At 49.7% G+C, this 288,358-nt stretch overlaps 1 protein-coding gene across 1 annotated transcript; it reads left to right on the top strand.

The window, feature by feature from the left end:
• Window positions 1–87,019: 87,019 nt before the first annotated feature.
• Window positions 87,020–242,863, top strand: EFNA2 (ephrin A2). The gene is made up of 4 exons (XM_078669582.1): window positions 87,020–87,147; window positions 226,460–226,752; window positions 236,425–236,490; window positions 242,638–242,863. Exons 1-4 carry the CDS (start codon window positions 87,020–87,022, stop codon window positions 242,754–242,756), a joined length of 606 nt encoding a protein of 201 aa, XP_078525708.1. The 3' UTR covers window positions 242,757–242,863.
• The last annotated feature ends 45,495 nt before the right edge of the window (window positions 242,864–288,358 follow it).

The raw sequence follows: 288,358 nt of genomic DNA, 5'->3' as shown, positions 1-288,358 counted from the left end.
TTGAGGGGCTATGCATGTAGCTGTGGTTTCAACTGTAACAAAGGTATCTGTTGCTTTTGCTACCAGAAACTTCTGGAAATACCTGCGTACTATGATGACTTCTGCTGCGCTGTTGAGGAGAGTCGCTGCCCAACTCCTGCTCAGGAGGAGGGTTCTCACTGTCTGTGGCATATGTAGCGGTCAAAGCCGCTGCTTTCTTTTTTGAAATGGAGCTTTATATTGAGGAGGGTGTAAGATACGTGCGCCGTACACTCTTACGGTTGTGGTATAACGCAGTACACTTGTTCAAGTTGCAGGTTTATTTTATCAAATTGTTGCCCATATCTCCCTTATCATCACTTATTGATAAGGCTGAATGCACATATCTTTAAACAGTAAATTAAATTCAGCAGATTCTTACCTATTAATAATGTTCAATAGGCTCCATAGGCTATCGCATGGCCGCCCACACTGTAACGGGCTGTGATAATCAATGGGGAAAATGGGAACAGAAACTGACAGTTTTAGGAGACTATGCGGTGTACCGGTACCCAATATTGGTACGAGCTGCATAGCCCATTGACTATTCCTGAGGCAGAGCTGAAAGCATCTTACTTACGGTTTTTGCCGGGTACGCGAGTCTGCTACACCTACCCTTGCGTGCGTGCTTGGACGTTAGCTGGAAGGTTTGCCGGTTCCCATAAAGTAGTGGCTCTCCTGTTGCCTGACGTCCGTCTGCCTGGCTTCCGGTGGGCGTTCCCCCGCTCCATAGTGCATGCGTGGGCACCATCTTGGAGTGTGGTAATCAGCAGAGTGTCTTATGAAGCATGCATTAAAGCTTGCAGCTTACTAGGAGACATCTTGGAGTGTGCTATAGAGGAGGCTGCCTTATTAAGCCTGCATTTAAGCATGTTGTGTTTGTGGGAAGGCTGATGTTGCTGTACATATGTGGGCATCTGAAAGAAGTGTACTACACACTGGGAGGAGTCATGAAGTGCACAGTTTTACCACTAATTGTGTATCAACATACAGAGCAGTGAGAAACAATGGACTGGTGGAGCATATTTAGACATATCACGTTTGTTGCCTGGTCAAGTGATATTGTTAGGAGTGGAGAGTAATGAGTATCGCATTAGGTGCCCCTGTCAAACAGACAAGTGTGGTGAGAGCTCACATGACTCTGTGCTAGTTACATGCGTGCTCACCCCTTAGTGGTGAATAGAGACAGATGCATATCTTGTATTTTGTGCCCGACATGGTCTGATAGGAAAGGGCCCTGGGCCCAGGGTCCGAATGGGTGGGTCATAGTTCGATCCATGGAATGTCCTCATTTAGTCCCTTTTTGTGGGTTTGACGGCGATGGACCCGTTGTTGTTCACGTCTTAATAGAGCTGCGGTACTCGAGGTAGGATTACCTTCTATGATTGTCCATCTGGTCCTAAAAGAGGTAAATGGATTAGAACACAAGAAACCATATAAAAAATTGAGAGCAGCCGTATCTACGCTCGGAGAAGATGAAAATATTGTCATAAAACCCGCTGACAAAGGGGGTGCCAAAGTAATAATGAACGCCTGTGACTACGAGCAAGAATGTCTGCCCCAGTTACCTAACACCAAGGACTATAAGAAACTTGAACTGACCCCACCGAGTAACCCATTCTTTGGATTTACATGGGGAAGGGCACCATTAAACTAAGTCACGTGTTCCCAGACTGTAAGAGGAATTTCAACAAGTCCATAATGTGTGTATGCAGCCGGTGCCCGTGGACAGTGTATTCATGAAAAGCTTAAGTGTCAGCATTAACATCTGGAGATGTGACCCAAGAATAAAAAACTTCGAAGCAAAATGCCTCGTCCGCTTCTACTACAAAAATGACAGTGCTCGCGCATTAAGGACCCCATGTTGTGTTAAACGTGCATAGACCGCCAGTCGGCAGTTGGCCGCAATAGCAATTGGTGACCCCATAAGTAGTCAGAAACGGATTCCAAGTGTAACACAAAGTGGGTGTAAACCTTTTAATATTCAAGCTTGAAACACCAACAGAACGCCGTTATGCCTTAAAACTGTGGCGGAACAACCCCTAACACCACAGACTTCTCCTGTAAAAGGTGCAAGGGTGTTGTGGACAAGTACAAGCCCTACTCTGGGTTCCCGCTAATTAGTTATAAACACCACAAGACCTGACCGCTGTAGAGCGGATATTCTTATATTTTTAAGACCCACGGGGAGTTTTTCAGCAACTTTTGACTTCCCCCACAGGTCCAGCTAACTGCCAGTGACCTGTTGGTCCGCCTATTCCATTTGAAAAGAACGTCAATAACAACATAACATACACAGAAAAAGAGGGTGTGTGCTGAAATTCCTCAAAGGTGAGAAATCAGGAAAAAATAAATGAATCAAAGGACGTATCAAACACCACTGAGAATGCTCGTGTCGCTCAGTACCCCTGGTCCCCAACTGTGAAAAGAAAATTATTATTCTCACAATTGAAATGGGTTACCACTCACATGCAAGACATACTTTATTTAATGCCGTGAGTGTCCTCAGGTTAAAAGAAAGGCATGTATATGGCCCACTTTCAAACACGACTGGGACGAAGCACAAAAGCCGAGGCTGCCCGTGACACATTGGGGCATATTACCAAGGCTGGCGATAGGCAAATATCCCTGGTTTAGCGGCCGTTTTCGGCCGCTAAGCGGCGATAATTCTATCGCTCTATTAGCAAGCTGTCGCTAACTGATGTTAGCGACAGCTTTTAGGCGATAGCGAGCGGTTTGGGGCCCGCTTTGCATGTACGCGATATTTATCGCTAATGACATGCAAAGTGGGTGTACCCAACCTGTTAGCGACTGAAAGCAGTCGCTAACGTCGCTATTGCCTATTAGCAAGGCAGGCGTAGCGATGGAAATATTCCCGCTATCGCCAAAAACGAACGCCTGCTCAGACCAGTTCTTATCATCAAAAGTTGAGTGGAAGGTTCCCCTGGTTATGTATAACACAGGTTGGGGGAATTTACTGCAATGAAACGGAAAAACCTGTGGTTTCTGTGAAGGGCTCTATTCGATTTAAGAGTGCTATTCGGAAAATACCACTCTCTGCACGGGACCCAGTAGTGTGTGGGACCTCAAGTAAATAGCTGCTCCAAGCAATATGTGGGGAGACTATATCTCTAACACCATCCCAAGTGAAAATAGTTATACAATTTTTAAACATATACAGGTAAACACACCAGAAAAATTAGGAAATGTTAACAAAATTTATTAAAATACCTCCCACTAGGGGTTACATTCTAGATAAAAAGATAAAAATACGGAAAGTCAAAGTACAAAAGGTCGACGCAGCGTTTCGGTGTGGACTTCAAATGTTTACACCTTCTTCAGGACACTTTGACAGTTTCTTAAGTCATCTAAAAATATTTTAAAAAAACATCATTTTAGAATATATTACTTGTGACACATTATCAACTTAAAACATTTATGTATTCTAACTGGTGTGTCTAAAGACTATTCATTTATTGCTACAGCTTAGACTAGGGATGTGTTTTTAGACCTACTATATTCATTTTACTTTGAATACATGGCCAACATTTATTAATTAAAATATATTGGGATCATTACGTATCCTCTTTTACAAAGGGTATGTCCTTATTCATCAAACTTTGTACCTGTTAGTATACTCTTTTCAATATTGAGATATACTTCACACTCAATAGAAGACGTCTGTGCCTTGACTTTTGTTCAATGGCCTTGATGGAGGAATAAGTTTTAAGAAACATTTTTAGTTGACAATCTTATTCTCCTATGCCCTAGTTCAGCTATTCATTTTGATGTCATATATATTACCTGTATTTGGTTCAAGTACACTTTGGAAAACTCTGGAGGGGCCACCGTATCTTTGCGGATAGTTATAGAAGATAACTTTACATTGTAATCATCATTCGGATCAAGCAGCTCTTTTCATTAGCGCTTTGTTCTTCGGTTTTTATAAATAAAACCTGTTGATGTAAATTTAGTGTATTTAAATAGACCGCTTTATACTTATGGGTCACTTATAACATATTTAACCTATGTACTCAATTCCTATTAGATGGAGGCCATATCATAATTTCCCCCCTTGATCACATGTGCAGCCAGTCTACAGTTTAAAAAATAAACATATGGGAAAAATTCCCTTTCGATGGACTTGACTGGACTGGATCTGGCATTTTTTACTTAGTTAGTGACACGAAGACATTTAAGTAGTTTACTTCCGTCGGACTTAGTTAAAAACGTCTATTAGATTATGCTATTCCTAAATCTTGGTCAACAACTCTTAAATCTTAAATCATTCGTATAGCGGGCCGACATTAGACCACTACCCCCCTGGGTTAATCACTCGAGTCTATTCGCTTTCTTACCGGTGTCTTAAGAATCGGCCTCCCTGCTCCTCCGAGTTCCGCGTCATCCGGATAGATAATTCACCGGATGACGGGCTGGATTAAGTACTCGCTCTTCCGGGGTTAACCTGGAAGTGGTTTTAGTACTTTGTATTTTTATCTTTATTGTTGAGCGTTAACCTTGTACGTTTCTATAAATATGCTCAAACTACAAATACAAGCCTTCGCTCCAATTTGTAAATAGTTTGTCACCGTGTTGCCACTTATTTTTCCAGAGTTTTCCAAAGTGTACTTGAACCAAATACAGGTAATATATATGACATCAAAATGAATAGCTGAACTAGGGCATAGGAGAATAAGATTGTCAACTAAAAATGTTTCTTAAAACTTATTCCTCCATCAAGGCCATTGAACAAAAGTCAAGGCACAGACGTCTTCTATTGAGTGTGAAGTATATCTCAATATTGAAAAGAGTATACTAACAGGTACAAAGTTTGATGAATAAGGACATACCCTTTGTAAAAGAGGATACGTAATGATCCCAATATATTTTAATTAATAAATGTTGGCCATGTATTCAAAGTAAAATGAATATAGTAGGTCTAAAAACACATCCCTAGTCTAAGCTGTAGCAATAAATGAATAGTCTTTAGACACACCAGTTAGAATACATAAATGTTTTAAGTTGATAATGTGTCACAAGTAATATATTCTAAAATGATGTTTTTTTAAAATATTTTTAGATGACTTAAGAAACTGTCAAAGTGTCCTGAAGAAGGTGTAAACATTTGAAGTCCACACCGAAACGCTGCGTCGACCTTTTGTACTTTGACTTTCCGTATTTTTATCTTTTTATCTAGAATGTAACCCCTAGTGGGAGGTATTTTAATAAATTTTGTTAACATTTCCTAATTTTTCTGGTGTGTTTACCTGTATATGTTTAAAAATTGTATAACTATTTTCACTTGGGATGGTGTTAGAGATATAGTCTCCCCACATATTGCTTGGAGCAGCTATTTACTTGAGGTCCCACACACTACTGGGTCCCGTGCAGAGAGTGGTATTTTCCGAATAGGACTCTTAAATCGAATAGAGCCCTTCACAGAAACCACAGGTTTTTCCGTTTCATTGCAGACCAGTTCTTAGCCATGTTATCCAATGGGAGGTGGATAACATGGCTAAGAGCATTTCGTCGCTAATGCGTGAATATCGCTGTATTCTCAGCGATATTCATGCATTTCGCCGCTATTGCTGGATATTTTAGCACAATGGAGAAAAACGTTGCTAATAGCATGTTTTCTCCGGTAACATATCCAGCGATAGGCAGCGATAAAAAAATCATCGCTAAGCCTATTTAGCGATAATTATCGCTACTTGTTAGTAATATGCCCCATTGTTTTCCTTTTTAGACACAGTGAACTTAAGTGATTTGCCCAGAATCACATGGTGCTGAGATAAAGACGGGACTTGGACCTATGAATATTATATTGTCCCTGAAATTGTTCACACGTAGGACTGACATCCCCACCTGTGCTGAAAGAATTAAAATGACAAAAGTCGCGTGAGCTGTCTGCTCGGAAATTCACATTGTGAAGTTTTTTTCCTTCCAAAACTGGCCACGTTCCTGCGCTGGCATTACCGAATGGAGCCGGTAGATGGCGCCAGAGGAATGCATTTGTTTTTTAAATCACAGCCGGATGTTGGAACTTTATTTTATTTTTAATGCACTGAAAGTAGCGCCGGGGTTTTCCCAGAGGCTGTGAGGAGCAGAGGAGAGGAGGCCCGGGGCAAAGGAAGTGCAGAGGGCAGCGCTGTGACCCGAGGGCACTGCCCAGAACTTCAAAACTGACCTCAAAGCTCTCCTCCTTCAAAGACACTTCCAAATGTAATTCTCGCCCTCTCTATTATCTGAAGGAAGACCCTCCATTATAGTAAAGTCTACCCCCCATGACTATGGAAGTGCCTTCCCATTGTGTTCTTGTGGTTTGAGTGTCTGCCATTGTTAGACGGACCGGGAGGGTCGGCCGAGGATAAGGGGAGAGGTCTCCGGGGAGAGCCGTCTCCAGCGAATCGTACAGACAAGTAACTCCCCCCCCACAGACGGACACCACACAAGGATAACGTTCAACGATACTTTATAGGGAATTCTTCAAGTACGGTAGAATGGTACAAGGAGGTCTGGACTCAGGGGTCCCCTCTATTCTGGTCTCTGTTTGGGAAGAGGGTAGCGGGACAGTCTTGTTACCAAAAAGATGGCAATAGCTCTCAATCCTCGAGCTCGGGGGTGTAGATGAACGGGCCGCGGCGGAGCCAGCAGGTCCCGAGATGGATGAAGGAAGACGACGGTCCGCGGCAGAGCCAGCAGGTCCCGATGAAGGTGGTGGGTACAAACGGTCCGCGGCCACGCCAGCAGGTCCCGACGACGATGAAGGATAGGGTGGTTCCCAAAGCCGCGGCAGCGCCAGCAGGCAAGACGAGGGTGCACAAGACAGAGCTACGGCAGCGCCAGTAGTCCGTCAAGGATGAGTTCTTCTTTGCGTCTCTCGACTCCAAGATACAACTCCCGTCCTGCTCTGGAGCTGCCCCAGTTATAGGGCTGGTGTGCTTTGATGTCCGGACCCTCGCACTTGGAGGTCGGGAGGTCCGGGATGAGGGAGTTCAGACACCCAGCAGGGGGGTGGAGCCAGCGCCCGGGGAGGCGATGGGCGAGCGGTACTTGGCGGGGGAGAGCCATCGACACCTCTTGCTCCCATTGACTGACCAAGTAGCCCGCTCACCTCCTGGGTGGATGTTGGTGCCGGAATGTCTGAGGCCTGGCCAGGCCCAGGGTTGAGGTCGATCGGGGGCCAGGCGGCCTCGTGGTGGAGTGTCCAAGATGGCGCCCAGGATGGGCGCGCAGGCCGGTAGTGGGTCGGCCTACGCGGTCAACAGGTTCGAGTGTAGGGGTCCCTGCGGGGACGGTGGACGTGCAATGGTGGTGTGTGGTACTTGCGTGGCTGGCTCGGGCCTGGTTGGGCCGGGGGAGAGCGGCCCTTCCTGTGGCCTGTCCAACATGCGTCCCCCCCAGCTGAAGGCGGGGAGAGTTACCCATTCTCTTGGGGACTCTTCTCGTCGAGGCGGAAGAACCGGGACAGGCCATCTGCGTTGGCGTGATCTGGCCCAGGCCGATGTTCAACTGTGAAGTCCATCCCTTGTAGGGAGATGGACCAGCGTAGTAACTTCGGGTTTTCCCCCCGCATCTGCATCAGCCACTGCAGGGGTCGGTGGTCGGTCTGTACCCGAAAGGGTGTGCCAAAAAGGTAGGGCCGGAGCTTCTTGAGGGCCCATACCACCGCGAAGGCCTCCCTCTCTATGGTGCTCCAGCGTTGTTCCCGTGGTAGGAGTCGCCGGCTGATGAAGGCCACCGGTTGATCACGGCCTTCGGTGTTCACTTGAGACAGGACTGCCCCAATGCCATGGTCGGAGGCATCCGTCTGGACGATGAACTCCCGGCTGTAGTCGGGGGCCTGGAGCACAGGGGCGGAGCACATGGCGGCTTTCAATTGTTCAAATGCAGCTTGACACTCTGGGGTCCAGTTGACTTTCTGGGGCTGATTTTTTGACGTGAGTTCTGTGAGGGGCCTCACGATAGTACCATAGTCTTTCACGAACCTTCGGTAATAGCCCGTGAGGCCCAGGAAGGCTCGTACCTCGGTCTGGGTAATGGGGGGCTGCCAGGACTGGATGGCGGCAATTTTTAGCTGCAGAGGGGCCACCAGGCCGCTTCCCACCTGGTGCCCGAGGTAGGTTACAGACCCTTGCCCAATTTGACATTTGCTGGCCTTGATCGTGAGGCCAGCTTGCTGAAGGGCGTGCAGCACTGCTCGGAGGTGGTGGAGGTGCTCGGACCACTGGTTGCTGTATACAGCGATGTCGTCTAGGTAGGCGGCGCTGAATCCTTCGAGCCCCGCCAGGACCTGATTGACGAGCCGTTGGAATGTTGCTGGGGCATTCTTCATGCCGAAGGGCATGACTGTGAAATGGTAATGGCCATCGGGAGTGGAAAAGGCAGAACGTTCTTGTGCCCGGGGTGTGAGGCCGATTTGCCAGTAGCCCGCCGTCAGGTCGAAGATACTGAGGTAGCGGGCAGCTCCCATGCGGTCGATTAGTTCATCTGCCCGGGGGATGGGATGTGCGTCTGTCCTGGTAACCGCATTCAAGCCCCGGTAGTCGACGCAGAACCGGAGTTCTGGTGTGGTGCCGGGGGCAGCTGCTTTGGGGACCAGTACTACAGGGCTGGCCCAGGGGCTGTCTGAGGGCTCGATGACCCCGAGCGTGAGCATTTTGGCTACTTCCTCCTGGATGCAGGCCCGTACCCGATCTGGCACGCGGTAGGCCCGGTGGCGGATAGGGGGGCTGTCCCCCGTGTCCACATCGTGCGTACACCAGGAAGTGACACCTGGGGTGAGGGAGAACAGGCTGGCGAATTGTGACAGGAGAACTTGGCACTCCTGGTGTTGCTCTCGGGTGAGGGCCTCTGAAAGTCGGACCCCATCTACGGAACCGTCTTTCTCCCGCGTTCGTAGGAGGTCCGGGAGGGGCTCGGAGTCCTCTTCAGCCCCATTGTCTGTGGCCATCAGGAGGCTGAGTTCTGTCCGTACAAAGTGCGGTTTCAGTCTGTTAGCGTGGAGGACCCGGAGGGGGTTCCGGGAAGATTCCAAGTCGATGAGATAGGTAGCCGGACCCTTGCGCTCGACCACTTTGAAGGGCCCTGTCCACTTGTCTTGTAGGGCGCAGGGTTCGGTGGGGGACATCACCCATACCTGTTGCCCAGGTTCAAATTCGATGGAGGAGGCATTCCGGTCATACCACCTTTTCATGTCCTCTTGACTGGCCTCTAGGTTGGCTTTTGCTAGTTCTCGGAATCGCCGGGTCTGGTTGCGGAGTGTTAGGAGGTAGCGGAAAACATCTGGTGGGTTCTTTAGAGGGGGCATCTCCCAGCCTTCCTTAACTAGGCTGAGCGGCCCTCGCACGGGGTGTCCATATAGCAGTTCAAATGGGCTGAAGCCCAGGGACTTCTGGGGAACCTCTCGATATGCGAAGAGGAGGCACGGCAGCAGCACATCCCACTGGCGACGGAGGGGCTCTTCCAACCCCCCGATCATCCCTTTGAGCGTGCGGTTGAACCGCTCAACGAGTCCGTTTCCTTGAGGGTGATAGGGGGTCGTGAACCGGTAGGTAACCCCGCACTGTTGCCAGAGAGATTTCATATATTTCGAAATAAAGTTCGTGCCTCTGTCACTGACGACCTCCCGGGGGAAGCCCACCCGGGAGAAGATCCCCATCAGAGCCCGGCCGACTACCGGGGCTGTCACAGTCCGCAGGGGAACAGCCTCCGGGTAGCGGGTGGCGTGGTCCACTAGCACCAGGATGAATCGATGGCCTTGTTTTGTGCGCGGGTCCAGGGGCCCTACGATATCGATTCCGACCCTCTCGAACGGGGTGGTGACCACGGGAAAAGGTTGCAGGGGGGCTTTCAGTTTGCGGCCGCTCTTCCCACTGGCTTGGCACGTGGGGCAAGATCGGCAATGCTGGTGTACATTGTCCCTCATTTTGGGCCAGAAGAAGTGGGTCACCAGGCGGCTATAGGTTTTGTCTTGACCCAAGTGTCCTGCCAGGGGGACATCGTGGGCCAGGTTTAGCAGGAAGTCTCTAAAACGGAGGGGTACCACTAGGACTTGGCTGGCCCCCAGCTCCGCGATTCTTTGCTCACTGTACAGCAGATCATTGTCCCAGTAGACCCAGTGAGTTCCGGAGGTATCCCCTGCGCTTTGGGCTAGCGCTTGCTGGCGGAGTCCCTCGAGGGAGGGACAGGTCTTTTGTTCTTGGCGAAATTGTTCTTGCGTGGGCCCCCCCTCTTGAGGCCACTGGTCGAGGTTAGCGAGGTCTGGAGGTTGAGCTGGTTCGGGGGGGACGTCACGGTCGGTGGTTTCGGCGGGGGCGACCGGAGGCGGTGGCGCCGGCCATTCGAGGTCCTCTGGGCGGGTGTTGGCACGGGCGGTCATGGACCGGGTGGTGACGCACGCCCAGTCCGGGACGCCCAACATCCCCAGGTGCTCTTTTCGTTCGACTGCTGCCCATGGAGAGCTTTCCAGGTCATTACCCAGGAGGCAGTCTACGGGGGCATCATCTCGGACCGTCACCTTCAACATGCCGGAGACCCCTCCCCATTCGAAGGGGACGCAGGCCATCCGACACAGACTTTCTGAGTTATCGGCTGAACGTACAGGGCAGAGAATGTTTGGTAAGTATTGTTCGGGGGTCACCAGGTGACAGCGGACGGCTGTTACACTGGCCCCAGTGTCACGAAGGGCTTCAGCCCGGCGTCCATTGATGCCCACCCATTGGCTGTACTTCTGGGTATTAGCGGGTAGGGGGACCCGCGGGACCAGGTCTCTCCCCCCTAGGCAGGCGAGAGCCATGGCGGCTGGCTCCCATTCTTGGTGTTCCTGTTCATATTCTTCTTGTTCCTCTGAGATCTGTTCCTCCCCCAGAGCAGCAGCGGCTACTTGGCGGGGTCTTGGGCTCTGGTACTGGGGGCAGTTTGGGTCGTTTGCATAGTGTCCGACTCGTTGGCATCGATGGCAGGTAACATTGGCTCGATGTCCCGGTCGCGCTGGGGTGCTGCCCCGGTTGGCCGGGGGGGTGGGGCTGGTAGTGGGGGTGACCGGAGCGTTGCTTCTTCCGCGTCCTTGGCCTCCACCTCCTCGGGGACGGTGCTGACCATTGTTGTTCCGGTTCTGTTCGGAGGACCCATTTCGACTCACTCTGGTGATCTCCCACCGGTCTGCTTCGGCTGCGAGCTGCCGGGGATCCGTTAACTTGCTGTCGAGGAGGTGCTGGCGAAGTTCAATGAAGCAATTGTTCGACAGATGCTCCCATACCATAAGATTGAACAGTTGTTCGTAGGTTGTGACCTTGCTTCCTTTGATCCAGCCCTCGAAGGCTCGGCTAAAGTAATTGACATAGTCCACCCAAGTTGTACCTGGGATGCGGGTGCAGTCTCGGAACCTCTGACGGTACATCTCGGGTGTGAGGCCATAGCGGGTGAGGAGTGCAGCTTTCATATGGTCATAGGAGGTCATCTGGTGGTCCGGGAGTTGCAGCAGGGCGTCGCGGCCCTCATTGAGGAATCTCCCCCACAGACCGGCCCCCCAATCGCTTCTATCGATCCGGTGTGCAGTCATAGCGATTTCATAGGCCTTAAACCATTGCTGGATGTCGTCCTCTCGGAAGTATTCTCGAACGACATCCTTGGGGATGTGTACCTTCTTCTCTGTTGCCCCTGGAGTGTGGGGTTGCTCGGGCACCCCTGCTTCTTTATTCTGTTTGCGTAGGTCGATTTCAGCTAATTTCCGCTCATGTTCATATGCCAGTTTCTTTTCCTCGAGCTCCCTTTGTCTCTGTTTCTCCTCTCTTTCTTCTCGGAGACGCAGGTGCTCTAAGTTGATTTTCTGTTCGGCCAACTTCAGTTCAACGTCCATTTTGAGCCGGGCCATTTCCAGCTCGTGTAGTCGGGTTCTTTCTCGTTCCTGGATCTCGTCTGGCGAGAGACCCGTTCTTCGTTCTTCAGGGGCCATGGGGGTTTGTGCTGCGATGTCTTGATCGGGGGTTCCGGCAGCCCCGGTTTCTGCCCAAGATTCTAGGGCCTGCTTAAAGTCATCTTTGGTATTTAGTCCGGTGGTAGCGATACCTAATTCGATACAGAACTGTTTAAGTTCACGATGGCTGTACTCGTCCAATTTCTCCATCTGGAATTTCTCCGTTGATCCGCTGTCTTTAGTTGACATCGTGATTCGCCGTGGGGTGAGCTACTCTCTGTACGGTTTATGCGGTGATTCGGATCCCGTCGCTGGCCACCAATGTTAGACGGACCGGGAGGGTCGGCCGAGGATAAGGGGAGAGGTCTCCGGGGAGAGCCGTCTCCAGCGAATCGTACAGACAAGTAACTCCCCCCCCACAGACGGACACCACACAAGGATAACGTTCAACGATACTTTATAGGGAATTCTTCAAGTACGGTAGAATGGTACAAGGAGGTCTGGACTCAGGGGTCCCCTCTATTCTGGTCTCTGTTTGGGAAGAGGGTAGCGGGACAGTCTTGTTACCAAAAAGATGGCAATAGCTCTCAATCCTCGAGCTCGGGGGTGTAGATGAACGGGCCGCGGCGGAGCCAGCAGGTCCCGAGATGGATGAAGGAAGACGACGGTCCGCGGCAGAGCCAGCAGGTCCCGATGAAGGTGGTGGGTACAAACGGTCCGCGGCCACGCCAGCAGGTCCCGACGACGATGAAGGATAGGGTGGTTCCCAAAGCCGCGGCAGCGCCAGCAGGCAAGACGAGGGTGCACAAGACAGAGCTACGGCAGCGCCAGTAGTCCGTCAAGGATGAGTTCTTCTTTGCGTCTCTCGACTCCAAGATACAACTCCCGTCCTGCTCTGGAGCTGCCCCAGTTATAGGGCTGGTGTGCTTTGATGTCCGGACCCTCGCACTTGGAGGTCGGGAGGTCCGGGATGAGGGAGTTCAGACACCCAGCAGGGGGGTGGAGCCAGCGCCCGGGGAGGCGATGGGCGAGCGGTACTTGGCGGGGGAGAGCCATCGACACCTCTTGCTCCCATTGACTGACCAAGTAGCCCGCTCACCTCCTGGGTGGATGTTGGTGCCGGAATGTCTGAGGCCTGGCCAGGCCCAGGGTTGAGGTCGATCGGGGGCCAGGCGGCCTCGTGGTGGAGTGTCCAAGATGGCGCCCAGGATGGGCGCGCAGGCCGGTAGTGGGTCGGCCTACGCGGTCAACAGGTTCGAGTGTAGGGGTCCCTGCGGGGACGGTGGACGTGCAATGGTGGTGTGTGGTACTTGCGTGGCTGGCTCGGGCCTGGTTGGGCCGGGGGAGAGCGGCCCTTCCTGTGGCCTGTCCAACAGCCATTTATTGCAGGATTATACTTCTACCTGTGTTTGGTACTCGTTTATAACATGCACTCGCCACTTTTCAAATGGAACACTCTGTTTGCTCCTCTTACATTCTGTTTGCTTTCGATTCTTGCACTAGTGCCACCATTGCCTACGTAACGTTTGTTCTTGTGCTTCAGTGTCTGCCATTTATTGCAGTATTATACCTCTACTTGTACTTTCTACTCTTTTGTAACTTACACACATATCGCTTTTTAGGTCGAGCTGGTAAACTGCATCCGAAGGATGCAGGTGTCCAGCTGGAGACCTAATGTTGCCTTTCGCGGGGGAAGGAGGACAAGAGGGTGTTACGAGCTTGAAAGCGGCCGGATTTGGGTGCGCGAACGCGCACGTTCCATCCCGCGCCGCGCCGTGCACATGCGCGCGCAAATACACAGACAGACACTCGCTCACACACACCCCCTCCCCCCCTACAGTCACACACACACGCACTCCAAGACACATACACACGCGCACGCACGCTCACACACATACACAGCCCCCCTCCGCCGCACGCGCGCGCACACACATGCCCCCCGCCCTCGCAGCTCAGCAAGCACTGAGGCGAAGCCCCACTCACCGGCTTCCTTGGTGCGGCGGCTCTCCTCATCGGCAGCTGCAGGGTCCGGCAGCAGGACTCTTCCTCCCTCCTTCGGCACCGGGGCGCAGGGTAGGCTCCTGCCTGCTCCGGTGCTCCAAACAATCGCGGCTCTTCCGTGGGAGGCGGGGTAGGCTCCCGCCCTCCTACTTCCTGTTTCCGGTTGTCGCGCCGGCCTGCCTGACTTCCTGGGCCTGCCTGACTTCCTGGTCGCAGGCCGGCGGTGCGAGCTCTGGACGGACAGCAGCACGCGCTCTCGCGAAGATTTCCCTGCCCTCGCAGTTGTTGTAAGGTAAGAGAAAACTGCAATCCGAGTGCTCGGCCTTTCTCTTTAAGGCCTGCTAAACGAACTAATTCACAATGCTTTCAGTTCATGGGAGGAAAACCCCATATCTAGGGCCTTGTACTGTGCCTTTGTTTAACTTGACATTTCTTTCAGACAGTGGTTTCAGAAAGGATGCCATGATGCTCGTTTTTCAAAATGAAAAGTGATATGACATTGAAAGGAAATGTAACTATGGGGGATAAGAAATCTGCAACAACGGGGCCTCCAATTGTATTCTGCTTTGGTCTTGATGGCCTTGACACCCATCCCTCCTTAGGCCTCACTCTCCTCTGCCCCAACTGCCCACTTATAGTCCACTTCAGAGAGAGAGCGTCTAATAACAGGACTGACCTCACCAGCTGCACAAGGGGAGGAAAGGTAAGGACAGTGAGTAATAACAAGCTGTAAGGTCGCTTGCCTACTCAGCAAGTCCTTAAATAAAAACACACTTCTTACTGTTCTTTCGAGATCCGGTGTTCAAACAATGGAAACGACGAGGACGGCCTAATTATAGATTTAGAGGAAATAAAGCTGGCCTCTTCTTGGATGCCTGCAATTCTGGCTGTACGGCCCCTGTAACTCACTGCGCACCTTTCAATCAAAGCTCACATTCCACCACAATAGGCTGGTGCAGACATGCCAGGGAGGCTGACTGTTATCATTCTAGCTTATGTATAAATGACTTGTTGTACTAAAATGGAGGCTAAATTCTCCAGCCGATTCAGGTCGAAGAGAGAAAGAGTAAAAGAGGGGAGCATGGCTTGAAGGGGAGGGCTAGTCCATTTTCTTTTTTCAAAGCTCAATGTATGCTAACATTTTCAATAAAGAGAAAGTAAAAACATTTATAAAACCACTTCTACGGTGCCGCCTGCATCTCATTATGATTCTCACTTAGCGTTCGAAAGCAAGGTGTGGTTGGAAATGTAAATGTAAATGTAAATGTAGTATACTTGTAAAGCGCACAGCTGCCCCAGCAACGGGGCGTCCCGGCGCTGTATAACTCTGGGGAACCCGTCCTAGCTTTCCCTGTGGGATGGTCCCTTGCTGGGAGTCCCCAAGGTGGAGCCAGGCATCCCCGGAATTGGTGGGGCCGTTGTGGAGATTAGGCAAGCTAATGCCCAGAGTTGCCGAGTGGAACCCCTGATTAGAGTAAGCACCGAAGCGAGAATTATCAAGTCCGCTGACCAAGGTCCACGACCCTGCCGCGTCGGGAATTGAACCCTGGTCCCAGGCTGACTTCCGCTCTCAGGCCTGCCGCCTCTAACCAGTGAGCCACACTACTCCACGCTGATTGCTGATTGACTTTTTGTTAATGGACAGGATGAAGTTAGTAATCCCATTTTAGCATGGCGCACATAGTTCCCCTTTCTGGGGAATCAGTCTTGGAAACGGGTGCAAATTGCGCACCTGCTAATTAGCGCCCGCCCCCCCCCCCCCGGCGCTAATTTTTTGTGTGTGCTCTTTCCATTCGTATTTTCCCACCCCATTTTTCCTTGTGTGCGATTTGCACCTGTATTTTGCCATTCCATCATGAGCGCTAGTTTTCTTGTGTGCGATAAGCATCTGTATTTTTACAGCAGGCATTGCAGGTGACAAGCGATCCGGGGCACAATCACCGTATCTTTTGAAGCAGACAGTCACCTGGACATGGTTAACCTTGCACAGCAGTTGGCTTCGCCTGGGACAGGCCTGCGACCTAGCCGGGGTGGATGTTTGCTTTGCTCTGAACAGCCTGAGGCTGGGGACAGTGTGGATGTACAGTTGGGGGCTGTTTCAGTGACATGGGGCTGGTGGAGGAAAGTGCCTGTGCTTTCTCTTCTGCACTCGGTCCTGTGAACCACGAGGGGCGTGTGATCAAGAGTGGCATGATAACAGGACAGGCACCGCGGGCCCTGTGGGTGGGTGCAGGGCCTTCGGGGCACTTGTACCCGAGACACAGATTCCTGAAAGTGATTATGGCTGGCACTGGGAGACAGCCAGGGTAGGCCTTGCAAGTAGGTGGTTATGGTTTGTAGGCTGAATAAGACCCAACCGGCTGCATTCTGAGCTATTTGAAGTCTTTGTGGACAGTAAGGCTTGCTTAGAACCAAAACAAATATATGACCTTAAGACATACAGTGCCTTCTCTACTGAACAGGCCTACCAGGCACTGATAATGACCACATCCATGGTTAACAACAAGAAGAGAACCACATGGATTAATGAAAACATAAAAAGAATGGACATACAACTCAGCATTCTACAATGCAAGTGGAGGGCATCAAGGGACGAAAAAGACAACTTTATATTACGCCAGTATAACAGAGCCTTCACACAGCCATCTGCACCACATCAATACAAATTACTCCGTACAAATAATTGAAGAGGACTACCCATATAATGTACCTCACCAGATGCTACCAGAATTCCACAATCCAGAATTCCAAAATGCAGAAACCCCACTATTGGAAACCTTTTGTGACAAAATCTCCATGGAATTGATCGAAAGATTGAAAAGAAAGAAAATGATCTAATAATAACATATCTTACACTCTACCATACATGACTCATATGCCCGATGACCTGAGCAAAGAGGGTGGAGTGCTACCACCCTCACCCGCATGATGAGCAAGGCCAGATCTCTTGACTGGGTGTGAGTGTTTGATTGGTTCAGATGCTCCGTCCATCACCACCCCCTTTTGTACCGCTTTTGGCCACCATAAGTGTGGCAGGGTATGCTCAGACGTGAGTCCCTTGCTCACTTTGCCACTGGATTCAAAACATATTGCATTACAAATGCTATAGGTATCACATTTGCGAAAGTTATAACTATTGGCATTGTAAATGACAAAGCTATTAATTTCGCTATTTTCAAAAACAACACATAAATAAAAACTTTGCCATTTACAATACCAATAGCTCAAACTTTCCTAATGCGAGACCTATTGCATTGCAAATGCTTGTTACTCCTGTAATGCACCGTTTTCTACCTCTTGTATTTTGTTTGCTCACAATTCTCACTATTGCCTCATGTAACTTAACGTTTGCTTTTGTAATTTGTTCACTTGTAATTTTCTCCTCATGTATCAGTTCTGTTCCTATTGTGAAGCGCTCTGAAGCCTTCGGGTAAAGTCCGCGCTATATAAAAACGCATAAAATAAATAAATAAATAAAAAACTGGAGAGCTGTGGGTCAGTCTGCCCTAGGGCTCTCCAGTGCTGGACCTGTCAGGCGACATGCTGCTGGGCTTCCTCGAGCAGCAGAGGGAGTATGAAGCAACTTTGTGTTCTGTGCTGCCATCTTGTGGACATTAGAGGCCTCTACCTGAGGCTGGTGCCTACAAGGCTTGATGCAGGAGCTGAAGACAGGAGAAAGGTGTGGCGCAGCGGCCAGGGCGGCTGACTCCGGGGTGCAGGCATCGGCTCAGCTCAGCTCTGCACCATGTGACTCTGGGCAATAGCTCACCTAATCTGCCCGACGGCCCCCAGTGCCTTGAAACCTTCAGGGGTGAAATGTTTGCGCTTTACAAGTATAGATTTATTTATTTAAGACTTGTATGCCACTGGGTGGCAAAGGTGCAAGCCGGCACCCCAAGGCCCCTGGGCAGGAAGGTCAAGTGAGCTCAGACAGCTAAGACTTGGGCAGATGGCAGGCCATGCGCATCCTCTCCTGGCCTACGGTGGTCCCAGCTGGGCCTCCAGAGCTCAAGGCCGCATCCTAGGCTGCCTGGGGGTCTTCTCTGGTGCAACCCCCATGAACCTGGCCCGAGGAGAGCTGGACACGGAGGAGACACCTGCTCCTTTCACTGCAGTGATGATTCAGGACTGCGCGCTTCTAGCGCAGAGTGAGTGCAGCGTGGGCTTCGGGGAGTGAAGACCCAGGGCACAGACCGTGGACATTTTGGCTCTCAGACCGCGGGGCCTGGACGGCTGGGTGAAAGCGCGTGTTTTTTTTCACTTGAACTGGAGATAAATAATACTTTTTATTAGAAAATATTTTTAATTCCATAAAATAATTTCAGCTAAAAGGGTTACAATTGAACGAAACAACCCCAGTGCACGTCTCATGACCTCAAATGTGACAGCGTTGATGAACCTCATCGCATGAAAGGCTTCTGCGCGTATGTACATGTGAATGTATGTAATATTTGTATACCACACACCAGCCTAAAGGCAGCGCAGGGCTGTACAGGGTCAAAGGTCAGCAAACAGACAGTTTGTGCTAGGAGCGGCAGCAGAAGTGGACTCTGTAGTGTTCTTTGAAGAGCCGCGTCTTCGACTCTTTCCTAAATAGGAACAGCGTTGGGGCGGTCCTAAAGAACATAGGGACGCTGTTCCAGACCCCGGGGACGCTGTTCCAGACCCCGGGGACGCTGTTCCAGATCCAGGGGACGCTGTTCCAGATCCATGGGACGCTGTTCCAGATCCATGGGACGCTGTTCCAGATCCTGGGGACGCTGTTCCAGATCCATGGGACGCTGTTCCAGATCCATGGGACGCTGTTCCAGATCCTGGGGACGCTGTTCCAGATCCATGGAACGCTGTTCCAGATCCTGGACGCTGTTTCAGATCCTGGGGACGCTGTTCCAGATCCATGGGACGCTGTTCCAGATCTATGGGACGCTGTTCCAGATACTGGGGACGCTGTTCCAGATCCATGGGATGCTGTTCCAGATCCATGGGACGCTGTTCCAGATCCTGGACGCTGTTCCAGATCCTGGACGCTGTTCCAGATCCATGGGACACTGTTCCAGATCATGGGGACGCTGTTCCAGATCCATGGGACGCTGTTCCAGATACTGGGGACGCTGTTCCAGATCCATGTGATGCTGTTCCAGATCCATGGGACGCTGTTCCAGATCCTGGACGCTGTTCCAGATCCATGGGACACTGTTCCAGATCATGGGGACGCTGTTCCAGATCCATGGGACGCTGTTCCAGATCCTTTGGACGCTGTTCCACATCCTTTGGACGCTGTTCCAGATCTTGGGGATGCTGTTCTATATCCTGGGGATGCTATTCCAGATCCTTGGGACGCTGTTCCAGATCCATGGGACGCTGTTCCAGATCCATGGGATGCTGTTCCAGATCCTTGGGACGCTGTTCTATATCCTGGGGATGCTGTTCCAGATCCTTGGGACGCTGTTCCAGATCCTGGGGACGCTGTTCCAGATCCTGGGGACGCTGTTCTAGCTCCATGGGACGCTGTTCTAGATCCATGGGATGCTGTTCTAGCTCCATGGGACGCTGTTCCAGATCCTGGGGACGCTGTTCTAGCTCCATGGGACGCTGTTCTAGATCCATGGGATGCTGTTCTAGCTCCATGGGACGCTGTTCCAGATCCTGGGGACGCTGTTCCAGATCCCGGGGACGCTGTTCCAGATCCCTGGGATGCTGTTCCAGATCCTGGGTTAATAGATGAATGCCTTGTTTTTCTTTTTTACACTTGGAAGTGATGCATATCCTGGTCAGTGTTAAAGGCGGTCGTAAGGCTGGTGTCTAGATGTCCCTCCACTAAATATGTAGATTTACTCATTTGTTTCCATTTCTGTGCTTTGCTGCGATTGGTGGTCGTATCTGGGCCGTCAGTGCTGCCGTCCATAAACACCGTTTGTTCATTAAATTTTTAGAATGATCTTCAAGCAGCTCTTTCCATTTCAACCCTCAAAGGGGGTCTCGGCTTGTGCTGCAGCAAAAACTGCTGAATGGAGAACACCAAATTTAACACAAAGACAGAACTTTATTCACAACCGCGTCTTGTGGTTTGGTGTAAGTCCTGTCAAGATGTTGATATTATGGGCTGGCTTTTGAGGGTCACCTTGGGTATGTCTGTATCAATAGCTCATGTGTCATTGGCTTATCAAGATCCAAAGTGAAATCTTTGACAAATATTCAAATCTGATTGGATGAGAAAGCATTTCTCCTGTCAGCTGTTTCGATGTCCGAGGGTCCAGAATGGATCAACAGATGTGAGCAGGGTCGGATTGGTAACGTGGGCACTCGGGCAATGGCCGAAGGGCCGGTAGCCGAGTTCTAGCTGTGGGCTGCTTTTTTGGGCAGCATGCGGCTGTCTATGCTGTTAGGATGCCGCCAGCGGCCCAGTGGGTGCCCGAGTGGCCTTTCTAGAGGCAGATGGGCAGAGGTGTCACTCCCTTTCTCTCGCTGGGCCGGCCCATTAATGTATGCTGATTGAGCAGGGGCGGGGCCTGAGCAGAAGTGGCCCCGCCCATTGACGTATGCTGATTGAGCGGGGGCGGGGCCTGAGCAGAAGTGGCCCCGCCCATTGATGTATGCTGATTGAGCAGGGGCGGGGCCTGAGCAGAAGTGGCCCCGCCCATTGATGTATGCTGATTGAGCGGGGGCGGGGCCTGAGCAGAGGTGGTCTCACTTGCATTCATGTGCGGCTCCGCAGTGTGAACTCATCTGCGAAGTTTTTTTAAATCTAAGTGAAGTTGATAAAACATGCCCCCCACCCCTTTTCTTTTCATACAACTTCGTTGAAACAGTGTTTGGCAGAAAGGCAATACGCAAATGTGGGCCACTTTTTTTGGGGTGTGCCCGGGCCGATTTTTGATCCCAGTCCAACCCTGGGTGTGAGCGATGTCATTTGCTGCCCACGCTGAGCGAGATCTGTGGATGTTCGCTGATTCCGCGTCACGGGGGATCAGTTCGGATATAAAGCGACCGTGGGAGCCTTGACAGGCCTCAGGGAGTATGTGGGGGCTTTTCAGATGAGATAGACCCTGAACACGGTATATCTTTATCAAAGAAAAGATTGTTAAAAGGACCTTGCTGTTGCCTGTGAACATCACACAACTTCCTAAAGTTCCCCTGTGTGGTTAGCTCTGCAAACACAACTCTCCGCCGCGCCCCTTCCAAATTGCTGATGGCCTCTTGTATAGCATCCCGAAGGCTTTGCTAGCTGGCAATCTCATCCGACCTGCGTCTCAGCAGGGAGATTTCTTCCTACTCTATTTCAGCAATTCTATGGCAGTGTTTACCTCCCCTCCATATGCTGCATATGATTGAGCCTCATACGTCCTCACTGGGGCACACGCTCTTTTTGCTTATCATGGTCCTAAGCCTTGAAATGAAATGAAGTGAATTTGTACTTGTAAAGCGCACTGCTGCCCCAGCAACGGGGCGTCCTGGCGCTGTACTCATACCGCTGTGGAACCCTTCCTGGCTTTCCCTGTGAGATGCCCCCTCCTGGGCACCCCCAAGGTGGAGGCCAGGCATCCAAGCTCTGCTGGGGCCGTTGTGGAGATTAAGCAAGCTATTGCCCAGAGTTGCAGAGTGGGATCCAAGATTGGAATAGGCACCGAGGCGAGAATTATCAGGTCCGGGGAAATTTAGCCCAAGACCTGCCGAGGCGGGAATTGAACCCTGGTCCCGGGCCAGACCTCTGCATCAGGGTCTGCCGCTCTAACCATTGAGCCACACTTCTTGGAGCCGGCATCTACAATTGTTACCTTTTCAATGGTTTGATGTATTTTGTATTCTTCTCAGTTTTTGGTTTTCTTCCACGCATTGGGAGTTTCTTCACCCATTGGGAGTTTCTTCCACCCATTGGGAGTTTCTTCACCCATTGGGAGTTTCTTCCACTCATTGGGAGTTTCTTCCACCCATTGGGAGTTTCTTCCACCCATTGGGAGTTTCTTCCACCCATTGGGATTTATGTGGAGCTTGTAAGAGCCAAAGCTTTATTAATATTAATATTATTGTTATTGTATTAGGGTTGAAGGCACCTTTGCTACCCAGGGCCAGGGACCCGTATCACATACGGTCACTATGGGGAGTAACTTGTACTAACTGAAAACTATTGGATCTTGTAGGGGTGTACTACGTTTTTCTTCATTTGAGAAAATTCCAATTTCGAATTCCGTCAACACCGTCGACGTCCATGGATACCGGGGACGACCAGACTGCCTTGGAGGCTCCAGCAACAACGGAGCCCGTGAGGAAGAACAGGCAGAGTCCAACAAACTCGAAGAAGGAAGAGGGCTTGACGAAGAGTTATGGCATGATCTCGAAGCTGAATCCCCAGAGGAAGGAGTTGACAACTACCCTTTGAGGCCTTTGCCACCAGACACCCTCTCGATGCACAACAGCCTTATCAAGAGGGCTGCAGATACCTATGGTATCGAACTAGAGGAAGTGAAGGGAGACTTGCCTTTTCCTCGAAACTTTAATGCCGGCCAACAGAGGAAACGCATACCTGCCAATCCTGTCCAGCATTTTGGATCAGGGCAAGGACGCTTTTTGAGAACCTACCACTGCCAAAGCAGTGACTCCCAGAGTGGAAAAAACATACAAGCCTTCGACACAAGATTCTTAGGGGCTTATTTATGAGGCCTTGCATCACTTTTGCGCCACCAGTGTGTCACTTTTTGTGACGCATCAGTGGCGTGAAAAGTGAGCCTTCTTGCACCATATTTGCAAAGTGACACATCTACCTAGATGCGTCACTTTGTCAACCCCTGCGTCACAATATACATGTGCCAGGTATAATGTTTCCAAGGTGGGCGTTCTGATGCAAGTAAGCCTCGTAGAAGTGATGCATCTATGAGATTTCACTGCGTCCCTTCTAGGACGCAAATGCGTCAATAACTTACTGCTGCCTCACAGCAGGCGTAAGACTGACGCAGGCCCTTTCACATGGGACTTTCCCCATGTGAAAGGACGCATTACTAGAGTTGTGCCACTTTTGTTACACACTCCAGAAATGCGTCATTTTTGCGCCTACAGATACATCAGAAATACTGACGTAGAGAGGTTGGCCTAACGGCTAAGGCGCTCGACCTCGGACCTGGGGATCTGGGTTCGAGTCTCGGTAACGACGTCAAAAACCCCCTGTGATTCTGGGCAAATCACTTAATCTCCCCGTGCCTAAAAAATGAAAGTGTGTCCTCATGTAACGTAACTGGTGCTATGTAAAGCGCTCTGATAACTGATTCGGTTCGGTTTTAGTTTGCGCTATATAAAACTCCGAAAAAAAATAAATAACTACTTGCGACATGATGCGTCATACTGTAAATATGACGCATCATGGGTGTCGTAAGGAGGGCGCAATGAAAAGGGACCCATCGCTGTTTTCTCACAGCGATGCGTCACTTTTCATAAATGAGGCCCTCAATACATAGAGGGAAGTGCCCCAGCTGACTTCATCACGGTCACAACCGCTACAAACTGGAACAATGCTCACACCTCCACAGGGCCACCAACCGAAAAGAAGAGCAGAAGGCTTGACATGGTGGGAAGGAAAATGGAGAGGGAGACTGCAACCCAGGGGCGGATTGAAAACCCAAACGCTCTCCTACACAGACACGGCCACCAAACGTGGGACAAGATGGAGTCCCTCATGCAACGGCCTTGGACGCTGCTGACACTACCAGCAGGCATATGTGCACAGGGTTTAAACATGAGGTGCAAGCCTCCATTATCAATATGCCTTTCACTTGAGACGCTCTGTTCATCCAGGCGGTCGATGAGTCCTTACAACAGCTGAAAATGGACAGTGAAACAGCCAAGGCAATGGAGGCTCTACAGCAGCAATCACAAGGCAGCTCACACCAGGCCACCCAGCAGACCTTGTATCAGCTGTAACACCCAGACAGGCAGCCCTTTCATGCACGATGAAGGGCAAAGGACAGTCTCCCCGCGGTGAAGGAACCACAAGGAAGTGACTTGCTCAACGACACAGGTCTCCACAGAAGACTAGTAGAAGGCAGAATAGGCGATTAGCCGTGGAGTGTGAAAAAAATCACCACCGACGATTGTATTTTGAACATGGTATGTCACCGATACTGCATAGAACTACTCAAAGTACCACCACCAATCACCCAAAACACAAAATGGTTTCAAGGGATGGATCATATATCTCAAGAAACAGGTCAAGTAACTTTTACAAAAGAGAGCCATAGAAATGCTAGCCATAACGGAAACGAACAAAGGAAACTACTCACCTTACTTCCTGGTCCCGAAACTAGACCTCACCCTAAGACCAATCTTGTATCTCAGGTTCATAAACAAATTCATCCGCACAAAGCATTTCAGGATTGCAACACTTCAATATTGCCACCGTAGATCTGAATGAAGCCTATCAAACACATCCCGATGAGCAAAAGACATCAAAAATATCTAATGTTTGTACTAGAAATGCTACACGACCAATTCAGAGTCCTAACATTCGGGATAAAATCCGCACCAAGAGTCTTTACAAAGTGTCTCGCAGCAGTTGCAGCTCACAAAAGAAGAACGGGAATGCATGCATACCCATGCCTCGACGGCTGGCTAGCAAAGGCGAAATCAAAACAAAAGTGCAAAAAGGACATTCACACAGTAATCACAACCTTAATATCTAGGGGGCATATTATCAAGGGGGACGATAGGGAATTATCGCCGATCTAGCGGCCGTTTTCGGCCGCTAAGCGGCGATAATTCTATCGCCCTATTAGCAAGCTGTTGCTTACAGCAGTTAGCGACAGCTTGTAGGCGATAGCGAGCGGTTTGGGGCCCGCTTTGCATGTCAGCGATATTTATCGCTAATGACATGCAAAGTGGGCGTACCCAACCTGTTAGCGACTGAAAGCAGTCGCTAACATCGCTATCGCCTATTACCAACACCGGCATAGCGATGGAAATATTCGCGCTAAGCGTGAATATCTCCAAAAACTAACGCCTGCTCAGATCAGTTCTTAGCCGTTATATCCAATGTGAGGTGGATAACATGGCTAAGAGCCTGTTAGCGATAATGCGTGAATATTGCTGTATTCTCAGCGATATTCACGCATTTTGCCGCTATCGCCGGGAATTTTATCGCTTTTGAGATAAACATTGCTAAGGCGATAGCAGAACAAGCTCACCTTTACCAGAGGGATCAGTCTCTGACAGTGAGGGCAGGCATGAAGCTGACGGGTATGATGGCATCATGCATCCCTCTTATAGCACACTCGAGGCTGCACATGCGACCCTTCCAAGAATGGATCTGCAACAAACGGCCACGAGCGACCATCAGTTGGAGGATCTAGTGGTTGTCACGGCAAAGGTACAAAAGGAGATACAATGGTGGCAATCAAAACACGTGGCCTTAGGGAGACCATTCAAGACACCAACTCCAACACTGACCATCACAACCGATGCACTGCATAAGGATTGGGGCGAACACACAGTCAAACTGAAAGTGTGGGGACTCGGGAACAATACAGCTGCGCCGAAACACATCAACTTCCTGGAGATAAAGAAAGCGTTCCCAGCCCTGAAAGCATTGAAAGCACACATGACCGGGCGAACAGTGCCACTACAAACTGACAACACAACAACCATATTTTACCTGGACAAGCAGGGAGGAACGAAATTGTTCACTCCGAGCAAACTAGCCCAAGAAATGTGGCAATGGGCAACACCAAGGAAGCTCACACTACAATCAGTCCACCTACCTGGAAAATCAAACACGGCGGTGGACAGACTAAGCAAGCAAGGAAGCAGCTTCCACGAATGGGAACTATAAACAAACACTGGAAAAAGTATTCAGAATATTTCACTGTTCGCTACACCAAAAAGCGCAAAATGTCAACACTTTGACTCCAGGTTTCAACAGTCCTAATCAGGGGGCAATGCCCTGTCAATAAAGGGGTTAGGGAGATTTTCCTATGCCTTTCCACCAATTCCCCTAACGCCGAAGGTGCTGGAGAAAGATAGACATCCGGGGACAAAACTCATCCTCAGAGCCCCACAGGGGGCCAGACAAACCTGGTGCTCAGACACACAATCGACGTTTGTGCTAAGAGCCCTGTGGAGTGAGGATCTACAATGTATTTACATACTCAGAACCCCTAATGTCTCCCCTAGGTGTTCCAGGGCTGGGGGTCCTGTAGATATAGGCAGGGTCCTTTTAAAATATGTTTTATAAGCCCTGCTTTCGGAGAAATTGCCCAGTTCATTTTCCCTCAGCCACATAGATTAACATGGCAAGCAGTTATTATTTAATTATTCCCGCCAGGAAAAACTGAAAAATATGACTCACGGATTAAGTAGAATGGTATTGATAAATCCAACAAAATGCTATTGTCGGATTTACCTTGAAATGTACAGACAAGAAGTTATAAGACTCTGGGCCGCGTTTATGAGAAGTGACGCATCGCTGCGTGAAAGCAGAGATGCGTCACTTTTCACTGCGCCCTCTTTGCGACATGGTTGATGCGTCATATTTACTGTATGAAACATCATGTCGCAAGGAGTTACAGATCCGTCAGTATTTCTGACGTATCTGTATGCGCAAACGTGACACATTGCTGGAGTGTGTCACAAAAGTGACGCAACTCCAGCAATGTGTCCTTTCACATGGGGCAAGCCCCATGTGAAAGGGCCTGCGTCAGTCCTACGCCTGCTGTGAAGCAGGCGTAAGAAATTGACGCATTTGCACCCTAGAAGTGGCGCGGTGAAATCTCGTAGAGTTCACTGCGTCACTTCTACGAGGGTAACTTACGTGGGAACGCCCACCCTGCATACATTATACCTGACACAGATATAATTTAGCGCAGGGGTTTACAAAGTGACGCATCTTTGTAAATAGAACGCAACAGGGGGCATGTTTTACGCTGCCGTTGCGTCACAAAAAGTGATGCAAGAGAAGTGCAAAAACTGACGCATGGCCTCGTAAATAAGGCCCTCTGTTTTCTGTAAGCCAAAATTCAGCCTTCCAGTGATCTGTCCTGATTGGTGAAAGTTAAGTGGATTAGCCAGGCTGCTTTGATGAGGTGATAAGTGGCACCTGGGGTGAAGAGCCATTCTGGGAAGAGATGGTTCTGTTGCATAGGGATGCCAGAGCAAGGGGGAGGGGTATTAAACCATGATTTTCAAAAGAAAGAGAGAACAGGCAGAAGAAACCAGTTTCATTTACACCCCTGAATAAGAATCTAAGAGGGCAGTGCCTCTCAGCTCTGCTGCTTGAACAGAGAAGAAGAAGGAATTCAAAGCTTGAAACTTGATTTGCACCACCAGGCCCTGCATTCTGACTGGCTGCCCCGGCTGCATTATCTGGAACTACAGCCCTTTGGATGTACCTTGTTTCAAGAGGAATATAGAGTGGGCTCCCTGCAAGCTACAGGTTAACAGAGCTCACCAGCGTCACCTCCACCAAGATTCCCCTGCCTGGAGTGCATCCAGTGGACGTTTAAGTGTTTTGGACAGGTGCATTGTGGGAATTGTGGTCCCAAACTTTCAAGGACTATCTTGAAGCTTCCAGACACTTGGGGGCAGATTTATGAGGCCCTTGCGCCACGTTTATGCCGCTGTTGCGTCACGCAAGGCGGCGTAAACGTGGCGCATCCCTACGAACGATTTACAACGTGACGCATCTAGGCAGATGCGTCACGTTGTAAAGCCCTGCGCCGCTTGTGGGCGTTCCGGCGCAGAGTGGGCGTTCCGGTGCAGGTGCGCCTCGCAAAAGTGGCTGAGTGAAATCTATAAAATTTCACTCAGTCACTTTCAGGCCAATGCTGCGTCAAAAGCCTGCGCCTGCTTGAAGCAGGCGTAGGTCTTGATGCAGCATTGTTCAGATAGGGCACCCCCTGAGCCTTGCTGGAGCTGCGTCGCAACTCCAGCAATGCACCGCCTTTACGGCACAGATGCGTCACGCATCTGTGCCGTTTTTGCCCCATGGTGCGCCGCATTGTAAATGCGGCGCACCATGGGTGGCGGAGCTGTGGCGCACTGTGGCACACATTAACTGGCGCATCCCTGGGGATGCGCCAGTTAACATAAATCTGCCCCTTGGATTGTCTTTTGGACCCTTTGAACCCTCAAGAGGAACTTCAGGAAGAAGTTCCAGAAGTTTGGAGCAACTTTGGAAAAAAATCACCATACAGTGACTACGTGCTAGAAAGTGTTTATTCTTTAAAAATTCTTCTCTCAGGTTCCTTACATTGGATTTTTTTTTGTTTTGGCATCATTTTAAAGAAAAAAATATTTCCTAATTTTAGAAATTGGTGTTGGGTTTTTATTGTATGTTGTGTCTTAATTTCTTACTGAGTTGTTGTTTTTAAATGCTTTACATAGCAGTCTCAGAGGTTAAGCCTGCCTGCTTGCAGCCAGGCTACCCAGGGTTGAGCATGGGAATTATTTTCTGAGACCTGTTCTGAGCCCTAGACTGGGTTAGTGGCCATGTGGCCAGTGGTGGAAGCATACGTGCCAAAATTAATAATCCCCTTTCCAACACCGACATAATCTAATGCACAGCATGTGAATCCTATCGCTGCTTCAGCCGCAAAACGAAATTACTACTTACCAGTAGGAGTAGTTTTGCAGCTTGAAGAGTTTTCTGGATTCAGATGCGACCCACCCGCCTCCCCGGTAATGAGAGATGAGGCAACGAGATGGGGAGCAAACGAGCAACAAAAAGTACTCTACCAGAAAGAGAAAGAAAAAAGAATCTGATATTGGCGAATACGCACAGAACATCCGGGACGCCCTCTGATGTCACAGCGGGATGGGAGATCACCGTATGGTGGTTGACGAGTGGAGTAGTGTGGCTCACTGGTTAGAGGCGGCAGGCCTGAGAGCAGAAGTCGGCCCGGGACCAGGTTCAATTCCCGACGCGGCAGGGTCGTGGACCTTGGTCAGCGGACTCGATAATTCTCGCTTCGGTGCTTACTCTAATCAGGGGTTCCACTCGGCAACTCTGGGCATTAGCTTGCCTAATCTCCACAACGACCCCATCAATTCCGGGGATGCCTGGCTCCACCTTGGGGACTGCCAGCAAGGGACCATCCCACAGGGAAAGCCAGGACGGGTTCCCCAGAGTTATACAGCGCCGGGACGCCCCGTTGCTGGGGCAGCTGTGCGCTTTACAAGTATACTACATTTACATTTACGACGCCCAAAAAGAGGGGAATTAAAAGACATTTACCGACGCGACCACTAGATGGTGAATTAATACACAGCATGTGAATCCAGAAAACTTTTTTAGCTGCAAAACGACTCCTACTGGCAAGTAACCCTTTGATTTTCATGTAATACATCAGAGCATTGTAACCATTAGTAGCTCTGGGCCACAGGGCCTTGCGGTGAGTGAAAGTGCCACATTGGTAAGTGCCGGAGTGCCCCTGTTGTGTCCAGCGAGGGCTCGCAGCCCATGGTGGCACTGACTCCCTGTAGGAGAGTAGGGTCTGCAATCCTATGATCACCCAGATTTTTGCTTTTTGCTGCACTGGTTTACGACTTTCCCTGGCTGTGGGCCTGCTAATCAGACCCACAGCCTAGCTGTTCTCTCTATCCAAATTGTACTCAGGTACTGAATTGGCACTGGGCCCTCTCCAAGTCCCTGTACCCAGGGCTGAGGTGTACCCAGAAGTCTCCCAGGGGCTGAAGCATGTATTATGCCACCCCTGGGCTGACTAACTAAACTGACACAACTGGCTGCACGACAGCTGGGGCAAGGTGGTGTACTCACCCTTTGCTTTAGATATAGTATACCTATATCTAACCCTAAAATGGACACACAGATCTCCTATCAGTCACTCCTATGGCAGGCCTTAACAATCCTGAAGGCAGAGTGCTTGGAATCGTGTGAGATGGTGCTCTGGCATGAGCTGAGCCTGTCTGCGGCTTTCGGGATCCATCCCGTGGCCGTTTCCATGATATCGCATACCATATACTCTTAAGTGCATTATAATCCTCGCGGTTATATGCCAACTCTGGTATCGCTTTATCAAAACATGTCGAGTAAGGTGTCATACGAATTGGAATACTAACCCCTCGCCAATTCTGGCGACGGGGTTAGCATTCCACCCTTCTAGAGGGACACGACATGTATGTAACCCCTAACCCCGGTTAAAGTCAGACAGAGCCTTAGCATCCACAAAATGGATGCTGCCACCGAGACACAAGTCTGCCCTCCTGCTGCTGGGAGTCCTCCCAGAGCAGGAGATAAGGACAAAGGGTTTCCTGCCAGGGGCGGTGCCAGCACCGTCCCAGACAGGATTTTGTGTATTGTAGGTAGGCAGGGCTTCAGAGGAAGGTGACTGCACGTGGCACCCCGGTGCTCACTGTGCATAGGCTGGCTTGAACCAGTTCCAGGGACACTCCAGACCCTGTGCTGGGGAAAAGCCCGCCAAGGAAGTGGGTGTAACCACCCCCCTCCTGGTCCCACCCCTAGGGCAGGACTTAGTCGCGTGCCAGCCCCCTTTTCCCAGATAAAGGTAGGAGCAGGCCCCCTTCCAAATTAGATCATCTTTGGAATCAAGACACGACTTTCTACGAAAGGACTTCGAGATTTCCTTCTTCAAGATTCTCCCTTGTGACTAAGGAGTAGTCACCCTGCATCCGCAGGCACCATCGCAAGAACACTGCGGTCTGCTGTAAGTCCTTCCTCCGGAATCCGACTGCCCAGCTCGACAAGACCCGGCTTCCCTGGCACCTCCGACCTCTACTCACCTCTACAGCCAAGCTGAGAACCGTGAGTGCGACGAGACCTCAAGGGACCGACTATTGCCAAGACTGCACGACTTCTGCACAGCAAGCCCGCCGAGTAATTTCCTGGTGAGTGCTTTGGGGTCCGAGAAGCCCCGACCCTGAGCAGCTCCAGCACCGAAGATCAGCCCCCCAGCATCTCCACGATCGGCGTGGGGCCCTTCTGCTTTTTGCTGCTCACCGCGTTGTTTGGCTACTAGCCCGCTGGCTTGTGGCCTTCTGAACGACGCCCGACGACATCACTGCTGCTGGTCTGGTTGCTCCAGACTGGCCCTTGATCCCTTCCCGAAGAGGAGCACCCCGGACCCTCCTGGTCCACTCAAGACGCCATTTTGAGTCCACCGCGTGGGCTTGAATTAGCCAAGGCTTGTTGCCCAATCCTGGGTAACTTCGACGCCGACAGCTTCATCCATCGTCGGACAGCTCGCCTCTCCATCCTGGTCGCCGACAACGCCTCCTGGTCCGTGAGATCTGCCGAGCCAGCGTCGCCCACTCACCTAGTCGAGGTGACTACCATCCGGTGCCCTCCTGGTGCCCACTGACTACTGGCTAGTAGTCACGAACTTGGTCCCCTCTGCTTTCAGGTGTCATCCATCTTCCAGATCCAGGCTTGGATCAACTCGAACTATCTTCACTGATCGCCTGCCAGCATCTTTCTTCCAGGCTCCTGGTCCGGCAACGAGGATTCCCGACGTCTTTTGAGACCTATGCAGCTGCAGCCGCTGGGCTATGTAACAATTCGGCATTTCGGTGCCCCAGCATAGCCTCACTATCCAAGGGTCAGGACCCACTGTCGTTTTCTCCCTACCAGGTCGGGTTCGCCCATGAACACTAACTTTAGCGTTACTAGCTTCCATAGACTTTGTCCCGCATCCCGCGTGAGAGTGCACACTCTGCACCCGAGTCCCCTAGGTCTCCTAGAAGTAATCTAACGATTCCCTAGTCAAGTCCTAGCGATTCCAAAGCCTATTAGTACTGTACTTACCTGCTAGTAATTTCGCATTCCACTTTTAAAGTATATGGTTTTTCGTGCCCCTCGGGCATTTGTGTATACCGTGCTAACTTAAGTATTTTCGTAAGAGTTTTGTTGTGTGCCTAGCACCCTGTCCTCATAAAGAGTACAGGGTTGTTGTGATTCTAATAAATACACTGTTTATTTTCATAACACTTGTGTGGTGTCCTTTCACTGGGTGTTCAAGGGGTAATGTGATGGTAAAACAGCTGGCTTAACACGCCCTCTAGAGTCTTAGCCTTAGACTGCTCGTATCCATGCTACTAGGATAGCTGGTCTATAAGGTTGACTTACAACCAATCATCAATAAGGGTTGTTTGGACTGATATATAGTAATCACTAGAATAGTGAACACTGCACATCAGGCCAACTTCTCACATTGGTGAGCAGCGGTTGGGATTTGAGCTTGCTGTTGTTTTACCACACATGCCCTAAGAATATCTTGTGAAAGATCACATAAGTACTAAAGGTACATATAACTTAGCTTAGAATACTCTGAGTTCTACTGAACCAGCTGTTGTAGCTCCTAGGGCCTAGCACACCCTAAACTACAACTCTAGCAAGGGATCAGTAGGCAAACACATAGTGTAGGTAAGTGCACCACTTACACCTCACTAGAAAAGCATGTCTACCCAGGGAGAATCTACTGAGACTCCCCTGGTCAGTGTTGACCCTCCACAGGTCACTTCAAGATATGCAGCTCTCAGTTTTCAGGAGATGAGACAAGTCTGTACCTCCAGGAAACTGAAGCAGGGGTCTAACCCCACCATTCCCTTTCTGATAGGTCTCTTAGAGACATATGATGCCAGAAAGATTTCTCAGTTACATGAGAATATGCCAGCCTTAGAGGGAACCTCTGGGGATCCAGACCTCCCCAACACTGCTACTGCAGTTGAGGAGGAGGATCAAGAGGAACTCTCTGTGGATGAGGTAGACAAAGGTCTTGAGGTAGTCAGAAGGCTAACCAGGGCCAACTTAGACTTACTTGGGCTAGGATCTGGGGGCCCCCCAGTACTAACCCGAAGTGGGCCTAACCTTGGAGTTAGGAGAGATAGATCTCTTTCTAGGGACTCCAATAGATCTCTGCACTCTAATGCCTCTTCCCAGAGGAGGAGAAACTCTCCACAGAGGAGAGTGACTTCCCCTCAGAGAATAGAGCATGAAGCTAGAATGAGACAGGCTGCTCTGAGGATTGAAAGGGAAGAACTTGCCCTGGCCAAAGAAAAGCTTGCTTTTGCTAGAGAGCAGCAGATGAGTGGGCTAGCTCCCACTGGTGGCAGCAATCTCCCAAGAGATAGAGAGAAGGGTTTAGATACTAAACACCTGACTAAAATAGTGCCCCCCTTTAAGCAAGGGGATGATATCCAGAAATGGATGGCTGCTTTGGAGAGGGCCTGCACTGTGCAGTGCATTCCCCGAAGTCAGTGGGCAGCTATACTGTGGCTCTCCTTTGATGGTAAAGGTAGAGATAAGCTCCTCACTACAAGAGTGGAGGATGCTAATGATTACCAGGTCCTGAAAAATGCACTGATTGATGGGTTTGGTTTAACCACTGAGCAGTACAGGTTGCTGTTCAGAGACACCCAGAAAACTCAGTCTCAGGACTGGTCTGACTTTGTGGATAGTGCCACTAAGGCTTTGGAGGGCTGGTTGCTGGGTAGCAAGGTTACAGATTACACAGGATTGTATAATCTTATGATGAGAGAACAAATTTTAAACAATTGTCAGAACCAGTTGTTGCACCAGCACCTTGTTGATTCAGATCTGACCTCTCCCCAAGAATTGGGAAAGAAGGCAGACAAATGGGTCAGGACAAGGATCAAGCAGAACCAGAACCAGGGTGGTCAGAAGAAAGCAGACCAGAAGGGTAATGCAAACAGTGAACAAAATGACCAGAAGTCTTCACCAGGTCCCCAACAAACCAAAGAGGGTGGGGGTCAGGCTTCCCAGAAGAAGAAGACTCAAGAAGGCCAGTCAATAAGGTGGTGCCAGTACTGCAAAAGTAAATCTCACTGGTTTAGTGAGTGCACCAAAAGAGGAGGACAAACTCCTGCCACTACAGCCCCTAAGGCAACTGCACCCCCTAGTACAGTCAGTAGTGGTAGTGTACCTCCCAAGGCATTAGTTGGGTTAACCTTGGGAACTGAGGGGTCTGACAACTCAGGCTGTCCTTGTCTGTACAGGGGATATGGATATATCCCCTGAGATAAGTCCCAATACTTTGGGCAAATACAAGCAGACGCCTTTGATAAATGGCAAAATGGCTCAGGCCTATAGGGACACTTGTGCCAGTGTCACCATGGTGACACCTAACTTTGTGGACCCTGGACAGATCATGCCAGGTACTGATTTCCTGGTGACCAATGCCAGCAATGTCACTACTAGTCATAGTGTGGCAATTGTGGCTTTCTCCTGGGGTGGAGTGAAGGGACAAAAGAAAGTTGTAGTCAGTTCAGACCTCCCAGTTGATTGTTTGTTGGGCAATGATTTGGAGTCATCACAATGGTCAGAAGTGGAGCAGAGGACTCACATGGAAATGTTAGGCTTGCCAGCACATGTGCTTGCTGTGACTAGGTCACAGGCCAGAAGATGCCCCACTGAACAGGTGCTGGATCCTGAAATCATGGACCAGACACCTTCCAAGAAGAAGAGCAGTAGGGTTAAGGCTTTGCCTTCCCCCTTGCCCCAGGTTGAGGATCAAGTCTCTGAGGAGGCTGATCTGAGAGAACTGAGGGAAACTGAGCCTAAAGAGCTTGAACTTGATCAAGTTGAGTTTCTGGGCTCAGGGGGACCCTCCAGAGCAGACCTGGGGAAGGCACAGTTAGACTGCCATTCCCTTGAACCCCTCAGACAGCAGGCTGCTGCTGAGGCTGCAGGGAATGCCACAGGTGCCCACAGGGTATACTGGGAAGATGGACTCCTGTACTCTGAGTCAAGAGACCCCAAGCCTGGTGCAACCAGGAGGCTGGTCATCCCCTTGTCTCTGAGAGGTTTCCTTCTCACCTTGGCCCATGAGATTCCCCTTGCAGGTCATTTAGGTCAGACAAAGACTTGGGACAGGCTTGTCTCACACTTTCACTGGCCCCATATGAATGAGAATACCAAGGAGTTTTGTCGCTCCTGTGTCACTTGCCAAGCCAGTGGTAAGTCAGGTGGCACAACAAAGGCCCCCCTCCTACCACTACCTGTGGTGGGGGTTCCCTTTGAAAGAGTGGGGATTGACATTGTTGGTCCAATGGAACCCCAGACAGCATCAGGGCACAAGTTTATACTGGTGGTAGTGGATCATGCCCCCAGGTATCCTGAAGCTATTCCACTTAGGACCACTACAGCACCTGTACTGGCAAGGGCCCTAGTTGGAGTGTTCTCCAGAGTGGGCTTCCCTAAGGAGGTTGTTTCTGACAGAGGTACAAACTTCATGTCAGGATATCTGACTGCAATGTGGAAGGAGTGTGGTGTGAACTACAAGTTCACCACACCCTACCACCCACAATGCAATGGGCTTGTTGAGAGATTCAACAGGACCCTCAAAGGGATGATTCATGGGCTACCTGAAACTCTTAGGAGAAGATGGGATGTCCTGATCCCCTGCCTCTTGTTTGCTTACAGAGAGGTCCCACAGAAGGGGGTTGGCTACAGCCCTTTTGAGCTTCTGTATGGGCATCCTGTGAGAGGACCCCTGTGTTTGGTGAAGGAAGGATGGGAGAGACCTCTCAAAAAGCCTGCAACCAACATAGTGGACTATGTACATGGTCTCCGCTCCAGGATGGCTGAGTATATGGAAAAGGTATCCAAAAACCTTGAGGCCAGCCAAGAACTTCAAAAAGCTTGGCATGACCAAAAGGCTGTTCTGACTGTGTACCAGCCAGGACAGAAGGTGTGGGTACTGGAGCCAGTGGCCCCAGCAGCTCTGAAAGACAAATGGTCTGGGCCCCACACCATCATTGAGCAAAAGGGAGAGGTTACCTACTTGGTGGACCTTGGAACTCCCAGGAGCCCTCTCAGAGTGCTCCATGTTAACAGGCTCAAGGCATATGTTGACAGGAAGGACATGAGCTTGCTCATGGCCACAGATGAGGGACAGGAGGAAGAGAGTGACCCTCTCCCAGACCTGCTCACTCAGAATCCTGATGATGGATCAGTTGATGGTGTTGTCTTTTGTGGCAGCCTCACTGAACATCAGCAACAGGATTGCAGGCAAGTCCTGCAGTCCTTCAGACATATGTTCTCTCTGACACCCAGCCAAACTGATTGGTGTACCCATGATGTTGACACTGGAGACAGTCTGCCTGTCAAGAGTAAAATCTACAGACAGCCTGATCATGTTAGAGACTGCATAAAAACTGAAGTGTAGAAAATGTTGGAGCTGGGAGTCATTGAGCCCTCAGATAGCCCTTGGGCTAGCCCAGTAGTTCTAGTGCCAAAGCCTCACACCCAGGGTGGTAAGAAAGAGATGAGGTTTTGCGTAGACTACAGAGGCCTCAATGCAGTCACTAAGACTGATGCCCACCCAATACCAAGAGCAGATGAACTTATAGATAAATTGGCTTCTGCCAACTTCTTAAGTACATTTGATTTGACAGCTGGGTATTGGCAAATCAGGTTAGCTGAGGAGGCCAAACCCAAGACAGCATTTTCTACCCCTGGAGGGCATTATCAGTTTGTGGTAATGCCCTTTGGACTGAAAAATGCACCTGCCACCTTCCAAAGGTTGGTGAATCAAGTCCTCACTGGGCTGGATGACTTCTGTGCAGCATATCTAGACGATATTGCTGTCTTTAGCTCCACCTGGGAGGATCACCTGGTCCACCTGAGGAAAGTGTTAGAGGCTCGGCAAAAGGCAGGCCTCACTATCAAGGCCACAAAGTGCCAGATAGGGCAGACACAGGTTGTATACCTGGGCCACCTTGTAGGTGGAGGCCAGGTTCAGCCACTGGAGAGTAAGATACAGGCCATCAAGGACTGGACTCCTCCAATCACCCAGACTCAGGTTCGAGCTTTCTTGGGCCTGACTGGGTACTATAGGAAGTTTGTCAGAAATTATGGGTCCATAGTGACCCCTCTTAATGACCTGACAAGCAAAAAGATGCCAATGAAAGTTCAGTGGACAGCAAGCTGTCAGAAAGCATTCAATGACCTAAAGCAGGCCATGTGCACAGCACCTATCCTAAAGAGTCCAGATTACTCCAAGCCATTCATTGTCCAAACAGATGCTTCTGAGTTGGGTGTGGGGGCTGTTCTGTCTCAACTGAATTTTGATGGTAATGATCAGCCTATTGCTTTCATTAGTAGGAGGTTGACACCCAGAGAGAAAAATTGGTCAGCTATTGAGAGGGAGGCCTTTGCTGTGGTCTGGGCCCTGAAGAAGCTGAGGGCCTACTTGTTTGGCACTCACTTCACCATTCAGACAGACCATAAGCCCCTCTTGTGGTTAAATCAGATGAAGGGTGAAAACCCCAAACTGCTTAGGTGGTCCATTTCCCTACAGGGGATGGATTTTACAGTGGAGCATAGACCTGGTACTGTTAAAACTAAGGTCAATGGACAATCAATATTTGCCTGGCGGTATCGCCTCTTTAACCCACAAAATATTAACCAATGAAGAGGCAGGCGCTGGAGACTGGAAGGCAGGAAACAAGGTTTATTCTCTCCGGAGGAGAACACATCAGTTCAGACAGCCAGTATCGTCACGAGGTGCTCTAACCGCATCTCTGAGGCCTGGCCTCTTATACACAGTTAAATGAATTTTATTGCAGGTAACACAGTCTTGTAATGCTTTGAAGTATGAAAGGACATCCTCTGAATCTCCCCTTCAGGCCCGTTCCCACACACATTTACAGTTGAAGTCCCCACCCCGGTCACAACAGGTGATGATTATCGCGCAGCTGGACATTCCGCCGATTCACGGAATGTGGGGGTTTGATCGGATCTCATAGGGTGGGGGCTTTGATCAACTCGGGGGTCCTTTGATGAGGGAAGCTTTCTACTGTACGGGGAGGGGCAATAAACAGTATCGGCAGAGCTAGGTGTCGGCCTGGGAAAGAGGAAGACAAACGGGCACACAGGAAAAAGGGGGGGGGGGGGGGGGTTGGTATCAAAGGGCCTGGGACCATGAAAAGGAATGAAGGGAGGTGTCGCTCTGGGAACAGGATGGGGTTCTGAGGCAGAGCTGCGTTAAAGGGGGGTTTATGACCCAAGGCATGCGAGTGTGGGGGTTGTCAGCGTGCGGGCTTTGCGAGGGCGAAGGGCTATGCTGGGGGCCAGTGGCGTGCAGAGGGTGGTTCTGATCGAGGCACCTAAAATGGCGGGTGCACACGACAAAAAGTGTGGCATCCGGGGAAAAAGGCAAGATGGCGCAGATAATGTTTACCAAACCGTACTAATTTTCCACAGTCCTCCCTTTAACATATCCAAGACATCTTGCTGGCCTATTTCCTATCCATGTCTACTGTGGCGGTCATAAGTAAAGAAATGGGAACCCAGGTGAAGAAGCTATAAACATTACATTTAAAATATTTCGTCGTAGGAGGCGGGTCTATCGATAAACTCGTTTGCAGGAAGGTCATAGTAATGCAATATCGGACAAAACGATTCTGTAGTGTGATCATTGAGTACATTTCATAGATACTTGTGGTCATTCGGAATGTGAACTGATAGGTTATTACATATGTAAGTTCTGTTCATTTTTAGTTGGAGCATGATCAATACAATGGTGGTTGGGAGAGAAATGAGACGTAGTAAAAACGATAATCAGAGGCGCCATTGTTCGAAGGGGAGGTCCTATTGTCATGGACCGTTATTAGTGAGTTCTCAGCATTCTTTGTCGTCTTCTGTTGGCACGGTGGAGCACCGGCGGTGGAGCGATGAGTCCAGCTCTCTTCTGAGCTCCGCGTTGCAGGGCATGATCTTTTCCTCGCTTTCCTGGTCAAGAAGGTCCTTTTCGCCCTGTGTCCTTTGGAGTCGACAGTCAAAGAGTTCAGGTGGAAGAAGAGTGTGTAAGTAGTCCATAGGGTAGGTCGGAGAAAAAAAGGGGGGATGGAGCAGGGCCAAATCGGGAACAGACCAGGGGGACGGAAAATTTCAGGTAGGCGGGCTCATGACCGAATTCAGAGAGCGGGGACTTTTCGGCACACGTTGAACATTGAGCAGGGGCATCAGGTCAGCCCTTTCCTCTCATTTTGTCGGAAACAGTGCCTCGTCCTGCAACTCCTTTCTGTCGCGGTCTCGCCTTGGCCAATGTCGCAGATGTTCCACGATCTGTAGTCAGGCCACGGGCTCCCACATCCGGTCTCTCTTTCCTCCGACAGCGGTACCCTTAAATGAGTTTGAAAAGACAGTCTTTAGAGAATTGGCAGAGGAAGGTAATCACATAAGTCTATTTCTCTCCCAGCTCCACGCAAATGAGAAACATCCGTTACATTGGGGTTCACAACCATCATATAAATAATTGATGATGGGCTCGTTGGATTTCCTATAACTTTCCTTCGTAACTATTTCTTTGGTGCTTGTTGGCGTTACATTCATTGTCGTGGTACGAAATCTGGTGCCTATTCATCGTATTTTGTGTATTACAGTTACGTCAGATCTTCTGACAGAGACCCACCTTCCTAGTACGTGCCTTACAAAGCTATACCGTTCTCCAGGACTTTATATTTTTCAAAAAAAGTGCAACGTGCTATCACCATGGTCTGATGGGTATCTTTCTGAGGGACGAACATAGGCTAAACATTTTTCCATCCTATAAATGCATCCTACCTTTCAGCTAAACATTTTACTTTCAACAGGGTTAATTGCAACGATTTCTTCATTTCGGCCTAATCTTTAACTTCGCAAACATCAGTCTAGTTCCTACATAGCCTCTTACGCCCTTATTACTTTATTAAAAAAAACCGGGGTCTTATGGAAACAACTAGGGACATAGCAAACTGTGGTTAGGGACTATCATCTTGCTTTGTGTCATAAGGGCGTTATTTAGCAGAAGGCCACAGTTCAGTTGGTAAGCGTTCAGTGACATTTCTCGAATTCTAAAACTCCGTAGCTTGCTCACCAACAGATCATTTCTAGGAACAACGGCTGGCCCGTGTTAGTTGTAAGTCGACTTGTTTCCTACAACAGGGGGTGAGGGACATTTTTAAAACTCTCGTCCGGGGCAGCTGATACAAAACTGAGGGGGTTCTGGGAAGACGGGGATGTTTCGATCACTTTTTACTGTTCGGGGATTGCGACAATTCGGGATGGGGAAGGTCGCATTATCCTGAGGCAATTTTTTTATAGAAGCCACTGACATGTAGTTCCCTTATTACGGGCCAGATTAGGGAACCTTAGTCGTCTTACCTGTCCTTTCCCGTTTGGCCAATTCTAGGTTTCATCAATATTTAGCAGAAAGGAGAGGTAGTGACACGGCATCAGGGTGATTATATTTAAGACAAATTTTGTGCAAATACTTGCGGTATTTGGAGCCAATTGGGGGGTGCACTAGGGGTGGCGGTTTGCCAATTTTGGTGCTAGTCGTTCGGAAGAGTGAGAGTGTGGAGGGGAGAGAGAGAGAGAGAGAGAGAGAGAGAGAGATGTGCAACAATAGGCTAAATAGTACACGTGTGACATGGGGGGTGGCCGTGTATTAAGATAGGCTATTCAGCGCATTACACAACATAAGACATTACGGGTCCGTGTTAGAATTTCGAAAACATGCAGTTTGGGACGGACGAGCATTAGGCAGGGTAGAGGGGGCATGCATTGAGTAAAAGACACCATTGTATCGCACTTCTCGCACTCTTGGTCCGCCGACCAGTCAAGTCAGCGCCTCAGTCGCACAAAAACATGTTCTCATAGTTTCAGACATACGTGACACGTGTCCATTCGCACAGCACGGATTAGGGGTGACCGTGTTTTCAGACATACGTGACACGTGGCCATTCACGCAACACGGATTAGGGGTGACCGTGTTTTATCATATTATACAACTTATTAGCTCTTTCGTTACAAGAGCAGTTTGTGGGTGTGCTTAGGTGCCATCTGGCAACGTTAGTCCGCTTCGTGTATCAGACATGGCGGGGCTTCAGATCTTCACCGTACCTCGGTCGTGATTCCAATGTAACCTGTAGGGGGAGGAAAAGAGGGGAAGGGAGGGGGACAACATTCGCGCATTTCAAATGCATGGGCACGAAAGTTCTTTACTTACCTCATACTCGTCTTGTCTCCTCGGGATAGAATCCCTGGCGTCTTGGTTTCTGAAGCCAGGGGGGGGGGAAAAGGGGCAGTGTGTCCTTATAGGTCGCGTGTAGGGAAACGTTAAAAATCAGGGGCTCTTAGTGCGGGGTATCTAGTTGGTAGATGTATCTAGCTATCGGGGCCCTTAAATCTTTTCCAATGCTGTGATGGTCTAAGGCATACCAGCTCTTCGGCCAACTCTGTTCCCTAGTACCTTTGAGTGTCGTACCTTCATAACGTTCTATCATTTACACCGCTTCACGCTACCCGTCCTCAGAAGTCGAGGTCCTTCTCCATGCGTTAGTTCCAGAGCCAGTCGCATACTTGGAGGCAGAGTATCGTGTCTTAGATTCGATCCTCCCTCTGGAGCTGAGCAACCATCTTCTAATAACCTTAAAAAGAGAACAGAGCAGGGTGCACAAAAAAACTCTCCCGCTGACCCCACATTTTTCAAAAAAAAAAAGCATGCACTACCCATTTCATAGTTCGGAAAACCTTTATTTGCATAATCGTTCAGCATGTAGATATGACAGTGCAATCGTATTTGGCCGGGCACGGCAATGGCTAAAGTGCGTACAGTAGGGGGGTTATTTTGCAGTATTGGGAATATTAAAAATATTAAAAAGGCTTATTCATTCATTTGCAGGGGACTAAAATGTCTATCGATAGTTGAGGGATCAAGGGGCATTCATTTCATAGTTGGCAGTACAGTTGGACTAGTTGCAATCAAATTTCCTATATGTATACCGTGGGTGTGTGTCGTAAGCGAGGTTATGTATCGGCTACAATAAACATCATAATAAATTGTACATTTGAAAAAAACACTTTTCACGGGACCCTTTTACATGTTCGTCGAGTGAACCCTCCCTCTTTTTCGTCAAGTGTACAAAGGATCATATACATATTTCAGAACATCGAGTCTTTTTAGCTAAAAAAAACACCACGAGGCGTTCGCAAGTTCTCATTGATTCCGGCGCCATTTTGGGCGGGGCCGGGTTAGTCCGGAAGTAGCATCAGAGACAAAATGTTTCCCATAACCGGCGGTTGGACCAGAGTCCTCTTCGGCAGTTCAAACACTCGTGCTAACAGAAGGGGTGGCTATGTCGTGGTTATTTTCGTTAGCGACCAAGGCAGTCGTTCCTCACCGGGAGCCGGCAGGGGCCGAGGGCTCCTGGGACTTTTGTAGAATCTTCAAGGCTGTGGGGATGCTGTCGGAGGTGGGGGCTCGTGCCCCGGTGGACAAGCGTCCGAGTTATATTGCTGGTCAAAGTTACTCTAGCGGCCTAGACCCGCCTTCCAGGGGGCCCAGACGCCATTTTGAGGCCTGCAGCAGCCGCCCTTCGTCGAGTCTGCAAGAGTGGAGGAGACCTTTTGGAGTGAAAGAAAAGGAACTCTGTGTCGTAGGAGCAGGACATTCGGCTAGGGTGCAGCTGTGGCGCCCCCACCTGGGGGGGCGAGGGAGACTCGTTCGCGCCGTCTCCCTCTCCCGGTGTACCCCACGCTGCTCTCTTTCATGGGCATGCATGATGGCCACTCCACATCCCGTGTTCCTCAAGTCCCATGTCCAGTGCTGCGGAAGTATGACCACCTGCGGTGCATGTTCGGTGCTGTGCGAGTATTGGCGCAGCCGTTGCATGTTCGGTGCTGCACAAGTATCGGCACCGTTGCATGTTCGGTGCTGGGCAAGTATCGGCACCGTTGCATGTTCGGTGCTGCGCAAGTATCGGCGCCGCCCGGCTGGAGGATTTCGGTGCCGGGCCGGGGGCTGGGAAGCCTCCTACCCTTGGAGGTGGGAGAGGCTCGTCCGCGTCGCCTCTCCCTCCCAGCCCAACCTGGACAAATTTCTGCAGAGGTATTTGTGATGGCCGGACTGGGGCTGGGAAGCCTCCTATCCGTGGAGGTGGGAGAGGCTCGTCCGCGTCGCCTCTCCCTCCCAGCCCGACCTGGACTAATTTTCGCGGAGGTATGTACAAGACATCCCCCCCCCAGAGTTGTCGCAGCCATTATTCAAGAAAGAAGTGGCGCCTGGCGTGTTGTCGCTGCCATTACGAAGGAGAAAAGGAAAAAATGTCCCGTCCGTCTCTGGGCCGGGCTTCCGGTGGATGTCGGCCGGACGCCCCTTGCTCTGGCCCCATGAACGGGTTCCTTGGTTCATCGGCTGCAGCCGGATCCAGTTGGCCCCAGTCCCCGGCCATTGGTGGCCGGACCGGGGGAGCATGTGGCGGGACTATCTGCAACTATCACGTGCCACCGCGGCCGGACTGGGAGAGAGAGGGAGGAGGGTCGAGGACATAGACATTCCCCCCCTTACAACTCTCCAGTGTGGTCAAGGCGATCCCCTGGCTGGGTCCCGCTGGCCCCTGTCTCTCCTCCGGCTCCACCCTATGTTACGATTTCCTGGCCGACTGTTGGCAGCAGGACCCGCCTTATATGGGTTGCTGCCGGCTGGGCGTAGCCGCAACCCTGCCCCACCTTGGAAGTTTCCAGAGTGGGGGGGGGGGATGTTCTGCTGACTTTCATTTTCTACAGTTTACCGTTCTTGTTTCTAACGTTTCCTGTTGTTAGGGCATTAATAGGTGTTATTATTACGTATTGTTATTGTTTCTTGCTCGTTATGTTAAATAAAAGTTCATGTTCATCAGTGGCCTACTGATTTCGTTTTCCCATTCCTTTCTTTCCAGGTTGTTTCATGCTAAAGCTTCTGATAACAGAACTTAAGTAACACGGAAACACAGGCAGAGGGATGACGTAGATTCATGCATCACGTACACACAAACTCAGACGGGGAGACAGTACAAGTATTATATACAAAGACCCAAGACAAACATAAAACAGTTATTGGCCATAATTATCTTTTTCTGTATGCTGCGCATACTTATTGTTCTGAGTTCTTTTTACCTGTTTCTTGTCTTTTTATTCGTTGGCTGCCTTTTTCTGGTGGCTTTGATTGTACGCACTTACGCCTTTGGCAACTGGTCATAAACTAACCTAGTCGGGCTAATGTTCACAGAGGTTTTTTTTTTTTTTTTTTTTTTTCGAGTCACTTTAGCAAGTACGTTTCCAGGCTGAGACAAACCGTTGGTGTCAATTGGAGAGCAATGGGGCACCTTTTAGTTATATGCCTATAAGGATGCGGAAAAGGAGGTAGGAGGTTTTCAAATATTGGCAATATCCCTAGTCCTCTCGGCGGAGGATACTCGTGTAACCCTTACCTCGAAATACCCTAAACTTTTCCCTACTTGGCTAAACGTAAGAATGCTTGATCACGTGTGTACATTATTCTTTTTGCTTTATTCGGGGTTTGTCGTGGTTAATTTAGAGCTAGACTGGGTTTCCCGTCTTAGCGTTGTTTGATCTATGAGGACTCGAACATGTCGCTGAAATCGGCCTGGCGAAATCTGTGCCATCGGGCATAATCGAACGTGGTGGTTCTATCTGGCCTGTCCATGTCGGTCTGATTCATCTTTGTCTCGCGCCTTTTCCCTTTCTGCCGGCCTGTTATTCCTGTCGGCCCTCTGCTCCTACTCTCGTTCAGTAGAGTCGGACATTGGGCTTTCCAGTGCCCGGCATATTTACAAAAAGCACATTGGTTTTGCCCTAAGTCTGGTCGCCCTGTGCGCAGTGTCGGGGGATTACTTTCGGGTCGTTGTGTCCTGGGGTTGTCCTGTCGATATATTCCTTTACCTACTCTGTCCTCGTCTCTTTTCTTTCGTTGCATTGCTTCTTTGCGCCACATACCGAGACTGTCGAGCATAATAGGCGTTGTCTTATTATTACGAAGGGCTATTTCTAACGTTTCTATTTTATCAAGATCGAAGGATCCTATCAGTGGCCACTGTTTCTCTTGATTTTCTTTGGTATACCTGTGCCACAGTTTACTATAGGCTATGGTAACTAATCCATAGTTTATGAACATGTCTTTATTAGGGGTGCCTTCCAGCGGAGCTAGATGATCCACCTCTAATAAACGGTCCGGGCTGAACCAACTATCGACCAGTGGGGAGAAGACAGACATGACGGCTCGCGAAGAGGACAAAAAGTCAGCACTGCCTATCTTATCACTGCCTGCAAAGACTAGACAGAATATTTCTATTCTACGTTGTTTGCAGGCAGTGAATACCTCATGAACCAATATCAAAACAATAAATAAACGACCAGTGGGAAGAATAAGTAGATCCGCAAAGGTCTGCGTCCTCTACCCTTTCACTATCTGCAAAGGGGAACCTGTTCTTTCCTGTTTGTAGACAGAGAATCTCCAGAAAACAATCCGCGAACAGTAGCTCGGGGTCAAAAAAACAGTTAATCAGTGTGGGAGAGGGAATCTCCCGAAAACAATTCGTGAATAAATAATCAATCAGTGGGGGAGAAAGATAGGCACGCTGGCTGCGTTACTTATCCTTCACTGTTTGCAAAGAGAAAGAGCCTACTGTTTCTCCGTTTGCAGACAGTGAATCTCCAAATAGGTCAACAAAGAGTAATACTAGTATTTTCTGAACAATTAAACAACTATTTCGCAATTCATCGTGTCTACACGACCTTACCCGGACCGTATGGACAGTTTCTTATCTTCCGAATCCAGCGCCCGATCGTCCTCCTTTCCTCGTATTCCTCGCGGCACTCCTGATGGTTCCCAGTCAGGACCGTAGATCACTCGAGAGAGGTCTGTTCGGAGCCAGTGAAGTTCGGATGATCGGCTGCCAGACGAGGGTCTATTGGGCAAGAGCTCTCCCGATCGTTGCAGTCGTTCACTCTGTCGTCAGGACCTCTCCCACTGGATCCACGAGTCACTGATGGGCCCCACGCTTGGGACACCAATTGTTAAAACTAAGGTCAATGGACAATCAATATTTGCCCGGCGGTATCGCCTCTTTAACCCACAAAATATTAACCAATGAAGAGGCAGGCGCTGGAGACTGAAAGGCAGGAAACAAGGTTTATTCTCTCCGGAGGAGAACACATCAGTTCAGACAGCCAGTATCGTCACGAGGTGCTCTACCCGCATCTCTGAGGCCTGGCCTCTTATACATAGTTAAATGAATTTTATTGCAGGTAACACAGTCTTGTAATGCTTTGAAGTATGAAAGGACATCCTCTGAATCTCCCCTACAGGCCCGTTCCCACACACATTTACAGTTGAAGTCCCCACCCCGGTCACAACAGGTGATGATTATCGCGCAGCTGGACATTCCGCCGATTCACGGAATGTGGGGGTTTGATCAGATCTTATAGGGTGGGGGCTTTGATCAACTCGGGGGTCCTTTGATGAGGGAAGCTTTCTACTGTACGGGGAGGGGCAATAAACAGTATCGGCAGAGCTAGGTGTCGGCCTGGGAAAGAGGAAGACAAATGGGCACACAGGAAAAGGGGGGGGGGTTGGTATCAAAGGGCCTGGGACCATGAAAAGGAATGAAGGGAGGTGTCGCGCTGGGAACAGGATGGGGTTCTGAGGCAGAGCTGCGTTGAAGGGGGGTTTATGACCCAAGGCATGCGAGTGTGGGGGTTGTCAGCGTGCGGGCTTTGCGAGGGCGAAGGGCTATGCTGGGGGCCAGTGGCGTGCAGAGGGTGGTTCTGATCGAGGCACCTAAAATGGCGGGTGCACACGACAAAAAGTGTGGCATCCGGGGAAAAAGGCAAGATGGCGCAGATAATGTTTACCAAACCGTACTAATTTTCCACAGTACTGATCACAGCAATGCTGATGGGCTCTCCAGGTATTTCCACTTAGAGCAAGAAGACTCACCTGGTCAAGGTTAGTTTATTATCCCAAAGTTTGGGGGGGGGTCATGTAGGAGAGTAGGGTCTGCAATCCTATGATCACCCAGATTTTTGCTTTTTGCTGCACTGGTTTACGACTTTCCCTGGCTGTGGGCCTGCTAATCAGACCCACAGCCTAGCTGTTCTCTCTATCCAAATTGTACTCAGGTACTGAATTGGCACTGGGCCCTCTCCAAGTCCCTGTACCCAGGGCTGAGGTGTACCCAGAAGTCTCCCAGGGGCTGAAGCATGTATTATGCCACCCCTGGGCTGACTAACTAAACTGACTCAACTGGCTGCACGACAGCTGGGGCAAGGTGGTGTACTCACCCTTTGCTTTAGATATAGTATACCTATATCTAACCCTAAAATGGACACACAGATCTCCTATCAGTCACTCCTATGGCAGGCCTTAACAATCCTGAAGGCAGAGTGCTTGGAATCGTGTGAGATGGTGCTCTGGCATGAGCTGAGCCTGTCTGCGGCTTTCGGGATCCATCCCTTGGCCGTTTCCATGATATCGCATACCATATACTCTTAAGTGCATTATAATCCTCGCGGTTATATGCCAACTCTGGTATCGCTTTATCAAAACATGTCGAGTAAGGTGTCATACGAATTGGAATACTAACCCCTCGCCAATTCTGGCGACGGGGTTAGCATTCCACCCTTCTAGAGGGACACGACATGTATGTAACCCCTAACCCCGGTTAAAGTCAGACTGAGCCTTAGCATCCACAAAATGGATGCTGCCACCGAGACACAAGTCTGCCCTCCTGCTGCTGGGAGTCCTCCCAGAGCAGGAGATAAGGACAAAGGGTTTCCTGCCAGTGGCGGTGCCAGCACCGTCCCAGACAGGATTTTGTGTATTGTAGGTAGGCAGGGCTTCAGAGGAAGGTGACTGCACGTGGCACCCCGGTGCTCACTGTGCATAGGCTGGCTTGAACCAGTTCCAGGGACACTCCAGACCCTGTGCTGGGGAAAAGCCCGCCAAGGAAGTGGGTGTAACCACCCCCCTCCTGGTCCCACCCCTAGGGCAGGACTTAGTCGCGTGCCAGCCCCCTTTTCCCAGATAAAGGTAGGAGCAGGCCCCCTTCCAAATTAGATCATCTTTGGAATCAAGACACGACTTTCTACGAAAGGACTTCAAGATTTCCTTCTTCAAGATTCTCCCTTGTGACTAAGGAGTAGTCACCCTGCATCCGCAGGCACCATCGCAAGAACACTGCGGTCTGCTGTAAGTCCTTCCTCCGGAATCCGACTGCCCAGCTCGACAAGACCCGGCTTCCCTGGCACCTCCGACCTCTACTCACCTCTACAGCCAAGCTGAGAACCGTGAGTGCGACGAGACCTCAAGGGACCGACTATTGCCAAGACTGCACGACTTCTGCACAGCAAGCCCGCCGAGTAATTTCCTGGTGAGTGCTTTGGGGTCCGAGAAGCCCCGACCCTGAGCAGCTCCAGCACCGAAGATCAGCCCCCCAGCATCTCCACGATCGGCGTGGGGCCCTTCTGCTTTTTGCTGCTCACCGCGTTGTTTGGCTACTAGCCCGCTGGCTTGTGGCCTTCTGAACGACGCCCGACGACATCACTGCTGCTGGTCTGGTTGCTCCAGACTGGCCCTTGCTCCCTTCCCGAAGAGGAGCACCCCGGACCCTCCTGGTCCACTCAAGACGCCATTTTGAGTCCACCGCGTGGGCTTGAATTAGCCAAGGCTTGTTGCCCAATCCTGGGTAACTTCGACGCCGACAGCTTCATCCATCGTGGGACAGCTCGCCTCTCCATCCTGGTCGCCGACAACGCCTCCTGGTCCGTGAAATCTGCCGAGCCAGCGTCGCCCACTCACCTAGTCGAGGTGACTACCATCCGGTGCCCTCCTGGTGCCCACTGACTACTGGCTAGTAGTCACGAACTTGGTCCCCTCTGCTTTCAGGTGTCATCCTGTGGAAAAGTAAATTTTGCCATGTTCTGTGTCCCTACGTGTTCCCCATCTTATGTTATGTGTGCATGATTAATATGCATATGTATTCCCCATGTTTGATTAAAGACGCAATTACAGTTGTGTCCATCCCTAGTATGCCAGTTTCCAGTTCTCGTGAAAGCTACGAGTATCAGGCCTATGTAAAGTTACGTTGCCACGTTTCTCAGTGTGCACGTTATTTCATTGTAAAGTCCCCGTTTCTAGGCCTCAAAAGGGCCCGGACACCAGATTCAGCTCCTGTCTCCTGAACCCTCGCTGAGGAGCGATACAGCCCCCACCTGTATCCTCGACCCTTCACTTACTTCCTGCCTCACAGTGCCCGGCTCAGCCTGGCTCTGCCTACGAGTCTGCCAAGAGTATGTTATGATTCTAGTTATCAGTCCAGCCCTCTTCTCTGCATTCCTAAGCTACTGAATCGCATCAATAGTTTCCGTCATTGTCTAGCCTTTACGTCTCCATGTAGGAGAAATACTGCATTTAATGGTCATTTAATATTCTTCAACACGCACTACATGTAGAATAATGCATGGTCCAGTCTTAGAGTCTGTTAGCCTCTCCCCTCCTGACTCTTAGTTTATATCAACATGTCCTCTAAACATTAGATACTAGATAGGGTTTAGGTACATGTCGCCCTGACTCTCCAGACTTCAGTCTCTACTCCTAGCACAGAGTTCATAGCCCCCAGCTTCTCCTAGTAACACGTCATTGTCAGTTTGCGCGCACCATTAGGTTAGAGGTCCCGGCTCCTTAGGTAGCCCCCTCCATGTTTCCGCCCCATTTATGACATATTCTGTTACGTTTACATCACATGTCTATGTATACGCCTCCTGTTACACCTACTTTCACCCTTATCTTTCGCGACTGCTATTGACCACACCCACTGCTCCGCCTACTGTATTCACTGTAATGCAACTGTTTTAGTATATATGCTTGTGTACTGTTATTAAATGTTACGCCGACGCCGATTCCTTTTCCTTTCCCTTGATCCTGCCCCCGGCAGCGCTGCCATCCTGTTCCCGTGCAGGTTGTCCTGTTCCTGTCCTTATGCTGTATTAAACCTGCAAACTCCTACTACCTCGAATCTTGACTCTTATTTATTGAGCTATCTGTTATTGCTATGTCCAGTCAAACCTAGATCCGGTATTATTTATTTATATACCACAATCCATCTTCCAGATCCAGGCTTGGATCAACTCGAACTATCTTCACTGATCGCCTGCCAGCATCTTTCTTCCAGGCTCCTGGTCCGGCAACGAGGATTCCCGACGTCTTTTCAGACCTATGCAGCTGCAGCCCCTGGGCTAGGTAACTTCGGCATTTCGGTGCCCCAGCATAGCCTCACTATCCAAGGGTCAGGACCCACTGTCGTTTTCTCCCTACCAGGTCGGGTTCGCCCGTGAACACTAACTTTAGCGTTACTAGCTTCCATAGACTTTGTCCCGCATCCCGCGTGAGAGTGCACACTCTGCACCCGAGTCCCCTAGGCCTCCTAGAAGTAATCTAACGATTCCCTAGTCAAGTCCTAGCGATTCCAAAGCCTATTAGTACTGTACTTACCTGCTAGTAATTTCGCATTCCACTTTTAAAGTATATGGTTTTTCGTGCCCCTCGGGCATTTGTGTATACCGTGCTAACTTAAGTATTTTCGTAAGAGTTTTGTTGTGTGCCTAGCACCCTGTCCTCATAAAGAGTACAGGGTTGTTGTGATTCTAATAAATACACTGTTTATTTTCATAACACTTGTGTGGTGTCCTTTCACTGGGTGTTCAAGGGGTAATGTGATGGTAAAACAGCTGGCTTAACACGCCCTCTAGAGTCTTAGCCTTAGACTGCTCGTATCCATGCTACTAGGATAGCTGGTCTATAAGGTTGACTTACAACCAATCATCAATAAGGGTTGTTTGGACTGATATATAGTGATCACTAGAATAGTGAACACTGCACATCAGGCCAACTTCTCACACTCCCCCTGTCCTCTGCCAGGGGCAGTGTGAGGGTCTCTGCCTCTGGGCTGGCTATGGTTAGCTTGTTGGCCTGGGGGAGAGGCAGTTGTTTTCTTTTCATCTGCTCCCCGTGCACCGAGGACGTTATATTTTTTATTTCTGCTGCTCATCCAGGGCAGGGGGTGAAGGCCGGGTTCCTGTGAGGGGCAGGGGGTGATGGCAGGGTTCCTGTGACAGGGGCAGGGGGTGAAGGCAGGGTTCCTGTGACAGGGGTGAAGGCTGGGGTCCTTTGAGGGGCAGAGGGTGAAGGCTGGGTTCCTGTGAGGGTCAGAGGGTGAAGGCTGGGTTCCTGTGATGGGGCAGAGGGGGAAGGCTGGGTTCCTGTGATGGGGCAGAGGGTGAAGGCTGGGTTCCTGTGAGGGTCAGAGGGTGAAGGCTGGGTTCCTGTGATGGGGCAGAGGGTGAAGGCTGAGTTCCTGTGAGGGGCAGGGGGTGAAGGCTGGGTTCCTGTGAGGGTCAGAGGGTAAAGGCTAGGTTCCCGTGAGGGTCAGAGGGTGAAGGCTGGGTTCCTGTGAAGGGCAGAGGGTGAAGGCCGGGTTCCTGTGACAGGGGCTGGGGCTGAAGGCCGGGTTCCTGTGAGGGTCAGAGGGTGAAGGCTGGGTCCCTGTGATGGGGCAGAGGGTGAAGGCTGGGTTCCTGTGAAGGGCAGGAGGTGAAGGCTGGGTTCCTGTGACAGGGTCAGGGGGTGCATGCTGGGTTCCTGTGACAGGGGCAGAGGGTGAAGGCTGGGTTCCTGTGACAGGGTCAGGGGGTGCTGGCTGGGTTCCTGTGACAGGGGCAGGGGGTGAAGGCTGGGTTCCCGTGAGGGGCAGAGGGTGAAGGCAGGGTTCCTGTGACAGGGGCAGGGGTGAAGGCCGGGTTCCTATGAGGGTCAGAGGGTGAAGGCCGGGTTCCTGTGACAGGGTCAGGGGGTGCAGGCTGGGTTCCTGTGACAGGGGCAGAGGGTGAAGGCTGGGTTCCTGTGACAGGGTCAGGGGGTGCAGGCTGGGTTCCTGTGACAGGGGCAGAGGGTGAAAGCCGGGTTCCTGTGACAGGCGCAGAGGGTGAAGGCCGGGTTCCTGTGACAGGGTCAGGGGGTGCAGGCTGGGTTCCTGTGACAGGGGCAGGGGGTGAAGGCTGGGGTCCTGTGAGGGGCAGGGGGTGAAGGCTGGGTTCGTGTGAGGGGCAGAGGGTGAAGGCTGAGGTCCTGTGAGGGGCAGGGGGTGAAGGCTGAGGTCCTGTGAGGGGCAGGGGTGAAGGCTGAGGTCCTGTGTGGGGCAGGGGGTGAAGGCTGGGTTCCTGTGAGGGGCAGAGGGTGAAGGCTGGGTTCCTGTGACAGGGGCAGAGGGTGAAGGCTGGGTTCCTGTGAGGCGCAGAGGGTGAAGGCTGGGTTCCTGTGAGGGGCGGGGAGTGAAGGCTGGGTTTCTGTGAGGGGCAGGGAGTGAAGGCTGGGTTCCTGTGAGGGGCAGAGCGTGAAGGCTGAGTTCCTGTGAGGGGCAGGGGGTGCAGGCTGGGTTCCTGTGAGGGTCAGAGGGTGATGGCAGGGTTCCTGTGAGGGGCAGAGGGTGATGGCAGGGTTCCTGTGAGGGGCAGAGGGTGATGGCAGGGTTCCTGTGAGGGGCAGAGGGTGATGGCAGGGTTCCTGTGAGGGGCAGAGGGTGATGGCAGGGTTCCTGTTAGGGGCAGAGGGTGATGGCAGGGTTCCTGTGAGGGGCAGAGGGTGAAGGCTGGGTTCCTGTGACAGGGGCAGAGGGTGAAGGCTGGGTTCCTGTGAGGCGCAGAGGGTGAAGGCCGGGTTCCTGTGAGGGGCAGAGGGTGAAGGCTGGGTTCCTGTGAGGCGCAGAGGGTGAAGGCCGGGTTCCTGTGAGGGGCAGAGGGTGAAGGCTGGGTTCCTGTGACAGGGGCAGAGGGTGAAGGCTGAGTTCCTGTGAGGGGCAGAGGGTGAAGGCTGGGTTCCTGTGACAGGGGCAGAGGGTGAAGGCTGAGTTCCTGTGAGGGGCAGAGGGTGAAGGCTGGGTTCCTGTGACAGGGGCAGAGGGTGAAGGCTGGGTTCCTGTGACAGAGTCAGAGGGTGAAGGCTGGGTTCCTGTGACAGGGGCAGAGGGTGAAGGCTGGGTTCCTGTGACAGGGGCAGAGGGCGAAGGCTGAGTTCCTGTGAGGGGCAGAGGGTGAAGGCTGGGTTCCTGTGACAGAGTCAGAGGGTGAAGGCTGAGTTCCTGTGAGGGGCAGAGGGTGAAGGCTGGGTTCCTGTGACAGGGGCAGAGGGTGAAGGCTGGGTTCCTGTGACAGAGTCAGAGGGTGAAGGCTGAGTTCCTGTGAGGGGCAGAGGGTGAAGGCTGGGTTCCTGTGACAGGGGCAGAGGGTGAAGGCTGAGTTCCTGTGAGGGGCAGAGGGTGAAGGCTGGGTTCCTGTGACAGGGGCAGAGGGTGAAGGCTGGGTTCCTGTGACAGGGGCAGAGGGTGAAGGCCGGGTTCCTGTGACAGGGGCTGGGAGTCCTCGAGCCTCACACAGATTATTGGCATTTGACGAAATTGCCTAAACTCATCTGCGGGTCCCTGGACGGCCGCTGGAGGGCGGTGTTGTCTTGAATAACACATGTATCTGAGCCCGGGGCCTGGCAGCGCCCCCTCTTTAGAAGAGTCTGGTGGGGGTCACTCCTGGACTCAGAGGGCGGGGGGGGGGGGGGGCATGCACGCCCGACGGGTGCATCACACACAGGCCTAGAGAGAGCCCCCCCCCCCCACAAGGGGGGCTCCTGATGGAGTCGCCCAGAGGGCCCCACATCTCAGCCGCCTCCCTAGGGGGCCCCGTGGCCCTCGCGCCAGCTCCTGCACCTGGAGCCCCACGCGCATTAACAGCTCCGACCCATGTAGCGCTTGCATAGGGACAAAGGGTTTATAAAGCGCCGCTGAGATGCAGTGGCCAGTTACCACATGGGCGTCAGCTGGACAGGCTCAGAGAGCAGAAGACACGAGGACATCGATGTGCAAGCTTCACTACCCACAGGACAAGTACTGCATAGACCCCAGCTGTGCAAGCTTCACTACCCACAGGACAAGTACTGCATAGACCCCAGCTGTGCAAGCTTCACTACCACAGGACAAGTACTGCACAGACCCCAGCTGTGCAAGCTTCACCACCCACAGGACAAGTACTGCATAGACCCCAGCTGTGCAAGCTTCACTACCCCCCAGGACAAATACTGCATAGACTCCAGCTGCGTAAGCTTCACTACCCCCCAGGACAAATACTGCATAGACTCCAGCTGTGCAAGCTTCACAACCCACGGGACAAGTGCCGCATAGACTCCAGCTGTGCAAGCTTCACTATCCACAAGACAAGTACTGCACAGACCCCAGCTGTGCAAGCTTCACCACCCACAGGACAAGTACTGCATAGACCCCAGCTGTGCAAGCTTCACTACCACACGGACAAGTACTGCATAGACCCCAGCTGTGCAAGCTTCACTACCACAGGACAAGTACTGCACAGACCCCAGCTGTGCAAGCTTCACCACCCACAGGACAAGTACTGCATAGACCCCAGCTGTGAAAGCTTCACTACCTCACAGGACAAGTACTGCATAGACCCCAGCTGTGCAAGCTTCACTACCCCCCAGGACAAGTACTGCATAGACCCCAGCTGTGCAAGCTTCACTACCACAGGACAAGAACTGCATAGACCCCAGCTGTGCAAGCTTCACTACCCCCACATGACAAATACTGCATAGACCCCAGCTGTGCAAGCTTCACTACCACAGGACAAGAACTGCATAGACCCCAGCTGTGCAAGCTTCACTACCCCCACAGGACAAATACTGCATAGACCCCAGCTGTGCAAGCTTCACTACCCCACCGGACAAGTACTGCATAGACCCCAGCTGTGCAAGCTTCACTACCCCACAGGACAAGAACTGCATAGACTCCAGCTGTGAAAGCTTCACTACCCACAGGACAAGTACTGCATAGACCCCAGCTGTGCAAGCTTCACTACCCCCCAGGACAAGTACTGCATAGACCCCAGCTGTGCAAGCTTCACTACCCACAGGACAAGAACTGCATAGACCCCAGCTGTGCAAGCTTCACTACCTCACAGGACAAGTACTGCATAGACCCCAGCTGTGCAAGCTTCACTACCCCCCCCAGGACAAGTACTGCATAGACCCCAGCTGTGCAAGCTTCACTACCCCCAGGACAAGTACTGCATAGACCCCAGCTGTGCAAGCTTCACTACCCCCCAGGACAAGTACTGCATAGACCCCAGCTGTGCAAGCTTCACAACCTCACAGGACAAGTACTGCATAGACCCCAGCTGTGCAAGCTTCACTACCCCCCAGGACAAGTACTGCATAGACCCCAGCTGTGCAAGCTTCACTACCACAGGACAAGTACTGCATAGACCCCAGCTGTGCAAGCTTCACAACCTCACAGGACAAGTACTGCATAGACCCCAGCTGTGCAAGCTTCACTAACCCCCAGGACAAGTACTGCATAGACTCCAGCTGTGCAAGCTTCACTACCCAAAGGCAAGAACTGCATAGACTCCAGCTGTGCAAGCTTCACTACCACAGGCAAGAACTGCATAGACTCCAGCTGCGCAAGCTTCACTACCCACAGGACAAGAACTGCATAGACTCCAGCTGTGCAAGCTTCACTACCACAGGACAAGTACTGCATAGACCCCAGCTGCGCAAGCTTCACCACCCACAGGACAAATACTGCATAGACCCCAGCTGTGCAAGCTTCACAACCTCACAGGACAAGTACTGCATAGACCCCAGCTGTGCAAGCTTCACTGCCCCCCAGGACAAGTACTGCATAGACTCCAGCTGTGCAAGCTTCACTACCCAAAGGCAAGAACTGCATAGACTCCAGCTGTGCAAGCTTCACTACCACAGGACAAGAACTGCATAGACTCCAGCTGCGCAAGCTTCACTACCCACAGGACAAGAACTGCATAGACTCCAGCTGTGCAAGCTTCACTACCACAGGACAAGAACTGCATAGACTCCAGCTGTGCAAGTTCACTACCCCACGGGACAAGTACTGCATAGACTCCAGCTGTGCAAGCTTCACTACCCACAGGACAAGAACTGCATAGACTCCAGCTGTGCAAGCTTCACTACCACAGGACAAGAACTGCATAGACTCCAGCTGCGCAAGCTTCACTACCCACAGGACAAGAACTGCATAGACTCCAGCTGTGCAAGCTTCACTACCACAGGACAAGAACTGCATAGACTCCAGCTGTGCAAGCTTCACTACCCACAGGACAAGAACTGCATAGACTCCAGCTGTGCACACTTCACTACCCACAGGACAAGAACTGCATAGACTCCAACTGTGCAAGCTTCACTACCCACAGGACAAGAACTGCATAGACTCCAGCTGTGCAAGCTTCACTACCCACAGGACAAGAACTGCATAGACTCCAGCTGTGTAAGCTTCACTACCACAGGACAAGAACTGCATAGACTCCAGCTGTGCAAGCTTCACTACCCACAGGACAAGAACTGCATAGACCCCAGCTGTGCAAGCTTCACTACCCACAGGACAAGAACTGCATAGACCCCAGCTGTGCAAGCTTCACTACCCCACGGACAAGTACTGCATAGACCCCAGCTGTGCAAGCTTCACTACCCACAGGACAAGTACTGCATAGACCCCAGCTGTGCAAGCTTCACTACCCCAGGACAAGTACTGCATAGACCCCAGCTGTGCAAGCTTCACTACCCCACGGACAAGTACTGCATAGACCCCAGCTGTGCAAGCTTCACTACCCACAGGACAAGTACTGCATAGACCCCAGCTGTGCAAGCTTCACTACCCCAGGACAAGTACTTCATAGACTCCAGCTGTGCAAGCTTCACTACCCCACGGACAAGTACTGCATAGACCCAAGCTGTGCAAGCTTCACTACCTCACAGGACAAGTACTGCATAGACCCCAGCTGTGCTAGCTTCACTACCCCCCAGGACAAGTACTGCATAGACCCCAGCTGTGCTAGCTTCACTACCCCCCAGGACAAGTACTGCATAGACCCCAGCTGTGCTAGCTTCACTACCCCCAGGACAAGTACTTCATAGACTCCAGCTGTGGAAGCTTCACTACCCCACGGCCAAGTACTGCATAGACCCCAGCTGTGCAAGCTTCACTACCCACAGGACAAGTACTGCATAGACCCCAGCTGCGCAAGCTTCACTACCCCCAGGACAAGTACTTCATAGACTCCAGCTGTGCAAGCTTCACTACCCCACGGACAGGTACTGCATAGACCCCAGCTGCGCAAGCTTCACCACCCACAGGACAAGTACTGCATAGACTCCAGCTGTGAAAGCTTCACTACCCACAGGACAAGTACTGCATAGACCCCAGCTGTGCAAGCTTCACTACCCCCCAGGACAAGTACTGCATAGACCCCAGCTGCGCAAGCTTCACCACCCACAGGACAAGTACTGCATAGACTCCAGCTGTGAAAGCTTCACTACCCACAGGACAAGTACTGCATAGACCCCAGCTGTGCAAGCTTCACTACCCCCCAGGACAAGTACTGCATAGACCCCAGATGCACAAGCTTCACCACCCACAGGACAAGTACTGCATAGACTCCAGCTGTGCAAGCTTCACTACCCACCAGGACAAGTACTGCATAGACCCCAGCTGCGCAAGCTTCACCACCCACAGGACAAGTACTGCATAGACCCCAGCTGTGCAAGCTTCACTACCCCCAGGACAAGTACTGCATAGACCCCAGCTTTGCAAGCTTCACTGCCCCCCAGGACAAGTACTGCATAGACCCCAGCTGTGCAAGCTTCACAACCTCACAGGACAAGTACTGCATAGACCCCAGCTGTGCAAGCTTCACTACCCCCCAGGACAAGTACTGCATAGACCCCAGCTGCGCAAGCTTCACCACCCACAGGACAAGTACTGCATAGACTCCAGCTGTGAAAGCTTCACTACCCACAGGACAAGTACTGCATAGACCCCAGCTGTGCAAGCTTCACTACCCCCCAGGACAAGTACTGCATAGACCCCAGATGCACAAGCTTCACCACCCACAGGACAAGTACTGCATAGACTCCAGCTGTGCAAGCTTCACTACCCACAGGACAAGTACTGCATATACCCCAGCTGTGCAAGCTTCACAACCTCACAGGACAAGTACTGCATAGACCCCAGCTGTGCAAGCTTCACTACCCCCAGGACAAGTACTGCATAGACCCCAGCTGTGCAAGCTTCACAACCCACAGGACAAGTACTGCATAGACCCCAGCTGTGCAAGCTTCACAACCTCACAGGACAAGTACTGCATAGACCCCAGCTGCGCAAGCTTCACCACACACAGGACAAGTACTGCATAGACCCCAGCTGTGCAAGCTTCACAACCTCACAGGACAAGTACTGCATAGACCCCAGCTGTGCAAGCTTCACTGCCCCCCAGGACAAGTACTGCATAGACTCCAGCTGTGCAAGCTTCACTACCCAAAGGCAAGAACTGCATAGACTCCAGCTGTGCAAGCTTCACTACCCACAGGACAAGTACTGCATAGACCCCAGCTGTGCAAGCTTCACTACCCCACGGACAAGTACTGCATAGACCCCAGCTGTGCAAGCTTCACTACCCACAGGACAAGTACTGCATAGACCCCAGCTGTGCAAGCTTCACTACCCGCAGGACAAGTACTTCATAGACTCCAGCTGTGCAAGCTTCACTACCACAGGACAAGAACTGCATAGACTCCAGCTGCGCAAGCTTCACTACCCACAGGACAAGAACTGCATAGACTCCAGCTGTGCAAGCTTCACTACCACAGGACAAGAACTGCATAGACTCCAGCTGTGCAAGTTCACTACCCCACGGGACAAGTACTGCATAGACTCCAGCTGTGCAAGCTTCACTACCCAAAGGCAAGAACTGCATAGATTCCAGCTGCGCAAGCTTCACTACCCACAGGACAAGAACTGCATAGACTCCAGCTGTGAAAGCTTCACTACCACAGGACAAGAACTGCATAGACTCCAGCTGTGCAAGCTTCACTACCCACAGGACAAGAACTGCATAGACTCCAGCTGTGCAAGCTTCACTACCCACAGGACAAGAACTGCATAGACTCCAGCTGTGCAAGCTTCACTACCCACAGGACAAGAACTGCATAGACTCCAGCTGTGCATGCTTCACTACCCACAGGACAAGAACTGCATAGACTCCAGCTGTGTAAGCTTCACTACCCACAGGACAAGAACTGCATAGACTCCAGCTGTGCAAGCTTCACTACCCACAGGACAAGAACTGCATAGACCCCAGCTGTGCAAGCTTCACTACCCACAGGACAAGAACTGCATAGACCCCAGCTGTGCAAGCTTCACTACCCCACGGACAAGTACTGCATAGACCCCAGCTGTGCAAGCTTCACTACCCACAGGACAAGTACTGCATAGACCCCAGCTGTGCAAGCTTCACTACCCCCAGGACAAGTACTTCATAGACTGCAGCTGTGCAAGCTTCACTACCCCACGGACAAGTACTGCATAGACCCCAGCTGTGCAAGCTTCACTACCCACCAGGACAAGTACTGCATAGACCCCAGCTGTGCAAGCTTCACTACCCCCAGGACAAGTACTTCATAGACTCCAGCTGTGCACGCTTCACTACCCCACGGACAAGTACTGCATAGACCCCAGCTGTGAAAGCTTCACTACCCCCCAGGACAAGTACTGCATAGACCCCAGCTGTGCGAGCTTCACTACCCCCAGGACAAGTACTTCATAGACTCCAGCTGTGCAAGCTTCACTACCCCACGGCCAAGTACTGCATAGACCCCAGCTTTGCAAGCTTCACTACCCCACGGACAAGTACTGCATAGACCCCAGCTGTGCAAGCTTCACTACCCACAGGACAAGTACTGCATAGACCCCAGCTGTGCAAGCTTCACTACCCCCAGGACAAGTACTTCATAGACTCCAGTTGTGCAAGCTTCACTACCCCACGGACAGGTACTGCATAGACCCCAGCTGCGCAAGCTTCACCACCCACAGGACAAGTACTGCATAGACTCCAGCTGTGAAAGCTTCACTACCCACAGGACAAGTACTGCATAGACTCCAGCTGTGCAAGCTTCACTACCCACAGGACAAGTACTGCATAGACCCCAGCTGTGCAAGCTTCACTACCCCCCAGGACAAGTACTGCATAGACCCCAGCTGTGCAAGCTTCACTACCCCCCAGGACAAGTACTGCATAGACCCCAGCTGCGCAAGCTTCACCACCCACAGGACAAGTACTGCATAGACTCCAGCTGTGCAAGCTTCACTACCCACAGGACAAGTACTGCATAGACCCCAGCTGTGCAAGCTTCACTACCCACAGGACAAGAACTGCATAGACTCCAGCTGTGCAAGCTTCACCACCCACAGGACAAGTACTGCATAGACTCCAGCTGTGAAAGCTTCACTACCCACAGGACAAGTACTGCATAGACTCCAGCTGTGCAAGCTTCACTACCCACAGGACAAGTACTGCATAGACCCCAGCTGTGCAAGCTTCACTACCCCCAGGACAAGTACTGCATAGACCCCAGCTGCGCAAGCTTCACCACCCACAGGACAAGTACTGCATAGACTCTAGCTGTGAAAGCTTCACTACCCACAGGACAAGTACTGCATAGACCCCAGCTGTGCAAGCTTCACTACCCCCCAGGACAAGTACTGCATAGACCCCAGATGCACAAGCTTCACCACCCACAGGACAAGTACTGCATAGACTCCAGCTGCGCAAGCTTCACTACCACAGGACAAGAACTGCATAGACTCCAGCTGCGCAAGCTTCACTACCCACAGGACAAGAACTGCATAGACTCCAGCTGTGCAAGCTTCACTACCACAGGACAAGAACTGCATAGACTCCAGCTGTGCAAGTTCACTACCCCACGGGACAAGTACTGCATAGACTCCAGCTGTGCAAGCTTCACTACCCACAGGACAAGAACTGCATAGACTCCAGCTGTGCAAGCTTCACTACCACAGGACAAGAACTGCATAGACTCCAGCTGCGCAAGCTTCACTACCCACAGGACAAGAACTGCATAGACTCCAGCTGTGCAAGCTTCACTACCACAGGACAAGAACTGCATAGACTCCAGCTGTGCAAGCTTCACTACCCACAGGACAAGAACTGCATAGACTCCAGCTGTGCACACTTCACTACCCACAGGACAAGAACTGCATAGACTCCAACTGTGCAAGCTTCACTACCCACAGGACAAGAACTGCATAGACTCCAGCTGTGCAAGCTTCACTTCCCACAGGACAAGAACTGCATAGACTCCAGCTGTGTAAGCTTCACTACCACAGGACAAGAACTGCATAGACTCCAGCTGTGCAAGCTTCACTACCCACAGGACAAGAACTGCATAGACCCCAGCTGTGCAAGCTTCACTACCCACAGGACAAGAACTGCATAGACCCCAGCTGTGCAAGCTTCACTACCCCACGGACAAGTACTGCATAGACCCCAGCTGTGCAAGCTTCACTACCCACAGGACAAGTACTGCATAGACCCCAGCTGTGCAAGCTTCACTACCCCAGGACAAGTACTGCATAGACCCCAGCTGTGCAAGCTTCACTACCCCACGGACAAGTACTGCATAGACCCCAGCTGTGCAAGCTTCACTACCCACAGGACAAGTACTGCATAGACCCCAGCTGTGCAAGCTTCACTACCCCAGGACAAGTACTTCATAGACTCCAGCTGTGCAAGCTTCACTACCCCACGGACAAGTACTGCATAGACCCCAGCTGTGCAAGCTTCACTACCCCCCAGGACAAGTACTGCATAGACCCCAGCTGTGCTAGCTTCACTACCCCCAGGACAAGTACTTCATAGACTCCAGCTGTGGAAGCTTCACTACCCCACGGCCAAGTACTGCATAGACCCCAGCTGTGCAAGCTTCACTACCCACAGGACAAGTACTGCATAGACCCCAGCTGCGCAAGCTTCACTACCCCCAGGACAAGTACTTCATAGACTCCAGCTGTGCAAGCTTCACTACCCCACGGACAGGTACTGCATAGACCCCAGCTGCGCAAGCTTCACCACCCACAGGACAAGTACTGCATAGACTCCAGCTGTGAAAGCTTCACTACCCACAGGACAAGTACTGCATAGACCCCAGCTGTGCAAGCTTCACTACCCCCCAGGACAAGTACTGCATAGACCCCAGCTGCGCAAGCTTCACCACCCACAGGACAAGTACTGCATAGACTCCAGCTGTGAAAGCTTCACTACCCACAGGACAAGTACTGCATAGACCCCAGCTGTGCAAGCTTCACTACCCCCCAGGACAAGTACTGCATAGACCCCAGATGCACAAGCTTCACCACCCACAGGACAAGTACTGCATAGACTCCAGCTGTGCAAGCTTCACTACCCACCAGGACAAGTACTGCATAGACCCCAGCTGCGCAAGCTTCACCACCCACAGGACAAGTACTGCATAGACCCCAGCTGTGCAAGCTTCACTACCCCCAGGACAAGTACTGCATAGACCCCAGCTTTGCAAGCTTCACTACCCCCCAGGACAAGTACTGCATAGACCCCAGCTGTGCAAGCTTCACAACCTCACAGGACAAGTACTGCATAGACCCCAGCTGTGCAAGCTTCACTACCCCCCAGGACAAGTACTGCATAGACCCCAGCTGCGCAAGCTTCACCACCCACAGGACAAGTACTGCATAGACTCCAGCTGTGAAAGCTTCACTACCCACAGGACAAGTACTGCATAGACCCCAGCTGTGCAAGCTTCACTACCCCCCAGGACAAGTACTGCATAGACCCCAGATGCACAAGCTTCACCACCCACAGGACAAGTACTGCATAGACTCCAGCTGTGCAAGCTTCACTACCCACAGGACAAGTACTGCATATACCCCAGCTGTGCAAGCTTCACAACCTCACAGGACAAGTACTGCATAGACCCCAGCTGTGCAAGCTTCACTACCCCCAGGACAAGTACTGCATAGACCCCAGCTGTGCAAGCTTCACAACCCACAGGACAAGTACTGCATAGACCCCAGCTGTGCAAGCTTCACAACCTCACAGGACAAGTACTGCATAGACCCCAGCTGCGCAAGCTTCACCACCCACAGGACAAGTACTGCATAGACCCCAGCTGTGCAAGCTTCACAAACTCACAGGACAAGTACTGCATAGACCCCAGCTCTGCAAGCTTCACTGCCCCCCAGGACAAGTACTGCATAGACTCCAGCTGTGCAAGCTTCACTACCCAAAGGCAAGAACTGCATAGACTCCAGCTGTGCAAGCTTCACTACCCACAGGACAAGTACTGCATAGACCCCAGCTGTGCAAGCTTCACTACCCCACGGACAAGTACTGCATAGACCCCAGCTGTGCAAGCTTCACTACCCACAGGACAAGTACTGCATAGACCCCAGCTGTGCAAGCTTCACTACCCGCAGGACAAGTACTTCATAGACTCCAGCTGTGCACACTTCACTACCCACAGGACAAGAACTGCATAGACTCCAGCTGTGCAAGCTTCACTACCCACAGGACAAGAACTGCATAGACTCCAGCTGCGCAAGCTTCACTACCCACAGGACAAGAACTGCATAGACTCCAGCTGTGCAAGCTTCACTACCACAGGACAAGAACTGCATAGACTCCAGCTGTGCAAGTTCACTACCCCACGGGACAAGTACTGCATAGACTCCAGCTGTGCAAGGTTCACTACCCAAAGGCAAGAACTGCATAGATTCCAGCTGCGCAAGCTTCACTACCCACAGGACAAGAACTGCATAGACTCCAGCTGTGAAAGCTTCACTACCACAGGACAAGAACTGCATAGACTCCAGCTGTGCAAGCTTCACTACCCACAGGACAAGAACTGCATAGACTCCAGCTGTGCAAGCTTCACTACCCACAGGACAAGAACTGCATAGACTCCAGCTGTGCAAGCTTCACTACCCACAGGACAAGAACTGCATAGACTCCAGCTGTGCATGCTTCACTACCCACAGGACAAGAACTGCATAGACTCCAGCTGTGTAAGCTTCACTACCCACAGGACAAGAACTGCATAGACTCCAGCTGTGCAAGCTTCACTACCCACAGGACAAGAACTGCATAGACCCCAGCTGTGCAAGCTTCACTACCCACAGGACAAGAACTGCATAGACCCCAGCTGTGCAAGCTTCACTACCCCACGGACAAGTACTGCATAGACCCCAGCTGTGCAAGCTTCACTACCCACAGGACAAGTACTGCATAGACCCCAGCTGTGCAAGCTTCACTACCCCCAGGACAAGTACTTCATAGACTGCAGCTGTGCAAGCTTCACTACCCCACGGACAAGTACTGCATAGACCCCAGCTGTGCAAGCTTCACTACCCACCAGGACAAGTACTGCATAGACCCCAGCTGTGCAAGCTTCACTACCCCCAGGACAAGTACTTCATAGACTCCAGCTGTGCACGCTTCACTACCCCACGGACAAGTACTGCATAGACCCCAGCTGTGCAAGCTTCACTACCCCCCAGGACAAGTACTGCATAGACCCCAGCTGTGCGAGCTTCACTACCCCCAGGACAAGTACTTCATAGACTCCAGCTGTGCAAGCTTCACTACCCCACGGACAAGTACTGCATAGACCCCAGCTGTGCAAGCTTCACTACCCACAGGACAAGTACTGCATAGACCCCAGCTGTGCAAGCTTCACTACCCCCAGGACAAGTACTTCATAGACTCCAGTTGTGCAAGCTTCACTACCCCACGGACAGGTACTGCATAGACCCCAGCTGCGCAAGCTTCACCACCCACAGGACAAGTACTGCATAGACTCCAGCTGTGAAAGCTTCACTACCCACAGGACAAGTACTGCATAGACTCCAGCTGTGCAAGCTTCACTACCCACAGGACAAGTACTGCATAGACCCCAGCTGTGCAAGCTTCACTACCCCCCAGGACAAGTACTGCATAGACCCCAGCTGTGCAAGCTTCACTACCCCCCAGGACAAGTACTGCATAGACCCCAGCTGCGCAAGCTTCACCACCCACAGGACAAGTACTGCATAGACTCCAGCTGTGCAAGCTTCACTACCCACAGGACAAGTACTGCATAGACCCCAGCTGTGCAAGCTTCACTACCCACAGGACAAGAACTGCATAGACTCCAGCTGTGCAAGCTTCACCACCCACAGGACAAGTACTGCATAGACTCCAGCTGTGAAAGCTTCACTACCCACAGGACAAGTACTGCATAGACTCCAGCTGTGCAAGCTTCACTACCCACAGGACAAGTACTGCATAGACCCCAGCTGTGCAAGCTTCACTACCCCCAGGACAAGTACTGCATAGACCCCAGCTGCGCAAGCTTCACCACCCACAGGACAAGTACTGCATAGACTCTAGCTGTGAAAGCTTCACTACCCACAGGACAAGTACTGCATAGACCCCAGCTGTGCAAGCTTCACTACCCCCCAGGACAAGTACTGCATAGACCCCAGATGCACAAGCTTCACCACCCACAGGACAAGTACTGCATAGACTCCAGCTGCGCAAGCTTCACCACCCACAGGACAAGTACTGCATAGACTCCAGCTGTGCAAGCTTCACTACCCACAGGACAAGTACTGCATAGACCCCAGCTGTGCAAGCTTCACTACCCCCCAGGACAAGTACTGCATAGACCCCAGCTGCGCAAGCTTCACCACCCACAGGACAAGTACTGCATAGACCCCAGCTGTGCAAGCTTCGCTACCCACCAGGACAAGTACTGCATAGACCCCAGCTGTGCAAGCTTCACCACCCAAAGGCAAGAACTGCATAGACTCCAGCTGTGCAAGCTTCACTACCACAGGACAAGAACTGCATAGACTCCAGCTGCGCAAGCTTCACTACCCACAGGACAAGAACTGCATAGACTCCAGCTGTGCAAGCTTCACTACCACAGGACAAGTACTGCATAGACCCCAGCTGCGCAAGCTTCACCACCCACAGGACAAGTACTGCATAGACCCCAGCTGTGCAAGCTTCACAACCTCACAGGACAAGTACTGCATAGACCCAAGCTGTGCAAGCTTCACTGCCCCCCAGGACAAGTACTGCATAGACTCCAGTTGTGCAAGCTTCACTACCCAAAGGCAAGAACTGCATAGACTCCAGCTGTGCAAGCTTCACTACCACAGGACAAGAACTGCATAGACTCCAGCTGTGCAAGCTTCACTACCCACAGGACAAGAACTGCATAGACTCCAGCTGTGCAAGCTTCACTACCACAGGACAAGAACTGCATAGACTCCAGCTGTGCAAGTTCACTACCCCACGGGACAAGTACTGCATAGACTCCAGCTGTGCAAGCTTCACTACCCAAAGGCAAGAACTGCATAGACTCCAGCTGTGCAAGCTTCACTACCACAGGACAAGAACTGCATAGACTCCAGCTGCGCAAGCTTCACTACCCACAGGACAAGAACTGCATAGACTCCAGCTCTGCAAGCTTCACTACCCACAGGACAAGAACTGCATAGACTCCAGCTGTGCAAGCTTCACTACCCACAGGACAAGAACTGCATAGACCCCAGCTGTGCAAGCTTCACTACCCACAGGACAAGAACTGCATAGACCCCAGCTGTGCAAGCTTCACTACCCCACGGACAAGTACTGCATAGACCCCAGCTGTGCAAGCTTCACCACCCACAGGACAAGTACTGCATAGACCCCAGCTGTGCAAGCTTCACTACCCACAGGACAAGAACTGCATAGACCCCAGCTGTGCAAGCTTCACTACCCACAGGACAAGTACTGCATAGACCCCAGCTGTGCAAGCTTCACTACCCCCAGGACAAGTACTACATAGACTCCTGCTGTGCAAGCTTCACTACCCCACGGACAAGTACTGCATAGACCCCAGCTGCGCAAGCCTCACCACCCACAGGACAAGTACTGCATAGACTCCAGCTGTGAAAGCTTCAATACCCACAGGACAAGTACTGCATAGACTCCAGCTGTGCAAGCTTCACTACCCTCAGGACAAGTACTGCATAGACCTCAGCTGTGCAAGCTTCACTACCCCCCAGGACAAGTACTGCATAGACCCCAGCTGTGCAAGCTTCACTACCCCCCAGGACAAGTACTGCATAGACCCCAGCTGCGCAAGCTTCACCACCCACAGGACAAGTACTGCATAGACCCCAGCTGTGAAAGCTTCACTACCCACATGACAAGTACTGCATAGACTCCAGCTGTGCAAGCTTCACTACCCACAGGACAAGTACTGCATGTACTGCATAGACCCCAGCTGTGCAAGCTTCACTACCCCGCAGGACAAGTACTGCATAGACCCCAGCTGCGCAAGCTTCACCACCCACAGGACAAGTACTGCATAGACTCCAGCTGTGAAAGCTTCACTACCCACAGGACAAGTACTGCATAGACCCCAGCTGTGCAAGCTTCACTACCCACCAGGACAAGTACTGCATAGACCCCAGCTGCGCAAGCTTCACCACCCACAGGACAAGTACTGCATAGACTCCAGCTGTGCAAGCTTCACTACCCACAGGACAAGTACTGCATAGACCCCAGCTGTGCAAGCTTCACTACCCCCCAGGACAAGTACTGCATAGACCCCAGCTGCGCAAGCTTCACCACCCACAGGACAAGTACTGCATAGACCCCAGCTGTGCAAGCGTCGCTACCCCCCAGGACAAGTACTGCATAGACCCCAGCTGTGCAAGCTTCACCACCCACAGGACAAGTACTGCTTAGACTCCAGCTGTGCAACCTTCACTACCCACAGGACAAGTACTGCATAGACTCCAGCTGCGTAAGCTTCACTACCCACAGGACAAGTACTGCATAGACTCCAGCTGTGCAAGCTTCACTACCCCAGGACAAGTACTGCATAGACTCCAGCTGTGCAAGCTTCACTACCCCCCAGGACCAGTACCCCATAGACCCCAGCTGTGCGAGCTTCACTACCCCACGGGACAAGTACTGCATAGACTCCAGCTGTGCAAGCTTCACTACCCCCAGGACAAATACGGCATAGACCCCAGCTGTGCAAGCTTCACTACCCCCCAGGACCAGTACCCCATAGACCCCAGCTGTGCGAGCTTCACTACCCCACGGGACAAGTACCCCATAGACCCCAGCTGTGCGAGCTTCACTACCCCACGGGACAAGTACTGCATAGACTCCAGCTGTGCAAGCTTCAATACCCACAGGACAAGTACTGCATAGACCCCAGCTGTGCAAGCTTCACTACCCCCCTGGACAAGTACTGCATAGACCCCAGATGCACAAGCTTCACCACCCACAGGACAAGTACTGCATAGACTCCAGCTGTGCAAGCTTCACTACCCCACAGGACAAGCACTGCATAGACTCCGGCTGTGCAAGCTTCACTACCCCCAGGACAAATACGGCATAGACCCCAGCTGTGCAAGCTTCACTACCCCCCAGGACCAGTACCCCATAGACCCCAGCTGTGCGAGCTTCACTACCCCACGGGACAAGTACCCCATAGACCCCAGCTGTGTGAGCTTCACTACCCCACGGGACAAGTACAGCATAGACCCCAGCTGCGCAAGCTTCACCACCCACAGGACAAGTACTGCATAGACTCCAGCTGTGCAAGCTTCACCACCCACAAGACAAGTACTGCATAGACTCCGGCTCTGCAAGCTTCACTACCCCCCAGGACAAGTACTGCATAGACTCCGGCTGCACAAGCTTCACTACCCCCCAGGACAAGTACTGCATAGACTCTGGCTGCTCTTGCTTCACCACCCACGGGACAAGTACTGCATAGACCCCAGCTGTGCAAGCTTCACTACCCCCCAGGACAAGTACAAGTACTGCATAAACTCCAGCTGCGCAAGCATCACTACCTCACAGGACAAGTACAGCATAGACTCCGGCTGTGCAAGCTTCACTACCTCACAGGATAAGTTCTGCATAGACTTTGGCTGTGCAAGCTTCCCTGCCTCACAAGACAAGTACTGCATAGACCCCAGCTGCGCAAGCTTCACTACTTCACAGGACAAGTACTGCATAAACTCCGGCTGTGCAAGCTACCCTACCTCAGGACAAGTACTGCATAGACCCCGGCAGTGCAAGCTTCCCTGCCTCACAGGACAAGTACAAAATACACTCCGGCTGTGCAATGTTCCCTACCTCACTGGACAAGTACTGCATAGACTCTATCTGTGCATGCCTGCTTACCTCACAACAGGTACCACCTGAACCCCAGCTGTGCAAGCTTCCCTCACAGCAGGTACAGCCTGAACCCCAGCTGTGCAAGCTTCCCTCACATCTGTTACAGCCTGAACCCCAGCGGAGCAAGCTTCCCTCACATAGCATGTACCACCTGAACCCCAGCTGTGCAAGCTTGCCTCACAGAGCATATTCCACCTGAACCCCAGCTGTGCAAGCTTCACTCACAGCAGGTACAGCCTGAATCCCAGATGTGCAAGCTTCATTCACAGCAGGTACAGCCTGAACCCCAGCTGTGCAAGCTTCCCTCACAACTGTTACAGCCTGAACCCCAGCTGTGCAAGCTTCCTTCGCAGAGCATGTACCACTTGAACCCCAGCTGTGCAAGCTTCCTTCGCAGAGCATGTACCACCTGAACCCCAGCTGTGCAAGCTTCCTTCGCAGAGCATGTACCACCTGAACCCCAGCTGTGCAAGCTTCCTTCACAGAGCATGTACCACCTGAACCCCAGCTGTGCAACCTTCCCTCACAGAGAATATTCCACCTGAACCCCAGCTGTGCAAGCTTCCTTCACAGAGCATGTACCACCTGAACCCCAGCTGTGCAAGCTTCCCTCGCAGAGCATGTACCACCTGAATCCCAGCTTTGCAAGCTTTCTTCACATAGCATATTCCACCTGAACCCCAGCTTTGCAAGCTTCCCTCGCAGAGCATGTACCACCTGAACCCCAGCTGTGCAAGCTTCCCTCGCAGAGCATGTACCACCTGAACCCCAGCTGTGCAAGCTTCCTTCGCAGAGCATGTACCACCTGAACCCCAGCTTTGCAAGCTTCCTTCGCAGAGCATGTACCACCTGAACCCCAGCTTTGCAAGCTTCCTTCGCAGAGCATGTACCACCTGATTCCCAGCTTTGCAAGCTTCCTTCGCAGAGCATGTACCACCTGAACCCCAGCTTTGCAAGCTTCCTTCGCAGAGCATGTACCGCCTGATTCCCAGCTTTGCAAGCTTCCTTCACAGAGCATGTACCGCCTGATTCCCAGCTTTGCAAGCTTCCTTCGCAGAGCATGTACCGCCTGATTCCCAGCTTTGCAAGCTTCCCTCGCAGAGCATATTCCACCTGAACCTCAGCTGTACAAGCCTCACTCACAGAGCATGTACCACCTGATTCCCAGCTGTGCAAGCTTCCCTCGCAGAGCATGTACCACCTGAACCCCAGCTGTGCAAGCTTCACTCACAGAGCATGTACCACCTGAACCCCAGCTGGTGCAAGCTTCCCTCACAACTGTTACAGCCTGAACCCCTGCTGTGCAAGCTTCGCTCGCAGAGAATGTACCACCTGAACCCCAGCTGTGCAAACTTCGCTCACAGAACATGTACTATCTGGAATCCAGCTGAGAAAGATTCCCTACCTCACAGACTAGGTACCACACAAGTATTAGCAGTGCAAGAAATAGCATAAGGTAAGCAGTGCAAGCTTCCCTCCCTCACAGAAGGAGAGCAGCATGGGCAGAAGCAGTGCATGCTTCCCTCGCTCACAGAAGATGTAAAGCTTGGGCAGAAGCAGTGCAAGCTTCCCTCGCTCACAGAAGATGAGCAGCATGGGCAGAAGCAGTGCAAGCTTCCCTCGCTCACAGAAGATTAGCAGCATGGGTGAAAGCAGTACAAGCTTCCCTCGCTCACAGAAGATGTGAAGCTTGGGCAGAAGCAGTGCAAGCTTCCCTTGCTCACAGAAGATGAGCAGCATGGGCAGAAGCAGTGCAAGCTTCCCTCCCTCACAGAAGATGAGCAGCTTGAGCAGGAGCAGTACAAGCTTCTCTTGCTCACAGAAGACGTGCAGTATCACCAGCGGCAGAGCAAGCTTCCCTCGCTCACAGAAGATGAGCAGCATGGGCAGAAGCAGTGCAAGCTTCCCTCGCTCACAGAAGATGAGCAGCATGGGCAGGAGGAGTGCAAGCTTCCCTCACTTACAGAAGACGTGCAGTATCACCAGCGGCAGAGCAAGCTTCCCTCGCTCACAGAAGATGAGCAGCATGGGCAGGAGCAGTGCAAGCTTCCCTCGCTCACAGAAGATGTGCAGCATGGGCAGAAGCAGTGCAAGCTTACCTCACTCACAGAAGACGTGCAGCATCACCAGCGGCAGAGCAAGCTTCCCTTGCTCACAGAAGATGTGCAGTATGGGCAGAAGCAGTGCAAGCTTCCCTCGCTCACAGAAGATGAGCAGCTTGGGCAGAAGCAGTGCAAGCTTCCCTTGCTCACAGAAGACGTGCAGTATCACCAGCGGCAGAGCAAGCATCCCTCGCTCACAGAAGATGTGCAACATGGGCAGAAGCAGTGCAAGCTTCCCTCGCTCACAGAAGACGTGCAGTATCACCAGCGGCAGAGCAAGCTTCCCTTGCTCACAGAAGATGTGCAGTATGGGCAGAAGCAGTGCAAGCTTCCCTCACTCACAGAAGATGAGCAGCTTGGGCAGAAGCAGTGCAAGCTTCCCTCGCTCACAGAAGACGTGCAGTATCACCAGCGGCAGAGCAAGCATCCCACGCTCACAGAAGATGTGCAACATGGGCAGAAGCAGTGCAAGCTTCCCTCGCTCACAGAAGACGTGCAGTATCACCAGCGGCAGAGCAAGCTTCCCTCACTCACAGAAGATGTGCAGCTTGGACAGGAGCAGTGCAAGCTTCCCTCGCTCACAGAAGATGTGCAGCATGGGCAGAAGCAGTGCAAGCTTACCTCACTCACAGAAGACGTGCAGTATCACCAGCGGCAGAGCAAGCTTCCCTTGCTCACAGAAGATGTGCAGTATGGGCAGAAGCAGTGCAAGCTTCCCTCGCTCACAGAAGATGAGCAGCTTGGGCAGAAGCAGTGCAAGCTTCCCTTGCTCACAGAAGACGTGCAGTATCACCAGCGGCAGAGCAAGCATCCCTCGCTCACATAAGATGTGCAACATGGGCAGAAGCAGTGCAAGCTTCTCTCGCTCACAGAAGATGAGCAGCATGGGCAGAAGCAGTGCAAGCTTCCCTTGCTCACAGAAGACGTGCAGTATCACCAGCGGCAGAGCAAGCTTCCCTCGCTCACAGAAGATGAGTAGCATGGGCAGGAGCATTGCAAGCTTCCCTCGCTCACAGAAGATGAGCAGCATGGGCAGAAGCAGTGCAAGCTTCCCTTGCTCACAGAAGATGAGCAGCACGGGCAGAAGCAGTGCAAGCTTCCCTCGCTCACAGAAGATGAGCAGCATGGGCAGAAGCAGTGCAAGCTTCCCTCGCTCACAGAAGATGAGCAGCATGGGCAGGAGCAGTGCAAGCTTCCCTCGCTCACAGAAGATGAGCAGCATGGGCAGAAGCAGTGCAAGCTTCCCTCGCTCACAGAAGATGAGCAGCATTGGCAGAAGCAGTGCAAGCTTCCCTCGCTCACAGAAGATGAGCAGCATGGGCAGAATCAGTGCAAGCTTCCCTCGCTCACAGAAGACGTACAGTATCACCAGCGGCAGAACAAGCTTCCCTCGCTCACAGAAGACGAGCAGCATGGGCAGAAGCAGAAGCTTCCCTCGCTCACAGAAGATGAGCAGCATGGCCAGAAGCAGTGCAAGCTTCCCTCTCTCACAGTAGATGAGCAGCATGGTCAGAAGCAGTGCAAGCTTCCCTCGCTCACAGAAGATGAGCAACATGGGCAGAAGCAGTGCAAGCTTCCCTCGCTCACAGAAGATGTGAAGCTTGGGCAGGAGCAGTGCAAGCTTTCCTCGCTCACAGAAGATGAGCAGCATGGGCAGAAGCAGTGCAAGCTTCCCTCGCTCACAGAAGATGTGAAGCTTTGGCAGGAGCAGTGCAAGCTTCCCTCGCTCACAGAAGATGAGCAGCATGGGCAGGAGCAGTGCAAGTTTCCCTCGCTCACAGAAGATGAGCAGCATGGGCAGAAGCAGTGCAAGCTTCCCTCGCTCACAGAAGAGGAGCAGCATGGGCAGAAGCAGTGCACGCTTCCCTCGCTCACTGAAGTGTTACATCGAGGTCATCGTGTGTGACACATACCACGAACCCCTGACAGCCTGTGCTGGAGGATAAGACTTTGAAAGTCTGAAGAATCGGACGCATACAGTTCATTTAATTTGGACATCACAACACCACGGGAATAACGCAAAGTGGTCGTTTTCATTCTAGCAGAGAATTGATATCTATGACCATCATAGGAAATCATCCATTTTGGAGCCTTCAAGGTCTTTTGTGAACAACGCAGTAAAGGGTCAAAACTGTTTGCATACTGTACTGTCCTGAAGAAGGTCTTAAGGATCTGTTCCATTAAAGACCGAAACGTCGACCATTCAATCCTTTTCTTTGCTTATGATTAACCTTCATAGATGATTTTTTATTATATTTGAATAGATGTCATCTTTCAATTGATACAGGATTGGACTTTGTTGCAAATGAATTATAGGTTGTTGTTTTCACTTTTCCTTTTTTCATTTGTATAGTACTGTATTTTAGCCTTCAATGTTGATTTGTACCCTCATGGCTGATTAAGTAATCTTTATATAAAACATTTTTTATCAAAAGAATAACTACTCCGTGTTTCTCTCTTGTCTACTATGTAGAGTATTTTCTCAAATTATTTGATTGAATGTTTCAAATACCAGCATTCCTTAATTCAATGATCTCAGTACTTGATTTATTCTTTGCATTTTCTGTGATTAGTTTTAACACAGAATCACTATTTTGATAAATATTTTGACTCAAACGAAGCCCCTTGCTGGCACTCCTTTCTTGATTATTTAACCTTAGGATGGCCACCAGTGTACCAGTGTAGATTACAGTCCCCTGCCTGACCCCAAGATGGCTTCCATAGTGGTCCCCTACACGTTGTTTTACTTCCCTGAGACAACAATTGGACATTGACCGGACCTGGAACCTATCTCCTAACCTGCCTACACACCCGGACTTTGAACCCTCGGAAACTTACCCCTGACTGTGGAGACCTGAGCGATTTGACTGATGCCCGGTGGAGCTACCATATAGCCAAAGAGGAGATGGGTTGTGGACTCCCCCTCCCTGCCGTCACCTACCCAGCCGGACTTTGGGCAGATTTTCCCCTCGTCTCTACATCCTGTCTTCCTCCTACTCCTTTACCCTATCTCCTTAGCCTTCCTCGCTCCATTCACCTTGTCCCCTATGCTCTTTAAATGCTTTTCTTGAAACTTATGTAACTTTTAACTGATGTAATTTGCGACATTATAGTACCTCATGTAAAGCGCTCTGATTCCATCGGGTCTAGCCAGCGCTATGTAATAACTCATTAATTACATTTGTTCCCATTTAGTACTCTTTCTCCCTTTGTCTACCTCCCTAACTCCTATCCACTCTCCCCTGAATCTCTCCCCTTGCCTGCTACTCGGCCTACCCCCTGTCCTATGTGCCCTTTGACTAAGCACTCCTTCTCCCCTTGTTGGGGAAAGATCCAATATTTATACTCTGGAGTCTCAGCGAACCCGCTGAGAGAGTCCACTGCGCCAAGGGAGCCACTCACAGCTGAGATATGGTATGGCCCCCCTTGCCAAAGCACTCCCTCTCCCCTTTCTGGGGAAGGATCCAGTATGTAGGCCTTGGAGTCTCAGAGACCCCGATGAGAGAGTCCACTGCGTAAAGGGAGCCTCCCGCAACAGAGATAGGGAAGCGATACCCCTCCCTCTGGGATCACAGCTTACTGGACTTTGGACTTTGCATTGACTCGTCTACCGGTTTGTGTCCCCGTCGCCCTTCCCCTCCTCTTTCCATGCGATGTCCTTCACCCTCCCCTTTCCTGCCTTCATTATCTGTCTACTTCCCCAGCTCCTTCCCCCCTCCCCTAAATCTTTCCCCTTGCCTGCTTTCCCCCTTACGTATTTGTTCTTATTGTTTATCTTGACCTTACACGTTACTATGTTGCCTTGCTCTAATAACTGTGTAACCTTTGTAACTATGTACCCTGTAAATATAATCGAAGGCTCATGTAAAGCGCTCTGATACCTCCGGGTCTAGCCAGCGCTATATAAATCCTTTAAATAAAATAATAATAAATAAAAAGTCCTTCAGCGATGGATGAGTGCACTGAAGTGGCCCTTGGGTGCATCTAAGGGGCAAGACAAAACCCTGCATCCATGCATAGACATAACTCGGAGGATAATGTCATCATTCCCTGCTCACCAGTACCTCATTCAGGACACGGAGCTTCAGTGCCTTTAAGAGGATCTCCTAATGGCCGGAACCCACCGCGGCTGCACTTATCACAGGGAAACTGACCATCTTGCCTCAACCATCTGCGGAGGAATATAGGGAGGGGCACCCGTGGGCACACAGCTGGGCGGCCGTAAGCCAAGACTATCAGAAGGGGTCCGAGACTGCAAGCTGTGTGCACGAGTGAGCAGACGAGCCGACAGACATCCTCTGCGCGCTTGAAAGAGTTTTCCCGCCCACTAAGATGCAGCCAGAGATAATGACAAACCAGGGGTTAAAGGTACTGACCATTGGAAGACGAGGGCAGGACTTCGTAACATTGGCTTTGGATGCCTGACTTCTCATAGAAAGCCCAAGGGAGCAAGTGGGCGCGCGGCTGCAAAAGTGAAAGCAGCTGCAGCGTCCACACGCTTAATGACCCGTGAAAGACAGATGGCAGCATGTGAATGCAAGTGCTAGGCCAGCCATGGCAGCATGTTTTGAAGCCCTTACTAAAAGTCTGGCCAGATCAGCGCATGCGTTGGGTCAGGCGAGACCTAAAAATAACGCCTTCAAAACAAAATGTATATGTCTGCCCTCAAAACTTACCTTCTCTGCACCCCAAACACTCGTCAGCACCCCGCACTCTTTTCCTTCTGAGTGAGCGCCTCTGACAGTCACACACGGAGTTGTGACTTTTCCACCTAAGTGATGTAACCCTCTCAGACGGCGCACGTCTACCCATGGACACAGGTGGCACACTCCCTAGTCCGTGTGCGACGGGTACGTGCCCTAGTGAACAGTATCCCTGTCTCTCTTCCGGAAATATGGACACAAACCTCTTTATCTTGTAACTTCCCAAGAAGAAACCCCATGCATGTGCCAGTAGGGGGCGCACCTCAGAAAGGACAACTCTATTCTCTAGTGTCCATTTCTCAGCCGGATAAAATGTAAGAAAGGCAACCACAGCTCACCGGACACCTGGCCACTACATTCAAAGGGACACTGGTTTGTTCACTCTTTCAGCCCTGATGGCTACGCGGCACTAGCTGGGCACAGGGGACTAGCCCCTCTCTGCTGCCAGCGTACAACACCTATTCTAGGCGCTAGCTCAAGTTGTGAGATGGGGCAGTTACCCCATGCCCCTCTCAGTAGGCCCCCAGTTATCGGGCTGTGGCTATGCTCCCAAACCACGACACGTAAGACATAGGACAAAGGCTTTGGGCCAATATTTATGGTATGAAGCCCCCTTAAGAAATCAAAGAACTGATGCTCGCGACCCTTCGCACCACACGCCCAGAACTGACTCCTGCACTGTTAATAGTCACTCACCCCACGTCACCGTCCTACTGTCCCACAATGAACTTAAGACCTGGAACTGACAGCTCTATGCATCCATGCGCTTTGCCAAGATGGACTAGAGGTAGAGCGCCTCTGGGAATAGGCCGGCAAGGAGCTCAACAAGGGCTAATGCCTGGGCATCCCTTCGGGCTCGGTTTTCCGAAAAACTGTGTATTATTTTAATAAAATTAAGGGGCATATTAGCAACAAATAGCGATATTTATCGCTAAATGCACTTAGCGCATTTTTTTTTATCGCTGCGTATCGCCGGATATTATCGCAGAGATAACGTGCTATTAGCAACCAGTCCAAACAACCCTTATTGATGGTGGTTGTAAAGTCAACCTTATAGAAAGCTATCCTAGTGGTAGCATGGACAAAGCACTCTTAGGCTAAAACTTCAGAGAGCATGTGAAGCCAGCTGTTTTACCAATAATAATCCCTTGAATATCAAATGAAAGGACACCACACAAGGTATATATAAAATATATATGTATTTATTACTAACACAACCCCTTTGTACTCTTTATGAGACCAGAGTTTGAGATACAGCATAAGTTACTCAATAAGCATACTATAAGTTGCACAAATACAATTCTGCCCTAGGGGCCTCATGAACCATATACTAAATAAGTGGTATAAGAACCACTTTAAGAAAGGTGAGTAGGCCTAGGGCCTAGGAAATCGCTGGGACTATACTGAACAACCAAGGGATTGGAAGTAGGAGGCCCACGTGAAGCGTGTGCAGTGTCTAAACACACACGCGAGTTACCATAGAGTTTCAATGGGAACGTAAAAGTTACAAAGTAGTAGATTTCGGACACTTCCGGATGGACTACGGGGAAACCCTGTTAAACTAGGACACTTGGATAGTTAATACCCACGGGAGCACCGGAGTACTCAAGTTACCTCACCCAGGGAAGCCGGGTGCATAGGTGTTCTTTCGTGTCGGGTTTCGTCGCTGTTTCCTAGGGAGAGCTGCAAGAAAGTGCTGCAGGCGACCAGGAGAAAAGTGTCCGGGTGGATCCAAGGGTGGATCGAAGTCGAGAAGAATCTGAAAGCAGAAGGGACAGAGTCTGGGTCACTAGCCAGTGACCAGGAAGGCACCAGGAAGGAACCAGGCGATGTTGAGATGCAATCAGGTGAAGAGGTGAAGCTTGTCTCTGCAGCCACGAGGACCAGGAGGCGTCGACGACAACCAGGAGCTGGATACGAGCTGTTACACAAAGGATCTAGGTGACTGCGGTGTCGGTATCCGGATTGGACCCAAAAAACCTTGGCAAATGCAATCCACGCAGGATGGGAAGATTGGCTTCAGTTCAGACCAGCAAGGTCTGGGGAGCTTCTCCTTCGTAGGGAAGCTGGAGGAAGCCCGGAGCAACCAGGCAAGTGGTGTAGTTTCACAAGAATGTTTACAGAAGGGCCACTAGCCAACGGGCTAGCAACCGCAAAGACATGTCAAGCTGAAATGCAGGCGCAGGCCCCACGCGCACTCGTGGAGTGTGGAGGGCTGAGTTACGGTGCAAATACTGCTCGGGTATGGGGCTTCTCAAACCCCAATGCACAACTTCGAGGGGACCTCAGGAGCTGCACAGGTAACAAAAAGCAGGTAGACCAGGATGTCCAGTCCCACGTCGCTCGTGTCTGCCACGGGTCTCAGCTTTGCTGTGGATGTGGGTCGGAGTCAGAGAAGTCTGGTAGTCCAGTTCCTGTGTTGCTAAGACTTCGGGATCCAGCGGGAGTGTCGAACAAGCAAACCGGCAAGTTACTGTTGGTGCCTGTTTGCACAGGGTGGTCACTCCTTGACCACAAGGGAGATGTCTTCAGTCTTCCAGTCGATATGGAACGTCGAAGGTCCAAGAGTTTCATTTCAGAGTTTCTTTCCAGGATAAATCTAAAGTCTCTAGACTCAGCTCCTATCTTTATACTAAACTAAGGGGCTGGATTACCTGCTAGGTGCCTCCTATGGGTGGAACCTGGGAAGGGGGTGGTTACACCCCTTTTCCTTTGTCCAGTTTCGTGCCAGAGCTGGGGCTGGAGTGCCCCAGCAACTGGTTTGAACCGGGCTATGCTTGGAGCACCTTGTGTGCCCCAGCAGTTTCTCATTTTGCAGCCCTCCCTGCCCCAATACACTAAAAGTCTGTCTGGGGTGGTGCTAGCACCTCCCAAGACAGGAAACCTATTGTCCAAGCCTCTCTCGCTGGAAAGACTCCCAGCAACAGGAGGTCAGACTCGTGTCTGTGGCAGCAGAATCCATTTTGTGATGCTGAGGCTCTGTTTAACTTTAACCGGGTAAAGCAGTAACTACATGTCTTCTCCCTCTAGAAGGGTGGAATGCTACCCCCGTCACCAGAACTGGCGAGGGGATAGTATTCCAAAGTGTTTGACACTTTACACCACATGTTTTGATAAAGCCAAACCAAAGTTAGCATTTAACCGCGAAGTTCATAATGCACTTAAGTGTATATGGTATGGCTATATCATAGAACAGCTATAAAGACATGGTTCTGAAAGCTGCAGACAGGCTCAGCTCATGCTAGAGCACCATCTCACATAAAACCAAGCACTCTGCCTTCAGGATTGTCAAGGCCTGCCATAGGAGTGACTTATAGGTATATATGTGTCTATATATAAGGGTAGATATAGGAATACTATATCTAAGCAAGGGGTGATTACACGACCTTGCCCAACCTGAGTGATCAGCCTGTGGTGTCAGTTTGGATGGCCAGCCAGGGGTGGCATAATTCACGCTGCACCCCCTGGTAGGCCTTGGATGCACCTATGCCCTGGGTACCTATGACACACTATACAGGGGCTCACAAAGGTGACCCAATACCCAATTAGGTATGTACCTAAAGTACATGGTATGAATTTAGAGAGAGAACAGCTGGGCTGTGGGTCTGATTAGCAGGATCACAGCCACACTAAAGTCGAAAAACCAGTGAATCACAGCAAAAAGTGGGGGTGACCATAGGGAGCAGACCCTACTTTCCAACAGAAGTCCAGTCACAGCTTGGCGCAGCCATCATCGGTGATAGGCTAAACGAGCAAGATCAACGGGCCAGTTTAAATTTTAGACCCCGTTCCGTATTTACAATGCTATAGGTGTCTCATTGTAAAAAAACAAGATGGCGTCGGACAGTCCACTGTCCGTATGTACGCGTGCACGTACGCATGCATGTTTACCTTTGGCTGAATGGCGACGGCAGCCAACTTTGTCCATCCGTACGAGCTTTGGCTGAATCGATTGCAAAAGGCACTCGCAATGGCGAGAGCAGCGCATGCGCGCTGCTACCGCTAGGCGAGACCTAAAAATCACTTACCTCCCAGCTGGCCGCTGCCTCTCCAACGTCCTCTTCCTGGCTTCTTGGGGAGACAGGAAGCACCAGGGCTCCCTGCAACCAATCACCACATTGCAATGCAGCATTGTGGATGGTGTGAGTGGCGTGCAGGGCACTCAGCCAAAGACTGGAGGGAAGGGCATGTTCTCCACGCTGGCTGTAATGCAGCCTGCATGGAGAACACGGTATGAGCACATGACTGTTTTGGGCGGCTCGAGAGGGCCGGTCAAGCACTCATGCTCACATAGGGAGCGCAAACCACTCCTACCCATGCTCTGAGAGCAGCATCCCCACAGACTCCCCAACGGGGAACACTAAAATAATAATAACTTCAAGTTATTATCATTTTATTTTTCCTTTTTTTACACTGCAAAGAGCAGTGGGGCGACACCCCTCCGACTTAGCAGAGAAGCCACCACTGGTTATAGAGCATGGTAGCGGCCTGAATGGTGGTGCAGTTAGAGGTCTGTGTTGTGGTGCAGGAGGGGTCTGTACCGTGATGTAGTAAGGGTTCGTACCGTGGTGAGGTAAGGGTTTGTACCATGGTGCTGTAAGGGTTTGTACCGTGGTTCTGTAAGGGTTTGTACCGTGGTTCTGTAAGGGTTTGTACCGTGGTTCTGTAAGGGTTCGTACCGTGGTGCTGTAAGGGTCTGTACCGTGGTGCTGTAAGGGTTTGTACCGTGGTGCTGTAAGGGTTTGTACTGTGGTGCAGTAAGGGTTCGTAGCGTGGTGCAGTAAGGGTTCGTACCGTGGTGCAGTAAGGGTTCGTACTGTGGTGCAGTAAGGGTTCGTATCATGGTGCTGTAAGGGTTCGTACCATGTTGCTCTAAGGGTTCGTACCATGTTGCTGTAAGGGTTCGTCCCGTGGTGTTGTAAGGGTTCGTACCGTGGTGCGGTAAGGGTTCGTACCGTGGTGCAGTAAGGGTTCGTACCGTGGTGCCGTAAGGGTTCGTATCGTGGTGCAGTAAGGTTTCGTATCGTGGTGTGGTAAGGGTTCGTACCGTGGTGCAGTAAGGGTTCGTACCGTGGTGCCGTAAGGGTTCGTACCGTGGTGCAGGAAGGGTTCGTACCGTGGTGCTGTAAGGGTTCTTACTGTGGTGCAGGAAGGGTTCGTACCGTGGTGCAGTAAGGGTTCGTACCGTGGTGTAGTAAGAGTTCGTACCGTGGTGCAGTAAGGATTTGTACTGTGGTGCGGTAAGGGCTCTGTAGAAGTCTGTACGGGTGCAGTAAGGGTTCGTACCGTGGTGCAGTAAGGGTTCGTACCGTGGTGTGGTAAGGGTTCGTACGGTGGTGCAGTAAGGGTTCGTATCGTGGTGTGGTAAGGGTTCGTATCGTGGTGCAGTAAGGGTTTGTACCGTGGTGCGGTAAGAGCTCTGTAGAAGTCTGTACGGGTGCAGTAAGGTGCTGTGTACAGTGGTGCAGTAAGGGGTGGCTGTAAACGGATGGGTGTTAGGTAGTACATGTAGGTAGATATATGGTACCCAGGGCGTGTTGTGTGGGGTCTGTAGAGGGTGTTTCAGGGGGCTGCTGTAAGGGCCTGCATACACGTGCTGTATGAGGTTGTGGTTCGGACTCGCTGTTTGGGAGTTGTGCTAAGGGCTTACACAGATGATGATTGGAAGTAAGTAATTAATTGTAATCTTGTTACTTCATTCTGTCCCATAGTGCAGGGGGTAATGTTCCCCCAACATCTTTTGTGCTCAAAAGCATCATGGAAGGGGCAGGTGGTTGTCCGCAAACTGGGGTGATCAGAGAGGGTCATGTGTATTATATCCGAGACACCCCTAAACAGGAGCTGCTAAAAAGCAGGGGGTCCCTGGGATAGGACAAAGTTTGTGGGGTAAGAAGATGAACATGGGGTGCAGAGCAGTAGTCCCGGGGTAGGGTAGAACAAGGGGTGCAGAGCCAGGGGAGGGAGCAGCGTAGGGGACAAGGTGGAGGGTAGGTTGTAGGGTCTAGAGGGCGAGGTGCAGAGTAGAGTTTGGTAACATGGTGCAATGTAGGGGATAGGTCTGTACTGAGGTGGTGAAGTGAGCTAAAGAACAATTATGGATTAAACCCAGATCAGTGGACTGGGGGTGAGTGCTTGCAATTTTCAACACTCCGTCCATCATCCCCTTTGGTTTTTCTTTGTTCGCCCTAAGTGTGGCAGGGTATGCCCAGACGTGAGTCCCTTGCTCACTTTGCCACTGGATTCAAGCTAGCCTCGCTGATGACAGCTGATTAGCCAGAAACGGGTCCTCGGAAGCTTGTTTCCGGTCCAGGGAAGGCATGGCTTGGCAGTTCGGGCTGGACTGTTCTCATGAGGCACAGGGTCAGACTGATTTGCATATGGCCCTGTCTCAACTGGTTTGGCGGAGTGGGCTAAAGAACGGTGATGGATTAAACCCAGATCCGTGACTGGGGGTGAGCGTCTGAAAAGTTTCAGTGCTCAATCCATCATCTTATTGTTTTGGTTTTAGGGTGCAGAGGAGATTCAGAATAGGCAGCGGGTGGAGGGCAGGGTGTAGGATGCAGGGTGCAGGGGAGGTGCATGGCAGGATGTGGGATGCAGGGGAGGTGCAGGGCAGGATACAGGGTGTAGGATGAAGGGTGAAGGGGAGGTGCATGGCAGGCTATGGGATGCGGGGTGTAGGATGCAGAGGAGGTGCATGGCAGGATGTGGGATGCAGGGTGTAGGATGCAGGGGAGGTGCAGGGAAGGATGCAGGGTGTAGGATGCAGGGCAGGATGCAGGGTGCAGGATGCAGGGGAGGTGCAGGACAGGATGCAGGGTGTAGGATGCAGGGGAGGTGCAGGGCAGGATGTGGGATGCAGGGTGTAGGATGCAGGGGAGGTGCAGGGAAGGATGTAGGGTGTAGGATGCAGGGCAGGATGCAGGGTGTAGGATGCAGGGCAGAGTGCAGGGCAGGATGCAGGGTGTAGGATGCAGGGTTCTGGGCAGGATGCAGGGTGCAGGGCAGGATGCAGGGTTCTGGGCAGGATGCAGGGTGCAGGGCAGGATGCAGGGCAGGATGCAGGGGAGGTGCAGGGAAGGATGCAGGGTGCAGGGGAGGTGCAGGGAAGGATGCAGGGGAGGTGCAGGATGCAGGGTGCAGCTGTAGCTCCGGCTGCCTCTTCATCCGGGCTCCTCGCTCCAGACGCTCTTCCTTTCTCCACCTTAAGCATTTCCACCTTAAAAAGGACCAATCGCAGCCGTTTTAGCAGCAGGAAGCGTCCAATGAGGGTCTTGCCTGGGAATATATTCAAGCGCGGAGACTGCTGGGGCCCCTCCTGAGGGGGGGGGGGGGGGGCACATGTGCTGCCGGAGCGGAGCCCGGGGGAGTGGAGATCAGACCCGAGAACTGAGAGCAGCTGAAGCACCCCCGACCCGGAGCAGGGGCACCCCCCAAAGGCACCGCAGCAACACCCCAAGAGCACCGCAGCAACACCCCAACAACACCCCAGGAGCACCGGAGCATCACCCCAAGAGCACCGCAGCAACACCCCAAGAGCACCGCAGCATCACCCCAAGAGCACCGGAGCAACACCCCAAGAGCACCGGAGCAACACCCCAAGAGCACCGGAGCATCACCCCAAGAGCACCGCAGCAACACCCCAAGAGCACCGCAGCATCACCCCAAGAGCACCGGAGCAACACCCCAAGAGCACCGGAGCAACACCCCAAGAGCACCGGAGCAACACCCCAAGAGCACCGGAGAAACACCCCAAGAGCACCGGAGCAACACCCCAAGAGCACCGGAGCATCACCCCAAGAGCACCGCAGCATCACCCCAAGAGCACCGGAGCAACACCCCAAGAGCACCGGAGCAACACCCCAAGAGCACCGCAGCAACACCCCAAGAGCACCGGAGCAACACCCCAAGAGCACCGGAGCAACACCCCAAGAGCACCGGAGCAACACCCCAAGAGCACCGGAGCATCACCCCAAGAGCACCGGAGCAACACCCCAACTTCCCAGCATCCAGCTCGACCCAGCAACCGGGGCCATCAGGACCCGCACCGTGCACTCACATCCTCTGGACCCGTGCATAGTTCCGTGCACTCACATCCTCTGGACCCGTGCATAGTTCCGTGCACTCACATCCTCTGGACCCGTGCATAGTTCCGTGCACTCACATCCTCTGGACCCGTGCATAGTTCCGCGCACTCACATCCTCTGGACCCGTGCATAGTTCCGCGCACTCACATCCTCTGGACCCGTGCATAGTTCCGTGCACTCACATCCTCTGGACCCGTGCATAGTTCCGTGCACTCACATCCTCTGGACCGGTGCATAGTTCCGTGCACTGACAGCTCTGGACCTGTGCATAGTTCCGTGCACTCACATCCTCTGGACCCGTGCATAGTTCCGTGCACTCACATCCTCTGGATCCGTGCATAGTTCCGTGCACTCACATCCTCTGGACCGGTGCATAGTTCCGTGCACTGACACCTCTGGACCTGTGCATAGTTCCGTGCACTCACATCCTCTGGACCGGTGCATAGTTCCGTGCACTGACACTTCTGGACCTGTGCATAGCGCCGTGCACTGACACTTCTGGACCTGTGCATAGTTCCATGCACTGACACCTCTGGACCTGTGCATAGTTCCGTGCACTGACACCTCTGGACCCGTGCATAGTGCTGTGCACTGACACCTCTGGACCTGGGCATAGTTCCGTGCACTGACACCTCTGGACCTGTGCATAGTTCCGTGCACTGACACCTCTGGACCTGTGCATAGTTCTGTGCACTGACACCTTCGGACCTGTGCATAGTTCTGTGCACTGACACCTCTGGACCTGTGCATGGTGCCGTGCACTGACACCTCTGGACCTGTGCATGATGCCGTGCACTGACACCTCTGGACCCGTGCATAGTTCCGTGCACTGACACCTCTGGACCCGTGCATAGTTCCGTGCACTGACACCTCTGGACCTGTGCATAGTTCCGTGCACTGACACCTCTGGACCTGTGCATGGTGCCGTGCACTGACACCTCTGGACCGGTGCATAGTTCCGTGCACTTACACATCTGGACCTGTGCATAGCTCCATCCACTGGCATAGGTGGGGGGTGCAGACAGGGGGAGTCAGAGGTAGGTGGGGGGTGCAGACAGGGGGGGTCAGAGGTAGGTGGGGGGTGCAGATAGGGTCTCAGAGGTAGGTGGGGAGGGCAGACAGGGGGTCAGAGGTAGGTGGGGGGTGCAGATAGGGACTCAGAGGTAGGTGGGGGTGCAGATAGGGACTCAGAGGTAGGTGTGGAGGGCAGACAGGGGCTCAGAGGTAGGTGGGGAGTGCAGACAGGGGGTCAGAGGTAGGTGGGGGGTGCAGACAGGGGGTCAGAGGTAGGTGGGGGGTGCAGATAGGGACTCAGAGGTAGGTGGGGAGTGCAGACAGGGGTCAGAGGTAGGTGGGGGTGCAGACAGGGGGCAGAGGTAGGTGGGGAGGGCAGAGAGGGGATCAGAGGTAGGTGGGGGGTGCAGACAGGGGGTCAGAGGTAGGTGGGGGTGCAGATAGGGACTCAGCGGTAGGTGGGGGTGCAGATAGGGACTCAGCGGTAGGTGGGGAGGGCAGACATAGGGTTAGAGGTAGGTGGGGGGTGCAGACAGGGGGTCAGCGGTAGGTGGGGTGCAGACAGGGGGTCAGAGGTAGGTGGGGGGTGCAGATAGGGCCTCAGAGGTAGGTGGGGAGGGCAGACAGGGGGTCAGAGGTAGGTGGGGAGTGATGACAGGGGGTCAGAGGTAGGTGGGGGTGCAGATAGGGACTCAGAGGTAGGTGGGGATGCAGATAGGGACTCAGAGGTAGGTGGGGGTGCAGACAGGGGCTCAGAGGTAGGTGGGGAGGGCAGAGAGGGGATCAGAGGTAGGTGGGGGTGCAGACAGGGGCTCAGAGGTAGGTGGGGAGGGCAGAGAGGGGATCAGAGGTAGGTGGGGAGGGCAGAGAGGGGATCAGAGGTAGGTGGGGGTGCAGACAGGGGCTCAGAGGTAGGTGGGGAGGGCAGAGAGGGGATCAGAGGTAGGTGGGGGTGCAGACAGGGGCTCAGAGGTAGGTGGGGAGGGCAGAGAGGGGATCAGAGGTAGGTGGGGAGGGCAGAGAGGGGATCAGAGGTAGGTGGGGGTGCAGACAGGGGCTCAGAGGTAGGTGGAGGTGCAGACGGGGGGTCAGCGGTAGGTGGGGTGCAGACAGGGGCTCAGAGGTAGGTGGAGGTGCAGACGGGGGGTCAGCGGTAGGTGGGGTGCAGACAGGGGGTCAGAGGTAGGTGGGGGGTGCAGATAGGGCATCAGAGGTAGGTGGGGAGGGCAGACAGGGGGTCAGAGGTAGGTGGGGAGTGATGACAGGGGGTCAGAGGTAGGTGAGGGTGCAGATAGGGACTCAGAGGTAGGAGGGGTGCAGACAGGGGCTCAGAGGTAGGTGGGGAGGGCAGAGAGGGGATCAGAGGTAGGTGGGGTGCAGACAGGGGGTCAGAGGTAGGTGGGGAGTGATGACAGGGGGTCAGAGGTAGGTGAGGGTGCAGATAGGGACTCAGAGGTAGGAGGGGTGCAGACAGGGGCTCAGAGGTAGGTGGGGAGGGCAGAGAGGGGATCAGAGGTAGGTGGGGTGCAGACAGGGGCTCAGAGGTAGGTGGGGTGCAGATAGGGACTCAGGGGTAGGTGGAGGTGCAGACAGGGGGTCAGAGGTAGGTTGGGGGCAGATGGGGACTCAGAGGTAGGAGGGGTGTAGACAGGGGCTCAGAGGTAGGTGGGAGGGCAGATGGGGCAGAGCGCCGATGTTGGGGGCTGAGGATTCAGGGGGGGCGGGGAGGGGAGCCCCCCTCGGTGCAGAGTGCTGACAGACGGGAGTGGGCAGAGGACAGGGCGCCTGAGGGCTGGGGAGCAGGGGGGGGGGTCTTGATGGAGGGTGCAGAGGAAAGGGGCACGGAGTTACAGTAGGGGGGTGCAGAGCAGGTGAGGGGGTGTCTCGGCTGGTGAGGGGGGGGCTTTTGCAGAGGGTGCACTGAATAGGAAAGTTCAGAGGGGGGCAGGGTGCAGAAAGGAGGGGCAGTGAGGGGCAGAAGTAAGAGGGGGGTCAGGCCATGGTGCACCGAGGGCGGGGGGTCACTGTGGAGGGGGGGCGCAGGTAGAGAGTGCCCGATAGAGTGAGGTGCCACCCATGCCCAGCTGCAGGGAGTCAGTGGCAGTGCCCCCTCCCGGACTGAGCCCCCACCCGGACCCCCGTCAGCTCTGATGGGCGCGGACGGCAGCGGAGCCCCCCGCCGGAGGGTGCCCGTGGAGCCCAGCCCGCCTTGAAGCCCCCCCCGGCCTGGCATGGAGCGGCCCCGGCCCCTCGGGCTGCTGCTGCTGGGGGTCCTGCTCTGGGCCTCCGTCTGGACCGACGACCCCAGCAAGCTCGTCTCGGACCGCTACGCGGTGTACTGGAACCGCAGCAACCCCAGGTATGTGCGGGGCCCGGGGGGGTGCGGGGCCAGGGGGGAGGGACAGGCTCCCAGGGGTGGAGGGACAGGCTCCCAGGGGTCAGGGGCACGGCGGGAGGGCCCCTGTGTTGCAGGGGGGCTTAGAGAAGTTTCCACAGGTGAGTTCTGGGGGTCACGCAGTCCACCAGAGCTGTAGCCCCCCAGGGTGGTCTGTGCTCGCCATCCCGCCAGCCCTGCTCTGCTCACTGCCAAGACACTCTCAGAGCGGATGGTCACGGGGAATCCTCTCCTCATGGTTGGTGTGCGGCGCTCACGGCCAAGACCGCTGGTTTGCACCATGCTTGTGATCACCGCAGGTTGAGCCCATTGGTTTGCACCCTGCTTGTGATCACTGCAGGTTGAGCCCATTGGTTTGCACCATGCTTGTGATCACCGCAGGTTGAGCCCATTGGTTTGCACCATGCTTGTGATCACCGCAGGTTGAGCCCATTGGTTTGCACCATGCTTGTCATCAACGCATGTTGAGCCCATTGGTTTGCACCATGCTTGTGATCGACGCAGGTTGAGCCCAATTGGTTTGCACCCTGCTTGTGATCACCGCAGGTTGAGCCCAATTGGTTTGCACCATGCTTGTGATCGACGCAGGTTGAGCCCAATTGGTTTGCACCATGCTTGTGATCACCGCAGGTTGAGCCCAATTGGTTTGCACCATGCTTGTGATCGACGCAGGTTGAGCCCAATTGGTTTGCACCATGCTTGTGATCACCGCAGGTTGAGCCCAATTGGTTTGCACCATGCTTGTGATCGACGCAGGTTGAGTCCATTGGTTTGCACCATGCTTGTGATCGACGCAGGTTGAGCCCAATTGGTTTGCACCATGCTTGTGATCACCGCAGGTTGAGTCCATTGGTTTGCACCATGCTTGTGATCACCGCAGGTTGAGCCCAATTGGTTTGCACCATGCTTGTGATCGACGCAGGTTGAGTCCATTGGTTTGCACCATGCTTGTGATCACCGCAGGTTGAGTCCATTGGTTTGCACCATGCTTGTGATCACCGCAGGTTGAGCCCAATTGGTTTGCACCATGCTTGTGATCGACGCAGGTTGAGCCCAATTGGTTTGCACCATGCTTGTGATCGACGCAGGTTGAGTCCATTGGTTTGCACCATGCTTGTGATCAGCGCAGGTTGAGCCCATTGGTTTGCACGATGCTTGTGATCAGCGCAGGTTGAGCCCATTGGTTTGCACCATGCTTGTGATCACCGCAGGTTGAGCCCAATTGGTTTGCACCATGCTTGTGATCGACGCAGGTTGAGCCCAATTGGTTTGCACCATGCTTGTGATCACCGCAGGTTGAGTCCATTGGTTTGCACCATGCTTGCGATCACTGCAGGTGAAGATCGGTGGTTTGCACCATGCTTGTGATCACCGCAGGTTGAGCCCATTGGTTTGCACCATGCTTGTGATCACCGCAGGTTGAGCCCATTGTTTTGCACCATGCTTGTGATCACCGCAAGTTGAGCCCATTGGTTTGCACCATGCTTGTGATCACCGCAGGTTGAGTCCATTGGTTTGCACCATGCTTGTGATCACCGCAGGTTGAGCCCAATTGGTTTGCACCATGCTTGTGATCGACGCAGGTTGAGCCCAATTGGTTTGCACCATGCTTGTGATCACCGCAGGTTGAGTCCATTGGTTTGCACCATGCTTGCGATCACTGCAGGTGAAGATCGGTGGTTTGCACCATGCTTGTGATCACCGCATGTTGAGCCCATTGGTTTGCACCATGCTTGTGATCGACGCAGGTTGAGCCCAATTGGTTTGCACCATGCTTGTGATCGACGCAGGTTGAGCCCAATTGGTTTGCACGATGCTTGTGATCACCGCAGGTTGAGTCCATTGGTTTGCACCATGCTTGCGATCACTGCAGGTGAAGATCGGTGGTTTGCACCATGCTTGTGATCACCGCAGGTTGAGCCCATTGGTTTGCACCATGCTTGTGATCACCGCAGGTTGAGCCCATTGGTTTGCACCATGCTTGTGATCACCGCAGGTTGAGCCCATTGGTTTGCACCATGCTTGTGATCACCGCAGGTTGAGCCCATTGGTTTGCACCATGCTTGTGATCACCGCAAGTTGAGCCCATTGTTTTGCACCATGCTTGTGATCACCGCAAGTTGAGCCCATTGGTTTGCACCATGCTTGTGATCAACGCAAGTTGAGCCCATTGGTTTGCACCATGCTTGTGATCGACGCAGGTTGAGCCCATTGGTTTGCACCATGCTTGTGATCAACGCAAGTTGAGCCCATTGGTTTGCACCATGCTTGTGATCAACGCAAGTTGAGCCCATTGGTTTGCACCATGCTTGTGATCACCGCAGGTTGAGCCCATTGGTTTGCACCCTGCTTGTGATCACCGCAGGTTGAGCCCATTGGTTTGCACCATGCTTGTGATCAGCGCAGGTTGAGCCCATTGGTTTGCACGATGCTTGTGATCAGCGCAGGTTGAGCCCATTGGTTTGCACCATGCTTGTGATCACCGCAGGTTGAGCCCATTGGTTTGCACCATGCTTGTGATCAGCGCAGGTTGAGCCCATTGGTTTGCACCATGCTTGTGATCACCGCAGGTTGAGCCCATTGGTTTGCACCATGCTTGTGATCATCGCAGGTTGAGCCCATTGGTTTGCACCATGCTTGTGATCAGCGCAGGTGAAGATCATGGTGATGATCATCATCTTTGCCATCACAGCCAACCTTGGTGTTTCTCTTGGATGATGATTGTTCTTTCATCATCAAAGTCAGCTCGAGTGTCTGGGGTCGGTTCTGGTAGGTGCCAGCGTAGTCGTCAGTGTGCCAGTGTCCACAGGCCGTGCCACTGCGCCACGTCTTTACCACAGCCTTCTGGTGAGCTGTGTACAGCCCGTGTGGATGGGGAAGGTGTGATCGGACAAGCCGATGGACACCAGCAGTGCCGGCCATGGGCTGGATGTCATCACAATCTTCACCACTGTGGCCGACTTTCTGTTGTGCAGTCTGTGCGGACGAAGCTAGACACTACCCTACCATGCTCTTTTTCTCAGTCAACTTTTTTGTGTTTCGCAATGTTTATTTATTTTGCACTTTTATATAGTGCTACCAATGTGCAATAATGGCCAAACCCATCATCATCAATAAAGTGTGTACATTGATGTCTCTCAATAAAGTCTAGTAATATTGGGAATGACCTACATCATCGATTACTCTTTCGATGAAGAATGGGAGTATTGGCCCTTGGTTATCGATCGCTTCAGTGTGTATGATCTCTCGATGAAGAGTAGGAGTTTTGGCCATCCCCTTCGTCATCGATTGCTTGTGTGTATGATCTCTCGATGAAGACTAGGAGTATTGACCGTGCCCTTCGTCATCGATCGCGTCAGCGTGTATGATCTCTTGATGAAGACTAGGAGTATTGACCGTGCCCTTCGTCATCGATCGCGTCAGTGTGTATGATCTCTTGATGAAGACTAGTAGCTGTAGTGTGTTGGCTGTGTAGTATGAGCGCTTGTATATCAGCTGTAGTGTGTCAGCACTTGTATATCAGTTACAGTGTGTTGGCTGTGGTGTGTCAGCACTTGTATATCAGCTGCAGTGTGTTGGGTGTGTTGTATCAGCGCTTGTATATCAGCTGCAGTGTGTTGGCTGTGGTGTGTCAGCACTTGTATAACAGCTGCAGTGTGTTGGCTGGGGTGTGTCAGCACTTGTATATCAGCTGCAGTGTGTTGGCTGTAGTGTGTTAGCACTTGTATATCAGCTGCAGTGTGTTGGCTGTAGTGTGTTAGCACTTGTATATCAGCTGCAGTGTGTTGGCTGTAGTGTGTTAGCACTTGTATATCAGCTGCAGTGTGTTGGCTGTAGTGTGTTAGCACTTGTATATCAGCTGCAGTGTGTTGGCTGTAGTGTGTTAGCACTTGTATATCAGCTGCAGTGTGTTGGCTGTGGTGTGTCAGCACTTGTATATCAGCTGCAGTGTGTTGGCTGTGGTGTGTCAGCACTTGTATATCAGCTGCAGTGTGTTGGCTGTAGTGTGTTAGCACTTGTATATGTATCAGAGCTTGTATATCAGCTGCAGTGTGTTGGCTGTAGTGTGTCAGCACTTGTATATCAGCTGCAGTGTGTTGGCTGTAGTGTGTTAGCACTTGTATATCAGCTGCAGTGTGTTGGCTGTAGTGTGTTAGCACTTGTATATTTATCAGCGCTTGTATATCAGCTGCAGTGTGTTGGCTGTAGTGTGTCAGCACTTGTATATCAGCTGCAGTGTGTTGGCTGTAGTGTGTCAGCACTTGTATATCAGCTGCAGTGTGTTGGCTGTAGTGTGTTAGCACTTGTATATTTATCAGCGCTTGTATATCAGCTGCAGTGTGTTGGCTGTAGTGTGTCAGCACTTGTATATCAGCTGCAGTGTGTTGGCTGTAGTGTGTTAGCACTTGTATATCAGCTGCAGTGTGTTGGCTGTAGTGTGTTAGCACTTGTATATTTATCAGCGCTTGTATATCAGCTGTAGTGTGTTGGCTGTAGTGTGTTAGCACTAGTATATGTATCAGCGCTTGTATATCGGCTGCAGTGTGTTGGCTGTGTTGTAGCAGCACTTGTATATCAGCTGTATTGTGTTGGCTGTAGTGTGTTAGCACTTGTATATTTATCAGCGCTTGTATATCAGCTGCAGTGTGTTGGCTGTGGTGTGTCAGCACTTGTATATCAGCTGCAGTGTGTTGGCTGTGGTGTATCAGCGCTTGTATATCAGCTGCAGTGTGTTGGCTGTGGTGTGTCAGCACTTGTATATCAGCTGCAGTGTGTTGGCTGTAGTGTGTCAGCACTTGTATATCAGCTGCAGTGTGTTGGCTGTGGTGTGTCAGCACTTGTATATCAGCTGTAGTGTGTCAGCACTTGTATATCAGTTACAGTGTGTTGGCTGTGGTGTGTCAGCGCTTGTATATCAGCTGCAGTGTGTTGGCTGTGTTGTATCAGCGCTTGTATATCAGCTGCAGTGTGTTGGCTGTGTTGTATCAGCGCTTGTATATCAGCTGCAGTGTGTTGGCTGTGTTGTATCAGCGCTTGTATATCAGCTGCAGTGTGTTGGCTGTGTTGTATCAGCGCTTGTATATCAGCTGCAGTGTGTTGGCTGTGTTGTATCAGCGCTTGTATATCAGCTTTAGGGGCAGATTTAGGAAGGCCTTGCGCCGCCGGTGCGTCACTTTTTCCCATGTTAAAAATGACGCACCGGCGGCGCAAGGCCTTCATAAATCTGCCCCTTAGTGTGTTGCCTGTAGTGTGTTAGCACTAGTATATTTATCAGCGCTTGTATATCAGCTGTAGTATGTTGGCTGTAGTGTGTCAGCACTTGTATATCAGCTGCAGTGTGTTGGCTGTAGTGTGTTAGCACTTGTATATCAGCTGCAGTGTGTTGGCTGTAGTGTGTTAGCATTTGTATATTTATCAGCGCTTGTATATCAGCTGCAGTGTGTTGGCTGTAGTGTGTTAGCACTTGTATATTTATCAGCGCTTGTATATCAGCTGCAGTGTGTTGGCTGTAGTGTGTCAGCACTTGTATATCAGCTGCAGTGTGTTGGCTGTAGTGTGTTAGCACTTGTATATCAGCTGCAGTGTGTTGGCTGTAGTGTGTTAGCACTTGTATATTTATCAGCGCTTGTATATCAGCTGCAGTGTGTTGGCTGTAGTGTGTCAGCACTTGCATATCAGCTGCAGTGTGTTGGCTGTAGTGTGTTAGCACTTGTATATCAGCTGCAGTGTGTTGGCTGTAGTGTGTTAGCACTAGTATATGTATCAGCGCTTGTATATCGGCTGCAGTGTGTTGGCTGTGTTGTAGCAGCACTTGTATATCAGCTGTATTGTGTTGGCTGTAGTGTGTTAGCACTTGTATATTTATCAGCGCTTGTATATCAGCTGCAGTGTGTTGGCTGTAGTGTGTTAGCACTTGTATATTTATCAGCGCTTGTATATCAGCTGCAGTGTGTTGGCTGTTGTGTGTCAGCACTTGTATATCAGCTGTAGTGTGTTGGCTGTAGTGTGTCAGCACTTGTATATCAGCTGTAGTGTGTTGGCTGTAGTGTCACTCAGGACACAGATGTGGCAGTAGATAAGACCCGCGCAGCGGTTGATCCGTTACTTGGAGCATCTTTTCTGGTCTCTCCTACTAGACAGCGCTGCAGACTTCCTATTGTGAACTTGGTGGGCTCACAGCCCTCCCATTGGTTGCCTCTGTTGTCAATCTCATTTGCTTCTTGTTCAATGGCTTGCCTTCTCTTCTTGTGTTTGTCCCTCCCTGGAGCCTGCCCTCTTTACCATCCTTTTTGATTGGTTGACTAGTATTCCTCCACTGCTCGCTTTTAAGGAATAACTTTTTTCTTTTTAATTTAGCACTCCATGAAAGCGCATGTGTTTCCCAGCTCTCTTCCTTGTGTGCTTTTCTTCCACCCAATACTTACCCCCCCCCCCAATGTTGTTCTATCCCTGGCCAGCTGCATGCTCGCTCTCCAGCGCCTTTTCTCCCACTCTGCTCTCCAGTTTGCTCTCTCCCTCATGGGTTTCTACTCTATCTATATGTTGCTCTCATGTGTGCTGTTCCCTCTGTTGTGTACTTCTTCTGTCATTGTGCTCTGTGTTGTTCTCTTCATTGTGTCTTCTCTGCTGCCCCCGTGCGCACAAAGCGCTGCCATTTCAAACTTCTCACGCACACATACAAAGCCCTACACAGCACAGGACCAGAATACCGGAACAGCCGAATAATATTCACCAACCCACCAGACACCTACGCTCTGCCACACTCCTACACATTCCACAAAAGCAAAACTGGAGGTCACTCACTCTCGTACATCACCCCCAAGGCCAGGGACGGCCCCCCTCAACACATCAAGGCGGCCTGCTCACTTCTTGAGACTTCCCTCAACACACTTCTTGAGACCTCCCTCAACACATCAGGGCGGCCTGCTCACTTCTTGAGACCTCCCTCACCACATCAGGGCCTCTCCTCACTTCTTGAGACCTCCCTCAACACATCAGGGCGGCCTGCTCACTTCTTGAGACTTCCCTCAACACACTTCTTGAGACCTCCCTCAACACATCAGGGCGGCCTGCTCACTTCTTGAGACCTCCCTCAACACATCAGGGCCTCTCCTCACTTCTTGAGACCTCCCTCAACACGTCAGGGCGGCCTGCTCACTTCTTGAGACCTCCCTCAACACGTCAGGGCGGCCTGCTCACTTCTTGAGACCTCCCTCAACACATCAGGGCGGCCTCCTCTTCTTGAGACCTCCCTCAACGCATCAGGGCGGCCTGCTCACTTCTTGAGACCTCCCTCAACACATCAGGGCGGCCTGCTCACTTCTTGAGACCTCCCTCAACACATCAGGGCGGCCTGCTCACTTCTTGAGACCTCCCTCAACACATCAGGGCGGCCTGCTCACTTCTTGAGACCCCCCTCAACACATCAGGGCGGCCTCCTCACTTCTTGAGACTCCCCTCAACACGTCAGGGCGGCATGCTCACTTCTTGAGACCTCCCTCAACACATCAGGGCGGCCTGCTCACTTCTTGAGACCCCCCCTCAACACATCAGGGCGGCCTCCTCTTCTTGAGACCTCCCTCAACACATCAGGGCGGCCTGCTCACTTCTTGAGACCTCCCTCAACACGTCAGGGCGGCCTGCTCACTTCTTGAGACCTCCCTCAACACATCAGGGCGGCCTGCTCACTTCTTGAGACCTCCCTCAACTCATCAGGGCGGCCTGCTCACTTCTTGAGACCTCCCTCCACACATCAGGGCGGCCTGCTCACTTCTTGAGACCTCCCTACACACATCAGGGCGGCCTGCTCACTTCTTGAGACCTCCCTCAACACATCAGGGCGGCCTGCTCACTTCTTGAGACCTCCCTCAACACATCAGGGCGGCCTGCTCACTTCTTGAGACCTCCCTACACACATCAGGGCGGCCTCCTCACATCTTGAGACCTCCCTCAACACATCAGGGCGGCCTGCTCACTTCTTGAGACCTCCCTACACACATCAGGGCGGCCTCCTCACATCTTGAGACCTCCCTCAACACATCAGGGCGGCCAGCTTGTTTCTTGAGACCTACCTCAACACATCAGGGCGGCCTCCTCACTTCTTGAGACCTCCCTCAACACATCAGGGCGGCCTGCTCACTTCTTGAGACCTCCCTCAACACATCAGGGCGGCCTCCTCACTTCTTGAGACCTCCCTCAACACATCAGGGCGGCCTGCTCACTTCTTGAGACCTCCCTCAACACATCAGGGCGGCCTCCTCACTTCTTGAGACCTCCCTCATCACATCAGGGCGGCCTGCTCACTTCTTGAGACCTCCCTCAACACATCAGGGCGGCCTGCTCACTTCTTGAGACCTCCCTCAACACATCAGGGCGGCCTGCTCACTTCTTGAGACCTCCCTCAACACATCAGGGCGGCCTGCTCACTTCTTGAGACCTCCCTCAACACATCAGGGCGGCCTGTTCACTTCTTGAGACCTCCCTCAACACATCAGGGCGGCCTGCTCACTTCTTGAGACCTCCCTCAACACGTCAGGGCGGCCTGCTCACTTCTTGAGACCTCCCTCAACACATCAGGGCGGCCTCCTCTTCTTCAGACCTCCCTCAACACATCAGGGCGGCCTCCTCTTCTTGAGACCTCCCTCAACACATCAGGGCGGCCTGCTCACTTCTTGAGACCTCCCTCAACACATCAGGGCGGCCTCCTCACTTCTTGAGACCTCCCTCAACACATCAGGGCGGCCTGCTCACTTCTTGAGACCTCCCTCAACACATCAGGGCGGCCTGCTCACTTCTTGAGACCTCCCTCAACACGTCAGGGTGGCCTGCTCACTTCTTGAGACCTCCCTCAACACATCAGGGCGGCCTCCTCTTGTTGAGACCTCCCTCAACACATCAGGGCGGCCTCCTCTTCTTGAGACCTCCCTCAACACATCAGGGCGGCCTGCTCACTTCTTGAGTTCCGCAGGAATCTAAAGACTTGGCTCTTCGTATCAGCACCTCGGAGACCACATACCTACACACCCGTGCGCTATACAAATCAACATAACATAACATTGCTCTTGCCCTCGTGTTCTGCTTTTCCTCTCCTTCCCACACCCTCTTCCCCGCTAACTCCTCCATCACCCCCTGCCCACAGTTCTGGTGGACCTGTCCAGCGGACCTCGTCTCCTCCCTGCATCCTCTATCTGTAAACATGAAGGGGCTTATTTACAAGACGCTTGCGTCACTTGTGCGTTAGTTTTAACATGGGAATGGCTCAAGGGGCTTGTAAATAAGCTCCAAACGTCTTTCGCTGTCTGGACCCAGCTGTAATCCACGCCCTTCCCACCTCCAGGCAGTTTGTCTGAGCTTGCAAAGGCAGGATGCCCATAGAGATGCTCTCCCATTGGATTGCTGGTCCATGGTGTTTGAATGGGTCGCCGCTGCTGATTGGGTGAGAAGGGTGTAGAGCTTGGCTTCTGCAGATCTGGCGCCTGCACTCTGGACATGAACCTGTGCGCTGACTATCACCCAACTTCTCGGACTTTTGTAGCGGTACGACGGAATCGCACACCGACTGCTTGTTGGAAGTATCTTAGTGATTTGCTCACCGTCCTAACGAATCTATCCCCTGATGTAATGGATAGATGGAATTAACTCCAAACACTATATTGAGACGAGTTGAAGTAACACTCGCCGCTATTTTAATCTTTACATTTCTCCTGGACCAACTCAATTGAAAGGCGGTTGGATTGTTTTTAAACAGAACTGCTTGTGACGCTCAAGGGAAGTCAGAGTCCTGATGATGACCGTGTTTTTGTACAGTGGTCGAAACGCCGTCGACGCTTATGTGGCTAAAAATTAGAGGAGGGCACATTATCTTCGTATATGTTGTTCCTTTATTGTAACATGTATTTCTTCCTTTGCCACCTGTCTGGTTTGTGATATGTATTGTTTGTATACCAGCACTTTGTCTTGAGCGTAATTGTCTTAACTGTAATTGTCTTAACTGATTTTACTATATGTAATATATAACCCATCATTTTTGATATATAAAACTTTTTTCATTTTTGCACAATTGTTTGATTTGGGATTGGGATTTATGTCATGAATATTCCCAGTCGGCATGTCCTAAATATCTCCAGTCAGCATATTGCGAATATCTCCAGTCAGCATATCGTGAATATCTCCAGTTGGCATATCGTGAATATCTCCAGTCGGCATATCGTGAATATCTCCAGTCGGCATATCGTGAATATCTCCAGTCGGCATATATTAAATATCTCTAGTTGGCATATCGTGAATATCTCCAGTCGGCATATCATGAATATCTCCAGTCGGCATATCATGAATATCTCCAGTCGGCATATTGTGAATATCTCCAGTCGGCAAATCGTGAATATCTCCAGCCGGCATATTCTGAATATCTCTGGTCGGCATATATTAAATATCTCCAGTCAGCATATCGTAAATATCTCTAGTTGGCATATCGTGAATATCTCCAGTCAGCATATCATGAATATCTCCAGTCGGCATATTGTGAATATTCCCAGTCGGCATGTCCTAAATATCTCCAGTCGGCATATTGTGAATATCTCCAGTCAGCATATCTTGAATATCTCCAGTCGGCATATCTTGAATATCTCCAGTTGGCATATTGTAAATATCTCCAGTCGGCATATCGTGAATATCTCCAGTCGGCATATCATGAATATCTCCAGTCGGCATATCGTGAATATCTCCAGTCAGCATATTGTGAATATCTCCAGCCGGCATATTCTGAATATCTCTGGTCGGCATATTGTGAATATCTCCAGTCAGCATATCTTGAATATCTCCAGTCGGCATATTGTGAATATCTCCAGTCGGCATATCGTGAATATCTCCAGTCGGCATATTGTGAATATCTCCAGTCAGCATATCGTGAATATCTCCAGTCGGCATATCGTAAATATCTCCAGTTGGCATATTGTGAATATCTCCACTTGGCATATCGTGAATATCTCCAGTCGGCATATCGTGAATATCTCCAGTCGGCATATCATGAATATCTCCAGTCGGCATATCGTGAATATCTCCAGTCAGCATATCGTGAATATTCCCAGTCGGCATGTCCTAAATATCTCCAGTCAGTATATTGTGAATATCTCCAGTCGGCATATCGTGAATATCTCCAGTCAGCATATTGTGAATATCTCCAGCCGGCATATTCTGAATATCTCTAGTCGGCATATTGTGAATATCTCCAGTTGGCATATCGTGAATATCTCCAGTCGGCATATCATGAATATCTCCAGTCGGCATATCGTGAATATCTCCAGTCAGCATATTGTGAATATCTCCAGCCGGCATATTCTGAATATCTCTAGTCGGCATATTGTGAATATCTCCAGTCAGCATATCGTGAATATTCCCAGTCGGCATGTCCTAAATATCTCCAGTTGTCATATTGTGAATATCTCCAGTCGGCATATCGTGAATATCTCCAGTCGGCATATCGTGAATATCTCCAGTTGGCATATTGTGAATATCTCCAGTCGGCATATCGTGAATATCTCCAGTCGGCATATTCTGAATATCTCCAGCGGCATATTCTGAATAACTCCAGTTGGCATATCGTGAATATCTCCAGTCGGCATATTCTGAATATCTCCAGTCGGCATATCGTGAATATCTCCAGCCTGCATATTCTGAATATCTCCAGCCTGCATATTCTGAATATCTCCAGCCTGCATATTCTGAATATCTCCAGCCTGCATATTCTGAATATCTCCAGCCTGCATATTATAAATATCTCCGGCCGGCATATTCTGAATATCTCCAGTCGGCATATCGTGAATATCTCCAGCCTGCATATTCTGAATATCTCCAGCCTGCATATTCTGAATATCTCCAGCCTGCATATTCTGAATATCTCCAGCCTGCATATTATAAATATCTCCGGCCGGCATACCGTGAATATCTCCAGTCGGCATATCGTGAATATCTCCTGTCAGCATATCGTGAATATCTCCAGTCGGCATATCATGAATATCTCCAGTCGGCATATCGTGAATATCTCCAGTCAGCATATTGTGAATATCTCCAGCCGGCATATTCTGAATATCTCTGGTCGGCATATTGTGAATATCTCCAGTCAGCATATCTTGAATATCTCCAGTCGGCATATTGTGAATATCTCCAGTCGGCATATCGTGAATATCTCCAGTCGGCATATTGTGAATATCTCCAGTCAGCATATCGTGAATATCTCCAGTCGGCATATCGTAAATATCTCCAGTTGGCATATTGTGAATATCTCCAGTCGGCATATCATGAATATCTGAGTCGGCATATCTTGAATATCTCCAGTCAGCATATCGTGAATATTCCCAGTCGGCATGTCCTAAATATCTCCAGTCAGCATATTGTGAATATCTCCAGTCAGCATATCTTGAATATCTCCAGTCGGCATATTGTGAATATCTCCAGTTGGCATATCGTGAATATCTCCAGTCGGCATATCATGAATATCTCCAGTCGGCATATCGTGAATATCTCCAGTCAGCATATTGTGAATATCTCCAGCCGGCATATTCTGAATATCTCTAGTCGGCATATTGTGAATATCTCCAGTCAGCATATTGTGAATATCTCCAGCCGGCATATTCTGAATATCTCCAGTTGGCATATCGTGAATATCTCCAGTCGGCATATCGTGAATATCTCCAGTCGGCATATTCTGAATATCTCCAGCGGCATATTCTGAATAACTCCAGTTGGCATATCGTGAATATCTCCAGTCGGCATATTCTGAATATCTCCAGTCGGCATATCGTGAATATCTCCAGCCTGCATATTCTGAATATCTCCAGCCTGCATATTCTGAATATCCCCAGCCTGCATATTCTGAATATCTCCAGCCTGCATATTCTGAATATCTCCAGCCTGCATATTATAAATATCTCCGGCCGGCATATTCTGAATATCTCCAGTCGGCATATCGTGAATATCTCCAGCCTGCATATTCTGAATATCTCCAGCCTGCATATTCTGAATATCTCCAGCCTGCATATTCTGAATATCTCCAGCCTGCATATTATAAATATCTCCGGCCAGCATATCGTGAATATCTCCAGTCGGCATATCGTGAATATCTCCAGTCGGCATATCGTGAATATCTCCAGTCGGCATATCATGAATATCTCCAGTCGGCATATCGTGAATATCTCCAGTCAGCATATTGTGAATATCTCCAGCCGGCATATTCTGAATATCTCTGGTCGGCATATTGTGAATATCTCCAGTCAGCATATCTTGAATATCTCCAGTCGGCATATTCTGAATATCTCTGGTCGGCATATTGTGAATATCTCCAGTCAGCATATCTTGAATATCTCCAGTCGGCATATTGTGAATATCTCCAGTCGGCATATCGTGAATATCTCCAGTCGGCATATTGTGAATATCTCCAGTCAGCATATCGTGAATATCTCCAGTCGGCATATCATGAATATCTCCAGTCGGCATATCGTGAATATCTCCAGTCAGCATATTGTGAATATCTCCAGCCGGCATATTCTGAATATCTCTGGTCGGCATATTGTGAATATCTCCAGTCAGCATATCTTGAATATCTCCAGTCGGCATATTGTGAATATCTCCAGTTGGCATATCGTGAATATCTCCAGTCGGCATATCGTGAATATCTCCGGTCGGCATATCATGAATATCTGAGTCGGCATATCTTGAATATCTCCAGTCAGCATATCGTGAATATTCCCAGTCGGCATGTCCTAAATATCTCCAGTCAGCATATTGTGAATATCTCCAGTCAGCATATCTTGAATATCTCCAGTCGGCATATTGTGAATATCTCCAGTTGGCATATCGTGAATATCTCCAGTCGGCATATCATGAATATCTCCAGTCGGCATATCGTGAATATCTCCAGTCAGCATATTGTGAATATCTCCAGCCGGCATATTCTGAATATCTCTAGTCGGCATATTGTGAATATCTCCAGTCAGCATATCGTGAATATTCCCAGTCGGCATGTCCTAAATATCTCCAGTTGTCATATTGTGAATATCTCCAGTCGGCATATCGTGAATATCTCCAGTCGGCATATCGTGAATATCTCCAGTTGGCATATTGTGAATATCTCCAGTTGGCATATCGTGAATATCTCCAGTCGGCATATCGTGAATATCTCCAGTCGGCATATTCTGAATATCTCCAGCGCCATATTCTGAATAACTCCAGTTGGCATATCGTGAATATCTCCAGTCGGCATATTCTGAATATCTCCAGTCGGCATATCGTGAATATCTCCAGCCTGCATATTCTGAATATCTCCAGCCTGCATATTCTGAATATCTCCAGCCTGCATATTCTGAATATCTCCAGCCTGCATATTCTGAATATCTCCAGCCTGCATATTCTGAATATCTCCAGTCGGCATATCGTGAATATCTCCAGCCTGCATATTCTGAATATCTCCAGCCTGCATATTCTGAATATCTCCAGCCTGCATATTCTGAATATCTCCAGTCTGCATATTATAAATATCTCCGGCCGGCATATCGTGAATATCTCCAGTCGGCATATCGTGAATATCTCCAGTCGGCATATTCTGAATATCTCCAGTCGGCATATCGCAAATATCTCCAGTTTGCATATTCTGAATATCTCCAGCCTGCATATTCTGAATATCTCCAGCCTGCATATTATAAATATCTCCGGCCGGCATATTCCGAATATCTCCAGTCGGCATATCGTGAATATCTCCAGCCTGCATATCCTGAATATCTCCAGCCTGCATATTCTGAATATCTCCAGCCTGCATATTCTGAATATCTCCAGCCTGCATATTCTGAATATCTCCAGCCTGCATATTCTGAATATCTCCAGCCTGCATATTCTGAATATCTCCAGCCTGCATATTCTGAATATCTCCAGCCTGCATATTCTGAATATCTCCAGTCGGCATATCGTGAATATCTCCAGCCTGCATATTCTGAATATCTCCAGCCTGCATATTCTGAATATCTCCAGCCTGCATATTCTGAATATACAGTCTGCATATTATAAATATCTCCGGCCGGCATATCGTGAATATCTCCATTCGGCATATCGTGAATATCTCCAGTCGGCATATTCTGAATATCTCCAGTCGGCATATCGCAAATATCTCCAGTTTGCATATTCTGAATATCTCCAGCCTGCATATTCTGAATATCTCCAGCCTGCATATTATAAATATCTCCGGCCAGCATATTCTGAATATCTCCAGTCGGCATATCGTGAATATCTCCAGCCTGCATATTCTGAATATCTCCAGCCTGCATATTCTGAATATCTCCAGCCTGCATATTCTGAATATCTCCAGCCTGCATATTCTGAATATCTCCAGCCTGCATATTCTGAATATCTCCAGCCTGCATATTCTGAATATCTCCAGCCTGCATATTCTGAATATCTCCAGCCTGCATATTATAAATATCTCCGGCCGGCATATCGTGAATATCTCTGCTCGGCATATCGTGAATATCTCTGCTCGGCATATCGTGAATATCTCAAGTCGGCATATTGTGAATATCTCTGCCCGGCATAACGTGAATATCTCCAGTCGGCATTTGCCAAATATACTCAGTCTGCATACACCAAATATATCAGTCTGCAAATCCCGAATCTATCCAGCCGGCATATCCAGAATAACTCAAGCCGACATATCCCGAATGTATCCAGCCGGTTATTCTGAATATATTCAGCCGGCATATCCGGAATATATCTAGCAGGCATAACTTGAGTATATCCAGCCGGCTTAACACAGATATATCCAGCTGGTATATCTTGAATATATCCAGCTGAAATATATTGAATACATCCAGCCAGCATATCCTGAATATATCTAGCCGGCATATCCCAAATATATCTAGCTGCTATATCCTGTATATTTCCAGCCCGCAAATTCCAAATATATCCAGCTGACATGTCCCGAATATATTCAGATGGCATATTCCGAGTATTTCCAGCTGGCATATCCTGAATATATCTAGTCGGAATATCCTAAATATATCCTGCTGGCATATCCCGAATATCTCCAGCCGCCATTAGCTGAATATTATCAGTCGGCATATCCTGAATAAATCTAGTTGGCGTATCCAGCTTTTGCCAGACAATTTTGTGAGTACCACTAGAGAGGGGCTTTGGCTCTGCCCACATGTTCGGAACCAGGAGTACATGTTTTGATTGGTCAGAGTGTGTGTTCTTCCACAAAAAAAGTGCTTGCCCTCCATTTGCTGTGATCATTTTGTTTATTTACCCTGCTGGGTAACCTTGAAGTTTCTGGGGCAGGCACATGACACTGTAATGCTATTAAAGTGTCTTAGATAACTAGATAATTGATGGTGCTTGTCTTTATCTGGCAGCCATTAACCTACATGGATGTTTAGCTCTGGCCTGACAGTGCAACTGTAACCCGACCTTTTAACTTACAGAAATATTATTCTACAGTTCTTTGCTTCCACATAAGTACATATGCTATTAACGTATAATGCTTCACATTACCATACAACATTCCTTTAAAGCAGTGATACTCAAGGTACGGCCCTCCTAACCTTTTCATGCGCCCTTCTTGTCAACAGCAGTCCAGGGCTGCTGTTTACTCGACTTAACACTAACATTAAAACAATTTAAATAAACGGGCAAGCGTTTATTTAAAGTTAAAATGAAGATATCTTGCAACAAACCTGTAAAAATATGATGAAGCCTTTTTAATATTTTAAAGTGGCATTTCGCTGCCATGCAGAACCATTTCTGCTTAGTACATGAGACTACATCAGTGCATTCAGAAGTATTATTTTAAAAGTGATAGTTTTCCAACAAGAATTTAGAAATGCAGTCTTCCACCTGCTCTGACAACAACGCCAGTAGTGAACTAAGAGGCAAGTCAGTTATTACATGTGCCCAATGGGGGGCCTGGGTCCCTCTTGTTCATCAGCAACATTATAGTTTATTAAATCAAACACAGGAGGTTTTGTTCAGCGACTATCCTAAAGTCCTATATTTTGAGGTTCTCTTAAATGTAATAATGAAGAAAAAGGTGGGAAGAGTTGCCTAGGATCACACCATTTGGTAGATGTGGGGAAGCGGGGATTAATCCCAGGTTTTCTGGTTTCACATTGTGCAGTTCAGTACAAAAGGGGGTGGTGATGGACGGAGCATCTGAACCAATCCAACACTCAAACCCAGTCAACAGATCTGGGTTTAATCCATCACCGTTCTTTAGCCCACTCTGTCACCCCAGTTCAGACATGGCCATATGCAAATCACTCTTGACCCTGTGCCTCATGGGAACAGTCCAGCCTGAACTGCCAAGCCATGCCTTCCCTGGACCGGAAACAAGCATCCGAGGGCCGGTTTCTGGCATTCCAGCCGTCTTCAGCCAGGATAGCTTGAATCCTTCCCACGCCCGACCATTACCTTGCTGACATTAACTCTGCCCTCGGCCACATAACAGACCAAACATTTAGGCCCCTGGGAAAATGTTTGAGAGCACCTATGCTCTAAGGCCAGACTTATTGGGATTTGTCGGCTTCAGTGAGCTGTGGGTGAATGTTCTTGCTGTTTGGGGGCTTGACCCATTCTCTTACACACCTTCGAGGATTGTATGTATGCACGTTACAATCCAAGAATGTGTGTCGATCAGTTGCGATGAGGGGTGTTGGTGCTGTAATAGACCGTTTACGGCACATTTGGGCTGTGTGGGATATCTTCTGCCTGTTTTGTCATAACGTGTTTGTAAAAAATTTCATTATTGTTTGGGGTAAACGACTGCCCACTCAAGGAATAATCACACCCCTTGTCAGGGTGAACCCCCAAAGTCACTTCATTACCGTAAACTCAACCCCGTAGTAGCTTTGGCACAGAAGAGACAGGCTTAACTCAGGGCAATACGTGAAGTATTTATGCAGAAACAAAAGAGCAATAAACTCAAAATGCAAAAAGAACAAATAATAATACCAAACCAAATTGAAAAATAGAGTACGATTTAATACACAAAATGACACCAAGATGGCAGAAATTCAATATGGGAAACCGGAGGTATGAATTTTATAACGTTTTAAGTTAAAAAAAAAAAGCGCTGAAACGCACAAAGCATCATTGATAGTCAATGGTTGCTGTAGACCGGGACCTAGGCGCAGTTTGAGGCTGGACCTCAGGGGAGGCACTTAAAGACTCCCACAGCGCCGGGCAGAGGTCGGCAGAAGGGACCAATCTGAGTCCAGTTGTCACTGGTCAGCTGGGTACTTCCAGGAAAATGCCTGTTGTAGCTTGTGTCCCTGTATCCTCACAGGAGGTCCATTTCTTTGTCGTGGGTACAAGGGGGAGCCGGTCCAGTCCTTCAGGCCTCCCCTCAGGTCACTGACCCCAGGTCTAGCCCTCTTCTGATCGTCCGCAGTCCCAGGAAAGGTTCTGAAGTGGGTGCCTGGAGATGCCACATTTATTCCTGGCATGCCCTTACTAATGGGGCAAAAGTTCCCAGTGCCAACCCTACCAACTTTAGGCATTTCCAGGATGGCAAAACCAGTCCCAGGATGCTTGTTTCCAGGCCAGGGAGGACCTGGCCTGGCAGTTCGGGCTGGACTGTTCCCATGAGGCGCAGGGTCAAGACTGATTTGCATATGGCTGGGTCCAAACTGGAATGGCATGGTGAGGGAAAAAGCTATGGATGTAGGCCCAGGTCTCTGTACTGGGGTGAATGTATGACATTGTTCTGCATTCTGTCCATCAATTGTTGTTTTTGCATTTGTCACCCCGAGTGGGACGGGTGTGCTCAGGCGTGAGTCCCGTGCTCTCCATGCCACTGGAGTCAAGCTATCCAGGCTGATAAGGGGTGAAAACCAGAAACTGTTCTGCATTCTGTCCATCAACAGTTCTTTTTGCATGTGGTAAAAGTCTTCAGCCACACTAATCTGAAGCTCTGCGGGCTGGGGTGTGTGCAGTGAGTGTACTTTGGTATCTCTAGTGTCTTTCAAGCATCTGACACTAAAATACAGTTTGAGGCAGCCACTGTCCCCACGATAAACCCAGAGACAGAAGTCTGGTAGAAGACGAGCAGACAGAAGTCTGGTAGAAGACGAGCAGAGTCCTTCGGCAAACAGAGAGTGGAGCAACAAGAACTGCCTTGGCATCCTGTTCTCTCCACTTTCAAGTGTGCCCCAGGGTGTATATGTAATCCCAGCAGACCTGTCAAGCAGGGTTTGACCCTCGAGCAGGAATTGACACTGTAGTGTCAAAATGGATGCCCACAGCCTCCCCTGGGCATATTCTACAGAGTTCAGAGGAGTCGTCTCTGCCCGTTCAGGTCAGCCTATTGTTTGCTTCTGGGTGGGATTTCGCAACTATTCAAGGCTAATTACTGGCTGGGAAAAGCTGGAGAGCAATCCCAAATTAGTCACCAGGAAATGGATGCAGGAAAAAGGTAATTTCTGAAAGTTACTTTTCCTTAATATTAATTGAAAATCTGACTTAACCACTGAATTGGACTTTTAATTACTATTTAAAATAGCTGTTTGATTATTTTTTGGGATGGTCCTGTTCCCAAAATACAGCATTAGTATTTTTTAAATGTTGCTATTCTAAGATACTGTGTTATTATTTGCATACAGCTTAGCCTTCCACAGTGAAATTTAGCTTTTGAGAGCCAGTGACTGTAAGGACGTGTTAACATTAAATTTCTATGGTAATTGTACTTTAAGGCGCTTCGTTCTTGCTGAAGGGTGATTTGCCGCATGCACAGCAGCACCTACGGAGGCAGCGCTGCAGATATAGGTGGTGAAATGCCCGTGGGCAAGACGGGAAGGAGAGTGAGAGTAAGGAAGGCTTCACCCATTAAAAAAAAAAGCAATCCCCTCGGGCTAACACTGGTGTCGAGAGTGAGTCGGTCTTTGCCTCGCAGCTAAGTGTCTGCAAATCAATTTCTACATGTCCTACCTTTAAATACCATGCGCCCTGCCTTGTAGGTGACACGACCTACATAGGGGTGAGTTATTAGTGTTTAAAAGGGAGGTTTTGACCTGTCAAACGTGTTTATGCTGACCGGTCGAATTGCAGTTTTCACCTTGCTTCACTCAGGCAGCAATGGCAGGAGGGAAGCCATGTTTACGCCATGCCTGGGCATGGAATACCGCCCCACTCGCAGAGTTTACGGAGTATTTCCCACTCTGCTCTATGTAGCTTGTGGAGTTCCGAAAACCTCACTCCGGGGTTTAGATAAACACCCAGGGCCTCATTTATGAGGCCGTGCGTCACTTTTACGCCGCCAGTGCGTCACTTTTTGTGACTCTCCAGCAGTGTAAAAAATGTGCCTTGTTGCACCATATTTACAAAGTGACGCATCTAGGTAGATGCGTCACTTTGTAAACCCTTGCGCTACATTATACCTGGGTCAGGTATAATGTATGCAAGGGGGGCGTATTGACGCAAGGAAGGGTCGTAGAAGTGATGCAGTGAAATCTATAAGATTTCACTGCGCCACTTCTAGGACACAAATGCGTTAATTTCTTACGCCTGCCTCACAGCAGGCGTACGACTGACGCAGGCCCTTTCACATGGGGCTTGCCCCATGTGAAAGGACACATTGCTGGAGTTGCGTCACTTTTGTGACACACTCCAGCAATGCGTCACTTTTGCGCCATACAGATACGTCAGAAATACTGACGCATCTGTAACTCCTTGCGCCATGATGCGTCATCCTGTAAATATGACGCATCATTGGTCTCGCAATGAGGGCGCAGTGAAAAGTGAGGCATCGCTGCTTTCCCGCAGCGATGCGTCACTTTTTATAAATGAGGGCCCCAATATTATATCTGAAGTGAACCACAGAATGTTGTGTGATAGTGCACGGGAAAGTGCAGTGTTGTGTGATCGTCCATTGGGACCGTGCACACGGGGATGTCCACTGTTGGGTGCACAGTGATTTCCAGCGATATCTAGAGGGAAATTTGGATGGGGGGGGAAGGGGGGGGGTTACTAAACATTTGGGGGGGGGTGATTCTTGCAGCAATATGCATAATGGAGATGCAGGGGCTCTAAGAAGGGGTGAAAAAACATCAAAGCCTCATTAACAAGTGAATGGTCTTTTAAAGACTTGTGAAGTACTGTGTGTGTGTGCCCGGGAAGCTGTCTCGGGTGGGGGGGGGGGGGGGGCTGAAGCCCTTTGAGCCCAATGCCCCCCCCCCCCCCCCCCCCCTGGAGAGGGGTGGAGGCGGTAGCAGCCTGGGAGTGCTGGCGGCGCTAGATGAAAAATACAATTAGGACGGGTTCTCACGTAGCGCTGCGAGGGAAGCCTTGGATGCAAGAGGAGCTACACAAGAACTGGAATAATATGCGCGGCTCTTCAAGCGCCTTCTTAGAATGCACGAGGCGCTATACAGGGCCCGGCAAGATGAAAGGAATTTAATAGACATAAATAGTCATATACAAGCCGAGAGCGCCAGATGCCTCGCACCAGAAGTCTTGGCGCTATCCTGACGAAGCCCAAAAAGCCGATGTGAAATTAATCTGATTTTATTTCTAAATCAGCATTTTCAAGCGCCTTGATGTGAACGCCCAGAGCTGCCCCCCGCCCCCTCTCTTCCCCGTGGACCCCGGTCCAGCTGCTAGAAGCCGCTCCCCTAAATACGTCTTTAATTCTCCTATTTTAACTGATATTTAAGCCAATTTCTCGGCTCTTGAATCCCAGGCTCTCCCGCGCTCCGTCTATTTATTTTTTTTACTGTTTTTAAAGCTGCGCTCCCGCCGCCCTCTTTGTTTTCAATCCTCGCTTTCGGATGCTTTAAGCGCCTCCCTTTTATTCTGCATCAGGAGGCGCTTTGGATCCGAGGCGCTAGAGGCCTCTCCTCGCATCGGGGCGCTTTTATTTTGTATTTCTATCCCACCCCCCCTTGTCTGCTTGTGGCCGGGGCGTTTCTTTCACAAATGCGGGGCTTTCTATCGCCTCCGTTTTCGGCGCCGACGAATCTGAAATAAATGTAACGAAAACCTCCAAAATCCACCAGATTGGGCCTTTATTTCTACTAAAAGAAGATATTCCGAAAGCGTGTCTGTCAGCGAAATGGTGTCCATACTAATAATGTTAACTTGATTTTTTAAATCTATTTTTATTGTTTCCTATGTCTTTATTTCCGTCTTTCCAGGGGGCTCACTTCACTCCCTGGCAGGGGGTCGCCGTTGTTTAGTTGTTGCAGGTTTGCAGCGCCGGGAAAAGTATTTGAAAAACACCATGGGGCATATTATCAAGAAACAAACAGTGTTAACATTATCGCCGCTTTAGCGGCAGAAAACTGCCGCTAAAGCGGCGATAATGGAATTGATAATATGCTCTTGTGAATTCCCATAGCAGCCCAGGTTCTGGTGGTAACCTGGGCTTCTATGGGAATTCACAAGGGCATATTATCAAGCCCATTATCGCCGCTTTAGCGGCAGTTTCCTGCCGATAAAAGCGGCGATAATGTATCGCCCTTTCTTGATAATCTGGCCCGATGTTTCCTTAACGAAGTGCATGTGGGAAACAACATACAGAGGGACCGCGGTGGGCTGAAGGCCGCGAGCCCGGTGTTAAGACACCTGACTTCATTCCCCAGAATTCTAGAAATTGTATTGTAATTGCATTTGTATAGCGCTCAGTAACCCAGACGAGGCGTGGAAGCGCTTTTTTGGCGAGTAGCCTTAGAGGATTAGTGTTGAATTAGTATAGTGAAACATGTAAGTAATTTGAGTGGTGGATATTAGTCAGTTATTTGACTAGTGAAGGGGAGGTGGAGGGATAGAAGAGGGAAAAAGGTTTGCATTTATATAGCGCTTGCTACCCCTGATGTGGTGTTGAAACACTTTATTGGCGAGTAGCACGCTACTCTGGAACCCATAAAGGATTAGTGGTGAATTAGTATAGTGGAATATGAGAAGTGAACATGCTAGTCTGTTATTTTGATTGAAAAGAATAGTGGAGGGATAGAAGAGTAAATGATTAATTTTTTTAGGTCTTAGCACTAGGAGGAGGCTTTTGGATGAGTAAAAAGGGTTTTTGGAGGGAAGGAGTCAGAGGAGAGAGTTTAGAAAGGTTTGTTTTAGGGGATCGGTGTAGTAAAAGAGGTGTCAGATGATGCAAGGAGGGGTAGAGTAGGAGAGAGTCTAGAAAGGGTTGTTTTGGAGAACATAGTAGTGGTATGGGGTGAGGGATAAATGAGAGAGTGGGTGTAGAGGATATATTGATAGATGCATAGGATGAGAGATAGGGTAGTGCATTGGAAAGAGTAGTAGAAAGAAGTTTGAGATGAGTCAGAAGGTTGGGCTAGAAGATATATTGAGAGAACTATAGGCTGAGAAATCTGCTAGTCCATTGGAAATGCTAAATTAGAAGAAAGTGATAACTATATAGATCCATAAGTACATTGAAAGTATATAGATGCATAAAGGAGGTAAGTATAAGCAGATTAAAGATATTGATTGAGGTACAGGAGGGGAAATAGGGTAGAGCATTGGATATGCTTTTTCAGGAGAAAAGTTACAGACACACCGATCCAAGTACATGGAGGTGCATAGAAGCACAATGGAAGTATGTACATGCAGACCAAAGATGTTTTTTTTTTTACAACATCATTATTTTACATGTTTATACAAAGCAATACACAAAGATAGGTACATATCCAGAGTGAAAATAAATGCTTATATACAGAGGGATATGCTGTAAATTTCTGTTTGCGTACGGTGCTTATGTGGGGAAGAGCCGATTCTTGAGTAGTTTTCTGAAGATAAGAGGGTTGTGTATCCATCTCCCGTGTCAAATGCACTTCCCACCAATTGTGACAATAGGTACACAAAGTAATTTAGTGTTTTTAATTATGAAGAAAACATACTTCTTGCAAAAGAATGAGAAGTTAATGGGGCGTATTAAGAAAGACACTTGTAGTATGCAAAGTAGTACTCGTGTAGTAGCTGTCAGAGGCGGATTAGTTGTCCTTAGTATCAAGTAGGTATTCCCTGTTATGCTTAACTCTCACCAGCAGCAACACGGTCTCTTCCGTGTGGTTTTAGTTACCAAGCTGCACACATTTAACCCCTTACATGCAGTTTTATGCTAAATACCTTATGCACCACATGTTTCAGTTACACAGAGTCTAAGATGCTCTTTATTCCCACTGTGCAGGGAGAGGAGGGGCCTTGTGACACACGCATAAGTCGTGGCCCCGCCCACAACTCCCCAGCTGTAATAAATAGGGTAGTACGCTCTGCACAGTGGCATACATACCATGTATATAGTGAGAGAGCAAATACATAACGGGCAGCTGTGTAACATGGTCCAGTGGTGTCACCGAGCTCTTCTTTCCGCATCATAAACTATAAAGCCGTAGGCCAGGAGGCCGGTAGAGGTCACTGCGGCATGTGATATTCAAATACACACATAGCCATTCCCTACATCTCATATTAAATGTATATTAAATAATTCATGGACAAATTTATACAATTTGTACATTATATTTTTTACAGAATAATTGAAAAAAATCCATGCAAACATTTTTATTATTAAAATGTATTACATTTTGATAGAAAGCATGTATTAAATCAATTAAAACAGTTTTTAATTTTTTAATAAAAGTTAAAAATTAGAATTTAATTTTATATTTAAATTAGGCTTATTCAATTTTAAAGTGACTTTATATATATATATATATACATATATATATATACATATATATATATACATATACATATATATATATATATATAGATATAGATAGATATATATATATACATATTTCTTTTTTTTTACCTTAAACTCTGTAATGCTACATTATTTCTTGTTGGATGTTATTTGAGGTCCCTGCCTCCATTATCTTCTGGGCCCGTGTGTTCAGTACCTCTGTGGCCGTGTGTGGTTCTTGGCTCACTCCAAGGCTGGGCTGGAGTACATTTACTACTGTTTGCATCTGTTTTGTCACCCTTAGGGCAGTAGTAACTTTAGCGGTGCTGCCTGTGAATAGCCATGGGCTTTACTCCTGTGCGGGGTTCTTGTCGTGGCGCGCCCCTCCGTTAACCCTTCCTCACGTTTTCCTAAACCCGTCCATTTGGTATTATATATTCCACATTTTGCCTTGCGTACTCCTGGTCCCCCCACACTTGCTGCTTAGGCCCTAGTTACACGTGGCCGACTAGAAGGCGATTATTAGACCAAAGGGGATCGGAAATTAAAAGGTGCGATAATTATGGCCTATTACAAGTTGTGTTCTTTAAAACGGGGTATAACAGGCGCATTTTGGGCCTTTGTGCACCAAAATCCACTTGGACCAGTATTAACTGGGCATTTTCCCATGGTAAAATCCAGCAAGGTTTTATGTGCCGAAATGTACCTGAACACGACTGCGAGGCCTGTGGTAACTACCACGAAGCGTGTAATTGGGAACCCCGTGCGCCCCGTAGATCGCACGGGGATCGTGAACGAATGGCCGCTCGTAGAGAGGGCCGCGGTGGTAAACTTCCAAGCGCGGAGATCTCCCAGTAGGAAAGGTGTGAGGGGGGAGATTTCCACTCACAGGTTTGTGAATTCATCTTTTTAGTAAGTACGTGGTACTACTATGTTACTATGTTACTGGGTACTTGTAAAGCGCACAGCTACTCCGTGGAGTGTCCCGTGGTACTACTGTCGTTACTACTCAACGCACTTTGCAGACGTCAGCAGCACCTCAAGGTGGCCTCACAGGATCCCATCACATGGAATCCATTTTTAAATCACGTTTATTTTGAGGCATTTGGCTTCGTAATTGTGTGTTTTTTCCAGTTATGGAATCTTTGTTGAAAACATGAATGTAGACACTGAACTATACCCTTAGTTGTCTGTAGAAAACAGAAGACAAAAAAACTGTATTTAGGGGTGTAGAAATTTAGAAGAAATGATTTTTTCTGTTTTTTTTTTTTTTTTTTAAATCCTTGCGCGTCTGAGGCAGGGAGAGATTGTCGAAGCCCTCAAGGTGCAGCCGGGGATGGTCGCGGGCGAGAGCTCGCGGGTGCAGGGTTGGTCCACCTCTCATGGGCTCAACGTTGATAAAACAATGGGCAGTGGGAAAGCTGCACAGAGCGGTTTGGGGGCTGTCATGATGGTCAAATGAAAAAAAGGCTTTTATATTGCTGCATTTTGTGCCATAAAAGCACCCAGATATTTCAAATATATATATATATACATATACACACATATACATATACACCCACACACGTGCAATTAAAGTATTAGAATTTCACGGTTAACATATCATTTAAATAGTTTTGCCGTGCGGCGTGAAGGCCGGGGGATGCGTCTGCCTTTTGACTGGCTTTGGCGTTTCGAAGGCCGTCTCGAGCTGAAGTGGCCGCGCCGCCCTGAAAGCGCCAGACCGCGTCTGATCTCGAAAGTTATGCAGGGCCGGAAAACCTGTGATCCGATAAGAATTGGCTTATTAGGATCGCTGAAGAAGTTTTTTGTACTCTGAAAAAAAATTGCTGGAGATTCTGCTAAATAAGCATTTCGATATATTGTTTGAAACTGTCCACCTCAATTTACAATCATTTAAACCTCCCATAATCCTCTTGCGCCGCGAGTGTAAATGCTCCCTCCGAAAACATCAATTCCATCCGTAACCCCCCCATATCGGCATAACAACACCTATCGGCATCGGGTTCAAACAGCCTCTATTTTAAGTCAGGAGGATGATAATATGGAGTTCTGGATAGAGTTAGAAACAGTAGTATCAGCCCTCTTGAATCCACTTATTTATTTATTGAAGTTTTGTATAGCGCTAGCTAGACCCGAGCGTATCAGAGCGCTTCACAGTATGTACAGTTATGAACAAGAGAATTATTTTTTTTTTTTTATTGGAAAGCGGGTGGGTAGTTTCCCCCAAGCCCCACAAGGGACCTGTCAGTGTATTACAATGGACACTTTAACAAGTAGATCCGTGGGTCTAAACCACAAGGAGATTAGTAACCCGGGGGACGGGGCAGTGCCCCGGCAGTACCCACAAGATTCCTCCCATATATTCAACGCTCCGGCTGGGCTTGAGCCTCGGCCACTCCACCCAAGAGAACAACTTTGCATCAATAACCAACCACAGCGTGTACAGGGTATGAACGGAAGCAGCGAGCGGTCACTAAACACACAAAGCGAGATTCTTCCCGCTAGGGATTTTTATAAACTGGGGGCCTCATTTATGAGGCCTTGCGTCAGTTTTGCACTTCTGATGCGTCACTTTTTGTGACGCATCGGCGGCGTAAAACATGCCTCCTGTTGTGCACTATTTACAAAGTGACGCATCTAAGCAGATGCGTCACTTTGTAAACCCCTGCGCTACATTATACCTGCGTCAGGTATAATTTATGCAGAGGGGGTGTTCTCCCGCAAAAAGCCTCGTAATAGTGACGCAGTGAAATCTATGAGATTTCACTGCGTCACTTTTAGGACGCTGTTGCGTCAAAATCCTGCGCCTGCCTCACAGCAGGCGTACGACTGACGCAGGCCCTTTCACATGGGGCTTTCCCCATGTGAAAGGACACATTGCTGGAGTTGCGTCACTTTTGTGACACACCCCAGCAATGCGTGACTTTTGCGCTTACATATACGTCAGAAATACTGACGTATCTGTAACTCCTTGCGACATGATGCATCATACTGTAAATATGACACATCAATCATGTCGCAAGGAGTGCGCAGTGAAAAGTGACGCATCGCTGCTTTCACGCAGCGATGCGTCATTTCTCATAAATGAGGCCCAAGGTGTCCAGACTCTAAGTGATTCAAGACATCAGAACCGAACTAGGGGGAACCTGGCTGACCGCAGTAACAACACTGATGGCCCTGCCCTTTGAGGCTAAGTATAGCGTGAAAGGGTGCCTTATTTACAAGGCAGCGTCAATCCACGTTAAGGGGCTTACCGCCGCCTTGTGAATAAGGCTAAGCACGTATCGCCATCACAACATCACTGAAAGTGACGTTGTGGTGGCGATAGGGGCTTGTAAATATGCCCCTCAGTGTCATTGAAGGTTTGGTTAAAAAAAATAATTCTGGCTACTCCTTTGGGACGGTTTCACTACGGTGGCAGAACTGCTCCATCTTAGAGCGCACCTTATATTTGACCCTGCCGGTGGAGAGGGCTGGTGCTGTGTGTCTCAAGCCACTGTGACTCTGGATGGAAGGGTCAGAGGTCGAAGTGGGCGGGATCTATTGGGAAAGATGTTCCCAAATTGATGACATTGAGTTGCTCAGGCTTAAAGGGAAAGGAGGGCGTCTCCTGTGCTGTGAAGACCAGTTTAACTTGCATTTGTTTTTCATTTAAGACTGTGCCTTATTTTTTATCACCAGTTAACTCTAGGTGAAAATCCAACATTATTGTTATAGAATATAGATATATATGCATATTTTTACTTGTAAAACAGAAAGCTCTAAGAGGCAACATAAACAAGCAATCAGAGTATATACAGCACAAATGCCAAGCACAAACACTTTGAACGAGAGGAGGTCTTTGAATTTCTGGTCCTTTATTTCAAATATTTAGGTGAAAAGCAAATACAGCCAACGCGTTTCACCCGTGGCGGGCTTCTTCAGGGCTGCAATACATATAAATACACTCTGTATTACTCACAAAAAACTACCAACAGACTTAAAAGAGCAGGCTTCACATATGTCAACATAAATATCAATGCCACAATCCTGAATCGCAGTCCACTCCGTTCTTCATCATGCTGGATGTCGAGCCTGCGGCCGATATCCACCTGGAGCCCTAGATCTGGTTCCAGAAACATCTGCAGTTTCCTCATGGCCTCCACCTGGCAAAGCACAGGTAGGCGAATACCAGAGGGCACATAAGAGCTGGAACTCTAGATTCTATGTCCCATGAGGTATTTCAAGGTTAACTTACCATTGGCGATATCAAGCAAATCACAAATCATGCGCCAGGCGTGAAAGAATAGATCGAAAAATGCTTGATCATGATTGGTGGTTTCCAAGTTACTAGCCCTTATTGTTTCCCCAACACAACTGGACCCTATGACCCCCTATGCTCCTGGGCTGTGTACCATCATGACCATGGCCAGCCAGTTCTAAGATTCAGGCCCATTAAGATTGTTGGGCTCTGAATGATGTCCTTGTGAGTTCAGAGTCATCATCCAGTTTGTGGAGTAAGTGGCCCTTTTTGTCTATTGAGTAGCCCCAACTTACTACCACAAGGCAAGGGCTGCTCTGGGGGCACCTGTAGACATTGTGAATGGAAGGTATCTTGGGGGGAGGCAGCGATGAGTGGTTGCAAGTGAGAGATGTTTGTGCATGTTGTGTTATGGCATGACTTATTTTCCAGTGATGTCTTCTGCCTCAATTTCATCAGCAGTGGGGCCCTACTTACAGTGCTCTGGAATGTTTTTGTTGTGGGGAACATGGAATGGTTGGCACTAGTCACTGTTGTATGGAAGCCATTTGGTGATATACTATTTTGTATAGATTTGAGGAGACGGAATAAGTCTGATTATAGATTGATTGCCTAAGATTAATGGTGCTGAGGGAAGCCAATTTGTTAATTATGAAGGGCCAAGCATCAACATGTTATTAGGTCAGACTGTACCTAGAAATCTTTCAGCTTTAAAAACCCAAGATGGAGCATTTAGGTTTTTCTGGATGCTGTGTTGAGCATGTTGTTGTCCAAGCATTTGATGCACAACTTGTCTGACATTGATGATCTTGCAGAAGTTCAGTGGGTTGGACATGTTTTGGATTAAAACAAGCTCATATCTTGAGCAGAAAAGATAAAATTACATGCAAAGTAACCACAACAAAACAAACCTCGTTCAACTACCCTCTCCAGACTGGGGGAATGCATAGTCCCATTATAGGCAACCCCCCTACCCACACCACAACAGAGTAAGCATGCATAAATAGATATATACAACACAACTTTTGTTTGGAGAAAATATTGCTGCAGGTTTATTCCATACAAAAGTATGCAAATATGGTGGGTTATCTTACAGGCGATCGACGGGCAGGCAGCTGTACCATCCTATGCTGCCCTGCCTACCTGATGAGCCGAGCACTGTTGAGAACCCAATCAGCGCTACCGTTATGGGGGTGATCCCCTTACTGGATCACGTGACACATTGGTCCCTTATTACTCACACCCCTTTCAGGGCGGAGCATAGCAAGGCAAGCCCCCGGTTGTTCAGGCCGCAACCGCCCGAAGGACTAACGGGGCGCCAACGTAATTGTTCTAGGTCCCTCCCACGATCGTGCCCCGGATGGGGAGACTGGGCGAGGAGGGGGTGGGTAAGCACTCACTGCAAATTATAGCAGCTCGGGGACACGTCACCAACGGCGTGCCAGGCACCAAAGAGGACCCAAGATGGAGGGGGGAGGCCTAAATACCCTCCCCACCCCACAGCGCGCCGGAAATGACGTGCTTGGAGTGGCAGGTAAGGGGACTCCTCCTGGAGTACCATAGTAGTAAGGGGGTGGGGAAGTGCCCAAATGCCACTAAAGGGGCCGCCCTTTTAGGGTAGCCCGCTGCGTGGGCCGCCGGCAGCCCCATTCTTTCACGTGGATCAGGGAGCTGCCAGCTCCCATCTCAACCCAGGACATGCTGTACCAGCCCTGCCCCTGGCAGCGAGTACCGGGCCTCCTGCTTCCCTACTCGGGGCATGAGACATTTTACCCAGCCCTGCCCCTGGCACGGGTTGCCCTTCCTCCTCCTTCCCTACCGGGGCTTGCTCCCCCCCAGCCCTGCCCCATGGCATGTACAGCCCTGCTTCCACCTTACCTACTTGGGATGGTGCAGTCTAGTACCAGCCCTGCCCCCTGGCAGCGAGTACCAGAGCTATTTCTCCCCTCCCCAGGGTATGGAGTGTTTGCCACAGCCATGCCCCCTGGCATGGACTACCCTTCCCCCTCCCCTACCTCAGTCATGGACTGCCCCCCCCAGCCTTGCCCCCTGGCATGGACTACCCTGCCCCCTCCCCTACCTCAGTCATGGACTGCCCCCCCAGCCTTGCCCCCTGGCATGGACTACCCTGGCCCCTCCTCTACCTCAGTCATGGACTGCCCCCCTGCCCTGCCCCCTGGCATGGACTGCCCTGCCCCCACCCCTGTCCCGGGGCATGGACTGCCCCCCCCCTGCTCTGCCCCCTGGCATGAACTGCCCTGCCCCCTCCCCTACCCGGGGCATGGACTGCCCCCCCTGCTCTGCCCCCTGGCATGGACTGCCCTGCCCCCACCCCCGTCCCCTGGCATGGACTGCCCTGCCCCCACCCCCGTCCCAGGGCATGGACTGCCCCCCCCCCCCCCTGCTCTGCCCCCTGGGATGGACTGCCCTGCCTCCACCCCTACCCGGGGCATAGACTGCCCCCCCAGCTCTGCCCCCCCAGTCCTGCCCCCCAGTCCTGCCCCCCAGCCCTGCCCCCCAGTCCTGCCCCCTGGCACGGATTGCCCTCCCTCCTCCCCTACCCGGGGCATGGAGTGCCCCCCCAGTCCTACCCCCCAGCCCTGCCCCCCAGTCCTGCCCCCCCAGCCCTGCCCCCCCAGTCCTGCCCCCCAGTCCTGCCCCCCCAGCCCTGCCCGCCCCAGTCCTGCCCCCCAGTCCTGCCCCCCAGTCCTGCCCCCCCCAGTCCTGCCCCCCCCAGCTCTGCCCCCTGGCACGGGCTGCCAAGGTCTTTGCAGTCGTGTCTGATCTCGCCCGGGCCGCTCCGGCGCAGGCAGAAGAAAGGCGCCTTTGAAGGCGGGACGGGCCTCTCCGCCGGGACCGCCAGCCTTTCAAAGACGCGCTTATTTTTATTTTTAAATTGCAAAATCACAAAGTCTTTGCTTCTGCCACCGACCCACAGCCCCCCCGGGAGCCCCAGCGTCACTGTAGAGAGAGCCCCCCATCCTGAGAACTGCGCAGACTGAGGGGCCCTGTCACTGCAGGTGAGGGGCCCTGTCACTGCAGGTGAGGGGCTCTGTCACTGCAGGTGAGGGGCCCTGTCACTGATGGTGAGGGGCCCTGTCACTGCAGGTGAGGGGCCCTGTCAGTGCAGGCGAGGGGCCCTGCCCTGTCACTGCAGGCGAGGGGCCCTGTCACTGCAGGTGAGGGGCCCTGTCACTGCAGGTGAGGGGCAGGTGAGGGGCCCTGTCACTGCAGGTGAGGGGCCCTGTCACTGCAGGTGAGGGGCCCTGTCACTGCAGGCGAGGGGCCCTGTCACTGCAGGTGAGGGGCCCTGTCAGTGGAGGTGAGGGGCCCTGTCAGTGCTGGTGAGGGGCCCTGTCACTGCAGGCGAGGGGCCCTGCCCTGTCACTGAAGGTGAGGGGCCCTGTCACTGCAGGTGAGGGGCCCTGTCAGTGGAGGTGAGGGGCCCTGTCACTGCAGGTGAGGGGCCCTGTCACTGCAGGTGAGGGGCCCTGTCACTGCAGGAGGGGCCCTGTCAGTGGAGGTGAGGGGCCCTGTCAGTGCTGGTGAGGGGCCCTGTCACTGCAGGCGAGGGGCCCTGCCCTGTCACTGAAGGTGAGGGGCCCTGTCACTGCAGGTGAGGGGCCCTGTCACTGCCGGTGAGGGGCCCTGTCAGTGGAGGTGAGGGGCCCTGTCACTGCAGGTGAGGGGCCCTGTCACTGCAGGTGAGGGGCCCTGTCACTGCAGGAGGGGCCCTGTCAGTGGAGGTGAGGGGCCCTGTCAGTGCTGGTGAGGGGCCCTGTCACTGCAGGTGAGGGGCCCTGTCACTGCAGGAGGGGCCCTGTCAGTGGAGGTGAGGGGCCCTGTCAGTGGAGGTGAGGGGCCCTGTCACTGCAGGTGAGGGGCCCTGTCACTGCAGGTGAGGGGCCCTGACACTGCAGGTGAGGGGCCCTGTCACTGCAGGTGAGGGGCCCTGTCACTGCAGGATGAGACAGGCCTGAAATATGAATGAAATATGATTTATTCACGCGCTACTATGCCCACTGGGCGTCAAGGCGCCTAACTCAAAAAGATTAGCTGCGGGCAGACAGAGACACGAGCTCACTGATATGCTTTGGAAAAACACCAAGTTTTCAGAGCTTTCTTGAAAAGATCCAGAGAGGGCTGTAGTTTAATCTCCAAGGGAAGAGTATTCCAGAGCTGAGGCGCCAGAATAGAAAAGGCCTTGTTCCCCCATCTTACCGTCTTAGCGCGTGGGACTACCAGTTGGTTAAGCTCTAACGAGCGAAGACATCTGGTTGGCACATACCTAGAGAGCAAAGAACCCAAGGCATCAGTCGGGCCTGCCCTCAAGGCGCTATAAGTAAGACAGAGAAGTTTAAAAGAGACTCTGAAAGGGATGGGCAACCAGTGAAGACTCTTCCTTGCCGAGGTCGCGGAGGACATCCATGGCAGGGCCAAAACGAAACGCGCCGCGGCATTTTGCACAACCTGCAGGCGTTGAAGAAAGCCCTTGTTGGCCCCGGCATAGAGTGAATTACAGTAATCCAGCCTTGAGCCAACAAGGGCGATCACAACCTGTTTTCGTGCCTGTGGGGAGAGATAGTACGCGATTCTTTTCAGAATCCTGATGACGCCCCAACAGGTGGCCACTGTCCTATTCACCTGCAGCTCCATGGAGAGCCGGGTGTCAAAAATGACGCCTAGGTTCCTAGCAGATTGTGTGGGTGTGGGGCAGATGCCTAAGGATGAAGGCCACCACTCACCTGACCACATTTCCTGGTCTTTGCCGAAGACCAGGACCTCCGTTTTGTCACCGTTCAGCTTTAATGAGTTGAAAATCATCCAGTCTGCAACCAGTTGCATACAGGACTTGAAGTTGGACGCGGTGACATTCACGGAGTGAGTCAGGGACACCATAATCTGCGTGTCGTCGGCGTACGACACGACCTCCATCCCCTGAGATCTTACAAGTCTTGCAAGGGGGGCCACGTAGATATTGAACAGGGTCGGACTCAATGCCGACCCTTGTGGTACCCCACAATGCAACGACTTGACAGGGGAGAGGTGCTCCCCAAGCATCACTCGTTGCTCTCGCTGATGTAGAAAGGAGTTCAGGAGACTCAGGGCCGGTCCTGCTACCCCTGCCTCCCTTAACCTAGATGTTAAAGTACCGGGAGACAGGGTATCAAATGCTGCTGTTAAATCCAGCAGCACTAGCACGGTCGTCTGTCCAAGATCAACTTTCCGACGGATGTTATCAGCGACCTTCGTCAGTGCAGACTCAGTGCTATGTAGCTTTCTAAAGCCATGTTGGGACCCATCCAAAAATCCTGATACATCCAGGAAGTTGGAAAGATGACAATTCAGATGGGCCTCCAACATCTTAGCAGAGGCCGGCAAAAGGGATATGGGCCTAAAGTTCTTCAATAGACCAGGGTCAAGGGTGGGCTTTTTAAGAAGTGGTTTTACAATGGCCCTCTTCCATGCCGCCGGGAAGATACCTTGCTCCAGAGCTCCATTCATAATTTCCAACATTGGAGGAAGAATAGTGTCCCTACAGTCCTTTAGTATTCTCAAAGGAACCGGGTCCAGGGGAGAAGCAGATTTAGTTTTGTCTAACAGGAGGTTAAGACCCTCCAATGAGAGCAAGGGAAATTGGTTCAAGACTTGGGGAGAAGACGCATCCCAGGATTCAAGCTGTTTAACTCGGGAGAGGTCTTCTTCACTAAGAGTGTTCCTCTGTGATTGAAGAGCCACATAGATGTCATCAATTTTATTAAAGAAGAAATCTGAGATGTTATTACATAGCTCCTGTGAAGCAACCACGGGATCAGGTACCTGGAGTGTGCATAAAGAGTCAACGATCTTAAAAAGCTCTTTAGAGGACGTAAGGGAACAGGTTAAGTTGGTAAAATAATCCTGTTTCACCTTAATGACCCTATTTTTGTAGACTCGTAACAGGTCCTTATAGACTTCTCGATCTCTGGGATCCCAAGACTTGCGCCAACATCGCTCCTTCCTTCTGCATTTTTGCCTAAGGAGTCTCAATTCTTCCGTGAACCATGGAGCTGTTGGCTTATGTCGTGCCACGTGTTTGAATGAGGCGGGCGCCAACTCATCGACTGCTTTAATAATAGAGTCAGCGAGTTCTAGAGCCGTCTCATCTACCATCCGCTGGGATGTGATGTTCGTGCTACGAATAAAGGGGGCCAAGGCCTCATTCGTAATATTCTTAAAGCTTCTTTTGAGGCATTTCTTGGTCCCTACCTTGACCTCAGAACGGGGCATGTCCAGGAACAATGGAATGGCTAAATGATCAGACCAAACTATCACAGCAGGAGCCGTGGGGCCACCATCACTGCAGCGGCGGAGGAAAGAGACGCGTGCCCACCACTGGCATGAAGGGAGGGTTGGTAAATGGCAGCTCTTCAGGTTGCTCTGAGGGTGTTGATTGGTTGATCAGTGTGTCACTGCAGGTGTCGTGCTCAGGTTGATTGAACATGGGAAGCCTGGCAGCGCTCACACCTGTCTGCGTGTGCACCTGGTACTTCTGTATCACCAACCTCGCCTATCGGCAGCGAACGCGCTGTACCTGGTCAACGACAATCACAGAGCCAGCGATTGACAGGAGCGGTCGCCGGTTGTGGACGGTTAATGCACTGTGATGTAGTGTTCTTTAAAGAAGCGGATATTCCACACTTTCCTACATGGGAGCAGCGTTGGGGCGGGCCTGGTGGGCACGGGGATGCTGTTCCAGACCCTGCGTGCAGAGATGGAAGGAGCCTGCGCTCTTGTTCTTTCAGGTTTTACACTTCTTAGTCTGCCGTCGGATGGCGTCTTGGCTGCGGGTGAGCTTGTCACGTGTTGAGCAGGGGTGCTGGTCCTGGTGGCTTTGTAAATGATGCAGCTGGTGCGGATGACGTTGCATGCCCTTTGATGGCCGTTGCTTGTTTGGCGACAAGGCAGACAAGGCGCTTGAGCGTTTTAAGCACTCCAGGGCTAGGGCCAGGTCCTTAGGCCTCGCTTCTACCTCTCGCCTCGCGCAGTCTGGTTTTCACTCCTCTCGTGGCTACGGAAGGGGTGCCACGCCACGTTCTGCCCAGAGCCACAGGCCCACGCAAGCTGTCCAGCCTCCGTTCGGGACGTGGGACCCACCGTCGTGAGTCTGGGGTGCCAGCACGTGGGCCAGTATACCAGCGCCCCCCCCCCCCTGTAGCAGCCTCCAAACTTTGCTAGTCCGACCTTTCAGGGCCACCATTTGCCAATGGGCAGCAGGGTCCGCTATCACCTCCCCCACTGGGTCATCATCACATCAGACAGGTGGGTTTTGCTACTCCCTCCCCTTCGAGACTACCCCTCCATCCATGCCTCCTCATTTCCATCGCATGTCGGAGGATCACTTGGCCCTTCACCAACTGGAAGTTACAGCTCTCTTTGCCAAGGGGGCCATCAAGCGGGTTCCTGCCTCAGAAGTAGGTTGTGGTTTCTACTCCCACTACTTTCTGGTTCCCAAGAAGGACAAAGGCCTGCGTCCTATCTTGGATCTCAGGAACGTCAACCACTTCCTCCAGAAGGAAAAGTTCAAGATGCTGACTTTGGCTCAGGTCTTTGCTTCCCTCGACCCTGGAGACTGGGTGGTAGCGTTGCACTTGCAGGACGCTCATTTTCACGTCCCAGTCCTTCCGGCCCTTCTGGCCCACCGGCGTTACCTGCGGTTCACGGTAGGTCACAAACACTTTCAGTTTACCGTGCTCCCCTTTGGCCTTACCAGCGCCCCTCGGGTGTTCACGAAAGTGATGACGGGGATCACAGCTCACCTGCGCAGATCAGGGGTTCTAGTCTTCCCCTATCTCGATGACTGGTTGTTGAAGGCGGGCTCACCCCAGGCTGTCGTCTCCCACCTCCAGACTACGGCCGACCTACTGCACTCGCTGGGGTTCACTATCAACGTGCCGCAGTCACACCTGACTCCCTCTCAGAAGCTCCTCTGCATCAGAGCGGTTCTGGATACGACGTAGTTTTGTGCCTATCCTCCCGAACTGCAAGTCTAGGATATTCAGGCTATGATTCCGATCATTCAGCCTCTATCACGGGTTTCGGTCAGAATGACCCTGAGGCTGCTGGGCCTCCTGCATCCTGCTGATCGATCACGCCAGGTGGCATATGTGGGCTTTGCAGTGGGACCTGAAGTTTCAGAGGGCGCAGCATCTGGGTGAACCTGTCCGATTGCGTCCGGATCTGGGAGGGGACTGCGAATGACCTACAGTGGTGGCTCACGAACCAGGATTGGGTCAGCGACAGATCCCTCTCCCTTCCCCAACCAGAGCACACTGTGGTGACAGATACATCACTGCTGGGGTGGGGCGGTCACATGGGAGAGGTGGAGATCAGAGGCCTCTGGTCTCCAGCGGAGTCCCGACTCCACATCAACCTTCTGGAGCTCCGGGCTATTCGTCTTGCACTGAAAGCATTCCTTCCCCCTGTCAGAGGAAGATTAGTGCAGGTGTTCACGGACAACACCAGTGCCATGTGGTACTGCAACAAACAGGGCGGGGGCGGGCATGGATCCTATGTCAGGAGGCACTTTGTCTCTGGAAGTGGCTGGAACATCAGGCATCTTCACTCGTAGGTGGTACAAGGTCTTTTTCAGCGGTGGGGAGAACCTTGGTTAGATCTATTCACCACCGAAGAGAATGCGCTATGTCATCAGTTTTGCACGTCCGAATTTCCAAGGTGCCACTCGCTCTGCAAAGCTTTTCGTTGGGGATGGAGTTGCGATCTTCTATATGCCCTTCCGCCTATACCACTTCTGCCCAGAGTGCTGAAGAAGATCAGGTGCGACTGGGCTCAAGTCATCCTTGTGGCTCCGGATGGGGCACTAAGAGTCTGGTATCCCGAGCTATTGCACATGGCCATCGATCCTCCGATCAGGCTGCCCCTTCGGGAGGATCTTCTGTCGTACCAGCCGAACCCCCAGCCTCCAACTACTTGCGTGGAGATTGAGCGGTGACAGTTGACAGCTGTTGACCTTCCGCCCAAAGTTTGTACTGTTATCTTGGCAGCCAGGCGTCCCTCCACCAAAATGGTATACGTCTGTAGATGGAACACATTTTTGGCACAGTGCACAGCAAAGGCTGTGGATCCCTTTCTGCCCCCCTTTCTGAGGTTCTCCTTTTTATTCTTTCTCTGGCCCAGCAGGGCTCTGCTCCGGGCACTCTCAAAGGCTATATTTCAGCCATTTCGGCCTTTCTTTGCCTTCCAGATCAACTTTCTCTTTTCAAGTCCCCTATTGTAAATCGCTTCATTCAGGGCATTACTCACTTGTTTCCTCCTAATCCTTTTGTAATGCCCCACTGGGACTTGAACCTGGTTCTGACCTACCTTATGTGTGCTCCTTTCGAGCCATTACATAACTGTCCTCTCAGACTCTTGACACTCAAAACTGCTTTCCTGGTTGCGATCACCTCTGCTCGCAGGGTGAGTGAGCTTCAAGCCCTTTCTTCTAAACCTCCCTTCCTTGCTGTTCATCCATCGGGGCAAGGTTGTCCTTGGCACTAGGCCTTCTTTCCTTTCCAAGGTGGTTACCTCTTCCCACATAGGACAGACCATCACTTTGTGCACCTTCTTCCCACCCTGCATCCTGCTAAAGAGGAGGAGAGGCTTCACCGTCTGGATCCAAAACTTGTGCTCTCATTTTATCTGGATTGCACAAAACAATTCCGGGTGGACGACAAGCTCTTTGTTGGTTATGTGGGCGCCAAGAACGTCCGGGCCATAGAAAACCTGACCATTTCTAGGTGGGTCATTCTTTGCATTAAAATCTGCTATTCCTTAGCGAAGAAGGAACCTCCAGTGGTGCTGCGCGCCCATCCCACCAGGGCGACGGAATCACTACTGCTTTGGGACGTGGAGTTCCTCTCTGTGACATCTGCCAGGCAGCCACGTGGGCATCTCTGCATGTCTTCACTAAACATTATTGCTTGGATAGTCAAGTCCGGAGAGATGGCTTCTTTGGCCGTTCTGTTCTCCAAGACTTCCTGGTGTGAACTTGGTTCGCAGACCCACCTCCGGGGTTGGTATTGCTGGGGTATATATTCTAAGGTAAGGAATCCATAACTAATAGTCTCTTTCAGATGAACAAGTTACTTACCTTCGGTAACCTTCGGTAATGATATATCTGTAAGAGACATATATTAGTTATAGATTCCTCACTGCCCCACCCATTCTCCCCGTTCTGCGAACTGACTTCTAGGCTTAGGGACTACCTTTCAGGGCCCTAGTTCTGTGCACCAGTGGTCAGTGTCTTGCATGGCTCTGCGCTTCTGGCGTGTAAAGAACTGACAGCGTGCAGGGGCAGCGTCTAAGTAGATACTGCAACGTAATTCCGGTGATCACGACGCCAACGACGAACGCGGAGTCGACCAACGTCACCTACCGCCGCGCAGGGATCATGCTGAAGAAAAATTCTCTGGATCCAGTCTGATGCCTGGGGGTAATTCTAAGGTGAGGACTCCACAACGAATATATGTCTGTTAAAGATATATCATTACCAAAGGTAAGTAACTTGTTCTTTAGGTCAGTAAGTGGTTGAGAGTATTGTATTGGGGTGAAGCCTATGTAGTGGTTGGTAAGTAGTTCAGCGGATGTTGTCCATGGACATTGTGTTCAGGCTTGCCAGAGGTTGAGTAGATTATGTCTGCAGACCTTGCATCGATGTTAGTCAGTAGATGGTGGCCATAAACCTTGTGTTGCGGTTGGCCATTGGTAAAGTAGATTGTGCATGTATGGACCCTATGTAGTAGTTGGTAACTAGTTGAGTGGATGTTGTCTGCAGACCCTGTGTCGATGTTCGTCAGGGATTGAGTGGATGCCCTCCACACAGCTTGTGCCAAGTTTGGTCATTAGTTAAGCAGAAGTCTTCTACAGAGTTTGTGCCAAGGGTGGTGAATAGGTCACTGGGTTTGTCCGCAGCCCTTATGTTGAGATTGACACACACTTGAGTTGTTCATCTGTCTAAATCTTGAAATGAGATTTGTGAATAGTTCAAAACATCTTTTATGCGTGCCGTGTGCGTCGGTCTATCCGAGGTTGTCATTCGCCACTACAGATGAGGGGTCGGTGTCGGTGAATACTTCAATGGGTCTTGTCTATGAATCAAGTGTTGGGGGTTGTCTGTGGTAACACATCCTGTGTCGAACGTGGAGAACATTTCAAAGCATTATAGATTGAAATGCGTCGCGAATGGATTAGGTGTTTTGAGATACTGCGGGTCACTGTTTGCCGATAGTTTAATGGATTTGGTAGATGGCTGAGCGTATCACGCCTTTAGTCCTAATCTTGACGTCACTGAGTGGATGAGTGGGTTTCCTCTATTGACAAGTTGTGGAAGTCAGAGAATGATTGCGTGGATTCACTCCCTAGACGCGTGGTTTAACTTAGACAAATAGTTGACTTGGTCATCGATGCTTTGCTCATGTTAAGGTTGATCAGTGGCTGAGTAGTCCTCCTCTCTACACCATTGGGGCTATACAGAAAGATAAATATAAAATGTAAATGTAAAACAAACATAAATCCAGTATTTTTAAAGCGCGAACAGTTGCCCAAGGGTGTCAAGGCGCTGGGGGCCGTAGGGAAGATTAAGCGAGCTATTGCTCAGTTACATGATGCTAGGCTGACCTGCCACCGTTGCCAGGGATCAAACCGTGAGCCCCCGTTCTCCGGAGTCAGATGCCCTGGCCGCTGTGCCACACCTCTTCCAATATACATGTGTATATTTATTACTACACCCTGGTGTAATTCTATACTTTGTTCCTTTTCAGTGTAAGTTTACAATTCGGTGCAGACCTACATGTCTCCGACCCCCTTATTTTGGGATGGAGCCTCCTACAAAAAGATTTACAAGTGTGACGTTACTACTAGTAACTTTGCATACGTAGGTGGAGATCGTCAGCACAGCGGTGGCGATCTCCCTACAGGAAAGTACAGGGAAAATTATTAAAACGTATTATTATGTATTGTGTGTATGTATGTATCAAAACAATAACCTTTCAGGCATAGAGTGATGCATACATTATGCAAAAAAGAAGCAGAGAACTCTGGGTAGTTCTCAAGCTTACTTGGAGAGCAGCTCCAGTCTAGTCCCTTTCTAACTCGGCATGGATGGCAGTGTGCAAATCCTATGCTTAAAGACCTTGATAGAAAAACAGACATTTGAGGTGAGCAGACCTAAAGTGTCGCTGGTGTTGAGAGTGCTCTACACAGGAGCTGCTTTCCACCTAAACTTGAGAACTACCCAGAGGTGTGTATATATATATATATACTAGCAGCCCGTCCCGACCTTGTCCGGGTGCAACAGGCTTCCCCACCCCCCGCCCGCCCCAACATTGTGCAGCAGCCCGGGCCCCCGCCCGGCCTGTCCCCCGCCTGCCCCGACCCCCACCTACCCCGACCCCCGCCTGCCCCGATATGGGTCCCCTTACCTGAGCTGCCGCTCCTCCCGCCTGTCCGCTGCTCGCACCGCCGCTGGTCTGTCCGCTGCTCCTCACGTCACCGCTCCTCCCCCGCGCCATGTCCGCCACTCCTCGTCGCGCTCCTGGACGCCGCTCCTCCCCGCGCTCCTGACGTGAGCACGCACGTCACGGCCGGCGCTACTTCGGAGGGACTACTTTTTTTTTACTTTAAATTTTTTAAATAACTTTTTTTTAAAATTTATATAGCCTATAACCATCTACACACCCTGACGATTCCAACGGTGTATCGGGTGTGTGGATTGGCGCTGTGGTTCCCGAGTTTACCCGCCTCAAAGGCTGAAAGTTCTTCCTTTATTATAGTAGTATATATATATATATATATATATATATATATATATATATATATATATATATATATATATATATATATATATATATATATATATATATATATACATATATATGAAAATATAATTTCAAATATGTATTTGCAATAATAAAATATAACAGCACACACATATATATATATATACATATATAATGTAATTACTTTAGTATTGGTCCCTCTGGGGTGTTATTTGATTTCCCTGTTCTCTGTCTCCACTGTTTTCTTTGGGGGTGTTCTGCAGTTCCTAAGAGTGGCCATGGGCTGTGCTGGACTTACTCCAAGGCTTGGCTGGGATATGTTTGAGCCTGTCTTGACGTCTCTAAGGCTGTGGTAATTTTAGAAGTGTAGTTTGTGAATACTAATGGTATTAATCTTGTGTGTGTGTGTGTGTGTGTGTATTAATTTCCATGTCCTTCCCTAAACGCCTCTTGTATTGCCCTAACCCCCTTCCATCTACAAGTATTCCCCATTTTCCAGCCGGTTGCTTTTGTACCGCCCACATTTACGACTGAAATGTAAACCTAGATGTGCGGAGCTGTCCGCCGCCATGGCAGAAGTCTGTGCACAGTAAAGATAGGAAAGGCGGAGGTCTCTTGACGTGGGGTTGTGAATAGCATTTTGTGGTACCTGACTAGTACTACTGAAGTACATTTTACATACTACAAAATGTAGTTTGTGACTTGACCCCAATGTTTTGAAGTTGATCATTGTTTACCTGATGTTCTACACACACCTTGTGAGGATGCCTTAGTTGAGTGGTTCCTATCTGATGAATAGCTGAGTGCGTGAGTTCTGTAGATCATATTTTTAACTTGATCATGGGTGGAGTGGATCGCTTCGTAAGACTTTGTGTTGAGTTTGGTGAACAGTAATATAGATCCTGTCTGTGGACTTTGACAAACTTGGTGAATAGTTAAGGGCTTCTTTCTTACAGACCTTACATTATGATCTGTAAATTGTTGAGGGACCCTCTTGTATAGACCTTACATTACGATCGGTAAATAGTTGAGGGCCCGTCTCGTATAGACCTTACATTACGATCGGTGAATAGTTGAGTGCTTCTTCTCATAGACTTTACATTACGATCGATGAACAGAGTGCTTCTCTCTTGCAGACCTTACATTACGATTGGTGAATAGTTGAGGGCCTCTCGCGATAGACCTTACATTATGATCAGTAAATAGTTGAGTGCTTGTCTCTCACTGACCTTACATTACGATTAGTTTATAGTTGTGTGCTTCTTCTTTCAGACCTTACATTAGGTTTGCTTTATAGTTGAGTGATTCTTCTTATAGACCTTACATTACGATTGGTGACTAGTTGAGTGCTTCTCCCTTATGGATTTGATAGTTGCAATCAATGAACAGTTGAGTATTTCTCTTCTGCAGACCTTACATTACGATCAGGGTATAGCTGATGGCTTCTCTCTTATGAAACTTACATTACGATCGGTGAATAGTTGAGTGCTTCTCTCTTATGGAACTTACATTACGATCGGTAAATAGTTGAGTGCTTCTCTCTTATAGAACTTACATTACGATCGGTGAATAGTTGACTGCTTCTCTCTTATAGAACTTACATTACGATCGGTGAATAGAGTGCTTCTCGCTTATGGAACTTACATTACGATCGGTGAATAGTTGAGTGCTTCTCTCTTATAGACCTTACATTACGATCGGTGAATAGTTGAGTGCTTCTCTCTTATAGAACTTACATTACGATCGGTGAATAGAGTGCTTCTCTCTTATGGAACTTACATTACGATCGGTGAATAGTTGAGTGCTTCTCTCTTATGGAACTTACATTACGATCGGTGAATAATTGAGTGCTTCTCTCTTATAGAACTTACATTACGATCAGTGTATAGCTAATGGCTTCTCTCTTATAGAACTTACATTACGATCGGTGAATAGAGTGCTTCTCTCTTATGGATCTTACAGTACGATCGTTGAATAGTTAAGTGCTTCTCTCTTATAGACCATAAATTACGATCGGTGAATAGTTGAGTGCTTCTCTCTTATAGAACTTACATTACGATCAGTGAATAGAGTGTTTCTCTCGAATGGAACTTACATTACGATCGGTGAATAGAGTGCTTCTCTCTTATGGAACTTACATTACGATCGGTGAATAGTTGAGTGCTTCTCTCTTATAGAACTTACATTACGATCGGTGAATAATTGAGTGCTTCTCTCTTATAGAACTTACATTACGATCAGTGTATAGCTAATGGCTTCTCTCTTATAGAACTTACATTACGATCGGTGAATAGAGTGCTTCTCTCTTATGGATCTTACAGTACGATCGTTGAATAGTTGAGTGCTTCTCTCTTATAGACCATAAATTACGATCGGTGAATAGTTGAGTGCTTCTCTCTTATAGAACTTACATTACGATCAGTGAATAGAGTGTTTCTCTCGAATGGAACTTACATTACGATCGGTGAATAATTGAGTGCTTCTCTCTTATAGACCTTACATTACGATCGGTGAATAGAGTGCTTCTCTCTTATGGAACTTACATTACGATCGGTGAATAGTTGAGTGCTTCTCTCTTATAGACCTTATATTCGCGATCAACGAACAGTTGAGTGCTTCTGTCTTATAGACCTTATATTAAAATCGACCATCAGTTTATTGCTATCCTCTTGTAGATCTAATATTCAAACCTGTGAACAACTGAGCATGTCTCTTTTATACAGGCACATACATCAATCATGCATCAATCATTTTTGCGAGCGCAAATGGTGCGATTCGCAAAAATCGGCTGTTTGCACCCGCAAAAAGGGCATTTGCGATGCATCAAGGTTCAAGGCGCTCGCAATTTGAGAATTCACAGTGCATTTTTCAAAGTTTCATGTTGCGCACATACATGCCCTTGGGGCATGTGTGTGCACAACATGGGTGCACATCACTATTTCAGGGGTGCAACAAGATGTCATTTTGACACCCTTGAAATTGCATGCGCAAATTGCGAGTACCTATTGGTACTCGCAAATTGTGCATGAAATCTCCTATTCATTCCTATGGGCCTGTAGGCACATAGGAATGAATGAGAAGCCATTCCTTAATTGCGACTCGAAATTTGTGAGTCGCAATTAAGGAATTTGCAGGAATTGCTATTTTCTCACCGATTCCTACATGCATAGGCATTCGCGCTTCCTTATTAGCGAATCCTTATTTTACGCTAATAAGGAATCGCAAATGGCATGTTTGATGCATGTGCCTGATAAACCTTATATTGATATGGGCAAATAGTTAAATGGGTCATGTACACAGGCTTGGTACAGAGGAAAGTGAATGGTTGGGCAGCTCTCCGCCATTACATTTTTGTCGAGGTTGGTGAATAGTTACAAAGATTTTGTCTTCAGACCTTGTTCCGAGGTTGGTCAGTGGTTGACCATTCTCCACTGCAGACCATGCCTCTAGCCTAGAGACCTTGAGCCAGGATCGGTTAAGAGTTGAATACATTTCTTCGATTAGACTTGAATTGAGGTAGGTCAGTTGCTCACCTGATCTTGTCTCTTAAGTATGTGCCGAGGTTGGTTAGCAGTTGAACTGAAAATGTCTTTAGAGACCGTGACTTGCGGTTGGTCACTCTTGTGTCAAGGTTAGTAAGTATTTCATTGACTCTTTTCTATAGTTTGTCAATAGTTGATTGGTTCTCTTCCATAGCTCTGGTGTTGAGGTTGGTCAGTTGCTAGGTGATCTGGTCCTTGGACAGTGTGTGGAGGTTGGTGGATAGCTGAATGTATCTTATCTATAGACCTTGTACCTATGTTGGTAAATGGCTGAGTCGATCTATTCAACAGACCTTGTGTTGAGGGTTATTAAGAGTTCACTGGATCTTATCTCTGGAACCCTATAGCCAGATTGGTGACTGCCTGAGTCGAACTCTTCTACATGCCGTGGACTATTGGATTCTATTGGGATTTATAAAGCACATGGCTACCCAGAGGCTTCTCGGCGCTAGCATCCACCGCACAGCTGACAATTAACGCTCATCAGGTTCATTACCCATCAGTCGTAGACTGATAGGCACAGAATCCCACAGCTTGGAGACAATGTAGGAAAAGAAGTGCCCTCTACAGCTCATCACAGTGCTACCGAGCCACCCCGAAATGCACCGACGGACCCTTCACCTGCCAAGCCTGCAAATTCACCTGCCCCCGAACCTGCACCGCACCCGCCACGCCGAGCCCCAGCAACAACCACCTCAAGTGCATCCTGCTCAACACCCGCTCCGTCCACAGGCACGCCGTCGAACTCTGGAACCTCCTCGACTCAACATCACCAGATGTCGCCTTCCTCACAGAAACATGGATGAACGCCTCCTCAGCCCCCGACATCGTTATAGCCATCCCGGAGGGCTACAAGATCACCCGGAGGGACCGCGTCAACCAAACCGGAGGAGGCATCGCCATCGTCCACAGAAACACCATCCGCATCACGACCAACTCCGACGACACCCTCACCGCCGCCGAGCACCTCCACTTCCATATACACACCGACCCCAAGACCACCCTCAGAGGCACCCTCATCTACAGACCCCCGGGACCATGCACAAAATTCATCGAAGCCATCGCCGACTTCGTCAGTCCACACACCCTCACCTCCACAGACTACATCCTCCTAGGGGACCTCAACTTTCACCTGGAGAACAACAAGGACTGCAACACCGCCACCCTGCTGGATAACCTCGCCAACCTCAGACTCAAGCAACTGGTGAACACCCCCACCCACTACGCCGGCCACACGCTTGACCCCATCTTCTCCTCCAGCAAGCACATCTCCTTCAGCCACTCAACCGGACTACACTGGACAGACCACAGCTGCGTCCACTTCAGCTTCAGGAGAACCACGACCCGCCACCTCCCGCAACAGGTTCCCCGCAGAAACTGGAGTAAGATCACCGCCGACCAGCTCACCACCACCCTCTGCCAGAACCCGCCCACCAACACGACGGACCCCAAAGAAGCAGCCCGCAACCTCTCACAGTGGCTCATCAACTGCGCCGACAAACTCGCACCACTGAAGAATCCTCCCAGCAGACCCGGCAGCAGGAAAGCCTCGTGGTTTACCAACGAACTCAAAAACTCCAAGAAAACCTGCCGCGCCCTCGAGAAAGCCTGGCGCCACGACCAGACAGCAGAACACATGACCGCCCTCAAGAACGCCACCCGCGAACACCACCAGCTGAGCCGCACCACCAAGAAGACAACATTCAAAGAACGTCTGGACAACAACACCCACAACAGCAAGGAACTCTTCAGCATTGTTAAAGAGCTCTCCAACCCCAGCGCCTGCAACAATGACATCACACCCTCGCAAGACCTCTGCGACTCACTCGCCTCGTTCTTCCACCACAAGATCGCCAACATACACAACAGCTTCGGCGCACAGACCACGAACCCAACCACAGACCCAACGCCCCGACCACCACCCTATGCACCTGGACCCCGGTCAGCACTGAAGACACCACCCACCTGATGAACACCATCCACTCCGGCTCCCCCACCGACCCTTGTCCACACCACATCTTCAACAAAGCCGACTCCATCATCGCACCCCAACTCCGGAACATCATCAACAGCTCCTTCGCATCCGCCACCTTCCCGGAGACTTGGAAACATGCCGAACTGAGCGCCCTCCTGAAGAAACCCACCGTGGACCCCACGGACCTCAAGAACTTTCGCCCTATCTCGCTTCTCCCCTTTCCAGCCAAAGTCATCGAAAAGACCGTCAACAGACAACTCTCCGCCTTCCTCGAGACCAACGGATCCCTCGACCCCTCACAGTCCGGGTTCCGAGCAAACCACAGCACCGAGACCGCCCTCATCGCAGCCACCGACGACATCAGGTCCATGCTCGACAACGGAGAAACTGCTGCCCTCATCCTCTTGGACCTCTCTGCAGCGTTCGATACTGTCTGCCACCGCACACTGATACAGCGCCTCAGCAACACCGGAATCCAAGGAGCGGCCCTGAAGTGGATCATCTCGTTCCTCGACGGAAGAACCCAGAGAGTCCGCCTCCCCCGTTCCGATCCTTGGCCACCGAAGTCATCTGCGGCGTTCCGCAAGGATCCTCACTCAGCCCCACCCTCTTCAATGTCTACATGAGCCCTCTTGCAGCCATCGCACGCCAACACAACCTCAACATCATCTCCTACGCCGACGACACGCAGCTGATCCTCTCCCTCACCAAGGACCCCGCCACCGCCAAATCCAACCTCCAGGAAGGAGTGAAAGACGTCGCAGAATGGATGAAGCTCAGCCGTCTGAAACTGAACTCAGACAAGACGGAAGTCCTCATCCTCGGACCATCTCCCTCCACCTGGGACGGCTCCTGGTGGCCCCCTGCCCTGGGCACCGCACCGAAGCCAACGGACCACGCACGCAACCTGGGCTTCACCCTGGACTCCTCCCTCACGATGACCAAGCAAGTCAACGCCGTCTCGTCATCCTGCTTCAACACCCTGCGCATGCTCCGAAAGATCTTCCGATGGATCCCCACCGAAACCAGGAAGACGGTCACCCAGGCCCTTATCACCAGCCGTCTGGACTACGGGAACACCCTCATGCTGGAACCACAGCCAAACTCCAGAAAAGACTCCAGCGCATTCAGAATGCCTCGGCACAACTCATCCTGGACGTCCCTCGCCGCAGCCACATCTCGGCCCACCTGAGGGACCTGCACTGGCTCCCTGTCAACAAGAGGATCACATTCAGACTTCTCACCCACGCACACAAGGCTCTCCACGACACGGGCCCGAAGTACCTCAACAGCCGACTCACATTCTACACACCCACCCGCCAGCTCCGCTCCGCCAGCCTCGCCCTCGCCTCCGTCCCACGAATCCGCAAATCCACCGTCGGAGGAAGATCCTTCTCCTACCTGGCAGCCAAGACATGGAACACCCTCCCCACCCACCTACGGCTGACCCAGGACCACCTCTCCTTCAGGAAACAACTCAAGACCTGGCTGTTCAAGCAGTAGCATCCCCCCCTCAGCGCCTTGAGACCCTAACGGGTGAGTAGCGCGCTATACAAATTCTATTGATTGATTGATTGATTGATCCTACTTATTGGAGGAACGATCATGAGCCGTGCACTGGTCGACCTCCGCGTCCTACTTGGAGAGTATGGCAGCATACGAGCCCGTACTAGAGCAGGCCCTTTCACATGAAGTGCTTTATGTGCAATGCATAGAGCGTTAAACTTCACCCGTTGATCAAAAGGAAGCCCATGAAGCGGAATCAGGGCACTCTGAGCTGATGGATGTCTTGGCTGAGATTGGTGAAGACTTAATTTGGTCTTTTCTACAGACCTTCTGCTAAAGATGGTCAATGTTTGAAGAGAATGTGTCTAAGGTTGGTTCTCTTCTGTAGACTTTCTGCCAAGGTTGATCAGTGGTTGCGCCAAATGTGTCTGGATATCTTCCCTTACGGTTGGTCATTGGTTCTCCTGTATGAAGTTTATGTCAAGGGTGGTCGGTGGTTGGGCTGAAAGTGTCTAGATATCTTACCTTGCGGTTGGTCATTGGTTCCCCTGTATGGAGTTTGTGTCAAGGTTAGTCGGTATTTTAATGGCTCTTCTCTAGAGTTGGTCAATAGTTGGTGGCTTCTGCTCCATAGATCTTTTGCTCAGGTTCCTCAGTGCTGGCATGTTTCCTCTTCACAGACTCATGTTGGTGAACTGTTAAGTGTATCTATAAAACAGTTGTTGTATAGAGCGTGGTAACGAGTTTACTGGGTCTTCTCTAAATACTTTGCATTGAGGTTGGCAAAGAGTTTATTTTCCAGAATCTCATCTGAATGATCTGGCAGCCATGTTGGTGAAAGGCTGAGTTGGTTTGTTCTACACACATTGTACATTGAGGTTGGTGAAGTGTGCACAGGGCCGTACCTGTAGACCCTGTGTGTGGCCGCTCAGGGGTTGAGGAGGCCTTCTTTGCAGACCTTGTCTCCGGGATGAGAAGCGGTTCAGGTGAAGGTTGTCTTTTGATCCTCTGTCACGGATCTTAGATGATTAGTTTTGCGCATTCTGCATTTAATTTCTCCTGGATTATGGAAGAGGTTGGCTGGATATAGTCCATACATTGGAACATCTTGTACCCTCCAGCTCTCTAGAATGACCTATAGATGGTGCCCACAGCACACTTGAAGTAGCCTACAGATAAATCAATCAATCATATTATTTGTAAAGCTCACTACTCACCGTTAGGGTCTCAAGGCGCTGAGGGGTGGGGGGATGCCGCTACTGCTCGAAAAGCCAGGTCTTGTGGAGTTTTCTAAAGGTCAGCAGGTCTTGGGTCTGCCGTAGGTGGATGGGGAGGGTGTTCCAGGTCTTGGCAGCGAGGTGGTAGAAGGATCTGCCCCCGGACTGTGGCGAGGGTGAGGTCGGCAGAGCGGAGCTGGCAGGTGGGGGTGTAGAAGCTGAGTCGTCTGTTGAGGTATGTTGGTCCGGTGTTGTGGAGTGCCTTGTGTGCGTGGATGAGGAGCTTGAAGGTTATCCTCTAGTTGACCGGGAGTCAGTACAGGTCTCTCAGGTGGGGTGTAATGTGGCTGCGGCTAGGGATGTCGAGGATCAGGCATGCAGAGGCGTTCTGGATGCGTTGGAGCCGTCTCAGGAGTTTGGCCGAGAATCCTGCGTAGAGGGCGTTTCCGTAGTCCAACTTGCTGTTGACGAGGGCCTGGGTGACCGTTCTTCTCGTTTCATTGGGGATCCACTTGTAGATCCTCCGGAGCATACGGAGGGTGTTGAAGCAGGAGGAGGAGACGGCGTTGACCTGTTTAGTCGTGGAGAGGGTGGAGTCGAGGAAGACCCCTAGGTTGAGGGCGTGGTTGGTGGCCGTTGGGGCGGTTCCCAGTGCGGTCGGCCACCAGAAGTCATCCCAGGCCGAAGGGGTGGATCCGGGGATGAGGACCTCCGTCTTGCCCGAGTTCAGTTTCAGTCGGCTGTTCATCATCCATTCAGCGACGGCCTTCATTCCTTCGTGGAGGTTGGTTTTGGCGGTGTGGGGGTCCTTTGTGAGGGAGAGGATCATCTGGGTGTCATCGGCTTAGGAGATGATGTTGAGGTCGTGCCGACGGGTGACGTGGGCGAGCGGTGCCATGTAGATGTTAAACAGAGTTGGGCTGAGGGTTGAGCCCTGGGGTACGCCGCATATGATCTCGGTGGCTTCGAAGCGGAAGGGGGGAAGGCGGACGCTCTGTGTTCTGCCAGAGAGGAAGGAGGTGGTCCAGCCCAGGGCCTTCTCTTGGATCCCGGCGTTGTGGAGGCGTGTTCGTAGTATGTGGTTGCTGCGGAACCCGGACTGGGAAGGGTCTAGGATGTTGTTCTCCTCGAGGTAGCGGGTCAGTTGTTTGTTGACGGTTTTCTCAATGACCTTTGCCGGGAACGGGAGCAGGGAGATAGGCCGGAGGTTCTTGAGGTAATTGGGGTCCGCCTTGGGTTTCTTGAGTAGGGCGTTGATCTCGGCGTGCTTCCAGCTCTCCGGGAAGGTTGCTGTCTCGAAGGAGGTATTGATGACTTTTTGGAGATGGGGTGCGATGGCTGTGCTGGCTTTGTTGAAGATGTGATGTGGGCATGGATCTGACGGAGATCCGGAGTGGATGGTGTTCATGATCTTGATGGTGTCGTCGTCGTTCATGTTGGTCCAGGAGAGGAGGCGGTTGGTGCGGATGGTGGTCGTGGGGGTGGAGGTCTCAGTGGTTGTTTGGGCGGTCGTGGTGTTGAAGCTGTTGTGGATGTCTGTGATCTTGCAGTGGAAGAAGGTGGCCAGCGAGTCGCACAGGTCTTGCGAGGGTGAGACTTCGTTGGTGTTGGAGCTGGGGTTGGAGAGTTCCTTCACGATGTTGAGGAGCTCTTTGCTGTTGTGCGCGTTGTTGTCTAGGCGGTCTTTGAAGGAGGCCCTTTTGGTGGATCTGATGAGGCGACGGTGTCTGCGGGTGGTGTTATTGTGGGGTGCGTGGCTGTCCGGTGTTCGTTCACGGAGCCAGAACTTCTTCAGCTTTCGGCAGGTTTGCTTGGAGGTCTGGAGGTCTTCAGTGAACCAGCTGGCTTTCTTTCTGGTGTTGCTGTTGGAGGGTTTCTTGATCAAGGGAGGGGTTGGCGCATTTGTTGATCCACTGTCTGAGGTTGCATGTGGCGGTGTCGTGGTCAGTGGGGTTGGCGGGTGGGCTCTGGACGAGGGTGGTGGTTAGCTGGTCTTCTGTGACTTTGCTCCAGCAGCGGTGAGGCATCTGTTGGGTGCGGTGGTGCGTGGCGGGTTTCTTGAAGGTGAAGTGGATGCAGCGATGGTCGGTCCAGTGGAGTTCAGTGGTGTGGTTGAAGAAAATGTGGGGGCTTGCGGAGAAGATGGGGTCAAGCGTGTGACCAGCGGAGTGGGTGGGTGTTGTGACGAGTTGTCTGAGTCCGAGGTTGGCTAGGTTGTCGATCAGGGTGGTGGAGTTGGTGTTGTTGTTGTTTTCGAGGTGGAAGTTCAGGTCCAGGAGGAGGATGTAGTCCGTAGAGGCGAGGGCGTGTGTGCTGACGAAGTCTGCGATGGAGTCGCTGAACTATGGTCGGGGTACGGGGGGTCTGTAGATGAGGGTTCCTCTGAGGGTGGTGTTGGGGTCGGTGAGGATCTGGAAGTGCAGGTGTTCGGCGGTGCTGAGGGTGTCGTCAGTGTTGGTCAAGACTCTGAGAGTGTTCCTGTGGATGATGACGATTCCTCCTCCTGCACCATTGGTGTGGTCCCTGCGGGTGATCTTGTAGCCTTCTGGGACGGCTATGGCTATGTCGGGTGCCGAGGCGGGGTTCAGCCAGGTCTCCGTCAGGAAGGCGACATCTGGGGAGGTTGAGTCGAGTAGGTCCCAGAGTTCAACGCCGTGTTTGCGGGCGGAGCGGATGTTGAGAAGGATGCATCTGAGGTGGTTGGGTTCTTTCCTGGTCGGCAGCATGGTGGGGTAGATGCTTGTGAAGCTGCAGTTCCGGCAGGTGAAAGCTCCGTGGGCGTACTTCGGGGAGGCCTGGAAGCAGGTGTGTGATCGTCCGGTGTTGAGTGTGTAGAGGGTTCTGGCATCGTAGCGGTGTCAGGCGTCGTGGGGTTCATGGGGTCCTGGCACTGGGTGCGGTCCAGGCATGGACGGGCACAGATGGGCTTGCCTTAGGCGTGCCTGCTGCACGCGGCCTCCATATGAGGGAATGTGGGAGGGAGGAGCAACTGGGAGGCGGGAGCAAGTCAGCGAATGGAATTACAGGGGACGGGGGCTGCGGGAGAACTGGGCACAGGAAGGAAATACAAGTTTAGGCAAGAAAACAAGTACATGCACAGAGGAATAAAAACAAGTCTGGGCAAGAAAGCAAGTACAGGCACGGAGGAATAAAAACAAGTCTGGGCAAGAAAACAAGTACATGCACAGGGGAAAAAAAACAAGTCTGGGCAAGAAAACAAGTACAGGCACAGAGGAATAAAAACAAGTCTGGGCAAGAAAACAAGTACAGGCACAGAGAAATAAAAAACAAGTCTGGGCAAGAAAACAAGTACAGGTACAGAGGAATAAAAACAAGTCTGGGCAAGAAAACAAGTACAGGCACAGAGGAATAAAAACAAGTCTGGGCAAGAAAGCAAGTACAGGCACAGAGGAATAAAAACAAGTCTGGGCAAGAAAGCAAGTACAGGCACAGAGGAATAAAAACAAGTCTGGGCAAGAAAGCAAGTACAGGCACAGAGGAATAAAAACAAGTCTGGGCAAGAAAGCAAGTACAGGCACAGAGGAATAAAAACAAGTCTGGGCAAGAAAGCAAGGACAGGGACAGAGGAATAAAAACAAGTCTGGGCAAGAAAGCAAGGACAGGCACAGGGGAATAAAAACAAGTCTGGGCAAGAAAGCAAGTACAGGCACAGAGGAATAAAAACAAGGCTGGGCAAGAAAGCAAGGACAGGCACAGGGGAAAAATGCTAAATTAGGCAAAAACAATGCAAGCAGAGCCGTGCAGCAACGTGGGGAACGACCTGCCTGCGAGCAGGGTCAGAGGTCGCTCAGATGTCTCCCACAGCACACTTGAAGTAGCCTATGTATTGAAAGAGCCTGTGCCCAGGCCCCTGGCTGGAGTCTGAATAGAAAGGTCTCGCCTGACTACTCCCAGGGAAGGCTCAAGGTTCTAAGGGGTCTCTTCAGAGGCCTTTAATATCAAAGGTTGGGCGGGGGCGACCCCCCCCTCGCCTCTATCTTCTCTTTCATCCCCCTCAGAGGAGCTCCACCAATGGGCTGCCTTCCAGCCGCCCCCTCCCTGCTCCCCCCGCCGGATTGGACTCGTTTTATAGAGCCCCAGATTTCTTTTTTTCACAGTTTAATTCTGTAAGACAGGGGCATGAATTATTCATCGCCCCCGCGCCGCCTCCTCTGCGCACAATCCGGACCGTGGCGAATGCATCGACGCGCAGCTCGCCCGGCGCAATTTCATCAGGTTTCAAAGTTTGCTTTTTGGGTGGGTGGGGGGGTATGGGCGTGAGGATGTCCTGGTGGAAGCCCAGTCTCTGCCCTCATCATCTCTCATCCCACGAGGGGGAGACCGGAGAACAGCCGCCCCGGCGGGCGCCCAGGGCGCTGGATTGTACGGAGGGGACGTGGTTTGAACCGGACACTGCTCGGGCCCTCATGGGCCCCGGCCTGGCGAGCAGTCCTGCTAGGGGCCTGGCAGGGGCCCGGGGGCCTTGTCTGGGTGCAGGCAGTGAAGAGGCCTCACCTGGCGCAGAGGCCCATGATTGGACACACCTGTCCTATGACTGGACACACCTGTCCCATGACTAAACACACCTGTCCCAAGACTAGACACACCTGTCCCATGACTGGACACACCTGTCCCATGACTGGACACACCTGTCCCATGACTGGCCTCACCTGTCCCAGGACTGTCCTCGCCTGTCCCAGGACTGTCCTTACCTGTCCCATGACTTTCCTCACCTGTCCCATGACTGGCCTCACCTGTTCCATGACTGTCCACACCTGTCCTATGACTGGACACACCTGTCCCATGACTGGACACACCTGTCCCATGACTGGACACACCTGTCCCATGACTGGACACATCTGGTGCACAGTCCCATAACTGGACACACCTGTCCCATGACTGGACAAACCTGTCCCATGACTGTCCTCACCTGTCCCATGACTGGACACATCTGGTGCACAGTCCCATAACTGGCCACATCTGGTGCCTGTCCCATGACTGGACACACCTGTCTCATGACTAGATACACCTGTCCCATGACTGGAGACACCTGTCCCATGGCTGGATACACCTGTCCCATGACTGGAGACACCTCTGCGCCTCACCTGTCCCATGACTGGACACACCTGTCCCATGACTAAACACACCTGACCGAAGACTGGACACACCTGTCCCATGACTGGACACACTTGTCACATGACTGGCATCACCTGTTCCATGACTGGACACACCTGACCCATGACTGGCATCACCTGTCCCTTGACTGGACACACCTGTCCCATGACTGAATACAACTGTCCCATGGCTGGACACACCTGTTCCGTGACTGGACACACCTGTCCCATGACTGGACACATCTGGTGCACAGTCCCACAACTGGACACACCTGTCTCATGACTGTCCTCACCTGTCCCATGACTGTCCTCACCTGTCCCATGATTGAATACAACTGTCCCATGACTGGAGACACCTGTCTCATGACTGTCCTCACCTGTCCCATGACTGTCCTCACCTGTCCCATGACTAAACACACCTGCCCCATGACTGGACACACCTGTCTCATGACTAGATACACCTGCCCCATGACTGGACACACCTGTCCCATGACTGAACACACCTGTCCCATGACTGGAGACACCTGTCCCATGACTGGACACACCTGTCCCATGACTGGACACACCTGTCCCATGACTGGACACATCTGGTGCACAGTCCCACAACTGGACACACCTGTCTCATTACTGTCCTCACCTGTCCCATGACTGTCCTCACCTGTCCCATGACTGGACACACCTGTCCCATGACTGGCCTCACCTGTCCCATGACTAAACACACCTGCCCCATGACTGTCCTCGCCTGTCCCATGACTGAACACACCTCTCCCATGACTGCCCTCACCTGTACCATGACTGGACACACCTGTCCCATGACTGGACACGCCTCTCCCATGACTGGACACACCTGTCCCATTACTGGCCTCACCTGTCCCATGACTGTCCTCACCTGTCCCATGACTGTCCTCACCTGTCCCATGACTGGACACACCTGTCCCATGACTGGACACACCTGTCACATGACTGGCATCACCTGTTCCATGACTGGACACACCTGTCCCATGACTGGACACACCTGTCTCATGACTAGATACACCTGTCCCATGACTGGAGACACCTGTCCCATGGCTGGATACACCTGTCCCATGACTGGAGACACCTGTCCAATGACTGGACACACCTGTCCCATGACTGGACACACCTGTTCCATGACTGGACACACCTGTCCCATGACTGGACACATCTGGTGCACAGTCCCACAACTGGACACACCTGTCCCATGACTGTCCTCACCTGTCCCATGACTGGACACACATGTCCCATGACTAAACACACCTGTCCCATGACTGGACACACCTGTCCCAGGACTGGACACACCTGTTCCATGACTGGACACACCTGTCCCATGACTGGACACACCTGTCCCATGACTGTCCTCACCTGTCCCATGACTGTCCTCACCTGTCCCATGACTGGACACACCTGTCCCATGACTAACACACCTGTCCCATGATTGGACACGCCTGTCCCATGACTGGACACACCTGTCCCATGACTGGACACACCTGTCTCATGACTGTCCTCAACTGTCCCATGACTGGACACACCTGTCCCATGACTGGACACACCTGTCCCATGACTGGACACACCTGTCCCATGACTGGCCTGACCTGTCCCAAGACTGGACACACCTGTCCCATGACTGGCCTGACCTGTCCCTGGACTGGACACACCTGTGCACACAGACCCTTCCAGACAGAGATATATGGTTTCTATTGCCAGGTATGATAGGTCACCTGTTTCAGGTGTGATTGATCACCTCTGTTCCCAGATCCTGTTGCCTTGTCCCTGTTCTCTGACAACATTGCGTGGCTTCTGTTCCCAGGAGTGACTGCTTGCTTTTATTCCCAGGTCCTATTCTTGGGTGATTGGTCGCGGTATACAGTCAAAATATTGAGTAAAAAATATAGAATTGCATTAATATCGAATTAAAAATATAGAATGAACAAAATATCGAATGGACAGAATATAGACAACAAAACTATCGAATGTAATGGAGAAAATATCGAATGGACAAAATATAGACAACAAGAATATTGAATTTGAGGTAAGTAAGTTAATATCGATTTACATAAATATAGAAAGTCAAAATATCGAAGTATATAATATAGATGTTAAATATATCGATTTTTTAATAATATCGAATTTTTTAACGTTTTTTATGTTAGTATATGTGTGAAAAGTGTATATTTATTTTATAATTTATTTTAAGTGATGAGTTTTATGGCATTTAATTTTTGCGTAATTTAATTCTGTAGCGGGTTATGGGTTTATAGGGGAATAGGGTGGGAAGTAATTTAATTATAATTGATTAAATGTTTTAATTTATTTATTGGTATTTATCTTGAATTAATTGTTAATTAATTTTTAATTGTTAATTAATTAAATTATAATTGGTAATTAGTTTTTATTAATTGATTTATTGATAATTATGTTAATTTTATTAATTTATTTACTGTGGAGGGTTGTGCGTTTATAGGGGAATAGGGTGGGAAGTAATTTAATTGTAATAATTACATTATGAAATTTATTTATTGGCATTTATTTTTAATTAATTGTTAATTATTTTTCAATTGCTAATTAATTAATTGTAAATTGGTAATTAATTTGTATTAATAGGTAATGATTTTTAATAAATAATTTTTATTTGTATTTTTAATTGATTAATTATTATACTATATTAAATTGGTAATGATTTTTAATTAATTTGTAATTGGTATTAATATATATATTTTTTAAATTAATATATGAAGTATTTACTTTCCCTACTGTTGCACTCACTGGAGTGGGAATAGTAATTTTTACCCTCCCGCTATCCAACGCTTTGCCTACTGTTGCACTCTCTGGAGTGGGAATAGTAATTTTTACCCCTACGCTATCCAACGCTTTCCCTACTGTTGCACTCTCTGGAGTGGAAATAGTAGTGTTTACACCTACGCTATCCAACGCTTTACCTACTGTTGCACTCTCTGGAGTAGGAATAGTAATTTTTAACCTCCCGCTATTCAACGCTTTCCCTACTGTTGCACTCACTGGAGTGGGAATAATCATTTTTACCCCTACGCTATCCAACGCTTTCTCTACTGTTGCACTCACTGGAGTGGGAATAGTTCATTTTACCCTTTCCGCTATCCTACAGTAAAAATATTGTATATTTTTTTATTAATATAACGTTCATATATATATATATGTATTAACAAATCAATTTGTATGTTTTTTTTTACTTACATTAATTATTTATTAATTTTAAGGTTATTTAAGTATTTTAAGTATGTTTAAGTTAATTATATTTATTATTTCATTAATTTTTAATTACTTTAAAGCATTTTAAAAAAATCGATATTTTGACTAACTATATTTTTTACAATGATATTTTTGATTCGATATTTTTGTACTTACCTGTTTGGAGATAGGAAGTCGATATTTTTGCATTCTATATTTTTTACTCGATATTTTGGTAGATCTATATTTGTGTCATTGATATTGTTTCAGTGATCCGCTGTTGCCTTGTCCCTGTTCTCAGACAGCATTGCTTCTGTTCCCAGGATTGGCTGATCGTTTCTGTTCCCAGGTCCTTGTCGTGGGTGATTCGTCGCCTCTGTACTCAAGTATGATAGATAGGTCACCTGTTTTCAGGTGTGCTTGATCACCTCTGTTCCCAGGTGCTGTTGCCTTGTCCCTGTTCTCGGACAGCATTGCGTGGCTTCTGTTCCTAGGATTGACTGATCGTTTCTATTCCCAGGTCCTATTCTTGGGTGATTGGTCGCCTCTGTACTCAAGTATGATAGATAGGTCACCTGTTTTCAGGTGTGCTTGATCACCTCTGTTCCCAGGTGCTGTTGCCTTGTCCCTGTTCTCGGACAGCATTGCATGGCTTCTGTTCCCAGGATTGACTGATCGCTTCTATTCCCAGGTCCTCTTCTTGGGTGATTGGTCGCCTCTGTACTCAAGTATGATAGATAGGTCACCTGTTTTCAGGTGTGCTTGATCACCTCTGTTCCCAGGTGCTGTTGCCTTGTCCCTGTTCTCAGACAGCATTGCATGGCTTCTGTTCCTAGGATTGACTGATCGTTTCTGTTCACAGGTCCTGTTCTTGGGTGATTGGTCGGCGCTGTACTCAAGTGTGATAGATAGGTTACCTGTTTTCAGGTGTGATTGATCACCTCTGTTCCCAGGTGCTGTTGCCTAGTCCCTGTTCTCGGACAGCATTGCGTGGCTTCTGTTCCCAGGAGTGACTGATCCCTTCTGTTCCCAGGTCCTTGTCGTGGGTGATTCGTCTCCTCTCTACTAAAGTATGATCGATAGGTTGCTTGTTTTCAGGTGTGATTGATCACCTCTGTTCCCAGGTGCTGTTGCCTAGTCCCTGTTCTCGGACAGCATTGCGTGGCTTCTGTTCCCAGGAGTGCCAGATCGCTTCTAATCACAGGTCCTGTTCTTGGGTGATTGGTCGCCTCTGTTCCTGAATGTGATGGATAGGTGCCTGTTTTCAGGTGTGATTGATCACCTCTGTTCCCAGGTGCTGTTGCCTAGTCCCGGTTCTCCTATAGCATTGAGTGGCTTCTGTTCCCAGGTCCTGTTCTTGGGTGATTGGGCGCCTCTGTTCCTGAGTGGGCTGGATAGGTTGCTTGTTTTCAGGTGTGAGGGATCACCTCTGTTCCCAGGTCCTGTTCTTGGGTGATTGGTCGCCTCTGTTCCTGAGTGGGCTGGATAGGTCGCCTGTTTTCAGGTGTGAGGGATCACCTCTGTTCCCAGGTCCCTCTTCTCCAATGTTATTGCATCGTTTCTGCTCTCAGGTGTCATTGATCTCCTCTCTTCTCAAGATTGATTGTTTCTCTTCTCACATGTGATTGATCGCTTCAGTTGCCTAGCCCATGTTCTCTGGTGTGATTGATCATCCCTCTTCCTAGGTCTGATTGATCGCCTCATTTCCCAGGTGCTGTTGTCTATTCTCTGTTCCTGAAATCAGAGGAAATGAAGTAACACTTGAGCACAGACAAGCATTACCCTTGTTTACAGCTGTTATTAGATGGCCTCTTTCCTGGTGCTCTTCTCTGGTCTACTTGAAAATAATGTGCTCTTATGGGTTATTTCACAGCCTGTCCTGTCTCGTTTTCTTCCCTGGCATCTTTTTTGGTTGATTATAGCATAGCCTTTGTTCTTGCCTGGTTAATTATTGCATAGCCTTCGTATCAGCTCTGGTTAATTATAGCATAGCCTTTGTATCTGTTCTGGTTATTTATAGCATAGCCTTTATATCTGTTCTGGTTAATTATTGCTTGCCCTTTGTATCTGTTCTGGTTGATTATAGCATAGCCTTCATTCTTGCCTGATTAATTATTGCATAGCCTTCAGATCTGTCCTGTTTAATTATTGCTTGCCCTTTGTATCTGTTCTGGTTGATTATAGCATAGCCTTCATTCTTGCCTGATTAATTATTGCATAGCCTTCAGATCTGTCCTGTTTAATTATTGCTTGCCCTTTGTATCTGTTCTGGTTGATTATAGCATAGCCTTCATTCTTGCCTGATTAATTATTGCATAGCCTTCAGATCTGTCCTGGTTAATTGTAGCATAACCTTCGTATCTGCTCTGGTTAATTATAGCATAACCTTTGTATCTGTTCTGGTTAATTATAGCATAGCCTTTGTATATGTTCAGGTTAATTATTGCTTGCCCTTTGTATCTGTTCTGGTTAATTATTGCATAGCCTTTGTATCTGTTCTGGCTAATTATTGCACAGCCTTCGTATCAGTTCTGGTTAACTATTGCATAGCCTTCGTATCTGTTTTGGTTAATTGTTGCATGTATCTGATCTGCCTCATTATTGCATAGCCTTTGTATCTGTTCTGGTTAATTATTGCATAGCCTTCGTATCTGTTGTGGTTAATTATTGCATAGCCGTTGTATCTGTTCTGGTTAATTATTGCATAGCCTTATTATCTGTTCTGGCTAATTATTGCATAGCCTTCGTATCTGTTCTGGTTAATTATTGTATAGCCTTCTCATCTGTTCTGGTTGATTATTGCATGGCCTTCGCATCTGTTCTGGTTAACTATTGCATGGCCTTTGTATGTGTTCTGGTTAATTATTGCATAGCCTTCGTATCTGTTCTGGTTAACTATTGCTAGCCTTCGTATCTGTTCTGGTTAACTATTGCATGGCCTTCGTATGTGTTCTGGTTAACTATTGCATGGCCTTCGTATCTGTTCTGGTTAATTATTGCATACCCTTCGTATCTGTTCTGGTTAATTATTGCATAGCCTTTGTATCTGTTCTAGTTAAATATTGCATACCCTTCGTATCTATTCCGGTTAATTATTGCATAGCCTTATTATCTGTTCTGGTTAATTATTGCATAGCCTTTGTATCTGTTCTGGTTAATTATTGCATAGCCTTCTTATCTGTTCTAGTTAATTATTGCATAGCTTTCCTATTTGTTCTGGTAAATTATTGCATGGCCTTCGTATCTGTTCTGGTTAACTATTGCAGGGCCTTCGTATCTGTTCTGGTTAATTATTGCATAGCCTTCTTATTTGTTCTAGTTATTTATTGCATAGCCTTCTTATCTGTTCTGGTTAATTATTGCATGGCCTTTGTATCTGTTCTGGTTAACTATTGCATGGCCTTCGTATCTGTTCTGGTTAATTATTGCATAGCCTTCATATCTGTTCTGGTTAATTATTGCATGGCATTTGTATCTGTTCTGGTTAACTATTGCATGGCCTTCATATCTGTTCTGGTTAATTATTGCATAGCCTTCATATCTGTTCTGGTTAATTATTGCATGGCCTTTGTATCTGTTCTGGTTAACTATTGCATGGCCTTCGTATCTGTTCTGGTTAATTATTGCATAGCCTTCGTATCTGTTCTGGTTAATTATTGCATAGCCTTCATATCTGTTCTGGCTAATTATTGCATAGCCTTTGTATCTGTTCTGGTTAACTATTGCATAACCTTCCTATCTGTTCTGGTAAATTATTGCATAGCCTTCTTATCTGTTCTGGTTAATTATTGCATAGCCTTCGTATCTGTTCTGGTTAATTATTGCATAGCCTTCATATCTGTTCTGGCTAATTATTGCATAGCCTTTGTATCTGTTCTGGTTCATTATTGCATAGCCTTCGTATCTGTTCTGGTTAATTATTGCATAGCCTTCATATCTGTTCTGGCTAATTATTGCATAGCCTTTGTATCTGTTCTGGTGAATTATTGCATAGCCTTCGTATCTGTTCTGATTAATTATTGCATAGCCTTCTTATCTGTTCTGGTTAATTATTGCATAGCCTTTGTATCTGTTCTGGTTAATTATTGCATAGCCTTCTTATCTGTTCTGGTTAATTATTGCATGGCCTTCGTATCTGTTCTGGTTAACTATTGCATAACCTTCCTATCTGTTCTGGTAAATTATTGCATAGCCTTCTTATCTGTTCTGGTTAATTATTGCTTAGCCTTCGTATCTGTACTGGTTAATTATTGCTTAGCCTTCGTATCTGTTCTGGTTAACTATTGCATAACCTTTGTATCTTTCTGGTTAACTATTGCATAGCCTTCTTATCTTTCTTGTTAACTATTGCATAGCTTTCGTCTTGTCTGGTTTTTCAAGTCAGTTCTTCAAGCATCATCTGAAACCTGCACTTGTGCGTGTTATTGCAGAACAGTTACAGAACTATGACACGTGAAACAGAACCTTTGCAATAGCAGCCTTTGTTGCCATGAACTATTACTGCCCCTCTGTTTCAGTTTGGTATTGCATAGCCTTTATTATGATCACATGGCTGCACTTCTTGTGCAATGTTACAATCTCCCTTCTCATGCATGACTGCATAATTATTGGTCGACCTTGTTATTGGTGACCCTCGCTGTCATGTTATTGCATAGTAGCTGTCTTCATTTTAAACTATGTAACCTCCGTCCACGTTTAAAAAAAAAAAATTTCTCCTGCTCCGGCTACACTTTCTTCTGATGTTATTGCATAGTCTGTGAAACACAGCTTTTCTTCATCGGTTTATGTTGAGTCGCCTCTGAGTCGCTTCTGTTCATTGGGTTATGTTGAGTCGCCTCCGAGGCGCTGCTCATCATTGGGTTATGTTGAGTCGCCTCTCTTCTTTGGTTTTATTGCACAGCCTCCATTCTTTGGTTGCGCGGAGGCACATCTCTACATCGGGTTATGTTGAGTAGCCTCTGAGGTGCTTCTCTTGATTGGGTTATGTTGAGTAGCCTCTCTTCTTTGGTTTTATTGCACGGCCTCCATTCATTAGTTACACTCAGATGCTTCCCTTCATTGGGTTATGTTGAGTCGCCTCTGAGGCGCTTCTCTTCATTGGGTTATGTTGAGTCGCCTCTGAGGCGCTTTTTTTCATTGGGTTATCTTGAGTCGCTTCTCTTCTTTGGTTTTATTGCACGGCCTCCATTCTTTGGTTGCGCTCAGACGCTTCTCTTCATTGGCTTATGTTGAGTAGCCTCTCTTCTTTGGTTTTATTGCACTGCCTCCATTCTTTAATTACGCTCAGATGCTTCCCTTCATTGGGTTTTGTTGAGTCGCCTCTGAGGCGCTTCTCTTCATTGGGTTATGTTGAGTCGCCTCTGAGGCGCTGCTCTTCATTGGGTTATGTTGAGTCGCCTCTCTTCTTTGGTTTTATTGCACAGCCTCCATTCTTTGGTTGCGCTGAGGCGCTTCTGTTCATTGGGTTATGTTGAGTCGCCTCCGAGGCGCTGCTCATCTTTGGGTTATGTTGAGTAGCCTCTCTTCTTTGGTTTTATTGCACGGCCTCCATTCTTTGGTTACGCTCAGTCGCTTCTGTTCATTGGGTTATGTTGAGTCGCCTCTGAGGCGCTGCTCTTCATTGGGTTATGTTGAGTCGCCTCTCTTCTTTGGTTTTATTGCACAGCCTCCATTCTTTGGTTGCGCGGAGGCACATCTCTACATCGGGTTATGTTGAGTAGCCTCTGAGGTGCTTCTCTTGATTGGGTTATGTTGAGTAGCCTCTTTTCTTTGGTTTTATTGCACGGCCTCCATTCATTGGTTACGCTCAGATGCTTCCCTTCATTGGGTTATGTTGAGTCGCCTCTGAGGCGCTTCTCTTCATTGGGTTATGTTGAGTCGCCTCTGAGGCGCTTTTTTTCATTGGGTTATCTTGAGTCGCTTCTCTTCTTTGGTTTTATTGCACAGCCTCCATTCTTTGGTTGCGCTCAGACGCTGCTCTTCATTGGCTTATGTTGAGTAGCCTCTCTTCTTTGGTTTTATTGCACTGCCTCTATTCTTTAATTACGCTCAGATGCTTCCCTTCATTGGGTTTTGTTGAGTCGCCTCTGAGGCGCTTCTCTTCATTGGGTTATGTTGAGTCGCCTCTGAGGCGCTGCTCTTCATTGGGTTATGTTGAGTCGCCTCTCTTCTTTGGTTTTATTGCACGGCCTCCATTCTTTGGTTGCGCTGAGGCGCTTCTGTTCATTGGGTTATGTTGAGTCGCCTCCGAGGCGCTGCTCATCTTTGGGTTAAGTTGAGTAGCCTCTCTTCTTTGGTTTTATTGCACGGCCTCCATTCTTTGGTTACGCTCAGTCGCTTCTGTTCATTGGGTTATGTTGAGTCGCCTCCGAGGCGCTGCTCATCATTGGGTTATGTTGAGTCGCCTCTCTTCTTTGGTTTTATTGCACAGCCTCCATTCTTTGGTTGCGCGGAGGCACATCTCTACATCGGGTTATGTTGAGTAGCCTCTGAGGTGCTTCTCTAGATTGGGTTATGTTGAGTAGCCTCTCTTCTTTGGTTTTATTGCACGGCCTCCATTCTTTGGTTACGCTCAGACGCTTCTCTTCATTGGGTTATGTTGAGTCGCCTCTCTTCTTTGGTTTTATTGCACGGCCTCCATTCTTTGGTTACGCTCAGACGCTTCTCTTCATTGGGTTATGTTGAGTCACTTCTCTTCTTTGGTTTTATTGCACGGCCTCCATTCTTTGGTTACGCTCAGACGCTTCTCTTCATTGGGTTATGTTGAGTAGCCTCTCTTCTTTGGTTTTATTGCACAGCCTCCATTCTTTAGTTACACTCAGATGCTTCCCTTCATTGGGTTATGTTGAGTCGCCTCTGAGGCGCTTCTCTTCATTGGGTTATGTTGAGTCGCCTCTGAGGCGCTGCTCTTCATTGGGTTATGTTGAGTCGCCTCTCTTCTTTGGTTTTATTGCACGGTCTCCATTCTTTGGTTGCGCTGAGGCGCTTCTGTTCATTGGGTTATGTTGAGTCGCCTCCGAGGCGCTGCTCTTGATTGGGTTATGTTGAGTCGCCTCTCTTCTTTGGTTTTATTGCACGGCCTCCATTCTTTGGTTGCGCGGAGGCACATCTCTACATCGGGTTATGTTGAGTAGCCTCTGAGGTGCTTCTCTTGATTGGGTTATGTTGAGTAGCCTCTCTTCTTTGGTTTTATTGCACGGCCTCCATCGTTTGGTTACGCTCAGACGCTTCTCTTCATTGGGTTATTTTGAGTCGCCTCTGAGGCGCTTCTCTTCATTGGGTTATGTTGAGTAGCCTCTCTTCTTTGGTTTTATTGCACGGCCTCCATTCATTGGTTACGCTCAGATGCTTCCCTTCATTGGATTATGTTGAGTCGCCTCTGAGGCGCTTCTCTTCATTAGGTTATGTTGAGTCGTCTCTGAGGCGCTTCTCTTCATTGGGTTATGTTGAGTAGCCTCTCTTCTTTGGTTTTATTGCACGGCCTCCATTCATTGGTTACGCTCAGATGCTTCCCTTCATTGGATTATGTTGAGTCGCCTCTGAGGCGCTTCTCTTCATTGGGTTATGTTGAGTCGCCTCTGAGGCGCTTTTTTTCATTGGGTTATCTTGAGTCGCTTCTCTTCTTTGGTTTTATTGCACGGCCTCCATTCTTTGGTTGCGCTCAGATGCTTCTCTTCATTGGCTTATGTTGAGTAGCCTCTCTTCTTTCGTTTTATTGCACAGCCTCCATTCTTTGGTTGCGCTGAGGCGCTTCTGTTCATTGGGTTATGTTGAGTCGCCTCCGAGGCGCTGCTCATCATTGGGTTATGTTGAGTTGCCTCTGAGGCGCTGCTCTTCATTGGGTTATGTTGAGTCTCCTCTCTTCTTAGGTTTTATTGCACGGTCTCCATTCTTTGGTTGCGCTGAGGCGCTTCTGTTCATTGGGTTATGTTGAGTCGCCTCCGAGGCGCTGCTCTTCATTGGGTTATGTTGAGTCGCCTCTCTTCTTTGGTTTTATTGCACGGCCTCCATTCTTTGGTTGCGCTGAGGCGCTTCTGTTCATTGGGTTAAGTTGAGTCGCCTCCGAGGCGCTGCTCATCATTGGGTTATGTTGAGTCGCCTCTCTTCTTTGGTTTTATTGCACAGCCTCCATTCTTTGGTTGCGCGGAGGCACATCTCTACATCGGGTTATGTTGAGTAGCCTCTGAGGTGCTTCTCTTGATTGGGTTATGTTGAGTAGCCTCTCTTCTTTGGTTTTATTGCACGTCCTCCATTCTTTGGTTACGCTCAGACGCTTCTCTTCATTGGGTTATGTTGAGTAGCCTCTGAAGCGCTTCTCTTCATTGGGTTATGTTGAGTCGCCTCTGAGGCGCTTCTCTTCATTGGGTTATGTTGAGTCGCCTCTGAGGCGCTTCTCTTCATTGGGTTATGTTGAGTCGCCTCTGAGGCGCTTCTCTTCATTGGGTTATGTTGAGTAGCCTCTGAAGCGCTTCTCTTCATTGGGTTATGTTGAGTCGCCTCTGAGGCGCTTCTCTTCATTGGGTTATGTTGAGTCGCCGCTCTTCTTTGGTTTTATAGCACGGCCTCCATCCTTTGGTTGCACTGAGGTGCTTCTCTTCATTGGGTTATGTTGAGTAGCCTCTCTTCTTTGGTTTTATTGCTCGGCCTCCATTCTTTAGTTACGCTCTGTCGCTTCTCTTCATTGGGTTATGTTGAGTAGCCTCTGAGGCGCTTCTCTTCATTGGGTTATGTTGAGTCGCCTCTCTTCTTTGGTTTTATTGCACGGCCTCCATTCTTTAGTTACGCTCTGTCGCTTCTCTTCATTGGGTTATGTTGAGTAGCCTCTGAGGCGCTTCTCTTCATTGGGTTATGTTGAGTAGCCTCTGAGGTGCTTCTCTTCATTGGGTTATGTTGAGTAGCCTCTCTTCTTTGGTTTTATTTTGCAGCCTCCATTCTTTAGTTACGCTCTGTCGCTTCTCTTCATTGGGTTATGTTGAGTAGGCTCTGAGGCGCTTCTCTTCATTGGGTTATGTTGAGTCGCCTCTCTTCTTTGGTTTTATTTCGCAGCCTCCATTCTTGGGTTGCGATGAGGTGCTTCTTTTCATTGGGTTGTGTTGAGTCGCCTCTCTTCTTTGGTTTTGTTTCGCAGCCTCCATTCTTGGGTTGCGATTAGGCGCTTCTTTTCATTGGGTTATGTTGAGTCGCCTCTCTTCATTGGCTTTATTTCGCAGCCTCCATTGTTTGGTTACGCTGAGGCGCTTCCCTTCATTGGGTTACGTTGAGTTGCCTCTGAGGCGCTTCTCTTCATTGGGTCATGTTGAGTCGCCTCTCTTCTTTGGTTTTATTGCACGGCCTCCATTCTTTGGTTGCGCTGAGGCGCTTCTGTTCATTGGGTTATGTTGAGTCGCCTCCGAGGCGCTGCTCATCATTGGGTTATGTTGAGTCGCCTCTCTTCTTTGGTTTTATTGCACAGCCTCCATTCTTTGGTTGCGCGGAGGCACATCTCTACATCGGGTTATGTTGAGTAGCCTCTGAGGCGCTTCCCTTCATTGGGTTATGTTGAGTCGCCTCTGAGGCGCTTCTCTTCATTGGGTTATGTTGAGTCGCCTCTGAGGCGCTTTTTTTCATTGGGTTATCTTGAGTCGCTTCTCTTCTTTGGTTTTATTGCACAGCCTCCATTCTTTGGTTGCGCTCAGACGCTTCTCTTCATTGGCTTATGTTGAGTAGCCTCTCTTCTTTGGTTTTATTGCACTGCCTCCATTCTTTAATTACGCTCAGATGCTTCCCTTCATTGGGTTTTGTTGAGTCGCCTCTGAGGCGCTTCTCTTCATTGGGTTATGTTGAGTCGCCTCTGAGGCGCTGCTCTTCATTGGGTTATGTTGAGTCGCCTCTCTTCTTTGGTTTTATTGCACAGCCTCCATTCTTTGGTTGCGCTGAGGCGCTTCTGTTCATTGGGTTATGTTGAGTCGCCTCCGAGGCGCTGCTCATCTTTGGGTTATGTTGAGTAGCCTCTCTTCTTTGGTTTTATTGCACGGCCTCCATTCTTTGGTTACGCTCAGTCGCTTCTGTTCATTGGGTTATGTTGAGTCGCCTCTGAGGCGCTGCTCTTCATTGGGTTATGTTGAGTCGCCTCTCTTCTTTGGTTTTATTGCACAGCCTCCATTCTTTGGTTGCGCGGAGGCACATCTCTACATCGGGTTATGTTGAGTAGCCTCTGAGGTGCTTCTCTTGATTGGGTTATGTTGAGTAGCCTCTTTTCTTTGGTTTTATTGCACGGCCTCCATTCATTGGTTACGCTCAGATGCTTCCCTTCATTGGGTTATGTTGAGTCGCCTCTGAGGCGCTTCTCTTCATTGGGTTATGTTGAGTCGCCTCTGAGGCGCTTTTTTTCATTGGGTTATCTTGAGTCGCTTCTCTTCTTTGGTTTTATTGCACAGCCTCCATTCTTTGGTTGCGCTCAGACGCTGCTCTTCATTGGCTTATGTTGAGTAGCCTCTCTTCTTTGGTTTTATTGCACTGCCTCTATTCTTTAATTACGCTCAGATGCTTCCCTTCATTGGGTTTTGTTGAGTCGCCTCTGAGGCGCTTCTCTTCATTGGGTTATGTTGAGTCGCCTCTGAGGCGCTGCTCTTCATTGGGTTATGTTGAGTCGCCTCTCTTCTTTGGTTTTATTGCACGGCCTCCATTCTTTGGTTGCGCTGAGGCGCTTCTGTTCATTGGGTTATGTTGAGTCGCCTCCGAGGCGCTGCTCATCTTTGGGTTAAGTTGAGTAGCCTCTCTTCTTTGGTTTTATTGCACGGCCTCCATTCTTTGGTTACGCTCAGTCGCTTCTGTTCATTGGGTTATGTTGAGTCGCCTCCGAGGCGCTGCTCATCATTGGGTTATGTTGAGTCGCCTCTCTTCTTTGGTTTTATTGCACAGCCTCCATTCTTTGGTTGCGCGGAGGCACATCTCTACATCGGGTTATGTTGAGTAGCCTCTGAGGTGCTTCTCTAGATTGGGTTATGTTGAGTAGCCTCTCTTCTTTGGTTTTATTGCACGGCCTCCATTCTTTGGTTACGCTCAGACGCTCCTCTTCATTGGGTTATGTTGAGTCGCCTCTCTTCTTTGGTTTTATTGCACAGCCTCCATTCTTTGGTTGCGCTGGGACGCTTCTCTTCATTGGGTTATCTTGAGTCGCCTCTGAGGCGCTTCTCTTCATTGGGTTATCTTGAGTCACTTCTCTTCTTTGGTTTTATTGCACGGCCTCCATTCTTTGGTTGCGCTCAGACGCTTCTCTTCATTGGCTTATGTTGAGTAGCCTCTCTTCTTTGGTTTTATTGCACAGCCTCCATTCTTTAGTTACACTCAGATGCTTCCCTTCATTGGGTTATGTTGAGTCGCCTCTGAGGCGCTTCTCTTCATTGGGTTATGTTGAGTCGCCTCTGAGGCGCTGCTCTTCATTGGGTTATGTTGAGTCGCCTCTCTTCTTTGGTTTTATTGCACGGTCTCCATTCTTTGGTTGCGCTGAGGCGCTTCTGTTCATTGGGTTATGTTGAGTCGCCTCCGAGGCGCTGCTCTTGATTGGGTTATGTTGAGTCGCCTCTCTTCTTTGGTTTTATTGCACGGCCTCCATTCTTTGGTTGCGCGGAGGCACATCTCTACATCGGGTTATGTTGAGTAGCCTCTGAGGTGCTTCTCTTGATTGGGTTATGTTGAGTAGCCTCTCTTCTTTGGTTTTATTGCACGGCCTCCATCGTTTGGTTACGCTCAGACGCTTCTCTTCATTGGGTTATTTTGAGTCGCCTCTGAGGCGCTTCTCTTCATTAGGTTATGTTGAGTCGCCTCTCTTCTTTGGTTTTATTTCGCAGCTTCCATTCTTTGGTTACGCTGAGGCGCTTCTCTTCATTGGGTTATGTTGAGTAGCCTCTCTTCTTTGGTTTTATTGCACGGCCTCCATTCATTGGTTACGCTCAGATGCTTCCCTTCATTGGATTATGTTGAGTCGCCTCTGAGGCGCTTCTCTTCATTAGGTTATGTTGAGTCGCCTCTGAGGCGCTTCTCTTCATTGGGTTATCTGGAGTCGCTTCTCTTCTTTGGTTTTATTGCACAGCCTCCATTCTTTGGTTGCGCTCAGATGCTTCTCTTCATTGGCTTATGTTGAGTAGCCTCTCTTCTTTCGTTTTATTGCACAGCCTCCATTCTTTGGTTGCGCTGAGGCGCTTCTGTTCATTGGGTTATGTTGAGTCGCCTCCGAGGCGCTGCTCATCATTGGGTTATGTTGAGTTGCCTCTGAGGCGCTGCTCTTCATTGGGTTATGTTGAGTCTCCTCTCTTCTTAGGTTTTATTGCACGGTCTCCATTCTTTGGTTGCGCTGAGGCGCTTCTGTTCATTGGGTTATGTTGAGTCGCCTCCGAGGCGCTGCTCTTCATTGGGTTATGTTGAGTCGCCTCTCTTCTTTGGTTTTATTGCACGGCCTCCATTCTTTGGTTGCGCTGAGGCGCTTCTGTTCATTGGGTTAAGTTGAGTCGCCTCCGAGGCGCTGCTCATCATTGGGTTATGTTGAGTCGCCTCTCTTCTTTGGTTTTATTGCACAGCCTCCATTCTTTGGTTGCGCGGAGGCACATCTCTACATCGGGTTATGTTGAGTAGCCTCTGAGGTGCTTCTCTTGATTGGGTTATGTTGAGTAGCCTCTCTTCTTTGGTTTTATTGCACGTCCTCCATTCTTTGGTTACGCTCAGACGCTTCTCTTCATTGGGTTATGTTGAGTAGCCTCTCTTCTTTCTTTGTTTACGCTCAGTCACTTCTCTTCATTGGGTTATGTTGAGTAGCCTCTGAAGCGCTTCTCTTCATTGGGTTATGTTGAGTCGCCTCTGAGGCGCTTCTCTTCATTGGGTTATGTTGAGTAGCCTCTGAGGCGCTTTTCTTCATTGGGTTATGTTGAGTCGCCGCTCTTCTTTGGTTTTATAGCACGGCCTCCATTCTTTGGTTGCACTGAGGTGCTTCTCTTCATTGGGTTATGTTGAGTAGCCTCTCTTCTTTGGTTTTATTGCTCGGCCTCCATTCTTTAGTTACGCTCTGTCGCTTCTCTTCATTGGGTTATGTTGTGTAGCCTCTGAGGCGCTTCTCTTCATTGGGTTATGTTGAGTCGCCTCTCTTCTTTGGTTTTATTGCACGGCCTCCATTCTTTAGTTACGCTCTGTCGCTTCTCTTCATTGGGTTATGTTGAGTAGCCTCTGAGGCGCTTCTCTTCATTGGGTTATGTTGAGTAGCCTCTGAGGTGCTTCTCTTCATTGGGTTATGTTGAGTAGCCTCTCTTCTTTGGTTTTATTTTGCAGCCTCCATTCTTTAGTTACGCTCTGTCGCTTCTCTTCATTGGGTTATGTTGAGTAGGCTCTGAGGCGCTTCTCTTCATTGGGTTATGTTGAGTCGCCTCTCTTCTTTGGTTTTATTTCGCAGCCTCCATTCTTGGGTTGCGATGAGGTGCTTCTTTTCATTGGGTTGTGTTGAGTCGCCTCTCTTCTTTGGTTTTGTTTCGCAGCCTCCATTCTTGGGTTGCGATGAGGCGCTTCTTTTCATTGGGTTATGTTGAGTCGCCTCTCTTCATTGGCTTTATTTCGCAGCCTCCATTGTTTGGTTACGCCGAGGCGCTTCTTTTTATTGGGTTATGTTGAGTCGCCTCTCTTCTTTGGTTTTATTTCGCAGCCTCCATTCTTTGGTTAGGCTGAGGCGCTTCCCTTCATTGGGTTACGTTGAGTTGCCTCTGAGGCGCTTCTCTTCATTGGGTCATGTTGAGTCGCCTCTCTTCTTTGGTTTGGTTTCTCAGCCTCCATTCTTGGGTTGCGATGAGGCGCTTATTTTTATTGGGTTATGTTGAGTCGCCTCTCTTCATTGGCTTTATTTCGCAGCTTCCATTGTTTGCTTACGCTGAGGCGCTTCTTTTCATTGGGTTATGTTGAGTCGACGCTCTTCTTCGGTTTTATAGCACGGCCTCCATTCTTTGGTTACACTGAGGTGCTTCTCTTCATTGGGTTATGTTGAGTAGCCTCTCTTCTTTGGTTTTATTGCACGGCCTCCATTTATTTTAATTTTATTTATTTTTTATTTATTTTAGCGATTTGTATAGCGCCTGGTGACCCAAGGGCATCCCCGCGCTGTAAGGAGATTGTTTATCCTGTAAGGAGAGGGAGGGAGGAGGAACAATTATTTCGGGAATAGGTGTGTTTTCAGTTTTTTGCGAAAGGTCAGGTAGCTGGCTTCCAGTCTGAGGGTGCGTGGGAGGGAATTCCATCTCACGGCCGCTTGCACCGAGAATCGTCGGCATCCGGTGCGGGTCCTTTTGAATTTGGGGACGTTGGCCAGGTGCTCACTGTCTGAACGGAGGGATCTGGATGCTTTGTAGGGGGTGACCAGGCTGCTGAGGATAGTAGGGCCAGATCCGTTGATAAGTTTGTGTGTTGTTCACATGGCTTTGAATTCCACCCTTTGGCGAACAGGGAGCCAGTGCAAGGCCTTGAGGGCTGGTTTTGCTGACACTCTCGAAGGAAGGTTCGTGAGCAGACGGGCCGCAGCGTTCTGTGTCCGCTGTAGTCTAGTCAGGGTGGCCTCTGGAGCACCCAGGTAGACCATATTGCTGTAGTCAAGACGGGACAATACTAGCCCCTGGATAAGAAGTTTCCTAGAGGCAGGTGGTAGTAATGGGAGTATCTTACAGGTGGTGCGCATGAGCCCAAAACAGGTGCCAGCAGTTTTGGCCGCTTGCGTCTTCATGGTGAGCTCCGGTTCGAGCCATACTCCAAGGGTTTTGATTTCACGCTTCGGGGAGGGGATTTCTCCGAATACGTCGGGCCAGACTGTTGGGGGGATAGTTGCCCATTGTTTTCCCAGGAGCATCACTTCGGTCTTAGACCCATTTAATTTTAGTGATGAATCACTCATCCAGCTGTGTATTTGGGTAAGGCAGTTCGCCAGTTTCTCCGGGTGGTCGACTAGTTGGGATAGAGAGACGACCAGTTGAGTGTCATCAGCGTAGCTTACCATTTTTATGTTAAATGGTGTCACCACGTCTTCCAGGGGAGCCATATATGCGTTAAAAAGCGTCGGTCTTAGGGAAGATCCCTGAGGGACCCCGCTTGTGAGGGGGAGGGTGGCTGAGTGGTAGTTGCCGTCCCATACCTGGAACGTGCGTCCGGTGAGGAAGGATTCTGTCCAACTAAGTGCCGTCCCGGTGATCCCTGCTGCCGCGAGCCGATGGAGGAGGACACGGTGGTTGACTGTGTCGAAGGCTGCGCTGAGATCCAGGAGGATCACTGCCACTGACCCTCCTGAATCCAGTATGCGCCTTGCCTCCTCGATGACGGCGAGGAGGGCAGTATCTGTGCCATGGCCCGGGCGGAAACCAGTTTGGGAATCCCGTAAGATGTTGTTTGTTTCAAAGAACTGGGACAATTGTCTGTTGACCAGTTTCTCAGCTAGCTTGCTGATTGCCGGTAGGAGAGAAATTGGACGATAGTTTCCCATGTCTGCTGGATTGAGCTGTGGTTTTTTAAGGAGTGCTTTTACCACCGCGCTCTTCCAGCTGGCAGGGACAGATCCCTGGGTAAGTGAGCTATTAATGAGCTCTCTGTCGCTTCTCTTCATTGGGTTATGTTGTGTAGCCTCTGAGGCGCTTCTCTTCATTGGGTTATGTTGAGTCGCCTCTCTTCTTTGTTTTTTTTGCACGGCCTCCATTCTTTAGTTACGGTCTGTCGCTTCTCTTCATTGGGTTATGTTGAGTAGCCTCTGAGGTGCTTCTCTTCATTGGGTTATGTTGAGTCGCATCTCTTCTTTGGTTTTATTTCGCAGCCTCCATTCTTGGGTTGCGATGAGGCGCTTCTTTTCATTGGGTTATGTTGAGTCGCCTCTCTTCATTGGCTTTATTTCGCAGCCTCCATTGTTTGGTTACGCTGAGGCACTTCTTTTTATTGGGTTATGTTGAGTCGCCTCTCTTCTTTGGTTTTATTTCGCAGCCTCCATTCTTTGGTTAGGCTGAGGCGCTTCCCTTCATTGGGTTACGTTGAGTTGCCTCTGAGGCGCTTCTCTTCATTGGGTTATGTTGAGCCACCTCTCTTCTTTGGTTTTGTTTCGCAGCCTCCATTGTTTGGTTGCGCTGAGGCGCTTCTGTTCATTGGGTTATGTTGAGTCGCCTCCGAGGCGCTGCTCTTGATTGGGTTATGTTGAGTCGCCTCTCTTCTTTGGTTTTATTGCACGGCCTCCATTCTTTGGTTACGCTCAGACGCTTCCCTTCATTGGGTTATGTTGAGTCGCCTCTGAGGCGCTTCTCTTCATTGGGTTATGTTGAGTCGCCTCTGAGGCGCTTCTCTTCATTGGTTTATGTTGAGTCGACTCTGAGGCGCTTCTCTTCATTGGGTTATGTTGAGTCGCCTCTCTTCTTTGGTTTTATTTCGCAGCCTCCATTCTTTGGTTGCGCTCAGACGCTTCTCTTCATTGGGTTATGTTGAGTCGCCTCTCTCCTTTGGTTTTATTTCGCAGCCTCCATTCTTGGGTTGCGCACAGACGCTTCTCTTCATTGGGTTATGTTGAGTCACCTCTCTTCTTTAGTTTTATTTCGCAGCCTCCATTCTTGGGTTGCGCTCAGACGCTTCTCTTCATTCGGTTATGTTGAGTCGCCTCTCTTCTTTGGTTTTATTTTGCAGCCTCCATTCTTGGGTTGCGCTCAGACGCTTCTCTTCATTGGGTTATGTTGAGTCGCCTCTCTTCATTGGCTTTATTTCGCAGCCTCCATTGTTTGGTTACGCTGAGGCGCTTCTTTTCATTGGGTTATGTTGAGTAGCCTCTCTTCTTTGGTTTTATTTTGCAGCCTCCATTCTTTAGTTACGCTCTGTCGCTTCTCTTCATTGGTTTATGTTGAGTTGCCTCTGAGGCGCTTCTCTTCATTGGGTTATGTTGAGTCGCCTCTCTTCTTTGGTTTTATTTTGCATCCTCCATTCTTGGGTTGCGATGAGGCGCTTCTTTTCATTGGGTTATGTTGAGTCGCCTCTCTTCATTGGCTTTATTTCGCAGCCTCCATTGTTTGGTTACGCTGAGGCACTTCTTTTTATTGGGTTATGTTGAGTCGCCTCTCTTCTTTGGTTTTATTTCGCAGCCTCCATTCTTTGGTTAGGCTGAGGCGCTTCCCTTCATTGGGTTACGTTGAGTTGCCTCTGAGGCGCTTCTCTTCATTGGGTTATGTTGAGTCACCTCTCTTCTTTGGTTTTGTTTCGCAGCCTCCATTCTTGGGTTGCGATGAGGCGCTTATTTTCATTGGGTTATGTTGAGTCGCCTCTCTTCATTGGCTTTATTTCGCAGCCTCCATTGTTTGGTTACGCTGAGGCGCTTCTTTTCATTGGGTTATGTTGAGTAGCCTCTCTTCTTTGGTTTTATTGCACGGCCTCCATTCTTTGGTTACGCTCAGACGCTTCCCTTCATTGGGTTATGTTGAGTCGCCTCTGAGGCGCTTCTCTTCATTGGGTTATGTTGAGTCGCCTCTGAGGCGCTTCTCTTCATTGGTTTTTGTTGAGTCGACTCTGAGGCGCTTCTCTTCATTGGGTTATGTTGAGTCGCCTCTCTTCTTTGGTTTTATTTCGCAGCCTCCATTCTTGGGTTGCGCTCAGACGCTTCTCTTCATTGGGTTATGTTGAGTCGCCTCTCTTCTTTGGTTTTATTTCGCAGCCTCCATTCTTTGGTTGCGCTCAGACGCTTCTCTTCATTGGGTTATGTTGAGTCGCCTCTCTCCTTTGGTTTTATTTCGCAGCCTCCATTCTTGGGTTGCGCACAGACGCTTCTCTTCATTGGGTTATGTTGAGTCGCCTCTCTTCTTTAGTTTTATTTCGCAGCCTCCATTCTTGGGTTGCGCTCAGACGCTTCTCTTCATTCGGTTATGTTGAGTCGCCTCTCTTCTTTGGTTTTATTTTGCAGCCTCCATTCTTGGGTTGCGCTCAGACGCTTCTCTTCATTGGGTTATGTTGAGTCGCCTCTCTTCATTGGCTTTATTTCGCAGCCTCCATTGTTTGGTTACGCTGAGGCGCTTCTTTTCATTGGGTTATGTTGAGTAGCCTCTCTTCTTTGGTTTTATTGCACGGCCTCCATTCTTTGGTTACGCTCAGACGCTTCCCTTCATTGGGTTATGTTGAGTAGCCTCTCTTCTTTGGTTTTATTTTGCAGCCTCCATTCTTTAGTTACGCTCTGTCGCTTCTCTTCATTGGGTTATGTTGAGTAGGCTCTGAGGCGCTTCTCTTCATTGGGTTATGTTGAGTAGCCTCTCTTCTTTGGTTTTATTTCGCAGCCTCCATTCTTTAGTTACGCTCTGTCGCTTCTCTTCATTGGGTTATGTTGAGTCGCCTCTGAGGCGCTTCTTTTCATTGGGTTATGTTGAGTCGCCTCTCTTCATTGGCTTTATTTCGCAGCCTCCATTGTTTGGTTACGCTGAGGCACTTCTTTTTATTGGGTTATGTTGAGTCGCCTCTCTTCTTTGGTTTTATTTCGCAGCCTCCATTCTTTGGTTAGGCTGAGGCGCTTCCCTTCATTGGGTTACGTTGAGTTGCCTCTGAGGCGCTTCTCTTCATTGGGTTATGTTGAGTCACCTCTCTTCTTTGGTTTTGTTTCGCAGCCTCCATTCTTGGGTTGCGATGAGGCGCTTCTTTTCATTGGGTTATGTTGAGTCGCCTCTCTTCATTGGCTTTATTTCGCAGCCTCCATTGTTTGGTTACGCTGAGGCGCTTCTTTTCATTGGGTTATGTTGAGTAGCCTCTCTTCTTTGGTTTTATTGCACGGCCTCCATTCTTTGGTTACGCTCAGACGCTTCCCTTCATTGGGTTATGTTGAGTCGCCTCTGAGGCGCTTCTCTTCATTGGGTTATGTTGAGTCGCCTCTGAGGCGCTTCTCTTCATTGGTTTATGTTGAGTCGACTCTGAGGCGCTTCTCTTCATTGGGTTATGTTGAGTCGCCTCTCTTCTTTGGTTTTATTTCGCAGCCTCCATTCTTGGGTTGCGCTCAGACGCTTCTCTTCATTGGGTTATGTTGAGTCGCCTCTCTTCTTTGGTTTTATTTCGCAGCCTCCATTCTTTGGTTGCGCTCAGACGCTTCTCTTCATTGGGTTATGTTGAGTCGCCTCTCTCCTTTGGTTTTATTTCGCAGCCTCCATTCTTGGGTTGCGCACAGACGCTTCTCTTCATTGGGTTATGTTGAGTCGCCTCTCTTCTTTAGTTTTATTTCGCAGCCTCCATTCTTGGGTTGCGCTCAGACGCTTCTCTTCATTCGGTTATGTTGAGTCGCCTCTCTTCTTTGGTTTTATTTTGCAGCCTCCATTCTTGGGTTGCGCTCAGACGTTTCTCTTCATTGGGTTATGTTGAGTCGCCTCTCTTCTTTGGTTTTATTTTGCACCCTCCATTCTTGGGTTGCGCTCAGACGCTTCTCTTCAATGGGCTATGTTGAGTCGCCTCTCTTCTTTGGTTTTATTTTGCAGCCTCCATTCTTGGGTTGCGCTCAGACGCTTCTCTTCATTCGGTTATGTTGAGTCGCCTCTCTTCTTTGGTTTTATTTTGCCGCCTCCATTCTTGGGTTGCGCTCAGACGCTTCTCTTCATTCGGTTATGTTGAGTCGCCTCTCTTCTTTGGTTTTATTTTGCAGCCTCCATTCTTGGGTTGCGCTCAGACGCTTCTCTTCATTCGGTTATGTTGAGTCGCCTTTATTTTGCAGCCTCCATTCTTTGGTTGCGCTCAGACGTTTCTCTTCATTGGGTTATGTTGAGTAGCCTCTCTTCTTTGGTTTTATTTTGCAGCCTCCATTCTTGGGTTGCGCTCAGACGCTTCTCTTCATTCGGTTATGTTGAGTCGCCTCTCTTCTTTGGTTTTATTTTGCAGCCTCCATTCTTGGGTTGCGCTCAGACGCTTCTCTTCAATGGGCTATGTTGAGTCGCCTCTCTTCATTCGATGAAGATGGCTGATTTGTTTCTTCGGTTTTATTGCAAGACTTCTGTTCTTTTGTTTTGTTGCTTTCCTCCTTGCCTTTAATGCTCATGTTCTTTTCTGTTGTGCGGCCTCTGTTATCGGGATGTGGCTCTCAGCCTCCTTTTAGTTGGTTTTGTTGTCTAGCCTCTGTTGTATGTATGTATTTGAGCTTGTAAAGCGCACTGCTACCCGTCCGTAGGTTTCCTGGCGCTGTATAACTCTGGGGAACCCGTCCTGGCTTTCCCTGTGGGATGGTCCCTTGCTGGGAGTCCCCAAGGTGGAGCCAGGCATCCCCGGAATTGATGGGGCCGTTGTGGAGATTACGCAAGCTAATGCCCAGAGTTGCCGAGTGGAACCCCTGATTAGAGTAAGCACCGAAGCGAGAATTATCGAGTCCGCTGACCCAAGTCCACGACCCTGCCGCGTCGGGAATTGAACCCTGGTCCCAGACCGACTTCTGCTCCCGGGTCTGCCGCCTCTAACCAGTGAGCCACACTACTCCACGAGTAGTGGTTGAGTTCATGGCAGACTCTCTGTTTTCAAGTCTATGTTGTGGCCTTTTTTCCTCCCATGTTGTTGTAGTGTATTCACTCAGGCTGCTCTGTACCCCTTGCTTTTACCTATTATTGCACCGCCTTCTTTCTTATTTGCCTAAACGCAACCCGTCCTCCCAGATCCTACACGGTAGCCTTTATTCTCAGGCGTTATCGGTTTACATGTGTTCCTTCATGTTATCACCAATCCCTGTTCAGAAGTGTTATTGACCAACATCGACAGAGCACAGCACAAGATAAGTAGGAAAAGTGGTTGATCCCAACCAATGAAGTTCATTTAATACAAAATCTAGTAGTAAGTTCTGTTCAGCATACGATCTTCATGACAGTTGTTCCATATATACAGTATTGATACAGCTACAGCCGACACGTGTTTCGTCGCCGTTTGCGACTTTTTCAAGCCTTCTAAGTATAAATCAATGGCTCGAAAATCATCTAATTCAATGGATCAGAGCAAAAGTAGTCCAAAAAAACAAAATAAGAAGGATCAGAAATGGTTTGAAAGGCACGTCTGTATACCGGTTTTCTTCGAAACCACTATTTAATGCTTTATTTCAGTAGATTTCTGGAAAACATGGGCTATGGTGGCCTTAGAGAAACATATCCCTATGTATGTGGGATCCAATGAACGCTCTCTTGAGCATTAAATAATCATCCGCTAATATCTAAATGTATGTAACCGGTAGTCTGGCGGCAGGATATCAAAATCGTAAGAACACTCGGAATGTCAGTAGTGTCCTGACTCTGAAAAAATGTGTCGTCCTATCCCACCAGTAGTGCGGAGAACGACTTAGAAGCCTTGAAAAAGTCGCAAACGGCGACGAAACACGTGTCGGCTGTACCTGTATCAATACTGTATATATGGAGCAACTGTCATGAAGATCGTATGCTGAACAGAAGTGTTATTGCACGGGCCGTCATCTTATGTGGAGTTGCATAGGCATTATTTCCAGTTGTTATTGCACACTTGCGAATGGATAACCCCTGTTATCACACAAAGCTGCACCCTCTGCTCTTGCATTGCACTGCATGTTATATGATGGCTGTTCCTGTTGTGTTTCATTGCATGATCTCAGTTTCCAAGCGTTATTCGCACCCATTGCAAGGGTCCTTATCCGAGTATTAGTGCACACTAGCAGGTGTTATTTAGACTGTATGTCGAGGGTTTATTCCACAGCCTCTCCTGTTACTCTCGAGTCTATTCTCTGTTCTCTTTTATTGCCTCGTATCAGCGCCCAATTATTAAAGTGTCACCAAATTCAGCATACGATCTTCATGACAGTTGTTCCATATATACAGTATTGATACAGCTACAGACGACACGTGTTTCGTCGCCGTTTGCGACTTTTTCAAGGCTTCTAAGTATAAATCAATGTCTCGAAAATCATCTAATTCAATGGATCAGAGCAAAAGTAGTCCAAAAAAAGAAACAAGAAGGATCAGAAATGTTTTGACAGGCACGTCTGTAAACCGATATTTTTTTATTTTTTTGACAAAAAAAACCAAACACATTCGCCCCTTTGCGTCATCGTGCTGGGGTGCGTGCCTGAGTCTAGCATAGTCTGCTTTATAAGAGTGCAGGACAGTGCAGCACACATGTAAAGTCGGAAAAGAAAAGAGAAATGAAAACATTGCTTCTGTTAATGCCTGCTTTCAAAGGGCGTTAATGTTTTACGCACCCCCCCCCCCTCTCAGATGTTTGATAGTCGGGGTTTTGCATCAAAAAGCACGGGTGGTTGCAGGAGAACGCCTATGTAATGCCCCTTGACACTAAGTAATGCAAAGGAGTGCTTCACACTACTTTCAGTTATTTTTAGGTTATTTCCAGGACAAAAGAAGTTTGACGTTGGAAAGTAAATAACCCCCCCCAAAAAAATGTGGGCTAGTTGACATCACTTTTGTGACACAAGCGCTGCGCGAAATGTTGGTAAATCTGCCTTTAGTGTTTGCGTTCCTAAATAACTTCTATTACGTGTCTCGGCCTAGTGTCTATTGCACACTTCCACATCATCCAAGTTCTCCTGAGTTAATCTTGTGTCTCTTTTCTTAGACCTTTTTCAGAGAATATTGTCATAGGTCAGTCTTTTTAGATCACTTTATCAGCTGCATTTTGTTTACAAAGGAGCAGCGACATTTTAACTTGAATTGGCCAGTCAATTTAATTTCATTCAGAGTTCAGTTACATCCTCACAGCAGACCTAAACAAATAAAACCAGAATATATCAAGTAAACCTGGCTTTCAAATGAATCTTGCAAAAACCAGGCGATTCGCTAAGATAAGTCGAAAAACAGGACCTATGAGCAGAGAGTCAAAGGCAGAGGTTTTTTACTATGAATCTACCACACAGAGCTTTCTCCGAGGCGTATCCATTCGAGCGGCATTCAAAATATGTATTCAATAAAAAGGAAACTACACATAAGTTAGAATGGAGTTCATTTTCTGTCAAAGGGTTTAAAAAACGTCAGACTGGCGTTAGCATTTGGGGATCTTTTCGTGATTATTTTGAATGTTGAATTTTGTATCTGTAGGTGCTTTATCTTTCTTGTTCATTGCTGGTTCTTGTATATTGATATGCAATATCTTGCTGCTGTTAAGTTATAAATAAAAAAAAAAAATTTTTAAAAAGGAAACTACAAAATACGGAAGCATAAACTACTTATTAGAGATAAAAAGCAGATTATATTAAAAACCTAAACTATACCGTAGAAAAGGTAAAATGGAAATCTATTGTGCTGTGTGCGTAAAGTTCCTTCCCCTGCTCTCCAGACCAGCTAAGGAAATGGTGACACAAGCCCTCGTCCTGTCACGCATGGACTATGCCAATAAATCGGCCACCCTATCTTTGGAGACGCGTTAGCTTCTACGAGCCCAGGAGACACTTGCGCTCAGCCGGGCAGCGTCTAGTAGTGGTTCCCTCACTCGAATGGGGGCAGCTCTCTATCTTTCAAGGCCGCAGTAGCCTGGAATGCCCGACCTTTTGAATTACGGAACATCCAAGACCTCCGGCTGTTTAAGAAGCAACGAAAGACTAGGGGCCTCATTTATGAAAAGTGACGCATCGCTGCGTGAAAACATCGATACGTCACTTTTCACTGCGCCCTCCTTGCGACACCAATGATGCGTCATATTTACAGTATGACGCATCATGGCGCAAGGAGTTACAGATACGTCAGTATTTCTGACGTATCTGTCTGGCGCAAAAGTGACGCATTGCTGGAGTGTGTCACAAAAGTGACGCAACTCCAGAAATGTGTCCTTTCACATGGGGAAAGCCCCATGTTGTTAGTGCTTGCGTCAGTCTTACGCCTGCCATGAAGCAGGCGTAAGATTTTGACGCATTAGTGGCCAAGAAATGGCGCAGTGAAATCTTATCGATTTCACTGCATCACTTCCATGACCCTTTCTTGCGTCAATACGCCCCCTTGCATACATTACAGCTGGCGCAGGTTTAATGTGGCGCAGGGGTTTACAAAGAGACGCATCTACCTAGATGTGTCACTTTGTAAATATGGCGCAACAAGGCGCATTTTTTACGCCACTGATGCGACACAAAAAGTGACGCACCGGCGGCGTAAAAGTGACGCACAGCCTCATAAATGAGGCCCTCTGTTTTTTAGTTAAGCTGCGCCACTTTCAGTTTCAGTCTTTTTCGGTTGGCTTCCGCGCCGAGGCACTCGTGATGCCGATCTTGACGGACCTGTCTGTCTGGGCAGTGGTGCGTAGTAAACGTGAAGATGGAAGGCCGCCGACCTTGCTGCCTGACAGATGTCCAGGACGGGAACTCAGCGAGCTAACATCGTGGTCGCCGCTTTGGCTTTGATAGAATGAGCGCGCACGCCCTCGGGCGGCTTCTTGGCCAATGCGTTCACGATGTTTACGCAGAGCGCTATCAGGAGACGGCTGGTTTCTGCTCAGCCTTCCTTGTTTTGGTCCTGATGTCCCCTAGGAGGAGTTGGACATCGACCCGGAATTCTCTTGTGCGGTCAGAGTAGAACGACGGCGCTCTTTTTGGGTCGAGATGGTGGAGTCGCTCCCCTTCCTTAGAAGGCCGAGGCTGGGTAAAAAGGGCAGAACGGGCGATGGACTGGGCCATGTGAAAAGGAGGGACCGCCGTCGGAAGGAAGGAGGCACGTGTCCAGAGAACCAGCTGGTCAGGGTAGAAAGTAGTGTACGGAGACTGCACCGAGAGAGCCTGCAACTCGCTGACCCTCCTGGACGTGCAATGGGCACCAGAAAAGCAGTCTTGATGGTCAGAAACCTAGGAGGGCAGTTTTGCGAGGGCTCAGAGGTGCGCACATCTGGAACGTGAGGACCAGGTTCAAATCCCACTGGGGCATGATGAAGGGCTGGGGGGGAAACAGGTTCAAACCTTTGAGAGATCTGGGCAGAAGAGTGACCTGTGCTTTCTCTCCTCACTCCTTGCCTCCCTCAACCCTCTCACCTTTCTTCCCTCGCTCTTCCGTTCCATCCCTTCTTCCTTGAGCCCTCCTAATGCGCTTCATTTCCCGGTTTCCCTCCTTCCACTCCTCAGTATTACTTCCTTTCTTCGCTTGAACCTTTTAACTCGCTCCTTTCTTCCTTTACTTCCTCCTTCCCTTCCACGCTCTCTTTTATCTTCCTCCATCCCTCATATCTCACTCATTTTCCCCGCACCCCTTCTAGAATGTAGAATCCAAGGGTCTGATGTCATTGCCCTCCAGTGGGGCAGGTGATGGCATAGCCGCCCCCAGAGGGATGCCCGTGACGTAGGAGGGCAGTGGTGGGCTGGCCTCTGACTGCAAGGGCAGCTCCATTGTCCATCACCCCTCACTGACCACAATGCACAGCGGGAACTCTTTTAATTTGTATTTTTAAAGCCGTGTTTTTGCTTCCAGCGGGTTTGGGTCCCGGGTTGGGTGTTTACAGGGAGGTGGCCCGCTGCCCTGAGAGGGTCTGGGCTCGGTGTCCGCAGCCTGCCCCCTCCGGCCTCCCCCTCGCAGGGCTGGGGGCACCTTCATCCTTGCCCGCCCTTTGCTCCTGGCTCTGAGCTCAGCAGGGGCCCCCACCCCTCCCCCTCGCAGGGCTGGGGGCACCTTCATCCTTGCCCGCCCTTTGCTCCTGGCTCTGAGCTCAGCAGGGGCCCCCACCCCTCCCCCTCGCAGGGCTGGGGGCACCTTCATCCTTGCCCGCCCTGTGCTCCTGGCCAGGCCTCGCTCTGAGCTCAGCAGGGCCCCTGCCCCCATCATGCACCGCGAGCCCTAAGCTGATGGTTTTGGCCCCGATGCCTGGGATAGAGAGGGCTGGGGCGGGGTGAACCTCGACACCCCGCACATGCCGGGGGCACGAGGCGCTTTCATGTCTGCACGGGGCCTCGTGGCGCTCTGCGAGTGCAGGCCCATGGGAGCGCCTCGGCGAGGCCGGGCCCTCAGATCCGGCACCAGCCCCGGGCACTGAAGGCAGCAAAGGAGGAGAGAGGGAGAGAGAGAGAGAGAGAGGGAGGGAGAAAGGAGGAGAGAGGGAGAGGAGCTAAGAGGGGAGGAGGAGAGGGAGGAGAGAAGAAGAAAAGAGAGAGAGAGAGGAGAAGAAGAGAGGGAGAGAGAGAGGGGAGAGGGAGGAGAGAGAGGAGAGGGAGAGGAGAGAGGGGCTGAGAGGAGAAGAAAAGAGGGAGAGAGGGAGAGGAGCAAAGAGGAAAAGAAAAAAAGGAGAGAGAGAGAGGGAGAGGGAGCTAAGAGGAGAAGAAAGGAGGAGAGAGAGAGGGAACTAGAAGGGGATAAAAGGAGGGAGAGAGGGGAGAGGGAATTAGGAGGGGAAGAAAGGAGGGAGAAAGGAGCAAAGAGGGAAGAAAGGAGGGAGAGAGGAAGCTATGAGGGAAGAAATTGGGGGAGAGGGCGTTAAGAGGGGAAGAAAGGAGAAAGGGGAAACTAGGAGGGGAATAAAGGAGGGAAAGAGAGGAGAGGGATCTAGGAGGTAAGAAAGGAGGGAGAGAGAGTCTTATGTGGAGAAACAATGAGGGAGAGAGGGGAGAGGGAGTTAGGAGGGGAAGTAAGGGGGAGGGAGGGAGCTATGAAGGGAAAGAAAGGGGGATAGAGGGAGCTAGGAGGGGAAGAAATGAGGGAGCGAGGGTGTTAGGAGGGGAAGCAAGGAGGCAGAGAGTGGAAAGAGGCAGGTAGGAGGGCGTGAGGGAAGAAAGGAGATGGGGAAGAGGGATTTATGGAAGGGCGAGGGAAGAAAGGAAGGCGTATGAAGGGAATGGGGAGGAGTGAGGGAAGAAGGGAAGGAGGGAGAGAGGGAAAAAGGAGTGAGTTAGGAGACGTGAGCAAAGATAGGAGCAAGTGAAGGGGAGAGAGATTGAGGAAAGAAAGGTGTGTGTTAGACAACTTGAGGGTAGAAGCGAAGGAGTGAGCAGGACATTAGGGAAGGGGGAGAGGAGAAAAAGGAGCAATTTAGAAGTTGTAAGGGAATAAATAAGGGCATAAAGAGGGGGTGGAGCAAGTGAGGGAAGAAGCAAGTTAGGAGGGAGAGTAAGGGGTGATGGAGGAAACGTAGGCTTGAGGAGGAGAAGGGTTGAGCCAGGGAGGGGAGAAAGCAGTGGATTGGGAAAGGTGAGGGAAGGAAGAGATGAGCAGGGAAAACATGAGTGGGGGGAGAGCGATTTAGGTGGGCTGAAGGAAAAAAGGAATGAGGGTGGAATGGAGCCATGCGGTGAAAGGGAAAGCGAGGTGTGGAATGCAGGGAAAAGAAGTGAGTTTGCAGTGGTGAAGGAAGAAACTAAGGGGCATATTATCAAGAACCGCGTTAAAATTATCGCTGGTTTAGCGGCAGAAAACTGCCGCTAAAGCGGTGATAATGGGCTTGATAATATGCCCTGGAGAATTCCAATAGAAGCCCATGCTCACACCAGAAAGGGAAAGGAGCGAGTTAGGAGACAGCAGGGATGAACAGAGGAGAGGGCAGGGTGACTGAGGAGAAGTGAGGAGTGAGACGGGCAGTGAGGAGAGAAAGGAGCTAGGTAGTAGGACACACACTTTTGTGTGACTTACATTTTGTTTCTTTCCGAGCTCTGAAAGCCGCTGGGATCTGTTCCTGATCCCTTAGTCGGGTGACCTTAAAGATCCTCACAGCGCGGGATCCACGGTCTGTGGCTGAGGACTCGATCTAAATTGGACTGGAAAAAGTGTTACTCAAGAAGGGTCATAGCCCGATCTAAATGTTGGCAAAAGGGAACTCCATTGCAACGGCGACAGAGCGACCCCCCCACCAACGTTATGGTTCCACCTGCCCGATTTTTAATTGAGCAGACCATCAGTTGAACGACGGCAGAGACTTCTTCGTCTAATTTAGATGGGCGGACATACAGCCGATTTTCAACGTGTCACTGCCTGGAAACACCTGGGGGCATATTAGCAAGGGCGTTATCGCCACTTTAGCTGCACTTTTTGCAGATAAAGCAGCGATTTTTTTATCGCCCAATTACCAAGCTGTCGCTAACGGCACTTAGTGACAGCTTCTAGGCAATAGCGACCGGTTTGGGGCCCGCTTTAAATGTCAGTGATATTTATCGCTAATGACATGCAAAGTGGGCATACCCAAACTGGTAGCGACTGAAAGCAGTCGCTAACACAGCTATCGCCTATTAGCAATACCCCGCGGCACAATAAAAAAACACGCGATAACCGCAATTAGCGCCAGGATTTTACACCTGGTAAAAACCTGACTTAGCCATAATAGTCAATGGGAGGTGGATTCTACGGCTAAGTCCCCACCTGCCTATTAGCGAGATTCTCCTTAGCGATAGGATTTTTATCGCTGGAAATCTCACGCTATAGATGGGATTCGCCGCTATCGCTGGATTTTCTATCACTGTGGAGATAAACGTTGGTAATACTGCTATAAAACTCAGCGATAGGACGCGATATAAAAAATCACGCTAAGCGCACTTTGCGATAATTATCGTAAGTTGTTGCTAATACGCCCCGAATGATAAGGGGCACTGAGAAGTACTCCATGCCCGCTCCCCTCTCTTGCCCTGGGATGAAACTCCCATGACAAGGGGGCATATTTTTTTTATTTTCCAAAAGAAAATCCCGCCTTGGGATTTTTTTCTATAAAAAAAGTACTTTTGCTGCACATCTCAACGATGTGACGGTGGTTCCAACCAAGGCTAGAAATTTCCGCTGGGCCGGTGGACCTTTCTAAATTTGGCAGGCGGTATCTCCATAATTGGCACAGAGTAATTTACTCCGTTGCCCTGGCGGAGAAACAGACCGCCTGCCAAGATTTAAATTGGCCCGCAGTGCTGAGTGTTTGTACCAGAGCAAACCCTCCGTTACCTGCTTCTCACGCAAGGCTCAGAGGCGTGGGCCCCTCTTTCTGATCTGCACCCCACCTCATTTGCTTTTAGCCTCTGTTGCGCCATGCCGGGACTGGCGTCCCCCGCACCAGATTGAACCGTGCCCGAGGAAGGTGAAACAACGGGGTAAGACGGGAGGAGAAAAGGCTGAGAACGGAGACGGACATGGTGTAGGAATCGAGGGAAAGGGAAATGGGTTACCCTTCCAGTACAAAATACTATGCCAAGACTTGTGAACGTTTTGCACACTGAAGTGTGATAGACAGAGCAACATACGTGCTTTGTGTGTAAAGTTAGGAGAAATCAAAGCACTCCCCGTGTTAGCATCTGCCTCCAGGAGGCGTTGTGTTTTTTTACACAAACTCCGCTCTGCCTTTATTGGTGGTTCGGGTTTTGTGCCAAAACCCTTGGGCAGTTGTGTGTCTCCCTTCTACCTGTTCATGTGTGTTTGTCTGTGTGTTTTTGTGAATGCCCTTGTGTGCGTGTGTGACTGTGCGTGCCTTTTGGGTGCCTATTTGCATGTGCTTCCATTGCTTGTATGAGTGAGTTTGTGTATGTGCCTCTGTTTCTTTGTGCATGCGCGTCTCTAAGGGGCATATTACCAAGGCAGGCGAAATGAAATTATCGCCGCTTTTGCGGCCGTGTTCGGCCGCAAAGCGGGGATAATTTCATCGCCCTATTAGCAAGCTGTCGCTAACATCAGTTAGCGACAGCTTTTAGGTGATAGCGAGCGGTTTGGGGCCTGCTTTGATTGTCAATGATTTTTATCGCTAATGACATGCAAAGTGGGTGTACCCAACCTGTTAGCGACTGAAAGCAGTCGCTAACATCGCTATCGCCTATTATCAACGCAGGCGTAGCGACAAAACAATTTGCGCTAAGCGTGAATATCCCTGAAAACGAACGCCTGCTCGGACCAGTTCTTAGCCTGTATATCCAATGGGAGGTGGATATTCAGGCTAAGTCCCTATTAGCGATAGTGCCTAAATATCGCTGGATTTCCAGCGATATTCACGCATTTCGCCGCTATCGCCGGATATTTTATCGCTTTGGAGATAAACGCTGTTAATAGCACGTTATCTCTGCACTAAAATCCGGCGATGAGCGGCGATAAAAAAAATGTTGCTAAGCTTATTTAGCGATAAATATCACTAGTTGTTGAAAATATGCCCCTACGTGCCTCTGTGTGAGTGCACTCATCTGTGTTCCTCTGTGTGTGTCTTTGTGTGCCTCTGCGGTACGTGTGTACCATCAGCGGCGCTTTGCCAATAATAGGCAAAAAATACGCATTAATGTGACATTGTGGAAAGTGGGTCACCCCTGCGTTGCTCCGGCGTTCTGCTGAGTGTTGTGGATAAGACACCGCGACTGCAAAGCGAGTGTAAAAACCATCTCTTAATTGTCTCACTCCTGTCAGCCTGTCACATCACCAGGCACTTGTGGTGAGAAAGTAACACAGCTGCACTTCTGTCATGAGGGTTGTGACACACACAGGTGCCCCCAGCGCCAGCAGGGTGCATGAAAAGCAGATTTCTTTGCAGAACCTTTGGGGGGGCACATAAATTACTATCCCAGGTGACTGGCTTTTTACACCTGTCTCCTCCAATGCGGAAGGGGCCGTCATTAGCTGCTTACCGTAAATTGTTTATTTAATGCGCAGCTGTGTTTTAATCGGGGGGGGGGGGGGGGGGGGGCTGGGGTCCTTCTCTGCCTCACCCGCACTTTCTAAAGCCCAAAAGTGCCTCTGATAATCCAGCGCATTAAACCGCTTAAGAGCGAATCTGCATGAAATTACCAGCGGCCCCTGCGCATGCGTGCTCAGTGTACAGATGCCACCTGTTTTCACATTACCTGCAAGAACAAGAGGGTCTTTTGCACCCAGGGGACGGCTGCCAGCCTCTGGGCGGCGGGGGTCCTGGCATCGCGAGTCTGGACGCCATATTCACCGTCCCTGGAGGTCCGAAGGGAGCAGGTAACAGCGGTGGCGACGAGTAAGGGGGGATTTCGAGGGATGATGCAGAGGGAAAATTAAATAAATAACTAATAACTTAGTGACAGCCCTGTAAATGCCCCCACCCCCCATGGCAGAGAGGAGACAGACGGACGGACAGAAAGAGAGGGCAGGACAGAAAGAGAGGTCAGGGCGAGAGGAGACAAGCGGACGGACAGATCGAGAGGTCAGGGACAGAGGAGACGGATGGAAAGACAGAAATAGAGGTCAGGGAGAGAGGAGACAGACAGACGGACAGATAGAGAGGTCAGGGACAGAAGAGATGGGCGGACAGAAAGAGAGGTCAGGGAGACAGGAGACAGACGGACGGACAGAAAGAGAGGTCAGGGAGAGAGGAGACAGACGGACGGACGGACAGAGAGAGAGGTCAGGGACAGAGGAGACGGACGGACAAAAAGAGAGGTCAGGGAGAGAGGAGACAGACGGACGGACAGAAAGAGAGGTCAGGGAGACAGGAGACAGACGGACGGACAGAGAGAGAGGTCAGGGACAGAGGAGACGGACGGACAGATAGAGAAGTCAGGGACAGAGGAGAGGAGACAGACAGACAGACAGACAGACAGAAAGAGAGGTCAGGGAGAGGGAAACACCTCTCTGCATAGAGGGCCCCGGGCAGCTCTCAGACCCCAGCGCCGTGGAGCCCCCCACAGACACACGAGGGACGGGCCCCAGCGAGGCCGAGGGCGGGAAGCGCTGTATTCAAAGCACATCTGTAGATTGAGTTGGAATTGCCCAGTGGCCCCAGCTCTGCGACCCCCACATGCAGATTGCAGTAAGTGCTCTGTAATTACTACCTGTCCGGCTCACCAGCCCCCCCATCCCAATCCCATCAGCGCGAGCGCCAATGAAATGGAAATATTCGGTGTGAGGAGACAGGCTCTGTCTGGGCACTTCTGGTGTGAGTGTGTGTGTCTTGTACATGTATGCTGCTCGGTATGGGATGTGTTGAAGTTTGAGTGTGTGTACGTGACAGTTCATGTATGCATACTGTGTGTGTACATGTGTCAGTTCATATATGCATACTGTGTGTGTACGTGACAGTTCATGTATGCATACTGTGTGTGTACATGTGTCAGTTCACGTATGCATAGTGTGTGTGTACATGTGTCAGTTCATGTATGCATACTGTGTGTGTACATGTGTCAGTTCACGTATGCATAGTGTGTGTGTACATGTGTCAGTTCATGTATGCATACTGTGTGTGTACATGTGTCAGTTCATGTATGCATACTGTGTGTGTACGTGACAGTTCATGTATGCATACTGTGTGTGTACATGTGTCAGTTCATGTATGCATACTGTGTGTGTACGTGACAGTTCATGTATGCATACTGTGTGTGTACATGTGTCAGTTCATGTATGCATACTGTGTGTGTACATGTGCCAGTTAATGTATGCATAGTGTATGTGTACATGTGTCAGTTCATGTATGCATAGTGCTTGTGTACATGTGCCAGTTCATGTATGCATACTGTGTGTGTACATGTGTCAGTTCATGTATGCATAGTGTGTGTGTGTACATGTGTCAGTTCATGTATGCATAGTGTGTGTACATGTGTCAGTTCATGTATGCATAGTGTGTGTGTGTACATGTGTCAGTTTATGTATGCATAGTGTGTTCATGTGTCAGTTCATGTATGCATAGGTCTAATGCTGACAGGGACCTGCACCAGGCCTTGGTGTTATTGGATCTGTCCGCCGCGTTCGACACGGTTGACTACACCATCTTGGTCAACCGTGTCGAACAGGCCGGACTTCGAGATTCGGCTTTGGCTTGGATCAGGTCCTTTATCTCAGAACGTACCCAGTCGGTCCGTCTGGGTTCCTTTACAGCCCCTAAAAATATCTCCTTCTGTGGGGTTCCCCAAGGATCTTCCTTGTCCCCTTTATTATTTAATTTGTATATGCGGCCTCTTTTGCTCTCCCTACAACAGTTTAATGTTGATGTGTACAATTATGCAGATGATCTGCAGTTGGTCTTTGTTTTAAACGCAGACAACGCGGCTGAGGATTTTCGAGCAACCATGTCTTTTATTCAAAGGTGGATGTCGCTAAACCACCTTAAGCTAAATCCGGGAAAAACTGAGCTCATTCTACCTGGGAAGAGTGAGATCAGTTGGAACCCTTGTTTTTGGCCATCGGACATGGGCTCGCCTCCTAAAAAATCTCGTACAACTAAAAGTTTAGGAGTGACTCTCAGTGAGGATCTTTCCTTGGAAAGTCAAATTGGAACAGTGGTTTCCACGGGATTTTTCCAATTGAGGAAGATCAAGAAGATAGCACATCTCCTCACAGGTATGGCTTTAATTCAAACAGTCAGTGCTCTTGTCCTTTCTCACATCGATTTTTCAAATGGCCTCTATTTGGGGGCTCCTATCGGCCAGTTGAAAAGATTGCAATATCTGCAAAATCAAGCAGCGAGACTCATTTGTAAAGTCCCGAAGTGGGAATCGATTAGACATGGACTGGAGACTTTGCACTGGCTGCCTGTGGAGCAGAGAGCAATGTTTAAGGTAGGCTGCATTGTATTTAAGGCCTTGGAGGGTAAGGGCCCTATCTTCCTTAGACAATTACTGCGTAGATACCAACCCCCTCGCAGTCTGAGATCTGCCCAGCACAACCTACTTGAGGTCCCCCGTTTTAAAAGGAAACGTCAGGGAGGCAGCAGTTTCCAATTTTTAGCGGCCTCATTGTGGAACTCTCTCCCCCTGACTTTGCGACACAGTAGGAACCTCCTTACCTTCAGGAAGACATTTAAAACTTTCCTTTTTTCTCAGGTTTACTGTAAGTAGTGATTTGTGTCTTTTTATGCACCGTTATGTTTGATTCTTTCCAGCGCCAAGAAGCCTTCGGGCGTATGCGCGCTTAACAAATAAAAAATAACATAACATAACATAACATGCATAGTGTGTGTACATTTGTCACTTTATGTATGCATCGTGTGTGTGTGTACATGTGTCAGTTCATGTATGCATAGTGTGTGTTCATGTGTCAGTTCATGTGTGCTTAGTGTGTCTGTACAAGTGTCAGTTCATGTATGCATGGTGTGTGTTACGTGCCAGTTCATGTATGCATAGTGTGTTCATGTGTCAGTTCATGTATACATAGTGTTGTACATGTGTCAGTTCATGTATACATAGTGTTGTACATGTGTCAGTTCAGGTATGCATAGTGTGTGTACATGTGTCACTTTATATATGCATAGTGCTTGTGTACATGTGCCAGTTCATGTATGCATAGTGTGTTCATGTGTCAGTTCATGTATGCATAGTGTGTATGTGTACATGTGTCAGTTCATGTATGCATAGTGTGTTTTCATGTGTCAGTTCATGTGTGCTTAGTGTGTCTGTACATGTGTCAGTTCATGTATGCATTGTGTGTGTTACGTGCCAGTTCATGTATGCATAGTGTGTTCATGTGTCAGTTCATGTATACATAGTGTTGTACATGTGTCAGTTCATGTATGCATAGTGTGTGTACATGTGTCAGTTCATGTATGCATGGTGTGTGTGTACATGTGCCAGTTCATGTATGCATAGTGTGTTCATGTGTCAGTTCAGGTATGCATAGTTTGTGTACATGTGTCAGTTCAGGTATGCATAGTGCGTGTGTACATGTGTCCATTCATGTATGCATAGTGTGCGTGTACAGTTGTCAGTTCATATATGCACAGTGTGTATATACATGTGTCAGTTCATGTACGCATAGTGCATATACTTCTTTGGTTGGCGTGTGAGTGGCCCAAGAGATACTTTTCTGTATATGTGGTATTTCTATGATTTTATTGTCCGTGTTTGTTCTAGTTTGTGTGCTGCCTGTAGTCTTTTGGTGAGTTCGATCAGCTGTTTTTTGTGTCGCTTGTCTTTATAGGTTGTCCTTCTGTGCACATGTGTGACACGCATCTGTGTTATTTCCATCAAGTGTAGCGTGTCTGCATTTGTGTGTGCGTGTGTCCTCTGTTTGTGCTTTTCTATCTCTGTGCACTGTGCCCTTGTGGGGGTGAGTGTGTGGTGTGTTTCAGCGTGTGGCCCTGTTTGGTTGTATTTTTACGTGTTTGACCTGCCTGTGTTGAGTGTTTTTATGGCTGAGCTATGTTGGAATTGTTTCTTTGTATGTGTGGGGTTCTGGCCTGGTTTTGGTTTGGTGTCTCTACTTGCAGTTATGTTGTGTATGGTGCCAAACTCAGTAGTAAGTATCCAAAAAGGTAGGATTATGCTGTTCCTCTAAACGACAGAGTTACAGAGTCAAGGAAGACCGGAGCCAAGTCAGCCCCACGTGGGGTTTATAGTTGGGGACCCTTTTGTTGGATTGTAATGCTCTCACACACCCTGTCGGGTGTCCTGCTTCGTCATCTGGGCTGCTCCTCGTTGGGTCGGCGGTGCAATACCCAACGGGCTCCCTTTGGCAGGGACCAGCCTTTTGGCAGTACCCAATGTTTCCACAAGGCCCACCTCAATTTGGACCCCAAAGCACGAGCCAGCCTCTTTTAGGCAGAGGTTGGTGCAGGGGGTGCGGGCAAAGAAGAGGAAACCAACAGGAGAAGAGGGTACAATGGGAGTAACCACAACAACGGATGCTGGAGACCAGGAGTCACACCACCAAAAAACGAACCTAGTTGTCAACCTGTCAACACGACAACTGAGTAAAACAGAAGAAGAGGTCCTCCAGAAAGGGTTTGGATTTGTCCCCACACCCAAGGTGGATAATTTCAAACAAACTTGCGAACTACATCAGTTTTTTCGCAAAATACACCTCTAAGCATTCTTTGACGGGAAGGCCACCCAACCTGAAGATGACTCAGGTCTACAAAACCCCTCCACCTTCACCCCCAATAGTGGGAGGGTGCCTAACGAGGTGCTAACCTACGAACAGGCGGTCCTAAAAGTTGTTAAAGCCATGACTGAATTGAGACATTTCAACATCTCTAAAAAAGAGATGCAGGCGATAGAATCTTTAGCCAACGACCCCACGATCACTGTAAAACAGGCTGATAAAGGCGGGGCAACAGTCATAATGGCAACCTCTGATTATGACACAGAATGTCGAAGCCAATTGAGAAATAGGAAATATTACCCACCTATTCCTAAGAATCCCATTGAACGCCTAACGAAAGCCATCACGGGACAGGTTGATTCGGCTGAGGGTCAAGGATGGTTGAGTAAGAAGGAGTCTTCCTTCCTCGTCAAAAAAGAACCCAAGACCCCCTATTTCTATATATTACTAAAGATTCATAACGGGGTCACCCCTGTTCCGGGCCGACTAATTGTATCTGGAATTGATTCAATTCTAGAACCGTTGTCACAATTTTGTGATCATTTCCTACAGCCGTTGGTGAAACTTGTACCATCATACATACAAGACGCCACGGATGTACTGCGTTTACCGGACCAATTCCAAGAAAAGATTGAAATCGACTTCCTCATCATTCTAGACGTGGAAGCCCTGTATACCAACATCCCACAGAGGGCCACCCTAGATGTGATTGAGGAAGATCTGAACGCAACCACTTGGGAGTCATTTACCCCACCTAGCTTCATCATGGAATGCGCCACACTGGCCCTGACTGAAAAGTGACCAAAATCGGCATCCTTTAACAATCTTCCTGAGGATGAAAAAATTGATTGGGAAAATATGACACCCCATCCCTTAGTTCAGGTCCATTTGGCCTCTTCGACCCCTTTCTCGGAAGAACAGGTAGCCTAAGCTATGATTGAGGCCATGTCTGAACTGGGGTGGCAGAGTGGGCTAAAGAACGGTGATGGATCAAACCTAGATCTTTTGACTGGGTGTGAGTGTTTGATTGGTTCAGATGCTCCGTCCATCACCACCCCCTTTTGTACCACATGATTGAGGTCAGGGCAGGTTCACCACTCTATCCCTGTCCACACTTTGGGCCAGATGTAGGTAATCCCAGATTACGGATTCTTAAATACCGAATCATACCGATTCGGTATTTAAAAACTGGCAATCGGGATGTAGGTAATTTTACCGATTTAATTACCGAATCGATATGATTCGGTAATTACCGAATCGGTATTTACTGGAGGCCCATAGGAATGAATGTCAATTACTGAATCGGTAAATACCGATTTGGTAATTGGGGGAACCATTGAAGGGTGGCAGGGTGTCACTTTGACACCCTGTTGCACCCCTCAATTGTGCATGGGTGCACATGTTGCAGACATACATGCCCTTAGGGCATGTATGTCTGCAACATGGCACTGTTTAACAAGCAAAAGAAATGCTTTTTAAAGGGTTTTCATTATTTACCACCAACTTCTAGTTGGCGGTAAATAACGAATTCTTAAACCCCTGTAGCACTGATTACAGTGCTACCTACATGTCAAAATACAGATTTGGTAATTTTACCGATTTGGTAAAATTACAGAATCTGTATTTTAACATGCCCCTACATCCCAAACTCCAAATACCGGTCGGTAACGGCCGAAATCGGCCGTTACCGACCGGTATTTGCCTTCCTACATCTGGCCCTTTATCTTTTCCCGACTAGTGCCAGTCCTATGTTACCAAAGCTTTTAATCAATCCCTAGAGCTAGCCTCCTTCCCAGACGCATGGAAGGGAACAGTGGTCTTCCCTCTATTAAAGAAATCAGGCCTTGAAATTTACGACCCAGCAAATTATAGACCGATGTCTCAAACTTCCATACTTGTCCAAGGTTCTGGAGCGCCTGTTCAATAGAAAGCTTACCACTTTCCTGGAAACCAAGAAGTTACTGGACCCCTCGCAGACCGGCTTTAGAGCTCATAACAGCACTGAGGCCATTTTACTTGCTGTATCCGGTAATATCAGATCCCTTGCGATCAAGGCAGAGCTGTAGTTTTGATCCTTTTGGATCCTACTACATCTTTTAACACCATATCTCATAGTAAATGACTACGAATCCTTCACGAAAAAGGAATATGCTCAAAAGCCTGGTCATGGTTCGCATCATTTCTTGAAAATCGAACCCAAAAAATCCAAATGGGATCTTGCTCCTCTTCCCCAAAAAGCATTAAATATGGTGTTCCACAGTGAGCTTCCCTGAGCCCCACCCTTTTTAGGTCTCGCCTGTCGATGCGCATGCGCATCGAGCAAGCGAGACTATAGGGGCTCATCCAGACTTTATCTAACTTTCAAGGAATCGTGGCGATTCCTTGCAGTGCCCGTGACTTTTAAGCTCAATGCGCATGTGCATTGAGCTTAAAAGCGCGTGCACAGCCGCCCGCATTCCTCCGACACCTTTGAAGTGAAACTTAGCTTCACTTCAAAGGCCCGGCTTGTTCACACCCACATGCCGCTCTGCCCCGCTCCGCCCCCTCCCCTGAGTCATCCTGCCTGCCCCTTCCCGCCGTGTCGCATTTCTCCTCCCCCCTCCCCTCTCCCCTCTCCCCTCTCTTCCCTCCGTCTTGTTTTCTTTGATGCTGGTATTGCTGGCAGCGGCATTGCGCTTGGAGGGACAGCAACAACATAAAACTGACCATGAAGTTAATCACAGGACCCTGCAGCCGAAGGCTTCGTGCACTGAGCCCTCCCGGCATACACATAATTTTATCGCTCTCTTTCTCTCGCGCTCTCCCTACATCTATAGCTCCCCCTCCCTCTCTCCTGTCTTCCTCTGTCTCACTCTAACTGTGTTCCTCCCTCTGTCTCACTCCCCCTCTCTTTTTCCTCCTCTCTCCCTCCCTCTCCGTCTCGCAGCTTAGATTCACGTTTCTGCCTGTTTCACTCTCTCTTCCAACTCTCACCCCCCTCTCCATTTACTTACACAAATCTCGCAGATACCCCAAGCAGCGGTGCACGCAGTACCAATCCTTCTGTTATGCCACATCTCGCAGCTTAGATTCTTTCGCTCTTTCTTTTAACTCTCCACGTTTCTGCCTGTTTCACTCTCTCTTTTAACTCTCACCCCCCTCTCCATTTACTTACACATATCTCGCAGATACCCCAAGCAGCGGTGCACGCAGTACCAATCCTTCTGTTATGCCACATCTCGCAGCTTAGATTCATTCCCTCTTTCTTTTAACTCCCCACGTTTCTGCCTGTTTCACTCTCTCTTCCAACTCTCACCCCCCTCTCCATTTACTTACACAAATCTCGCAGATACCCCAAGCAGCGGTGCACGCAGTACCAATCCTTCTGTTATGCCACATCTCGCAGCTTAGATTCATTTGCTTTTTTTTTTAACTCTCCACGTTTCTGCCTGTTTCACTCTCTCTTTTAACTCTCACCCCCCTCTCCATTTACGTTTCTGCCTGTTTCACTCAGCCACGCAACGCCACTCAGGCACGCAACGCCACTCACGCACGCAACGCCACTCAGCCACGCAACGCCACTCAGCCACGCAACGCCACTCACCCACGCAACGCCACTCAGCCACGCAACGCCACTCACCCACGCAACGCCACTCATGCACGCCACTCACACACGCAACGCCACGCACACATGCAACGCCACTCAGCCACTCACTGCCACTCTGCCACGCAACGCCACTCAGCCACGCAACGCCACTCAGCCACGCAACGCCACTCAGCCACGCAACGCCACTCACCCACGCAACGCCACTCAGCCACGCAACGCCACTCACCCACGCAACGCCACTCACCCACGCAATGCCACTCACCCACGCAACGCCACTCACCCACGCAACGCCACTCAGCCACGCAACGCCACTCAGCCACGCAACGCCACTCAGCCACGCAACGCCACTCAGCCACGCAACGCCACTCACCCATGCAACGCCACTCACCCACGCAACGCCACTCACCCACGCAACGCCACTCACCCACGCAACGCCACTCACCCACGCAACGCCACTCACCCACGCAACGCCACTCTGGCACGCAACGCCACTCTGGCACGCAACGCCACTCTGGCACGCAACGCCACTCTGGCACGCAACGCCACTCTGGCACGCAACGCCACTCAGCCACGCAACGCCACTCACCCACGCAACGCCACTCAGCCACGCAACGCCACTCACCCACGCAACGCCACTCACCCACGCAATGCCACTCACCCACGCAACGCCACTCACCCACGCAACGCCACTCACCCACGCAACGCCACTCAGCCACGCAACGCCACTCAGCCACACAACGCCACTCAGCCACGCAACGCCACTCACCCATGCAACGCCACTCACCCACGCAACGCCACTCACCCACGCAACGCCACTCACCCACGCAACGCCACTCACCCACGCAACGCCACTCACCCACGCAACGCCACTCTGGCACGCAACGCCACTCTGGCACGCAACGCCACTCTGGCACGCAACGCCACTCTGGCACGCAACGCCACTCTGGCACGCAACGCCACTCACCCACGCAACGCCACTCACCCACGCAACGCCACTCAGCCACGCAACGCCACTCAGCCACGCAACGCCACTCAGCCACGCAACGCCACTCACCCACGCAACGCCACTCACCCACGCAACGCCACTCACCCACGCAACGCCACTCACCCACGCAACGCCACTCTGGCACGCAACGCCACTCTGGCACGCAACGCCACTCTGGCACGCAACGCCACTCTGGCACGCAACGCCACTCACCCACGCAACGCCACTCACCCACGCAACGCCACTCCCCCACGCAACGCCACTCCCCCACGCAACGCCACTCACCCACGCAACGCCACTCAGCCACGCAACGCCACTCAGCCACGCAACGCCACTCAGCCATGCAACGCCACTCAGCCACGCAACGCCACTCACCCACGCAACGCCACTCACCCACTCAACGCCACTCACCCACGCAACGCCACTCTGGCACGCAACGCCACTCTGGCACGCAACGCCACTCTGGCACGCAACGCCACTCACCCACGCAACGCCACTCACCCACGCAACGCCACTCACCCACGCAACGCCACTCACCCACGCAACGCCACTCACCCACGCAACGCCACTCAGCCACGCAACGCCACTCAGCCACGCAACGCCACTCACCCACGCAACGCCACTCACACACGCAACGCCACTCACACGCAACGCCACTCACCCACGCAACGCCACTCAGCCACGCAACGCCACTCAGCCACGCAACGCCACTCACCCACGCAACGCCACTCACCCACGCAACGCCACTCACCCACGCAACGCCACTCACCCACGCAACGCCACTCACCCACGCAACGCCACTCACCCACGCAACGCCACTCACCCACGCAACGCCACTCAGCCACGCAACGCCACTCAGCCACGCAACGCCACTCACCCACGCAACGCCACTCACCCACGCAACGCCACTCACTCACGCAACGCCACTCACCCACGCAACGCCACTCACCCACGCAACGCCACTCAGCCACGCAACGCCACTCACACACGCCACTCACACACGCAACGCCACGCACACATGCAACGCCACTCAGCCACGCACTGCCACTCTGCCACGCAACGCCACTCAGCCACGCAACGCCACTCAGCCACGCAACGCCACTCACACACGCAACGCCACTCACACGCAACGCCACTCACACACGCAACGCCACTCACCCACGCAACGCCACTCACCCACGCAACGCCACTCACCCACGCAATGCCACTCTGGCACGCAACGCCACTCTGGCACGCAACGCCACTCACCCACGCAACGCCACTCACCCACGCAACGCCACTCACCCACACAACGCCACTCACCCACGCAACGCCACTCACCCACGCAACGCCACTCAGCCACGCAACACCACTCAGCCACGCAATGCCACTCAGCCACGCAACGCCACTCACCCACGCAACGCCACTCACACACGCAACGCCACTCACACGCAACGCCACTCACCCACGCAACGCCACTCAGCCACGCAACGCCACTCAGCCACGCAACGCCACTCAGCCACGCAACGCCACTCACCCACGCAACGCCACTCACCCACGCAACGCCACTCACCCACGCAACGCCACTCACCCACGCAACGCCACTCACCCACGCAACGCCACTCACCCACGCAACGCCACTCAGCCACGCAACGCCACTCAGCCACGCAACGCCACTCAGCCACGCAACGCCACTCAGCCACGCAACGCCACTCAGCCACGCAACGCCACTCACCCACGCAACGCCACTCACCCACGCAACGCCACTCACCCACGCAACGCCACTCACCCACGCAATGCCACTCACCCACGCAACGCCACTCAGCCACGCAACGCCACTCACACACGCCACTCACACACGCAACGACGCAGCAACAAACACGGAGGAATAACACACCTTTACCGCACGAACATTCACATCAATTTGGAAAAAGCCCCGTTGACGCATGTCAAATGCAACGCTACGTCACACAACGTAGAGCTGCGATTGGCTAAAAATTACGTAACGCTCATAATTACATCACCATCAATTAAAAAATAGAACGCTAACATCCCTTACGTAACAAACGTAAAGGGAATACATTGCGTAATACCCTTTACTAGAACAGAAAAAAAAAAACTTTTAATTACATACACTAAATAATTTTAGAAACGTATACACAAGCCAAGTGCGACCAAAAAACACGTACGGCAAAACGGAACACAATCCATGGCAACAAATACACCGAAATAGCAGCCATTGATAAAATAAAAATCAAATGCAAGAAGCCAGGCAGAAAGTACATGCGAGCAGAGAGACCTAATAAAATAATTACATTAGCTTTACAATAAGCAAATCAATAAACAAAAGTATAAAAGTCACAAAGACACGCTTCAATATTATGCAAATTAATTTGTCATTACCTGTCCATCGTAGCAGCTCATTCCCTGAAATAAAGAAAATATAAAAAAGAAAACACACAAAGAGAACATACACAGTGCATACATAAAACTTTTCACTACAACAATAAACAAACAAAAAAAAAAACTGTGCACGCACTACCAATCCTTCCGTTATGCCAGATCTCACAATCTTCCATCACACACGGAGCTGCTCCAGCACAGGCAACGGCAATGCAAGCTTCACTCAAACACGGAGCAGGTACAGCACAGGCAACAGCATTCCCTTACACATGGAACAGGTACAGCACCGAGAGCTGCAGTGCAATCTTCCCTCACACATACATCAGGTACAGCACAGCCGGCAGCAGTGCAAGCTTCCCTCACACACAGAGCAGGTACAGCACAGGCAGCAGCAGTGCAAGCTTCCCTCACACATAGATCAGGTACAGCACAGGCGGCAGCAGTGCAAGCTTCTCTTACACATGCAACAGGTACAGCACCGACAGCAGCAGTGCAAGCTTCCATCACACACGGAGCAGTTATAGCACAGGCAACGGCAATGCAAGCTTCACTCAAACACGGAGCAGGTACAGCACAGCCAACAGCAGTGCAAGCTTCCCTTACACATGGAACAGGTACAGCACCGACAGCAGCAGTGCAAGCTTCCCTCACACATACATCAGGTACAGCACAGGCAGCTGCAGTGCAAGCTTCCATCACACACGGATCAGGTATAGCACAGGCAACGGCAATGCAAGCTTCACTCAAACACGGAGCAGGTACAGCACAGGCAACAGCAGTGCAAGCTTCCCTTACACATGGAACAGGTACAGCACCGACAGCAGCAGTGCAAGCTTCCCTCACACATACATCAGGTACAGCACAGGCAGCTGCAGTGCAAGCTTCCATCACACACGGAGCAGGTACTGCACAGGCAACGGCAATGCAAGCTTCACTCAAACACGGAGCAGGTACAGCACAGCCAACAGCAGTGCAAGCTTCCCTTACACATGGAACAGGTACAGCACCGACAGCAGCAGTGCAAGCTTTCATCACACATACATCAGGTACAGCACAGGCGGCAACAGTGCAAGCTTCCCTCACACACGGAGCAGGTACAGCACAGCATACCCTCAGACCCTCACCCTCAACACCTCACCCTCACTAACTTCACCCTTATCACCTCACCCACAATTCCACACCCTCACTCACCCTCACCATCACTCACCCTCACTCACACTCAACACATCACCCTCATCTACACTCAACATCACCATCACTCACCCTCAACATCTCATCCTTAACACCTCACTCTTAACACCTCACTCACCCTCACTCATCCTCAACAAGTCACACTCACTCACCCTTAACACCTCACCCTCACCCTCAATACCATTCAACACCTCACCCTCACCTTCACTCAACATCACCCTCACTCACCCTCAACGACTCACCCTCAGTTACACACACTAACACTCAAAAACGCAACAGCACTCTGCCTCTCCATCATTCACACTCTATCCATCATTCACACACTATCCATCTTTCAGAAACTCTGCATCATTCACCCACTCACCATCATTCACCCAATCTCCATCATTCACCCAATCTCCATCATTCACCCAATCTACAGCATTCACCCAATCTACAGCATTCACCCAATAGACAGCATTCACCCAATAGACAGCATTCACCCAATCTGCAGCATTCACCCAATCTGCAGCATTCACCCAATCTGCAGCATTCACCCAATCTGCAGCATTCACCCAATCTGCAGCATTCACCCAATCTGCAGCATTCACCCACTCTGCAGCATTCACCCACTCTGCAGCATTCACCCACTCTGCAGCATTCACCCACTCTGCAGCATTCACCCACTCTGCAGCATTCACCCACTCTGCAGCATTCACCCACTCTGCAGCATTCACCCACTCTGCAGCATTCACCCACTCTGCAGCATTCACCCACTCTGCAGCATTCACCCACTCTGCAGCATACACCCACTCTGCAGCATTCACCCACTCTGCAGCATTCACCCACTCTGCAGCATTCACCCACTCTGCAGCATTCACCCACTCTGCAATTTGAGGAATGTTAGGCCATTTTCTTACACATAAAGAAATTTCAGGACGGAAAACAAGGGGGTCGACGGAGTATAGCATCAGATACGTTAGACACAAAAAAAACTTAACATCATTGACCTAAAAGGATGCAAGGATGTTAATCAGTCTTCGGGCCAAAAAGTAAATTTAATTCGTACGATATTACAACAATATTACACAAAGGAAACAAATACAAATATGTGGCAGGAAGCGAGGACGAGGAGATACAAAGACACAAGTGAAACAGGCAACTTTTTCGCCGGGCAATAAACAAGCACTATTCATCCGGAGAATGGGACGGTTTAAAGACAGTAGTCAACAGTTACACAAAAAACCGGACGCATACAACAATAGCACTTCTTCTCACGGAATTCCGTCTAATATAAAGCAAATATGACGAAATAAACAAAAATTCAGAAACAATCAAATTTTTCAGAGGGAAATAAACAAGAACGATTCATCCGGAAAATGGGACGCATTGAATACAATAGTCGAGATTTACACAAAAAAAGAAACGCTTAACACAATAGCATTTATCCAGACGGAATTAGTTCAAATACAATAAAACATATTACGAACATAGAAAGAGTCAGTCACAAAAATCTAACGAAAAATACATTAGTTCACTGTACATGTCGTTCATACATTGCTAAAAATACTACAGTCAGCAAAGACACAAAGTTTCATTTCATACTTCAAGTACGTCAATAACAAATTATCCGACTACTTCAGCATCACACAAAAAAATAATAAAAAAACAACTTACATCAATATATTACAACACATTTACCACTTCGAAATGAAACAAACCCCTTTTGTATGTCAAATTACCAAAAAAAGGACATTAATACATTACATTACAGTTTAACAAAACATATGCATTACACATCGCCAATAAAAAACACTACTTTATGTTACATTACAAACATTTACAAATATTACGAGTGAATTAAATAAATTTAGCAAGTATTTAAATTTTACATAGTATATATACTACATTACATTACATTAAAATAAACTTAGGAATACATTCTTACCTGTCAAACGACGCAGCAACACCACCGGGACAAGAACACGCCTTCCGCGCACCAACATTCTCGATCAATGGGGAATTCAACGGTTGACGTATGCAAATCGGAACGCTACGTCAAAAACGTCGCGCTCCGATTGGCTAGAAAAATACGTAAACAAAAAACACACACAACTCAAAAATAAACTAGACCGCTAAACATAGCAGACGTCGACGTGACGCTATACGTCGGCCATTTAAAAAAAAAAAAAAAAACGAGACTACACAAACATGTTACAAAACATACACATAGTTAGTACAATACATACACATTTAAAATTACATACTAATATACACATAAGACTGAAGTAATACAAAGGGGACACCTTTAGTTACAAACAACACATTACTTAATTATTATTAACATATACACACACTCTTAACATCACCCTCACACAACAAAACTATCACACTCTTTCACACACGCTCAGTAACGCTAAAACAACCACGCAACGCCACTCAGGCACGCAACGCCACTCACGCACGCAACGCCACTCAGCCACGCAACGCCACTCAGCCACGCAACGCCACTCACCCACGCAACGCCACTCAGCCACGCAACGCCACTCACCCACGCAACGCCACTCACCCACGCAACGCCACTCATGCACGCCACTCACACACGCAACGCCACGCACACATGCAACGCCACTCAGCCACTCACTGCCACTCTGCCACGCAACGCCACTCAGCCACGCAACGCCACTCAGCCACGCAACGCCACTCAGCCACGCAACGCCACTCACCCACGCAACGCCACTCAGCCACGCAACGCCACTCACCCACGCAACGCCACTCACCCACGCAATGCCACTCACCCACGCAACGCCACTCACCCACGCAACGCCACTCACCCACGCAACGCCACTCACCCACGCAACGCCACTCAGCCACGCAACGCCACTCAGCCACGCAACGCCACTCAGCCACGCAACGCCACTCACCCATGCAACGCCACTCACCCACGCAACGCCACTCACCCACGCAACGCCACTCAGCCACGCAACGCCACTCACCCACGCAACGCCACTCACCCACGCAACGCCACTCACCCACGCAACGCCACTCACCCACGCAACGCCACTCACCCACGCAACGCCACTCACCCACGCAACGCCACTCACCCACGCAACGCCACTCAGCCACGCAACGCCACTCAGCCACGCAACGCCACTCAGCCACGCAACGCCACTCACCCACGCAACGCCACTCACCCACGCAACGCCACTCACTCACGCAACGCCACTCACCCACGCAACGCCACTCACCCACGCAACGCCACTCAGCCACGCAACGCCACTCACACACGCCACTCACACACGCAACGCCACGCACACATGCAACGCCACTCAGCCACGCACTGCCACTCTGCCACGCAACGCCACTCAGCCACGCAACGCCACTCAGCCACGCAACGCCACTCACACACGCAACGCCACTCACACGCAACGCCACTCACACACGCAACGCCACTCACCCACGCAACGCCACTCACCCACGCAACGCCACTCACCCACGCAATGCCACTCTGGCACGCAACGCCACTCTGGCACGCAACGCCACTCACCCACGCAACGCCACTCACCCACGCAACGCCACTCACCCACACAACGCCACTCACCCACGCAACGCCACTCACCCACGCAACGCCACTCAGCCACGCAACGCCACTCAGCCACGCAACGCCACTCACCCACGCAACGCCACTCACACACGCAACGCCACTCACACGCAACGCCACTCACCCACGCAACGCCACTCAGCCACGCAACGCCACTCAGCCACGCAACGCCACTCAGCCACGCAACGCCACTCACCCACGCAACGCCACTCACCCACGCAACGCCACTCACCCACGCAACGCCACTCACCCACGCAACGCCACTCACCCACGCAACGCCACTCACCCACGCAACGCCACTCACCCACGCAACGCCACTCAGCCACGCAACGCCACTCAGCCACGCAACGCCACTCAGCCACGCAACGCCACTCACCCACGCAACGCCACTCACCCACGCAACGCCACTCACCCACGCAACGCCACTCACCCACGCAATGCCACTCAGCCACGCAACGCCACTCAGCCACGCAACGCCACTCACACACGCCACTCACACACGCAACGACGCAGCAACAAACACGGAGGAATAACACACCTTTACCGCACGAACATTCACATCAATTTGGAAAAAGCCCCGTTGACGCATGTCAAATGCAACGCTACGTCACACAACGTAGAGCTGCGATTGGCTAAAAATTACGTAACGCTCATAATTACATCACCATCAATTAAAAAATAGAACGCTAACATCCCTTACGTAACAAACGTAAAGGGAATACATTGCGTAATACCCTTTACTAGAACAGAAAAAAAAAAACTTTTAATTACATACACTAAATAATTTTAGAAACGTATACACAAGCCAAGTGCGACCAAAAAACACGTACGGCAAAACGGAACACAATCCATGGCAACAAATACACCGAAATAGCAGCCATTGATAAAATAAAAATCAAATGCAAGAAGCCAGGCAGAAAGTACATGCGAGCAGAGAGACCTAATAAAATAATTACATTAGCTTTACAATAAGCAAATCAATAAACAAAAGTATAAAAGTCACAAAGACACGCTTCAATATTATGCAAATTAATTTGTCATTACCTGTCCATCGTAGCAGCTCATTCCCTGAAATAAAGAAAATATAAAAAAGAAAACACACAAAGAGAACATACACAGTGCATACATAAAACTTTTCACTACAACAATAAACAAACAAAAAAAAAAACTGTGCACGCACTACCAATCCTTCCGTTATGCCAGATCTCACAATCTTCCATCACACACGGAGCTGCTCCAGCACAGGCAACGGCAATGCAAGCTTCACTCAAACACGGAGCAGGTACAGCACAGGCAACAGCATTCCCTTACACATGGAACAGGTACAGCACCGAGAGCTGCAGTGCAATCTTCCCTCACACATACATCAGGTACAGCACAGCCGGCAGCAGTGCAAGCTTCCCTCACACACAGAGCAGGTACAGCACAGGCAGCAGCAGTGCAAGCTTCCCTCACACATAGATCAGGTACAGCACAGGCGGCAGCAGTGCAAGCTTCTCTTACACATGCAACAGGTACAGCACCGACAGCAGCAGTGCAAGCTTCCATCACACACGGAGCAGGTATAGCACAGGCAACGGCAATGCAAGCTTCACTCAAACACGGAGCAGGTACAGCACAGCCAACAGCAGTGCAAGCTTCCCTTACACATGGAACAGGTACAGCACCGACAGCAGCAGTGCAAGCTTCCCTCACACATACATCAGGTACAGCACAGGCAGCTGCACTGCAAGCTTCCATCACACACGGAGCAGGTATAGCACAGGCAACGGCAATGCAAGCTTCACTCAAACACGGAGCAGGTACAGCACAGGCAACAGCAGTGCAAGCTTCCCTTACACATGGAACAGGTACAGCACCGACAGCAGCAGTGCAAGCTTCCCTCACACATACATCAGGTACAGCACAGGCAGCTGCAGTGCAAGCTTCCATCACACACGGAGCAGGTACTGCACAGGCAACGGCAATGCAAGCTTCACTCAAACACGGAGCAGGTACAGCACAGCCAACAGCAGTGCAAGCTTCCCTTACACATGGAACAGGTACAGCACCGACAGCAGCAGTGCAAGCTTTCATCACACATACATCAGGTACAGCACAGGCGGCAACAGTGCAAGCTTCCCTCACACACGGAGCAGGTACAGCACAGCATACCCTCAGACCCTCACCCTCAACACCTCACCCTCACTAACTTCACCCTTATCACCTCACCCACAATTCCACACCCTCACTCACCCTCACCATCACTCACCCTCACTCACACTCAACACATCACCCTCATCTACACTCAACATCACCATCACTCACCCTCAACATCTCATCCTTAACACCTCACTCTTAACACCTCACTCACCCTCACTCATCCTCAACAAGTCACACTCACTCACCCTTAACACCTCACCCTCACCCTCAATACCATTCAACACCTCACCCTCACCTTCACTCAACATCACCCTCACTCACCCTCAACGACTCACCCTCAGTTACACACACTAACACTCAAAAACGCAACAGCACTCTGCCTCTCCATCATTCACACTCTATCCATCATTCACACACTATCCATCTTTCAGAAACTCTGCATCATTCACCCACTCACCATCATTCACCCAATCTCCATCATTCACCCAATCTCCATCATTCACCCAATCTACAGCATTCACCCAATCTACAGCATTCACCCAATAGACAGCATTCACCCAATAGACAGCATTCACCCAATCTGCAGCATTCACCCAATCTGCAGCATTCACCCAATCTGCAGCATTCACCCAATCTGCAGCATTCACCCAATCTGCAGCATTCACCCAATCTGCAGCATTCACCCAATCTGCAGCATTCACCCACTCTGCAGCATTCACCCACTCTGCAGCATTCACCCACTCTGCAGCATTCACCCACTCTGCAGCATTCACCCACTCTGCAGCATTCACCCACTCTGCAGCATTCACCCACTCTGCAGCATTCACCCACTCTGCAGCATTCACCCACTCTGCAGCATTCACCCACTCTGCAGCATACACCCACTCTGCAGCATTCACCCACTCTGCAGCATTCACCCACTCTGCAGCATTCACCCACTCTGCAGCATTCACCCACTCTGCAGCATTCACCCACTCTGCAATTTGAGGAATGTTAGGCCATTTTCTTACACATAAAGAAATTTCAGGACGGAAAACAAGGGGGTCGACGGAGTATAGCATCAGATACGTTAGACACAAAAAAAACTTAACATCATTGACCTAAAAGGATGCAAGGATGTTAATCAGTCTTCGGGCCAAAAAGTAAATTTAATTCGTACGATATTACAACAATATTACACAAAGGAAACAAATACAAATATGTGGCAGGAAGCGAGGACGAGGAGATACAAAGACACAAGTGAAACAGGCAACTTTTTCGCCGGGCAATAAACAAGCACTATTCATCCGGAGAATGGGACGGTTTAAAGACAGTAGTCAACAGTTACACAAAAAAACGGACGCATACAACAATAGCACTTCTTCTCACGGAATTCCGTCTAATATAAAGCAAATATGACGAAATAAACAAAAATTCAGAAACAATCAAATTTTTCAGAGGGAAATAAACAAGAACGATTCATCCGGAAAATGGGACGCATTGAATACAATAGTCGAGATTTACACAAAAAAAGAAACGCTTAACACAATAGCATTTATCCAGACGGAATTAGTTCAAATACAATAAAACATATTACGAACATAGAAAGAGTCAGTCACAAAAATCTAACGAAAAATACATTAGTTCACTGTACATGTCGTTCATACATTGCTAAAAATACTACAGTCAGCAAAGACACAAAGTTTCATTTCATACTTCAAGTACGTCAATAACAAATTATCCGACTACTTCAGCATCACACAAAAAAATAATAAAAAAACAACTTACATCAATATATTACAACACATTTACCACTTCGAAATGAAACAAACCCCTTTTGTATGTCAAATTACCAAAAAAAGGACATTAATACATTACATTACAGTTTAACAAAACATATGCATTACACATCGCCAATAAAAAACACTACTTTATGTTACATTACAAACATTTACAAATATTACGAGTGAATTAAATAAATTTAGCAAGTATTTAAATTTTACATAGTATATATACTACATTACATTACATTAAAATAAACTTAGGAATACATTCTTACCTGTCAAACGACGCAGCAACACCACCGGGACAAGAACACGCCTTCCGCGCACCAACATTCTCGATCAATGGGGAATTCAACGGTTGACGTATGCAAATCGGAACGCTACGTCAAAAACGTCGCGCTCCGATTGGCTAGAAAAATACGTAAACAAAAAACACACACAACTCAAAAATAAACTAGACCGCTAAACATAGCAGACGTCGACGTGACGCTATACGTCGGCCATTTTAAAAAAAAAATAAAAACGAGACTACACAAACATGTTACAAAACATACACATAGTTAGTACAATACATACACATTTAAAATTACATACTAATATACACATAAGACTGAAGTAATACAAAGGGGACACCTTTAGTTACAAACAACACATTACTTAATTATTATTAACATATACACACACTCTTAACATCACCCTCACACAACAAAACTATCACACTCTTTCACACACGCTCAGTAACGCTAAAACAACATCTCCCTCATACACCATCACACACCTTCAGCCTCACACACACTTACTCACCCTCACACTAACACACTCACACACTCTCTTACGCAAATAACTTCACTCATCCTCCCCCCCTCACACCCCCTAACACTCTACGCGATTGCAGCCTGGAATCCCTGATAAATTTTCTTGTATCCGTGGCTGGCATTCAGTCATCCCAACGTAAACTGGTGCATTTGTCTTTTCTTTGCTGAAAATAATTTTCTATACTTCTATTGCATGATTGATTGAAATACTTTATCGGACAATCGTTCACATTCTAGATAGGCAACTTGTACATCACACCCCTCGATGCATTTCGGGTTCGCGCCTTGTCCTTCCTCAAATGGTAAATACTTTTAGGGATGAAAAGGCGCCGGGTCCTGCTGCGTTGTTTTCATTTATATTTCAGACTCGTGCTGTCAATGTCTCAACTACGCTTAAACACACAGGACAAAAAATGACAGTTTATTAAATGTATAATTCTGTTTTTATCAGCTCTGAAGTAGCCTCCCTACCGAGCGAGTGCTATTTTATAACAATAAATACAACACATAAGCTCACAATTTTTTTTGTAAAATGTACCTATCGCATTTCATTCTTTTTCACATATAAGAAGATAATTGGGCTTTTCACGGGCAATCAGTAAGACGCTACCTCACCCTCACTGACACTCACTCACACTCAATCACTCTCACCCTCACTCACCAGCAACACCTCACCCTCAACGCCTCACCCTCAAATCCTCACTCACCCTCACTCTCACTCATCCTCAATCACCCTCAACATCACACACTCACTCACCCTCACTCACCCTCAACACCTCACCCTCACTCACCCTCAACTCCTCACTCACCCTCATTCTCACTCATCCTCACTCAACCACCCTCAACTTCAATGACCCTCAACGCCTCACCCAACACCTCACCTTCACTCACCATCAACATCTCACCCTCACTCACCCACAAAACATCAGCCTCAACACCTCACCCTCAATCACTCACCCTCAACAATTCACCCACACTCACCCTCAATTCCTCACCCACACCCTCAACACTTCACCCTAAACACGTCACTCATCCTCAACGCCTCCCCCTCCCCCTCACTCACCCTCACCCTCACTCACCCTCAACACCTCACCATCACTAACACTCAACACCTCACCCTCACTAACTCACACTCAATCACCCTCAACACCTCACCCTCAACACCTCACCCTCAACACCTCACCCTCAACACCTCACCTTCAAAACCTCAACCTCAACAACTCACCCTCAACACCTCACCCTCACTCACTCTCACTCACCCTCACTCACCCTCACTCACACTCACTCACACTCAGTCACCCTCACTCACCCTCACTCACCCTCACTCATCCTCACTCACCCTCAACACCTCACCCTCACCATCACCCACCCTCAACCCCTCATCCTAACTCGCAATAACACTCCCTCACCCTCACCCTCACTCACTCTCACTCTCACTCACCCTCAACACCTCACTCACCCTCAACACCTCACTCACACTCAACTCCTCACTCATCCCCACCCTCACTCACCCTCAACACCTCACCCTCACACAGTGCAATAGGTCTCGTAGGATTTTTAGTTACAGCTTTTACAATTGTTTATTGCTTTTTTGATTTGTAATTCTTTAGCATTGGCAAAAAAAAATAAAAATGCAAAAGATTTACAACAAAAAACCCATAAACAATTCTAAATGCACTAACTCTAATGCTGCGAGACCTATTGCATTTCCAATGCTTGTTAATGCGTATGTCTCCTCCCTGGCAAGCATCAGCAGGAACTGGGGTTCTGATATCTGCTCATACGCCGACGACACAGAATTAATGACCCCTCTGACTGACAGTTTGACTAATACTGATACCAAGAGCAACTTAATCAACTGCCTCTATTGACTTAATTGCATCATAGCTCCATTGACTTCAATGGGATCGCACCTCCATTGACTTCAATGGGATCGCACCTCCATTGACTTCAATGGGATCGCACCTCCATTGACTTCAATGGGATCGCACCTCCATTGACTTCATTGGGATCACACTTCCATTGACTTCAGTGGGATCACACTTCCATTGACTTCAGCGGGATCACACCTCAATTGACTTCAATGGGATCACACTTCCATTGTCTTCAGCGGGATCACACCTCAATTGACTTCAGCGGGATCGCACCTCCATTGACTTCAGTGGGATCGCACCTCCATTGACTTCAATGGGAGTGCACCTCCATTGACTTCAGTGCGATCACACTTCCATTGACTTCAGTGGGATCACACTTCCATTGACTTCAGGGGGATTGCACCTCCATTGACTTCAATGGGATCACACTTCCATTGTCTTCAGCGGGATCACATCTCAATTGACTTCAGCGGGATCACACCTCCATTGACTTCAGTGGGATCGCACCTCCATTGACTTCAGCGGGATCGCACCTCCATTGACTTTAGTGGTATCGCACCTCCATTGACTTCAGCGGGATCGCACCTCCATTGACTTCAATGGGATCACACTTCCATTGTCTTCAGCGGGATCACACCTCAATTGACTTCAGCGGGATCGCACCTCCATTGACTTCAGTGGGATCACACCTCCATTGACTTCAGCGGGATCGCACCTCCATTGACTTCAATGGGATCGCACCTCCATTGACTTCAGCGGGATCGCACCTCCATTGACTTCAGCGGGATCGCACCTCCATTGACTTCAGTGGGATTGCACCTCCATTGACTTCAGTGGGATTGCACCTCCTTTGACTTCAATGGGATTGCACCTCCATTGACTTCAGTGGGATCGCACCTCCATTGACTTCAGTGGGATCGCACCTCCATTGACTTCAGTGCGATCACACTTCCATTGACTTCAGTGGGATCACACTTCCATTGACTTCAGGGGGATTGCACCTCCATTGACTTCAGGGGGATTGCACCTCCATTGACTTCAATGGGATCACACTTCCATTGTCTTCAGCGGGATCACATCTCAATTGACTTCAGTGGGATCACACCTCCATTGACTTCAGCGGGATCGCACCTCCATTGACTTCAATGGGATCGCACCTCCATTGACTTCAGCGGGATCGCACCTCCATTGACTTCAGCGGGATCGCACCTCCATTGACTTCAGCGGGATCGCACCTCCATTGACTTCAGTGGGATTGCACCTCCATTGACTTCAGTGGGATTGCACCTCCTTTGACTTCAATGGGATTGCACCTCCATTGACTTCAGTGGGATCGCACCTCCATTGACTTCAGTGGGATTGCACCTCCATTGACTTCAGTGGGATCGCACCTCCATTGACTTCAGCGGGATCGCACCTCCATTGACTTCAATGGGATCGCACCTCCATTGACTTCAGTGGGATCGCACCTCCATTGACTTCAATGGGATCGCACCTCCATTGACTTCAGTGGGATCGCACCTCCATTGACTTCAGTGGGATCACACCTCCATTGACTTCAGTGGGATCGCACCTCCATTGACTTCAGCGGGATCGCACCTCCATTGACTTCAGTGGGATCGCACCTCCATTGACTTCAGCGGGATTGCACCTCCATTGACTTCAATGGGATTGCACCTCCATTGACTTCAATGGGATTGTACCTCCATTGACTTCAATGGGATTGTACCTCCATTGACTTCAGTGGGATTGCACTTCCATTGACTTCAATGGGATCGCACCTCCATTGACTTCACTGTGATCGCACCTCCATTGACTTCATTGGGATCACACTTCCATTGTCTTCAGCGGGATCACACCTCAATTGACTTCAGCGGGATCGCACCTCGATTGACTTCAATGGGATCACACTTCCATTGACTTCTGCGGGATCACACCTCAATTGACTTCAATGGGATCACACTTCCATTGACTTCTGCGGGATCACACCTCAATTGACTTCAGCGGGATTGCACCTCGATTGACTTCAGTGGGATCGCACCCCCATTGACTTCAATGGGATTGCACCTCCATTGACTTCAGTGGGATCACACTTCCATTGACTTCCGTGGGATCACACTTCCATTGTCTTCAGCGGGATCACACCTCAATTGACTTCAGCGGGATCACACCTCCAATAACTTCAGTTTGATCGCACCTCCATTGACTTCAGCGGGATCGCACCTCCATTGACTTCAGTGGGATCGCACCTCCATTGACTTCAGTGGGATTGCACCTCCATTGACTTCAATGGGATCGCACCTCCATTGACTTCAATGGGATCGCACCTCCATTGACTTCAGTGGGATCGCACCTCCATTGACTTCAATGGGATCGCACCTCCATTGACTTCAGTGGGATCGCACCTCCATTGACTTCAGTGGGATTGCACCTCCATTGACTTCAGTGGGATCGCACCTCCATTGACTTCAATGGGATCGCACCTCCATTGACTTCAATGGGATCGCACCTCCATTGACTTCAGTGGGATCACACCTCCATTGACTTCAGTGGGATCACACCTCCATTGACTTCAGTTTGATCGCACCTCCATTGACTTCAGCGGGATCGCACCTCCATTGACTTCAGTGGGATCGCACCTCCATTGACTTCAGTGGGATCGCACCTCCATTGACTTCAGTGGGATCGCACCTCCATTGACTTCAGTGGGATTGCACCTCCATTGACTTCAGTGGGATCGCACCTCCATTGACTTCAGTGGGATCGCACCTCCATTGACTTCAGTTTGATCGCACCTCCATTGACTTCAGCGGGATCGCACCTCCATTGACTTCAGTGGGATCGCACCTCCATTGACTTCAGTGGGATCGCACCTCCATTGACTTCAGTGGGATCACACCTCCATTGACTTCAGTGGGATCACACCTCCATTGACTTCAGTTTGATCGCACCTCCATTGACTTCAGCGGGATCGCACCTCCATTGACTTCAGTGGGATCGCACCTCCATTGACTTCAGTGGGATCGCACCTCCATTGACTTCAGTGGGATCGCACCTCCATTGACTTCAGTGGGATTGCACCTCCATTGACTTCAGTGGGATCGCACCTCCATTGACTTCAGTGGGATCGCACCTCCATTGACTTCAATGGGATCGCACCTCCATTGACTTCAGTGGGATCACACCTCAATTGACTTCAGCGGGATCGCACCTCCATTGACTTCAGTGGGATCGCACCTCCATTGACTTTAGTGGGATCGCACCTCCATTGACTTCAATGAAGTCATTTGCCAGAAACAAGGTGCAGCTTTCACACTTGAGTTCAAGGGTCCAACTTTCACACAGGGTACAAGGGTTCCTCATTCCCAATTGGATTCTACGGCTTAACGTTTCTACACAAGGATTCAAAGACCACCCTTCACACTGTGGCTCAAAATTCCCACCTTCACACTGGGTTCAGTGTCCCGCCTTCACATGGGGGCTCAAGGGTCCCACCTTCACTGGCGCTGGAGGCTCCTGCCTTCACACACCGGGTTCAAGAGCCCACCCTTCACGAGGGGGTTCAAGTGCCCCAACATTACTCTGGGTTTCTGTTATATCCTGAGTATTGCATTTATGTGAATCAGCCTCGGTCCTCCCCGCTGCTCAGCCAGAGTGAGAGATGGTGACGGAATGTTTATGTGACTGTGATGCGTGGAATGCCGGGTGCATGAGTGGTGATAGTTGGCGATGGGGTGAGCAGCGGGCAGGCTGCTCCTGGTGGGGCTGGTGCACGGCTAGTACCTGACTGGAGCTGGAGAGATTGATACAACCCTGAGCTGGAACCAATAAAGAAGACTTGAAATATACAACATGGCTTCCAGTGTCTCTATGTGCAGGGTACAACAGTTTCAAGGGTCCCCGCTTCACGCCGGGGTTCAAGGCCCCACTTCAAACTGGGGTTCAAAGTCCTCCCACAAGTGCCACCTGTGCACGTCAGTGTGACCCCCCCTCAGGCTACGTCACTTCCCCTCCTCCAGGACGGGTCTGGAGCTCGTGTCCAACGCTCGCTGCTCAGAGGGAGGAGAGACTCGGCTGCTAGAAAGTGCCTTGAAGTTTGATCGATCCCCACGCAGCGCTTTATCATGGAGCCCTGGAGGCCCTCTTTATTCCGTCCAATGCTAATCCATTCAGGGCGTGGGGGGGGGTCCGTGGGCTTGGCCCCCTCCGCGAGAGTGAGGAGGCATCGATTCTATGCAGACCAACAGAGCGCCGGCAGCATTGATCGCGGAGAGCAGGGGTGGAGAGCAGAACAGGGGTGGAGAGCAGGGGTGGAGAGCAGAACAGGGGTGGAGAGCAGGGGTGGAGAGCAGAGCAGGGGTGGAGAGCAGGGGTGGAGAGCAGAGCAGAGCAGGGAGAGCAGAACAGAGCAGGGCAGGGAGAGCAGAGCAGAGAGAGCAGAGCAGAGCAGGGAGAGCAGAGCAGGGAGAGCAGAGCAGGGAGAGCAGAGCAGAGCAGGGGTGGAGAGCAGAGCAGGGGTGGGAGAGCAGAGCAGGGGTGGGAGAGCTGGGTAGGAGAGCAGAGCAGGGGTGGAGAGCAGAGCAGGGGTAGGAGAGCAGAGCAGGGGTGGGAGAGCAGAGCTGGGGAGGGAGAGCAGGGTAGGAGAGCAGGGCAGAGGTGGAGAGCAGGGGTGGGAGAGCTGAGCAGGGAGAGCAGAGCAGGGGTGGAGAGCAGAGCAGAGCAGAGCAGGGGTGGAAGAGCAGAGCAGGGAGAGCAGAGCAGGGTGGAAGAGCAGAGCAGGGAGAGCACAGCAGAGCACAGCAGAGCAGGGGTGGAAGAGCAGAGCAGAGCAGAGCAGGGAGAGCAGAGCAGGGAGAGAGAGCAGAGCAGGGAGAGCAGAGCAGGGAGAGAGAGCAGAGCAGGGAGAGCAGAGCAGGGAGAGAGAGCAGAGCAGGGAGAGCAGAGCAGGGAGAGCAGAGTAGGGGTGGAAGAGCTGGGGTAGAAGAGCAGAGCTGGGGTGGAGAGCAGAGCAGAGGTGGGAGAGCAGAGCAGGGAAAGCAGAGCAGGGAGAGCAGAGTAGGGATGGAAGAGCAGAGCAGGGGTGGGAGAGCAGAGCAGGGAAAGCAGAGCAGGGAGAGCAGAGTAGGGGTGAAAGAGCTGGGGTAGAAGAGCAGAGCTGGGGTGGAGAGCAGAGCAGGGAGAGCAGTGCAGGGAGAGCAGAGCAGAGCAGGGCAGGGAGAGCAGAGCAGAGCAGGGAGAGCAGAGCAGGGAGAGCAGAGCAGGGGTGGAAGAGCAGAGCAGGGGAGCAGAGGAGGGAGAGCAGAGCAGGGGTGGGAGAGCAGAGAAGGGGTGGGAGAGCAGGGTAGGAGAGCAGAGCAGGGTATGAGAGCAGAGCAGGGTAGGAGAGCAGAGCAGGGGTGGGAGAGCAGAGCAGGGGTGGGAGAGCAGAGCAGGGTAGGAGAGCAGAGCAGGGGTGGGAGAGCAGAGCAGGGGTGGGAGAGCAGAGCAGGGGTGGGAGAGCAGGGTAGGTGACCTGGGAGAGCAGGGTAGGAGATCTGGGAGGGGAGAACAGGGCTGGGAGCGCAGGTGTGGTAGAACTTGGGTGGGAGAGTAAGGTGGAAGAGCTGGGGTGAGAGAGCAGAACAGGGTAGGAGAGCTGGGAGGGGAGAGCAGAGGTGGGAGAGCTGGTAGGGAGAGCTGTCACTCGTGGGAGGGTGGGGAGGACTGAGGAGCGAGGGGTCAGAGGACTGAAGAACAGAGAGTGTGACAGCAGCTGGGTCGGGGGAGCAGAGGACTGAGGAGCGGGTGGGGGCTGTGGAGAAGGGTAACTGTGGGAAAGTGGGAACTCATGGGCACAGAGTTTGGGGGAGGATGTCGCTGGGAGAGCAGGAGAACTGGGGGCGCATGCGGGGAGAAGGCGAGATGGAGAAGCAGTGGAAATGAAGGAGCGTGGGAACTGGGGGAGCGCAGGCTGGGGAGAAGGAAACCGGGAGAGTAGGGTGAATGGGGTGCAGAGGGCTGTGGGGCACGAGGCCCCTGGCGCAGGGTGCCTGGACTCAGGGTGATGTGGATGTGGGGGAACGTAGGATCGGCCTCTTATGGCTACCCCCACTTTTTGCTGATGTAATGCTGTTTTTGACTAGTCTGACTGGACCCTGCTAATCAGGACCCATTCTATCTGCTTTCTTCTTACAATGTAATGTCATGTACTCAGGCCCGGACTGGCCGTTGTGGGCACCGGGCAATCCCCCGGTCGGCCGCAAGGGTGGGGGCCGGTTTTGGGCCCTGGGGGCCGTTTTTGTTGCAGAGCCGTTTTTGCAGCATAGCAAACCGGCACTGGCAAAGCGCTCGCCCCCCTCCCGCCCGGGGGGTGGGGGGGGGGGGGGGGGGGCGGCCGAGCCCTTTGCCAGTGCCGGTTTTGGTTCCCAGTCCGGCCCTGCATGTAGTTAGGTACACTCCAGGTTGGATACTGGGGTGCCCTTGTCAGTCCCTAGTATATAGTGACCATCTCCAGGCTCCATCATCACCAGGCTCTATCATCTCCCCTGTTTTTAAAGGAGGCAAGAAACTGGAGCCGGCAAACTGCAGGTTGATAGCCCAAATTAACAGTGAGGCGAAATATCATGCCGGGATCCTGCTGGTGCACCGCCTCGAATGGCCTACCCTAAATTCAATTATCCCGCTTACTCAAACAGGTTTCACAAGAAAAACTGGAACCTCGACAAACATGATGGCTTTGTCACTTATCCTCGACTTCTCGAAAAGTGCAAAACTCCCTCTCTATCTCTGCTACATCGACTACCCATCTGCCTTTGACTGTGTAAACCGAGAAGCTCTGGAAAGAACCTGGCTCACCCCCGGCCCTTTGAAGAGCCATTGAAAATCTACACTCGAACACCTGGGTTAGAATCAAACTCGGAAGCGGAGCCAACTTATCAAAGGCCATTCCAACAACCAGCAGACTCACACAGGGGTGCGCTCTGACCCCCACATTATTTAACCTATTCCTGGCAGACCTATCCCCAGCCGTGTCCTCTGTAAACTCAACGCTCCAAAACTTGGGTCAATGCAACCATCCAATCTTCTCCACGCCGACGACCTGGTGCTCCTCAGCGGGTCCAGGGTTGGCATGAAGTATCTTCTGAGCCACCCAGGTATATTCTTCAGAGAAAAGATTGAAAATAAACAACATAAAGACAGAAAATCTGATTCTCTCCACAAGCAGATCCAAAACAAAGGCCAGTTGGATTCTTGATGGTAAAAAGGTCCATGAACAAGAGAATGTAAATATCTCGGCCTCTTATACGACAGCAGCGGATCTTTTAAACCACACAAGGAAGAAATCAAAAGAAAGGGATCGCCTCGGCAGCAGGGCTATTGCTCATGTTCAGGATTTAAGCGGCCACTCGTTTAGCCACATTTTAGAAATCGGCAGCGCAGACGTGGTCGCCACTCGGCTCATGGAAGGGAAACTTGACGGGGCAGAGACTCACAAACTCTGGACACAACGATTGCAAAAATGTACAGGCAAATTTTCCAGCTACCCCGTTACACCTCACCAGTCCAGATCAGGCGGGAGCTCGGGCAACAAAACAGTCTTTTGCCGGGCGCGCAGTATTTGCCAGCACGCGCTATAGGCTTAAATTTCCAGAGGAGATACCGTAAACTATCAGGCATGGGAGGAGATGTCTGAAAGATCACACTCACCAGCGAGAGATTATCTCGGTGAAACGATTGGCCTGTTCGGGCAAGCAGAACATGGCTGGCTGCAGCGAGCTATGTGACGTTTCGAAGACCCCTTAATAAAACTTCTAAAATATTATCATCCCTAGAAGACAGGGCAACCCTAGAAAAACGCTCTCTTGCCTGGACAATATTAAACACCTATAATAACCTGAAACCACAGAAATACCTGGGAGGAGTTCTAAATTGTAGGATAAAAGGCAAATATTTGAAGTATCTCTTTGCGATCATGCCCTCGAACTCGCATGACAAGCCCTGGCTGAGGGTAGAAGGGACACACAACACGTGTATTTGTAAAGCGCACTTATCACCCATGGGTCTCAAGGCACTGAAAAACAGATGGTTAGTGTTACCCAACTCAATGTTACTCATTTTATTGACGTTAGATGGATGAAAGGCTGAGTGGACACGGCAGGATGTGAACCTGTGACCGTGAGGTTGAACACAGGCCCCTGCAGTGGATGCATTAGTCCACTGAACCACCAGACCCGACCTATCGACTATGCGACCTCTCGAATGAGGGCTTGGTACACACTCGATGCCTCTGTAAATCTACCCCGAGCCTACGTCGATGCTGGCTGCGCCCTCTCTGGAACCAGCTTGGGGTGCGCCCCTGCAGACTAGCCAGACTGGCTGTCCTCAACTCAGCAGACCAGGTATCCATCTACCGGACCGTGAAATACCTCCAGGGAGTTGAGGGTGTCCTGATGAAAAGTCTCAGGCACTTAGTAGTTTGCTAGGACATACACCGATCCATCGTCCTTTTTGCATTTTTGCTCTGTGCGCACTGAAATGATTTTAACTGCCATCTAAGGCTTTTAACATTTTTATTTTTGCACTCTGCAATGATTTTACATGACTTTATTGCTCTGTTCTTGTGTTTGCATTGTGCACACTGTACTGACTCCAGCCAATCCATGGCTCTTTTGCACTTTGCACATTGTAATGATCTTAATTAATCAAACAATAAAGGGTGCCTTGACTTGGCTATCCCCTTCCTCGTTCCCCCTTTCCATCTCTCCGGCGCCTTGTCTATCCCTGCTCTTCCCGCCTCTGTCCATCCACCCCCTGCACTGCTCCCCTCACCCCCGCGCCCTACTCTTTCTTCTCCTGCCTCCTACAACTGCACCGTTTAGGCATCTGATGCAGGGTCACTCCGCACATTTGTCAGCCCTCGGGAAGCGCGGGTTTGATGTAAACGCAGATTATTGTCTAATCCTCCTTGACTCTGGTAATCAAGGAGCCTCCGAAGCTGTTCCGGGTCACCCGCTTGGTATTCACGGCAGAGCCTGAGAGTTACCTTGCCACGGGCAGGGTTGGGGCTGGGGGGCCTGTGGGGACTGCAGGCCCCGCCCCCTCCCATAATGAGCCGCTTCCTGTGTGCGGCGCCTGCTGATGAGGCTGGGGATGCCGGAGCCAGTCCCGCTCTCTTGTTTCATTATTATATTATTATTTTGAAGTTTATAGATCGCACAGCTACCTCCGGCGGAGGTGTCCCGGCGCTAGGTGTGGCATACAGGAGGAGGAAGCAGGCTGCTAAACGTTACAGGTGCTAGACGAGACTAAAAAAACAGGTTATTAGGAGTTTACGGAAGTCAGATTCCGCGTTGGCCTTCCTTATGAACTCGGGTAAGGAGTTTCATAGCTGGGCAGTTCTTACCGTGAAAGACCCCCACCTAATCTGACTCTTTTGAAGCGGGGAATAACAAGTAGTACTTGGTGGTTAGATCTCAGATTCCTCGACTGATGGTCGTTGCGGAGTCTTTTCCTCGAGTAGAGGGGGCCCGTTCTTTAATTGCCCTGTAGGTATGAGTTAGCGCCTTGAATCCTACCCTCCTCTTTACCGACAGCCAGTGTAGGCTCCGTAGGTGAGGGGAGATGCGGAGTCGTGTCGGGATATTTCTAATGAGCCTGGCGGCCGCGTTTTGTATAGTCTGTAACTTTCTGATCAAGTAGGCAGGTAGACCGAAGTACAGACTATTGGCGTAGTCTAGCTGAGACGTAATGAGCGCGTGAACAGCTGTCTTTCTGCAGTCCATGGATAATAAATGGAGGAATCTCCGTAGGGACTTCATTTTACAGAAACAAGTAGAGGAGACATGACTAATCTGAGTCTTGCATGAGAGGGCGGAGTCAAACCTGAACCCCAGGTTCCTGGCACAGTGCCCCTGGTGAGGTGGGGGGTTGACCTCAGGTGCCCACCATAAGTCAGAGTGAGGCGGAGATGGCTGATTGAAGAATAAGACCTCTGTTTTATCGGTATTTGACCTCAGACAGTTCTCCGTCATCCATGCTGAAATATCGACCAGACAATGTCTGAGGTTAGAGAATGCTGCCTCGGATATATCCCTAAAGGAAAACACGAGCTACGTGCCATCAGCACTTGAGATGACACTCAACCCATGTTATTCAATGAGCGGGGCAAGCGGGGAAAGGTAGACATTAAAAAGAGTCGGGCTCAAGGCCGAGCCCTGGGGAACTCCACAGACTATGGGGCGCGAAGACGAGATGTGAGGATGCAGCAGTACCTTCTGGGACCGGTCTTCCGGAAAGGAGCCAAACCACAATAAAGTGGTCCCTGTCACTCCCAGTTGTCTTAGTCTGTCAAGCAGGATCATGTGTGACACCGTATCGAACGCTGCCAACAGACCTAAAAGCATGATCTTAGCACGGTGACCCTTGTCGACGGTCTCCCGGACAGTCTCGGTTATTTCCAATAGCGCTGTCTCGGTGCTGTAACCGGCCCTGAAGCCAGACTGGGAGTCGTGGCGAAGTTTGTTGGATTCAAGATGTTCGGATAGCTGTTTCTGTTCTTCCAATTCCAGAATTTTGGCCGGTGCTGGCAGGAGGGAGATGGGCCTGAAATTCTTCAATCCAGTCGGACCTGCATCTTCCTTCTTGAGGACAGGTTGAACAAGTGACGTTTTCCAGACTGTAGGATGGATATCGGTGATCGAAGAAGAATTCCAGAGTAAATTGAGATTGGGGTTCAATAACGGGGCAAGAAGTTTAAAAAGCCTAGCTGGACAAGGGTCTAGTAGAGAGCCGGATTTCGTTTTTTGCAACTGACTGAGGGAAGCCTCCGGGCTCAAAGGTCTGAATTGAGACCGGGTATGAAGAAGGGGAGAGGAGGGGAGAGGGGAGATAGTTGGTTCCCTTGTGGGAAAGGAGGAGTCAATGGTTTGTATTTTGTCTTGAAAGAAAACTGAGAGGCCATCGCAGAGAGTGGCAGAAGGTACTATGGGCCTCATTTATGAAAAGTGACGCATCGCTGCGTGAAAGCAGCGATGCGTCACTTTTCACTGCGCCCTCCTTGCGAGACCAATGGTGCGTCATATTTACAGTATGACGCAAGGAGTTACAGATACGTCAGTATTTCTGACGTATCTGTATGGTGCAAAAGTGACGCATTGCTGGAGTGTGTCACAAAAGTGATGCAACTCCAGCAATCTGTCCTTTCACATGGGGCTCTTACGCCTGCTGTGAGGCAGGCGTAATAAATTGACGCACTTGTGTCCTAGAAGTGGAGCAGTGAAATCTTATTGATTTCACTGCGTCACTTCTATGACCCTGTCTTGCGTCAGAACGCCCCCCTGCATACATTATACCTGGCGTAGGTATAATGTAGCGCAAGGGTTTACAAAGTGACGCATCTACCTAGATGCGTCACTTTGTAAATATGGTGCAACAAGGCACATTTTTTACGCTGCTGGTGCGTCACTAAAAGTGACGCACCGGCGGCGTAAAAGTGACGCACGGCCTCATAAATGAGGCCCTATGTTGCTATGCGTTGACTCAGGCTTAGTAAGCTCTTGGACAATCTTAAAGATTTATTTTGCAGAATTATTGGCAGATTAATTTGAACTGCGGTGCAGTCCCTAATGGACTGACGCTTAGATCTATGACAGTGTTTTAATGCTGTTCTGTAAGCATTTTTGGACTCAGTATTGTAGGTTTTCCGCCAGATCCGCTGGAGCTCATGATGACAAGGCCTGTTCCATCCCTCTGGTGATTTAGGACCTTGTTTGGGGGTGGGTGGGCGGCCCCCAGCCATCAAGGTGGCGGAGAACATTACAAGCACAACCCGATGGACTCCACCCGCCGTATGTACCGAAGACGGCAGCCCAGTGGGGGTCTCTGTGCCTTCAGGGGACCTGCCCTCGCAAGGCCCCCCTAAATGCACCAGATGTTTGGAGGATGGCCATCAAAAGTGGCCACAGCTGGTGATGGACAGAATAAAAGGACATCAGACTGCCAGCCCTCAATAGATTATTCCAGGCTGCGCCCCCCTTCCTTTAGGTTATTCCAGGCTGCGCCCCCCCCCCCTTCCTCTAGATTATTCCAGGCTGCGCCCTCCTCAGCCCATGCTGGGCTCTCCACCTTCTAGATTCTTCTAGGGAGGGATCCCTTCCTAAAGGGCAGTCTGGGCCAGGCCCCTCTCTCCTTCCTGAGCCTCCTATGGATCAGAGCTCACCCCCTCCCCACCCAGAGTCCAGCTCCCATCTCCCTCTGCACTCTTGCACACCCTGCATCCAACCCATACTGACCCTGTTCCCTCCTCCCTCTTGCACACCCTGCTTCCCACCCATACTGAGCCTGTTCCCTCCTCCCTCTTCCACACCCTGCTTCCAACCCATACTGCCCATGTTCCCTCCTCCCTCTTTCACACCCTGCTTCCAACCCATACTGACCCTGTTCCCTCACCCTCTTGCACACCCTGCATCCAACCCATACTGACCCTGTTCCCTCCTCCCTCTTGCACACCCTGCTTCCAACCCATACTGACCCTGTTCCCTCCTCCCTCTTGCACACCCTGCTTCCCACCCATACTGAGCCTGTTCCCTCCTCCCTCTTCCACGCCCTGCTTCCCACCCATACTGACCCTGTTCCCTCCTCCCTCTTCCACACCCTGCTTCCAACCCATACTGCCCATGTTCCCTCCTCCCTCTTTCACACCCTGCTTCCAACCCATACTGACCCTGTTCCCTCCTCCCTCTTTCACACCCTGCTTCCAACCCATACTGACCCTGTTCCCTCACCCTCTTGCACACCCTGCATCCAACCCATACTGACCCTGTTCCCTCCTCCCTCTTGCACACCCTGCTTCCCACCCATACTGAGCCTGTTCCCTCCTCCCTCTTCCACGCCCTGCTTCCCACCCATACTGACCCTGTTCCCTCCTCCCTCTTCCACACCCTGCTTCCAACCCATACTGACCCTGTTCCCTCCTCCCTCTTCCACACCCTGCTTCCAACCCATACTGCCCATGTTCCCTCCTCCCTCTTCCACACCCTGCTTCCAACCCATACTGCCCATGTTCCCTCCTCCCTCTTTCACACCCTGCATCCAACCCATACTGACCCTGTACCCTCACCCTCTTTCATACCCTGCTTCCAACCCATACTGCCCATGTTCCCTCCTCCCTCTTGCACACCCTGCATCCAACCCATACTGACCCTGTTCCCTCCTCCCTCTTCCACACCCTGCTTCCAACCCATACTGCCCCTGTTCCCTCCTCCCTCTTCCACACCCTGCTTCCCACCCATACTGCCCCTGTTCCCTCCTCCCTCTTCCACACCCTGCATCCAACCCATACTGACCCTATTCCCTCCTCCCTCTTCCACACCCTGCTTCCAACCCATACTGACCCTGTTCCCTCCTCCCTCTTCCACACCCTGCATCCAACCCATACTGACCCTGTTCCCTCCTCCCTCTTCCACACCCTGCATCCAACCCATACTGACCCTGTTCCCTCCTCCCTCTTTCATACCCTGCTTCTCACCCATACTGACCCTGTTCCTTCATCCCTCTGCACTCTTCCACACCCTGCTTCCCATCCATACTGACCCTGTTCCCTCCTCCCTCTTCCACACCCTGCTTCTCACCCAGACTGACCCTGTTCCCTCCTCCCTCTTCCACACCCTGCATCCAACCCATACTGACCCTGTTCCCTCCTCCCTCTTCCACACCCTGCTTCCAACCCATACTGACCCTGTTCCCTCCTCCCTCTTTCATACCCTGCTTCCAACCCATACTGACCCTGTTCCCTCCTCCCTCTTTCATACCCTGCTTCCAACCCATACTGACCCTGTTCCCTCCTCCCTCTTCCACACCCTGCATCCAACCCATACTGACCCTGTTCCCTCCTCCCTCTTCCATACCCTGCTTCTCACCCATACTGACCCTGTTCCTTCCTCCCTCTGCACTCTTCCACACCCTGCTTCCCATCCATACTGACCCTGTTCCCTCCTCCCTCTTCCACACCCTGCTTCTCACCCAGACTGACCCTGTTCCCTCCTCCCTCTTCCACACCCTGCATCCAACCCATACTGACCCTGTTCCCTCACCCTCTTTCATACCCTGCTTCCAACCCATACTGACCCTGTTCCCTCCTCCCTCTTCCACACCCTGCTTCCAACCCATACTGACCCTGTACCCTCACCCTCTTCCACACCCTGCATCCAACCCATACTGCCCCTGTTCCCTCCTCCCTCATCCACACCCTGCTTCCAACCCATACTGACCCTGTTCCCTCCTCCCTCATCCACACCCTGCATCCAACCCATACTGACCCTGTTCCCTCTCCCTCTTCCACGCCCTGCTTCCCACCCATACTGACCCTGTTCCCTCCTCCCTCATCCACACCCTGCTTCCAACCCATACTGCCCCTGTTCCCTCCTCCCTCATCCACACCCTGCATCCAACCCATACTGACCCTGTTCCCTCCTCCCTCATCCACACCCTGCATCCAACCCATACTGACCCTGTTCCCTCTCCCTCTTCCACGCCCTGCTTCCCACCCAGACTGACCCTGTTCCCTCCTCCCTCATCCACACCCTGCTTCCAACCCATACTGACCCTGTTCCCTCTCCCTCATCCACACCCTGCATCCAACCCATACTGACCCTGTTCCCTCTCCCTCTTCCACGCCCTGCTTCCCACCCAGACTGACCCTGTTCCCTCCTCCCTCATCCACACCCTGCATCCAACCCATACTGACCCTGTTCCCTCTCCCTCTTCCACACCCTGCTTCCAACCCATACTGACCCTGTTCCCTCCTCCCTCATCCACACCCTGCTTCCAACCCATACTGACCCTGTTCCCTCCTCCCTCATCCACACCCTGCATCCAACCCATACTGCCCCTGTTCCCTCCTCCCTCATCCACACCCTGCATCCAACCCATACTGACCCTGTTCCCTCCTCCCTCATCCACACCCTGCATCCAACCCATACTGACCCTGTTCCCTCTCCCTCTTCCACGCCCTGCTTCCCACCCAGACTGACCCTGTTCCCTCCTCCCTCATCCACACCCTGCTTCCAACCCATACTGACCCTGTTCCCTCCTCCCTCTTCCACACCCTGCTTCCAACCCATACTGACCCTGTTCCCTCCTCCCTCTTCCACACCCTGCTTCCAACCCATACTGACCCTGTTCCCTCACCCTCTTTCATACCCTGCTTCCCACCCATACTGACCCTGCTCCCTCCTCCCTCTTCCACACCCTGCTTCCCACCCATACTGACCCTGTTCCCTCACCCTCTTTCATACCCTGCTTCCAACCCATACTGACCCTGCTCCCTCCTCCCTCTTGCACACCCTGCTTCCCACCCATACAGCCCCTGTTCCATCCTCCCTCTTCCACACCCTGCTTCCCACCCAGACTGACCCTGTTCCCTCTCCCTCTTCCACACCCTGTTTCCCACCCAGACTGACCCTGTTCCCTCTCCCTCTTCCACACCCTGCTTCCCACCCAGACTGACCCTGTTCCCTCTCCCTCTTCCACACCCTGCTTCCAACCCATACTGACCCTGTTCCATCCTCCCTCTTCCACACCCTGCTTCCAACCCATACTGACCCTGTTTCCTGTTCCCTCCTCCCTCTGCACTCTTCCACACCCTGCTTCCCACCCATACTGACCGTGTTCCCTCCTCCTGCTGCACTCTTCCACACCCTGCTTCCCACCCATACTGACCGTGTTCCCTCCTCCCTCGTCCACACCCTGCTTCCCACCCATACTGACCCTATTCCCTCCTCCCTCTCCCTCTTCCACACCCTGCTTCCCTTCTTTCTGCAGATTATTCTAGTCTGTGCCCCCCCTCCCTCTGGCTCCTCTCGAGGGCGCCCCCTGCCTGTGCTCCTGAATTGCCTCTTCCCGGCGCTGTGGGAGCCGCAGTCCGACATCTGCATTTAGATGGAACCGGAGGGGTGTGGGGGGGTGAGCCTTGCATCCTGAGTGGGATGGAGGGGGGGCTCTCACAGCCCGCCTGGACACACGGTTCACACGGGGAACCCTGAAGGGGGGGGGGGGGGGCTGCTCTCAAGGCTGGAGCACAGCAGGACTCAGGCTGGGGCAACGGGAGTGCGGGTGGAGGCGCAGTTTCCTGCCGCTAAAACGGCGATAATTTTAACGAGGTTCTTGCTAATATGCCCCAGAGTTCCTTTTGTTTCCTGCAGTTCATACATTGTACTCCTTGTAGTATGGCACAGTCAGCTTTGAAGGACACGTGACTCCTGCACCTTGAGCCCCGCCTCATGTAACTCACCTTGTACATTGATTTACACGCGTTCATGATTGATTGTCAATGTATAATGTGTGTGTTACGTAAAGCGCTCTGACACCTGCATTGGGTTGCGTAGCGCTATCAAAGAAATAAAACAGTGCTGTTGAAATTGTTATTTGTGTAAATACATACTAGGACAGACCAACACACCTGACACTCTTACAGTGCACGCACCTGTTATATACAGGGACTGAACTAAGACACCCCTCTCTTACGTACTTGTGAAGAGATGAAAAGTTGTGTGCCTTTGTTTCCCCTCCGTGGCATTTACATTAAATTGTGAGGTTCCAGGCCGGCTCCAGTCAGGATATTCAAACAAAAGGAGGCTGAATGGCCCCTTAAGGCCCCGCTGGAGGTAAAAAAAAAAGCCCCCTGCTGCCTGCGGGTTGCTGCTGAGAATTGAAAGCAGACAACGTACATGCGCCACTGAACGTGCGGTGTCTTACACCGGGACAAGTTCAGCATATTTCTGTGAGGTCCCACTTCTTGGCAGGGGGGGATGGCGTTCACCCTCTGAAAATAGTGGGGGGACGCCGTGTAACCGCGTGTTCCCCCGACTCGTGCCTTGCAGACCATCATGGCATAGAGACAGTCTGCACAGACACCGGCTGCACACACATACACCGCACAAAGACAAGCAGCACACACACAGCACACAGACCCTCATGGCATAGAGACAGCCTGCACAGACACCGGCTGCACACACATCCACCGCACAAAGACAAGCAGCACACACACAGCACACAGACCCTCATGGCATAGAGACAGCCTGCACAGACACTGGCTGCGCACACATCCACCGCACCAACCGTCATAGCACTGACACCCTGGTTTCTCACCACCACCTTCGGAGTTGAGACTACGCCCAGGCTGTGAGGCCCCCGTCCTCAGACCACATCGAACGGGCCTTGCCATCAGTACAGTCTCTGTTTTGCTTGCATTAAGTTGCAGGGAGTTTTGCTGCATCCGCGTGGATATAATATCCATGCAATCTGGCAATCCTACAATGGTAGACTCCGGCTTTAGTCCCATTGTGATGACAAGCCGAGTGTCATTTGCATAAGAGATGTCCTCGAAACCATGGGCTTTTTATCACTCGAGCAAGAGGTGCCGTAGATGTGCGGCTTGACGCAGATCCCCGTGGCACTCCCGTGGCCAAGGCTGTGGTTTGAGCGACTAAAGACTCTAACTGCACCGCGTGAGTGCGTCACTCAGAAAAGTCTTCAGCCAATCCAAAGCTTTACCACCGACGCCAGTCTCTTCCAGTCTGTTGATTGGGACGGCATGAGAGATGGTGTCAAATGCTGCCGATAGGTCCAATAGAACCAGTCCAGAATTGCTGAGTGTCGTCATCCAGGGAGAGTCTTATGTTGTCTAAGACCTCTACCAGTGCCGTCTCCGTGCAATAAGATGCACGGAAACCTGACTGGGAAGGTTCGAACGGGTAGTGGCTTTCCAAGAAAGCCATCAATTTCCTGTTCGCCAAAGTTTCCATAACTTTCGCTAGGAAAGGAAGTAAGGAAATGGGTCTAACCACGTGTGAAGCACTGGTGGCCCCTGTTCTGAAGCCAGGACGATCGCCCCACGATGTCTGAGCCTATCACCCACTGTCTATGCTTAACGTGGACTATAAAATATTGAGTGGAATTTTAGCCGCCCGCCTCCTTCCTCACTTGCCACGCTCATCCATAAAGATCAAACGGGGTTTATTCCAGGGAGAAATACTGCAATGAATATTAGGAGACGGCTCTCAATCTTGCGCTCCGGCACACCGCAGGACGAGGAGGCGTTGATCGTATCCATCAATATGGAAAAAGCATTTGCCAGCCTCCAATGGGACTATTTGTACCAAGTGATGGGGAAAATGGGCTTGGGTACCGGCTTTATTGCATGGACTAGACTTCTGTATTCAGGCCCTCGGCACGCGTACGCACTGGTAAAACAATATTCCACGTGCATGAGGTTGGAAGGGGTACTCGGCAGGGATGCCCACTCTCTCCCCTTCTTTTTGCGATAGCGATTGAACCCTTGGCCTGTGGAGTGCGGGAGGGCCGGTCCTATAGAGGGGGGTTCCGATGGGGAATCTACCACCAAATTACAGTATACGCAGATGACATGCTCCTCTTCCTGGCTAACGCTGGGAGGGATCTCCCTGGAGCGATCTCCCTACTGGACCGATTTGGCTCCACATCGGGCCTGCACATAAATTGGTAAAAATCGTGTTCCCCCTGAGTCCGGACATGCACGAACCACATGATCTACGGGGGTTGATATGGAAAAACACTGCATGAAATACCTTGGGGTGAAGGTACATCGCGCTACTAGCGACGTGCTGGATGGCAATGTCAGGGTGGCGATTTGTGCCTTCCGCACCAGCGTCGGCTTCTGGAAGACCTTGACCCTGTCAGTGGCGGGTCGGGTAGTGGTGGCCAAAATGGTGGCACTGCCTCGCATGCTCTACTTTTTGCCACCCTACCGCTTATAACCCCTCGGAGCCTCTTTGCTGAACTTAATGGTGGAACTATCCTGGGGAGCTGGTAGGAGGCGAGTAGCAATGACCAGGTTGCGTCGGCCCACCGATGATGGAGGCCTCGCGGAGCCAGATTTTGAGATCTACTACCTGGCAGCCCAACTACAGTGGCTTAATCAATGGCTCCAAGCCCAGCTCCACCCTGGGGAGGGAGACCCGGGCGATGCCCCAGTACTAAACGTTTCAAATAGTTCTGACACCCACACGTCCTCTACCGGATGCTGTTGATGCCCTGACAACGGTGCGCCATTGTTGGCAACAACAGCTTGCAGGGCACACGTACTCCACTACCATGCACACCGATGTGCCATTATCACTGGATATAACGAAACACTAGAAGACAAGGACGACAGAGCCCTCGTTCTACATATGCAGCCATACACTGTGCTCGACCTCCGGAAGAACACTATAGAGCATTGAACGCGAATTGTCCTAGATGTGTCGCTCTGGGAGCTGAGATCCTGCACATGGTCTGGGCCTGTCCAGCACTACAAGAGTTTGGGAGGGGGTGCTGGTCTGAATTAATGACGTAACAGATAGGACCCTCCATGTAGCCTACTAGTCTGCCTACTATGGAACTTCCCCCATCCTGCTAAGCATGGGGTCACTACTAGATTAGGGCGCTTAGTGTTAATTTTTTTTAACGCCCGCTATCGCTGGATAATATCGCCTGGTTATCGCTTTATTAACAACGCTAACTGCCTAGGCGATAAAAAAAATCCAGCGATAGCGGCATTTTGGGAGGTTATCGCTGGTAATGCTGCCATAAAACTACAAGGATAGGGATATACATGGCTAAGTCTGAAAATTAGCAGACGTAAAAAAGCAGCGTTAACCGCGGTTAGCGCTGCTTTTTTTTGTCTCTAACAGGGTTAGCGTGAAGCTTGATAATAGGAGAAATGTCGCTTAGTGACATTTCTCCTATTATTTTGCTCCTGAACGCCCCCTTTGCATCTCATTAGAGATGCAAGGGGAAGCGTAGAGTAAAAGGGTGCTAACGCGTGATTTTGCATGTTAGAGCCGTGTTGTTGATGGGGCGAAATTTTTATCTCCGCTTCTTTGGCTTTTAAAATCAAAAAAGCTGAGTTAAAGCCCTTGTTAATATGCCCCTCTGCTCTTTCGCTGTCAGGCCGCTCATGAATAATTCTGCCCGCTGTCGCCCGGATCTGCCCTGGGATGGGCCGGGGGTCTCTGGAGGGTGACTGACAGCTGACAGGCCCGGGGCGCGACCCCCGCACAAGGGTCTCTTGTTGGCAACGCCCCCTGACCCCCTCCAGACGGGTCCATTGTCCCTGTGTGACCCCCCCCTCCCAGGGCTCGGCTGCTGGCTGTGACTGCCCCCCCTACCCCCGCCAGTCATGCCTCTGGCCTCTGGTGCCCTCTCGGGGCCCCGTCACAGGGGCCCCTTGTTGGCTGTCACTCTCCCTCTCTTCATCCTTCCGCCGGGTGTGGCCCGGGTCAGCCGTCAGTGGGTGTGGCGCAGCACCCCCTCCAGGCCGGGCCGGCCATGGCTCGTCTGCAGAGGCCTGCCCGGGGTGCGGGGCCAGCCCTGGGTCCCCGTGTGCCCGAGGCTGGTGCGTGCCCAGCTCCAGGGCCCCTGGTGGCCCGAGGGCGGGGGGTGTTCAGCCCTGGGGCGCCTCTGTGCCATGGCAGGGCCCTGGAGAGAGGGTCTCTCTCTCGATGCCAGGGAAGGGTCTTGGCAGTGTCTCCCTGGCAGCCCCCTCTGCCCCCCCTCCCTCCTCGGGCCAGGGGCTTGTGTTGAGGGGGGCAGTCCCCGGGTTTACTCTACTGTAGGTTTGTTTTCGAGCTCAGCTCAGCCTCCTCTGCCAGGCGCCGGCGGGTGGGCACATTCTGGGCGCCCTCAAAATCCAAGAATGAACGGGTAAATGGATAGATAATGAAAGAAAGGATGATTGAATGAATGAGTAGAAGTATGGATGAGAGAAAAGGTAAATAGATGGATGGATGAGTGAAAGGATGGATGGACGGATACATGGTGGATAGGTTTGCAAATGGTTGAATATGTTTGGGTATAGATGGGCACACAGATGGAAGGACAGAATGAACGGTGAAAGACTGAATGATGGATACAAGAATGATTACACCTTGTAGCACCCATTATCTAAAGTATCATTTCCTATACATTGACTTTCAGGTTTATATGAGTCATTGCCTCTACATAATGTGTGTGTGATGTAACGCACTCCGACATCCTGCCCCACATACTTGGGATGAGTAACACTCTAAGAGAAATTAAAAACACATGAGAGACGGTCTAAGTGAAGATGAGGGCGCCATTGGAGGGTGGTAGCAAGGCCGGACTGGCCAACCGGGCATCGGGTGTTTCCCTGGGAGGCTGGAAAGGGGGGGGGGGAGCGGTTTTGTTACAGGGGGCTGGCACTGCAAAGTTCCTTATATATCCAGTAGTTTTCAATCAACAATAAAAGCGGCCTCACTTATACTCAGGTGTGGTTCACCATCGTCTTGTGACTAATGTACCTGCTGGAGCGAGAGGCCAGTTTTGAATCATCTAAGGTAGCAAGCAGCGGCCATACTGAAAAAACGTGAAGTGCACGATTGCCTCAACCTAATATAAACTTATTTTGACTTGTACTTAAGGGGTTGTCTATTTACTTACTTATATACTATTGCGCCGCCACCTCTGACGTGTCTGTAAAACTTACCTTTTGTCCCCAAGTTTTGTCCTTAATTTTGACCTTTTGTCCTGAATTTTCGACCTGAATTTGACCTTTTGTCCTGAATTTTTACACTCGCCGTCCTGAATTTGCACCCATGCCAGTTGGTCACCCTAACACGATCCTTCACTCACGCACACACGATCATTCACAACCAGACCCAAGATACAACGCGCTGCAACTTTTGTTTGTCCTTAAAACTGCCCGCACTCAATATCTGAAGAGTTACTCAACAACCATCGTAAAGGGAACCGGTGTCTGCGGCGACTTGAGCGTACCTGGAATAGGGTGACCAGAATTTTAAAGAAAAAAAACGGGACATTTCACAAAAATAGAAGAAGGACTACACGTTTACTTCAAGCGAGGAGAGCGCTGCTCAGCAGAGAATTACAGAATAGGCTGAAAGAACATACATAAAATTCAATTTTTAAACCCAGTAGCTTGACTGATAATTAAATTGGTTTCTTAAAACAATTGCTAACTATCCCTGCTTTGTAAAACATAAAAAAAAACTCCCACCGTTTTCAGTCGACCCTCTCTAAAAACCGGGACAGGAGCTACATTTCTTGAATTCTGCTGGGACAGCTGGTGAAAAACCGCGACCGTCCTGCAAATCCGGGACACCTGGTCACCTTAACCTGGAACAAACCCAGTGTCCGCCCCTAGGTGGGCACCGAGGTGTCGGCCCGAGGTGGGCACCAAGAGGCGAGTCCCAGATGGCTCCACTCTGCCTCTTTCCGGCAGGATGCAGAAAGCCCCCTCTTGCCAGTTTGCTCAAAATGTACAAATTTCTGGCAAGGGGAGTTGGCTATGGCTGCCCCAAACCTGGAGCACAGAGAGCTTCTCGTCGCCACTGGTGTGGAGACCCCGGAATCTCACCGTACTGGCTGGAAGTTTCTGCCCCGTCTTTATACTAAAATTACAGCTAGTGTGCATATATTCCAAGGAGGGGCGGGTGATAAACTCCTCTCTGCCAGTGGAGTTCTCTGAGTTTTGCCCACTTTTCCTCTTCGAGTGAGAAGTTCCAGCAAAACGTTAAGTTGGCAAGCAAGAATTTGCTTCCTCTAGCATGAATTTTGGGCAGTAGAACGCCTTCCAGCGAGATTTCTCAACATGGCGGTCAGGCAGGCAGTGACCGTTAACATTGAGAACACTGCCGCTTGAGGAGATAATCTACTTGAGTGTCAGAAAGAATCAGTGCCCTCTGGAGCGCCGCACGGTGCTGTTTGCGCTGGTTTTACAGCACGGAACAAGCTCCCACGCTAAGAATTACCACGAACAGTGCCGAATTCCCCCATTCGCGAACTCCACAGAATATTATGTAACTCCACGAGTTCCGCCCTACGCGTATTCCAAGTTTGGGAACGGTTCTGGGTAGTTCTGACCCTTTTAGCGTACTCGCTACAGACCTCGTACCAGGGTCTCTTTTGCAAGGCGCTTGCAAGGATGACGTGTGTAGCTGGAAGCCTCCTGGCAGGACAGACCCAAAACAGGAGTACAAAAGAAAAGGAGTTTCTCTTACTTAACCCCTTCCCTGGGGGGGGTTTCACCTCCTGTGCGGGGGGAAGGGGCCGCGCGCGGCGCCGGCGTGCTGGTGACGAGCTCAGCTCGTCATGAGGCACAGCGGAGCTGCACTCATAATGAGCTGAGCTCGTCACGGCCGCACCCGTTTTTCGTACGTTCAGCACAGAGGGGTAATCAGCCCCGCGTGCGAATGTTCCAACGGCCGTGACGAGCTCAGGTCATCATGAGTGCAACTCAACCGTGCCTCATGACGAGCTGAGCTCGTCATTAGCACGCAACAGGTTAAATACCTGTTAAGGAAAAGGCAGTGAAGCTATCTGAGCCTAATAAGGACCCTCTGCCGCGTCTCCTCCTCACCTAGAAGTCTGACGCACTACAAAAGATCCCCGTAATGTCCTGTAGGAGCCCTGCAATCTATATGCATAGCCGGCAAGCTCTCTCCATCGGAGCCCTGCAATCTATATATGCTGTCTGCACACTCTCTCCATCGAAGGTCTGCAATCTATATACAGCATCTGCACTCTCTCAACATCGGAGCTCTGCAATCTGTATGTGTTGACTCTGACAACTCTCTCTATCGGAGCCCTGCAATCTATAGACATGGTCTGCACGTTCTCTCCATCGGAGCCCTGCAATCTATATACCTGTCTGCACACTTTCTCTATTGGAGCTTTGCAATCTATACATGCTCTCTGCACACTCTCTCCATCAGAGCCCTTATTAGACCTGGCACCATTGGCGTGGGTCTCCCTTCCATTTTTTGCTGTTGCCTCGTCTGTTTTTGCTGTTCTAGATGCTTTGGGCACGTTGCCACTGCTATTCAGTGCCAAAGTGCAAGTGCTCCCTATTGTAAACTGTTGTAATGGATTAGTGACTCCATGATTGGCTCATTTGGTATACATGTCAGACCTTAGTACAGTGAACCATGTGTGCCCAGGGCCTGTAAATCAAATGCTGCTGGTGGGCTTGCAGCGCTGATTGTGCCACCCACAGAAGCAGCTTGTAAAATGTGTCTCAGACCTGCCATTGCTGAGCCTGTGTTCAGTCTGGGACTGCCATGTCGGCTTGGCAAGTGCACACACTTGCCAGTACCTAAACCTTCCCTTTTCTACATGTTAGCCACCCTTAAGGTAGGCCCAAGGTACACCTGTGGGCAGGGTGCATTGTATGTAAAAGGTAGGACATGCCCTGATGTGTGTGGCATGTCCTGATAGTGAATTACAGCCAATTTACTTTTTCACTAATGCAAGGCCACCTGTTCCCGTAGGCCGAATGGGCAGTTTGATTATAACATCTTATAATCCTAACAGACCCAGGGAACTAGGTAGAAATTCGAGTTTAGTATGCATGAACACAGAATGTTAAAATACATATTCTAGTGTGGGTGATATTTACATTCTGTGTTTGAAAATACCACTTTTAGAAAGTAGGTATTTTCTTGCCTCCCCAACCAGTATGCCTCTGCTAGGTTTGTGTATTCCATGTCTGGTTTGTGAGTGACAGGGGGCTGGAGAGGGCCTTGGCCCAGGCAGTCTGATGGATCAGGGCTGGGCTGAATAGGGCCTGCATTGAATAGAGAGTAGGGGGTGGAGATTTCCTTTCAGCTACCTGGGCCAGGTCTGCTTTCAACAATGCTGTCTCCACCTCCTGCCAGGAAGCTGCACAGAACTGGTTTTGGCTTGGCACAGGCACCCTCTGCCCTCAAAGGACAAAGGATTTACTGGTATAAATATTGGTGCCCAGACCCCAGAACTTTAGATCACTTCTGGGAATCAAGACGAACCTTTGCCAAGGAGAAGAACCAAGGAAGCTGAAGGAGACTGCCCCTGTGCTGTTTTGCTTTTTCTGGGCTTGGACTGCAATGGTTACTTTATTTGCCAAGGAAAGGGGAAAAGGACTGTTTGTGAACTTTTCATAATCTGAAGTGTGCTTGCTTCCTGCCTGAATTCTCACGGATACAAGACTTCACCACCAGCTCCCCTGAATTCCCTTGCTGGGAATTCTACCTGCAGAGAGGTGTCTACTGTTGTTTGGGCCCTCTGAGAAGACTGCGTGTCACTGGGAGCTGGGAGCTGGAAGCGTGATGCAACGAGGAGAAGCGTGTCGCTGCTGCAGCAGTTGGCATTACATCGCCGACGAAGCATGCTGTTGCCGCAGCTGTTTGCCGTCGCATCACTGACAAAGCGCATCACATCACCAGAGAAGCGTGTCGCCACCGCAGAGGTCGCCGTCGCATCACTGGAGGACCGTGTCGCAGGGCCTGTCTCGGCTCAGAAGTTACCAAGTTCGCCACACGGCCTTTGGGCGTGCACGCATCGCATCCAACGTTGTTGCATCGCATCAAAGATGCCATTTTGTCGCATAACACTGGATCGTCGCATCGCATTGAGACGCCATCTTGTCGCATCGTCACCGGGCAACAGTAAGAAATGACGCATCAACTCCCCACAAAGTAAGGAAGCAAGCCTCAACTCGCCTGCGCAGCAGTAAGGAACCATCACATCCACATCCACTCCCCTGAGTGTAAGGAAAAGCGCATCAACTTCCCTGCTACCCTTTCGCTTGTATTGCGTGATGCATCCCAAGTTCTTTGCGAGTAAAGTGTCACATTTACCATCTACATTGAACTAAGCTATTTTCTACCATTTTAAAGACTTATTTTTGATAACAGTATTGTGGATTTTTGTCGTTTGGTCTTGTGTTAAGTCTAGTAAAGATTGCTTATTTTTATAAACTGATGTAGTGTCCATTTGTAGTGTTTTCACTGTATTACTGTATGTGTTCACAAATGCTTTACACACTGCCTCTGAGATAAGCCTGTATGCTTGTGCCAAGCTACCAGGGGGGTGAGCATGGGTTATTTAGGAGTGTAACCCCCTTACCCTGACTAGTAGCAAGGATCCCTATTTGGAGAAAGGTACCTACCTCTGCCAACTAGAGACCCCCATTTCTAACAGCCCTGCAATGTATATATGCAGTTTCTGTACACTCTCTCTATCGAGGCATGCGATCTAAATACACTGTCTGCACAGTCTCTCCATCGGAGCCCTGCACTCTTTATATGCTCTCCGCACACTCTCTTCATCAGAGCCATGCAATCTATATATGCCGTCTGCACACTCTCTCCATTGGAGACATGCAATGTATGTACGCTGTTTCTGTACACTCTCTCCATTGGAGACATGCAATATATATCCGCTGTCTGCACACTCTCTCCGTTGGAGCTTTGCAATCTATATATGCTCTCTGCATGCTCTTTATCGGAGCCCTGCAACCTATATCCGCTCTCTGCACACTCTCTCTATCAGAGCCCTGCAATCTATATTCGCTATGTGCACACTCTCTCTATTGGAGCTTTGTAATCTATACACACCGTCTGCACTCTCTTTACATCAGAGCTCTGCAATCTAAATGTGCTGATTCTGCACTCTTTATCAGAGCCCTGCGATCTACATACACTGTCTGCACACTCTTCATCGGAGCCCTGCAATGTATATCCGCTGTCTGCACACTCTCTCCATCAGAGCTCTGCAATGTATATACGCTGTTTCTGTACACTTTCTCCATCTTAGGGAACCCTTGGCTGTAGCAAATACTGAATGGAGTCTAGTGTGCCTATTGCAACATGTATCTGTCACACACACTCCGCGCACGGATACATATAAACACATGTCAGTCGCTCTCAGTAGGGCTGGTGCTTGTGTTGTGCTCATCCACACCATTAAGCTCCACTCTGTGTCTACATCCGTGTTACAAATATGTATCCAGTGCACACGCCTGATTGTTATGTGTTGAGGTGGAGGTAAAAATCCACAGCTTGCTAAGATGAACCTGAAGCAGGGACACACGCTCTCCTGTGCCATGAAAGGGACCTTTCTGAGTCCGAGATGAGGTTTTTATAGCCGGCACACTAAGGCAGGTGATAGTTTCTGGATGCGGCGCTGTGCTGACGGTTCCGAGCAGGAGACCCGCCTTCACTGTCTTGTAACCTTCTGTTCCTGCAGGTTCGTACATGGAGAGTACACGGTGGACGTGACTATCAACGACTACCTGGACATCTACTGCCCGCACTACGAGGGCACCCCGCTGCCGGACCGCATGGAGCGGTACATACTCTACATGGTCAACTATGACGGACACGCCTCGTGTGACCACCGGCAGAAGGGCTTCAAGCGCTGGGAGTGCAACCGGCCAGACTCACCCAGCGGGCCCCTCAAGTTCTCTGAGAAGTTCCAGCTTTTCACCCCCTTCTCCCTTGGCTTCGAGTTTCGGCCAGGGCATGAGTATTACTATATCTGTGAGTACCCTCTAACAAGTATTACTATGTCTGTGAGTACCCTCTAACATGTATTACTATATCTGTGAGTACCCTCTAACAAATATTACTATATCTGTGAGTACCCTCTAACAAGTATTACTATATCTGTGAGTACACCTCTATATCTGTGAGTACCCTCTAACAAATATTACTATATCTGTGAGTACCCCCTAACAAGTATTACTATATCTGTGAGTACACCTCTATATCTGTGAGTACCCTCTAACAAGTATTACTATGTCTGTGAGTACCCCTAACAAGTATTACCATATCTGTGAGTACCCCTAACAAGTATTACTATATCTGTGAGTACCCTCTAACATGTATTACTCTGTCTGTGAGTACCCCTAACAAGTATTACTCTGTCTGTGAGTACCCCCTAAAAAGTATCACTTTATCTGTGAGTACGCCTACTATATCTGTGAGTACCCCTAATAAGTATCACTTTATCTGTGAGTACACCCTAACAAGTATTACTATGTCTGTGAGTACCCTCTAACAGGTATTACTATATCCGTGAGTCCCAGGCCCATAGGAATGAATTATTTACAACAAGGGGTGGTGATGGACAGAGTCTCTGAATTAAGCAGAATACTCTCACCCAGTCAAGAGATATGGGCTAGATCCAACACCGTTTTTTAGCTCATTGCACCATCCCAGTTTCAGAACCTGGCTGTATGCAAATTAGTCTGTTCCTGGCCCAGTGCATCATGGGAACAGGGCAGACCAGACTACAAAAGCCAATTCTTACACTGGGAAGGAAACAAGCTTCCGGGGACCGGTTTCTGGCATTTCAGCCGTCTTCGGCCCGGCTTGCTTGAATTGCTTGCATTAGTTAGTGCCCAAGAAGGAATATCTGCCTATCTAGCGCTCTGTGAGTTGCATTCTGGGCACAATTCTTATGATATTCTTGATACCTACGGAGTACTATTCTGGGTATAAGTATTACTGTATTTGATAGAGACTTCTAGACTCAGATTCCCGACCCTTTAATTTAGGCAGGTGTCAGACTGCATTTGGAAATGCTTTATTAGTAGTACCCCTGAGCTCCAGTAGGTGGCGTTGATCGGCTCCGTGTGGTGTGTCGTCGTGTTGTCCGCATCGGAAATGACATCTGCAGCACTTATAGAAGCACCACCCAGGCACCCTGATTTCAGTTCTTTTCTTTCTGTGCCAGCCAGCACTGATCCGGAGAAGAGCTAACCCCTCAGTTGTTTTTTGACAGAATTTGATGACGTTTTGTCGACTGTTTTTGAGGTATTACCTCCCAGTGTGTTGAGATGTGATCTCGTAAGACAGGTTTTTAAGCCTTGCAGTGCCTGTCACCAGCCGATGTTGGTGACGGACCCGCACCTTATCTGTCTGCGGTGCCTGGAGCGTGACCACAACCCTGGGTCATGCTCCGATTGCCGGGCCATGGCACTCGAGGCATAGTTCTTTGGACCCTGCACTGACTCCGCAGCCCCCCGACTTTCTGGAAGCCGGAACCACCACGCTTAACTGAACTTATGAAGCTTATGAAGCCATGCGTCTAATTTTTGGGTGGCCTGACTCTACTGATGTGCCTTTGGGCCCCGCGGGGTTTGAGGGGGCCAATCTGACTCTACTCTGGCGGAGCCGGCAGGCCTCCTGGGACCCATTCTTTCATCTGGACCAACGCCGGTCGTACCAACTTGACATTCCCCAGCGCTCGTCCTAATGCCGATACCCACCAGTGGCACCATCCCCATTGTCATCCCCAACTCCAACACAGAGCCGGATGGGCGTCATCCAACTCCGACAGGAACCGTGCTTCTTAGATCGAAGCCTGACCCCTGTTCCCATGGGCTGTGACTTGGGTGGAATGAGATGGGTCACCTAACCCTGACGAATGCGAGCCATACGTAGAAGACCCTAATATAGACTGGCGCGAGGAACTGGGTGAGGCCACCGGCCTGGGTACTTCTCCAGATCCTTGTATGCTTTCTCCCCCTACCATAGCTATGGAGGAGGGAACCTCATACGCAATGGCGCTGCTTAGGGCGGCTGAGGTCAATGACCTTCAGTTGCCGTTGGCGGCAGTTTAGCTTAACATCTTGATATGTGCTGCCGCAGGGTGTCTCCTCATCTGACCCCTACTCCTGTTCAATGACGCCCTCACTGATGTCCTGTTGAGGACCAGGTCCAAATCCAACATAGGGGCTCCCGTGAATAGGACGATCACCCGCTGCCATTGCCCCATGCCAGGGCACCCAAACTTCCTCACCCAACACCCTACCCTGGAGACCTTGGTGGACAAAGCCTCGACTTCCCAGGGTGCATTCCCTACCGCACCCTTGGATAGGAAATCGAAAAGACTGGACTCTTTGGGGAAGAAAGTGTTTTCTTCTGCCTGCCTAGCGTTGCGGTCTGTGAACACTGCATGCCTTTTGGGCTGTTACTCCCACATTCTATGGGACACGTTGTGCAAGTGCTGTTACAGGTCCCGGAGAAGGCCCGGACCGTACTCTCTCAGACTGTTGCCGATGAGAGAGTCGCAGCCAAGTTCACAATTCGTTGTGGATTGGACATGAACGACTCACTGGGCAAGGCTGTTTCATCAACGGTGGCCCGAGGTGCCATGCCTGGTTGAGAATGACTGGCTTTTCAGGGGATGTCTAAGCTTTCCTTATAAACATGCCCTTCAATGCACTCGTCTCTTCAGAGGGAAACAAGGAAGACTCGGCGCTGGAGCGCTTTAACGACTCGTGGGCTATGGCCAAGTCCTTGGGCCTCTCTGCTGCCCCACGTCACCGCCAGTGAGCCTTTTGCTCCTTTTGTGGCTAAGGAAGGGGCTTCCAACTGCACCAGGGGGACAGGAGTCGAGGCCGGTGCTGGGCTGGATTCGAGGCATGTACTGGAGCGCTAGTCAAGGCCGGTGCTGGGGCAGGAGTCGAGGCCGATGCTGGGGCAGGAGTTGGCTCCAGGAGTCAAGGCTGGTGCAGGAATCGTGGCCAGTGCATGGGGCAGGAGTCGAGGCCTGTGCTTGGGGCAGGAGAGTCAAGACCGGCCAGTACTGGACAGGAGTCGCTGCCGGTGCTGGGGCAGTATCATACAGTCATCGTTGCTGAAGGAGCTACAATTGAGGTCAAGGTATAGTTGGATGCGCGTTCTTGGCGCACATGAACACACCGATCCGCCCCTGGGGTGCTTGGAGGGCAGGGTCTCATTACCCTGGCAGGCCCGGAGCGGGCAGTGTCATTAACCTGGTAGGCGCAGAGCGGGCCCATGGGTCCTAGTTCTGGGTCAAGGGGAGCAAATGGCTGCAGCTCGGAGGCACCAGGGCAATTAGTGCCAGCAGCGCCCCCAGGCCACGAGGAGGAGGGCTGTACTCTGACAACTAGGTTAACCTGCAGCACTCTTGAAAGAGAGTGACTTGTTTCTGAAAGGGGTGCACATCTCAGCTTCGTTGAACCCTGTTGGATACAAGGACGAACGTGGACTACGCAGAGGGCGACTGCTGTCCGGTCCAAGAAGGCCACACGCTGCACACCACAAGTCCATTTGACTCCCTCAGAAACAACAACAAAAGAGTGTTCGTAGCTCATCGGGAAGGCGAGATTCAGAGCACTAAGAGAAAAACAACACCTATTTGGTGTTATAGAAAGCCCTCACTCACCGACCTAGTCGGTGACATGCTTCATCATTGGGCCCCACTGGGAGTGGCCGAGTGCCACCCCAGTGTGCTTCAATGCCAGATTTACTGCGGAGCGGGTAATGTGAAGTTGTGAGTGGCTAGGTGGTTATATAGGTGAATAAAGGACGTGTAAGTGGTGAGGTTAAAAATGTCTTAATTGTGTCAAAAAATTCCTTTATTGCCTGATCAATAAGACATATTAAAATATGTGTAGGAAAACGGAGCCAAATAGATTGAATGGCTTGTTTCCTATAAATTTACGTGTTGGTCAACATGTTTCTGCCAATGTTGGTGTTAATTTACCTGGCATTCGTCAGGACCTATGGTGTACTAAACCCCGGCGGTATGGACACGCTAAGGCCCACCCTACCAAAGGACGTGAAAGTAAAAAGTTATGTCAAAAAAGTGCAACAAAATGATAGGTACTCGCAATTTTGGAGACCACGCAAAAATTAAAATGCACTTGACAGGTGAGATTCTATCACACCATAGACCTCGGGAGGGGGGTGGTGATGCAATTGGCACACCGCCCTCAGCATCAAGCACCCGCTTGGTACCTGCTACTGCCCTCGGGAACCGGGTCTCGCCATTAAAAATAAATAATTTGTGGTAGTTTGAAGGTGAGGTTCAAGAGGAAACAAACTTTGCAGCTGTAAGGATGATTTCTCGCTGCAGAACTGAGGGGTTTTGCAGCTGCTCTGCTGTGTTCAGCTACCTCTGGGCCCCTCCCTCAGATACAAAGTTCAGGTGTTGCTCACATGTCATTTGCCCACACACAGGCTTTACTAGCCAGATATGATAGGGCGCACTATGACGAGCTAGAGACCCTACTACAACACCTTCCAGATCAATATAAGACGAGAGCCCATGATCTTATACAGGAAGGTAAGCTAATAACTAATACCTCCATTCGCTGTGCTCTAGATGCCGCAGATACAGCCTCCCGAGCCATAAACACCCGTGTCTTTTACGCAGACATGCCTGGCTAAGGATATCTGGGTTTAAACAAGAGGTTCAGACTACCATACTGAACCTACCCTATTGATGAACAACATTTATTTGGACCTGAGGTGGATTCATCTTTAGAAAAGATGAAAAAAGACGCTGACACCGCCGAATCAATGGGAGCCTTGCAATCGCAGGCTTCCAGAAGTTCCTTTCGCCGCTCCTCTTATAGGGGCGCCTCTAGAGGCTTCAACACAGATAACGCCTCCACTTCATACTAAGGTCCCACACACACCTCCTCTACCAGAGGTTATTACAGAGGAGGATGCAGGGGCAATAACAGCAAAGGTAGGGGCAAAACTACCAATACTCGCACAGCCACCAACTCAAAACAATGGGTCTCATTTATGAGGCCGTGCGTCACTTTTTGTGACGCACCAGTGGCGTAAAAAATGCACCTTGTTGCGCCATATTTACAAAGTGACGCATCTAGGTAGATGCGTCACTTTGTAAACCCCTGCGCCACATTATACCTGCGCCAGGTATAATGTATGCAAGGGGGGCGTATTGACGCAAGAAAGGGTCGTAGAAGTGACGCAGTGAAATCTATGAGATTTCACTGCGTCAATTTAGGACACAAATGCATCAATTTCTTACGCCTGCCACACAGCAGGCGTAAGACTGACACAGGCCCTTTCACATGGGGTTTGCCCATTTGGAAGGACTCATAGCTGGAGTTGCGTCACTTTTGTGACACACTCCAGCAATGCGTCACTTTTGCGCCAACAGATACGTCAGAAATACTGGCGTATCTGTAACTCCTTGCGCCATGATGCATCATACTGTAAATATGACTCATCAATCATGTAACTCATTGCGACATGATGCGTCATACATTAAATATGACGCTTCAGGAATGTCGCAAGGAGGGCGCACTGAGAAGTGACGCATCGCTGCTTTCACGCAGCGATGCGTCATTTCTCATAAATGAGGCCCAATGACTTCCCGTCGCTCCCCCTTGACCATTCTACTGCAGTCGGGGGATGATTAACCCAGTTCCTACCTGTCTGGAACAATATCACCAGAGACAGGTGGGTGAGACAAATTATCCAATCTGTTTATTGCCTGGAGGTCACTATCGCTCCCCCCAATATACCACCCAGACAGCGCCCAATGTCAACAGAACATTAACACTTCTAAAACAAGAGCTGCTTTCCCTACTGCACACACATGCAATAGACCCAGTGTCGCTTCAACATCAAAACACAGGAGTTTACTCCCCGTACTGTCTGACCCCAAAGAAGGATGGAACCCTGAGGCCCACCTTGGACCTCAGACCATTGAACCTCTGCATACAATCGGACCATTTCCACATGGTTACTCTTTAAAAAATCCTTCCCCATCTCATACAAGGTGATTTCCTCGCCACCTTAGATCTCAAGGACGCCTACTTCCACATTCCCATTCACCCTGCTCACAGGAGATATCTTCGATTTGTAGTGGACGGTCAGCATTATCAGTTCAAGGTTCTCCCGTTCGGAGTCACCACAGCTCCCAGAGTCTTCACAAAATGTCTGGCAGTGGTGGCGGCCCACTTAAGAAGACAACAAATTCACGTCTTCCCATGCTTGGACGACCGGCTCAAAAGCCAAGTTCCATACCCAGGGTGTACATCACACACGCACCGCAATCCAACTACTCCATGACTTAGGGCTTACAATAAACCTCACAAAGTCTCACCTCCAACCGTCCCACATCCAACAATATCTAGGCGCCACAATAAAGTAAAAGTCCACATTTGTAAAGCGCACAATCACCCGTAAGGGTCTCTAGGCGCTGGGGGCCGTCGGGAAGATACAATAAACACCTCAAAAGGCCTTGCATATCCCAATCCAGCCAGGATAGCAAGCACACAAGCCCTTATAACAAAATTCCAGCCGCAACATTCACTTCCAGCTCGAGTGTTTATGCAACTCATAGGGATGATGGGCTCTTGTATATTCATAGTACCTCATGCAAGACTCCAAATGTGACCCTTACAGGAATGCTTAGCACGTCAGTGGAACCAAGCTCAAGGTCAGCTAACAGATCTGGGGCCAGATGTAGGAGCCCTAATACCGGTCGGAAACGGCCGATTTTGGCCGTTTCCGACCGGTATTAGGGTTTTCAGATGTAGGGCATGCATTTACAGAATCGGTATTTTACCGAATCTGTATTTACCGATTCGGTAAATACAGACTCGGTAAAATACAGATTCTGTAAATGCAGATGTAGCTGCCACAGGGCTTTAAGAATCGGTATTTTACCACCCAATCCAATTGGGTGGTAAAATACCGAATCCAGGTGTGTATGCACATGTGTGCATGCACACCTGTGTCATGTGACACACAGACATGCCCTTAGGGCATGTATGTGTGCCACATGGCACACAAGCCTGTACTTGGGGTGCTAGAGGGTGTCAAAATGACACCCCCCTGCACCCTTGCAGGATTCGGTATTTACCGATTCGGTAAATACCGAATCGGTAATGCCCATTGATTCCTATGGGCTTCAATGCCCATAGGAATCAATGGGCATTACCGATTCGGTATTTACCGAATCGGTAAATACCGATTTTTACAGATTCGGTAATTCAGAAATTTGAATTACCTAAATCTGACCCCTTCTAATTTACCTACTCTTAAATACCGAATCGGTAAAATTCGGTATTTTAGAATCGGTAAATGGTATTCACCTGCATCTGGCCCCTGGTGTCTAGAGTGGTTTGCTGGTCGAGGATTAGCTTTGCTCTCAGTAGAGCGCGTCTGGTTGTCCACGCGCTGTCCGTCGGGTGTCAGTAGCGGGTCTCGCCCTGGGTTGGTTGTGTGCTGACAGCATTGCTCGAGCAGCTGGTCACAGTCCACAGGTCGCTGCGCCCATGGATGTGACGGGGGCGCGCTGGCCGGGCGCCCGGCGAGGAGTGGGTCTTGCCAGCTCGCCCATGTGCCTCTTGGCTGAGACTTGATGTTTTGCTTTTGGCGGGAGCGTGGGAGGCTAAGAGGGGATCCCATGGAGGGCAGTGTGTGGGCTGAGCTCCTGCGTGTGTGCCAGGAGCAGTGCCAGCCTGCCATCTGCTCTCGGTGCCTCGTGCCACCGCGGCCAACCGCCCCCTCACCCCCTCCAGACTCGATGGAGAGCCCCCCCCTGCACGAGCAGGACGTGTGTCCTTCCAGACTCACTAGAGACCCCCCCCCTGCACGAGCAGGACGTGTGCCCTTCCATGCTAACCCCCTGTCCCGGACAAATGCGGGGCCTGGCACCGCGCCAGCAGCCGGTCCTTGGTAGAACTCAAGGCCTCTGGCAGTCAAGACGAGGGTAGTGATGGCATCCCGGCCCTGGCATGTGCCCCCATCCCTCTCACTCAGGACGTCACCCCACCGGCCAACTCTCATCTCCTTCACACTCCCTCCTTCCTGTCACCCAATCACCCGCCGCACCCCTCTGTCACACCATCACCCCCTGCACCCCTCTCTGACACCTTCACTCCCCCCTGCACCCCTCTGTCCCACCATCATTCCCCTGTACCCCTCTGTCACACCATCACCCCTGCATCCCTCGCTGACACCATCACTCCCCCTGCACCCCTCTCTGACACCATCACTCCCCCTGCACCTCTCTGTCAAACCATCACTCCACTGCACCCCTCTCTGACACCATCACTCCCCCCTGCACCCCTCTGTCATACCATCGCCCGCTGCACCCATTAGCCCTCAGCTCAACCTGGAGAGTGGCTGCTGCTTGAGGAATGTTTTGATATTGGATACTATAATATTCACTGCACTCTAGCATCTCGTCCCATAATGCTTTGCAGGGCCTTTGGTTGGGATTGTATTTTTGCCCATACCTGTGCTCGGGGTGGTCCTAGGAGGATGGGACCACCACCAATCGTTCAGCATGAGGTGCTCTTTGTGTAAAAGGAATCTGCTTGGGTCTCTCCCCAGGTTAGGCAGGACCCCAACATCATCACCCCTCTCACTGCTTGATATATTTACAATTTCACTTTTGTGAAATGTTTAGATGCATTTTAGCATGTTCAGATAGAGTTACTTGTTGTTTTACCAAAGGTACATGAGGTTTGTGTTTTACTAATTGGAATGAGACTCTGTTTTTTATTCAACTCTGCGTAATTCCGCGTAGTGGTACTCTGCCAACTTTGCCCACCCTTAGTGACTCTGTCACTTCTCTGCCACACGATCACTCCCCTGCACCCTTCTGTCATACCATCACTCCTCTGTCATAGCATCACCCCTGCACCTCTCTGTCACACCATCACTCCCCTGCACTCCTCTGTCATACCATCACCCCCTCCACTTCGCTATCGCACCATCACCTCCTGCACCCCTCTGTCATACCATCACCCCCTCCACTTCGCTATCGCACCATCACCCCTGCACCTCTCTGTCACACCATCACCCCTCTGCACCTCTCTGTCACACCATCACCCCTCTGCACCCCTCTGTCACACCATCACTCCCCTGCACTCCTCTGTCATACCATCACCCCCTCCACTTCGCTATAGCACCATCGCTCCCCCTGCACCCCTCTGTCACACCATCACCTCCTGCACCCCTCTGTCATACCATCACCCCCTCCACTTCGCTATCGCACCATCACCCCCTGCACCTCTCTGTCGCACCATCACCCCTCTGCACCTCTCTGTCACACCATCACCCCTCCACTTCGCTATCGCACCATCACCTCCTGCACCCCTCTGTCACACCATCACCTCCTGCACCCCTCTGTCACACCATCACCCCCCTGCACCCCTGTGTCATACCATCACCCCCTCCACTTCGCTATCGCACCATCACTCCCCTGCACTCCTCTGTCACACCATCAAACAAAATGAAACAAAGAAAAGTTTCCAATGGAAAGTGTCAGCATCATAAGTTATCATTGCTGACTGTCCTTGTGTGGGTGTGTGTGATGTCAGATCGAGCTCCTCTTGATTAAACTGTGGGAACATTGAGGCGCCATCTTCTCTCTCCTGACACCTTTCTTTTCTCACCCAGCCTCCACTCCTCCCCATCCGGTGGACCGACCCTGCCTGCGGCTGAAGGTCTACGTGCGGCCGACGAGTGAGTGCCGTCCGTTGCGATGGGGATTCTGAAACGATACAGTGGGAAGAGAACACATAACTCTTATTCCATGAAGACGCCTGTAGTGTGTCCCGCATCCACAAGCTGTCCTTGTATCCAAGGCCCACCTCCAACTTCGGATGTTGTCTCCGACAGACCCCTTCCCAAGCACACACTGTGGCACAGGCGCCCCTAAAAACCCGTTCTCCGTGCTCAGCATCCAGCCAACGCTCCCCAACTCCAGCATATACTCACTCATATCTATATCCAGGGTCTGATTGGGGTCACAATTCGGCCCGGGCACTCCTAAAAAAAGTGGCCCACAGTCCCAGGATGTGCCTTTTCAATGGCGTAAAAAATGCGCCTTGTTGCACCATATTTACAAAGTGACACATCTAGGTAGATGCGTCACTTTGTAAACCCCTGCGCCACATTATACCTGTGCCAGGGATAATGTATGCAAGGGGGGCGTTTTGACGCAAGAAAGGGTCATGGAAGTGACGCAGTGAAATCTATAAGATTTTACTGCGCCACTTCTAAGACACAAGTGCGTCAATTTCTTACGCCTGCCTCACAGCAGGCGTAAAACTGACGCAGGCCCTTTCACTTGGGGCAATGTGAAAGGATACATTGCTGGAGTTGCGTCACTTTTGCACCGTTCAGATACGTCAGAAATACTGACGTATCTGTAACTCCTTGCGACTTAATGCGTCATACTGTAAATATTACGCATCATTGGTGTCGAAAGGAGGGCGCAGTCAAAAGTGATGCATCGCTGCTTTCACGCAGCGATGCGTCACTTTTCATAAATGAGGCCCCAATTGATTGGTCTCATTTGGCACATGTTAATAGAAATGTTTGGTAATTTTAACATATTATAGCTTATAGAGCCAGTAGTTGGGTAAAAACTAGGAGCACTGAGATGTAGCCTGCCCAGCAACTGCACACAACGGGGGACCCCTTTGCAGCATACATCACTGCTGCTCCTTCTCTTTGATCGTCAGCTTCCTCTGGGTGCTCAACATCTGGAACATGAACACGCTGGGTCGCTCCTCCTAGACAGTCTCACCTACAGGGCCAAGCACACTCCTTTCCTCTCTCAGCAGGCCGGCCAGCTTCTGAGCTCTTTAGGCAGATCTCAGCTCTTCCCACAGAAAATGCGACTTCAAGTGATGTCTCCTGACATATGGGAGAAGGATTGACCCCAAGCCGGCTTACGTAGCTCTACAGGTACTCTGCTGAGCTCTCCCTTCCTTGGTCAAGAAGAACGCAACACTGGAACAAAGTGGGGTGGTTTGAACCTCACTTTTGTGCACATTTTCCTGAGCAGGTATATGGATCGGCTATCTAAGGTTTCAAGACCAATTTGGCAGGTTCTCTTGTATGTGTCATTTACAGGCTGCTCTTCAGGCACAGCCTTTGTGCAGAGTGATATTTCTCACAGCAAGTAGCAAATGGACTGGCTCCAAGGATAGGTATCCAAAAGTTGGGCACATGGGAGTGTGCGTTCTCTGCACCTGGCTGTCATCAGCCCTCCTGAAGCTGTAATAAGGGACATACCAAAAGGCTGGCCCTGCCGAGAGACGTCCTCATCTTGAGCAATAGAAACTACAGGCATCCACCTACTTACCATCCACCAAATAATAGTGCTCACACAAAACTAATCGTCAGCCTTTTGATAACAAGGTTGTTGTTGAATTCCTGAAAGTAGCCTTCTCCATGTTCCCCACTTGTGGCTGGGTCTCCACCCTCCATCCATAGGAATGCAGGCAGTACACGTCCATTGTCAGAGGATGCTATACTCACCCTCCATCTTGTGCCAGGCTACAACCAAGGGCATCTAAAAATGATCACACGGGCACCAGTGTCCAGATTCGTACCACACTAAAATTCCTACTACCAATCATGTGCTACTCATGTACTATACTTACATGCACTCAATATGCACATGGAATATCAGTGAAAGATTCTGGATTTTACATAACACAAAAAATGGGTCTGGTCACACTCAAACTTGCATAACACTTGAATCTGGCACCACCACATTTTGTTATGTACCCGAGACAGAGAATGTAGCCTTGTGATGAAAGTACAGCTAGACCTGGTAATAGGGTGGTAAATATTCAAGTACTATGAAGCTTTCAGGCTTTAGTATATGCTCAAGAAATGCACATTTATTCAAAACAAATCCAAAGTTGTAAATAATTGTGAGTCACCCAACGGTAGTCAGACAAAATATCGAAATTAAAATATCGATATACAATAATATCGATGTTTTAATATCGATGGTATAGAATATCGATGTGCCATAATATCGACAGACAGAATATCGAGATTAAGGTATGTATGTTAGTAATATCGAAATTTTGTTGTTTAGTGTTATGTATTTTATTTTGTTGTTTATATGTTTGCTAAATATGTTTAGAAATGTATGTTTGAAAATTAGTAATTTTGTTAACATTTTGCGTTTTAGTATTAGAGCGGGTTGTGGGTTTATAGGGGAATAGGGTGGGAAGTAATTTAATAATAATTAATTAATTAATATATGTTTGTAAATATTTTTAATTAATAATTAATTGGTAATTAATTAATATTAATTAGTTAATTAATTAATATATGTTTGTAAATATTTTTAAATAATAATTAATTGGTAATTAATTAATATTAATTAGTTAATTAATTAATATAAATGTGTACATATTTTTATTTAATAATTAATTGGTAATTAATTATTATTAATTAGTTAATTACATTAATTAGATTAATTTTTTCATATATATAATTTTTTTTATTGTTAATTAATTATTTGGGAAAAATTAATATTATTAGTAAATTAAATTAATTATAGCTAATGTGCTAATATATTTACTTTATTGTTATTGTTAATTAATAATTAATTGGTAATTAAATAATGTTAATTAATTTTGGGTAAAGGAGTATTTTTGGGGTTCAGGGTCAGTTTTCAGTTCTTGGGTAAAGGGGTATTTTTGGGGTTCAGGGTCAGTTTTCAGTTCTTGGGTAAAGGGGTATTTTCAGGGTTCAGGGTCAGTTTTCAGTTTTTGGGTAAAGGGGTATTTTTAGGGTTCAGGGTCAGTTTTCAGTTCTTGGGTAAAGGGGTATTTTTGGGGTTCAGGGTCAGTTTTCAGTTTTTGGGTAAAGGGGTATTTTTAGAGTTCAGGGTCAGTTTTCAGTTTTTGGGTAAAGGGGTATTTTTAGGGCCCAGGGTCAGTTTTCAGTTTTTGGGTAAAGGGGTATTTTTAGGGTTCAGGGTCAGTTTTCAGTTTTTGGGTAAAGGGGTATTTTTAGGGTTCAGGGTCAGTTTTCAGTTCTTGGGTAAAGGGGTATTTTTAGGGTTCAGGGTCAGTTTTCAGTTTTTGGGTAAAGGGGTATTTTTAGGGTTCAGGGTCAGTTTTGGGTTTTTGGAGTACAGGGGTATTTTTAGGGTTCAGGGTCAGTTTTGGGTTTTTGGGGTACAGGCGTAAAGGGTAAAAATAAAATAAATTTAAATTTTATTTAAATCAATTAAATGAAATTAACAAACAATAAAATTACATTAAATTATTAAATTTTTAATTTATTTTAAATGTATATGTATTACTTTTAATTTTTTTATTATGTTTTAATGTTTTTATTAATATTTGTTAAATTATATGTATTTTAACATTATTTTTACATTATTATTAATACATTTAAAAAAACGATATTTTTAATTTCTATATTTTTGTACTACGATATTATTTTTTCGATATTTTTGTACTTACCTTTATGAAGATAGGATCCCGATATTATTGTCCTCGATATTTTTGTTGCGATATTTTTGTATTGCGATATTTTTGTGGTCGATATTATGTCATACATTCTCACCCAACAACATAGTAGTATCTCCTGTGTTGAGCAGATGGTTTTATGCAATGACAATAGTTGTATTCAATGACTGAGATCAACACACATCCTAATATTGGCAGAAATTTTATAAGCAACCACAATGCTTGTCACCCATGCTACAGCCTCTGTGTGCTCATTCACAGATTCTCTCCAGACGTTTTTGTAAATGTCCAATTCTTTAAACAACACCTCACATTTTTATTTAGCACATTTCTAGGGAGCTCATCATTTTGGTAAACATGGGATTGGAGATTCCCAGTTGTGCACCTCCTTACACTATCCTGCATTAATTGCTAGAATAAGTGCTGGGGCCCAAAGTTTCATTCAGAAGTCCGTTGCTGGTGCTATCGAAGGTCAAGGTGCTAAATACCAAGGCTACATAATGTTGATAGCATATCATGCCTCTTAACTCTAATATCAGACACTCCTTGCCTTTTATCTCACTCTTGCAGGTTACATTTCATCCTTGCTTTCTGTGTTTGTTGCTATTTTTCCAGCTTTCTTTTCCTCCTCCATTTTGCCTTTTGTGTTTTTCTCTCCGTTGGCTGGATCAAAGTTTGTTGAGTAGCAATGTGTGCCACTCCCCAAAAATGATCGCCAGTGGGCCACACCTGTAACCACTGGCTCAAATTAAGCACTGCCTGCACTGCATACCAAGGTGCCACTGACATATCCTTTGCTAACATAGCCATGCTTGGCAGTCGTTCACTTCTGACATTGACAACCCTTCACCTCTTGGCCCTAGCTACCTTTTACCTATTTTGGTCTACATCTCTATTACCGAACAGACAATACTATCCCAACAATTAATACTACCACGCATCAAATACTATCTTACATTCCTAACATTAAACCTACTTACAACAGTACCTCAAATCCCTTATACTCACTGTTCACACCTGATACTAAACTATGCCCTTAAACATACCTCACACCTAATACGAACTATCACATGTAATACTAACCTGCTCCCTAACACAACCTAAGACCCGATACTACTTCATGAACTCATATTAGAGCACACAATACTGCCCAACCTCACTACGACCCACATCTGACACTACAACAAAGCTTCAATATGACCACAGATTTTATAATACCTTCTACTAACACGTATTATACAAAATCACACTTCTGACGCTACATATCACCATAAACTGTCCCACAAGATGTAAAACTGCACCACATCTTATACTACTCCACCTCAAAAACTACCATCGCTAACAGGGCCGCACCTACAACTTTATCCCATCTCTGACACTCTCTGCCATTTTGCCACTGAGGAAACACCATGCCTCTGACACTACCCACTTATGACACTACTACATCTGTGGCACTATCCTACCTATGCCACTACCTGCCTCTTTTGCTACTTGCATCTGACATTACCCTGCCACTGACATGATTCAACCTCTGATACTTATGGTCTGTGACACTTCTCTGCCTCCGATACTGCCGCCCCTCTGAGACTAGTACCCCACTACTGCCACATCCATGGCTAACAGTAGTCTGCTTCTGACACTCCATGTGACTGTGCCTCACACCTGACACTACCTCAGCTTTATACTACCCACCTCTGATACTACCCCGCTGCTCAAGCTACCTCACCTTTTATAGTACCTATATCTGATAGTACCTCACTGCTACTAGTTTAACCTTGATACTAACCACCTCTGATAACACTCCAATGCTAACACTACCTCCCCTTAGATACTGCCCATCAAATACTACCCTGTGCTGATAGTACCTGACCTTTTATCCACCTACTTCTGATACTTTGCCATCCCTGACTTTACCCTGCCTCAGAGGTTACCCCACCTCTGTTTCGACCCCACTCCTGGTACGACCTCATCTTGACACTCCCCTTCTCTGACATTACTCTACCTCTGATACAAGTCTATTGCAAATACTACTCACCGCTGATACGACAACATTGCTGATACCACCTCAACGTTTACACCCCCGACCTCTGATACTACTCCACCCTAGACATTGCCCTAACTCGGTAACTTCCCCACCTCATATTCTACCCTCTGCTGTTGCAACCTCACATTTGATACTACCCACCTCTGACATTAATCCACTTTTGGTGCAAGCCTGCTTTTGTACAACCCCCTCTGGGCACCACATCTCCCTCACACTGGCTTTGTGCTTGTTGTCGCGCCTCTGTATGTCTCTGCGCGTGGGCTTCCTGCCGCAGTAACAATAATCAATCAACGGGAAGCACTGGAGCCTAACAATGCTTGTTTCTTTCTCTTACAGATGAGTCGCTGTTCGAGTCCCCAGAACCTATTTTCACCAGCAATAACTGCAGCCGCTGCCTGCACATATCACAATTAGGCCTCGTGCTTGCACTGCTCTGGAATCTGCTCGGATCCTAGCGCCTAGAAGACAGCAGAAATTTCAATGATAAATCCAGAGGGAGCATCTGAGACTCTTGTAATGGGACATGATGGCCTTCAGCGGGATTCAACCGGTCTCAGCAGGGCTCAACCCGCTTCAGAGAAAGTCAACCGGTCTCTGCAGGACTCAACCCGCTTCAGCGAGACTCAACCGGTCTCTGCAGGACTCAACCCGCTTCAGCGAGACTCAACTGGTCTCAGCAGGGCTCAACCCGCTTCAGCGAGACTCAACCGGTCTCAGCAGGGCTCAACCGGTCTCAGCAGGACTCAGTGGCACTCAGATGGCCTATACGTGCTGCACAGGAGATCGGGCTCTGCCTAACGTCTGCCCCACTTTCGATTCTTCCGCAGTGATTCTGATCTTTTCTTATGACTTCTATCCCTTCTTCCACCTCATTGTGCCTGAAATACTTGAGCCAATCAGAAGATCCCTCCCTGTTCATCCCCAGCTGATGTGAAGGTGATGTCATTCATGGCCTATATCATTGGTCCTCTCCTGTTTCTCAACTCTGACGTAGGTTTGTTCACCTTAAGTAAGACCCAAGACGATTGGCCCCTGGTGGGGTAAGATATGAAACAGTGTTATCTGATTGCCCAGTGGCCCTTCACCGATTCACTTCCCTCGGGGGGGCTTCCATGGGTCCCCTGTGTCAATAACTTTGCACTGACAATGTGTTGTTGCACCCTTGGCCAATTCATACTTCTGTCTGTAAACTGTTGGATTTACTCCTGCCTTCACCAACGAGTATCCGCCACGCTGCTGCTTGCCTTCCACACGCCTGCACACCGCTGAGTCTTGATTTAGAGAAGGTGATGGGAGAATGCCTTGAATCTGGCACATGATGAAATTTCATAGGTCAAAGGGAGCAAACAGATGAAGAATTGAGCTGTTTCGGCATTGAGGGGTCTTCATCAGGCACATGGCAAACAGATCGGAAAGCAGAGGTTCTGTAGCAGAACACCCGTACGGGTGCGTGTTCATTTCAAAGAACTGTGGAGAACTGAGGACTGGACTCAACCCGTTTCAGCAAGAGTCAACTGGTCTCAGCAGGGCTCAACCGGCCTCAGCAGGACTCATTGGCGCTCAGATAGACTATATAGGGTTCAGCGATGCTCAGCAGGACTTAGCGAGGCTCTACGGTAATGCCACAGGACTCCTCAGTCAGATCTGCTCTCCGATTTCTCGTTTCCAATACTCCATGAAGCGGATTTGCCCAACCATGGGGAGAGGAGCCGGGAAAGTCACTTCTGACATTGCACCCTTCCTCGGCTATGCGACGCGCGTGTTGTCGTGGAACATGAAGACTCAAAAGATACAGTGGAGACAATCTGTCTTTCGAGAACCAAGGACTGATGTTTTTCGAAGGAGTTGTTGTTTAAAGCAGTGTTTTTAATTTAAAGGATGAAAATCTGGGCACGGAGACGAGGACAGATTTGATGAGCTACTTCTCAGAAGCTCATTCTGGTGTGGGTTGTGGGTGTTGGCAGTTGGGGCTCCGCCCCCACATCTGGTCTCTGCTGTTCTCCTGTCCCGTATGGTCCAAGGGACGAGGGTGGCTTGTAGATGGCACTACCTTTGACACATGAATGTTGGGGGGGTCTTTGCTAGTGGCTGGAGTCATGTTGACAAGGACCAAGAGGTTTTTAGGGCCATGACTCTTGCCCTTGGCCAGTGTACGATGTTGCTGGTATTAGGTACCCTGTACCATTCACCGCTGTGAAGGTTTCTATACCACTTTGGGGCCCCATTGTCTTTCTTGGACTTCAAGGCAGTGATGTTTGGCTTACGTCTCTTAAATGTTTGTAGTCCACTTGGGATGCGGACACCTCCTTTTTACATTTCTAGAACAGCTGCAATGTCTTTGAATTTTCTGTAATATATCCTGTCCCCGGCACAGGAGATCGGGCTCTGCCCAATTTCTCCCCTACTTTCGATTCTTCCGCAATGATTCCGATCTTTTCTTATGACTTCTATCCCTTCTTCCACCTCATTGTGCCTGAAACACTTGAGCCAGTCAGAAGATCCCTCCCTATTCATCCCAAGATGATGTGAAGGTGATGTCATTCATGGCCTATATCATTGGTCCTCTCCTGTTGCTGAACTCTGACATAGGTTTGTTCACCTTAAGTAAGACACAAGATGATTGGCCCCTGGTGGGGTAAGATATGAAACAGTGGTTCCTGATTGCCCAGAGGCCCTTTCACTGATTCACTTCCCTGGGGGGGGGTCCTCCCATGGGTCCCCTGTATCAATACCTTGCACTGACGGCCTGTTATTGCACCCTTTGCCAATTCTTACTCCTCACAATTCTTTTGATTCTGTCTGTAAACTGTTGGATTTACCCCTGTCTTCACCAACGATTATCCGCCACGCTGCTGCTTGCCTTCCACATGCCTGCATAGATCTAAGTCTTGATTTAGAGAAGGTGATGGGAGAATGCCTTGAATATGACACATGATGCAGGTTCATAGGTCAATGGGAGCAGAGAGGGGAAGAATTGAGCTGTTTCGGCATTGAGGGGGCCTTCATCAGGCACATGGCGAACAGATCGGAAAGCAGTGGTTCTGTAGCAGAACACCCGTACGGGTGCGTGTTCATTTCAAAGAACTGTGGAGACCTGAGGATTGGACTCAACCCGTTTCAGCAAGAGTCAACTGGTCTCAGCAGGGCTCAACCGGTCTCAGCAGGACTCATTGGCACTCAGATAGACTATATAGGGTTCAGCGATGCTCAGCAGGACTTAGCGAGGCTCTACGGTAATGCCACAGGACTCCTCCGTCAGATCTGCTCTCCGATTTCTCGTTTCCAATACTCCATGAAGCGGATTTGTCCAAACATGGGGAGAGGAGCCGGGAAAGTCACTTCTGACATTGCACCCTTCCTCTGCTATGCGACACACGTGTTGTCGTGGAACATGAAGACTCAAAAGATACAGTGGAGACAATCTGTCTTTCGAGAACCAAGGACTGATGTTTTTCGAAGGAGTTGTTTAAAGCAGTGTTTTTAATTTAAAGATGAAAATCTGGGCACGGAGACGAGGACAGATTTGATGAGCTACTTCTCAGAAGCTCATTCTGGTGTGGGTTGTGGGTGTTGGCAGTTGGGGCTCCGCCCCCACATCTGGTCACTGCTGTTCTCCTGTCCCGTATGGTCCAAGGGACGAGGGTGGCTTGTAGATGGCACTACCTTTGACACATGAATGTTGGGGGGGTCTTTGCTAGTGGCTGGAGTCATGTTGACAAGGACCAAGAGGTTTTTAGGGCCATGACTCTTGCCCTCGGCCAGTGTACGATGTTGCTGGTATTAGGTACCCTGTACCATTCACCGCTGTGAAGGTTTCTATACCACTTTGGGGCCCCATTGTCTTTCTTGGACTTCAAGGCAGTGATGTTTGCGCTTACGTCTCTTAAATGTTTGTAGTCCACTTGGGATGCGGACACCTCCTTTTTACATTTCTAGAACAGCTGCAATGTCTTTGAATTTTCTGTAATATATCCTGTCCCCGGCACAGGAGATCGGGCTCTGCCCAATTTCTCCCCTACTTTCGATTCTTCCGCAATGATTCCGATCTTTTCTTATGACTTCTATCCCTTCTTCCACCTCATTGTGCCTGAAATACTTGAGCCAGTCAGAAGATCCCTCCCTATTCATCCCAAGATGATGTGAAGGTGATGTCATTCATGGCCTATATCATTGGTCCTCTCCTGTTGCTGAACTCTGACGTAGGTTTGTTCACCTTAATTAAGACACGAGATGATTGGCCCCTGGTGGGGTAAGATATGAAACAGTGGTTCCTGATTGCCCAGAGGCCCTTCACCGATTCACTTCAATGGGGAAGTCCTCCCATGGGTCCCCTGTATCAATACCTTGCACTGACGACCTGTTGTTGCACACTTTGCCAATTCTTACTCCTCACAATTCTTTTGATTCTGTCTGTAAACTGTTGGATTTACTCCTGTCTTCACCAACGAGTATCCGCCACGCTGCTGCATGCCTTCCACACGCCTGCATAGAATATGGCACATGATGCAGGTTCATAGGTCAATGGGAGCAGAGAGAGGAAGAATTGAGCTGTTTCGGCATTGAGGGGGCCTTCATCAGGCACATGGTGAACAGATCGGAAAGCAGTGGTTCTGTAGCAGAACACCCGTACGGGTGCGTGTTCATTGTTAGGAACAGTGGAGGCCTGAGGATTGGAAATGTGAGGCACATTGGTGCATCTTCTGTAAGGGCAGATGCCGCTAGGCTAAATTGGAAGGAGGATCACACCAGTTGTTCTCAGGTTCGTCTAGCTCCATTAAATACGGTATTGTGAATAGGAATAAAGGGCACATAGATCTATGCTGTGTATGTTGTGTATTTAAAGTGTACAGATCTGTGCCATATAGTCCTTGGAAGTTGTGCACTCCCTTGCAACAGGCAGTGTGCAGTTTGAAGCAGTATTATATAGAGAGAAACAAAATATGATGGGTGTAAAACTTAAATAAATCTCAGCCACTGCTAATCCCTCTTTGCTACTTTCCAGAACTTTATTCCCCTCAATCCTGAGAAGGACAATCCTCCTTGTCCATCTGCCTTGGTCCTGCTCCAATAGGAACCTTCCACCCCCAACTGCAAGGCCACATCCTCTCCGAAAGGGACCACGTGCAACACCAGACAGGCAGATCTAGAGCTTTGCCCCTGGTTGTTCCCTGGGTGAAGTAAGCGAAAAACATGGTGGACTGAAAGCAGTCAACAAATTACAAGGAGCTGAGATGAATTCAAGCCCTCCATCCATCCCTCCGTTTATTATTCTTGGGGTGTTCTGTGGATGCAGGATACAACCTTGTGTCCTGGAGGTGTACAGACGTGCATTGAGTATCGTATGGAGCAGTATGTGGTTGTGGACTGTGCCGGGTGTTGAAGGGGCAGGATTGTGCCCTTAGTATAAGTGATGTAGAGATCTGTGCTGCTATTATATGGAGTTGTGAAGGCTTGGACTGAGTGTGTGTGGAAGTGGCCCCTGTGTGTTGTAAGCGTACAGGTCTTCACCCTGTGTTGTAGAGGCTTGGACCGAGTGTGTATGGAGGTGGGCCCTGTGTGTAGTAAGCATACAGGTCTTCTTCACCCGGTGTTGCAGAGGCTTGAACCCATTATATGGACTTGGGCTCTGTGCACTTAGCTCACCCAGCACTTCCAGCTCTCTTGTCAGTTACCTTCATGGGCTGATCTTGGCATGCCTACATTTTCTTTGACCCCTTCTGGAACACGCCTGGGTTCCAGTGAGTGCTGGTGCAGCCATGCCCGCCTCCAGCCTTGAAAAGGCCTTTTTCGTTGATGTAAGAGTTGACATCATAGACTTTGGCCCTGACCGCGAGGAGGCGGAGTACGCATGCGCTAGCAATGGCTCACTTTCTGTAGTTTCTAGTTGCCCTTCCCCAACTTACCTAGATGTAGCGTGTCTTTAGTTTGTGGGCATGTCTCTTGTAGTATTTTTTTAACAGTGTTTTGTGCCTTTTTAGAAAAAAAAGACTCTCCTACCCAACCATCAGCCCCGGTTGGCCTTCTTAGTGTCTCATAAGCAATAATCCTGGGGTGGGCGCTTCTCGAGCCTTGTCGCAGATCGAAGGACTAGGTTCAGGTGTGCATCGTGGCTCCGCCTAGTTCAATGAGAGTAGAAATAGTTTCCTCCTGCTAGGACACCGTTAAGGAACACATTCAACATTGAAACATCAATCGAGCAGTTGCCCCTCTAAACCTGCACTTCGGAGAGACAGTGCTTGGATCTGGGGTCTCCGGCTTTGCACCATATGGGTTTAAATGGCAGGGGATGTCAGGCTTTGTGCGGCATATGGATATTCTTCCCCGCCCCGGCAGGCTGCCCCGAGGTGCACCTGTCCGGCTATATCTGAATCATGCTGGCTGTTGCCTCGCCCTAGAGGTTGCCCCAAGGTGGCTGACACTACCCCAGCCACCCAGGCTGCTCCATGGTAGTGCCTGCCAGACTTGGTCTGACACAGGCTGACTCTACCTCAGCCTACTCCAAGATAGAATCTGTTAGATGTTGTCAAACACAGATTGACTCTTACCCAGCCCTGCAGGCCTCCCTAAGGCACCGCCTGTAAGGAATGACCATGTATGGATGGACATGGATAGCATTGGTTCAAATACTTCTCCACTCTGGGGAATGAAGGGGAATGGATGTGGGTAGCTAAACCTGTTTGAATGCCTGAATAAGAAGTAGGGCCAAAACCACTTCATATTCTGTGAATGTACTTTACAGACTGGTGCACTTTGAGCTGCTGTGTTCCATTTCCATTCACTTCTGCGGGAGGGTGTGTCCAACTGCCTAAAGATCTGCCCACTCTTATTGCTTCAAGGCGTATAGTATATTGGGAGGAAATTCCACTGCTGGAGGGGATGTAAGACTGCTTGAGAGGACATTCCACTACTTGGGGATGGGTGTGTGTGCCCTGCTGCTGGAGGCGCCATTCTACCACTGGAGCGACAGTTTCACTCTTGGGTGGAATGGTACCCCCACTAGACTCAGTTTCCTAATGGTGGATGATCATTCCTGATCTGGAGTGTCCATCCCCCGCTGAAAGGGCAGTCCTATGATGAAGACGTTTTCCAGGCTTTTTCAACATTTGACTGTCATTCCAGAACTGCATAGGTATTCCTGTGTTGGATAAGTCGTCAGACCACTGGACATGTCATTATTCCTCTAATAGAGAGCTGGTTCCTCTACCGTAGCGTCAACCTCCTTATTAGAGGCTTACTACTACATGTGTGTGCAGGCAGCAGGTGTTGGTACCATTTTATGTATTGCTCATGATGGATTTAATGGAAGGTTGTATTTTTTTAGATTAGAAAGCAAAAAGTTGCAATAAGTCATGTTTTGTCTATGAAGAACTCTATGCGTTTAGGACCAATTGTTGTGAAAAAGAAAACCTTGAAGAATTACGTATTTGTGTGGATCAATGGGAAGGCCATAAATACTTCTATTTATTGCCTTTCCTTTCTGAATGTGAGCTGTTGTGCCCCTTCTTGCAATGACTGCATACTGTAAAGGTAAAAAAAAGCCAAGCTTCACAGACGGGGGACCCCTAATTTTCTGTCTACGGAGATAGGCGAAGGCCCCACCACCGGAGGGTTCTACCCGTACTGATCCAAAATGCTTGTACATGTTGCAATAAAAATATTTTTCTTTTGATTCAAAGTTTCAAAAAAGAGCTGATGTTAAAAAATTACTTTTGGGAAGAAAAGTCTGTTGTGCTGTGGTTCAACTCCTCGATAATGATGTAAACTTTACATTTCTGAGATTGATAAATCGGTTAAAAAAAAGTATTATTGCAAAAGGTAATTTTGGCATTTCTTATCTCCACAGAAACATTGCTGTTTGAGAAATCAAGGTGCTAAATGTGAACTGTCCAAGACTGCGACCACTTCTTGAGTTGTAGTATTTACATCCTTCCGTGAGGATATACCACCGTTGTACATGCATGCTTTTTTTGTAAACATACTTCCTACTCATGGGTGCCCGGGGTGGGGGTTCACCTCAAATATCCAGACTTTGACACCAAATAGGGCGCTGGTGCAAATGCTGTCGGTATCCAGCCTCAGATTCACACTTTTCTTTCCTGCCCTCTTGCAAAAGGTCATATAATCAAAACCCTCTTTGGATTCTGTATTTTTTTTATAATAAATTATAAAATGGCAATAAATGTTGTACAACATCTATTTCACGATATGCCTCTTGCCTCTTTCTGCTTGTGGCACATTCATCTGCAGGTCTGGTGTGCCCATGTGTTTGTGTGACACCTCTAATCCTTGACAACGAGCATGTGTGGGTGTGCGTTTGTGTGCACAAGGCAAAGGTCTGCTCAGCCTCCTTCTTGATTTCATGATGAAACAACAACTCCTCCCCATAGCCACTATGTATAACACAAATGAACACCACTTGCGGTTCCGATGACAAGGGAATCATTAGTATGACCCAAACGGCGAGGATGCTGTGCTAGCGTAGGGATTTCTAAAGTGCTCTATCACCTGTGAGGGTATCCTGGCGCTGTGCAGGTGTGTGAGGCTAGTCCATGAGGATTGGGGGGGGCGAGGGCACTTACTCGAAGAGCCAGTTCTTCAATTTCTTGCTGTATTCATGAAGACGGACGGAGGCTCTAATGTGTAGCGGGAGGTCGTTTCATGCTTCAGTAGAGATGTAAGTGAAGCCTTGACCGCCAGTTCTGCTTTTGTGAATGCAAGTGACGCGTGCTATTAAGAGTCTGGCTGAGCAGAGGTGCCAGGAAGGTAGATGGAAGTGAATGCGGGTGCTCAGGTAGACTGGGCCTGTGTTGTGTAGTGTTCTGTATATGTGGGTGATGAGTTTGAAGTGTGTGTGTTGCAGCTCCCAGAGGTGTGGTATTATGTGACACTGATGTGTGAGGTTGAGGACGAGTTTGGCTGCTGCGTTCTGGAGGGTCGGCACACTCTTTGTGAGATGGGGGTGATCTCTGCATAGAGAGAGATCCCATACTCCGGTCTGCTGGTGAGGAGGGCCTGGGTAACAGTCTTTCTGGTGTTGTTCCGGAGCCACGTTTAGATCTTTTCCAGCATCCTCAGAGTGTGGAAGCTGGATGGGTTGACCTGGGTGGACATGTTTTGCTTATTATCGATGGAACTCTTTGCCCCTGACGCTACGTAGCACCCCAAATCTGTTGTCCTTTAGGAAGGGCCTGAAAACCTGGCTTTTCTCTTCTTAGATTCTTATGTTCTCCAAACCCTGTCTTTTTTACTCTGTTGTGTTTGTCTTTTAGGATGTCAATAAAGCACCGGGACACTCTTTTGAGTAGCCGTGCGCTATAAAAGTCACAAAATAACATAACATAACATAACATAACATGATCCTTAGGTTTCTTGGTTGTCGGCTGGGGGTAGGTTGGAGGTCTGTAGACCACCAGGAGGTATCCCAGGATGATGTATCCTTTCCCAAACTCGCCACATCTGTCTTGTGTGTGTTCAGCTTGAGACAGAGTGATTTCATCCACTTTGGTCATGCAGGTGCTGAATTTGTTTCCATTTTTGGGGGATTTGTCGGAGAGGAGAGAATAAGTTGTGTGTCATGGATGAAGAAGAGGATGTTGTTGACTCATCCAGCGGGATAATGTAGATGTTAAAGAGGCTGGGATTCGGTGAGCATCCTTGCCGTACGCTTTATATGAGTTCCTGGGCTTTAGAGGAGTCAGACAGCGGGTTTACTGTCTGAGTTTGATCGGTTAAGAATCGGCAGCTCCATTGGAGGGTGGGTCCCTGAAGGCCAGTCTTGTGCAGGCGTCTGATCAGGATGTGGTGGGAGACCATGTCAAATGCCGCTGATGGTTCCAGTAGGCAGAGGGACGCAGTTTCTCTTCTGTGTAGGGTCATCTGGATGTCATCTGTTGCTGCGATGAGCGCTGTCTCTGTGTTGTGGTTTATTTATTTATTAAGTTTTTATAGAGCGCGAACTTGATCCCGAAGGATATCAGAGCGCTTTACAATTTGACGCAAAGGTAACAAATCAGAACATTAGTCTAACATGGGGAATCTAATGGGAATCGAATCAACTAGTACAAAGATAACAGCTTAATATAACCTGAGTGCACAAGTAGGAATATCAACTTTTCTTAAACTTTTAGGTATGATTCTGACTGCCTGGTCTTGAAGAGCTGGTGGTTGCCGAGATGTTCGTTGAGACATCTATTCATAGCTTTCCCCATGACTCTTGCTGCGTATGGTAGGCGGGAGATCGGTTGGTAGTTTGCAAACTTCACCTGATGCGCTGTGGACTTCTACAGGAGGGTGTTGACAGCTGCATGCTTCCTCTGTTTCTGGGAATGTCACTGTGTCAATGAAAGTGTTGAAGTTGCAGGCAAAGGCTTTACTGAAGGGGGAGCCCACTGTAGAAGGCCTGGTGGAGGCATGGGCCTGGTGGGGCCCAGGGTGGAAGCATTTCATGGGCCTCATTTATGAGACCTTGCGTGAGTTTTGCGCTTCCGATGCGTCACTTTTTGTGACGCATCGGTGGCGTAAAACATGCCTCCTGATGCGCACTATTTACAAAGTGACGCATCTAAACAGATGCGTCACTTTGTAAACCCCTGCGCTACATTATACCTGCGTCAGGTATAATGTATGCAGAGGGGGCGTTCACCAGCAAAAAGCCTCGTAATAGTGACGCAGTGAAATCTATGAGATTTCACTGCGTCACTTTTAGGATGCTGTTGCATCAAAATCTTGCGCCTGCCTCACAGCAGGCGTAAGACTGACGCAAGCCCTTTCACATGGGGCTTTCCCCATGTGAAAGGAAGCATTGCTGGAGTTGCGTCACTTTTGTGACACACTCCAGCAATGCGTCACTTTTGCGCCTACAGATACGTCAGAAATACTGACGTATCTGTAACTCCTTGCGACATGATGCGTCATATTATAAATATGACGCATCAATCATGGCGCAGGGAGAGCGCAGTGAAAAGTGACGCATCGCTGTTTTCACGCAGCGATGCGTCACTTTTCATAAATGAGGCCCCATGATTTTTGCAGTTCCGTCTGTGGCGATCGTGTTCCATGTGGTCACGGTGCGTTCTTCGAGATTGATAGACTTGCTGCACGGTTGCGGGGATCAGGTTGAGGGTTGAGGTTGTAATATATGGCTGTGACTTTGTTGCTGAAAAAGGCAAAGCGGTTGTTGCACAGTCCTTGTGTTGTGTTGAGGGCGGTAGCTGCAAGCAAGTTGAAGTTCTTGCTAAGGGCGATCATCTCTTGGCTGCTGTGGGAGCGGATTGTGAGAGGCTTCTCGTATTCGCAATTACTGGACTGGAACTGGACGGGGTTTCTGTTCTCATCCTACAGAGTAACGAATATACAGTCTCTTTGCAGAGAGTGCTGTAGTGGTAAACAACCGTTACAACGCAACTTTTACCACGCAGTGCCTTTACAACGCAACTTTTACAACGCATTGCGCTGGGGCGCTCTAGGATAGGGAATGTGTTTAATGTACTATCCAACACCTTCCCTACTATCCACGGGGACTGGAGTTGGTATGCGTTGTAAAAACCGCGTTGTAAAAGCATGCAATGTAAAAGCATGCGTTGTAATGTCATACATCCGCTGTATCTGTCACTGCCGGGCACGTACCCAAATGTGCAGGCGTCGGACACAATGGGTAGTGGTCAAACAATACCTTGCTCGCTTGTAAGCACACGCGAGCTACGCTGCACATATACAGACGAAAAAATAAAATATATTCATGAAAGAAAACAATGGAGGGTTGAGAGTGTGCGTGTCACTGGAGCATTGATCACGTCCCTGAAGTTGTTCAACAGTGTTTGATGAGAATGGTAAATCCAACTCAAACGGGGAAGACGCCGACGATCCATAGCCTTTAAACCAGCTTCAGTCAACAATCAATAGTGCTGGTTGCAGGCAGTTCTTTCAGATCGCAGGTTTTTATGCATTGCTTTGTTACCAGCCTGTCAGTGCTCTGACTCCTTCTGTGGTACTTTCCTCCTGGGGGGGCTCTTCTCAGCCGGGTAATCAGGGGGGCTACAACCAGTAGATTTTAAACTATTTATGGACGGGGTCTGCGTTTGTGTGGCTGAGATTTCTGCTTCGGTAAGGCTGATGACAGCCAGGCGCAGGGGACTCGCACCTCGTTGTGTTCACGGTTTAGATACTCCTGCTCGGAGCCCGCTCCATTGCTACCTGCTGTGAGAGTCATCACTCTGCACTAACTTGGGAGGTTGTGTGGAATTCTATAGGTCACTGCCGCCAGTTCTGCATTTAGTTCTTCGAGTTGCAGGAATCTGACATGCAGTGAAATTCTTCATGACATCCTGAGTGTGCAATATTTGTCTGTTGGCTTTCTACCTGTACGTAATCTGTAAAGTGTAATGGATGCCGAGTGTGCATGTCTAATTTTTGTTAATGAGGAGATTGTGTATGTGTATAAATTGTGTGTAAAATCAGTAAAATTGCCGTGGCTGTATGTGTGAGTCTGTGTGCGTTTGTGAAGTGAAACTTGCATTGTTGCTGCCCGTGCTCTGTCTGAGCGCACACAGAGGCATATTATCAACAACCAGCGATATTTCTCGCTAAATGAGCTTAGCGATATTTTTTTTATCGCCGCGCATCGCCGGATTTTATCGCAGAGATAACGTGCCATTAGCAACGTTTATCATTAATGCGATAAAATATCCGGCGATAGCGGCTCAATGCGTGAATATCGCTGGAAATCCAGCGATATTCAGGCATTAACGCCAATAGGGTCTTAACCTGAATATCCAACTCCCATTGGATATACAGGTTAAGAAGTGGTCTGAGCAGGTATTAGTTTTGGTGATATTCGCGTTTAGCGCAAATTTTTGTATCGCTTCGCCTGCGTTGATAATAGGCGATAGCGATGTTAGCGACTGCATTCAGTCGCTAACAGTTTGGGTACGCCCACTTTGCATGTCAGTAGCGATAAATATCGCTGACATGCAAAGTGGGTCCCAAACCGCTCGCTATTGCCTAGAAACTGTCGCTAACTGTTGTTAGCGACAGCTTGCTAATAGGGCGATAAAATTATCGCCGCTTTCGCTGGAAGAGGCCCCCTAAAGCGGCGATAATGCCCTTGATAATATGCCCCACAGTCCGCTGCCCTTTTTTTTGCCTGTGTGGGAATGGTTTTAGTGTTGTACGTTGTGCTGATTTAGTCTTGGGAGCAGTGCTTACTGGTCTGATGGCTGAGGGGGATGAGAGATAAACACACAGGCCCGGACTCTTAAATGTTTCATGCAAAGTAGCTCAGTACCCAAGGAGGTTGTGCTGCGTTGCGTGAAAAGGGAGAGAGCAGGAAAGAGCCATATTCACAGAGATACGGCTCTCTCCTCCCCTCTCCCTGATTTCAGCTGCTGTGTGCCAAACACACCCCTTTGTGCCATAGTGCTAGGGTGCATAGGTTTTGTACTGGAAGGGTGCCCGTCCTGTACACAATACTATGGTTTGACAAGTGAAAAACCTTTTCCTACCTTGTATGTGTGCTGCACAGGGCAGAACAAATGCAAAGTCACAAAAAGAAGGAGACATGACAGCATTTCTCCTTTTACCGCCTGCTTGTCAGTATTGTATTTGCATTTACCCCCCCTGACGAGGCGTTGAAGCGCCTTAGGCCAGAGGCGCGCTGCTTTGGAACCCAAGGCTGGCGGTCAATCCCTGTTTGGTGTTCTGATATTCTGGGTGTAGGTTCACGCGCTGCTCGTGGGGGACGTCCCCCAGTGAGACCTATGGGGCATGCGCATAAAGCATGCACCGCTGCTGTGTGCGCGTGTGCGTCACGGCACGTGACTGCACACGTGCGGGCACGCGCAGGGCCGCGCACCAGCACGCTGGCTTCCGCCAGGCCCTGCCCGCCAGGGGACTCGACACGCACCAAGGCAGAGGTGCCCCGTATCACAGAACCCAATTAACACTCAGTCTGGGGGGCAGAGGCTGCCGGAGGAAGGGGCGCTTTTAACTCCAAACAGCCTTTTTTAGGAGGAAAGATTTTTGGAAAACCGCTCGGGTTTCCCATCATCACATCAAAACAAATCCTAATGGCGCCCAGGGATGGGGGCGGGGGTTGTGGCGGGGGCTCGTCCCCTGCCCTCCCCCGCCACACTGCTTTAAAGGGCTCCGAACTCCTCTGATGTGTGGCCCATGCTAATCGGCTGCTTTTGATGCATATTTCAGCATAATTAGCCAAAAAGGAAGCCGCCTCTGCTAATGAATTCGTCCTCGCGCAGGCCATCCGGGCTGGCTGGCTCGTGGTGTTTTTAATGAGGCCTTCTGTGCGGAGCGTGCCAGCGAAGACAACCGGAAGAAAACACGGGCAGAAGGCCTCAATGGCGCAAGCACACCAGGGCGCACCACCTTCCTGCCCTAACAACTAATGTACAACACAAATGCCAATACTGAGCTCAACTCCTGGAAAACTTTTCACACAACTTTATGAATAAAACATAATAGTCTGCTTTTTAAATTGCACCATCAAATGGTTTATTCCACTTTCTTTGCCTTCATTATTTTTGCAAAAAACGTGATTTTTTGTGCATGAAAAAACATAAAGAACACTTGAAACAGATTATATACAGAAAAAATATATATATACAATTCAATCAAAACGACCCTCACTCAACACACTCAAACACTATCCCTTTTCACAAAATTGGCCAAAACATACAATCCTCATTCACACATCAGACGTCCATCCTACGTACAGGTCCCAATGTCAACACAAGAGAGTAAAACAGATTTTCAAATACAACAATTTTCTTAGGTTTGTGTATTTTATAACATGATCCAAATCAAAAATGTGCCCTCCTATTTACAAAATTAGTCTAGGTGACCTACGACCAGGTCAGGTCGACACGTTTCGAACCCGTGAATTAATGGGGTTCTCCTCAGGACCAACAGACTCTTTAGTCTTCAGGATCAATGATCCTCTTGCGTGACTCAACTCTAGTGTATCAGTCTCCCCAGGTTCTTTATGTTCTATCTGGGTAGGCAGCAGTATATCCGTTGTGTTTACTGCTGCCACCACCTTCAGCAGCGGACGCTGCACGTTGTTTTATGTGTGTGCTCGATCGCGATTTCACGAGCGCGTCCTCTCAGTCAAAGCCGGTCTCTTACTTCCGCGAGTTGTGGAGCATGCGTAAATCACTCCCTGTTGCTGTGGAGACTGATACACTAGAGTTGAGTCACGCAAGAGGATCATTGATCCTGAAGACTAAAGAGTCTGTTGGTCCTGAGGAGAACCCCATTAATTCACGGGTTCGAAACGTGTCGACCTGACCTGGTCGCAGGTCACCTAGACTAATTTTGTAAATAGGAGGGCACATTTTTTATTTGGATCATTGTATAAAATACACACATCTAAACAAACCTAAGGCAATTGTTGTATTTGAAAATCTGTTTTACTCTCTTGTTGTGTTGACATTGGGACCTGTACGTAGGATGGACGTCTGATGTGTGAATGAGGATTGTATGTTTTGGCCAATTTTGTGAAAAGGGATAGTGTTTGAGTGTGTTGAGTGAGGGTAGGTTTGATTGAATTGTATATATATTTTTTTCTGTATATAATCTGTTTCAAGTGTTCTTTATGTTTTTTCATGCACAAAAAAATCACGTTTTTTGCAAAAATAATGAAGACAAAGAAAGTGGAATAAACCATTTGATGGTGCAATTTAAAAAGCAGACTAATATGTTTTATTCATAAAGTTGTGTAAAACGTTTTCCAGGAGTTGAGCTCAGTATTGGCATTTGTGTTGTTCTATAGTTATTTGGCTCAGCCTTACTGAGTCCGAGTCAAGACCCTTCGCTGTTTTATTAACAACTAATGTAGGCTGTGTCAGTGTTCCTTGCCCTCGCAGTGACACCCGTAGCAAGTGTACTGTCAGTGCCAAGCACGCTAGGTATACCACCATCTGTCCAGTGGCATCGATGCAGAGCTCAATACGTATACTGTCATCTAGCGCCAATACCAAACGCAATAGGTATATCACCTCAGCATTGATACGAAGCACGCTAGGTATACCATCGTCTGTCCAGTGGCGTCGATGCTGAGCTCGATACATATACTGTCCTCTTGCACCAATAACAAGCACACTAGGTATACCATCATCAGTCCAGTGGTGTCGATGCTGTGCTCAATATGTATAGTGTCCTCTGGAGCCAATACGAAGTGCAATATTTATACTACCTATAGCATCGATACAAAGCACACTAGGTATACCATCATTAGTCCAGTGGCGTCGATGCTGAGCACAATACGTATACTGTCCTCTAGTGCCAATACCAAACACAAATGTATACTGTCTTGTATTCCGTGGCATAGATAGCAAGCATGATAGATATACCACCCTCTATCCTGTGGTGTCAATACCAACCACAATAGATATCCCACCCTTTATACTGTGGCGTCAATACTAGCACAATAGTATGCCATCTGCATCTTGTAGCATTGATATCAAGCATGATAGGTACACCACCCTCGATCCTGTGGCACTAATACACAGCTGTGGGGCTGACACCAGGCACAATCTCTCCTGTGGCAGTGATGCTGAGCAGCATAGGTATACTGCCCTATATCCTGTGGCATCAATACCAGTTATGATGGGTATACCGTCTCATAACCTGGGGAGTCAATACCAAACACAGTGAGTACTCCATCCTATATCCTGTGGCGTCAATTCTGAGCAGCATAGGCATACCACCTTCTATTCTGTGGCATCGATACCAAGCACGATAGGTATATCATGCTGTGTACTGCACATCGACACTAAGCACAGTAGGTATACCGTCCTATATCATTCGGCATTGATACCAAGTAAGACGGGTATATCATCCTGTATCCGAAGGTGTCGAAAGCAGCCATGATATGTATAGCTGCCGATATCCTACTTAAGGGCCGAGCTCGATTGGTATATCACCCTCGATCCTGCGGCGTCAATACAGAGGCGCAATACATAGCCTGTCCTGTATCAATGATTCGACACCGAGCATGAGGGTTTCACTGTCTTCTATCCTGAGGTAATGATACCGAGCCTTATAGGCATACCACCCTCTTTTCAGTGCATAATAGGTGTACCACCCTATATCCTGTGGCATCGATACTGAGCACGATAAGAATAGTTCCCTCTACTTTGTGGCATCGATACCGAGCGCAATAGGTTTACTAACCCGTGGCATTAATATTAGCGCGATGGGTATCCTGCCCTCTCCCCTGCGGCACTGCCAGAAGTCTGGCACCCTGAATCATCCCCTGAAGCAGCCAGCCCTAGGGGCATTGCCACAGCTTGTGTCGAGAGGAGCAGAGGAAAGGGAAAGGAGAACGAAAACCGTACCAAGGAGACTTCACTTCTTCTCATGTAGACATCTAATTGTCTTTTTTTCTGAAAATAATAATATTCGTGTTCATTCATTTTGCTCCAAATTATTTCCAATCTTACATTTTAATTGTAGAAGAGAGGAATTTTGATTTGGATCCTAAATAGTAGAATGGTCCTATCTAACTTTCTTTAATTTCATTTTTCTAAAGTGTTAGATCTGGGGGTCTCCAGTTGGCAATGGTATTCACCTTTGTCCAAATAGGGACCCTTTCTTCTAAGTTAGGATAAGGGGATTTCACTCCTTAATAACCCTGCTCACTCCGTTGGTAGCTTGGCACGAGCAGACAGGCTTATCTCAGAGGCAGTGTGTTAAGCATTTGTGAATATACCCAGTAATACAGTGAAAACACTACAGATGGACACAACAAAGGTTTTATAAAAATAAGTATTCTTTATATAGATGTAAACACAAGACCACAAATGACAAAAATCCATAATACTACACTAAAGATTGCTTCAAAAGATGATTAAAGTTGCTTAGTTCAAGTGGATGATAAATGCGACAAAGTTCTCAACAAAGTACCTGGATGCATAACCCAAAGTAAACAAAAGGCTCGCAAAAGGGGAGATGCGTCGGTTAAGTGATCTGGGGGAGAGGATTCGTCGTGCCTCAATGCTTGCGCAGAGTAGGAGATGCGTCGTGATCCTTACCGGTGCGAAGGTGATGAGTAGATTCTGGGCCTGCGGGCCGGTTGCGCTGCGCAAGATGGCGCCTTGATGCGATGCGATGATCCAGTTGCGATGCGAGAAGATGGCGCCCTTGATGCGGCGATGCAATGACGATGCGATGACGCCCTGGCAGCCTTGCGACGACTCTGTACTTTGGAGCTGCGACAGGCCCTGCGACACGCTTCTCCGGTGATGCGACGGCGACTCTCACGATGGCGTCACGCTTCTCCGGTGATGCGACGGCAGGCAGCTTCGATGAACACACGCTTCCAGGGAGATGCGGCGAAGGCTCGCTTCTCCGGCGATGCGACGATTTCAGCTGCGGCGGTGACACGCTTCTTCTCGATGCGTCGCGCTTCCAGCTCCCAGCGGCACGCAAGTGTCTGGAGTCAGAATTTCCAGCAAGGAAATTCAGTGGGTAGCTGGAGTTGAAGTCTTTTTGTCCCTGAGACAAAATAGGAGGCAAGCACAGTTCAAGCCCTTGGAGAATATTCTGTAGATGAAAGTCCTTACAAAGTTCCTTCTCCTTTTCCTTGGCAATGAAGCAACCACTGCAGGCCAACCCAGCAAACAGCACACTGGCAGAGGGGCAGTACAACTCCTGCGAAGTGATCTAATTTCTTGGGATCAGGGTCCCAATATTTATACCCCAAAATCCTTTGTTCTCTGAAGGCAGAGAGGCCTCTGTCTAGTCCAAACCAGTTCCTGAGCACTTTGTTTACATGACTCTCTTCTTCCTTTCACTGTGCAGGGCAGAGACATCAGCCACCCCACAGGAGGTGGAGCCAGCACAGGGGAGGGAAGATACAGCTCTGGAGCACTCTGTTGACATGATCCCTCTCCTTTCACAGTGCAGGGCAGAGACATCAGACAAGCCACAGGAGGTGGAGCCAGCATTATAGAGGGAAGGTCAAGCCCTATTCAGGTCCCAGGTGCAACTCCTCCCTCCCATCTAGATGCAGATCTCTCTATTCACCACTGGGCTGCCCCAGCCTGTCTCCTAGAATCCCCCAGCCATGTGACTCACAAACCCAGACAAGGAATACATAACCTAGCAGAGGCAGACCTGGACAGTTAGGCAAAAAAATACCTACTTTCTAAAAGTGGTATTTTCAAACACAGAATATTAAAACCAACTTTACTAAAAGATGTATTTTATTATTCTGAGTTCAGGCATACTAAATTTGAATTTCTACCATGTTCCTTGAGTCAGTTAGGATTAAAAGAATTTAATAATCTAATTGCCCATTCTGGCCTATGGAAAACAGGTAGCCTTCAATAGTGAAAAATGAAAATGGCTGCAATTCACTATTAGAACATGCTACACACATCAGAGCATGTCATACCTTATATGTACAATGCACCCTGCCCTTGGGCCTACCATAGGGGTGTCTAATATGAAGCAAAGGGAAGGTTTAGGGACTGGCAAGTGGGTGACCTTGGCCAAGTCGACATGGCAGTGCTAGACTGCACACAGGCCTTGCAATGGCAGGCCTGAGACTCACTTTACAAGCTGCTTCTGTGGGTGGCACAGCCAGTGATGCACGCCCACCAGCAGCATTTGATTTACAAGCCCTGGGCTCACTGGTTAGAGGCGGCAGACCCGGAAGCAGGAGTCGGCCCGGGACCAGGGTTCAATTCCCGACGCGGCAGGGTCGTGGACCAGGGTCAGCGGACTCGATAATTCTCGCCTCAGTGCCTACTCTAACCAGGGGTCCCACACGGCAACTCTGGGCATTAGCTTGCCTAATCTCCACAACGGCCCCATCAACGCCGGGGATGCCTGGCTTCACCTTGGGGACTCCCAGTAGGGACCACCTCACAGGGAAATCCAGGACGGGTTCCCCAGCGGTATACCGCGCCAGGATACTCCGGTAGTAATTGAGCGCGTTACAAAACAGCTTATAACATAACATAACATAACTTGGTGCACTGTACTAGGGGCTGGCAGATAAATCAAATAACCCAATCATGGAATAACCAATCAGTATATCAATTTAACATAGGGAGCACTTGCATTGTGGCACTGATTAGCAGTGGCACAGTGCCCAAAGCATAAATCCAGCAAAAACATATCAAAACAGAGGAGGCAATCCGTCAAAATGGAAGGGAGACTCATGCCAATGATGCCAGGACTAACATAAAGGAATTGCACTGCAGCCCGCGCTGCTAATTGCTTTTTTCCCCTTTTTTTTGCCACAGTATAATGAGGATTTCTCTCAAGCGTGAGAAACTATTCTAGTCATGATGACCGTCAACTAAACAAATCTAATAACAGAACTGGTTACTACTGCAAAAACACTAACCCTACACTACTAATATTCCTCTAAGATAGACCCACGCTAGTTTTTACAACCATCCACTGGCCTTAAACCCTGAAACTCAACCTTTGACCTATTCCTCAACTGAATCTTTTGGAGTGCAAGGAGCTCAAGGCACTGTGTTTCATTTTATAATCTAACTCAAAGTTCTCATTCTGCAGCCCTAGATGTACGTGTAAGACCACTACCCTTCAACCTTGGCATGCCAGGTCCTAGACCTACTACCACAGTGGAGGCTCAATGTTAAAGGACACCGCCATTCCATTTCCCGATAGTCACCAATACGAGCACAAGAGGTATACCACCCTCTGTTCTGTGGAGTCGATATACAGCACAATCGATATACCACCCTCTGTTCTGTGTAGTCGATATACAGCTCAATAGATATACCACCCTCTATTCTGTTGAGTCGATATACAGCGCAATAGATATACTAACCTCTATTCTGTGGAGTCGATATACAGAACAATCGATATACCACCCTCTATTCTGTGGAGTCGATATACAGCACAATCGATATACTACCCTCTATTCTGTGGTGTCGATATACAGCAGAATAGATATACCACCCTCTATTCTGTGGAGTCGATATACAGCACAATAGATACACTCCCATCCATTCTGTGGAGTCAATATACAGCACAATAGATATACCACCCTCTATTCTGTGGAGTCGATATACAGCACAATAGATATACCACCCTCTATTCTGTGGAGTCGATATACAGCACAATAGATATACCACCCTCTATTCTGTGGAGTCAATATACAGCACAATAGATATACCACCCTCTATTCTGTGGAGTCGATATACAGCACAATAGATATACCACCCTCTATTCTGTGTTGTCGATATACAGCACAATAGATATACCACCCTCTATTCTGTGGAGTCGATATACAGCACAATAGATATACCACCCTCTATTCTGTGGAGTCGATATACAGCACAATCGATATACCACCCTCTATTCTGTGGTGTCGATATACAGCAGAATAGATACACTCCCCTCTATTCTGTGGAGTCAATATACAGCACAATAGATACACACCCCTCTATTCTGTGGAGTCAATATACAGCACAATAGATATACCACCCTCTATTCTGTGGAGTCGATATACAGCACAATCGATATACCACCCTCTATTCTGTGGTGTCGATATACAGCAGAATAGATACACTCCCCTCTATTCTGTGGAGTCAATATACAGCACAATAGATATACCACCCTCTATTCTGTGGAGTCGATATACAGCACAATAGATATACCACCCTCTATTCTGTGGAGTCAATATACAGCACAAAAGATATACCACCCTCTATTCTGTGGAGTCGATATGCAGCACAATAGATATACCACCCTCTATTCTGTGGAGTCAATATACAGCACAATAGATATACCACCCTCTATTCTGTGGAGTCGATATACAGCACAATAGATATACCACCCTCTATTCTGTGGAGTCGATATACAGCACAATAGATATACCACCCTCTATTCTGTGGTGTCGATATACAGCAGAATAGATACACTCCCCTCTATTCTGTGGAGTCAATATACAGCACAATAGATACACACCCCTCTATTCTGTGGAGTCAATATACAGCACAATAGATATACCACCCTCTATTCTGTGGAGTCGATATACAGCACAATCGATATACCACCCTCTATTCTGTGGTGTCGATATACAGCAGAATAGAGACACTCCCCTCTATTCTGTGGCGTCAATATACAGCACAATAGATACACACCCCTCTATTCTGTGGAGTCGAAATACAGCAGAATAGATATACCACCCTCTATTCTGTGGAGTCGATATACAGCACAATCGATATACCACCCTCTATTCTGTGGTGTCGATATACAGCAGAATAGATACACTCCCCTCTATTCTGTGGAGTCAATATACAGCACAATAGATATACCACCCTCTATTCTGTGGAGTCGATATACAGCACAATCGATATACCACCCTCTATTCTGTGGTGTCGATATACAGCAGAATAGATACACTCCCCTCTATTCTGTGGAGTCAATATACAGCACAATAGATATACCACCCTCTATTCTGTGGAGTCGATATACAGCACAATCGATATACCACCCTCTATTCTGTGGTGTCGATATACAGCAGAATAGATACACTCCCCTCTATTCTGTGGAGTCAATATACAGCACAATAGATATACCACCCTCTATTCTGTGGAGTCGATATACAGCACAATCGATATACCACCCTCTATTCTGTGGTGTCGATATACAGCAGAATAGATACACTCCCCTCTATTCTGTGGAGTCAATATACAGCACAATAGATATACCACCCTCTATTCTGTGGAGTCGATATACAGCACAATCGATATACCACCCTCTATTCTGTGGTGTCGATATACAGCAGAATAGATACACTCCCCTCTATTCTGTGGAGTCAATATACAGCACAATAGATATACCACCCTCTATTCTGTGGAGTCAATATACAGCACAATAGATATACCACCCTCTATTCTGTGGAGTCGATATACAGCAGAATAGATATACCACCCTCTATTCTGTGGTGTCGATATACAGCAGAATAGATACACTCCCCTCTATTCTGTGGAGTCAATATACAGCACAATAGATACACTCCCCTCTATTCTGTGGAGTCAATATACATACAGCACAATAGATATACCACCCTCTATTCTGTGGAGTCGATATACAGCACAATCGATATACCACCCTCTATTCTGTGGTGTCGATATACAGCAGAATAGATACACTCCCCTCTATTCTGTGGAGTCAATATACAGCACAATAGATACACTCCCCTCTATTCTGTGGTGTCGATATACAGCACAATAGATATACCACCCTCTATTCTGTGGTGTCGATATACAGCACATTAGATACACCACCCTCTATTCTGTGGTGTCGATATACAGCACAATAGATACACCACCCTCTATTCTGTGGAGTCGATATACAGCACAATAGATATACCACCCTCTATTCTGTGTTGTCGATATACAGCACAATAGATATACCACCCTCTATTCTGTGTTGTCGATATACAGCACAATAGATATACCACCCTCTATTCTGTGTTGTCGATATACAGCACAATAGATATACCACCCTCTATTCTGTGTTGTCGATATACAGCACAATAGATATACCACCCTCTATTCTGTGGAGTCGATATACAGCACAATAGATATACCACCCTCTATCCCATGGTGTTGATACAGAGTGGGATAGATATACCATCCTTCACCCTTTGGCGCTGAGGCCAAGAGCAATGTCTGTACTATTCTCTGTCTTTGCACGGTCATGTCACGCTCAATGTCTATACCATCCTATACAGTTCAATGTCAAGTATAGTTTCTATAGTCTTCCACAGTGTGTATTTCATTCTCTGTTGTTCGGAGTGGATACTAAGTGCAACGTCTCAGCCATTCTCTATCCTTCAACATTGATACAAAGCGCAAGTTCTAAGGCGTCCTCTATCCATTTGGAACTAATGTCAAGCACAGTGTGGATAAAAATCCTTAAAACTTTGGGGTCATTGCCAACAAGGACTATTCCATCCTTTATCCTTCAAAGCTGATGCCTAGTGTATTGTCTATACCATCCTCTAAACATCTGTATCTATAAACAGCACACAATATACATGGTCCTCTATTCTTTGGCGCGGACGTCAAGCTCAGAGTCTGTACCATTCTCTGTATCTCAGGATCAATGCCAGGCTCGGTGTCTGGAGCGCCTTCCACTGTTTGAAATCACTGCCAAGTGAAGTGTTTAAATCATCCTCAAATATTTGACATGTTTGCCAAACTCAATCTCTATACCATCCTCTGACATTGATGTCAACCTCTGTGTGTATACCATCCTCTGGCGTTGATGTCAACCTCGATGTGTATACCATCCTCAGACGTCCATGTCAACCTCAGTGTGTATACCATCCTCTGGCGTTGATGTCAACCTCGGTGTATATACCATCCTCTGGCGTTGATGTCAAACTCGGTGTGTATACCATCCTCTGGCGTTGATGTTAACCTCGGTGTGTATACCATCCTCTGGCGTTGACGTCAACAATGGTGTGTATACCATCCTCTGACGTTGATGTCAACTTCGGTGTATATACCATCCTCTGGCGTTGATGTCAAACTCGGTGTGTATACCATCCTCTGGCGTTGATGTCAACCTCGGTGTGTATACCATCCTCTGGCGTTGATGTCAACAATGGTGTGTATACCATCCTCTGACGTTGATGTCAACTTCGGTGTGTATACCATCCTCTGACATTGATGTCAACCTCTGTGTGTGTATATACCATCCTCTGGCGGTGATGTCAACCTCGGTGTGTATACCATCCTCTGACGTTGATGTCAACCTTGGTGTGTATACCATCCTCCGACGTTGATGTCAACCTCGGTGTGTATACCATCCTCTGGCGTTGATATCAACCTCGGTGTGTATACCATCCTCTGATGTTGATGTCAACCTCGGTCTGTATACTATCCTGTGGCGTTGATGTCAACCGTGGTGTGTATACCATCCTCTGACGTTGATGTCAACCTCGGTGTGTATACCATCCTCTGGCGTTGATATCAACCTCGGTGTGTATACCATCCTCTGGTGTTGATGTCAACCTCGGTGTGTATACCATCCTCTGGTGTTGATGTCAACCTCGGTGTGTATACCATCTTCTGGCGTTGATGTCAAACTCGGTGTGTAATCCATCCTCTGGCATTGATGTCAAGTTTGGTGTGTATACCATCCTCTATCCCATGCCCAGTACAGTGTCTATACCATCCTCCGTCCTTCGGCGTCAATGCCAAGCTCACTGTGTCCACTAGCCTCTATCCTTTGGCGTTGATGGCGAGCACTGTTAGGATACATCCTATAAATGCCAGGCTTAATGTATATACCATCCCCTCCCCTTCAGCATCAGTGCCAAGTTCAGAGTTTACATCATCCTCTAACCTTCAGCGTCACTGTCAATCAAAGTACCCATGCCATCTTTTTGGCATCAACGCGAAGTCCAGTGTCTGCATCATACTCTGTCTGCATCAGTGCCAAGTGCAGTGCCAATACCACCCACTCTCCCTCAGCATCAATGCATAGCACAGCGTCTGTACCTGGCTTCTCCAACGAGTAGCTGTACCATTCTCTGTATCTCAGGATCAATGCCAGGCTCGGTGTCTGGAGCACCTTCCACTGTTTGAAATCACTGCCAAGTGAAGTGTTTAAATCATCCTCAAATATTTGACATGTTTGCCAAACTCAATCTCTATACCATCCCCTGACATTGATGTCAACCTCGGTGTGTATACCATCCTCTGGCGTTGATGTCAACAATGGTGTGTATACCATCCTCTGACGTTGATGTCAACTTCGGTGTGTATACCATCCTCTGGCGTTGATGTCAACCTCAGTGTGTATACCATCCTCTGGCTTTGATGTCAACCTCGGTGTGTAAACCATCCTCTGGCGTTGATGTCAACCTCGGTGTGTATACCATCCTCTGACATTGATGTCAACCTCTGTGTGTGTATATACCATCCTCTGGCGTTGATATCAACCTCGGTGTGTATACCATCCTCTGGCATTGATATCAACCTCGGTGTGTATACCATCCTCTGACGTTGATGTCAACCTCGGTCTGTATACTATCCTGTGGCGTTGATGTCAACCTTGGTGTGTATACCATCCTCTGACGTTGATGTCAACCTCGGTGTGTATACCATCCTCTGGCGTTGATATCAACCTCGGTGTGTATACCATCCTCTGGCGTTGATGTCAACCTCAGTGTGTATACCATCCTCTGGCGTTGATGTCAAACTCGGTGTGTATACCGTCCTCTGGCGTTGATATCAACTTCGGTGTGTATACCATCCTCTGGCGCTGATGTCAACCTCGGTGTGTATACCATCCTCTGACGTTGATGTCAACCTTGATGTGTATACCATCCTCTCGCATTGATGTCAACCATCCTCTGACGTTGATATCAACTTCGGTGTGTATACCATCCTCTGGTGTTGATGTCAACCTCGGTGTGTATACCATCCTCTGGTGTTGATGTCAACCTCTGTGTGTATACCATCTTCTGGCGTTGATGTCAAACTCGGTGTGTATACCATTCTCTGGCATTGATGTCAAGTTTGGTGTGTATACCATCCTCTATCCCATGCCCAGTACAGTGTCTATACCATCCTCCGTCCTTCGGCGTCAATGCCAAGCTCACTGTGTCCACTATCCTCTATCCTTTGGCGTTGATGGCGAGCACTGTATCGATACATCCTATAAATGCCAGGCTTAATGTATATACCATCCCCTCCCCTTCAGCATCAGTGCCAAGTTCAGAGTTTACATCATCCTCTAACCTTCAGCGTCACTGTCAATCAAAGTACCCATGCCATCTTTTTGGCATCAACGCGAAGTCCAGTGTCTGCATCATACTCTGTCTGCATCAGTGCCAAGTGCAGTGCCAATACCACCCACTCTCCCTCAGCATCAATGCATAGCACAGCGTCTGTACCTGGCTTCTCCAACGAGTAGCTCGGGAGCTCCCGGGTGCTCTCCAGCTAACAGGAAGAAGCTCTCCTTTGTTCAGCTCGGCCTACTAAATTAAAAGCTTTTACTTGGCCTACATGTGTATACCAACATTTAAAATTGTATAATCAAGACGAGAATGGGTGTATTTTCAGAACTCCTAAACTGATGTTTGGAGAAAAATGGTTGTATTCCCAAAATATATTTAAAGCTTAGTGATAGCATTGCCTTGCTGCCATGGTCATTCAATCCATAGCTATAATGAAAGCGCTCTGTAAAGGCAATCTACGCTGACAAAGGCTTTTTTTACATTACTGATGTCTACCCTGCCTGATGCACTGAAATGATCATGGCTAGTACCTTGGAACAGGGTGGCTACTAATAAAATCTTGTCCTACGTGGTCACTTTCATAACACTAATATGATGAGTAGCTCGGGATGATTTTCATTGATCATAAGTAGCTCTTATTACAGAAAAGGTTGGAGACCCCTGCTCTATACCATCTTTTTACCTTCAACATCAACGCTCAGTACATTGTCTAAACCATCCACTAACCTTTGTCATAGATGCCAACGCAGCGTCTGAACCATCCTCCCCCTGTTGACACTAATGCCAGATTCAACGTCTACACCATCCGCTATCCCTTAGGCGTTGCTGCAGAGCACAGGTTCTATACATTCTCGAGCCTTCAGTGTAAATCTTAATTCCTACACAATCCTCCGTGCTTCAGCTTCAATGCCACAAGCAGTGTCAATGCCGTTCTTTGTCCTTCATTGTCGATGCCAAGCGCATGTCTACACCATTCTCTATGCCCTGCACTGATGCCAAGTTGAGTCTCTAAACAATCCCTTATCCTTCACCCTCAATGCCAAATGCTGAGTTAAAACCATCCTCTTCCTTTGGCACCGATGTGAGGCTCCATATTTATACTATCCGATATCTTCTGCGATCGTCATTAAGTGCAGTGTTTTTATCTGTCGTAACCAATCAGTGTTAATGGCAATTGCTGTGTCTAGACTCTACGCCATCTTGCAGCATCAGTGAATCAGTGCAATCCTCTGTCATTCTCTCCCCTTCTGCGTTGAATGCCCAGTAGAGTGCCTTCACCATCCTCTGGATCTTTCGGAGTTAACGACAAGCACACTGTCTGTGCTGTCCTTCCGTCTCAACTCAAGGAGGATTGTCTATACCACCCTCTATATTTCAGCATCCATGCCAAGAGTGGTGTCTGTATCGCCTTTGACTTACAGCAACGGTGCCAAATGCCATCTGTTATAGATCCTGCATCCATTTGCATCAGTGCCACGCATAATGTCTATATCATCTGATATCCACAAGTGTCTATAGCCTACCGCGTGTATGTACCTCATTCTATCCTCAGGTGTCAGTAAAAAGCACAGTTCTGTACAATACTTCACCCTCAAGCTTTGATGAAAAGCACAGTATCTATTCAATCCTCTATCGTTTGGTGCCAGTGCCAAGTACAACGCCTATAACAGCGTCGATCTTGGATTATCTATGAAATCCTCTGTACCTCAGCATCATCGACAAACACAGCCTCTGCATTGTCTCTACTCTTCAGCCTTGATGGCCAGCACATTGTCTTTACTAGCCCTGAATCATCCAGATTCGATGGTCATCTCATTGTGTGCTCCTTCCTTTGATGTTGATACCATGGTCAGTGACAGCTCAGTCTTCTCGTCTTCAGTGTCAAGACCATGCTCCGTCCTCCATTCTTTTGTATTAGATCACACTCGATGTCTGCTCCATCCTCCATTCTTTTGCATTAGATCACGCTTGGTGTCTGCTCCATCCTGTATCCTTTTGCATCAAGACCATGTTCAATCCGTCCTCTCAGCCTTGTAGAGTCAAGCCCTTGCTCAGGGTATGCTCACTCCCCTACTTTTCACAATGATTGATGTGTTCAGTGTCTGATCCATCCTTCACTGTCGGCACCATGATTGGTGCCGGGTCCATCATCGGGTCCGGGTCCATCATCCCAAGCCTTCAGAGGTGCAACCACGCTCAGTGCCTTCTCCACCTTCTATCCTTCGGCCTTGAGACCATGTTCAATGTCCGCTTCGTTCTCTTGGACCTTTAGTGTTGAGCCCACGCTCAGGGTCTGCTCAATCCTCTACATGCACACTGATGTCTGCTCCATCCTCTATCCTTCAGTATCGAGAACATGCTCAGGGTCTGCTTCGTCCACTATCCTTAAGCATCGATGCAATGCTCCGTGCCGGCTTTCACCTCTCAGTCCTTCAACTTATGGTGTCCGATCCATCCTCTATCCTTCAACGTCGAGACCATGCTCAGTGTCTGCTTCGTCCACTATCCTTCAGTATCGATGCAATGCTCAGTCCTTCAACTTCGATTCCATGCATGGTGTCCGATCCATCCTCTATCCTTCAGTATCGAGAACATGCTCAGGGTCTGCTTTGTCCACTCTTCTTAAGCATCGATGAAATGCTCAGTGCCAGCTTTCTCCTCTCAGACCTTCAACTTCGAGACGGTGCTTGGTGTCCGATCAATCCTCTATCCTTCAGCGTCGAGACCATGCTCAGTGTCTGCTTCGTTCACTATCCTTCAGTATCGATGCAATGCTCAGTCCTTCAACTTCGATTCCGTGCATGGTGTTCCGATCCATCCTCTATCCTTCAACGTCGAGACCATGCTCAGGGTCTGCTTCCTTCAGTATCAATGCAATGCTCAGTCCTTCACCTTCGATTCCATGCATGGTGTTCGATCCATCCTCTGTCCTTCAGCGTAAGACCATGGTCAGTGTCTGCTTCATCCACTATCCTTCATCATCGATGCAATGCTCAGTGCCAGCTTTCTCCTCTCAGTCCTTCAACTTCGATTCCGTGCATGGTGTCCGATGCATCCTCTGTCCTTCAATGTGGAGTCCATGCTCAATTTCTGCTTCTTCCCGGGCCCTGTGGCATCAAAACCATATTCAGTATCTGCTCCAACCTCTATCCTACAGAAGTGATGCCATGCTCGGTGCAGCTCCATCCTCTATGTCCTTCAGTGTCAGGATTATGCTCAGGGTCGGCTCAGTCTTCTCAATAGTTGTCGAGACCAGGTTGTGTTTCCTCCATACTCTATATTTAGTCTTCAACACCATGCTCAATGTTGACTCTGCCTTCTTTGTCCTTCCTTGCTGATACCACGGTAAGGGTCTGCTCGATCCTCGACCATTGGAATTGAGACCATGTTCAATGTCGGCTCCGCCTTTTCAGTCCTTAGATGGTGATACCATGCTCTGTGTCTTCTCTATTTTCAACCTCTTTCTTTTTCAATAACCTGCTTGGGACCAGCTTCGGTCCTTCACTATTGATAGTATTCTCTGCTTCCGCGCCATCCGCTGTTGTTCGCCATTGACACAATGTTTATTAGAACATTGGAATGTTGGGAGCTCCATTGAAAACAATGGAGCGCTCCGGGCTTATAATGGCTGGTATAATCCCGGAGCTCCAACATTCCAATGTTTCTTTGTTCACAGCTCTGGCTGTGGACAAAGGCTTAAGGGAGCCTGAGGGGATTCCAATCCCCTCCGGCTCCCATAAGGCTTTGTTTCTTTTTGTTACAACATTCTGCTCTCTAGTGGCAGAATGTTCTAATAGCTTTATAGCCCTTTGTAGCTGGGCAATACTTGCTATTAAAGTCCCTCTCCCTTGTTAAAGGCCCGAGCCGAAACACTGGAGACGGCCTTTAATAGCCGGTATAGCCCTCTACGGCGGGCTATAAGGCTATAATGTACCTCCATACTATCGGTCTTCAATGTTGATGCCAGGCTCAGTTTCAGCACCGTTCTCTCTCTGTCTTTGACATGGATACCATTCTCAGTTTATGCGTCATTATCTCTTTTTCAGCACTGCTACCGCGCTCAAGCTCGGCACCATCCTATTGGTCCTTGAATGTTGATACTCTGCTTTGTTCCTTTTCCACCTTCTGTCCTTCTGCATTGATACCACGTTCAGTGTCAACTACATCTTCTTGGTCCTTCCAGGTACAAAACAGGCTCAGAATTTACACCATTTTCAACCCCCTTCGATGTGTATGCTCCATCCTTTATCCATCGACATTGATACTCGGTTCGATGTCAGCTCCATCTCCCTGGTCCTTGAAGGTTGATAACGGGCTCAGATTCTAAACCATCTTTAACATATTTCACTGTGTATGCTCCATCCTTTATCCTTCGTCTCTAAACCACGTTCAATAACAGGCTCGGAATCCACCCTAACTTCTACGTCCTTTACTGTGTACGCTCCATACTTTATCCTTCGGCATCGATACTATGTTCAATGTCAGCTCCATCTTCCTGGTCTTTTAAAGTACATAACAGGCTCATAATCTCCATCATCTTCTACATCCTTCACTGTGTATGCTCCAATCTTTATAATCTGGCATCGATACCATGTTCAATAACAGGCTCTGAATCTACACTATCCTCTATTGCCTTTACCCTTCGGCATCGATACCATGTTCAGTGTCTATCAGGATTCTGCCATCCTGCAGCTAGACCCAAACTGGGGGGGTGTGGTGAGCAAAAGAATGATGGATTAAACTCAGATCCTTGTGACTGGGGTGAGTGTTTGCATTGTCCAGCATTCCGTCCATCAATTGTTTCTTTTGCATTTGTCGCCCGAAGTGGGAAGGGTATGCCTTTATCTCTAAAGATGAAGTTATACTGTTCTACACCTTGCCTTGCTAGATACACTTGGTATTTCAGTTCAGGCTTCCACTCTATTGCCCTGATGCATCATAGTCTTTGTAGTTCCCTCTTTCTTCAGCCCCTTCCTGGTTCACGTGCTGGTGGTGGTTTCTTGCTCTGGTTATTTTGAACCCTTTGTCTCTGTATTCTGCACCTGTTTCTATCTCTGCTTCGTTCCACACTCCATTCCAGGCTTTCCTATTCCCTCTTTTGAGCCTCCTGGTTTCCTGGGTCTTCTTGCCTCCAAGCCTCAGTCCAGCCTTCTCTTCGTTTGTGGTTCCCTGGTTCCCTGGACCTGGTTAGTTCCTTGTACCTGACTCTCTCCCTGCACCTGTGCTCCTCTCATGAGCCTTCAGCTGCTTCAGCCCTGAGCGTGCAGAGGTTTGCAGCTGCCTCCTGCTGAGTCTCCCTGTGCTCTGTGTTCCTGCTGCTGTTACCACAGGCTTGTCCTTTGATTCTCTTTCCTTTCTCCTTGTACCTGTGTTCCTGTCTTTTGGCTGTGTGTAGTATCTGTTTCTGTCTCTAGTTTTCCTGCACCTCTGTTCCAGTGTTGTCCATAGTTCATAGTCTCCTGCTGCACTCTTCTTGGTCTGCCCTGTTATATGCAGACTCCCTGCCTTGTATTCTGTGTTCCTGTTTGTCTGTATATTCCCCCTGTGCCTTGTTTGAGTGCAGATCTTTCCTGGCCTTGTTCTCGGATTTCCTGGCCTGTTCCTGATCCTGATTTCCAGTCCTGCTTTGCCTGAGCCCAGTTTCTGCTGGGTGTTCCTTGTTCTGTTCCCTGTTGTTCTGTCTTGTATTGTTGTCCTGATTTTCATTGTTTCCAAGGGGGATGTATGACATTACAACGCATGCTTTTACATCGCATGCCTTTACAACGCGGTTTTTACATCGCAAACCTTTACAACGCATAGCGCTTTGGGGTGCTGGATAGTGAAAAGTTTAATTTACTATTCCAACTCCAGTCCCCGTGGACACTAAGGAAGGTGTTGGATAGTAAATTAAACGTATTCCCTATCCTAGAGCGCCCCCCAGCGCAATGCGTTGTAATGGTTTGCGTTGTAAAAGTTGCGATGTAAAAGCACTGCGTGGTAAAAGTTGCGTTGTAAAGGATGTTTCCCTTCCAAGGGTGCCAGTTAGATTCCAAGGCTCGTGCCTTTGGCGCAGAGACCCACCCCGCGCCCCTGCCCCACAGGAGCTGCTGGGGGTCTCCGTGAACTCTGTGAGATTCATCTGCTCCTTGCTTCCGTATGAGCTCTTTTCACCTCACAGAGAGGTCATTTCCGAGGAGCAGACAAACTATCGCTTGTGATACTTGTCTATCATTTCCCTTCTTACATTCCTGTTGTGTGTTCTTGTGTTTGCCCTGCAGACTTCCAGTGTCCTAGTCACAGCCTCTGTCCACCCTGCTGCTGTCCTCTGTTTCTGCTTTCCTTCCAGCCTTCTAGAACTCTCTTGTTTGTATTCTCTTCAGAGGCCGCACTCAAACCTAGGGCCTCATTTATGAGAAATGACGCATCGCTGCGTGAAAGCAGCGACGCGTCACTTCTCAGTGCGCACTCCTTGCGTCATGATTGATGCGTCATATTTATAATATGACGCATCATGTCGCAAGGAGTTACAGATGACGTATCTGTAGGCGCAAAAGAGACGCATTGCTGGAGTGTGTCACAAAAGTGACGCAACTCCAGCAATGTGTACTTTCACATGGGTCCCATGTTGTTAGTGCCTGCGTCAGTCTTACGCCTGCCATGAGACAGGCGTCAGATTTTGACGCATTAGCGGCCAAGAAATGTCGCTGTGAAATCTCATAGATTTCACTGCGTCACTTCCATGACCCTTTCTTGCGTCAAAACGCCCCCCTTGCATACATTATACTTGGCGCAGGTATAATGTGGCGCAGGGGTTTACAAAGTGATGCATCTACCTAGATGCGTCACATTGTAAATATGGTGCAACAAGGCGCAATTTTTATGCCACTGGTGCATCACAAAAAGTGACGCACCGGCGGTGTAAAAGTGACGCACAGCCTCATAAATGAGGCCCCTAGTATCCAGACTTGTCTCAGTCTCACCCAGCTAGTCCTCGTAGCCATCACCCTGCTACTTTCCTGCTAGACCCAGACAGTATCAACTCCATCTCCCAGGTCCTTCGAGGTATATAACAGGCCCAGAGTATACACCATCACCTGCATCCTTCCCTCTGTATGCTCCATCCTCTGTCCTTCGGCATTGAACCCTTGCTCATTGTAAGCTTCATCTTCTCGGTCCTTCGGGGTTGATCCCAGGCTCAGACTCTCATCCTTCCTGTGTATTCTCCATCCTTTGTTCGGCATGGATACCATGTTCAATGCAGGCTCCATCCTTCCCTTCCCTAGAGGTTGAGAACAGTCACCTCCTCTGCACCTTCCTCAACGCTCCAGCTTCGAGGTCAAGGTGTGTGCGCTCTCCTTTGGCACCTCGGCTACTAGGCGCTAGACATGTCAGAATCTATAAACGACAACACTGCTATTGGTGGGTGCACATCTGGCGCACCCTGGTGCATTAGAAAACATGGCTGCACAAGTGTCGGGGTTAGTAGTTGTGATGTATGATTGGCAGCATGGCAGGAGCAATATGGGGTGCGAATTGAACTGATGTCTGCCTGGCATGGTTCCCCATTCAAGCACTTAACATGTGAAATCTGTGAGGTCCTGGGGCACTGCAGGGGCTCAGCATGGCATCCTTCAGAGGTCACTGATGCTGTACCATCGAACTGGGCAACAATAACCATGTTGTTCAGCGCCAAGACACCATTGGGTGAACATCTCCACAATCAGTCGGGCATGGACATTTTATAGGAATGTTGTGGAATGCTGTAGGCTCACTCAGCAGTGTAGGAAGCAGGGGCCTCATTTATGAAAAGTGACGCATCGCTGCGTGAAAACAGCGATGCGTCACTTTTCACTGCGCTCTCCCTGCGACACTAACGATGCGTCATATTTACAGTATGACGCATCATGGCGCAAGGAGTTACAGATACGTCAGTATTTCTGACGTATCTGTAGGCGCAAAAGTGACGCATTGCTGGAGTGTGTCACAAAAGTGACGCAACTCCAGCAATGCGTCCTTTCACATGGGGCAAGCCCCATGTGAAAGGGCTTGCGTCAGTCTTACGCCTGCTGTGAGGCAGGCGCAAGATTTTGACGCAACAGCGTCCTAAAAGTGACGCAGTGAAATCTCATAGATTTCACTGCGTCACTTCTACGAAGCTTTTTGCGGGTGAACGCCCCCTCTGCATACATTATACCTGACGCAGGTATAATGTAGCGCAGGGGTTTACAAAGTGACGCATCTGCTTAGATGCGTCACTTTGTAAATAGTGCGCATCAGGAGGCATGTGTTACGCCGCCAATGCGTCACAAAAAGTGACTCATCGGAAGCGCAAAACTCACGCAAGGCCTCATAAATGAGGCCCCAAGAGTTTTGCACAATTTCCATAGGCTGTAAGAGCGGGCAGGCAACAGGTTATAACCAGCCGAAACAGCAGGGCCCCCTATGTCGGATGCACAGTAGACCTACTTACTGGGAAGGTTTTATATGTGAAAGGTTTTATACTTGAATGGTTTTGTGTAGGCTGGCTAGAACCTGATGTATCAGAGCGTTTACATGAGTAGCAGACCATAGTTGCAGGCGACATCGTTACAAAGGATACAGTATTAGAGCACAGCTACACAGCTACATGTTCGGTCGAGACAAACAATAAGGACGTGCTAAAGGGAAAAAATAGCCATGGCAAGCGATTCAGGGGGATACATACAGACGGATCACTGAAAGAATATCGACGGACAAAATATCGACCATCAAAAATATCGTTGAGAAAATATCGACAGTCAAAATATCGAGTTTCTATCTACAAACAGGTAAGTACAAAAATATCGAGTTAAAAATATCGTTTACAAAAATATAGTTGTAAAAAAATATCGTATTTACTAAAAACAGTGTTAAATTAAATTAATATTAATAATTAATTACTAAAATATACTTAAAATTACTTAAATTAACTTATAATAATTAAATAATTAATGAAAGTTAAATAAATATTTTTTTATTTCATATTTATTAAACATATATATATATAGTAATAAAATATAATAAAATAATACCCCAAAACTGAAAACTGACCCTGAACCCTAAAAATACCCCTTTACCCAAAAACTGAAAACTGACCCTGAACCCTAAAAATACCCCTTTACCCAAAAACTGAAAACTGACCCTGAACCCTAAAAATACCCCTTTACCCAAAAACTGAAAACTGACCCTGAACCCTAAAAATACCCCTTTGCCCAAAAACCCAAAACTGTCCCTGAACCCTAAAAATACCCCTTTACCCAAAAACCCAAAACTGACCCTGAACCCTAAAAATACTCCTTTACCCAAAAACCCAAAACTGACCCTGAACCCTAAAAATAAAAATGATATTACTTCACTTACCTTAAAAACGATATTACTTCACTTACCTTAAAAACGATAATTTGGCTGTCGATATTCTGTCCTGTCGATATTTTCTCCAAACGATATTTTGGAGTCGATATTATGTCCAAACGATATTTTGGAGTCGATATTATGTCTGTGTACCCATACGGACATGTGCGAACCAGATTGAAACCATTCAACTGCTGCCGTAGTTTAGCTCCAAAATGTCTGGTCGAGGCCGCTAAGCTTGGGCATGCGGCTTCAGTCAGCTAGAAGCACCTGCCCTATAGCCTTGGCAGCATGGCGAGTGTGGGAGTTGTCACCATTAAAAGTGCGCCGTACTCAAGAGGTTGGGGGAAACACTGGTTTAGAGCATAAGGGGCAACGGTGTAGTAGGAACACCTGGCATTCCCTGTATCCTAGAATGGGCAGGTAGCGGTCATACTGTTCGCCCTCCTTCGTTCCCACTGACTTGTCTGCTCCCTGGTACACATTAGCAAAAGTTTGGGACACCCAGACCTCACCCAGGGGTGCTTGGCCTAGAGTGGAGGGACAGGTCCAAATATATCACATTTACGGTAGGTGTAGGAGTTTTCCATTATCTGTGAAAGTTACAGGCCAAAGAATGGCGGCATGGCCCCTGGGTTTCGCGGGAGGTTTGATTGTTCGTCAAGCCTCTCGATGTTTTTGCAAGCTTGCGCAGGCTGTTGGGGCCGCAGAGTTTGGGGCAGGTTAGCGCCCCTCCTTACATTTAGCATTCCAACAGCACAGTAGTTGACAGAGCATGGGAAACACTTTCCTAAATCTGGCACCAGAACACAAGGTTAGTCAGGGCCAACCTGCCTGTTGGGTCCCTTGTGCAGGTGAAGACTCTAGTCAGTTCCTGCACAGTCCCATCAATTTGGAATTAAAGCATCACCTGAGTTATCCCTGGGCATAAAGGAAGGCCAGGTAAGCAGCCACGGGTCCACATAGCAGGATTCCTCAGCGTAGTATATGCCGGCTGCATCACCTACACCAAGGAAGCAATCATGTCCTCAACTGTTGGGCAAGACACATTCTCGGCAGGAGGCGGGATGTGGAAGTGATTGCCCCCCCCTTAGCAGCTGACTATTGCACAGGAGGATGGAGGGTGATTCAGGGGACTCAGGTGGGGTGTCGGCAACGCTAAGACTGGGTAGGAAGTTTCGCATCACCATCCAGAAGGGTGCCATGGGCAAGAACCAGTAAATAAGTTAATCCTTGGGTGCCTTTGGCCTTGCGGTTTATACCTTTTCAAAGGGAAGAGATAAGTCAGGTACCTAACTGCTTACAACATAGCACATTAAGGCAGGCGGTGTTGTATGGTGATGCAGCAATGGGTAACATATACCGTCTATTCAGCGACAAAGGGCCCCGGGGGCACGTGCGCTTCACTAAAACGCAGTGCTGCAACCGGAAAAGTGCCAAGTAGCAACAACCAGCAAATAGGTAGCTCTATTGCCCTAAAGCTGTGGGAAGCCATCCTCAAGTTTGAGGTACGCCCAGGTGGGAATTGGGTGCTTTTCAAAGTCCTTATGACCACTGTGGCTGACCGTGGGACACCAAGCGGACTGTCCAAGGTGTCCCTGTGCTGCCGTCCCAAGGAATGGGGAAACAAGGTGTCAAGCACGAAAGACTATGTAATGGAGCATGTGGCTTGTCCCGTGTGCTACAAGAACGTAAATTCAGCAGGGCAGGTTATATTCCACCCCCGGGGCTGCTCAGTGTGTACATGTGAAGCCCCCGACCCCCTATTCGTGAATATGCTAGGGAGGGGGTAAGCAGGACTTAGTCAGTCCCTAAAGGTAGGCACCATATGACCGGCAGTGGGCACAGCATAGTTCAGACATGCTGTGAGTCGGTAGGCCCTGGGGGGTCCACCTCAGAAGGAGCTGAGTTGGCGATCCCTTGCTCTTTGTCACATACTCATAGTTATGGACAGCCAGGCGCGGCATGATTTAAAAAGCAGAATGACGGGGCAAAGTATATTCCTTTTCACCCTAACAGCCTAAGTGGGCAGGCGGGTGTGGGAGCGGTCAGCTAACAAGTGGGCTGCTGCCCCTTAAGAGGTGGGGCACAGGTGTGCAAGACACACGGTGCAGCCTGGTGCGACCAGCAAATGCAGGGGGCCATGTGAACCATAGTGCCTGAATCCGCCCCGCCCGAGTGGCACCGGGCAGAGTCATGTAAAGCGATGGAACTTTCCCATGGGGGAATTAGTTCTTGGCACAAGTTCACTTGCCAGAAAGGCCTTCGTCATGAGACTCTGGCGGTTTAACGTCAAGGGTCACTGGGACATAGATGGGGTCTCCTGTCCATGCTGGCAGGGAGCCTGTATGTGAGAAGTTGCAGGTGAGAACGGAGCTGTTTTGCTGAGGGGCTCTGTCGGAGACGGTGGCCGCCGCCAGAGCTGTGGCGGAGTTACAGGGCGATCTGGAAGCAAATGGGTACAGAAGGGTACCGCTGCACGGCACATAGGAGTGCCAGAGCCCAGGTTTCTGGAAATCGTGTCAGCACCCCGTTGGTCCTTCGGGCGGTTGTGGGCCTGAACAACCGGGGGCTTGCCTTGCTATGCTCCGCCCTGAAAGGGGCGTGAGTAATAAGTGTCACTTGATCCGAGAGGAGGATCACCAGAAGGGGTAGCACAGACGGCGTTCGCCCCAGTGCTGCTTGGCTCATCAGGCGGGCAGGTGGCGAGAATGCTGCCTGCCCTTGGATCGCCCCTGTAAGATAACCCACCAGATTACATACCGTTGTATGTAATAAACCTGCAGCAGTTTTCCCAATAACAACATTTGTGTGGTGTGTAATTATTTGCATGCATGCTATGTGCATGGGGGTGGGGAGTGTCGCCATGATGGTACTATGGCTACAGCGCTGGGACACTTCCGAGTAGCGGTGCGCGCTATATATAGTGGATAACATAACATAACATGTGACGGTACCTGTCATTTGTACAGATCCTTTCTGCCAAAGGGGTGTAATTTATGTTCACCCGGCTGCCCCCCAACCCCACCCCGTACATGTGCTACATCACCCCTATCAACACCCCAAAAGTACTCTTGTTCCTTCTTATTCTTCCGCCCTGAGGGCTCAGTCTCGCAGGTGGCGCTAGGACGCTTCAGATATTGATCTGCGCCTTGCGCACCGCGGGAGGGGGCAGAGAAGACCCCCCCAAGCAATGAAGGTAATGACCCATCAGCGCTAACTACCACTGACCACAGCAAGCAATGCTCAGCACCGGCGGTGGATTCCAGGCAGCCAATGGAGCCCTGGTGGGGTCCCTGCGCCCCCACCCTCAGCAGGATCGGCCAGTAGCCTCCACCGGGGGGGGGTCCCTAGCGCCCACCTTCGATCCTCTGCACACGGATCCATGAGGTGCTTTATGTGCAGATTGAATCCGACGAGGACAGCACGGGAGGGGGCGCTGCAAGCGGCGGAGGGCACCAATTAGCTTCATCAGAGGCGAGAGGCTGGGAGCAGTAAAGACCCCTGACAGCTGCTCAATACCGAGCAGTGGATATTATACCCCGTGTCTCAACCGAGAATCAATCAGGCGCTAATAAGTAAGGCGTCCCAACCCTGCATCAAGCCAGACACAATACCAATAATGCGAGCAAATCCCATCTCCGCACCTCTGCACAGCACGAGCCAGGTGCAGCCGACACGTGTTCAGAGAGCCCCCCTGAGCCGTAAGTATGCGGAGCACTGTCCGCGGCACAGCAACCCACCAACACCCACCAACAACCAACAACAACGGAGCAGCCAACATAACCCTGAGCCGAACTCAAACTGAGGTACGCAGCAGGCTGTCAGCCATAGAGTAACCCAACAACAGCCATCAAACCAACCAACAAAGGAGAAGGCAACATATACTCAGAGCCGAACTCAACCTGAGGTATGCAGCAGGCTGTCAGCCATAGAGTAACCCAACAACAGCCATCAAACCAACCAACAAAGGAGCAGCCGACATACACCCAGAGCCGAACTCAACCTGAGGTACACAGCAGGCTTTCAGCCATAGAGTAAGCCAACAACAGCCATCAAACCAACCAACAAAGGAGAAGGCAACATATACTCAGAGCCGAACTCAACCTGAGGTATGCAGCAGGCTGTCAGCCATAGAGTAACCCAACAACAGCCATCAAACCAACCAACAAAGGAGCAGCCGACATACACCCAGAGCCGAACTCAACCTGAGGTACGCAGCAGGCTTTCAGCCATAGAGTAACCCAACAACAGCCATCAAACCAACCAACAAAGGAGCAGCCGATATACACCCAGAGCCGAACTCAACCTGAGGTACACAGCAGGCTTTCAGCCATAGAGTAACCCAACAACAGCCATCAAACCAACCAACAAAGGAGCAGCCGATATACACCCAGAGCCGAACTCAACCTGAGGTACACAGCAGGCTGTCAGCCATAGAGTAACCCAACAACAGCCATCAAACCAACCAACAAAGGAGAAGGCAACATATACTCAGAGCCGAACTCAACCTGAGGTATGCAGCAGGCTGTCAGCCATAGAGTAACCCAACAACAGCCATCAAACCAACCAACAAAGGAGCAGCCGACATACAACCAGAGCCAAACTCAACCTGAGGTACGCAGCAGGCTGTCAGCCACAGAGTAACCCAACAACAGCCATCAAACCAACCAACAAAGGAGAAGGCAACATAAACTCAGAGCCGAACCAACCTGAGGTACACAGCAGGCTGTCAGCCATAGAGTAACCCAACAACAGCCATCAAACCAACCAACAAAGGAGCAGCCGACATACACCCAGAGCCGAACTCAACCTGAGGTACGCAGCAGGCTGTCAGCCATAGAGTAACCCAACACCAGCCATCAAACCAACCAACAAAGGAGCAGCCGATATACACCCAGAGCTGAACTCAACCTGAGGTACGCAACAGGCTGTCAGCCATAGAGTAACCCAACAGCAGCCATCAAACCAACCAACAATGGAGCAGCTGACATACACCCAGATCCGAACTCAACCTGAGGTACGCAGCATGCTGTCAGCCATAGAGTAACCCAACAACAGCCATCAAACCAACCAACAAAGGAGCAGCCGATATACACCCAGAGCTGAACTCAACCTGAGGTACGCAGCAGGCTGTCAGTCATAGAGTAACCCAACAACAGCCATCAAACCAACCAACAAAGGAGCGGCCAACATACACCCAGAGACGAACTCAACCTGAGGTACGCAGCAGGCTGTCAGCCATAGAGTAACCCAACAACAGCCATCAAACCAACCAACAAAGGAGCAGCCGACATACACTCAGCACTGAACTCAACCTGAGGTACGCAGCAGGCTGTCATCCATAGAGTAACCCAACAACAGCCATCAAACCAACCAACAAAGGAGCAGCCGGCATACACCCACAGGCAAACTCAACCTGAGGTACGCAGCAGGCTGTTAGCCATAGAGTAACCCAACAACAGCCATCAAACCAACCAACAAAGGAGCAGCCGACATACACCCAGAGCTGAACTCAACCTGAGGTACGCAGCAGGCTGTCAGCCATAGAGTAACCCAACAACAGCCATCAAACCAACCAACAAAGGAGCAGCCGACATACACCCACAGGCAAACTCAACCTGAGGTACGCAGCAGGCTGTTAGCCATAGAGTAACCCAACAACAGCCATCAAACCAACCAACAAAGGAGCAGCCGACATACACCCAGAGCTGAACTCAACCTGAGGTACGCAGCAGGCTGTCAGCCATAGAGTAACCCAACAACAGCCATCAAACCAACCAACAAAGGAGCGGCCAACATACACCCAGAGACGAACTCAACCTGAGGTACGCAGCAGGCTGTCTGCCATAGAGTAACCCAACAACAGCCATCAAACCAACCAACAAAGGAGCAGCCGACATACACTCAGCGCTGAACTCAACCTGAGGTACGCAGCAGGCTGTCATCCATAGAGTAACCCAACAACAGCCATCAAACCAACCAACAAAGGAGCAGCCGACATACACCCACAGGCAAACTCAACCTGAGGTACGCAGCAGGCTGTTAGCCATAGAGTAACCCAACAACAGCCATCAAACCAACCAACAAAGGAGCAGCCGACATACACCCAGAGCTGAACTCAACCTGAGGTACGCAGCAGGCTGTCAGCCATAGAGTAACCCAACAACAGCCATCAAACCAACCAACAAAGGAGCAGCCGACATACACCCACAGGCAAACTCAACCTGAGGTACGCAGCAGGCTGTTAGCCATAGAGTAACCCAACACCAGCCATCAAACCAACCAACAATGGAGCAGGCGGCATACACTCAGAGCTGAACTCAACCTGAGGTACTCAACTCAAACTGAGGTACGCAAATCAACCTGAGGTACGCAGCAGGCTGTCAGACATATAGTAAACTAACCACAGCCATCAAGCCAACCAACAATGGAGCAGCCAACATACACTCAGAGCTGAACTCAACCTGAGATACGCAGCAGGCTGCCAGACATACAGTAACTCACAACAATCATCAAACCAATTTTTAACAACAAAGCAGTCAACATGCACTCAGAGCCAAACTCAACCTGAGGTACACAACCCAACATGAAATACGCAACACGCTGTCAGCCATAGAGTAAGCCAACACGTTATCAAACCAACCATTAACAACGGAACAGCTGACGTATACTCATGGTCAAACCCAACTTGAGGTACGCAACTTAACCTGAAGTATGGAGCATGCTGTCAGCCATATAGTAACTCAACAGTGATCCAGCCAACCTAGTGCAATGGGGAAGCTGATATATGCCCAAAGAGCATAACTCAACCTAATATACACAACACACTGTCAAGTCAAACAGAACTCCAACAGCAGCCATCAAAATAACCTACAATAGAGCAGTCAACACATGCTCAACCTGATGTACTCAGCACACTGTCAGCGACAATGCAACACAATAACAACCATCACACCAACCTGTAACAATAGCACAGCTGACACACACTCAAAGAGCCTGATTCTGTCTGAGGTACGCAAAATGCTGCCAGCCACACAGAAGACCAATAACAGCCATCACACCAACCTAAAACAATGAAGCAGCTAACACATGCTCACACAGTACAACTCTGCCTGAGCTATGCAGCATACTCTCAGCCACAGCAACCCAATAACAGCCATCATACCAACCTAAAACAATGCCGCAGCCAAGAAAAACATGCTCATACAGCATAACTCTGCCCGGGCTATGCAGCACACTGTCAGCCACACCGCCACCCAGCAACCAAATAACAGCCAACGTCCAAGGGGGCAACAGACATATGCTCAAAGTGCTGAACTCATCAAATGTGCACAGCATGTTGTTAGCTGAATTGCAGCCCAAGAACAGCCATCAAAGCAACATACAACAGCGGCACCGACCGCACGCGGTGAAAGTGTCAGCTGAGCCCGATGGACGTTGTTAGCCGTACAGCAACCCAACACTGTCCTAAAACCAACCTACATAATGAGAACAGTCGAGACCCGCCCATAGTGCAGAACGTAACTTAATGTATGCAGCACTTAGGTTCAGGGGTGTAACACAGGCCCCCGCAGCCCCCGCGGTCCGGGGGGGCCCCAAGCTCCAGGAGACCCCCTCAACACTGCACTCTGGCTGGAGAGCTCCTGATTGAGCTCGGAGGGGCCCCTCTAAGTTCCGTGCAGGGAGACCCCTCAGTTTTCGTTACGCCAGTGCATAGGTTGTATGTGACTCCATAGTACACAATTTCTTTCTTAGAGTACCACTACTGCAAAATCTTTTTTACCGCAACACTTTAATAGAATTCAAGGCGAATGGCATTTATCAATCGGTAATGCATAATGGAAGCCTCCGGTCTTGTAATGAAATTTTGTTTTGACTTTATATTGCTCTTCGCATGTTTATTTTTTAAGGTGTAAAATTCATTCACCTTAAAAATGAGTTATGTCTGTTGGTTTACCCGCACGCTTAGCATAGATAATTATCCCTATAACTATATAACCCAGTGGCGCTCGCCACTGGGTAGTTGTAGTTAGAATCCCTTTTCCATACGAAACAGATTTTTTTTGGTTTGCTAATAACTTTGGCCATTTTAACCCGCAAGTCACGCCGTGTGAAACGCGAGCTCTGAAAATTTACTTTTCAACTGTCTCGAAACTCGTGACTCGTCTCCAGCTCGTAAGTTGTGGGGGGAAAAAACACGACCATGGATTCCAATTCCTGCGGAGAGCAGCTCCGGGGCAGAGCTTCGAGGCGCCCATACGTTTGGAAGATTCAAGGCCCACAGGAGAAATGAGCCAAAAACACTGCACGACTCGGCAGCCATGAGCGCGCCGGCGGCCATGTTAGGTGTCAAATTGAACCGACATTTTGTGCCTGACTCACAGATTACTTCCGACTTGCGGGTTTCAGGCAGAAATACATAAAGCACAAGCAAAGTCAACCCCTATAATGAGTGTCTGGCTGTGCTTTGATGGTAGGAGGCAGGGAGCAGGGCTTGGCCACAGGCCAGGTCCCACAACCCTCCGCGGCTGTGCACAGCCACAGGCCCCGTGCACCAGGGACCGGCTGCTGGCAGGAAGGTGGGCACGGCCCTGAGCCCGACCCCCGCTGCTGCATGCTTTGAAAGACATGGGCATCATGAAAAAAACACATTCACAGAAAAAACAGTGTTTAAAAGAGAGAATTATGGTTCTGGCTCAAATGCAACAACCCACTGAAATCCTCCAGGTGCACAACACGCACTATAACTCGTTCCACCCGTGCTCAAAACGGTAAACGACCTTAAGAACGCGGTCAAAACACCGCAATACATTAACATCGCTGCTTTTATAACGCAAGTCGTTAACACGACTTGCACTATAGGGCGCTTTAGACTAAGGAATAGTGTGATTTACTATTCCAACACCTTCCCTACTGTACATAGGCTGGAGTTGGAATAGTAAATCATACTATCCCTAAGTCCAGCGCCCTCCAGCGCAAGTCGTTGTAAATGTAAATGTAGTATACTTGTAAAGCGCACAGCTGCCCCAGCAACGGGGCGTCCCGGCACTGTATAACTCTGAGGAACCCGTCCTGGCTTTCCCTGTGGGATGGTCCCGTCCTGGCAGTCCCCAAGGTGGAGCCAGGCATCCCCGGAATTGGTGGGGCCGTTGTGGAGATGAGGCAAGCTAATGCCCAGAGTTGCCGAGTGGAACCCCTGATTAGAGTAAGCACCGAAGCGAGAATTATCGAGTCCGCTGACCAAGGTCCACGACCCTGCCGCGTCAGGAATTGAACCCTGGTCCCGGGCTGACTTCTGCTCTCAGGCCTGCCGCCTCTAACCAGTGAGCCACACTACTCCACTTAACGACTTGCGTTGTAAAAACAGCGATGTAATGTACCGCAATGTAAATTATCGCGTTGTAGTGTCATACAACCGCACAAAACACCTGATGCCAATGGTACAGAACCAATCAATGTCCACTGATCTCACTAATGGACTGCTCCCTTCCCTGCACAGCTGCGTCTGGTAGCTGCTGCTTCTCCGTTGCTGCTGCCCCCGTTGCTGCTGCCCCCGTTGCTGCTGCTGCCCCCGTTGCTGCTGCTTCTCCGTTGCTGCTGCTTCTCCGTTGCTGCTGCCCCCGTTGCTGCTGCTGACCCTGTTGCTGCTGCTGCCCCGTTGCTGCTGCTGACCCGTTGCTGCTGCTGACCCGTTGCTGCTGCTGACCCCTGGTCAGGAGTTCGAGGCCCTGGTGGTCTAGTGGTAGGGCAACACTGCTTTGCTGCTGGGCTGACCTTCTGCCTCACTTTTTTCTGCTTTTCCTGCTTCTGTTGCCTTTTTCTCCTTTTGCCTTTTTCTCTGCCCCCTTTTTGCACTTTTTCCTTTTCTTTCATTCTTTGCTTTGCCACCCTTGCCGCTGGGATCCCCGTAGCCAGCATCCCCTCCGGTGACCCTTTCCCGCT

The sequence above is a fragment of the Lissotriton helveticus genome, chromosome 12 (assembly GCF_964261635.1).
Source record: "Lissotriton helveticus chromosome 12, aLisHel1.1, whole genome shotgun sequence".
NCBI lineage: Eukaryota > Metazoa > Chordata > Amphibia > Caudata > Salamandridae > Lissotriton > Lissotriton helveticus.
The sequence above is the reverse complement of the archived record's forward strand: the minus strand, read 5'-3'. Positions and strand labels throughout refer to the sequence as shown.

Coding starts and splice junctions, on each gene's coding strand:
- EFNA2 (XM_078669582.1), top strand. CDS start 87,020: ATGGAGCGGCCCCGGCCCCTCGGGCTGCTGCTGCTGGGGGTCCTGCTC. Junction 87,148..226,459: donor TGGAACCGCAGCAACCCCAG/GTATGTGCGGGG, acceptor CTGTTCCTGCAG/GTTCGTACATGGAGAGTACA. Junction 236,491..242,637: donor GGTCTACGTGCGGCCGACGA/GTGAGTGCCGTC, acceptor TTTCTCTTACAG/ATGAGTCGCTGTTCGAGTCC.